This window comes from Somniosus microcephalus, chromosome 1, assembly GCF_052327205.1.
Source record: "Somniosus microcephalus isolate GS21.2 chromosome 1, FLI_Smic_1.0, whole genome shotgun sequence".
Classification (NCBI taxonomy): domain Eukaryota; kingdom Metazoa; phylum Chordata; class Chondrichthyes; order Squaliformes; family Somniosidae; genus Somniosus; species Somniosus microcephalus.
Window position 1 is genome coordinate 334998622 of NC_140987.1, and position 288358 is coordinate 335286979.

The following is a 288358-nucleotide window of genomic DNA, read 5'->3' on the forward strand; positions in this document are numbered from 1 at the left end:
AGTTAGCAAGATGGGGAGGTTAAGGCAGAGCTTAGGGCCCAGGCAACAGAAGGCATGGTCACCAATGGTTGAGCGATTATAATCAGGGATGCTCAAGAGGGCAGAATTAGAGGAGCACAGATATCTCGGGGGGGTTGTGGGGCTGGAGCAGATTACAGAGATAGGGAGGGGCGAGGCCATGGAGGGATTTGAAAACAGCGATGAGAATTTTAATATCGAGGCGTTCCTTAACCAGGAGCCAATGTAGGTCAGTGAGCACAGGGGTAATGGGCGAACCGGACTTGGCGCAACTTAGGAGCCATGATCGGCTGTGCTCTTACCCTTCACACATTGCAGGTCCCTGATGGGATGTCCTCTCCCTGCTTCTCTTTATTTGCCTGTGTTTTCTTTGGATGCTATACGTGTTTGTATTTCAAGAATTGATGAGCAACATTCCAATTACTTTGGTCAGTGCTGCTCTGAACTTTACTCTCCTGTTCTGCTTAAGCTCCACATCCCCCATCCTGCGTACTGATCCGCCTCTCTCCAGCCTCACTGTGTTCGAATCGAGACTTCTTGCACCATCTCTTACTCACTCCAAGGGCCTGAGAACTGTGCAACTCAGCTCCCTCAGTCTTTCCTTCCCTTGAAACCCAAACTTGGCGTCAGCTAATCACTACTTATTGGATTCCTCTGTCTTTACTCCTAGATTTTTCAATCTTGTTGATGTCCTGGGCTATGTACCTCAAGGGGGGAAAATTGAGTCGCGCCCCCTTTGGGGCGCTAACTTCGCTGGGTCGCCGAAATTGGTCGGTAGCGCCCCAAGAGGGAAGCGGGGTGCTACTGGAAGCGCCCCGCCTCCCTCCTGGGGCGCTGCACGTGAATAACGCGGCGCTATGTGCCGTGGTACTGCAGGCCTTCCTCCCCTTCTTAAAGGGGAGGGGCCTAGTGCAGCGCGACCCGGGGCCCAGCTGGGCCACCAGGGGAGGGTGTTGAAGAGGAGGCCAGGGACGGCAGAGGGGTCAGGTGATGGCAGGTGGGCAGCAACAAAAATGGCCAACTGCCGGCACCTCCCCTTTAATTTGCGCTGCTCCGGCTGTAGGTAGGCCCCCGTGACCCCATCGGACATAGCGTCTGACAGTAAGCCAGGGGGCGCTACCAAAGATCGCGGCCGGGGCGCTGCGCAAGGTGATGATGTAATCGCTGGTGGCGCAGCACCGCGGGGCACTAACGGTTACCGCTGCTGCTAACCTCCCGCTAAATTTCACGGGAGGCTTGGCGGCGCCGCGCCCAGGCGCTAATTGCTTTGCGTCCCGTTAGCGCCCTCTTAGGGCACTAACGGGAGGCACAAAGCAACCGAATTTTTCGGCCCAAACCTTTAAAGATGAAATAACTTGCATTTATATTGATTTATATTGCACCTTTCACCACCTCAGAACGCCCCAAAGCACTTCTCAGCCAAATAAGTATTTTTGAAGCGTAGTCATTGTTGTAATCTAGGAAATGCGGCAGCCAATTTCGCACAGCAACTTCCCACAAACACCAATGACCAGATAATCTGTTTTTAGCTGTTGCTTGAGTGATAAATATTAGCCAGGACACAAGGGAGAACTCCCTTGCCCTTCTTCTAATAGTGCCATGACCATAAAATAGTTTACCCGAGAGTGCAGACAGGGCCTCAGTTTAACGTTTCATCCGAAAGACGGCACCTCCGACAGTGGAACACTCCCTCAGTACTGTACTGGGAATGTCAACCTGGATTATGTGCTCAAGTCTCTGGAGAGGGACTTGAATCTATGTCCTTATGACTCTAAGGTTATAGTACTACAAACTGTCAGCCATGGCTCAGTTGGTAGCACACTTGTCTCTGAGTCAGAAGGTTGTGGGTGCAGGTCCCAATCCAGGGACTTGAGCACATTAAAGCTAGGCTGATGCTCCAGGGGAGTGCTGCACTGTCGGAGGTGCTGTCTTTTGGATGAGACGTTAAACCGAGGCCCCGTCTGTTCTCTCAGGTGGACGTAAAAGATCCCAGGGCACTATTTCGAAGAAGAGCAGGGGAGTTCTCCCCAGTGTCCTGGTCAATATTTATCCCTCAACCAACATAACAAAAGCAGATTATCTGGTTATTATCACATTGCTGTTTGTGGGAGCTTGCTGTGTGCAAATTGGCTGCTGTGTTTCCTACATTACAACAGTGACTACACTTCAAATAGTACTTCATTGGCTGTAAAGCGCTTTGGGACGTCCGTGGTCATGAAAGGCGCTATATAAATGCAAGTCTTTTTTTCTTTTAACTGTACCATAGCTGACTGACTTGGAAACTATCAAGAGTTATCTACTGATTTAAGCATTGGGTGTGGTGCACACAGTAGGGATGCTTGGCACTGTGCTGTATGGTGAGAAGTGAATGTATTAGCCACAAACATTTCCATTCCTTATTGATTCACCATTGATAAAGTTTGAAAGTGTGAACGCAAATTTCTTCTGATGAGTTATCCACTGACTGGACTCCACCTGCCTGTGACCCCTGTGGTGCTGAGAGTGAGTGTGAGGTAGGCCAGGGGGGGAAGGAGGGGGAGGTAGGCCAGGGGGGGAAGGAGGGGGAGGTAGGCCAGGGGGGGAGAGGGGGGGAGGTAGGCCGGGGGGGGGGGGGTGAGTTCGGCCAGGGGGGAATGGGGGTGTGAGGTAAGCCGGGGGGGAGGGGGTGTGAGTTAAGCCGGGGGGGGAGGAGGGGGTGTGAGTTAGGCCGGGGAGAGGGGTGTGAGGTAGGTTGGGGGGGGGGAGGGGCTGTGAGTTAGGCCGGGGGGGGGTGGGGAGGGGGTGTGAGGTAGGCTGGGGGGGGAGGGGTGTGAGGTAGGCCGGGGGGGGAGGGGGGGGGAGTTAAGCCGGGGGGGGGAGGAGGGGGTGTGAGTTAGGCCGGGGAGAGGGGTGTGAGGTAGGTTGGGGGGGGGAGGGGCTGTGGGTTAGGCCGGGGGGGGGGGTGGGGAGGGGGTGTGAGGTAGGCTGGGGGGGGGAGGGGTGTGAGGTAGGCCGGCGGGGGGGGAGGGGGGGGGAGTTAGGCCAGGGGGAAAGGGGGTGTGAGGTAGGCTGGGGGGGCGGAGGGGGTGTGAGTTAGGCCGGGGAGAGGGGTGTGAGGTAGGCCGGGGGGGGGAGGGGGTGAGTTATGCCGGGGGGGGGAGGGTGGGGAGGGGGTGTGAGGTAGGCCGGGGGGGGGGAGGGGGGGTGAGTTAGGCCGGGGAGAGGGGTGTGAGGCAGGCCGGGGGGGGGGAGGGGATGTGAGTTAGGCCGGGGGGGTGGGGAGGGGGTGTGAGGTAGGCCGGGGGTAGGGGGTGTGAGTTAGGCCGGGGAGAGGGGTGTGAGGTAGGTCGGGGGGGGAGGGGGTGTGAGTTAGGCCGGGGGGAGGGAGGTAGGCTGGGGAGGGGAGGGGTTGTGAGGTAGGCCGGGGGAGGGGGTGTGAGGTAGACCGGGGGGGGGGGTGGAGGTCGGCTGCGTCGGTGGGGGGGTGGTGTGAGGTAGGCCGGGGGTGCGGGAGGGGATGTGAGGTAGGCTGGTGGGGGATGTAGGCCGGGGTGAAGGGGGGCGGTGGGGGGGCGGAGACTGCTGCATAGCCACCTGGGTGTTGTGAAGGAAAGCTCGGTGTGACTCACCCCTCCCCCGGCAGGGACACACCACAGCATATGCTCTGCGTTGCTTAGACCGGAAGGTGTGTGGAGTGGTGGATGGAACCTGCGCTTGACCCCATTCCATGGCTCTCAATGTTTCTCCTCTGACCCTCAGTGCCTCCTAAAACTGTAAGTAGTTTCTATTTCCAGCATGTTTAGTAAATGAGTTAAATAGTCGGTGTGCTGCATCTAGAACATGGTCACCGTGGCAACACCTCTTAGCTTAAACAGCCACCGCTAATAAACGTCTAAATATGGCTGGGAGGAGCTCTCCAGCCTTGTATATTGGGTGGGGACTGGGAAGTTTAAGAGTTCACCATCTTTAATCAAAGCTTGGTTCTGCAGCTATATCAAAGTGCAGCTACATTCGACAGGGAATTTCAGGGCTAAGTACTGCTGTGTTTTGAGTTTTGCTTCAATTAAGTTTGTCCCAGTTCCCGGGTGTTACCTGAAGGGGATGCTGGGGGGCTCGGTTTTACTTTGTCTTTCACTTTCAGTTTCGGGTTCTGCCATGCAGACAATGTGCTGTAATGTCCACCCATTTACTCAGTAAATAGTAAAAGGTACATTCCGTCTCCTGTATTCATTACTGTTCGGTCAAGATGCAATACTGGCGACGAGGCGGCTGTTGAACTCTCTAGAAGGACGGAGATAGACATGCGAACCTACAACCGTGATATTGGAAATTGCGACGAGCGGGCCACTCAGCTAGCAACATCAACGGCATTTTGATAGTTGGCTAGCTGCGATGTAGACGGTGGACAGAGTATTGTGTGGGCCAGGCAACTACCGTGAGTGTAGCTACCGTAACTCTGGCTGGGGGAGAAAAAGAATTTTTTTAAAAAAGAAAAAAGTCCGTCGATCTTAAAGGGACAGTGCACATTAAAACTATGACGACCTTGGGACGTATTGAAGAGTTCTCTGGGGATAAGGACAGTTCATGGGAGGAATACGCAGAAAGACTGGGGTGTTTCTTTGAGGCCAATAATATTGACAAAGAGAAGAAGCGCTCAGTGTTGCTAAGTGTATGCGGAGCTGCTACTTACTCCGTCCTGCATTCATTGGTGGCTCCTCGTAAACCTAGTGAGGTGGATTATGCTGATTTGATTGAGAAGCTGCAGAAACATTTTAACCCAAAACCCTGAGATTGTGCAGCGTTTCCATTTTCACAATTGTAAACAACAGCCTGGACAATCTATTTCAAGTTACATTGCTGAGTTGAGGAAACGCTCATTACATTGTAATTTTGGTGACCATTTAGACAATATGATCCGTGATTGGATTGTGTGTGGAGTGCTGGACTCGGCATTGCAGAGACAGCTGTTAGCGGAGAAGGCCCTGACGTTCCGACTGGCCGAGGAGAAGGCTTTAGCAGCAGAGGCTGCATCGATGAACACATGTATGCTCCGTACAGAGGCAGCACCATCTCAGGCTGCCGAGGAGATACACAAGACCACACATGCAGCTGCTGCTGCGAGAGACATGGAGGCAACTAAAGAGACAGGAAGAAAATGTTTCCGCTGTGGGGCTCTCCATGGTTCCACTACATGCAAATTTGTGTCAGCGGTATGTCATTTCTGTAAGAAAAGAGGACACATAGCTCGTGTCTGCATGAAGAAAGCTCAGGCTGCTGCAGCAGAGCCAACACAAGCATTGCAGACACACACCCTGACACTGGAGGACAACGATGAGTACACAGTGTATACCACGGAAGCTGAGCAGCTACCCCACGGACGGTGGGGATACACGGCAAATGTGATCATGAATGGGGCACCACTCTGCATGGAGGTGGATTCAGGCTCAGCGTGTTCGTTGATAAGTGAAGAGACTTACAATAGGCTGTGGCCAAGCGAACCCCCGGCGATGGCTCAGGTCAGTGGCATGCTACGGCAGTGGTCCCAAGCTCAACTCCAGGTGCTGGGTATGATTCATGTGGAAGTTAAGTATCAGGCAGTCAAGGACACACTTCCACTTTATGTGGTGGCGGGGCAGGGCACAAGCCTGCTGGGCAGAGATTGGTTTGAGCCCCTCGGTATTGAAGTGACAGGAGTGCACACGGTACAGCGACAGCCCATAATGCCTATGTTGGAGAACTATGAAGAGGTTTTTGGTGAGTTCGGGGCCTGTCGGGGACCGCCAGTCTCAATCGAAGTGGACCCAGGGGTAGCGCCTAAGTTCTTCAAGGCGCGACCAGTTCCTTTTGCATTGCGCAAGAAGGTGGATGAGGCCCTGGATAAGCTGGTGAACCAAAGGGTTCTCTTGCCAGTGAAGAACTCCCGTTGGGCCACCCCTATTGTGCCCATTGCAAAGAAGGATGGGGGCCTGCGAATCTGTGGAGATTACAGATGTACGGTTAATACTGCTGTGTTACCAGATGTGTATCCCTTACCAACAGTTACAGAGCTGTTTTCAACACTGGCTGGAGGCACTCTGTTCACCAAGCTGGATCTCAAGCAAGCATACCAGCAACTGGTCCTGGATGAAGAGTCAGCCGAGCTGTTGACAATCAACATCCACAGAGGACTTTTCCAAGCCACAAGGCTGCAGTTTGGGGTGTCTATGGCTGTGGCAATCTTTCAGAGGTTCATGGACACCCTGTTGGCTGGTGTTCCGGGAGTTCAGCCTTACTTGGATGACATACTGATTACAGGCAAGACACAGGAAGCCCATGATGAGCGGCTGCAGGAAGTACTACGCCGGCTGGCTGAGGTAGGACTACGCCTTCAGAGGAGAAATGTGTGTTCGCTGCCAATGGGGTGGAGTTCTTGGGATTCTGAGTGGACAAAGACGGTGTGCATCCGACTATGGAGAAGGTGGAGGCTATCAGGAGCGCTCCCACCCCCAAGAACAAGACCGAACTGCAGGCATTCCTCGGACTGTTAAACCTCTACAGTTGTTTTCTCAAGGGCAAAGCCACAATCTTAGAGCCACTGCACAGGCTGTTAGACCAAGCAACAGTGTGGAACTGGACCTCAGCTCATGAAACAGCCTACAGACAGGCAAAGGAACTGCTACAAGCAGATAAGGTTCTGGCACACTATGATGAAAACAAGCCATTGGTGTTGGTGTGTGATGCCTCGCCATACGGGCTGGGAGCTCTGTTGGGTCACATAGAGCCAGATGGCCGGGAAGCGCCTATCAGTTTTGCCTCAAGAACACTCTCAACAACAGAACGTAATTACGCCCAGATTGACAAGGAGGCCCTAGCCATCATATTTGGGGTAAAGAAGTTCAGCCAGTACCTGTTAGGGAGACAGTTCATCATCTACACAGACCACAAGCCACTCTTGGGGCTCCTGCATCACTCCAAGCCCATGCCCCAGATCATATCACCGCGTATGCTTCGGTGGAGTCTGATGTTGGGGGCCTACAGTTATGAACTTTGCTACAGGCCTGGGAAGATGCTGGCTAATGCTGATGCTCTGAGTCGCTTGCCTTTGAACCGGCCGATGGCTGAGACGCCACCACCCCTGGAGGTGCTGCTACTGGAGGAGGTTCCGGAGGCCCCACTCCATGCCCAGTGGATTGGCAGCCTCACACAGAAAGATCCAGTCTTATCACGGGTGCTACGCTGGCTGCTGCATGGCTGGCCCTCCGAGGTCCAGGAGGAGCATTTCAAGCCCTTCGTTCAGAGGCGCCATGAAATGTCTGCACACAAGAACTGCGTGCTCTGGGGAAGCCGTGTGGTGGTTCCTGCCGCCGCAAGAGAGGAGGTGCTGAAAATGCTGCATGACTCACACCCTGGGATTGTGCACATGAAGGCGTTGGCGAGAAGCTACGTCTGGTGGCTGGGGTTGGACCGAGACGTGGAGGAGGTGGTAAAGAGCTGTGAGACATGTCAGCTGACTCGCCATAGCCCATCCAAGGCTCCCCTTCACCCCTGGGAGTGGACCACTCGTAAATGGTCAAGACTCCACATTGACTTTGCAGGGCCATTTCAGGGGAAGGTCTTTTTGATAGTGGTGGATTCTCATTCGAAATGGCTGGAGGTGGCTATCATGAGCTCCATGACATCCAGTGCAGTGATCAACGCGTTGCGTTTGCTGTTTGCCACACATGGGGTCCCCGACGTGCTGGTTTCGGACAATGGAGCAGCCTTCACGTCAGCGGAGTTCAAGGCTTTTGCAGGCAGAAATTGGATCCGCCACGTGACCACAACGCCCTATCACCCCTCTTCTAACGGGCAGGCAGAGAGGATGGTGCAAACCACAAAAGAGGCACTGGTGAGGATATCGGTGGGGGACTGGCAAACCAGATTGGCCAGGTTCCTGTTATCACAGCATACCACACCAAACTCAGCAACGGGGAAGAGTCCTGCAGAGATGCTGATGGGTCGCCGGCTGGCGACTGCACTGGACCGGCTACACCCGGACTACAGGGATGAGATGCACACAAAGCAAGAAGAGCTGGCTAAGAAGCACCAGGGCACCGCCAGGCAGTTCGAGCCGTCAGAGACTGTGTTTGCCCGTTGCTATGCAGGAGGAGACAAATGGATGCCTGCCGTGGTGGAGCAGGCCACGGGTCCCCTGTTGTACAGCGTCCGTACACCTGATGGCCAGCTACACAGACGCCACGTAGACCAGCTATGGGGTCATACGCCGGCGAGAGTAACAGAGACGTCACAAGCTAGGCCATTGTCTCCGCCACCTCTGCCAGGCAGTGACGGCCTGCTTCCTGCAACGACGATGGAAGCCACATCGACAGAAGGTGTCACGGAGTCATCAGCCACAGAGGAAGGTTTTCCTGCGGCTAGCAGTGGCACCCCGACTATGCCTGCCCAGCGGCGCTCAAGTCGGGTTAGATTCCGTCCCAGACGCCTGGAGGACTAAGGGGTTTTATCTGGGGGAAAGGAGTGTTGTGTTTTGAGTTTTGCTTCAATTAAGTTTGTCCCAGTTCCCGGGTGTTACCTGAAGGGGGTGCTGGGGGGCTCGGTTTTACTTTGTCTTTCACTTTCACCTTTCGGGTTCTGCCATGCAGCCAATGTGCTGTAATGTCCACCCATTTACTCAGTAAATAGTAAAAGGTACATTCCGTCTCCTCTATTCATTACTGTTCGGTCAAGATGCAATAAGTACTTCCTCCTTCGCCACATACTCAGTCTGCTATTCAGCTCGGCCTCTCACTCCTTATTGTGCTCTGGGGGTTCCCACCTCATCCGAGTGAGACTTCCTTGGTGTCAGCCGTGGCTCAGTTGGTAGCACTCTCACTTCTGAGTCAGAAGATTGTGGGTTCAAGCTGCACTCCAGAGAATTGAGCACAAAATCTGGGCAGAAACTCCAGTGTAGTGCTGAGGAAGTGCTGCACTGTCGGAGGCGCTGTCTTTCAGATGAGATGTTAAAACGAGGCTCCACCTGCCCTCTCAGGTGGATGCAAAAGATCCTATGGCACTATTCGACGAAGAGCAGGGGAGTTATCCCCGGTGTCCTGGCCAATATTTATCTCTCAACCAACATCACTAAAAAAAAGATTATCTTGTGGCGGAGCCACCAAAGGACTCAGATCGTTTGTATATAATTCCTTTAACAACATGTTAGCTACAGCCTGAGTCTGTATCTTTATTTATGCTGTTTAACTGTACAGAGCGTGGTTACTTTAACAGCGCGGCTAAAATGTGCTGACGTCACGCCGTTCATCACGTGATTCCCCACTGGCGCGAAAACGTCATGACGTCAGCTACGGGACTGCAGGGGCAGTCCTCATGGAGCCTCCAAAGACAGCAGACCTACATTCGATGTTATCCTGCAGTTTCTTGTTAAAACCTGTTTGTTTCATTAAAGTTCGTTTTGTTTGATCGCCTGAGTAGAACTCAGTCTTTTAGTTAGGAACCCACGTTCCTACAATTTGGTCATTATCACATTGCTGTTTGTGGGAGCGTGCTGTGAGCAAATTGGCTGCCACGTTCCCTACATCACAAGAGTGACTATTCAAAAGTATTTCTTTGGCTGTTAAGCACTTTGTGATGTCCTGAGGTTGTGAAAGGCGCTATAGAAATGCCAGTTCTTTCTTTCTACACCTGCTCTCCCCCTGAGTGCAGTGAAGTGCAGTCAGAGTTTAAGAAATGAGTGTGCGTATTCCTGCTTGTTGTGACTACCCCAGGAGAATGTAAAATGTAAATAGTAAGGCAGCTGTGTAATTGCAGGGTTTATAAATAGAACAAATACAGAACATTACAAGGAGGGATTTGTGGTTAGGCTGCATAGAGCAGAGGGAGTGTGTGCAGGAGGACAGGCCATGGCTGGAGGCTGACATGTGTCGAGGCCGTGGGAGAGCGTGTCTAGGGCTGGCTCTGGAGAAAGCTCTCGCCCTGGCTCTCTCATCTATTTTTAAATGTAGCTGCTATTTTTACACCAGACGTTTTGCATCTGTGTTTATAGAGCAGTTTATTATGGTCAGGTAACCATTCAGTCTGCTGTGTATTTATACCAAACTACTGTAAACAGAGCTGTGAAAATGTCCTGACAGCGAATCCCGGCACTTATCCTCTGCAGACTCTGAGAAAGTGATATACAGAGCACCCCACAGAGGTCGCAGTTCACCCTGGTTCAATAACAACACACTCACCCCGTGTGCACTGTGGGACAGATTCACTTTTAGCCAAGTTTACTTTAGTGCTAGGTAATGGAACTATGTCCATTTAGGGTAGATGAGCTGCAACCCTCGCTTTAACTCAGCCTCACTCTCAGATGAGCGGTCCCTACTGCATTAGCTTGACTGTGCCCATTTCGTGCACCATCTTGTGGCCACTCTGAGTGAGGCTGCCAATTTATTGCCAGTTGGGACCAGTTTGATGCTATATGCCAATAGCCAGATTTCAGACAACCCCAAACTCATTTCACACAGTGCTCATTAACTTGGGCTGGATTCAAAACCAAAGTCCCTGAGGTGAAAGACCAGTTTAACCCAGTGTATCGCAGACTCGTCCAGGCCGCTCAGTTTTAGGAGAGAGCTTTCAAGAACATTATGGATGTTGGAATTACCTCCCTCCATAGTGCTTTGTCTCATTCTCTGACAAGAGAAAACACTCTTAAATCCCACTCCCAGGCAGCCTGCACAGAGAGAAAATGGAAGAGAACCAGAGGAAAAAGGGGATAAGATAGATAAGGAGAGAAGAGCATTGAATAAAACAAAGAGCTTTTATTTGTATAAAGTCATCACATCTACACGATGTCATAAAGCCCTTCATATCCAATGAATTATTTTTGAAGTGCAGTGTCTATTGTTGTGTCGGCAAGCACAGCAGCCAATTAGTGCACAGCAAGATCCCACAAATATCACTGACCGTTTCATCTGTTTTTAAGTGATTTTGGTTGAGGGGGAATATTGGCCAGGACACGAGGAGAACTCCCTGCATTTCTTCAAAAGGTGCTGTGGGATCTTTTACATCTGCCTGGGTTTTTAATCATCTGACTCAAAAGATACTAACTCTGACAGTGCAACATTCCCACACTGCACTGAGGAATCAGCCGGGATTGTGTGCTCAGATCCTGCAGTGGGGCTTGAACCCAAAACTTTCTGGTGCAGAGGGGAAAGCCCTGCCATTGGGCCAAGATTAATGCCAGTTGCCTAACCCTTGCCTCTGATCTGCTCTATTGCGCATCCCCCATTTCCTTTGCCCCAACATTGGCAGCCGTGCCTTCAGCCGTCTAGACCCTAAGGTCTGGAATTCCATCCCTAAACCCCTCCACCTCTCTCTCCTCCTTTAGGATGCTGCTTAACACCTCCCTCTTTGACCAACCTATCGAAATATCTCCTTATGTGGCTCGATGTCAATTTTTGTCTTATTACGCTCCTGTGAAGCGCCTTGGGATGTTTTACTACGTTAAAGGCACTATATAAATGCAAGTTGTTGTTGATGTGACAGAGGCAGAAAGCTTCTTTTGGCCGTGTTTATGTTCAATGCTGGTACAAGTGGATATCTGAAAATTTCACAGTTGGGTTTTGTCGTATGTTGAGAGTTCTGTACTGTAACTCTGCATGTGACAGCTCCACCAGGAGAAGAGGGGAGAAAACCTGGCTCATCGACCAGTCTGTCTCGAGCATTGCAGGGTGGCCATTTTGATCTCCCAAACAGGGAAGCTATCCCATCAGGCATTTGGTGTAGCACCACTTTAGCCTATTTTTATTTTTTTTTAATTATAATTTAGCTGCTGAAAAAACAGATTCTGTTCTCAGAAATTAGGAATGGCTTACATTCCAGCAGTTCCTTTTGAAAGCCATAGTTAGGCCAAAGTTATAGCATGCAACTTCTTTAAGTGGAGGCTACCTTTAATTTCTTTAGATTTGAAAGAGAGGGACATTCAAGGAGTTTGGGTGATGCAGTGGGAACCTTGGCTTCAATCCAAACCAGACTAGTGAAATGTAAAATTCATCTCTGAGCTGGCTGAAGCGGTTGAAGGTAAAATGAGGTTGGAGGCGGTTCCAACCTAATGACTGATGGAGGCTTGGCCTACAGGACAGTTACCAATAATCCCAAGCAGAGTATTACCCAATTGAGAGAGAGTCCAATGGGAGGAGTTTGTGTGAAGAATAGGAATATACATCATGTAAGTACAGTTCTTCAGACTTACGGAATTAAGGTCCATAATGTACCTGCCCTGGGAGTGTTTGATGGGGCAGTATAGAGGGAGCTTTACTCTGTATCTAACCCGTGCTGTACCTGCCCTGGGAGTGTTTGATGGGACAGTGTAGAGGGAGCTTTACTCTGTATCTAACCCGTGCTGTACCTGCCCTGGGAGTGTTTGATGGGACAGTGTAGAGGGAGCTTTACTCTGTATCTAACCCATGCTGCACCTGCCCTGGGAGTGTTTGATGGGACAATGTAGAGGGAGCTTTACTCTGTATCTAACCCGTGCTGTGCCTGTCCTGGGAGTGTTTAATGGGACAATGTAGAGGGAGCTTTACTCTGTCTCTAACCCGTGCTGTACCTGCCCTGGGAGTGTTTGATGGGACTGTGTAGGGACAGCTTTACTCTGTATCTAACCCGTGCTGTCCCTGCCCTGGGAGTGTTTGATGGGACAGTGTAAAGGGAGCTTTACTCTGTATCTAACCCGTGCTGTACCTGCCCTGGGAGTGTTTGATGGGACAGTGTAGAGGGAGCTTTACTCTGTATCTAACCCGTGCTGTACCTGCCCTGGGAGTGTTTGATGGGACAGTGTAGAGGGAGCTTTACTCTGTATCTAACCCGTGCTGTACCTGCCCTGGTAGTGTTTGATGGGATGCTAGAGGGAGCTTTACTCTGTATCTAACCCGTGCTGTACCTTGCCTGGGAGTGTTTGATGGGACAGTGTAGAGGGAGCTTTACTCTGTATCTAACCCGTGCTGTACCTGCCCTGGGAGTGTTTGACGGGACAGTGTAGAGGGAGCTTTACTCTGTATCTAACCCCTGCTGTACCTGCCCTGGGAGTGTTTGACGGGACAGTGTAGAGGGAGCTTTACTCTGTATCTAACCCCTGCTGTACCTGCCCTGGGAGTGTTTGACGGGACAGTGTAGAGGGAGCTTTACTCTGTATCTAACCCGTGCTGTACCTGCCCTGGGAGTGTTTGACGGGACAGTGTAGAGGGAGCTTTACTCTGTATCTAACCCTTGCTGTACCTGCCCTGGGAGTGTTTGATGGGACAGTGTAGAGGGAGCTTGACTCTGCCTCTAACCCGTGCTGTGCCTGTCCTGGGAGTGTTTGAAGGGAAAGTGTAGAGGGAGCTTTAAGAACATAAGAACATAAGAAATAGGAGCAGGAGTAGGCCAATCGGCCCCTCAAGCCTGCTCCGCCATTCAATAAGATCATGGCTGATCTGATCCTAACCTCAAATCTACTTTCACTCTCCATCCCACCCGAACTCATGTGATCTCCCGGGAGAGGCGAAAAACCAGATAAAAAACCCAATGTGCCAATTTGGGAGAAAAAATCTGGGAAATTCCTCTCCAACCCATCTAGGCGATCGAAACTCGTCCAGGAGATCACTCTGTCCCTGTATTTCCTACAGTACTTACCTTCTGTAAGAGGTGATCTCCACCCCAGCCAGGAACAGGCCCAATTTACTCTTGAAGGATCTTAGCTGGCAGCCTGTTCCCGAGGTCTCCACTAATCCCTGTGAATAGAACCATCTCCGGAAATCTAACACAGAATTAGAACACAAGAAGTAGGAGCAGGACCAGGCTACACGGCCCCTGGGCCCGCTCCGCCAAACACAGGGCCATGACCGATCCGAACCTAGCCTCATGTCCGATTTCCTGTCCACTCCCCGTAACCCCTAATTCCCCTTACTTCTAGGAAACTGTCTATTTCTGTTTTAAATTTATTTAATGATGTAGCTTCCGCAGCTCTGTGGGGCAGCAAATTCCACAGACCTACCACCCTCTGAGTGAAGAAGTTTCTCCTCATCTCAGTTTTGAAAGAGCAGCCCCTTATTCTAAGATTATGCCCCCTAGTTCTAGTTTCACCCATCATTGGGAACATCCTCACCGCATCCACCCGATCAAGCCCCTTCACAATCTTATATGTTTCAATAAGATCGCCTCTCATTCTTCTGAACTCCAATGAGTAGAGTCCCAATCTACTCAACCTCTCCTCATATGTCAACCCCCTCATCCCCGGGATTAACCGAGTGAACCTTCTTTGTACTGCCTCGAGAGCAAGTATGTTTTTTCTTAAGTATAGACACCAAAACTGTATGCAGTATTCCAGGTGTGATCTCACCAATACCTTGTACAACTGCAGCAATACCTCCCTGTTTTTATACTCCATCCCCCTTGCAATAAAAGCCAACATTCCATTGGCCTTCTTGATCACTTGCTGCACCTGCATACTAACTTTTTGTGTTTCGTGCACCAGGACCCCCAGATCCCTTTGTACTGCAGTACTTTCCAGTTTCTTGCCATTAAGATAATAACTTGCTCTATGATTTTTCCTGCCAAAGTGCATAACCTCACACTTTCCAGTATTATATTCCATCTGCCAAATCTCTGCCCACTTACTTAGCCTGTCTATGTCACTTTGCAGGTTTTTTATGTCCTACTCTGTATCTAACCCATGCTGTACCTGCCCTGGGAGTGTTTGATGGGACAGTGTAGAGGGAGCTTTACTCTGTATCTAACCCATGCTGTACCTGCCCAGGGAGTGTTTGATGTGACAGTGTAGAGGGTGCTTTACTCTGTATCTAACCTGTGCTGTACCTGCCCTGGGAGTGTTTGATGGGTCAGTGTAGAGGGAGCTTTACTCTGTATCTAACCCGTGCTGTACCTGCCCCGGGAGTGTTTGATGTGACAGTGTAGAGGGAGCTTTACTCTGTATCTAACCCATGCTGTACCTGCCCAGGGAGTGTTTGATGTGACAGTGTAGAGGGTGCTTTACTCTGTATCTAACCTGTGCTGTACCTGCCCTGGGAGTGTTTGATGTGACAGTGTAGAGCAGGGGTGGGCAATTATTTGGGACGCATGGCCACTTAACAAGCTTTGGAGAGCTGTTGAGGGCCGCACAGCACTGATCCCCTAAGGTGTGCGGCCGTGCACCAATGGCGAGGTCCCGCGCAGGCCGCTCACCAACTTCTGCTGCTGGAAGACATTTTGCGCAGCAAATTTAAAGAGATTGCGCACATTGGTGAGAGCAAAGTGTTAAATTGGTAAACTTGAAACAGGCCAACTCATAATGTTGATCATAACTCCCACTTCTGCTCTCCCAATAATTTATAAACATAAATTCAGATAGTAGTCAGATACTATCTTAAATACAGAATAAGTGGCGTAAAATAATAAAATCTCCCATCGCTAAATGAGTGACAAACGTATTATTCTGGAGTCTTGCTGTGCTTAGCATTGGAGCTATGGAAGGAACAATGCTGAACCATCCCTGCAGTGAACACAGTTCGTCTGAGATTAATGCACTCAACCCCACACTGCCGTCCCCTGCACTTCTTTGTCTTTAATTTCTCAGCCTTATGAGGAACTTATTCCTTAGAGCTGTGGCGTGACTGGCCCCTGACATTGGGTGTTATGAGGCTTGCACAATGTGCCTAGAAAAAGCACCTGAGAGATTGGGCCCACCTTTGCTTTGTGTGCTGCCTTGGTATGCTTCTTCACATTGTCTAATAATGACTCGCAAAGTCAACTGCCTCGCAACCCAGAGAGTAACAATCGATCGCTCTCCCAACAACTGTATCATAGTGAAGAGTAACAATTGATCGCTTTCCCAACAACTGTATCGTAGCGAAGAGTATGAAATCTTTCCTCCAGTTTACTCAGCTACTTTGTTTTATTCATTTTTAACAGAAAAGCATAAATGAAGGATTGTTACTGAAGCAGACCAGCTCATTCCAGAGATGGAAGAAAAGATACTTTAAGCTCAGAGGGAGGACTCTGTACTGGGCCAAGGACTCAAAGGTAAAGCAAGCAGGACTGACGCTGTTTACATTTGTCAAGTAGACTAAGATGGTGAGGTACTTTGCCCATGATTTTCCAATTAGTGGGCACGAAATCTCACCTATTCTCGGAAAATCCCTTCACTGGCACTCAGGAGTGCTGCAAACCAACCCCTCAGTATAATAATAATATGGGTGCATTTATATCACATTTTCTCATGCTAAAACATCGCACACCACTTTGTTAACGATCAATTACCCCGAATGGTGCGGTGAATATTGCTATGCTAACACAGAAGCAACTCGGCAGCAACAACATCCCATAAGCAGCAATGGGGTGAATGATGTGGTGGTGGTTGAGGGAGGATTGTTGGCCCGGACACTGGGAGAACTTCCTACTCTTCTTCCAATAATGACCTGGGATCTTTTACATCCACCCAAAGCACCTGGACAGGCAGAATGTTTCCTGGTTTAATGTCTCTACCACAGGATGGTATCTCTGACAATGCTGTACCCCTCGATCCTCTCAGGTGGACTTAAAGATCCCATGGCACTATTCGAAGAAGAGCAGTGGCGTTATCCCCATGTACTGACCAATATTTATCCCTCAGCCAGCATACCTAAAACAGATTATCTGGCCATTGCCTCATTGCTGTTTGCGTGATCTTACGCTGCTGTGCCGTGGATGGAATGACACAAGCACCCCGAGCAGTCGTCCAGGTGCCCCTACAGTCTGTCCTGGAGGGAGTTGGTGAGAGGGCAGCACCATGGTGCAAAGCAGTAGGGGGAACAAGGTAAAAAACTGTGGGTGTGAAAGCTGATGGTACAGGAGTAGGAGGAGGGATCTGCTTTGAATGTGAGGATTGTGGTTTTATTGGAGGCGGGAAGGAGCAGGCGTATGGTTATGGAGGGCAATTCCTACTCTGCTGGTACTGACTTCAGTAGCTGTCGGGCTGGTTCCTCTTATCTGCCTCCAAATAAGCCGCATTGGAAAATAGAGTTAGCACAGCACTGACAATGGTTCCCGTCATTAAGTGTCAAAAGCTAACGTCATTCTGCAACAAGTACTGAAGCAGCAAAACTAGTTTTACTCGAAAGGACAGAAATAAAGGCCAATCTTGATAATACCATTCTGACAATACTATTCTTTCTTTTAATTCATGGGATGTGGGCGTTGCTGGCAAGGCCAGCATTTATTGCCCGTCCCTAATTGCCCTTGAGAAGGTGCTGTTGAGCCGCCTTATACAACTGAGTGGCTTGCTGGGCCATTTCAGAGGGCAGTTAAGAGTCAACCACATTGCTGTGGGTCTGGAGTCACATGTAGGTCAGACCGGGTAAGGACGGCAGATTTCCTTCCCTAAAGGACATTAGTGAACCAGATGGGTTTTTACAACAATCCAGCAGTTTCATGGTTCTCATTACTGATATTAGCTTTTTATTCCAAATTTATTTAATTAACTGAATTTAAATTCCCCAGCTGCCGTGCTGGGATTTAACTTCATGTCTCCAGATCATTAGACAAGGCCATTGGATTACTAATCCAATAACATAACCACTATGCTATTCCTGACAATACCATTCCTGACATTTCCATTCCTGACAATACCATTCCTGACAATATCATTCCTGACAATTCCATTCCTGACATTTCCATTCTTGACAATATCATTCCTGACAATTCCACTCCTGACATTTCCATTCCTGACAATACCATTCCTGACAATATCATTCCTGACAATTCCATTCCTGACATTTCCATTCCTGACAACTCCACTCCTGACATTTCCATTCCTGACAATACCATTCCTGACAATATCATTCCTGACAATTCCATTCCTGACATTTCCATTCTTGACAATATCATTCCTGACAATTCCATTCCTGACATTTCCATTCCTGACAACTCCACTCCTGACATTTCCATTCCTGACAATACCATTCCTGACAATATCATTCCTGACAATTCCATTCCTGACATTTCCATTCTTGACAATATCATTCCTGACAATTCCACTCCTGACATTTCCATTCCTGACAATATCATTCCTGACAATTCCACTCCTGACATTTCCATTCCTGACAATACCATTCCTGACAATACCATTCCTGACATTTCCATTACTGACAATACCATTCCTGACATTTCCATTCCTGACAATTCCATTCCTGACAATATAATTCCTGACATTTCCATTCCTGACAATTCCATTCCTGACAATATCATTCCTGACAATATCATTCCTGACAAGACCATTCCTGACATTTCCATTCCTGACAATATCATTCCTGACAAATCCATCCCTGACAAATCCATTCCTGACAAATCCATTCCTGACAATATCATTCCTAACAATTCCATTCCTGACAATATCATTTCTGACAATTCCATTCCTGACAATTCCATTCCTGACAATATCATTCCTGACAAATCCATTCCTGACAATTCCATTCCTGACAATATCATTCCTGACAATTCCATTCCTGACAATACCATTCCTGACAATTCCATTCCTGACAATGCTGTTCTTAACAATACCAATCTTGACAATACCATCCCTGACAATATCCACCATCCCTTAAGAGAGATAGCACCTAAACGTCAGCTCTGGAATTAGTGGCAGCAGGTTTCTATGGAGCCCTGATCTGGACCTGGTTCTATTAAACTGAATCTGTGCTCATGGCCCTCTGGCATTCACTTGCTTGCAGTGTGCATTGCTAATCCCTCTACACAAACAGACAGCTGACAAGCTAACAGAGGAGGTTTGGGTGCTGTGCCATTCAGGAGCAAAGGATTAGCGCTCATTTTTGCTACGCTCTACAGACTTTTTTCAGGCACTATTTGGGAGCAAGCCAGAGTAAATTTGTCCCTATTAAATTGTCAGGGTGATGGAGAACTAGATTGGCCAACCCTCCAGGATTGTCCTGGAGTCTCCATGGAATTAAAGATTAATCTCCTGTGAGAAACCCAGAAGAAAAACCATAGGGGGAATTAAAAAAAAAACTTTTTTCATGTGCTTATAAGAACATAAGACATAGGAGCAAGATTAGGTCATTTGGCCCCTCGATCCTGCTCCGCCATTCAATAAGATCATGGCTCATCTGATCTTGGCCTCAACTCCACTTCCCTGCCCGCTCCCCATAACCCTTGACTCCCTAACCATTCAAAAATCTGTCTATCTTTAAACACTTTTGTTTATTAGTTATAAAAATATTAGCGATGGGAAACAGGGGAGGTGCTGTTTGACTGAGTCAAGAATCATCCAATCATATAATGAAGAGTTTGTTTGCTCCCCAGTCGGCACGGGGAGGCGGTGCTTGGCGAGGGTGGATGTGTCGGGCGCCCAATCACGGGAATGTGGTGGTGGGGTGGCTGTAGACGGGCGGTCATGTGATGGAACCTCCTGGAATACGCCCAACCAGAATTGGCAACCCGAGAAGAACAGGGGGGAAAAATTGGGTCACGCCCCCTTTGGGGCGCTAACTTTGCCGGGGCGCTACTTTTAGCGCTACGTGTTGCGGCAAATCACGCCGCGGTATTGCAGGCCTTCCATCCTTCATTAAAGGGGAGGGGCCTTGCGCAGCGCGACCCGGGGCCCAACTGGGCCACCAGGGATCGGAGTGCCGGCAAAAGAGCCCTGCACTCAAGAGAAGTGCCGGGCTCACGGAGCACAGCCGGCACTATGTGGGGGGGCTTCACAGGAGACCGAGGATGGCAACGGGGGCAGGTGCTGGCAGGCGGCCAGCAACAAAAATGGCTGCCAGTCACCTCCCCTTTAATTTGCGCCGCCCCGGCCGCAGGTAGGCCCCCCTGACCCCATTGGGCATAGCGTTCGGTGGTAAGTCAGGGGCCGCTACCGAAGATCGCGGCTGGGGCGTGAGCGGGGCGCTGTGCACGGCGATGACGTCATCGCCGGCGGCGCAGCACCACAGGGCGCTAACGGTTACTGCTGCTGCTAACCTCCCGCTAAATTTTGCGGGAGGCGTTGGCGGCGCTGCGCCTGGACGCTAGTTGCTTTACGCCCTGTTAGTGCCCTCTGAGGGTGCTAATGGGTGGCGCAAATCAACCGAATTTTTAGGCCCAGGAGATTAAAGAGAGTTTCATTCCATGGTGATGGACTAAATTCACACATGGTTAAATCACACGGAATAACTTTCACACTTTGACAGCACACTGTGAAGCTCGTCTCACATTACCTTCTGATTCAAAAAATAATTCGCTCAAGGCTATCCATTTCCTGTTGCCAGATATTCCCAGCTGTTTTTCTAGTTCAGACTGTTTTCCACCGGGATTCTCTCTCCACATCCTTTCCGTCACCTAGTCCGATTACTTCCACATGCACAGCATCTCACACATCCGCCCCCCCTCTCTGTCCCCTCTCTTTCTTCCCACTTTGTCCTTCTCTCTTTCCCTGTCTCCCTCCCTCTCTCTTCCTTGCTCTTTTTCAAATAGTGCCATGGGATATTTTATGTCCACCTGAAACGGCAGACAGGGCCTTGGTTTAATGACTCCTCTGAAAGGCGGCCTCTCCCACAGTTCAGCGCTGCCTCAGCACTGCACTGGAGTGTCAGCCTGGATTTTGTGCTCAAGTCCCTGGATTGGGGTTTGAACGCACAACCGTCTGACTCAGAGGCAAGAGTGCTACCACTGAGCCACAGCTGACAGATAAAGTGCCATTTTAACGTGGGAGGGGGGTTGAAATTCCACGGGGTTCTCCCGCTCCTCTGTCCTAACTTGGGTGTAAGAACCACTGAAAACCCCTTGCAGTGCTGTGGCTGCAGCTCTGTGCAAAGGGAGTTCTTTACTGCAAGAAGTCAGCAGTGATCAGCAGTATTAGCTGTCACGGGTCAGCACGGAGCCAGTTGCTGAACCTTGCAGCAATCGCATCTCCAAGAAAAGTTGCAATGTAAGGATGGAAATGCCAGTAGTTGGCAAGATCAGCACTGCCCATCAGTGGTACTCGCGTGTTCATTTCTGGTTAGCACTGCACTATCAGTTAATGTGCTACTCAAATGTGCTTCAACCAGGGTGACTGATTTTTCAATCTGTACTTTCATCTCCTTCCTCACTCAGTGGCATCGCACGGCGGCCCAATATCACCGCACTTCCCCATTACCCAAAGTATAGGTTAATGATAGCTTCCTTACACCCAACCTGAAGCCCATCCATGATTGATTACAATGTTTTCTGGTTCCTGCTCCTGATTCAGCCTGTACTCTGATTCCTGTTCCCGGTTCAGCCTGTACTCTGATTCCTGTTCCCGGTTCAGCCTGTACTCTGATTCCTGTTCCGGGTTCAGCCTGTACTCTGATTCCTGTTCCCGGTTCAGTCTGTACTCTGATTCCTGTTCCCAGTTCAGCCTGTACTCTGATTCCTGTCCCTGGTTCAATCTGTACTCTGATTCCTGTTCCCGGTTCAGCCTGTACTCTGATTCCTGTTCCGGGTTCAGCCTGTACTCTGATTCCTGTTCCCGGTTCAGTCTGTACTCTGATTCCTGTTCCCGGTTCAGCCTGTACTCTGATTATTGTTTGCTTTTCTCATTCCAGTCATTAATATTCGATGAGGTGGACCTGTCCAATGCCAGTGTCGCTGAGACCAGCACAAAAAACATTAACAACAGTTTTACTGTAAGTTGCTGCTTATTCCTGGTTTGAGTGGTGAATGCTGTACTGTAATATATTTGCAATGCAAAAGGTGCCTGCTCTCTGAACAGGGACGTACCTCAATGTCCCTGCAAAACTTTTTCTATATCACAGGTCTACTACAATAGAAATCTCATCTCACAGCCGTCAGAATAATTCAGAATTTCACTGTTCCCTCTTGTGTCACACATGTGTAGACCTCTGGTACATAGAGAGTCAAACTGTTCCGCAATCACTGGAAGCTATAGGGTGATTTCACTCCCGTTGTGCTGCATGGGAAAGCGCTTCCTGCAGTGGTATGCTGGGTTCAAAGTGTTGCAGAACTGTGTATGTTAAGTTAAACTGTGCAAAGCCATCCTCTGACTCAGTGTTACCCACTAACCTCAGGTCAGGCTCAGCAATCATGGGCAGTGTCATGCTCGAGAGCCAGTTCGGAAACGTACTGTACCAGGAGGTGATGGGGCGTGGCTCTGCTCCTGTCATTCCACACATGCTGAGCAGCTGATTGCAATCCTGCTACTGGCAGACCACCCAAATAAAGAGAAAGATGGTATTAAGGGCCGATTTTGCTAGTTGGTGCTGCTGGGGGGAGGCGTCTAGTCCACCTGCTGTGTGTATCAGGAAATTACGCTCGTCCGGCCCTCGGTTTGACATCCATTATGGCTGGATAGAAAGAAAGACTTGCATTTCTATAGCACCTTTCACAGGACGTCCCAAAGTGCTTCACAGCCAACAAAGTACTTTTGAAGTGAAGTCACTGTCGTAATGTAGGAAACACAGCCACCAATTTGCACACAGCAAGTTCCCACAAACAGCAATGTGTTAATGACCAGATAATCTGTTTTAGCAAAGTTGGTTGATAAATATTAGCCAGGGCACTGGGGAGAACTCCCTGTTCTTCTTCCAATAGTGCCATGAGATCTTTTACATCCACCAGAGAGGGCAGACAAGACCTTGGTTTAATGTCTCATCCAAAAGACGGCACCTCCGACAGTGCAGCACTCCCTCAGTACTGAACTTGTGTGTCCATCTAGATCTTGTGCTCAAGTCTCTGGCGTGGGACTTGAACCCACGATCTTCCAACTCAGAGGCGAGAGTGCTACCTCTGAGCCACGCCTCACAACACGCCTGCGAGTCCCCAATAGACACAGTTGATGGTCAAGGCTCCCGGCCAGCAGCATAAACTGGGAGTACTGGTCCTTTTGAATCTGTAGTTCTAGCAACAGCTCTATTTAATAGACTTTCGCTTGCTGTACAGAAGCTGGGGTGACCTTGCCACCTGATAGCATTCCCTTCACTGTGAGTTAGTAAAGGAGTGGACATAGCACTGAATTCCATCTCTGGAAATACTTCTTCAAATGAGGCCCAGCCGTTCAGGATGGCAGGGCCTCCCTTCCCCGACCTTGCTGGGTTCATCGCTTGCTACCGGGCACCCCTCAGCACCCCTGGAAAAATCAAGGTCTCTAAGTCAATGCTCACCTCTTTGGGAAATATTCAGTTAATATTTTATCCTTAGTTTTGCCCCCAATTTTGTCATTTACAATTCTAACCTCTCTAGCTGCTGTTTTCCGGTTGTGATCCCAGTAGATTGTTTTATTATGTGCACCAACTTTGAGACTCCTCAGTTCTCCAGGCCTTTTCTGAACCTCCGATCTCCCTTTTCATCAGTTCTAGAAAGCTCCATTACTATTCAGTGAGCACCATTTTTTGCCACGGTGTTTTAACTTTTGTTGATGAAACTGGTCGTGGTGTTTGTTCCTGTGACATCAGGATTAACTGGTGGTCACTCTTAGTCGTCTGGTGGAATGGGACAGAGATACCCAGGGCCAACAGCAGGCTCCATCTGAAGGAGGGTTCTTTATTCTAAACTGAGGATTCCTTTCAGGTAATAACACCTTTCAGAAAATTAATCCTATGCGCCGAGAACAGAAAAGAGATGGAAGATTGGATCACTGCACTGAAATCTGTCCAAAAACTGGAGAATTATGAGGTAAGGAAATGGAAGAATCAATTCTCTTCACACTCTGTCAGAACTGACATCTGGTCCAGTCCTGGAACACTGTACCCTCGGTGTCAATGTGCTATTTCTTCTCCTGGCTATGTCTGCATGTGTGTGTCTGCATGTTTATGTCTATATATGTGTGTCTACTTGTGTGTGAGTCTGTGTCTGAGTGTCTACTTGTGTGCGAGTCTGTGTCTGAGTGTGTCTGCTTGTGTGCGAGTCTGTGTCTGAGTGTGTCTACTTGTGTGTGAGTCTGTGTCTGCTTGTGTGCGAGTCTGTGTCTGAGTGTGTCTGCTTGTGCGCGAGTCTGTGTCTGAGTGTGTCTGCTTGTGTGCGAGTCTGTGTCTGAGTGTGTCTGCTTGTGTGCTAGTCTGTGTCTGAGTGTGTCTGCTTGTGTGCGAGCCTGTCTATGGGTGGAACTTTAACCCCCAAAAAGGGTGGGCTGGGGTCGGGTGGGAGGTTAATGTGTTAAAAATCTGAATCCCGACCCCAAACTGCCTCCAACCTGCCCACTTCCAGTTTTAACGGAGGCGGGACGGGGTGTGGGCAACCAACTCATACCCAGGAGGCGGGTTGGTGCTTTAAACATGATAATGAGGCTCCCCAGTTCTCGGGGTCACAGATTGGACCCCCCCCCCCCCCCGAGGTCGGGGCTCGCACCTACCTGGGGCTGCGGCCCCTTCACCAGCGTTCCCCACCCGACTGGAAGCCAAGCCTATCAATCAGGTTGACTTCTGGGCGGAGAACCTGTCAGTGACGCCACACGCATGGTGTGGAGCTAAAACGCCACAGCATGTGACCCGCGCACTACTGGCAACCTGCTCCTAGTGCATCAGAACTTAAAATTCCCCACTGTGTGTCTCTGTCCATCATAGGGGAGAGTGTACACGGGCTGTGGAGTGAGATTAAATGGGTGAGTAGAGTCCATGATAGGGGAGAGTGCACACCATCTGTAGAGGGAGATTAAATGGGTGGGTAGAGTCCATGATAGGGTCGAGTGTACACGGGCTGTGGAGGGAGATTAAATGGGTGGGTAGAGTCTATGATAGGGGAGAGTGTACACGGGCTGTGGAGGGAGATTAAATGGGTGGGTAGAGTCTATGATAGGGGAGAGTGTACACGGGCTGTGGAGGGAGATTAAATGGGTGGGTAGAGTCCATGATAGGGTCGAGTGTACACGGGCTGTGGAGGGAGATTAAATGGGTGGGTAGAGTCTATGATAGGGGAGAGTGTACACGGGCTGTGGAGGGAGACTAAATGGATGGGTAGAGTCTATGATAGGGGAGAGTGTACACGGGCTGTGGAGGGAGATTCAATGGGTGGGTAGAGTCTATGATAGGGGAGAGTGTACACGGGCTGTGGAGGGAGATTCAATGGGTGGGTAGAGTCTATGATAGGGGAGAGTGTACACGGGCTGTGGAGGGAGATTCAATGGGTGGGTAGAGTCTATGATAGGGGAGAGTGCACACCATCTGTAGAGGGAGATTAAATGGGTGGGTAGAGTCTATGATAGGGGAGAGTGTACACGGGCTGTGGAGGGAGATTAAATGGGTGGGTAGAGTCTATGATAGGGGAGAGTGTACACGGGCTGTGGAGGGAGATTCAATGGGTGGGTAGAGTCTATGATAGGGGAGAGTGTACACGGGCTGTGGAGGGAGATTCAATGGGTGGGTAGAGTCTATGATAGGGGAGGGTGTACACGGGCTGTAGAGGGAGATTAAATGGGTGGGTAGAGTCTATGATAGGGGAGAGTGTACACGGGCTGTGGAGGGAGGTTAAATGGGTGGGTAGAGTCTATGATAGGGGAGAGTGTACACGGGCTGTAGAGGGAGATTAAATGGGTGAGTAGAGTCCATGATAGGGGAGAGTGTACACCATCTGTGGAGGGAGATTAAATGGGTGGGTAGAGTCCATGATAGGGGAGAGTGTACACGGGCTGTGGAGGGAGATTAAATGGGTGGGTAAAGTCCATGATAGGGTAGAGTACACGGGCTGTGGAAGGAGATTAAATAGGTGGGTAGAGTCCATGATAGGGTAGAGTGTACACGGGCTGTGGAAGGCGAGTAAATAGGTGGGTAGAGTCCATGATAGGGGAGAGTGTACGTGGGCTGTAAAAGGAGATTAAATGGGTGGGTAGAGTCCATGATAGGGGAGAGTGTACGTGGGCTGTTGAGGGAGCAGCGTTGATGGACGAATGCTCATTTGCGTTTTCTAAAGAATTTTCAGTTAAAAAAATGTCCATGTAAAATGCTGAGTGTCCATGAACACACCCAGTGGTGTTTCTCAGGCACCAGCTCACTCACCTTGTGTGGAGCAGTGCGAGGCGCCCATGATTGTTTTCATTTCACCTGGTGTTTGATTCAGCATGTTTTATCTCATCATTCGATGCTTTCTTCTGATATTCAAACCGAGTACCTTTGCCATTGCATCTTCCTTAGACAAGTCAGCTGAACATGGAGCACTTTTCGGGAATGCACAACTGGTATGCCTCGTCCCACGCCCGGCCCACCTTCTGTAACGTCTGCCGTGAGGCCCTCTCGGGAATGACCTCTCACGGGCTCTCTTGTGAAGGTAGGTGGGAGTCACTGGGATGTTCCTGGAGGTGTGAGTCATTGTGGGAGGAATTAGGGTCTCTACCTGTGGCCAAGTCCAGCACCAGACAGAGGGCAAGATGGCAGGAGGGTGAGTGGGGGGGGTTGCGTGGCGATAGGGCTTGGGATCATGGCTTAAATTTGTATCAGCAGTGAGGCATTGAGAGCTTTAATTACCTTAATTACCGAAGTGTCAACATCATACAACACAGCAGTAGGTAGAAAACAATGGACCTGTTTCAACAATGGACTCTTATGGCAGGAATTTCCTGGCAGCTTCTTTGGCTTCACTGCCTTCACTTTGGCTTAAGTTCAGTTCAAACCTTGTTTCTGTGTTCGGTTTGGGTTTAACGTCCCAGAAATGTCAGAGCAATCCACTCAAAAGCCAGCCTGCTCAGTCCTCGACAGGGTAAATCATAGGATGAATGGTGACGTTCTCAGCTTGGAATGAAAGGAGGCACTTGCAGTCCTGGATGGCATAGCTCTGTTTAGAATGAATGGGAAGAATTTACAGCCCTAACGTGGGACAGCATGACCTGGTTTAGAATGAAGATGGACACTCATAGCCAGAGCACCACTCAGCATGGCTAGGTCTGGCATCTATGTCTGAATGCCACGTCGGTCACAGTCAGACTCAGCGTCTAGGGTTGCCAACTCTCCCGGATTGTCCTGGAGCCTCCTGCAATTAAAGATTAATCTCCTGGACACTCCTGCGAGTGACCCAGGACATTCTCCTGTTTCTCTCCGGCCAGACTCACAACAGGACAGCAGGGTCACAATGCCCCCAGGATGCAATGTGGCCCTGCCACATGCACGTTCGAGCAAAAACCACACAATGGATAGGGCGGTTTCTGGAGCGCAGAGCATTGTGGGTGTTGCGGCTGCCATTATTGATCGACCAGTGGTGGGAGTGTGGGGGTTGGTGGTCGGGGGGGGCGGTGGGTGCGGTTGGAGGTCATGTGATGATACCTCTCAGAATATGGCCCAACCAGAGTTGGCAGCCCTACCTTTATATGGTGCTAGTGCTCATGTATATAAACAATGGGTCTTAGTGTGAACCACAAATTACTACACAGCTCCGTGACCCTCTCAGTGTATCGTCTGTATTGAGGTATTCTTTGTGTTGCTGGTAAAGTCCAGGCTGACTGTAGAGGCCGTTTATATTGGCGCGTGCTGGTCATGCTGGGAGCACTGCACATATATCAATTTAATACTGCCTCAAACCTGTGGCCTCTCAGCGTGTGTCAGAATCCTGGGCCGTGGTTCTGGAGAGACTCTCCCTGGTGGAAGGTGTTAGTCTCCTAATTTGGTGAGTCTGGGGTTCAAGAGAGTTCACAGCACCCTGACAAATGCTTCTTTTTAATTGGCAGTGTGTAAATTTAAAGCTCACAAACGATGTGCTGTCCGGGCAATCAACAACTGCAAATGGACCACACTGGCATCCGTAGGAAATGACATCATCGAAGATGAGGAAGGGGTAAGTAAAGGCGAGATGTTGAACTGAGGTCCATCTGCTCTTATCATCGGAGGCTTTAAAAATAGAACATATGAGGAGGAGGGGCTGGTTACTAAAAATAGATTCATAACTTTTAAAATATATATCAAATATTCAGCAAAAAAGATATGAAACTATAAGATGCATCTCATCTGATAGGAGGTCCCTCTCTCACCTTGAACCTTTCTCCATTACAACTTTTCTTGTCTCTGCCTCCTTTTTGACGCTACTTTGGTCACTGCTCCTCTGACGTTTCCTTTCTCGATCCCCTTCATCTCCAGCTCACCAATTTACCCACTCTTCTTGCTCCATACATCCTCACTGTAGTGAAATCAGGATGCATCACGTCACTTTCATTTAGTTACTCTGACCACTTCCAGTGAGTTGCCCTAACCACTGATGCCCCCAGCACCAACACACAGTTGCCCCCAGCCATGGTCACACAGCCGGCAGTGGTCTCGATTGAGAGGTGGAACAGCCACACCTCTCTGCTGGAGGTGAAACACAGCCCAGGGAGAGCAGAAGAGGAGAGAAATAGGGGAAAAATTTAGAGGGTGAACCCCGTCTAGAATGTAGAAACCTCCACGTGACACTGGACTTCAAAACCTCTCAACGCAAAGATGATTAAATGCAGTACCTGCACAGGGCTGGTCTTCCACTAACAATAATATCAATGGAACAATTGGCCAAGGAGGTGAGACATCAGTGATGTGGAAGGGAGAGGCTGGAGCACTGGCTCATTTGGATGGAACCAAACCCCTGTTAGTGCATCGGATGAGGCCCTGCTGCTGTTTCTGTCATTTGTGTGAATCATTGATTATTCCAGGGGGATGCCCAGTGTGCATTGGGGTTGTTTGAACATCTCTTGCGAGTGGTGCAGATTGGCGGTCTGTGTTCTTCTACTTACTGCAACCTCTTCTCTGTTCCAGATTGCCATGCCCCACCAGTGGCTGGAGGGGAACCTGCCAGTCAGTGCCAGATGTGCCGTTTGTGATAAAGCTTGTGGCAGTGTCCGGAGGCTGCAGGACTGGAGGTGTCTGTGGTGCAAAGCAATTGTAAGACTTTAATCTTGTTCCTGATGCTTCCAGGATATTTATTGTACGGGCATTTTTAATAATGTAGGCATTCATATTTGTGATTAAATCTGATTGTTAAGAAATATAATTAAAGATGATTGATCTTGTAAAGGGACAGTGTAACGTCCATGTGTAATTGAGACACGGACTGCAGAAGTTGGTTATAACAGGTGTTTACTGAATGGAGACAAAACTGGAACTACTATACAAAGTTACTTCACAGGCTTATATACAGGGGTGGTCACTACTGGTACTGCAGGGACTGCAGAATATAGTTCCTTCTTCAAGGTACATACACGACAATTCCTCCCCTTTTAGCTAAACAGTACATAACATTCGATTAATAATTAAATAACATATTTACAATTACAGTTGCTATATACATTAGCTGAAGTTAATCAATTATAAATTCAGTCTTTGAGGAGGCTTCCTGATTCTGTCTGGATAACGCCTCTTTGGGGTATCAGGTTCTTCTGGCAAAGTTGATTCGGGATCAACGTCGTTGTTTGGTTCGTCTGCTTCCAATATCACCGATTCTGAGGTAGATGCAATTGGTACTTCGGTTTCATCACCAGGTGTATAGGATCGTGGTGTAGATTTGACGTTTTCCAGTGACTCTAGAATCTGGTTAACATGGCGTCTTACAATGCTCTCTCCAACGTCCACGGTATACATTAGTGGTCCTTGCCGTGTGCAGATCGTTCCTGGCTGCCATTTCTCTGTGCGGTAGTCCCGGGCCAAAACTGGTTGACCTATCTTGAAACTCCTGGTTGGCCTTTCATTCATATTCTGAAACTGCCTGTTCTCCACATCTTTTCTGATGTTTGGCTTAACCAAATCCAAGCGGCATCTTAGTCTTCGATTGAAGAACATCATGGCTGGAGTTTGGTTGGTAACCGCATGTGTCGCATTCCGGTAGGCAAACAAGAAGTTATCCACCTTGTGTTGTAGGGGTATATCTTCATTACACATTGCCTTGATAGCCTTCTTGAATGTTTGAACGAACCTCTCAGCCAATCCATTGGTGGCTGGATGATATGGGGCGGATGTGTAATGCTTAACACCATTGTTCTTTAAGAACCTCCGGAACTCTTCAGACACAAACTGTGGTCCATTGTCGGAGCAAATCTGTTCAGGCAGCCCATTTCTGGCGAATATGGTTCGTAAGACTGTGATAGTTTTTTCTGTGGTGGTTGAGGACATTTTGATTACCTCTGGCCACTTTGAATGTGCATCCACCATAATTAAAAACATCGAGTCCATAAATGGACCAGCAAAATCAATGTGTACCCTTTGCCATGGAGATGAGGGCCACTCCCATGGATGTAGAGGGGCTTGTGGTGGGGCGTTTTGGACCTTCTGGCATCCTGTACAGCTCTTGGTCATCTCTTCAATTTCTCTATCGATTCCCGGCCACCACACAAACGCTCTGGCTAAGTTCTTCATTTTTACCCCTCCCAGATGACCCTCATGAAGCTCATTGAGCACTCTATCCTTCAATTTGGGTGGAATTACTACTCTGGATCCACACATCAAGGTTCCTCGGCACACTGACAGCTGTTCTCTTCTCGGCGAGAATGCTGGCAACAGTGGTTCGCCATGTGCTGGCCATCCCTTCACCGTTAAATCATAGACCCTGGAGAGTGTCGGGTCATTTCGTGTTTCCTTTTCTATGTTTGCATTTGTCACAGGTAGACATTCGACTATGGTCGAGTGGAATATCTCCACAGGATCCACGGCAGGTGCTTCTTCCACCGTCGGCAACGGTAGGCGCGACAATCCATCAGCATTCCCATGCTGTTTAGTTCCTTTGTACTCGATGTCATATTGGTGTGCCCCTAGGAAAAGGAACCACCTCTGTAGCCGTTGTGCTGTCATTATCGGGACGCCCTTCTTAGGGTTGAAAATGGAGACAAGAGGCTGATGATCAGTTAGTAGAGTAAATTTCTGTCCGTGCAGGTAGTGATTGAACTTCTTCACCCCCCACACCAGGCTGAGGGCCTCTCTGTCAATCTGGGCGTAGTTACGCTCGGCTGCAGTTAACGAGCGTGACGCAAAAGCTATCGGCCTCTCTGAACCATCAAGGGATTGTTGAGGCTTGTAATAAGGGAACATCTGTAATTATGGGGGATTTTAACTATCATATTAATTGGACAAATCAAATTGGGTAGCGCTGCCTTGAGGATGAGTTCATTGAGTGTATTAGGGATGGGTTTCTTGAGCAGTATGTAACTGAACCGACCAGGGGGCAAGCAATCTTAGATCTGGTCCTGTGTAACGAGATGGGATTAATTAAAAATGTCCTAGTAAAGGATCCCCTTGGAATGAGTGACCATAACATGGTTGAATTCCATATTCAATTAGAGGGTGAGAAGGTTGGATCTCAAACAAGCGTGCTAAGCTTGAATAAAGGAGACTATGAAGGTATGAGAGCGGAATTGAGTAGAGTGGATTGGGAAAATAGATTAAAGGGTAAGACGATACATGATCAGTGGTGTACATTTAAGGAGTTATTTTACAACTTCCAAAAAAAAAATATTCCACTGAGAAGAAAAGGGTGTAAAAGAAAAGACAGCCATCCGTGGCTAAGTAAAGAAATTAAGGATAGTATTCGACTAAAAACAAGGGCATATAAGGTAGCCAAATCTAGTGGGAGGATAGAGGATTGGGAAAACTTTAAAAGACAGCAAAAAATAACAAAAAGATTGATTAAGAAAGGGAAGATAGATTATGAAAGTAAATTAGCAAAAAATATAAAAACAGATAGTAAGAGTTTTTATAATGATATAAAAAGAAAAAGGGTGGCTAAAGTAAATGTTGGTCCCTTAAAGGATGAGACCGGGAAATTAATGGTGGGAAATATGGAGATGGCAAAAACACTGAATGAATATTTTACATCAGTCTTTACAGTAGAAGACACTAAGAATATCCCAACACTGGACAAACAGGTGGCTAAAGGGGGGGGAGGAGCTAAACACGATCAAAATCACTAAGGAAGTGGTACTCGGTAAAATAATGGGACTCAAGGCGGATAAATCACCTGGACCTGATGGCTTACATCCTAGGGTCTTGAGGGAAGTGGCGGTAGGGATTGTCGAGGCATTGGTAATAATTTTCCAAAACTCCCTGGACTCGGCAAAGGTCCCGGCAGACTGGAAAACTGCTAATGTAACACCCTTATTTAAAAAGGGCAGTAGACAGAAGGCTGGAAACTGTAGACCGGTTAGCCTAACATCTGTGGTAGGTAAAATTTTGGAGTCCATTATTAAGGAGACAGTAACAGGACATTTGGATAATCATAATTTAATAGGACAAAGTCAACATGGTTTTATGAAGGGGAAGTCATGTTTGACAAATTTGCTGGAGTTCTTTGAGGAAGTAACGTATAGGGTGGATAAAGGGGAACCAGTGGACGTAGTGTATTTAGACTTCCAAAAGGCATTTGACAAGGTGCCACACAAAAGATTATTGCTTAAGATAAAAAATCACGGGATTGGGGGTAATATTCTGGCATGGATAGAGGATTGGCTATCTAACAGAAGGCAGAGAGTTGGGATAAATAGTTCATTCTCAGACTGGCAATCAGTAACTAGTGGTGTTCCGCAGGGATCAGTGCTGGGTCCCCAACTCTTTACAATCTATATTAACGATTTGGAGGAGGGGACCGAGTGTAACATATCAAAGTTTGCAGATGATACTAAGATGGGAGGGAAAGTAGTGAGTGAGGAGGACATAAAAAACCTGCAAGGGGACATAGACAGGCTAAGTAAGTGGGCAGAGATTTGGCAGATGGAATACAATACTGGAAAGTGTGAGGTTATGCACTTTGGCAGGAAAAATCGTAGAGCAAGTTATTATCTTAATGGCAAGAAACTGGAAAGTACTGAAGTACAAAGGGATCTGGGGGTCCTGGTGCGCAAAACTCAAAAGGTTAGTATGCAGGTGCAGCAAGTGATTAAGATGGCCAATGGAATGTTGGCTTTCATTGCTAGGGGGATAGAATATAAAAATAGGGAGGTATTGTTTCAGTTGTACAAGGTATTGGTGAGACCGCACCTGGAATACTGCGTACAGTTTTGGTGTCCATACTTAAGAAAGGACATACTTGCTCTCGAGTCAGTACAAAGAAGGTTCACTCGGTTAATCCCGGGGATGAGGGGATGGACATATGAGGAGAGGTTGAGTAGATTGGGACTCTACTCATTGGAGTTCAGAAGAATGAGAGGCGATCTTATTGAAACATATAAGATTGTGAAGGGGTTGGATCGGGTGGATGCGGGGAAGATGTTCCCGATGATGGGTGAAACTAGAACTAGGGGGCATAGTCTTAGAATAAGGGGCTGCTCTTTCAAAACTGAGATGAGGAGGAACTACTTCACTCAGAGGGTGGTAGGTCCATGGAATATGCTGCCCCAAAAAGCTGTAGAAGCTACATCATTACACAAATTTAAAACAGAAATAGACAGTTTCCTAGAAGTAAAGGGAATTAAAGGTTACGGTGAGCAGGCAGGAATTTAGACATGAGTCTAGGTTCGGATCGGTCATGGCCCTGTGGGTAGCGGAGCGGGCCCAGGGGCCGTGTAGCCTGATCCTGCTCCTATTTCGTGTGCCTAATTCTGTTAGATTCAGGAGATGGCTCTGTGATAGTGGATTGGCGGTTAGGATCAGATCAGCCATGATCTTATTGAATGGCGGAGCAGGCTCGAGGGGCCGATTGGCCTACTCCTGCTCCTATTTCTTATGTTCTTATGTTCTTATGTGACAATACCGCTCCAACGCCGTAGGGAGACGCATCACACGCCAGTCTTATCGGTAGTGATGGGTTGTAGTGAGCCAATACTTCTCTTGAAGTGATTAGGTCCTTACTCTTCTGAAAGGCACGCTTACATTCATCGCTCCATTTCCATGCTCCTCCAGTTTGTAGCAGGGCGTTCAGCGGGTGCAGAATTGTGGACAAATTCGGCAAAAACTTATGGTAGTAATTCACCAATCCGAGGAATGACCTCAGTTGCAACACATTTTCAGGTGCTGGAGCCTTAACTACTGCTTCAATTTTGTCAGGGGACTTATGTAACCCCTCTTCATCAATCACGTGGCCACAATACGATACTTGTTTCTTAAAAAACTCGCACTTGGGGCGATTGGCTCGTAGCCCATATTATCTTAGTCTAGTGAGCACCTGCTCTAGGTTGGCAAGGTGTTCACTGTCATTTTCACCTGTCACTAGGATGTCGTCCAAGTAACACTGAGTCCCCGGAATCCCTTGCAGGACTTGTTCCATCGCTCTTTGCCATATAGCCGGAGCTGATGCAACTCCGAATACCAGTCGATTATACTGGTAAAGACCTTTGTGAGTGTTTATCGTGAGATATTTCCTAGAGGATTCTTCAACCTCCATCTGCAAATATGCTTGCGCTAGGTCAATTTTTGTAAAACGTTTCCCTCCAGATAGTGAGGCGAAAATATCTCCTATCCTCGGAAGAGGATACTGTACTGTGTGAAGGACTGGGTTCACAGTCACCTTGAAGTCCCCACAGATGCGAACCTTCCTTGGCTCCTCAGACTTATTGTTTAACGTTTTCTTCATGACAGGAACGATGGGTGTCGCCCACTCGCTCCAGTCTACCTTAGATAACACGCCTGCATTCTCCAGATTCTCCCGCTCTGCCTCGACGGCTGGGCGAATTGCATACGGTACCGGTCTTGCTTCGAAAAACTTGGGAATTGCATTCTCTTCTATTTTTATCGAGGCGGTTACGCCTTTAAGAGTTCCCAGTTCTTGTTGAAACACCTCTTTAGCATTAGCCAAGATTGTTGACAATCGTCCAGGTGTGACGTCATCATCCTTTTTACCAGCCACAGTCAGTGCCTGAATGGAGTGCCAGTCTAAAGTTATCTTTCTGATCCATTCACATCCCATTAACGGTGGTCCACCATCTTGCAGTATGTACAGATACAATTTCTGTATTTCCTTGCCGTTGTATTCAACAGGCACCCTTATTTTCCCTTTGGGGTATACTTTATGCCCCGTATATGTCTTCAAGACAATGGATATGTCTTTCAAGGGTATGTGTGAGAATAGCCGCTCGTAGTCTCGTCGATTCATGACGGTCAGGGCTGATCCTGTATCCAATTCCATTTTGACTTGGGACCCTGCTATCATGAGGGTGACCCAAATGGTTCGGTGATCCTCTTTTGTGATTACGTTGTGTAGTTTGAGACAGCTTAGTCTCTTGTTCCCGGATTCACTATCGCTCTTCTGGTCTTTGGAACTACTGTCCGTCATCTTTTGTACTTTCCTGTACTTTTCCTTAGTAGTCTTTTTGTTGTCGTTAGTCTTCTTCCCGGACCTGCAAACTCGTGCAATGTGTCCCATCTTTCCGCATTGCCTGCATGTTTTGTCCTTGGACCAGCAGTCCTTCTGGTCATGGGTTGTTCTGCCGCAGCGATAACATTTTTCAAATCCCCGTGTCATTTCATGGGTGCCGTATTCCTGTGGCTTTTGCTGTATTTCCGCAGCTCCCCTTGCTGCTGCTTCGTACGATACTGCCACGCTGAAAGCCTAATCTAGCGTCAGCTCTTTCTCTGAGAGTAACCTCTTCTGGGTTCCTTCACTCAGGAGTCCACAGACAAATTTGTCCTGTAGGGTATCTGCCAGTCCTGCTCCGAACTGGCAGTGCTTTGATAGCTTGCGTAGTTCCATAAGGTAATCAGCATTGCTCTCATCTTTATGCTGATTTCTCTTGTGGAATTTAAATCTTTCTGCTATCAGCAGCGGTGTAGGATTTAGGTGTTCCTGTAGGATATCAACAATTTCGTTAAAACTCTTCTCCATTGGTTTGACTGGAGTGATCAGGTTCCGCAATAGGCCGTACGTTCTTGCGCCCATTAAGTTTAGTAGTACCGATGCCTTTTTCTCATCGGCTACTTCATTTGCCTTGCAATATACTTCGACTCTTTCCACATACGTGGTCCAGTCTTCTATTGCATTATCGAAGGCAGAGATATTGCCAGTCTTTGGCATCTTGGAGATCTAAGATGGCGCCTCCCGCGCTTTGCCTTCTTCGGCGATTGAACAAAATGGTGCCTCCCGCGCTTTGCCTTCTTCCCCGCTGGATTAAGATGGCGCCTCCCGCGCTTTCTGTCTTTTCCGCTGCTGCCAGCGCTGTTGCTGGCGTTTTTATGCCTTGATGGCGACGCCCTATGGTCTTCGCGCACTTCCCCCCACGCTGCTGCCAACGCCGCTCTCCGCGGTCCCCGTGGCAAACTGCAGCTCCTCGCGGCTTTCTGCGCTTCTAATTTCTTTTATTTTAATTACTGTTCCCGTCGTCAGAGCAGACCCTATGGGACACTTTCCTCCCTCTTCTCGGGTCTGTACGCTGCCCGGCTTCGTAGCACCGGCCGCGCCCTGTGTGCTCCACCCTCTCTCTCTCTCTCTCCTCTTCCCGACAACGCTGCTCAGCCCCGTTGAAAAGCCACCCGATCGAGCTCTAGCCCGCCGCAGCCCAGGAAGGATCAGTGTACTACCTGCCACCAGCCCGATTAGCTGGAACACCATAGACTGGAGAACCAAGCCCAGCTCTCGACAGCCTCTCCTGCAAATCATCGAATTCGATGAATCAGAGGCAGTTGCCCACGGTCGACGCCCGTTTCTTCTGTTTGTTTGTTTTTTTTTGGATTTCTTCCTTCTGGCCTCGACCTCTAAGAACTTCGCTTCAGGGATGGATCCCCGTGAGGTGGTGCAGAACTGTAGGTAAGTTCCGATCTGTTCGTCGCCAATGTAACGCCTGTGTGTAATTGAGACACGGACTGCAGAAGTTGGTTATAACAGGTGTTTACTGAATGGAGACAAAACTGGAACTACTATACAGGCTTATATACAGGGGTGGTCACTACTGGTACTGCAGTATACAGGGGCTGCAGAATATAGTTCCTTCTTCAAGGTACATACACTACAGACAGTTTATCCAGCTGACTCCCTGCACACAAAGTGTTACATGAACAGAAATATACTGGGGTCGATTTCCATCTTCCTGGGCAGAAGGCAGAGAGGGAAATTAAGTTAGAACAAAATTGGAGGTAAGAAGCATCATTAAGGGTGTCCCAAAGCACTTCACAGCCAATGAAGTATTTTTGAAGTGTAGTCACTGTTGTAATGTAGGAAACGCAGTAGATCAATTGCACACAGCAAGGTCCCACAAACAGCAATGAGACAATGACCAGGTAATCTGCTTTCAGTGATATTGGTTGACGGATAAATGTTGGCCAGCCACCAGGGAGACCTCCCCTGCGCTTCCTTGAAATAGTATCATAGGATATTTTAGGGCAGACGGGGCCTCGGTTTAATGAAATACCGCACCTCCGACAGTGCTGCACTCCCTCAGCACTGCATTGGAGTGTCAGCCTGGATTTTTGTGCTCAAGTCTCTGGAGTGGGACTTGAACCCATGACCTTCTGACTCAGAGATGAGAGTGATACCCACTGAACAAACACCCCAATGTCCGTAATGGATTCTCCTTGATTTTCCTTCCATTTAAATTGATAGATGATTAATTGAGCAGGCTCTATTGTGGCCTGTGATCCACCCTGCCTGATAGTGCCCCTCTGCTCTGACCAGACGATACTCTATGCCCACGTGCTAGAGTTTAAAATCTACCCCATTGTCTAGAAACATTCAGCTTTATGCACTTGCTTTCTGTGAAAAGCAGGATAAAGAGTCAGAGAATTATAAGGATTGAATTGAAATGGGGCAGGTGATCCGCTGGCTCAGCAAAAGGTTTAACTCTAACCCTAACCGGGCTGGGTACACAGTCTGTGCTGAGATAGCGGGCCTCGGTCAGGAGGAGGTTAGCAGCGGCGGTAGCTGGTAGTGCCCTGCTGTGCTGTGCCGCCGGCGATGACGTCATCGCCGAGTGCAGCGCCCCGCTCGCACCTTAGCGGCAAACTTCCCTTGCGCCCCCCCACCTATCGCCGGACGATATGTCCGACAGGGTCAGGGGCATTTTTGCAGCTGCGGCGGCGCGACTTAAAGGGCAGGTGGCGGGAGGCCATTTTTATTTTCGCCGACTGCCAGCACCTGCCCCCGTTCACTTTTTTACGCGGAGTGTCGGCCGCGATCACTCCTCTTGAGTGCCGGGCTGTTTTCACGGCACCCCGCTCCCCAATGGTCCAGCAGGGCCCCGGTGCATGCAGCGCTAGGCCCCTCCCCTTTAATTGGGGAGGAGGCCTGCAATGACGCGGCACGGTGGCACGTAGCGCTGTGAACTTCAGCAGTAGCGCCCCAGAAGGAGGTGGAGTGCTTTCCAGTAGTGCTCCACCTCCTTCTTGGGGCGCTACTACTCAATTTACGGCGGTACAACAGGCCTCACCGGCCCTGAATGAGGAAGAGAAAAAAATCAACCAGGGCTCCCACTTTTGGCCGGTGCTTCTGTAAACCCGGCCAACAGCGAATGTCTGGGTCGGCCTCTGCCATTTGGGTTGTACCTGAGGTAGGTCCACACAGACTGCAGAAGGTGAGGGGTTTGAGGGGCTGCATGGCCTTGTCCCATTCGCAGCTTGCTGATGATCACTGGATTTCTCCCTTCCCCCTTGGTTCTTCCACTGAAAATCCCTGGTTTCTGTCCGTTGTTTCCCATTCGTCCACCAGTGGAAAAAATCTTTCATTGTTTAGTAAGTCGCCAGGATCCACTCGCCCCTTTACTGACTGCTCCTCTCTCAGTGCCGCTCCCACTCGCCCCTTTACTGACTGCTCCTCTCTCAGTGCCGCTCCACTCACCCCTTTACTGACTGCTCCTCTCTCAGTGCCGCTCCCACTCGCCACTTTACTGACTGCTCCTCTCTCAGTGCCGCTCCCACTCGCCCCTTTACTGACTGCTGCTCTCTCAGTGCCGCTCCCACTCGCCCCTTTACTGACTGCTCCTCTCTCAGTGCCGATCCCACTCGCCCCTTTACTGACTGCTCCTCTCTCAGTGCCGCTCCCACTCGCCCCTTTACTGACTGCTCCTCTCTCAGTGCCGCTCCCACTCGCCCCTTTACTGACTGCTCCTCTCTCAGTGCCGCTCCCACTCACCCCTTTACTGACTGCTCCTCTCAGTGCCGCTCCCACTCGCCCCTTTACTGACTGCTCCTCTCTCAGTGCCGCTCCCACTCACCCCTTTACTGACTGCTCCTCTCTCAGTGCCGCTCCCACTCGCCCCTTTACTGACTGCTCCTCCCTCAGTGCCGTTCCCACTCGCCCCTTTACTGACTGCTCCTCTCTCAGTGCCGCTCCCACTCGCCCCTTTACTGACTGCTCCCCCCCCAGGGTCGCTCCCACTCGGCCCTTTACTGACTGCTCCTCTCTCAGTGCCTCTCCCACTCGCCCCTTTACTGACTGCTCCTCCCTCAGTGCCGCTCCCACTCGCCCCTTTACTGACTGCTCCTCTCTCAGTGCCGCTCCCACTCGCCCCTTTACTGACTGCTCCCCCCTCAGTGTCGCTCCCACTCGCCCTTTACTGACTGCTCCTCTCTCAGTGCCGCTCCCACTCGCCCCTTTACTGACTGCTCCCCCCTCAGTGTCGCTCCCACTCGCCCTTTACTGACTGCTCCTCTCTCAGTGCCGCTCCCACTCGCCCCTTTACTGACTGCTCCTCTCTCAGTGCCGCTCCCACTCACCCCTTTACTGACTGCTCCTCTCAGTGCCGCTCCCACTCGCCCCTTTACTGACTGCTCCTCTCTCAGTGCCGCTCCCACTCGCCCATTTACTGACTGCTCCTCTCTCAGTGCCGCTCCCACTCGCCCCTTTACTGACTGCTCCTCTCTCAGTGCCTCTCCCACTCGCCCATTTACTGACTGCTCCTCTCTCAGTGCCGCTCCCACTCGCCCCTTTACTGACTGCTCCCCCCTCAGTGTCGCTCCCACTCGCCCCTTTACTGACTGCTCCTCTCTCAGTGCCTCTCCCACTCGCCCATTTACTGACTGCTCCTCCCTCAGTGCCGCTCCCACTCGCCCCTTTACTGACTGCTCCTCTCTCAGTGCCGCTCCCACTCGCCCCTTTACTGACTGCTCCCCCCTCAGTGTCGCTCCCACTCGCCCTTTACTGACTGCTCCTCTCTCAGTGCCTCTCCCACTCGCCCCTTTACTGACTGCTCCTCTCTCAGTGCCGTTCCCACTCGCCCATTTACTGACTGCTCCCCCCTCAGTGCCGTTCCACTCGCCCCTTTACTGACTGCTCCTCTCTCAGTGCCGTTCCACTCGCCCCTTTACTGACTGCTTCTCTCTCAGTGCCGCTCCCACTCGCCCCTTTACTGACTGCTCCTCTCTCAGTGCTGCTCCCACTCGCCCCTTTACTGATTGCTCCTCTCTCAGTGCCGCTCCCACTCGCCCCTTTACTGACTGCTCCTCTCTCAGTGCTGCTCCCACTCGCCCCTTTACTGACTGCTCCTCTCTCAGTGCCGCTCCCACTCGCCCCTTTACTGACTGCTCCTCTCTCAGTGCCGCTCTCACTCACCCCTTTACTGACTGCTCCTCTCAGTGCCGCTCCCACTCGCCCCTTTACTGACTGCTCCTCTCATAGTGCCGCTCCCACTCGCCCCTTTACTGACTGCTCCTCTCTCAGTGCCGCTCCCACTCACCCCTTTACTGACTGCTCCTCCCTCAGTGCCGCTCCCACTCGCCTCTTTACTGACTGCTCCTCTCTCAGTGCCGCTCCCACTCGCCCCTTGACTGACTGCTCCTTTCTCAGTGCCGCTCCCACTCGCCCCTTTACTGCCTGCTCCTCTCTCAGGGCCGCTCCCACTCGCCCCTTTACTGACTGCTCCTCTCTCAGTGCCGCTCCCACTCGCCCCTTTACTGACTGCTCCTCTCTTAGTGCCGCTCACACTCGCCCCTTTACTGACTGCTCCTCTCTCAGTGCCGCTCCCACTCGCCCCTTTACTGACTGCTCCTCTCTCAGTGCCGCTCCCACTCGCCCCTTTACTGACTGCTCCTCTCTCAGTGCCGCTCCCACTCGCCCCTTTACTGACTGCTCCTCTCTCAGTGCCGCCCCCACTCGCCCCTTTACTGACTGCTCCTCTCTCAGTGCCGCTCCCCCTCGCCCCTTTACTGACTGCTCCTCTCTCAGTGCCGCTCCCACTCGCCCCTTTACTGACTGCTCCTCTCTTAGTGCCGCTCCCACTCGCCCCTTTACTGGCTGCTCCTCTCTCAGTGCCGCTCCCACTCGCCCCTTTACTGACTGCTCCTCCCTCAGTGCCGCTCCCACTCGCCCCTTTACTGACTGCTCCTCTCTCAGTGCCGCTCCCACTCGCCCCTTTACTGACTGCTCCTCCCTCAGTGCCGCTCCCACTCGCCCCTTTACTTACTGCTCCCCCCTCAGTGCCGCTCCCACTCGCCCCTTTACTGACTGCTCCTCTCTCAGTGCCATTCCCACTCGCCCCTTTACTGACTGCTCCTCTCTCAGTGCCGCTCCCACTCGCCCCTTTACTGACTGCTCCTCTCTCAGTGCCGCTCCCACTCGCCCCTTTACTGACTGCTCCTCTCTCAGTGCCATTCCCACTCGCCCCTTTACTGACTGCTCCCCCCTCAGTGCCGCTCCCTCTCGCCCCTTTACTGACTGCTCCTCTCTCAGTGCCGCTCCCACTCGCCCCTTTACTGACTGCTCCTCTCTCAGTGCCGCTCCCACTCGCCCCTTTACTGACTGCTCCTCTCTCAGTGCCGCTCCCACTCGCCCCTTTACTGACTGCTCCTCTCTCAGTGCCGTTCCCACTCGCCCCTTTACTGACTGCTCCTCTCTCAGTGCCGCTCCCACTCGCCCCTTTACTGACTGCTCCTCTCTCAGTGCCGTTCCCACTCGCCCCTTTACTGACTGCTCCTCTCTCAGTGCCGCTCCCACTCGCCCCTTTACTGACTGCTCCTCTCTCAGTGCCGCTCCCACTCGCCCCTTTACTGACTGCTCCTCTCTCAGTGCCGCTCCCACTCGCCACTTTACTGACGGCTCCTCTCTCAGTGCCGCTCCCATTCGCCCCGTTACTGACTGCTCCTCTCTCAGTGCCGTTCCCACTCGCGCCTTTACTGACTGCTCCTCTCTCAGTGCCTCTCCCACTCGCCCCTTTACTGACTGCTCCTCCCTCAGTGCCGCTCCCACTCACCCCTTTACTGACTGCTCCTCTCTCAGTGCCGCTCTCACTCGCCCCTTTACTGACTGCTCCTCTCTCAGTGCCGCTCCCACTCTCCCCTTTACTGACTGCTCCTCTCTCAGTGCCGCTCCCACTCGCCCCTTTACTGACTGCTCCTCTCTCAGTGCCGCTCCCACTCGCCCCTTTACTGACTGCTCCTCTCTTAGTGCCGCTCCCACTCGCCCCTTTACTGACTGCTCCCCCCTCAGTGCCGCTCCCACTCGCCCCTTTACTGACTGCTCCTCTCTCAGTGCCGCTCCCACTCGCCCCTTTACTGACTGCTGCTCTCTCAGTGACGCTCCTCTCGCCCCTTTACTGACTGCTCCTCTCTCAGTGCCGCTCCCACTCGCCCCTTTACTGTCTGCTCCTCTCTCAGTGCCGCTCTCACTCGCTCCTTTACTGACTGCTCCTCTCTCAGTGCCGCACCCACTCGCCCCTTTACTGACTGCTCCTCTCTCAGTGCCGCTCCCACTCGCCCCTTTACTGACTGCTCCTCTCTCAGTGCCGCTCCCACTCGCCCCTTTACTGACTGCTCCTCTCTCAGTGCCGCTCCCACTCGCCCCTTTCCTGACTGCTCCTCTCTCAGTGCCGCTCCCACTCGTCCCTTTACTGACTGCTCCTCTCTCAGTGCCGCTCCCACTCGCCCCTTTACTGACTGCTCCTCTCTCAGTGCCGCTCCCACTCTCCCCTTTACTGACTGCTCCTCTCTCAGTGCCGCTCCCACTCGCCCCTTTACTGATTGCTCCTCTCTCAGTGCCGCTCCCACTCGCCCCTTTACTGACTGCTCCTCTCTCAGTGCCGCTCCCACTCGCCCCTTTACTGACTGCTCCTCTCAGTGCCGCTCCCACTCGCCCCTTTACTGACTGCTCCTCTCTCAGTGCCGCTCCCACTCGCCCCTTTACTGACTGCTCCTCTCTCAGTGCCGCTCCCACTTGCCCCTTTACTGACTGCTCCTCTCTCAGTGCCGCTCCCACTCGCCCCTTTACTGACTGCTCCTCTCTCAGTGCCGCTCCCACTCGCCCCTTTACTGACTGCTCCTCTCTCAGTGCCGCTCCCACTCGCCCCTTTACTGACTGCTCCTCTCTCAGTGCCGTTCCCACTCGCCCTTTTACTGACTGCTCCTCTCTCAGTGCCTCTCCCTCTCGCCCCTTTACTGACTGCTGCTCCCTCAGTGCCGCTCCCACTCGCCCCTTTACTGTCTGCTCCTCTCTCAGTGCCGCTGCCACTCGCCCCTTTACTGACTGCTCCTCTCTCAGTGCCGCTCCCACTCGCCGCTTTACTGACTGCTCCCCTCTCCGTGCCTCTCCCACTCGCCCCTTTACTGACTGCTCCTCTCTCAGTGTCGCTCCCATTCGCCCCTTTACTGACTGCTCCTCTCTCAGTGCCGCTCACACTCGCCTCTTTACTGACTGCTCCTCCCTCAGTGTCGCTCCCACTCGCCCCTATACTGACTGCTCCTCCCTCAGTGCCTCTCCCACTCGCCCCTTTACTGACTGCTCCTCTCTCAGTGCTGCTCCAACTTGCCCTTTACTGACTGCTCCTCTCTCAGTGCCGCTCCCACTCGCCCCTTTACTGACTGCTCCTCTCCCAGCGCCGCTCCCACTCGCCCCTTTACTGACTGCTCCTCTCTCAGTGCCGCGCCCACTCGCCCCTTACTGTCTGCTCCTCCCTCAGTGCCGCTCCCACTCGCCCCTTTACTGACTGCTCCTCCCTCAGTGCCGCTCCCATCGCCCCTTTACTGACTGCTCCTCTCTCAGTGCCGCTCCACTCGCCCCTTTACTGACTGCTCCTCCGTCAGTGCCGCTCCCACTCGCCCCTTTACTGACTGCTCCTCTCTCAGTGCCGCTCCCACTCGCCCCTTTACTGACTGCTCCTCTCTCAGTGCCGCTCCCACTCGCCCCTTTACTGACTGCTCCTCTCTCAGTGCCGCTCCCACTCGCCCCTTTACTGACTGCTCCTCACTCAGTGCCGCTCCCACTCGCCCCTTTACTGACTGCTCCTCTCTCAGTGCTGCTCCCACTCACCCCTTTACTGACTGCTCCTCTCTCAGTGCCGCTCTCACCCGCCCCTTTACTGACTGCTCCTCTCTCAGTGCCGCTCCCACTCGCCTCTTTACTGACTGCTCCTCTCTCAGTGCCGCTCCCACTTGCCCCTTTACTGACTGCTCCTCTCTCAGTGCCGCTCCCACTCGCCGCTTTACTGACTGCTCCTCTCTCAGTGCCGCTCCACTCGCCCCTTTACTGACTGCTCCTGTCTCAGTGCCGCTCCCACTCGCCCCTTTACTGACAGCTTCTCTCTCAGTGCCGCTCCCACTCGCCCCTTTACTGACTGCTCCTCTCTCAGTGCCGCTCCCACTCGCCCCTTTACTGACTGCTCCTCTCTCAGTGCCGCTCCCACTCGCCCCTTTACTGACTGCTCCTCTCTCAGTGCCGCTCCCACTCGCCCCTTTACTGACTGCTCCTCTCTCAGTGCCGCTCCCAGTCGCCCCTTTACTGACTGCTCCTCTCTCAGTGCCGTTCCCACTCGCCCCTTTACTGACTGCTCCCCCCTCAGTGCCGCTCCCACTCGCCCCTTTACTGACTGCTCCTCTCTCAGTGCTGCTCCCACTCGCCCCTTTACTGACTGCTCCTCTCTCAGTGCCGCTCCCACTCGCCCCTTTACTGACGGCTCCTCTCTCAGTGCCACTGCCACTCTCCCCTTTACTGACTGCTCCTCTCTCAGTGCCACTGCCACTCGCCCCTTTACTGACTGCTCCCCCCTCAGTGCCGCTCCCACTCGCCCCTTTACTGACTGCTCCTCTCTCAGTGCTGCTGCGACTCGCCCCTTTACTGACTGCTCCTCTCTCAGTGCCGCTCCCACTCGCCCCTTTACTGACTGCTCCTCTCTCAGTGCCGCTCCCACTCGCCCCTTTACTGACCGCTCCTCTCTCAGTGCCGCTCCCACTCGCCCCTTTACTGACCGCTCCTCTCTCAGTGCCGCTCCCACTCGCCCCTTTACTGTCTGCTCCTCTCTCAGTGCCGCTGCCACTCGCCCCTTTACTGTCTGCTCCTCTCTCAGTGCCCCTCCCACTCGCCCCTTTACTGACTGCTCCTCTCTCAGTGCCTTTCCCACTCGCCCCTTTACTGACTGCTCCTCTCTCAGTGCCGCTCCCTCTCGCCCCTTTACTGACTGCTCCTCTCTCAGTGCCGCTCCCACTCGCCCCTTTACTGTCTGCTCCTCTCTCAGTGCCGCTCCCACTCGCCCCTTTACTGACTGCTCCTCTCTCAGTGCCGCTCCCACTCGCCCCTTTACTGACTGCTCCCCTCTCCGTGCCTCTCCCACTCGCCCCTTTACTGACTGCTCCTCTCTCAGTGTCGCTCCCATTCGCCCCTTTACTGACTGCTCTTCTCTCAGTGCCGCTCCCACTCGCCCCTTTACTGACTGCTCCTCTCTCAGTGCCGCTCCCACTCGCCCCTTTACTGACTGCTCCTCTCTCAGTGCCGCTCTCACCCGCCCCTTTACTGACTGCCCCTCTCTCAGTGCCGCTCCCACTCGCCCCTTTACTGACTGCTCCTCTCTCAGTGTCGTTCCCACTCGCCCCTTTACTGACTGCTCCTCTCTCAGTGCCGCTCCCACTCGCCCCTTTACTGACTGCTCCTCTCTCAGTGCCGATCCCAATCGCCCCTTTACTGACTGCTCCACTCTCAGTGCCGCTCCCACTCGCCCCTTTACTGACTGCTCCTCTCTCAGTGCCGCTCCCACTCGCCCCTTTGCTGACTGCTCCTCTCTCAGTGCCGCTCCCACTCTCCCCTTTACTGACTGCTCCTCTCTCAGTGCCGCTCCCACTCGCCCCTTTACTGACTGCTCCTCTCTCAGTGCCGCTCCCACTCACCCCTTTACTGACTGCTCCTCCCTCAGTGCCGCTCCCACTCGCCCCTTTACTGACTGCTCCTCTCTCAGTGCCGATCCCAATCGCCCCTTTACTGACTGCTCCTCTCTCAGTGCCGCTCCCACTCGCCCCTTTACTGACTGCTCCTCTCTCAGTGCCGCTCCCACTCGCCCCTTTACTGGCTGCTCCTCTCAGTGCCGCTCCCACTCGACCCTTTACTGACTGCTCCTCTCTCAGTGCCGCTCCCACTCGCCCCTTTACTGACTGCTCCTCTCTCAGTGCCGCTCCCACTCGCCCCTTTACTGACTGCTCCTCTCTCAGTGCCGCTCCCACTCGCCCCTTTACTGACTGCTCCTCTCTCAGTGCCGCTCCACTCGTCCCTTTACTGACTGCTCCTCTCTCAGTGCCGCTCTCACTCGCCCCTTTACTGACTGCTCCTCTCTCAGTGCCGTTCCCACTCGCCCCTTTACTGACTGCTCCTCTCTCAGTGCCGCTCCCACTCGCCCCTTTACTGACTGCTCCTCTCTCAGTGCCGCTCCCACTCACCCCTTTACTGACTGCTCCTCTCTCAGTGCCGCTCCACTCGTCCCTTTACTGACTGCTCCTCTCTCAGTGCCGCTCCCACTCGCCCCTTTACTGACTGCTCCTCTCTCAGTGCCGCTCCCACTCGCCCCTTTACTGACTGCTCCTCCCTCAGTGCCGCTCCCACTCACCCCTTTACTGACTGCTCCTCTCTCAGTGCTGCTCCACTCACCCCTTTACTGACTGCTTCTCTCTCAGTGCCGCTCCCACTCGCCCCTTTACTGACTGCTCCTCCCTCAGTGCCGCTCCCACTCGCCCCTTTACTGACTGCTCCTCTCTCAGTGCCGCTCCACTCACCCCTTTACTGACTGCTCCTCTCTCAGTGCCGCAACCACTCATCATCTTGCTACTGTTGCTCCCAGCTTTGTGGGCACTGCCGGTCCACATGCCCACCCCAATGACCCCCATTCCCCAGTCTCCCTCTCAAGCCCCAATTCTCCTGACCCCCATTCCCAGTCTCCCTTTCCCCCCTCTCAAGCCCCAATCCCCTGACCCCATTCCACAGTCTCCCTCTCCCTGCCTCTCAAGCCCCAATCCCCTGACCCCCATTCCCCAGCCTCCCTCCCCCCCACTCAAGCCCCAATCCCTGACCCCCATTCCCCAGTCTCCCTTACCCGCACTCAAGCCCCAATTCCCTGACCCACATCTCCAGTCCCCCTCTCCCCCCTCTCAAGCCCCAATCCCCTGACCCCCATTCCCCAGCCTCCCTCTCCCCCACTCAAGCCCCAATCCCTGACCCCCATTCCCCAGTCTCCCTTACCCGCACTCAAGCCCCAGTTCCCCTGACCCCCATTCCCAGTCTCCCTCTCCCCCCTCTCAAGCCCCAATCCCCTGACCCCATTCCCCAGTCTCCCTTTCCCCACACTCAAGCCCCAATCCCCTGACCCCATTCCCCAGTCTCCCTTTCCCCACACTCAAGCCCCAATCCCCTGACCCCATTCCCCAGTCTCCCTTTCCCCACACTCAAGCCCCAATCCTCTGACCCCATTCCCCAGTCTCCCTCTCCCCCCTCTCAAGCCCCAATTCTGCTGACCCCCATTCCCAGTCTCCCTCTTCCCCCTCTCAAGCCCCAATCCCCTGACCCCCATTCCCCAGTCTCCCTCTGAAGCCCCAATCCCCTGACCCCATTCCCAGTCTCCCTCTCCCCCCACTCAAGCGCCAATCCCTGACCCCCATTCCCCAGCCTCCCTCCCCCCCACTCAAGCCCCAATCCCCTGACCCCATTCCCCAGTCTCCCTTACCCCACATTCAAGCCCCAATTCCCCTGACCCCCATTCCCAGTCTCCCTCTCCCCCCTCTCAAGCCCCAATCCCCTGGCCCCCATTCCCCAGTCTCCCTCTCCACCCTCTCAAGCCCCAATCCCCTGGCCCCCATTCCCCAGTCTCCCTCTCCACCCTCTCAAGCCCCAATCCCTTGACCCCCATTTCCAGTCTCCCTCTCCACCCTCTCAAGCCCCAATCCCCTGACCCCCATTCCCAGTCTCCCTCTCCCCTCTCTCAAGCCCCAATTCCCTGATCCCCATTCCCAGTCTCCCTCTCCCCCCCTCTCAAGCCCCAAACCCCTGACCTCATTCCCCAGTCTCCCCTCCACCCTCTCAAGCCCCAATCCCCTAACCCCATTCCCAGTCTCCCTCTCCCCCCATCCCTCACCTCCCATTCTCCAGACAATCCCGGGCAAAGTGCGAGGGTCGGCCACCCTAGAATAGCAGGCATGATTTGACTTCCTAAGTAACAACAGAAAATGCTGGAAAAACTCAGCAGGTCAGGCAACATCCGTGGAGAGAAATTTGAGTTGACGTTTCGGGTCGAACCCTTCTTCAAAACTGGAAAGAAAAGAAAATAGATCGAAGGCAGGGCTGCGATCGGACAAAAGAAGTGAAAGAAACAAAAGAAGTAAAAGAGACAATAAAAGGTATTAGAAGCTAGATGAGCTGAGATTAGGTGTAAAGTGTACTGGCAGGGCAAGAGATAGCTGCCAGGTGTGAGAGAGAAACAAAAGGAAAGGGCGGTGGGGGGAAAAGAGTGGAAAAATTACAAGAAAAATGTAATAGGGGCCGAGGTTATGATCTGAAATTGTTGAACTCGATATTGAGTCCGGAAGGCTGCAGAGTGCCTAATCGGAAGATGAGGTGCTGTTCCTCGAGTTTACGGTGAGCTTCCGTGGAACAATACAAGAGGCCAAGGACGGTGAGGTCCGAGTGGGAATGGAGCGGTGAATTAAAATGACAGGCGACCGGAAGCTCGGGGTCACCCTTACGGACTGAATGGAGGTGTTCCGCAAAGTGGTCACCCAATCTGCGTTTGGTCTCCCCAATGTAGAGGAGACCGCATCGTGAGCAGCGAATACAGTATACTAGATTGCGAGAAGTACCCTGGTGTATCTCGACCACACATAGAAAGGCCTGCTCTCTATCATTGCCAGTCCTCTCCTGGAGGATGTTTTAACGGGCACTGCCCCTCCAGTGCCACCTTACCCAAGTGACTATTCCTCATGTGTGAGGCTAGGCGATGAGAGGCAGCAGCTTATTTGAGTGTGTGGTGAAGGGAATCACAGCTCAGGCCGCCTTGCCTGTCCTCAGATAATGTCCACATGCATTACTGCCAGCAGGAGTCACAGCAGGGGAGGGGGTTGTAAATCCCAAGTGAAGGGCGAGTTGTTGATGTAAAGAGCCGGCGTTAAGGGAATGCAGCTTTCCAAAGAATTTGTCTGCACAGAATTCCCTCAGCTACTTACCATAAATCAGGGACACAGATACTTGCAGTCGGGGTGATAATCCACAGCGACGGTATTCCATGGGCCAACTGGCCCTATGTCAGGCTTGGCTTTCTTAAGTGGAAGGCTGTAGAAAGTGAGGAACAGCTGAACGAAGCGGGGAGGGAGCTTAAACACAAGGGGAGAGCTCTAGAGAGGGCAGTGATAGGGAGAGAGTGTGTCTCTCTGTATGTGACACGAGTCCCCCAGTCTCCCCCTTTCTGTTGCTGATTGCTGAGCTCACACGGAGCAGTGGAAGCAGGGTTCTACCGCACAGCTGCACTTTTATAGTTGATGGGGACACAGTCATTTTTTGTACTTTTTAAATTCTCTTTTCTTCTCCCAACTGGCTTGGTACTTGGACACAGTGATGTAGGAACAGGAGGAGGCCATTCAGCCCTTCGAGCCTGTTCCACCATTCAATGAGACCATCGCTGATCAGCACCTCAACTCCATTTATCCGCCTTAGCTCCATATCCCTTGAAAAAGTGTGAAAAAGTGCTTCCTGATTTCACTCCTGAATGGCCCTGCTCTAATTTTAAGATTAATGCCCTCTTGTTCTGGATACCCCACGAGAGGAAAGCGTATTACATTCTTTTTAACGTATGAAACACCTTGATCAGATCACCCCTCAATCTTCTAAACTCAATGGACTACAAGCCAAGCTGATGCAACCTGTTCTCATAATTTAACCCTTTAATCCCTGGTATCATTCGGCACTGCACCCCGTCCAAGGCCAATATATCCTTCCTTAGGTGCTGTTCCCAGATCTCTGTGACTGGCTTTCGGGTACCACCCAGGGGTGACTCTCCACTCTCAGGGTCCGGTCACCCTGCTCAGAGATGCCATTAGTCACTGCTTCTCCCCTTCCCTGCACCTTTGTCTAGCTCAGATTGGGACGTAAGCTTCAATCTCAATCCACCTGGCAGCAGTTACCAAAAATGGTTTTCTTTGGACCTGGCGTTCAATCATGTGGGCGTTTAAGAAGCAATTTGAAATATAGAAGCTGAGCCAATTCAATCACTAAATCGGCACTGAAACCAAATGATAACCATTTCTCCTGGAACCCTGTCATTGATGTCGCTGCACAAAGTGAGTGAGCTGGGCCGAGCTCAGCACATTCACTGTGCCAAGTAATCAGAGGATAAGGAACTCAAATGGGCAGCGGCATGGCATTGTGATTAAACATTTAAATATTCATCCTGGCTCAACATCTTCCCAATGTGGAAAGAGTGTGGCCTGTTTGGATACTATATAATGGAAGCCAGTACTGTCAGATTCAGTACGGCACAGGTTAGATACAGAGTAAAGCTCCCTCTACACTGTCCCATCAAATACTCCCAGGGCAGGAACAGCGCCGGTTAGATACAGAGTAAAGCTCCCTCTGCACTGCCCCATCAAACACTCCCAGGGCAGGTACAGCACAAGTTAGATACAGAGTAAAGCTCCCTCTACACTGCCCCATCAAACACTCCCAGGGCAGGTACAGCACAGGTTAGATACAGAGTAAAGCTCCCTCTACACTGTTCCATCAAACATTCCCAGGGCAGGTGCAGCACGGGTTAGATACAGAGTAAAGCTCCCTGTACACTGTCCCATCAAACATTCCCAGGGCAGGTACAGCACGGGTTAGATACAGAGTAAAGCTCCCTCTACACTGTTCCATCAAACACTCCCAGGGCAGGTACAGCACGGGTTAGATACAGAGTAAAGCTCCCTGTACACTGTCCCATCAAACACTCCCAGGGCAGGTACAGCACGGGTTAGATACAGAATAAAGCGCCCTCTACACTGTCCCATCAAACACTCCCAGGGCAGGTACAGCACGGGTTAGATACAGAGTAAAGCTCCCTCTACACTGTTCCATCAAACACTCCCAGGGCAGGTACAGCACGGGTTAGATACAGAGTAAAGCTCCCTCTGCACTGCCCCATCAAACATTCCCAGGGCAGGTACAGCACAGGTTAGATAAGCTCCCTCTACACTGCCCCATCAAACATTCCCAGGGCAGGTGCAGCACGGGTTAGATACAGAGTAAAGCTCCCTCTATACTGTCCCATCAAACACTCCCAGGGCAGGTACAGCACGGGTTAGATACAGAGTAAAGCTCCCTCTACACTGTTCCATCAAACATTCCCAGGGCAGGTGCAGCACGGGTTAGATACAGAGTAAAGCTCCCTCTACACTGTTCCATCAAACACTCCCAGGGCAGGTACAGCACGGGTTAGATACAGAGTAAAGCTCCCTCTACACTGTCCCATCAAACATTCCCAGGGCAGGTGCAGCACAGGTTAGATACAGAGTAAAGCTCCCTCTACACTGCCCCATCAAACACTCCCAGGGCAGGTGCAGCACGGGTTAGATACAGAGTAAAGCTCCCTCTATACTGCCCCATCAAACACTCCCAGGGCAGGTGCAGCACGGGTTAGATACAGAGTAAAGCTCCCTCTATACTGCCCCATCAAACACTCCCAGGGCAGGTGCAGCACGGGTTAGATACAGAGTAAAGCTCCCTCTACACTGCCTCATCAAACACTACCAGGGCAGGTACAGCACGGGTTAGATACAGAGTAAAGCTCCCTCTACACTGTCCCATCAAACACTCCCAGGGCAGGTACAGCACGGGTTAGATACAGAGTAAAGCTCCCTCTACACTGTCCCATCAAACACACCCAGGGCAGGTACAGCACGGGTTAGATACAGAGTAAAGCTCCCTCTATACTGCCCCATCAAACACTCCCAGGGCAGGTGCAGCACGGGTTAGATACAGAGTAAAGCTCCCTCTACACTGTCCCATCAAACACACCCAGGGCAGGTACAGCACAGGTTAGATACAGAATAAAGCTCCCTCTATACTGCCCCACCAAACACTCCCAGGGCAGGTGCAGCACGGGTTAGATACAGAGTAAAGCTCCCTCTACACTGCCCCATCAAACACTCCCACGGCAGGTACAGCACGGGTTAGATACAGAGTAAAGCTCCCTCTATACTGCCCCATCAAACACTCCCAGGGCAGGTGCAGCACGGGTTAGATACAGAGTAAAGCTCCCTCTACACTGTTCCATCAAACATTCCCAGGGCAGGTGCAGCACGGGTTAGATACAGAGTAAAGCTCCCTCTACACTGTTCCATCAAACACTCCCAGGGCAGGTACAGCACGGGTTAGATACAGAGTAAAGCTCCCTCTACACTGTCCCATCAAACATTCCCAGGGCAGGTGCAGCACAGGTTAGATACAGAGTAAAGCTCCCTCTACACTGCCCCATCAAACACTCCCAGGGCAGGTGCAGCACGGGTTAGATACAGAGTAAAGCTCCCTCTATACTGCCCCATCAAACACTCCCAGGGCAGGTGCAGCACGGGTTAGATACAGAGTAAAGCTCCCTCTATACTGCCCCATCAAACACTCCCAGGGCAGGTGCAGCACGGGTTAGATACAGAGTAAAGCTCCCTCTACACTGCCTCATCAAACACTACCAGGGCAGGTACAGCACGGGTTAGATACAGAGTAAAGCTCCCTCTACACTGTCCCATCAAACACTCCCAGGGCAGGTACAGCACGGGTTAGATACAGAGTAAAGCTCCCTCTACACTGTCCCATCAAACACACCCAGGGCAGGTACAGCACGGGTTAGATACAGAGTAAAGCTCCCTCTATACTGCCCCATCAAACACTCCCAGGGCAGGTGCAGCACGGGTTAGATACAGAGTAAAGCTCCCTCTACACTGTCCCATCAAACACACCCAGGGCAGGTACAGCACAGGTTAGATACAGAATAAAGCTCCCTCTATACTGCCCCACCAAACACTCCCAGGGCAGGTGCAGCACGGGTTAGATACAGAGTAAAGCTCCCTCTACACTGCCCCATCAAACACTCCCACGGCAGGTACAGCACGGGTTAGATACAGAGTAAAGCTCCCTCTATACTGCCCCATCAAACACTCCCAGGGCAGGTGCAGCACGGGTTAGATACAGAGTAAAGCTCCCTCTACACTGCCCCATCAAACACTCCCAGGGCAGGTGCAGCACGGGTTAGATACAGAGTAAAGCTCCCTCTACACTGCCTCATCTAGCATGGATATATTATGTAGAAAAAAGGTACAATCTGTGACACTAACAAAAAAATGTAGAGAAAAAGAAATGGGATTACACGGAGTTGGTTCGTGTTAATGTCCTATCTCTCCCTGGTGTTTGAATCAACTTACTACTGTAATATTATAGTTACATAGAATTACATAGGATGTACAGCACAGAAACAGGCCATTCAGCTCAACTGGTCAATGCTGGTGTTTATGCTCCACACGAGCCTCCACCCACCTTACTTCATCTCATTCTATCAGCATAACTTTCTATTCCTCGCTCCCTCGTACTTATCCTGCTTCCCCTTATTCCCCAAATAGTTTATTTGAATGTCACAGGGAGTGAGCGTTTCTCTAGACTTGTTGGCACCCTCAGGGCCAAGCTTTGAATCAATTCAATCTTCTTTAAATATCAGTGAGGTCTTTCTGATTCAAACACAATGGGGGAGGTTTTCCTTTTCTGCTGTTTGTAGTAAAATTGGATTTGCGTTCGAGGAGAGGCTTGTGATTTCATCAGACATGGTGCAGAGTCCCAATCTCCTGGTGCCTTATGTGTAAACCAGGCCTTGCCCTGCTAGAATACAGTATATCGAAAGCCAGTGTGGTGAAGCAATGGTTAAGAATGTGTGCCCCTGTTTTTCAGGTTCACAATGTGTGTAAGGAGCAGTTTGACAGGAAGTGCCCACTGGGACAGTGTAAGTTGTCCGTCATTCCTCCGACTGCCCTCAACAGCATTGACTCAGATGGTGAGTAACTGAGACGGCAGTACTCCCGCGGTAACTCAGTACTGTCAGCCCGCCTTCGTGAATCAGTCACACTGATTTAGGAGATCGCAGTTTGGTTCAGTGCCAGCAGAGGAGCTTTGTGTATAATACACAGACACACACCCAGACACACACAGACTCACACACACACACAAACCCAGACACACACACAGACACATACACACACACACACACACAGACACAAAGCCAGACACACACACACACACACACACACGCACACACAATCTCGGACACACACACACAGACACAAAGCCAGACACACACAGACTCAGACACAAATCCAGACACGCGCAGACACACACAAACCCCGACACATGCACAGACACACACACACACACAAACCCAGACACAAACTGTGACACAAAGCCAGACACAAAGCCAGACAGACACAAAGCCAGACATACACACAGACACATACACAGACATACACACAGACATACACACACACACACAAACCCACACACACACAGAGACAAAGACACACACAAACACAGACATAAAGAGGGGAATTTTAACCTAAAAATATGGGTGGGTTGGGGCCGTGGGGGTAGTTAAAGTGTTAAAAATCGGAATCCCGACCTGAATTCACCTCCAACCTGCCCACTTCTGGTTTTAACAGAGGCGGAACGGGGGCTGACAGCCAATCCACTGCCAGGAGGCGGGCCATCAATTTAAATGTTATAATGTGGCTTTTGAATTTAGCCTTGGCTGGTCGGGTTTTGCAAGCCTCGTGAAATCCTCCAGCTAATACAAGGCGAGGATGGCTGGATCCTGGAGGAAAGTGCCTTTACACTTCCCTCCTGGATCCAGGGTCCCTGCCTAATCCATCCCCACAATCAGAGAGCCCCCCACGAGGCCTCCGACCCAAACCCCCACCTCCGCGAGGCCTCCGACCCCCCCCAGCCCTCCAATCCCCCCCCCAGGCCTCCAATCCCCCCCCAGGCCTCCAATCCCCCCCCAGCCCTCCAATCCCCCCCCCCAGGCCTCCAATCCCCCCCCAGGCCTCCAATCCCCACCCCAGGCCTCCAACCCTCCCCCCCAGGCCTCCAATCCCCCCCCCAGGCCTCCAATCCCCCCCCCCAGCCCTCCAACCCCCCCCCCCCAGGCCTCCAATCCCCCCCCCAGGCCTCCAATCCCCCCCACCCCCAGCCCTCCAATCCCCCCCCAGGCCTCCAATCCCCCCCCGCCAGCCCTCCAATCCCTCCCCAGGCCTCCAATCCCCCCCCAGGCCTCCAATCCCCCCCCCCAGCCCTCCAATCCCCCCCCAGGCCTCCGACCCCCCCCCCCCCCAGGCCTCCAATCCCCCCCCAGGCCTCCAATCCCCCCCCCCAGCCCTCCAATCCCACCCCAGGCCTCCAATCCCCCCCCCCAGGCCTCCAATCCCCCCCCCAGCCCTCCAATCCCCCCCCAGGCCTCCGACCCCCCCCAGCCCTCCAATCCCACCCCCCCAGGCCTCCAATCCCCACCCCAGGCCTCCAACCCTCCCCCCCAGGCCTCCAATCCCCCCCCCCGGCCTCCAATCCCCCCCCCAGGCCTCCAATCCCCCCCCCCCAGGCCTCCAATCCCCCCCCTAGGCCTCCAATCCCCCCCCCCAGGCCTCCAATCCCCCCCCCCCAGGCCTCCAATCCCCCCCCCCCCAGGCCTCCAATCCCCCCCCCCCCCAGGCCTCCAATCCCCCCCCCCCCCAGGCCTCCAATCCCCCCCGCCAGGCCTCCAATCCCCCCCCCCCAGACCTCCAATCCCCCCCCCCGCAGCCCTCCAATCCCCCCCCAGGCCTCCGACCCCCCCCCAGCCCTCCAATCCCCCCCCCCCAGGCCTCCAATCCCCACCCCAGGCCTCCAACCCTCCCCCCCAGGCCTCCAATCCCCCCCCCCAGGCCTCCAATCCCCCCCCCAGGCCTCCAATCCCCCCCCCCCCAGGCCTCCAATCCCCCCCCCAGGCCTCCAATCCCCCCCCCCCCCCAGGCCTCCAATCCCCCCCCAGGCCTCCAATCCCCCCCCCCGCAGACCTCCAATCCCCCCCCAGGCCTCCAATACCCCCCCAGGCCTCCGATTCCGCCCCACTCGTGATCCTCCGCTGCCAGAACAAACTCATAATCAAGTATTAGTAAAAAAGGACTGGTTTCTGAGCTCAAGATTTTTTTTTAAAGAAGTGTAATATGGAAACATGCAGTAATCAAGGCAAACGTTAAACTTCGAAAAAAAATCCTACTACAATCATTTTACTGTGTTTTTTGCGAACGCTTACCTGAGTGGAGAACGGCCTCACGGTATCATCCAGCCAGGGTTTGTTTACCGTAATCCCAGAGAGAGCGAGGTGCGCTGGGCGGTGACCCAGGCTGGACTCAGCAAAGATACCATGTCCAAACTCAGAGCCACAAAGACACAGATCAGAGTGTTCAACCTAAAGGGGCATAGTCTGCCATCCACAGCCATAGTCTGCTCCAAGCATTCCATCGGCAGGAATCACAGACCGTACAGCTTCTCCTACAGCAGCCCAGCGAACCGCAGGAAGCTGTCCTTCTGTAACTGATTAGTTCTGCCTTCTGCTCGCTGGGTCTTAATGCCTTCAGTGTTTACTGTGTGCTCTGTTGACCAGTCAGTAAATTGAAGCTGATCCCGGCCCCCGATCTGTGTGCCGCCCCCTCCCCCCACTCCGCAGTGCTCCTCCGGCCGCCCCCGGCCCCCACACGAACCCTCCCTCCCTCCTCTGTGCGGCCTAGTGCCACAGGCCTTTCCGCCCAGAGCCAGGCAGCCTCTCAATCTGGTTGGCTGCGGGTGGGAAACAAAGGCTTCCCGTGCAAATCAGACCCTGCTGGTAAATTCAAACCCCCCTCCTGGGTTTCTGGACCGCCTCAGAGCCCCCCCTCCCCCCGACCCGCCTTGCCCATTAAAATTTAGCCCAAACACACAGACAGGCATGAGCAAACTGTCACGTGTACACACAGATGCTCTCAGATGCACACATACATGCACACACGGACACAAATGTACAGACTTAGGCCCAATTTACACGTATACAAAAACATATGCACAGACCCGCAGTATAAACACAGACTGGTGAGATTGGAAGGAGGGTGACACATGGATTCGGTTAAGGTTGCAGTGTTAACCCTTTAACAGGGGTCCTGATGGTGAGACTCCCTCTTTAAACAAGGACCTTATCGTGACCCTCTCTTTGAAAGGGATCCTGATGGTGACTCCTTGTATAAATGAGGTTCTGATGATGAGACTCTTTCTGTGATATGAAAGCTCCCTCTTTACCATCTATTCCTGTATGCCATGAGTAAGTGCCCTTTCACACCATTACAGAGACACTTCTGTCTGATTACAAATTGCTTTTCAAGCCTTAATTCCTCACTCTGAAGCACTGAGAGAAGCCCCATTTCTGCACCATGAATTTTTGCAAACACGTTTTCAAAAATTACCTCTAACTCTTATCACGCAACATTTAACTCTTGGGTCCAATGGTTACTATGGAAACAGAATACAGTGTAGTGAAGCTATAAATGAGGCACTGTATTGAGATTTCTCCTGGCTGTATGGAACTCAGGAACATTATGAACAGGAGGAGGCCATCCATCACCTCCTCCGCCTTTCAATCAGATCATGGCTGATCTGTGCCTCAGCTCCATTTACTCACCATTGTCCCCCGGAATCCGCAGCCTTTTGAGGAGAGAGTTACAGATTTTAAATGAAACCGCACTGTATAAGGGCTTTACCCTGCACAGAATGGGGGACGGAGAGGCTTGGGGAGTGCCAATGCTGCACCTGTAGTGAAGTTGATGAATGGCCGAGGAGCCCCTGATTTCATCGGCTGCCCCGCGTACGGCAAGCTCGCCCGTACAAGGTTTCATTTCTAATGAAGAGGTGGATTGACTGAGTGAAGGAAATGGCCAGTCACAGGCAGCGATTGGGTTACTACTGAGTTCAAAAGGCCATCGTTAGCTGCAGCTTTGTGTTCAGCAATTAACCCAGGAACCCTTGTAAAGAAAGACTTGCATTTCTACAGCGCATATTCACGACCTCAGGGCATCCCAAAGCGCTTTACAGTCAATAAAATACTTTTGAAGTGTAGTCATTGTTGTAATGTAGGAAACACAGCAGCCAATTGTGATAATTACCAGATAATCTGTTTTTGTTATGTTGGTTGAGGGATAAATATTGACCAGGGCACTGGGGATAACTCCCCTGCTCTTCTTTGAAATAGTGCCATGGGATCTTTTACGTCCACCTGAGAGAGCGGACGGGGCCTCGGTTTAACATCTCATCCGAAAGACAGCACCTCTGACAGTGCAGCACTCCCTCGGTACTGCACTGGGAGTGTCAGCCTAGATTTCTGTGCTCGTCTCTGGAGTGGGACTTTGAACCCACAACCTTCTGACTCTCTGACCTTCTGGCGGTGCTACCAACTGAGCCACAGCTGACACACAAAGGTGGAGTATCACTCGATACATGATTCATACCAAAGGACTGGCAAATAGTGAATGTTACACCCTTGTTCAAAAAAGGAGGGGCAAGGGATGAGCGAGAAAATTTCAGCTAACCTCACATCAGTAGGAGGTGGCCTGTTAGAGATTATAATCCGGGAGAACATGAGGGAACATACAGACTTTGGGATTATACTCATTTTGTTGTTGCCCTTACAAGGAGGGGGAATATGATAATTCATGGGAGTTACCTCATGGTTGAACGAGGCAGCCCACTGTGTAAGGATTTTTCCCCAAGCTACATAGAGGCTGAATTTCTGATGGCAGTGACGTGGAGCAGCGCCTCAGGGAGCCCAAGCCCGGAGAGGCTGAACCACTCTCGAATTGCGGGGAAGGGGTCACCGGCATGGCCAGGAAGGGCCTACGAGTGGGTCTCTGCCCTTAGAAACATAGAAACATAGAAGATAGGAGCAGGAGCAGGCCATTCGGCCCCTCGAGCCTGCTCCGCCATTCAATGAGATCATGGCTGATCATCCAAATTCAGTACCCTGTCCCTGCCTTCTCCCCATATCCCTTGATCCCTTTAGCCTTAAGAAATATATCTAACTCCTTCTTGAATATATTTAATGAATTGGGCTCAACTGCCTTCTGTGGTAGAGAGCTCCACAGGTTCACCACTCTCTGGGTGAAGAAATTCCTCCTCATCTCTGTCCTAAATGGCTTACCCCTTATCCTTAGACTGTGACGCCTGGTTCTGGACTCCCCGGCCATCGGGAACATCCTTCCTGCATCAAGTCTGTTTAGTCCTGTTAGAATTTTATAAGTTTCAATGAGATCTCCTCTCATTCTTCTAAACTCCAGCGAGTATAAGCCCAATCTACCCAATCTCTCCTCATACATCATTCCTGCCATCCCAGGTATCAGTCTGGTGAATCTTCGCTGCACTCCCTCCATGGCAAGAACATCCTTCCTCAGATAAGGCGACCAAAACTGAACACACTACTCAAGATGTGGTCTCACCAAGGCCCTGTACAACTGCAGCAAGACATCCTTGTTCCTGTACTTGAACCCTCTCGCTACGAAGGCCAACATACCATTTGCCTTCTTAACCGCCTGCTGCACCTGCATGCTTACCTTCAGCGACTGGTGCACAAGGGCACCCAGGTCTCGTTGCACTTCCCCTTCTCCCAATCTATTGCTGTTCAGATAATAATCTGCCTTCCTGTTTTTGCCACCAAAGCGGATAACCTCGCATTTATCCACATTACACTGCATCTGAGATGCATCTGCCCAATCACCCAACCTGTCCAAATCATACTGGAGTTTCTCGGCATCCTCCTCACAGCACACATGCCCACCCAGCTTTGTGTCATCTGCAAACTTGGAGATATTACATCTAATTCCCTCGTCTAGATCATTAATATATATTGTGAATAGCTGGGGTCCTAGCACCGATCCCTGCGGTACCCCACTATTCACTGCCCGCCACTCAGAAAAAACCCGTTTATTCCAACTCTTTGCTTCCTGTCTGCCAACCCGTTCTCTATCCAAGTCAGTACCTTGCCCCCAATCCCATGTGTATAAACTTCACACGCTAATCTCTTATGTGGGACCTTATCGAAAGCCTTCTGAAAGTCCAAAAACACCACATCCACTGGTTCTCCCTTTTCTATTTTATCAGTTACATCCTCAAAAAGTTCCAGTAGATTAGTCAAGCACGACTTAGCTTTTGTAAATCCATGTTGACTTTGGCCGATCCTGTCACTGTTTTCCAAGTGCTCTGCTATTACATCTTTTACAATGGACTCTTGCATTTTCCCCACTACCGATGTCAGGCTTACCGGTCTATAATTCCCCATTTTCTTTCTACCACCTTTTTTGAATAGTGGGGTAACATTAGATACCCTCCAATCCATGGGAACTGTTCCAGAGTCTATAGAATTTTGGAAGATGACCAGCAATGCATCTACTATTTCTAGGTTCACTTCCTTAAGTACCCTAGGATGTAGATTATCAGGCCCTGGGGATTTATCGGCCTTCAATCCCGTCAATTTCCCTAACACCATTTCCCTACCAATACTGATTTCTATCAGTTCCTCCCTGTCATTAGACCCTATGTTCCCCGACATCTTTGGGAGGTTATTTGTGTCCTCCTTTGTGAAGACAGAACCAAAGTATGTATTTAATTGGTCTGCCATTTCTTTGTTCCCCATTATAAATTCCCCTGATTCTGACTGCAAGGGACCTACGCTTGACTTCACCAATCTTTTTCTCTTCACATATCTATAGAAGCTTTTACAGTCAGTTTTTATGTTCCCTGCAAGCTTACTCTCATACTCTATTTTCCCCCTCTTAATTAATCCCTTTTTCCTCCTTTGTTGAATCCTAAACTGTTCCCAATCCTCAGGTTTGCTGCTTTTTCTGGCCAATTTATATGTCCTCTCCTTGTATCTTATGCTATCCCGAATTTCTCTTGTTAGCCACGGTTGATTCAACTTTTATGCCAAACAGGGATGAACAAATTCTGTAGTTCATCCATGCGATCTTTAAATGTTTGCCATTGCCTATCCACCATCAACCCTTTGAGTAACATTCCCCAATCAATCCTACCCAACTCGCGCCTCATACCATCGTAGTTTCATTTATTTAAATTCAGGACCCTAGTCTCTGAGTCAAATGCTTCACTCTCCATTTTAATGAAGAATTCTATCATATTTTGATCGCTCCACCCCAAGGGGCCTCGCACAAGATTGCTAATTATTCCTTTCTCATTACATAATACCCAGTCTACGATGGCCTGATCCCCAGTTGGTTCCTCGACATATTGGTCCAGGAAACCATCCCGTATAAATAGAAACATAGAAACATAGAAGATAGGAGCAGGAGTAGGCCATTCGGCCCCTCGAGCCTGCTCCGCCATTCAATGAGACCATGGCTGATCGTCCAAATTCAGTACCCTGTTCCTGCCTTCTCTCCATATCCCTTGATCCCTTCAGCCTTAAGAAATATATCCAACTCCTTCTTGAATATATTTAATGAATTGGCCACTACTGCCTTCTTTGGTAGAGAATTCCACAGGTTCACCACTCTCTGCGTGAAGAAATTCCTCCTCATCTCTGTCCTAAATGGCTTACCTCTTATCCTTAGACTGTGACCCCTGGTTCTGGACTCCCCGACCATCGGGAACATCCTTCCAGCATCTAATCTGTCTAGTCCTGTTAGAATTTTATAAGTTTCGATGAGATCCCCTCTCATTCTTCTAAACTCCAGCGAGTACAAGCCCAATCGACCCAATCTCTCCTCATATGTCATTCCTGCCATCCCAGGTATCAGCCTGGTGAATCTTCGCTGCACTCCTTCCATGGCAAGAACGTCCTTCCTCAGATAAGGCGACCAAAACTGCACACAATACTCAAGGTGCGGTCTCACCAAGGCCCTGTACAACTGCAGCAAGACATCCTTGTTCCTGTACTCAAACCCTCTCGCTATGAAGGCCAACATACCATTTGCCTTCTTAACCGCCTGCTGCACCTGCATGCTTACTTTCAGCGACTGGTGCACAAGGATGCCCAGGTCTCGTTGCACTTCTCCTTCTCCCAATCTATTGCCATTCAAATAATAATCTGCCTTCCTGTTTTTGACACCAAAGTGGATAACCTCGCATTTATCCACGTTATATTGCATCTGCCATGCTTCTGCCCAATCACCCAACCTGTCCAAATCATACTGGAGTTTCTCGGCATCCTCCTCACAGCGCACACGCCCACCCAGCTTTGTGTCATCTGCAAACTTGGAGATATTACATCTAGTTCCCTCATCCAGATCATTAATATATATTGTGAATAGCTGGGGTCCAAGGACCGATCCCTGCGGTTCCCCACTAGTCACTGCCTGCCACTCGGAAAAAGAGCCGTTTATTCCAACTCTGCTTTCTGTCTGCCAACCAGTTCTCTATCCAAGTCAATACCTTGCCCCCAATCCCATGTGCCTAAATTTTAAACACTAATCTCTTATGCGGGACCTTGACCTTATCGAAACCCTTTTGAAAATCCAAATTCACCACATCCACTGGTTCTCCCTTATCTATTTTACCAGTTACATCCTCAAAAAATTCCAGTAGATTAGTCAAGCACGATTTACCTTTTGTAAATCCATGTTGACTTGGTCACTTTTTTCCAAGTGCTCTGCTATTACATCCTTTATTGTGGACTTTAGCATTTTCCCCAATACCAATGTCAGGCTTACCGGTCTGTATTTCCCCGTTTGCTCTCTACCACCCTTTTTGAACAGTGGGGTAACATTAGCTACCCGCGAAACCATGGGAACTGTTCCAGAGTCTATAGAATTTTGGAAGATGACCCGCAACGCATCTACTATTTCTAGGGCCACTTCCTTAAGTACCCTAGGATGTAGATTATCAGGCCCTGGGGATTTATCGGCCCTCAATCCCATCAATTTCCTTAACACCATTTCCCTATAAATACTGATTTCTATCAGTTCCTCCCTGTCATTAGACCCTATGTTCCCCGACATCTTTGGGAGGTTATTTGTGTCCTCCTTTGTGAAGACAGAACCAAAGTATGTATTTAATTGGTCTGCCATTTCTTTGTTCCCCATTATAAATTCCCCTGATACTGACTGCAAGGGACCTACGCTTGACTTCACCAATCTTTTTCTCTTCACATATCTATAAAAGCTTTTACAGTCAGTTTTTCTGTTCCCTGAAAGCTTACTCTCATACTCTATTTTCCCCCTCTTAATTAATCCCTTTGTCCTCCTTTGTTGAATCCTAAACTGCTCCCAATCCTCAGGTTTACTGCTTTTTCTGGCCAATTTATATGTCCTCTCCTTGGACCTTATGCTATCCCTAATTTCCCTTGTTAGCCACGGTTGAGTCACCTTTTAAAAAATTTTTTATGCCAAATTGGGATGAACAAATTCTGTAGTTCATCCATGCGATCTTTGAATGTTTGCCATTGCCCATCCACCATCAACCCTTTGCGTGTCATTCCCCAATCTATCCTACCCAACTCGCACCTCAGACCATCGTAGTCCCCTTTATTTAAATTCAGGCCCCTAGTCTCTGAGTCAACTATTTCACTTTCCATCTTAATGAAGAATTCTATCATATTATGATCGCTCTGACCCAAGGGGCCTCGCACAACAAAATTGCTAATTAATCCTTTCTCATTATATAATGCCCAATCTAAGATGGCCTGATCCCTAGTTTGTTCCTCAACATATTGGTCCAGGAAACCATCCCGAATACACTCCAGGAATTCCCCTTCCACAGTATTGTTACTAATTTGGTTAGCCCAATCTATATGTAGATTTAAGCCACCCATGATAACTGCTGTGCCCTTATTGCACGCTTCTCTAATTTCCCATTTAATGCCATCCCCGACCTCCACATTACTGTTTGGAGGTCTATGTACCACTCGCACTAATGGTTTCTGCCCCTTGGTATTTTTCAGTTCTACCCATACAGATTCCACATCATCAGAGCTAATATCCTTCCTTTCAATTGTGTTAATCCCCTCTTTAACCAGCAATGCTACCCCACCTCCTTTTCCTTTTTGCCTATCTTTCCTGAATATTGAATACCCCGGGATATTGAGTTCCCAGCCTTGGCCACCCTGGAGCCATGTTTCCGTAATCCCAATCATATCATATTCGTTTACCTCTATTTGCGCAGCTAATTCATCAAACTTATTACGAATGCTCCTTGCATTAGGACACAAAGCCTTCAGGCTTGTTTTTTTAACGCTCTTAGATCTTTTAGAATTATTATTTACTGTGGCCATGTTTGATTTAAACCCTTGATTTCTCTGCCTGCCACTTTTGTTTTTCTCCTTCCTGTCTTTTGCTTTTATCCTTGTTTCCCTTTCCTCTGTCTCTCCGCTCAGGTTCCCAACCCCCTGCCATTTTAGTTTAAATCCTCCTCCATAGCATTAGCAAACGCTCCCCCTAGGACATCGGTCCCGGCCCTGCCCAGGTGCAAACTGTCCGTTTTGTGCTGGTCCCACCTCCTCCAGAACCGGTTCCAATGTCCCAGAAATTTGAATCCCCCCCCCCTTGCACCATTCCTCTAGCCACGTATTCATCTGAAATATCATTCTATTTCTACTCTGACTAGCACGTGGCACTGGTAGCAATCCTGAGATTACTACCTTTGAGGTCCTATTTTTTAATTTACCTCCTAACTCTCTATATTCAGCTTTTAGGACCTCATCTTGGTTTTTACCTATATCGTTGGTACGTATATGTACCACAACAACTGGCTGTTCACCCTCCCCTTCCAAAATGTTCTGCAGCCGCTCTGAGACATCCTTGACCCTTGCACCAGGGAGGCAACACACCATCCTGGAGTCTCGTTTGCGGCTGCAGAAACACCTATCTATTCCCTTTACAATAGAATCCCCTATCACTATAGCTCTCCCAGTCTTTTTCCTCCCGTCCTGTGCAGCAGAACCACCCCTGGTGCCAGGAAGTTGGCTGCTGCTGCCTTCCCCTGGTAAGCCATCCCCCCCATCAGTATCCAAAGCGGTATATCTGTTTGAGAGGGGGATGACCACAGGGGACCCCTGCACTACCTGCCTGCGCCTACTACTCTGCCTGTTGGTCACCCGTTCCCTTTCTGCCTGTGCCACCTTTACCTGCGGTGTGACCAACTGATTAAACGTGCTATTCACGACGTCCTCAGCATCGCGAATGGTCCAGTATGTATCCAATCATTGCTCCAGCACCATAATGCGGTCTGCCAGTAGCTGCAGCTGGACACACTTCCTGCACACATGGTTGCCAGGGACACAGGAAGTGCCCCTGAGTTCCCACATAGCGCAGGAGGAGCATACCACAGCACCGGGCTGTCCTGCCATGACTTACCCTTTAATTAATTGCAGTTAAATTAAACAAATGAATCCCACCAATTTCACTACAGTTAAATGATATATTTAAGGGCCCTGGTTTACAAACTGTCCCCGCTACACCATAGAGACCTTAAAAACTATAAACCACAGAGTTAACGTTTTAAAAAAGAGAGAAATACTCCCAACCAATCACTTACCTGCTTTGTGGTGACGTCACACCTCGATTACTTTTTACTTCTCCCCCTCCCTGAGATTGGAGATTAGTGAGGCCTACCCGCGCTCGGGCTTACCTTTTATACACTCCAGGAATTCCTCCTCCACAGTATTGTTACTAATTTGGTTAGCCCAATCTATATGTAGGTTAAAGTCACCCATGATAACTGCTGTGCCCTTATTGCACGCGTCTCTAATTTCCCATTTAATGCCATCCCCAACCTCCGCATTACTGTTTGGGGGTCTGTATACAACTCCCACTAACGTTTTCTGTCCCTTGGTATTTCTCAGCTCTACCCATACAGATTCTACATCATCAGGAGCTAATATCCTTCCTTACAATTGTGTTAATCTCCTCTTTAACCAGCAATGCTACCCCACCTCCTTTTCCTTTTTGCCTGTCTTTCCTGAATATTGAATACCCCTGGATGTTGAGTTCCCAGCCCTGGTCACCCTGGAGCCATGTTTCCGTAATCCCAATCATATCATATCCATTTACATCTATTTGCGCAGCTAATTCATCCACCTTATTATGAATGCTCCTCGCATTAAGACACAAAGCCTTCAGGTTTGTTTTTTTAACACTCTTAGACCTTGGAAGGTGGAGCGGACCAAACCAACTCTGCGAGGGGTGACTGTGCCTCAGATAGGTAATCAATTCACCCAGAATTGATTACTTTTCCCTTCCAAAGGCTTGGGTCCTGTCGCAAGGCCACACTAGAACAGCCCCAAGAGGTGAACATAAACATAAGAACATAAGGAATAGGAGCAGAAGTAGGCCATTTGACCCCTCGAGCCTGCTCCGCCATTCAATAAGAGCATGGCTGATCTGATCTTTGCCTCAACTCCACTTCCCTGCCCGCTCCCCGTAACCCTTGACTCCCCTATAGTTCAAAAATCTGTCTCTCTCCACCTTAAATATATTCACTGACTAAGCCTCCACAGCTCTCTGGGATAGAGAATTTCAAAGATTCACAACCCTCTGAGAGAAGAAATTCCTCCTCATCTCCGTTTTAAATGGGCGACCCCTTATCCTGAAACTATGCCCCCTAGTTCTCGATTCCCCCACGAGGGGAAACATCCTCCCTGCATCTACCTTGTCAAGCCCTCTCAGAAGCTTGTGGGGGAAAAATTCGGTTGATTAAGAGGGCGCTAACGGGGCACAAAGCAACTAGCACCCAGGTGCGGCGCTGCTATTGCCTCCCGTGAAATTCAACGGGAGGTTAGCGGCGGCGGTAACCGTTAATGCCCCGCTCGCACCCTGGCTGCGAACTTCGGTAGCGCTCCCTGACTATGCCCGACAGGGTCGGAAGGTCTACCTGTGGTCGGGGAGGCGCTATCTAAAGGCGAGGTGTGGGGCGGCCATTTTTACTGCTGGCCGCCTGCCAGTACCTGCCCCGTTGCGATCCCCAGCCTTCTGTGCAGCCCCCCCGTGTTGTGCCAGCTGCGCTCTGTGAGCCCGGCAGTTCTCTTGAGTGCCGGGCTCTTTTGCTGGCACTCTGATCCCTGGTGGCCCAGCTGGGCTCCAGGTCGCGCTGCGCAAGGCACCTCCCCTTTAATAAGGGGAGGAAGGCCTGCAGTACCATGGCGCGATATGCCGCAGCGCGTGGCACTGTGGCACCTAGCGCCACGATATTCACTCACAGTGCCCCAAGAGGGAGGCGGGTTACTTCAAGTAGTGCCTCGCCTCCCTCTTGGGGTGCTACCAGTGAATTTCGGGCACGGGGCGCTAACTTTTTCGGGGCACTAAAAGTAACGCCCCAGCGAAGTTAGTGCCCCAAAGGGGGTGTGACCCAATTTTGCCCCCTATATGTTGCAAGAAGATCCCCTCTCATTCTTCTAAATTCCAATGAGTACAGGCCCAACCTGCTGAACCTTTCTACATAAGATAACTCCCTCATCTCAGGAATCAACCTAGTGAGAGTTCCGCTGAGGCGTTGCAAGGGACGGGCGGATGATCTTTCCATGAACCCCCACTGGTCAGTCAAATTCCAGCTCCCCGACAGCCAATGCTGGCTGGAATTTTGACCCCTATGTTCCTGGGAAATTCCCATTCAGTGTATATTGTGTGCATGTCTTAATTTTTACTTCTTTCAGTCCAAGTAATGTTGCTCAGCCGTGTGTTCTGTCCCTGTTTCTGCCCAGGGTTCTGGAAGGCCACTTATGCCTCGTCCTGCACCAGTCCCCTCTTGGTCCTGGTGAACTCCAAGAGCGGTGATAACCAGGGGGTGAAGTTCCTCAGGAAGTTCAAACAGCTCCTGAACCCGGCCCAGGTGTTCGACCTGATGAATGGTGGGCCCCACCTCGGGTAGGTCCATCTACCACCTGCTCCTCAGCTGTCAACAAAAAATACCTCGCGGCTTATCATCGCCAAACGTTCCTCAAGTGTTTCACGTAATGGCCCTGAAATTAGGATCGGGAGCTTGCCGCGCGTGCAAGCCCCCGATGTGCACTCACCCTGCGCGCCGACATCTAAAGCCCGGGCCTGCTTGCATTTCCTGTCACAGGCCCGGTTCAGATGTCGGCGCGATGTGCTTACCTGATCCAGCGGCGTAGTTAGTGCGATGTGCTGGCTGGGATCAGGTGAGCACTGTGCAGCCAATCAAGGGAGGGGAAACTTCATTCATGAGTTTGAGAGTAAGAACTGTCAAACTCATGAAAAGTATGGGCTGCCAAAACACTACTTAAACTTTAAATAACATTTTAAAAAACATCCCACTGATTATATTAACTATAAATAAGTTAAAAAAAATATTTTAAACAATTAATCAAATTTTTGAAAAAAATAAATTTAAAAAAAATAGGGTCTAAAACTAAACTTACCATACTGTAAATTCTTTAAAAATAATAAACCTGTAGTGTATGTGCCTTTAAGAGCCCCATGTGTACTATAATGCCGGTAATGGCCACTCGGCTATATAAGCCTGAGTATTGTGTTGTATCCGTTAGTTCCCCTCCAGACTTTGTTTAGTAAACACCTATCAAACCAACTCCTGTCTTCAGTGTCTCTATCAACACACAGACACAGCAGTGGCGACGAAGTGGAAACGGACTTACCTACAATTCGGCAGCACCTCAAGGACATCGATTCCTCTGGCGTCCAGAAGAATCAAGAAGTGAAAGAAGCTGTTGTTTCACCAGCTGGCCAAGCTGGTGGCAGGTACTGCGGTAATCCTTCCTGGGCGTCAGGCTGGGGCTCCGGCGGCTGGCTCTACAGCTGGGCCAAGCAGCGAAAGCGGAGGCAAGCAGTAACAGATGGGGAGGGAGCACTCGGAAGACGGCCGACGCTGCAAGCAGGTCGGCGTTCAGACCTAGAGAGAGAGTCCGGAGGGAACGAGTCTCCAACTGTAAATAAATTAAAAAGAACGGAAACCGCGGGAAACAGCGTTGTCATCGGCAGCAGCGGCGGAAAGTGCGGGAAGCGCCATATCTTTTCTGCAGAAAGAAAGAAAAGCACGGGAAGCGCCATATCTTTTCTAAGATGCCTAATTCTGGCAATATTGATGCTTTTGATAATGAGATAGAGGATTGGACCACATATGTGGAAAGAGTGGAGGTATATTGCACCGCAAATGGAATAGAAGATGAAAAAAAAGCTTCAGTACTTCTAAATCTAATGGGCGCAAAGACATACAAGCTGTTACGGAACTTAATCACTCCAGCCGAACCGATGGACAAGAATTTTAAGGAGATTGTTGATACCCTACACTGCCAATTCGAGGCAGGACTGGCAGATTCTCTACGAGACAAATTCGTCTGCGGTCTCCTAAGTGTAGGAACACAAAAAAGGCTACTTTCTGAGAAAGATTTAACACTGGACAAGGCTTTCAGTGCAAGAGGAGCTGCAGAGATACAGCAAAAGCCACAAGACTTCGGCACCCATGAAATGACACGGGGTTTCGAGAGATGTTATCGCTGCAGCAGATCCACCCATGACCAGAGGGACTGCTGGTTCAAGGACAAAGCATGCAGGCAATGTGGAAAGATGGGACACATTACACGTGTATGCCGATCTGGAAACAAAAAATCCACTAACAGGAAAAAAATCAATAAGGAAAAGCACAGAAAGGTACAAATGATGACGGACAGTAGCTCCGAAGACCAGAAGAGCGATAGCGACTCCGGGAACAAGAGACTAAGCTCTCTCAAATTACATAATGTAATTGCCAAAGAAGATTACCAGACCATTTGGGTTACCCTCACAATAGCAGGGTCCCCAGTTAAAATGGAGCTAGATACAGGATCAGCTCTGACCGTCATAAATCGACGGGATTACGAGCGGCTATTTCCACATATACCTTTAAAAGACACATCCATTATCTTGAAAACATATACGGGGCAGAAAGTATACCCCAAAGGAAAAATAAGGGTGCCTGTTGTATACAACGGCAAGGAAATACAGAAGTTGTATTTATACGTTCTACAAGATGGTGGTCCACTGCTGTTGGGACGTGAATGGATCAGGAAAATACGTTTAGATTGGCACTCCATTCAGGCATTGACGGTGACCAGTAAGGAAAAAAATGATGATGACGTCATACCTGAACGATTAAAAGACATCTTGGCCAACGCTAAGGAAGTGTTTCAAGAGAAACTAGGAACCTTGAAAGGCATCACCGCCTCAATAAAAGTGGAAGATGCAGCAATTCCCAAGTTTTTTAAGGCAAGACTGGTGCCATACGCAATTCGTCCAGCAGTCGATGCAGAGCTGGAGAATTTGGAAAAGGCAGGCGTATTATCTAAAATAGATTGGAGCGAGTGGGCAACACCCATCGTCCCAGTCATGAAGAAATGATAAATCTGAAGAACAGAGAAAAATTTGCATCTGTGGAGACTTCAAGGTGACTGTAAACCCGGTCCTTCACACGGTACAGTATCCTCTTCCGAGGATAGAAGATATCTTCGCCTCACTATCTGGAGGGAAACGTTTCACCAAAATTGACTTGGCACAGGCATATCTACAGATGGAGGTTGAAGAGGCCTCTAAAAAATATCTCACGATAAACACACACAAAGGCCTGTACCAGTACAATCGACTGGTTTTCGGAGTAGCATCCGCTCCAGCTATCTGGCAAAGAGCTATGGAGCAAGTCCTCCAAGGGATTCCGGGGACTCAATGCTACCTAGACGACATCCTTGTAACAGGAGAAAACGACAATGAGCACCTTGCCAATTTGGAGCAGGTGCTCACTAGGCTGAGAGAACGGGGCCTACGAGCAAATCGCCCCAAGTGCGAATTTTTCCAAAATCAAATATCATATTGTGGCCACATAATTAATAAGGAAGGGTTGCATAAGTCACCTGAAAAAATTGAAGCGGTCATAAAAGCCCCAGCACCTGAAAATGTTTCACAATTAAGGTCGTTCCTGGGATTAATAAATTACTATCATAAATTTTTACCGAACTTATCAACTCTTCTGCACCCTCTTAATGAACTGCTACAAACAGGAGTACTTTGGAAATGGAGCGAAGACTGTAAACGTGCCTTCCATAAATGCAAAGACTTAATCACGTCCAAAGAAGTTTTGGCTCATTACAACCCATCACTGCCAATCAGACTGACGTGCGATGCATCCCCTTACGGCATAGGAGCAGTATTATCGCATAAATTCCCTGATGGCTCGGAACGGCCGATAGCTTTTGCATCACGCTCATTGAACTCAGCTGAGCGTAACTATGCCCAAATCGACAGGGAAGCACTCAGCCTGGTATGGGGAGTGAAGAAATTCAACCATTACCTACACGGACAAAAATTTACCTTGTTGACTGACCATCAACCCCTCATCTCCATATTCAACCCTAAAAAGGGTGTTCCCATTATGACAGCGCAAAGGCTACAGAGGTGGTCCCTTTTTCTAGGGGCACACCAATACAACATAGAATACAAAGGATCAAAACAGCATGGGAATGCTGACGGTTTATCGTGCCTACCATTGCCAACGGTAGAAGAGGCACCTACAGTAGACCCAGTGGAGATGTTCCACTCAACCATAGTGGAATATCTACCAGTAACAAATTCTGCCATTGAAAAGGAAACGAGAAATGACCCGACTCTCTCACGAGTCTACGACTTAACGGTGAAGGGATGGCCAGCACATGACGAACCACTGTTGCCAGCATTCTCGCAAAGAAGAGAACCGCTGTCAGTGTGCCGAGGAACCTTGATGTGTGGATCCAGAGTGGTGATTCCACCCAAACTCCAGGATAAAGTGCTAAAGGAGCTTCACGAGGGGCATCTGGGTGGAGTGAAAATGAAGAACCTAGCCAGAGCGTTTGTATGGTGGCCAGGTATCGATGGGGACATCGAAGAAATGACCAAGAGCTGCCTAGGATGCCAGAAGGTCCAAAACGCTCCACCCCAAGCCCCTCTACATCCATGGGAGTGGCCCTCATCTCCCTGGCAAAGGGTACACATCGACTTTGCTGGTCCATTTATGGACTCAATGTTCTTAATCGCGGTTGATGCACACTCCAAGTGGCCGGAGGTAATAAAGATGTCCTCCACCACCACGGAAAAAACCATCACAGTATTAAGGACCATATTTGCCAGGAATGGGCTGTCGGAACAGATCTGTTCTGATAATGGACCGCAATTTGTGTCCGAAGAATTCAGGAAGTTCTTAAAAAACAATGGGGTTAAGCACTACACGTCCGCCCCATACCATCCCGCCACCAATGGATTGGCTGAAAGGTTTGTCCAGACCTTCAAGAAGGCCATAAAGGCCATGGGTAATGAAGACATAAAACTTCAGCACAAGGTGGATAACTTCCTGTTTGCATACAGGAATGCAACACATATGGTTACAAACAAACTCCCGCCATGATGTTCTTCAATAGAAGCCTAAGATGCCGGCTGGATTTGATCAAGCCCAACATCAGAAGGGACGTGGAGAACCGGCAATTTCAAGGCATGAATGAAAGGCCAACTAGAACCTTCCAGATAGGTCAACAAGTTTTGGCCCGGGACTACCGTACCGAGAAATGGCAGCCTGGAATTATCTACACACGACTAGGACCGCTGATGTATACCGTGGACATCGGAGAAAGCATAATAAGGCGCCATGCTGACCAATTCATAGAGTCATCCGAAAAGGGACAACCTACACCACAACTCTATATGCCTAACGATGAAGTAGAGATACCCATATCTACCTCCGATCCAGTGATACTAGAACCCGATGAACCCGACACTGGCATTCAAGCCGAATCAGCCTTGCCAAAAGAACCTACTACACCACCAGAAACTACTACACCACCGAGGTGTTATCCGGACCGAGTCAGGAAGCCTCCAGAGAGACTGACTTATAATTAATTAATTTCAGCAATGTATAGATTATTTTTCTTGTAACATGTAACTAATAATTACTTAAAATATTATGTACTGGTTAGCTAAAAGGGGAGGAATTGTAGTGTATGTGCCTTTAAGAGCCCCATGTGTACTGTAATGCTGGTAATGGCCACTCGGCTATATAAGCCTGAGTATTGTGTTGTATCTGTTAGTTCCCCTCCAGACTTTGTTTAGTAAACACCTATCAAACCAACTCCTGTCTTCAGTGTCTCTATCAACACACAGACACAACAAAACCTGTGGAAAATTTTTTTCTAAATTGTACTAAAAGACCACTTACCTGTAAGACTAAATACTTACGTCTGGTTTTTCCACGCGTAAAAACCGGAGGCCTTTACACTTGGGCAACTCTGGGAAAAAAAAAAGGAATTTCAGCGCATACACGCTGTGATAAAAATGCTAACTTCCGGGAAGTTATGTCATCACTTCCTGTGAACTATGAACTGTGTACATACCTCACTTCCTGTCATATGTCACTTCCTGTTGGACTGGTATAAATACTGGTCTGTTCAGTATGTAAGAGGCTTCTACCAGAGGCATGGTAAAGACCTCTCTTGTATATAGTGTGTTTATAAGTTACTTAAAGCTTACTTTAAAGTTACTTGATGGTAAGTCTCCTTTTTCTTACATCAATTTAAGTAACTTAGTATTTACACTGACAAATACTAGACCTTCAGACAAACTCGGAAGTTAAGGATCCAGGGAACCACCCATCATGGAGAAAATCCTTAGACCTATTCGTCTGGACTTGGACCCGAATACACCAGCAGCTGGCAGGGTATGGAAGCATTGGTATCGTACTTTTGAGAATTTTCTGGATGAATGTAAAGTGGATGCTCCTGCTAAATTGAAGATACTTGTCAATTATGTGACCCCAAAAGTGTTCGAATATGTTGATGACTGGGATAATTACGAAGAGGTGATTCGGGCACTTAAGAAACTGTATGCGAAGACCCCAAATGAGGTCTATGCTAGACATCTACTGGCCACAGCCCGACAAGGGCCAGGGGAATCAATTGACAAATTCCTGCAAGAACTTCGCAGGCTCAGCGTAGATTGTAACTTTCAGGCAGCCTCAGCTGAGCTGTACCGCCAAGAAATGATTCGTGATGCTTTCATCTGCGGGATTGCCTCTCCATTTATACGCCAGCGTCTACTAGAAAGTAAAACACTTGAGCTACAAAAAGCTTTTGACCTAGCTTGTTCACTGGATTTGGCAAAGAGAAATGCAGACCTCTATCAGCTGCCCAGATCTCGATCTGCTGCTGTAGCTGCAACCAGACAATTCAAGCGGTCTCAGGTGAACCCTATCATGGGGGAATCTAATTCTGATAATTCTGATGAAGAAGAGGAGGACGACCCCACTTTAGCAGCCTCTTGGCAATCTAGGAAGGAATGCTTCTTTTGTGGAGATGCTTTTCACCCTAGGAAAACCTGCCCTGCTCGCAATGCAATCTGCAGTTATTGCGGGAAAAAAGGACACTTTGCTAAAGTTTGCCTATCAAGGGCCTCTACGAGGGCCAATCCAGCTAAGACCTACCGAACTGCCCCAATTAGGGCCTATCAAGATGCTCCAGCTAGGACCCATCAAGCTTCCTCTCGAGCTCTCTCCCGAAGAAGCACACAGAGAGTTTTAGCCACTCTCTGTGCAACGACACCAATTACAGCTGCTTGCCCACAGAACCTGTCTCAGGCAGCCACAAAAATTTCAATTAAAGGGCATACCTTAGATGCCTTAATTGACTCAGGAAGTACTGATAGTTTCATTAAGGAACAGATTGTTGCGAAATTGAAACTACATGTCTTCCCATCGGACCAGGCAATTGCGATGGCCCAGTCATCACTTAATACCAGAATCTCCGGCTTTTGTGTTGTTGATATGACACTTCATGGTCGTATGTATCCCTCCACCCGACTTTCGGTGCTCAAAGACTTATGTAGTGATCTCCTCTTAGGGCTGGACTTCCAAAAACAGCATAAGAAACTCACCATTGAGTTTGGTGGATCCAAACCCGGACTTACTATTTCTAATATACCATCTAAATTACCTTTTTGTGCATTATCAGCAGCTTCACTTGATGAACCCTCATTATTTGCCAGTATTCCGCCTCAATGCCAACCGATAATAACGAAATCGCGGCGCTTTAATCAGGAAGACCAATCTTTTATTGCGGCTGAAATCTCTCGACTTCTAGCAGAGGATATCATTGAACCATGTTCGTCGCCCTGGCGGGCTCAAGTCGTCATTGTCAAGAACCCTCTAAAACCTCACAAACAGCGACTATGCATCGATTATTCGCAAACCATCAATCAATATACCGACTTGGACGCCTACCCATTGCCACGCATTGATGATATGGTTAATAAACTGGCCGAATACAAAGTGTTCTCAACTTACGATTTAAAAAGTGCCTATCATCAGTTACCCTTGAAGGTCTCAGATAAGCAGTACACAGCCTTTGAGGCTAATGGACGGCTGTACCAATTTCGTCGCCTCCCATTCGGGGTTACTAATGGAGTGGCTGCCTTTCAACGGGCAATGGATGGCCTGGTTAAGCAGGAAAACCTAAGGGACACTTTTCCCTATCTTGATAACATTACCATTGCAGGTCACGATCAACAGGAACACGACTCCAACCTCCAAAAATTTCGGGATGCCCTCCATCGCCGTAATTTGACCCTGAATGAATCCAAATCTGTTGAGTCGCAACCGACCATCAACATCCTTGGCTACTGCGTAGGCAATGGTATCATTAAGCCAGACCCAGAAAGACTTCGCCCGCTCCAAGAGCTCCCGTCACCTAAGAATCCGGCTTCTTTACGTCGGGCTCTCGGTCTGTTTGCATACTACGCTAAATGGATTCCTCATTTTTCGGACAAAATCCAACCCTTGCTGCATGCTAGATCATTTCCACTGGGAACAGCGGCTGTTGCAGCCTTTAACCTTCTCAAAAAACAGTTGGAGAAAGCGGCTCTTCACTCCATCGATGAGAATCTCCCTTTCGTGGTTGAATGTGATGCCTCGGAGGTGGCGATCTCGGCTACTCTGAATCAGGAAGGTCGTCCTGTAGCATTTATGTCCAGGACCTTACAAGGTGCCGAGCTACATTATCCTCCGGTTGAGAAAGAAGCCACAGCCATCATAGAGGCAGTACGGAAGTGGAACCATTTTCTAGCTCGCCAGCACTTTACATTGATCACGGACCAACGATCAGTCGCCTTCATGCTCGATAATCGAAAACGAACCAAAATTAAGAATAATAAAATACAACTTTGGAGGATGGAACTGGCCTCTTTTGGTTATACCATTCTCTATCGGCCTGGCAAGGAGAATGTGGCCCCGGACACCCTCACACGGGCATTCTGCTCCACTATGTCATCCTCCACTCTCATGGATGTCCACAATGGTTTGTGTCATCCTGGCGTTACGCGCATGCTACATTTCGTACGATCACGGAATCTCCCTTTTTCCACTGGAGATGTAAAGAAAATATGCTCAGAATGCCGGCTTTGTGCGGAATTAAAACCTCAGTTCTTCCGCCCCTCAGCTGGTATACTCATACATGCAACCCAACCGATGCAATGACTTAGCATCGATTTTAAGGGCCCAGTGCCCTCTTCAACTCGGAACACATATTTGCTCACCATGATCGACGAATATTCACGTTTTCCGTTTGCCTTCCCCTGCTCCAATATGCTGGCGTCCACAGTAATCTGCTGCCTTGAGCAGGTATTTTCTCTCTGTGGCATGCCGGCTTATATTCACTCAGATCGGGGTCCATCCTTTATGTCAAGGGAACTCAAGGACTACCTCTCAGAACGGGGAATTGCTACAAGCAAAACAACACCATACCATCCCATCGGAAATGGGCAGGTAGAGAGGTATAACGGTATCATCTGGAATTCCGTACGTCTCGCTTTAAGATCTCGGGGCCTACCAGACCAGCAATGGGAAACAGTGCTTCCGGATGCATTGCACTCTATACGGTCCCTGCTTTCTACAGCCACAAATACTACACCTCATGAGCGGTTCTTTGGATTCCAGCGTCGCTCATCTCATGGGACATCACTCCCGTCATGGCTAACTACTCCTGGACCTGTATTACTCCGAAGATACGTTCGGACGTCTAAAAATGACCCTCTCGTAGACGAGGTTGAACTAACCGATGCCAACCCCACCTATGCAAACATACGATATTCCGACGGCCGAGAATCTACCGTATCATTACGGGATCTGGCTCCCTGCCCACCAGGACCTAGTGGGACATCGGGTGATGGCATTTCACCAGGAAACTCTTGGGACCTATCGGGTACCCCTCTCCAGGATCCTGATCGGACACCAACTAGCTTGGTGCCGGTAGAACCCCGTGCTCAAGGTTGCGACCCTCCCAGTACCGCGCATGAAAGTACTGATCCGCCACAGACCAGCTCTGCACCTCCCTCTGAACAGAGGCAGTCCGACTTTGAACCTATTGGGGCTCGTACTCGAAGCCATGATCTCCCCGACCCTTCACAGGGCAATCCAGGCCACACAGACTCTGACCAATGGCCAACCGCATGTAAGCGGACCAGCGACCCTCTACGACGGGAATCCAAACGGGTGCGACTCTTCCTTGTTCGGCGGCTGCGGACCAAAAGGTAGACCACAGCCTTCTAATCCTGCAGGAGGGAAGAATGTGATAAAAATGCTAACTTCCGGGAAGTTATGTCATCACTTCCTGTGAACTATGAACTGTGTACATACCTCACTTCCTGTCATATGTCACTTCCTGTTGGACTGGTATAAATACTGGTCTGTTCAGTATTGTAAGAGGCTTCTACCAGAGGCATGGTAAAGACCTCTCTTGTATATAGTGTGTTTATAAGTTACTTAAAGCTTACTTTAAAGTTACTTGATGGTAAGTCTCCTTTTTCTTACATCACACGCTGCATCACAAGTCGCAAGCGTTCTGCCTCTTAACCCCTTGGGTCAGAGGACAGGAAATGCCGGTTTTCAGCGCATGCGCTGTGCATGCTGAAAACCGGCAATTCCTCTGGGCACACACGTGAGTACCCCGTCCATACTCATGCGTTGTGACAGGAATTACTGGGCCAATAATTTACTTTATGAAGTGCAGTTTTGTAGGAAAACACGTCAGCCATTTTACACCAGTAACAGTAACTGTGACGTGAATATCTTTAGATATATGAAGAGAAAAAGATTGGTGAAGTCAAGCGTAGGTCCCATGCAGTCAGAATCAGGGGAATTTATAATGGGGAACAAAGAAATGGCAGACCAATTAAATACATACTTTGCTTCTGTCTTCACAAAGGAGGACACAAATAACCTCCCACAGATTTCGGGGAACATAGGATCTAATGAGAGGGAGGAACTGAATGAAATCAGTATTTGTAGGGAAATGGTGTTCGGGAAATTGATGGGATTGAAGGCCGATAGATCCCCAGGGCCTGATACTCTACATCCTAGGGTACTTAAGGAAGTGGCCCTAGAAATAGGAGATGCATTGCTGGTCATCTTCCAAAATTCTATAGACTCTGGAACAGTTCCCATGGATTGGAAGGTAGCTAATGTTACTCCACTATTCAAAAAAGGTGGTAGAGAGAAAACGGGAAATTATAGACCGGTAAGCCTGACATCGGTAGTGGGGAAAATGCTAGAGTCCATTATAAAAGATGTAATAGCAGAGCACTTGGAAAACAGTGACAGGATCGGACAAAGTCAGCATGGATTTACAAAAGGTAAATCGTGCTTGACTAATCTACTGGAAATTTTTGAGGATGTAACTGGTAGAATAGATAAGGTAGAACCAGTGGATGTGGTGTATTTGGACTTTCAGAAGGCTTTCGATAAGGTCCCGCATAAGAGATTAGCGTGTAAAGTTAAGGCACATGGGATTGGGGGTAAGGCACTGACTTGGATAGAGAACAGGTTGGCAGACAGGAAGCAAAGAGTTGGAATAAACGGGTTTTTTCCGAGTGGCTGGCCGTGACTAGTGGGGTACCGCAGGGATCGGTCCTAGGACCCCAGCTATTCGCAATATATATTAATGATCTAGACGAGGGAACTAGATGTAATATCTCCAAGTTTGCAGACGACACAAAGCTGGGTGGGCGTGTGTGCTGTGAGGAGGATGCTGAAAAACTCCAGTATGATTTGGACAGGTTGGGTGATTGGGCAGATGCATGGCAGATGCAGTGTAATGTGGATAAATGCGAGGTAATCCACTTTGGTGGCAAAAACAGGAAGGCAGATTATTATCTGAATGGCAATAGATTGGGAGAAGGGGAAGTGCAAAGAGACCTGGGTGTCCTTGTGCACCAGTCACTGAAGGTCAGCATGCAGGTGCAGCAGGCGGTTAAGAAGGCAAATGGTATGTTGGCCTTCATAGTGAGAGGATTCGAGTACACGAGCAAGGATGTCTTGCTGCAGTTGTACAGGGCCTTGGTGAGACCACACCTTGAGTATTGTGTGCAGCTTTGGTTGCCTTATCTGAGGAAGGATGTTCTTGCCAATGAGGGAGTGCAGCGAAGATTCACCAGACTGATACCTGGGATGGCAGGTATTATGTCCGTGAATGATTGAGACACGGACAGCAGGAGTTGAACAAAACAAGTCTTTACTGATGGAAGTCAATAGTGAAACTGAAAACAACAGAGGCTCACTAGCGCCTTTTATACAGGGGTGGTCACTGCCGGTACTGCAGCCCGAGACCAGTTATTCTCTTAAAGGTACATACACAACACTTCCTCCCCTTTTAGATAAACAGTACATAACATTCATTTAACAACTAAATGATAACTAATTACAATCACAATTACGGTTGCTAGATACATTGGTTAAGTTTAAGCAATTATAAGTTCAGTCTTTGAGGAGGCTTCCTGATTCTGTCTGGATAACGCCTCTTTGGGGTATCAGGTTCTTCTGGCAATGTTGAGTCGGGATCAATGTCGTTGTTTGGTTCATCTGCTTCCAATATTACCGGTTCTGCGGTAGCTGCAATTGGTACGTCGATTTCATTGCCAGGTGTATCAGATCGTGGTGTGGAGTTGACGTTTTCCAGTGACTCTAGAATCTGGTCAGCATGGCGTCTTACAATGCTCTCTCCAACGTCCACGGTATACATGAGCGGTCCTTGCCATGTACAAATCGTTCCTGGCTGCCATTTCTCAGTGCGGTAGTCCCGGGCCAAAACTGGTTGACCTATCTTAAAACTCCTGGTCGGCCTTTCATTCATATTTTGAAACTGCCTGTTCTCCACATCTCTTCGGACGTTTGGCTTAACCAAATCCAAGCGGCATCGTAGTCTTCGATTGAAGAACATCATGGCTGGAGTTTGGTTGGTAACCGCATGTGTCGCATTCCGGTAGGCAAACAAGAAGTTGTCCACCTTGTGTTGTAGGGGTATATCTTCATTACACATTGCCTTGATAGCCTTCTTGAATGTTTGGACAAGCCTCTCGGCCAATCCATTAGTGGCTGGATGATATGGGGCAGATGTGTAATGCTTAACACCATTGTTCTTTAAGAACCTCCGGAACTCTTCAGACACAAACTGTGGTCCATTGTCAGAGCAAATCTGTTCAGGCAGCCCATTCCTGGCGAATATGGTTCGTAAAACTGTGATAGTTTTTTCCGTGGTGGTTGAGGACATTTTTATTACCTCTGGCCACTTTGAATGTGCATCCACCGCAATTAAAAACATCGAGTCCATGAAGGGACCAGCAAAATCAATGTGCACCCTTTGCCATGGAGATGAGGGCCACTCCCATGGATGCAGAGGAGCTTGTGGTGGGGCGTTTTGGACCTTCTGGCATCCTGCACAGCTCTTGGTCATCTCTTCGATTTCTCTATCGATTCCCGGCCACCACACAAACGCTCTGGCTAAGTTCTTCATTTTTACCCCACCCAGATGACCCTCATGAAGCTCATTGAGCACTCTATCCGTCAACTTAGGTGGAATTACTACTCTGGATCCACACATCAAGGTTCCTCTGCACACTGACAGCTGTTCTCTTCTCGGCGAGAATGCTGGCAGCAGTGGTTCGCCATGTGCTGGCCATCCCTTCACCGTTAAATCATAGACCCGTGATAGTGTCGGGTCATTCCGTGTTTCCTTTTCTATGTTTGCATTCGTCACAGGGAGACATTCGACTATGGTCGAGTGGAATAACTCCATTGGATCCACTGCAAGGTCTTCTTCTTCCACCGTCGGCAACGGTAGGCGTGACAACCCATCAGCATTCCCATGCTGTTTAGTTCCTTTGTACTCGATGTCATATTGGTGCGCCCCTAGGAAAAGGGACCACCTCTGCAGCCGTTGTGCTGTCATTATCAGTACGCCCTTCTGAGGGTTGAAAATGGAGACAAGAGGTTGATGATCGGTTAATAGAGTAAATTTTTGACCGTGCAGGTAGTGATTGAACTTCTTCACCCCCCACACTAGGCTGAGGGCCTCTCTGTCAATCTGGGCATAGTTACGCTCGGCAGAAGTTAACGAGCGTGACGCAAAAGCTATCGGCCTCTCTAAACCATCAAGGAATTTATGTGACAGTACCGCCCCAATGCCGTAGGGAGACGCATCACACGCCAGTCTGATCGGCAATGCTGGGTTGTAGTGAGCCAATACTTCCCTTGAAGTGATTAAGTCCTTACTCTTCTCAAAGGCCCGCTTACAATCATTGCTCCATTTCCATGCTACCCCCGTTCGTAGCAGGGCGTTCAGTGGGTGCAGAATTGTCGACAAATTCGGCAAAAACTTATGGTAGTAATTCACCAATCCGAGGAATGACCTCAGTTGCGACACATTTTCAGGTGCTGGGGCCTTAACAACTGCTTCAATTTTGTCAGGGGACTTATGTAACCCCCCTTCATCAATCACGTGGCCACAATACGACATCTGTTTCTTAAAAAACTCGCACTTGGGGCGGTTGGCTCGTAGCCCATGTTCCCGTAGTCTAGTGAGCACCTGTTCTAGGTTGTTAAGGTGTTCACTGTCATCTTCACCTGTCACAAGGATGTCGTCCAAGTAACACTGAGTCCCCAGAATCCCTTGCAGGACTTGTTCCATCGCTCTTTGCCATATCGCCGGAGCCGATGCTACTCCGAATACCAATCGATGATACTGGTAAAGACCTTTATGAGTGTTTATCGTGAGATACTTCCTAGAGGACTCCTCAACCTCCATCTGCAAATATGCTTGCGTAGTTCCGTAAGGTACTCAGCATTGCTCTCATCTTTATGCTGAGTTCTCCTGTGGATTTTAAGTCTTTCTGCTATCAACAGCGGTGCAGGGTTTAGGCGTTCCTGTAGGACAGCAACAATTTCGTTAAAACTCTTCGCCTTTGGTTTAGCTCGAGTAATCAGGTCCCGCAATAGGCCGTACGTTCTAGCGCCCATTACGTTTAGCAATACCGATGCCTTTTTCTCATCAGCTATTTCGTTTGCCTCGAAATATACCTCGACTCTTTCCACATACGCGGTCCAGTCCTCTATTGTATTATCAAAAGCAGTGATACAGCCAGTCTTTGGCATCTTGCAAATCTAAAATGGCGCCTCCCGCGCTTTGCCTTCTTCCCCGATTTAACAAAATGGCGCCTCCCGCGCTTTGCCTTCTTCCCCGCTGATTAAGATGGCGCCTCCCGCGCTTTGCTTTCTTCCCCGGTGTTACTAGCGCTGCTTTCCGCAGTTCCCGTTGCAACCTGCAGCTCCTCGCGGTTTCTTGCGCGTTTAATATTTCTTTTTTTATTATTTTCCCGTCGTGGAACAACCCTGTGGGACTCTTGCCTCCCTCTTCTCGGGTCTATATGCAGCCCGGCTTCATAGCACTGGCCGCGCCCTGTGTGCTCCACCCTCTCTCTTTCTTCTTCCCGACAACGCTGCTCGGCCCCGTTGCAAGCCACCCGCTCGAGTTTGCGACCGCCGCAGCCCAGGAAGGATCAGTGTACTACCTGCCACCAGCCCGATTAGCTGAAGCACCGTCGACAGGAACCAGGCCCCGCTTTCGACAGCTTCTCCAGCAATCTTCAACTCCGCTAACACAGGGGCGGATGCCCACGGTCGACGCCCGTTTCTACTGCTTCTTACTTTTTTTGTCTCTCTGGCCTCGACCTCTGCTCACTTCGCTGTAGGAATGGATCCCAGGAGGTGGTGCAGACTGTAGGTAAGTTCGTATCTGCTCGTCGCCAGTATTATGTCCGTGAATGATTGAGTCACGGACAGCAGGAGTTGAACAAAACAAGTCTTTACTGATGGAAGTCAATAGTGAAACTGAAAACAACAGAGGCTCACTAGCGCCTTTTATACAGGGGTGGTCACTGCCGGTACTGCAGTCTGAGACCAGTTATTCTCTTAAAGGTACATACACAACAGCAGGAATGACGTATGAGGAGAGATTGGGTTGATTGGGCTTATATTCGCTGCAGTGTAGAAGAATGGGAAGGGATCTCAATTAAACTTATAAAATTCTAACAGGACTAGACAGACTAGATGCAGGAAGGATGTTCCCGAAGGCGGGGAGTCCAGAACCAGGGGTCACAGTCTAAAGATAAGGGCCTAGAAATTCAGTATAGCCACTTTTGGGGCGGTAAAGTCGGGCGGCCGCGAAAGTTTGCGCCCGGCGCAAAGTCGAGCCCCCTTCGCCGATATTCAGTTGCATCGCCCTAAGAGGTTGCTGCTGTGCTAAAACAGGCGATGCACGACTATCATTAGGCGCTAAGCCGGCAGCCCGGGGCGCTAACACCGGAAGTTGGGCGCAGGGCAGGTGCGGCGAGCTGCTGATTGCCGGCAGACACTCTGGCTCCGGTGAGCTCTTAAAGGGGGAGGGTGGATTTGTTTTTTTGAAAGGCCGAGACTGCTGTATTTGTGTTGTTGGGGAGGGCTTCTCTCCATCAGTTTGTTATGTGGTACCAGCCTTCTGCTCCTCCTCCTCCTCCTCCTCCTCCTCCTCCTGTGTTGAGCCAAATCAGAAGATCCGTCTCTCACAAAAAGGAGTGTTGTAACACGGCTGCCGTTTCTAGTGCAGGGGAAGTGCCCTTTAATTCGCGCTCCCCGTGGCCCGCATCGGCTGAGCAACGTTCCACTCAACAGTCGTTAGGGCCGCCCGGCGCACAATGGGGCGGCGTGAGTGAAGTTCCGGTTCCGGGCGCACAAAGGGCGTTGCACGATGAAATGACGTCATGATCTGCGCGCGCAGATGAGCGCGCGCAATGACTTTGCGCCGGCGCTAAATGTCTACTGAAGTTGGGGCGAGGCGCAGATCGCGCTGCGCCCGGGCGCTAAGCGCCTAGCGCTCGAGATCTACTCCTCCTAAGGCGCTAACGGCTGGCACAGCCAACTGAATTTCTAAGCCAAGGTGTGGTGCCTGGATTATGTGCTCAAGTCCACGACCTTCTGATTCTGAGCTGGTGTGTGGTATCTGTCATCAGTTGAATGGGACTGCTGGGCCAACGTTTCACAGTGACATGATTACTGAGACCTTCAGTTACACCAACCCTATTCTACATCTTCACAACTTCTCACTGCGGAAACACATTGGCCCGATATTTGCTCAGTGCTGGTCCCACTTAATGCCGTAATTTCAACGTAAACGGCATTTCCCGCCGCACTTCCGGCCAAGTTTCGGTCGCGGAGCGAGAGCGGCTCCGAGGACATTCTGGGGCGTTGCTTTGAACAGTCGGGAAATGTGACTTTTGCTGCTGCCTATCTATCGCTTTGATTCCTGTTTCAAGAGAAGCTGAGCTGTGTTTGTTCCCTGGCAGGCTCCGTCTGTTCCAGAAGTTTGCTACATTCCGGATCCTCGCGTGTGGTGGCGATGGCAGTGTGGGCTGGGTCTTATCTGAAATCGATAAACTTGGCTTACACAAACAGGTGAGTGAATGATTACAGCTCCCCTCATACCACAGGGGGGGATGGTACTGAGCACCACGGGGGGGGTACTGAGCACCACAGGGGGAATGGTACTGAGCACCACAGGGGGGATGGTACTGAGCACCACAGGGGGGGATGGTACTGAGCACCACAGGGGGGGACGGTACTGAGCACCACAGGGGGGGACGGTACTGAGCACCACAGGGGGGGACGGTACTGAGCACCACAGGGGGGGACGGTACTGAGCACCACAGGGGGGGACGGTACTGAGCACCACAGGGGGGGACGGTACTGAGCACCACAGGGGGGGACGGTACTGAGCACCACAGGGGGGGACGGTACTGAGCACCACAGGGGGGGGTACTGAGCACCACAGGGGGGGACGGTACTGAGCACCACAGGGGGGACGGTACTGAGCACCACAGGGGGGACGGTACTGAGCACCACAGGGGGGACGGTACTGAGCACCACAGGGGGGACGGTACTGAGCACCACAGGGGGGGACGGTACTGAGCACCACAGGGGGGGACGGTACTGAGCACCACAGGGGGGGACGGTACTGAGCACCACAGGGGGGACGGTACTGAGCACCACAGGGGGGAGGGTACTGAGCACCACCGGGGGGGACGGTACTGAGCACCACAGGGGGGATGGTACTGAGCACCACAGGGGGGGACGGTACTGAGCACCACAGGGGGGGACGGTACTGAGCACCACAGGGGGGGGTACTGAGCACCACAGGGGGGTTGGTACTGAGCACCACAGGGGGGGATGGTACTGAGCACCACAGGGGGGGACGGTACTGAGCACCACAGGGGGGGACGGTACTGAGCACCACAGGGGGGGACGGTACTGAGCACCACGGGGGGACGGTACTGAGCACCACAGGGGGGGATGGTACTGAGCACCACAGGGGGGGGTACTGAGCACCACAGGGGGGGATGGTACTGAGCACCACAGGGGGGGATGGTACTGAGCACCACAGGGGGGATGGTACTGAGCACCACAGGGGGGGTTGGTACTGAGCACCACAGGGGGGGATGGTACTGAGCACCACAGGGGGGGGGGATGGTACTGAGCACCACAGGGGGGGACGGTACTGAGCACCACAGGGGGGGATGGTACTGAGCACCACAGGGGGGGATGGTACTGAGCACCACAGGGGGGATGGTACTGAGCACCACAGGGGGGTTGGTACTGAGCACCACAGGGGGGGATGGTACTGAGCACCACAGGGGGGGATGGTACTGAGCACCACAGGGGGGGATGGTACTGAGCACCACAGGGGGGGACGGTACTGAGCACCACAGGGGGGGACGGTACTGAGCACCACAGGGGGGTTGGTACTGAGCACCACAGGGGGGTTGGTACTGAGCACCACAGGGGGGTTGGTACTGAGCACCACAGGGGGGATGGTACTGAGCACCACAGGGGGGGACGGTACTGAGCACCACAGGGGGGGATGGTACTGAGCACCACAGGGGGGGTACTGAGCACCACAGGGGGGGGACGGTACTGAGCACCACAGGGGGGGATGGTACTGAGCACCACAGGGGGGGACGGTACTGAGCACCACAGGGGGGATGGTACTGAGCACCACAGGGGGGGACGGTACTGAGCACCACGGGGGGACGGTACTGAGCACCACAGGGGGGGGATGGTACTGAGCACCACAGGGGGGGGATGGTACTGAGCACCACAGGGGGGGGGTACTGAGCACCACAGGGGGGGACGGTACTGAGCACCACAGGGGGGGACGGTACTGAGCACCACAGGGGGGGGATGGTACTGAGCACCACAGGGGGGTTGGTACTGAGCACCACAGGGGGGATGGTACTGAGCACCACAGGGGGGATGGTACTGAGCACCACAGGGGGGGATGGTACTGAGCACCACAGGGGGGATGGTACTGAGCACCACAGGGGGGGGATGGTACTGAGCACCACAGGGGGGGATGGTACTGAGCACCACAGGGGGGGATGGTACTGAGCACCACAGGGGGGATGGTACTGAGCACCACAGGGGGGGACGGTACTGAGCACCACGGGGGGATGGTACTGAGCACCACAGGGGGGTTGGTACTGAGCACCACAGGGGGGGATGGTACTGAGCACCACAGGGGGGTTGGTACTGAGCACCACAGGGGGGGGGTACTGAGCACCACAGGGGGGGATGGTACTGAGCACCACAGGGGGGGATGGTACTGAGCACCACAGGGGGGGATGGTACTGAGCACCACAGGGGGGGACGGTACTGAGCACCACAGGGGGGGATGGTACTGAGCACCACAGGGGGGGACGGTACTGAGCACCACAGGGGGGGATGGTACTGAGCACCACAGGGGGGGATGGTACTGAGCACCACAGGGGGGTTGGTACTGAGCACCACAGGGGGGGGTACTGAGCACCACAGGGGGGGTTGGTACTGAGCACCACAGGGGGGGATGGTACTGAGCACCACAGGGGGGGATGGTACTGAGCACCACAGGGGGGGATGGTACTGAGCACCACGGGGGGACGGTACTGAGCACCACAGGGGGGGATGGTACTGAGCACCACAGGGGGGGATGGTACTGAGCACCACAGGGGGGGTTGGTACTGAGCACCACAGGGGGGGATGGTACTGAGCACCACGGGGGGACGGTACTGAGCACCACAGGGGGGGCTGGTACTGAGCACCACAGGGGGGGATGGTACTGAGCACCACAGGGGGGGACGGTACTGAGCACCACAGGGGGGGATGGTACTGAGCACCACAGGGGGGGTTGGTACTGAGCACCACAGGGGGGGATGGTACTGAGCACCACGGGGGGACGGAACTGAGCACCACAGGGGGGGATGGTACTGAGCACCACAGGGGGGGATGGTACTGAGCACCACAGGGGGGGACGGTACTGAGCACCACAGGGGGGATGGTACTGAGCACCACAGGGGGGGATGGTACTGAGCACCACAGGGGGGGACGGTACTGAGCACCACAGGGGGGGACGGTACTGAGCACCACAGGGGGAATGGTACTGAGCACCACAGGGGGGGACGGTACTGAGCACCACAGGGGGGATGGTACTGAGCACCACGGGGGGGGTACTGAGCACCACAGGGGCGGATGGTACTGAGCACCACAGGGGGGGATGGTACTGAGCACCACGGGGGGATGGTACTGAGCACCACAGGGGGGGGGATGGTACTGAACACCACAGGGGGGGATGGTACTGAGCACCACAGGGGGGGATGGTACTGAGCACCACAGGGGGGGACGGTACTGAGCACCACAGGGGGGTTGGTACTGAGCACCACAGGGGGGGATGGTACTGAGCACCACAGGGGGGGGGATGGTACTGAACACCACAGGGGGGGATGGTACTGAGCACCACAGGGGGGGGACGGTACTGAGCACCACAGGGGGGTTGGTACTGAGCACCACAGGGGGGGATGGTACTGAGCACCACAGGGGGGGGGGGATGGTACTGAACACCACAGGGGGGGATGGTACTGAGCACCACAGGGGGGGATGGTACTGAGCACCACAGGGGGGGATGGTACTGAGCACCACAGGGGGGGATGGTACTGAGCACCACAGGGGGGGATGGTACTGAGCACCACAGGGGGGGATGGTACTGAGCACCACAGGGGGGGACGGTACTGAGCACCACAGGGGGGGACGGTACTGAGCACCACAGGGGGGGACGGTACTGAGCACCACAGGGGGGGATGGTACTGAGCACCACAGGGGGGATGGTACTGAGCACCACAGGGGGGGATGGTACTGAGCACCACAGGGGGGGACGGTACTGAGCACCACAGGGGGGGACGGTACTGAGCACCACAGGGGGGGACGGTACTGAGCACCACAGGGGGGGACGGTACTGAGCACCACAGGGGGGGACGGTACTGAGCACCACAGGGGGGGACGGTACTGAGCACCACAGGGGGGGACGGTACTGAGCACCACAGGGGGGGACGGTACTGAGCACCACAGGGGGGGACGGTACTGAGCACCACAGGGGGGGATGGTACTGAGCACCACAGGGGGGTTGGTACTGAGCACCACAGGGGGGGGTACTGAGCACCACAGGGGGGGTTGGTGCTGAGCACCACAGGGGGGATGGTACTGAGCACCACAGGGGGGGATGGTACTGAGCACCACAGGGGGGATGGTACTGAGCACCACAGGGGGGGACGGTACTGAGCACCACAGGGGGGGATGGCACTGAGCACCACAGGGGGGGACGGTACTGAGCACCACAGGGGGGGACGGTACTGAGCACCACAGGGGGGGATGGTACTGAGCACCACAGGGGGGTTGGTACTGAGCACCACAGGGGGGGTACTGAGCACCACAGGGGGGGTTGGTACTGAGCACCACAGGGGGGGATGGTACTGAGCACCACAGGGGGGGTTGGTACTGAGCACCACAGGGGGGGATGGTACTGAGCACCACAGGGGGGGGATGGTACTGAGCACCACGGGGGGACGGTACTGAGCACCACAGGGGGGGATGGTACTGAGCACCACAGGGGGGGATGGTACTGAGCACCACAGGGGGGGATGGTACTGAGCACCACAGGGGGGGTTGGTACTGAGCACCACAGGGGGGGATGGTACTGAGCACCACGGGGGGACGGTACTGAGCACCACAGGGGGGGATGGTACTGAGCACCACAGGGGGGGATGGTACTGAGCACCACAGGGGGGGACGGTACTGAGCACCACAGGGGGGGATGGTACTGAGCACCACAGGGGGGGTTGGTACTGAGCACCACAGGGGGGGATGGTACTGAGCACCACGGGGGGACGGTACTGAGCACCACAGGGGGGGATGGTACTGGGCACCACAGGGGGGGACGGTACTGAGCACCACAGGGGGGGATGGTACTGAGCACCACAGGGGGGTTGGTACTGAGCACCACAGGGGGGGTTACTGAGCACCACAGGGGGGGTTGGTACTGAGCACCACAGGGGGGGACGGTACTGAGCACCACAGGGGGGGATGGTACTGAGCACCACAGGGGGAATGGTACTGAGCACCACAGGGGGGGACGGTACTGAGCACCACAGGGGGGATGGTACTGAGCACCACAGGGGGGGGTACTGAGCACCACGGGGGGCGGATGGTACTGAGCACCACGGGGGGGGATGGTACTGAGCACCACAGGGGGGGATGGTACTGAGCACCACAGGGGGGGGGATGGTACTGAACACCACAGGGGGGGATGGTACTGAGCACCACAGGGGGGGATGGTACTGAGCACCACAGGGGGGGACGGTACTGAGCACCACAGGGGGGTTGGTACTGAGCACCACAGGGGGGGGGATGGTACTGAGCACCACAGGGGGGGGGATGGTACTGAACACCACAGGGGGGGATGGTACTGAGCACCACAGGGGGGGATGGTACTGAGCACCACAGGGGGGGATGGTACTGAGCACCACAGGGGGGGATGGTACTGAGCACCACAGGGGGGGATGGTACTGAGCACCACAGGGGGGGGACGGTACTGAGCACCACAGGGGGGGACGGTACTGAGCACCACAGGGGGGGATGGTACTGAGCACCACAGGGGGGGATGGTACTGAGCACCACAGGGGGGATGGTACTGAGCACCACAGGGGGGGATGGTACTGAGCACCACAGGGGGGGACGGTACTGAGCACCACAGGGGGGGATGGTACTGAGCACCACAGGGGGGGACGGTACTGAGCACCACAGGGGGGGGACGGTACTGAGCACCACAGGGGGGGACGGTACTGAGCACCACAGGGGGGGATGGTACTGAGCACCACAGGGGGGGATGGTACTGAGCACCACAGGGGGGATGGTACTGAGCACCACAGGGGGGATGGTACTGAGCACCACAGGGGGGTTGGTACTGAGCACCACAGGGGGGACGGTACTGAGCACCACAGGGGGGATGGTACTGAGCACCACAGGGGGGGACGGTACTGAGCACCACAGGGGGGATGGTACTGAGCACCACAGGGGGGGATGGTACTGAGCACCACAGGGGGGGATGGTACTGAGCACCACAGGGGGGGTTGGTACTGAGCACCACAGGGGGGTTGGTACTGAGCACAACAGGGGGGGACGGTACTGAGCACCACAGGGGGGGACGGTACTGAGCACCACAGGGGGGGACGGTACTGAGCACCACAGGGGGGGATGGTACTGAGCACCACAGGGGGGGTTGGTACTGAGCACCACAGGGGGGGTTGGTACTGAGCACCACAGGGGGATGGTACTGAGCACCACAGGGGGGTTGGTACTGAGCACCACAGGGGGGTTGGTACTGAGCACCACAGGGGGGGATGGTACTGAGCACCACAGGGGGGGTTGGTACTGAGCACCACAGGGGGGATGGTACTGAGCACCACAGGGGGGGATGGTACTGAGCACCACAGGAGGGGTTGGTACTGAGCACCACAGGGGGGATGGTACTGAGCACCACAGGGGGGGATGGTACTGAGCACCACAGGGGGGGTTGGTACTGAGCACCACAGGGGGGATGGTACTGAGCACCACAGGGGGGGACGGTACTGAGCACCACGGGGGGGGATGGTACTGAGCACCACAGGGGGGGATGGTACTGAGCACCACAGGGGGGGATGGTACTGAGCACCACAGGGGGGTTGGTACTGAGCACCACAGCGGGGGATGGTACTGAGCACCACAGGGGGGATGGTACTGAGCACCACAGGGGGGTTGGTACTGAGCACCACAGGGGGGGTTGGTACTGAGCACCACAGGGGGGGGGTACTGAGCACCACAGGGGGGAGGGTACTGAGCACCACAGGGGGGGATGGTACTGAGCACCACAGGGGGGGATGGTACTGAGCACCACAGGGGGGAGGGTACTGAGCACCACAGGGGGGGATGGTACTGAGCACCACAGGGGGGGATGGTACTGAGCACCACAGGGGGGGACGGTACTGAGCACCACAGGGGGGGGATGGTACTGAGCACCACAGGGGGGGATGGTACTGAGCACCACAGGGGCGGATGGTACTGAGCACCACAGGGGGGGATGGTACTGAGCACCACAGGGGCGGATGGTACTGAGCACCACAGGGGGGGACGGTACTGAGCACCACAGGGGGGGATGGTACTGAGCACCACAGGGGCGGATGGTACTGAGCACCACAGGGGGGGACGGTACTGAGCACCACAGGGGGGGATGGTACTGAGCACCACAGGGGGGGTTGGTACTGAGCACCACAGGGGGGGATGGTACTGAGCACCACAGGGGGGGATGGTACTGAGCACCACAGGGGCGGATGGTACTGAGCACCACAGGGGGGGATGGTACTGAGCACCACAGGGGCGGATGGTACTGAGCACCACAGGGGGGGACGGTACTGAGCACCACAGGGGGGATGGTACTGAGCACCACAGGGGGGGATGGTACTGAGCACCACAGGGGGGGTTGGTACTGAGCACCACAGGGGGGATGGTACTGAGCACCACAGGGGGGGATGGTACTGAGCACCACAGGGGGGATGGTACTGAGCACCACAGGGGGGATGGTACTGAGCACCACAGGGGGGGACGGTACTGAGCACCACAGGGGGGGATGGTACTGAACACCACAGGGGGGGGGATGGTACTGAGCACCACAGGGGGGGATGGTACTGAGCACCACAGGGGGGATGGTACTGAGCACCACAGGGGGGGGGATGGTACTGAGCACCACAGGGGGATGGTACTGAGCACCACAGGGGGGGGGATGGTACTGAGCACCACAGGGGGATGGTACTGAGCACCACAGGGGGGGGGATGGTACTGAGCACCACAGCGGGGGATGGTACTGAGCACCACAGGGGGGGATGGTACTGAGCACCACAGGGGGGGACGGTACTGAGCACCACAGGGGGGGATGGTACTGAGCACCACAGGTGGGGGGATGGTACTGAGCACCAGAGGGGGGGGGATGGCACTGAGCACCACAGGGGGGTTGGTACTGAGCACCACAGGGGGGTTGGTACTGAGCACCACAGGGGGGTTGGTACTGAGCACCACAGGGGGGATGGTACTGAGCACCACAGGGGGGGATGGTACTGAGCACCACAGGGGGGGGACGGTACTGAGCACCACAGGGGGGGATGGTACTGAGCACCACAGGGGGGGATGGTACTGAGCACCTGGGGGGGATGGTACTGAGCACCACAGGGGGGGATGGAACTGAACACCACAGGGGGGGTGGTACTGAGCACCACAGGGGGGGGGGGATGGTACTGAGCACCACAGGGGGGATGGTACTGAGCACCACAGGGGGGGATGGTACTGAGCACCACAGGGGGGGATGGAACTGAACACCACAGGGGGGGATGGAACTGAGCACCACAGGGGGGGATGGTACTGAGCACCACAGGGGGGATGGTACTGAGCACCACAGGGGGGGACGGTACTGAGCACCACAGGGGGGGATGGTACTGAGCACCACAGGGGGGATGGTACTGAGCACCACAGGGGGGGATGGAACTGAACACCACAGGGGGGGATGGTACGGAGCACCACAGGGGGGGACGGTACTGAGCACCACAGGGGGGGATGGAACTGAGCACCACAGGGGGGGATGGTACTGAGCACCACGGGGGGACGGTACTGAGCACCACAGGGGGGGATGGTACTGAGCACCACAGGGGGGGGACGGTACTGAGCACCACAGGGGGGGGACGGTACTGAGCACCACAGGGGGGGATGGTACTGAGCACCACAGGGGGGGGATGGTACTGAGCACCACAGGGGGGGGGATGGTACTGAGCACCACAGGGGGATGGTACTGAGCACCACAGGGGGGGGGATGGCACTGAGCACCACAGGGGGGGACGGTACTGAGCACCACAGGGGGGGATGGTACTGAGCACCACAGGGGGGATGGTACTGAGCACCACAGGGGGGGATGGTACTGAGCACCACAGGGGGGATGGTACTGAGCACCACAGGGGGGGATGGAACTGAGCACCACAGGGGGGGGATGGTACTGAGCACCACAGGGGGATGGTACTGAGCACCACAGGGGGGGGGATGGTACTGAGCACCACAGGGGGGGATGGTACTGAGCACCACAGGGGGGATGGTACTGAGCACCACAGGGGGGGATGGAACTGAGCACCACAGGGGGGGATGGTACTGAGCACCACAGGGGGGATGGTACTGAGCACCACAGGGGGGGACGGTACTGAGCACCACAGGGGGGGGATGGTACTGAGCACCACAGGGGGGTTGGTACTGAGCACCACAGGGGGGGGATGGTACTGAGCACCACAGGGGGGGGACGGTACTGAGCACCACAGGGGGGATGGTACTGAGCACCACAGGGGGGATGGTACTGAGCACCACAGGGGGGGGGTACTGAGCACCACAGGGGGGGACGGTACTGAGCACCACAGGGGGGGACGGTACTGAGCACCACAGGGGGGTTGGTACTGAGCACCACAGGGGGGGATGGTCCTGAGCACCACAGGGGGGGATGGTACTGAGCACCACAGGGGGGTTGGTACTGAGCACCACAGGAGGGGATGGTACTGAGCACCACAGGGGGGGATGGTACTGAGCACCACAGAAGGGGATGGTACTGAGCACCACAGGGGGGATGGTACTGAGCACCACAGGAGGGGGATGGTACTGAACACCACGGGATGGGATGGTACTGAGCACCACAGGGGGGGATGGTACTGAACACCACGGGATGGGATGGTACTGAGCACCACAGGAGGGGATGGTACTGAGCGCCACAGGGGGGGATGGTACTGAGCACCACAGGAGGGGATGGCACTGAGCACCACAGGGGGGATGGTACTGAGCACCACAGGGGGGATGGTACTGAGCAGCACAGGGGGGATGGTACTGAGCACCACAGGGGTGATGGTACTGAGCACCACAGGGGGGATGGTACTGAGCACCACAGGGGGGATGGTACTGAGCACCACAGGAGGGGGATGGTACTGAGCACCACAGGAAGGGATGGTACTGAGCACCACAGGAGGGGGATGGTACTGAGCACCACAGGGGGGGGTACTGAGCACCACAGGGGGGGATGGTACTGAGCACCACAGGGGGGGATGGTACTGAGCACCACAGGGGGGATGGTACTGAGCACCACAGGAGGGGATGGTACTGAGCACCACAGGGGGGATGGTACTGAGCACCACAGGGGGGGTACTGAGCACCACAGGGGGGGATGGTACTGAGCACCACAGGGGGGGGTACTGAGCACCACAGGGGGGGATGGTACTGAGCACCACAGGGGGGATGGTACTGAGCACCACAGGAGGGGGATGGTACTGAGCACCACAGGGGGAATGGTACTGAGCACCACAGGGGGAATGGTACTGAGCACCACAGGGGGGATGGTACTGAGCACCACAGGGGGGGATGGTACTGAGCACCACAGGGGGGATGGTACTGAACACCATGGGATGGTGGGTACTGAGCACCACAGGGGGGATGGTACTGAGCACCACAGGAGGGGGATGGTACTGAACACCACGGGATGGTGGGTACTGAGCACCACAGGAGGGGGATGGTACTGAACACCACGGGATGGTGGGTACTGAGCACCACAGGAGAGGGATGGTACTGAGATTTGAGGGATAGCTGGATGGTGCTGACCATGAGCTGGTGCTGTTTGCTGAAGTGTTTTACTCTCTTTGCCAGTGCAAGCTGGGTGTGCTTCCCCTGGGGACGGGCAATGACCTGGCGAGGGTTCTCGGCTGGGGTGGACTATGTGATGATGACACGCAGCTTCTTCAGGTTGTGGCCAAGCTGGAGCGTGCCACCACCAAGATGCTGGACAGGTGAGGGTGTTGGCACCATTGTCACGTGATCGCGTATCCCTCTCCCATCTCCAGGTACAGCACGGGTTTGATACACATTAACGCTCCCTCTACACTGTTCCATCCAACATTCCCAGGGGAGGCACAGCACGGGTTAGATACTGAGTAAAGCTCCCTCTGCACTGTGCATCAAATGGGAGGAGGAGGCTCCATGAATATCCGCATCCTCAATGATGGTGGAGCCCAGTACGTGAGTGCAAAAGACAAGGCTGAAGCGTTTGCAACCAACTTCAGCCAGAAGTGCCGAGTGGCTGATCCACATCGGCCTTCTCCCGAGGTCCCCACCATCACCGAAGCCAATCTTCAGCCAATTCGATTCACTCCACGTGATATCAAAAAACGGCTGAGCGCACTGGATACAGCAAAGGCTATGAGCCCCGACAATATCCCGACTATTGTGCTGAAGACTTGTGCTCCAGAATTAGCCGCGCCTCTAGCCAAGCTGTTCCAGTACAGCTACAACACTGGCATCTATACGACAATGTGAAAAACTGCCCAGGTATGTCCTGTCCACAAAAAGCAGGACAAATCCAACCCGGCCAATTACCGCCCCATCAGTCTGCTCTCAATCATCAGCAAAGTGATGGAAGGTGTCATCGACAGTGCTATCAAGCGACACTTACTCACCAATAACTTGCTCACTGATGCCCAGTTTGGGTTTCGTCAAGACCACTCGGCTCCCGACCTCATTACAGCCTTGGTCCAAACATGGACAAAGGAGCTAAATTCCAGAGGTGAGGTGAGAGTGACTGTCCTTGACATCAAGGCAGCATTTGACCAAGTGTGGCATCAAGGAGCCCCAGTAAAACTGAAGTCAATGGGGATCAGGGGGAAAACTCTCCACTGGCTGGAGTCATGCCTAGCACAAAGGAAAATGGTTGTGGTGGTTGAAGGTCAATCATCACAGTCCCAGGACATCGCTGCAGGAGTTCCTCAGGGCAGTGTCCTAGGCCCAACCATCTTCAGCTGCTTCATTAATGACCTTCCCTCCAACATAATGTCAGAAATGGGGATGTTCGCTGATGACTGCCCAGTGTTCAGCGCCATTCACAACTCCACAGATAATGAAACAGTCTGTGCCCGCATGCAACAAGACCTGGATGACGTTCAGTCTTGGGCTGATAAGTGGCAGGTAACATTCGCACCACAGAAGTGCCAGGCATTGACTATCTCCAACAAGTGAGAGTCTAACCACCTCCCCTTGACATTCAATGTCATTACCATCGCCGAATCCCCCACTATCAACATCCTGGTGGTCACCATTAACCAGAAACTTAACTGGACCAGCCACATAAATACTGTGGCAATAAGAGCAGGTCAGAGGCTAGGTATTCTATGGCGAGTGTCTCACCTCCTGACTCCCCAAAGCCTTTCCACCATCTATAAGGCACTAGTCAGCAGTGTGATGGAATACTCTCCACTTGCCTGGATGAGTGCAGCTCCAACAACACTCAAGAAACTCGACACCATCCAGGACAAAGCAGCTTGCTTGATTGGCACCCCATCCACCACCTTAAACATTCACTCCCTCCACCACCGGTGCACCGTGGCTGCAGTGTGTACCATCTACAGTATGTACTGCAGCAACTCGCCAAGACTTCTTTGGCAGCACCTCCCAAACCCGCGGCCACTTTCACCTAGAAGGACAAGGGCAACAGGCGCATGGGAACACCACCACCTCCAAGTTCCCCTCCAAGTCACACACCGTCCTGACTTAGAAGTATATCACCGATCCTCCATCGTCGCTGGGTCAAAATCCTGGAACTCCCTACCTAGCAGCACTGTGGGAGTACCTTCACCACACGGACTGCAACGGTTCAAGAAGGCGGCTCACCACCACCTTCTCAAGGGCAATTAGGGATGGGCAATAAATGCTGGCCTCACCAGCGATGCCCACATCCCATAAAAACGAATTAAATTAAAAAAATATATATTTTGCACTGAGGGATTGTCCCGTCACCTGGGTTTCTCAGTAAACAAACACACAGTGAGAGCAGGAATCTACAGAAGAAACTGCTTGGGAAATGGGAGTTCCGCACTGTGTAAATATCCTGTGCCTCACACAATCGCAGTGTGAGGGCTCCCTCTGGTGGTTGGCACAGAACAGTTAAACCTGCCGCCTGCCCGAAATGAGCTGCTGTCAGCAATAGCAGCGACTGCTGCAATGAGCGTCTCTCCCTGCACCCAGTATTAGACACCCTTTTATAGAGGGAGTCTCCCCATCAGGACCCCTTTTATAGAGGAAGTCTCCCCATCAGGACCCCTTTTATAGAGGAAGTCTCCCCATCAGGGCCCCTTTTATAGAGGGAGTCGCCCCATCAGGGCCCCTTTTATAGAGGGAGTCGCCCCATCAGGGCCCCTTTTATAGAGGGAGTCTCCCCATCAGGGCCCCTTTTATAGAGGGAGTCTCCCCATCAGGGCCCCTTTTATAGAGGGAGTCTCCCCATCAGGGCCCCTTTTATAGAGGGAGTCTCCCCATCAGGACCCCTTTTATAGAGGGAGTCTCCCCATCAGGGCCCCTTTTATAGAGGGAGTCTCCCCATCAGGGCCCCTTTTATAGAGGGAGTCTCCCCATCAGGGCCCCTTTTATAGAGCGAGTCTCCCCATCAGGACCCCTTTTATAGAGGGAGTCTCCCCATCAGGACCCCTTTTATAGAGGGAGTCTCCCCATCAGGGCCCCTTTTATAGAGGGTGTCTCCCCATCAGGGCCCCTTTTATAGAGGGAGTCTCCCCATCAGGGCCCCTTTTATAGAGGGAGTCTCCCCATCAGGGCCCCTTTTATAGAGGGAGTCTGCCCATCAGGACCCCTTTTATAGAGGGAGTCTCCCCATCAGGGCCCCTTTTATAGAGGGAGTCTCCCCATCAGGACCCCTTTTATAGAGGGAGTCTCCCCATCAGGGCCCCTTTTATAGAGGGAGTCTCCCCATCAGGGCCCCTTTTATAGAGGGAGTCTCCCCATCAGGACCCCTTTTATAGAGGGAGTCTCACCATCAGGACCCCTTTTATAGAGGGAGTCTCCCCATCAGGGCCCCTTTTATAGAGGGAGTCTCCCCATCAGGACCCCTTTTATAGAGGGAGTCTCCCCATCAGGACCCCTTTTATAGAGGGAGTCTCCCCATCAGGACCCCTTTTATAGAGGGAGTCTCCCCATCAGGACCCCTTTTATAGAGGGAGTCTCCCCATCAGGACCCCTTTTATAGAGGGAGTCTCCCCATCAGGACCCCTTTTATAGAGGGAGTCTCCCCATCAGGGCCCCTTTTATAGAGTGAGTCTCCCCATCAGGACCCCTTTTATAGAGGGTGTCTCCCCATCAGGACCCCTTTTATAGAGGGAGTCTCCCCATCAGGACCCCTTTTATAGAGGGTGTCTCCCCATCAGGACCCCTTTTATAGAGGGAGTCTCCCCATCAGGACCCCTTTTATAGAGGGAGTCTCATCATCAGGGCCCCTTTTATAGAGGGAGTCTCCCCATCAGGACCCCTTTTATAGAGGGAGTCTCCCCATCAGGACCCCTTTTATAGAGGGAGTCTCCCCATCAGGACCCCTTTTATAGAGGGAGTCTCCCCATCAGGACCCCTTTTATAGAGGGTGTCTCCCCATCAGGGCCCCTTTTATAGAGGGAGTCTCCCCATCAGGACCCCTTTTATAGAGTGAGTCTCCCCATCAGGACCCCTTTTATAGAGGGAGTCTCCCCATCAGGACCCCTTTTATAGAGGGAGTCTCCCCATCAGGACCCCTTTTATAGAGGGAGTCTCCCCATCAGGACCCCTTTTATAGAGGGAGTCTCCCCATCAGGACCCCTTTTATAGAGGGAGTCTCCCCATCAGGACCCCTTTTATAGAGGGAGTCTCCCCATCAGGGCCCCTTTTATAGAGGGAGTCTCCCCATCAGGACCCCTTTTATAGAGGGAGTCTCCCCATCAGGGCCCCTTTTATAGAGGGTGTCTCCCCATCAGGGCCCCTTTTATAGAGGGAGTCTCCCCATCAGGACCCCTTTTATAGAGGGAGTCTCCCCATCAGGGCCCCTTTTATAGAGGGAGTCTCCCCATCAGGACCCCTTTTATAGAGGGAGTCTCCCCATCAGGACCCCTTTATAGAGGGTGTCGCCCCATCAGGACCCCTTTTATAGAGGGAGTCTCCCCATCAGGGCCCCTTTTATAGAGTGAGTCTCCCCATCAGGGCCCCTTTTATAGAGGGAGTCTCCCCATCAGGGCCCCTTTTATAGAGGGAGTCTCCCCATCAGGGCCCCTTTTATAGAGGGAGTCTCCCCATCAGGACCCCTTTTATAGAGGGAGTCTCCCCATCAGGACCCCTTTTATAGAGGGAGTCTCCCCATCAGGACCCCTTTTATAGAGGGAGTCTCCCCATCAGGACCCCTTTTATAGAGGGAGTCTCCCCATCAGGACCCCTTTTATAGAGGGAGTCTCCCCATCAGGACCCCTTTTATAGAGGGAGTCTCCCCATCAGGGCCCCTTTTATAGAGGGAGTCTCCCCATCAGGACCCCTTTTATAGAGGGAGTCTCCCCATCAGGACCCCTTTTATAGAGGGAGTCTCCCCATCAGGACCCCTTTTATAGAGGGAGTCTCCCCATCAGGACCCCTTTTATAGAGGGAGTCTCCCCATCAGGGCCCCTTTTATAGAGGGAGTCTCCCCATCAGGGCCCCTTTTATAGAGGGAGTCTCCCCATCAGGACCCCTTTTATAGAGGGAGTCTCCCCATCAGGACCCCTTTTATAGAGGGAGTCTCCCCATCAGGGCCCCTTTTATAGAGGGTGTCGCCCCATCAGGACCCCTTTTATAGAGGGAGTCTCCCCATCAGGACCCCTTTATGAGGAGAGATTACACAAACTAGGGTTGTATTCCCTGGAATTTAGAAGGTTAAGGGGTGGTTTGATCAAAGTTTTCAATATATTAAGTGGAGCAGATAGAGTCGATCGAGAGAAACTATTTCTGCTGGTTGGGGATTCTAGGACTGGGGGGCACAGCCTAAAAATTAAAGCCAGACCTTTCAGGAGTGAAATTAGGAAACACTTCTACACACAAGAGGTGGTAGAAGTTTGGAATTCTCTTCCGCAAACGGCAATTGATGCTAGATCAATTGTTAATTTTAAATGTGAGATTGATAGCTTTCTGTTAACCAAAGGTATTAAGGGATATGGGGCAAAGGCGGGTGTATGGAGTTAGATCGCAGCTCAGCCATGATGTCATTGAATGGCGGAACAGGCTTGAGGGGCTGAATGGCCTATTCCTGGTCCTATGCTCCGATGTGACTGTGATGACTGGCTGGATTATTCTCTGCTCCACAGATGGAGCATCATGACCTACGAAGAAGCAACAAAACAGCCACTTTCCATCGTGACAGAAGATGAGGTTTACAATTCCCAAGTACAGGTATGAGAGTACCACGGGTTAAACAGCGATATTAATGGGTTCCAGAATATGTCCAAGAAATGTAAAATGTAATAGGAGGCTTTGGTCAAACAGTATAAATCAGAAGTTTTATGTTAGAGAGTTCGGCAGTATCAAGTTCACAAAATGAAAACTCCTCAAAGCCAAATCACAGGCAGAATTTTACTCCAGGGAATTTGCAGCAAAAGAGGTTGGAAAAGATGTGGCAACAATCCCTGTATTGTCATTCGAAGAATTCATTGACAGGAGGAGGGACAGGAATTGCACTTACAGTCTCTGTTGCACAGTCAGTATCTTCCACAGTCAGTATCTTCCACAGTCCCTGTTGTACAGTCAGTGTCTCCCACAGTCTCTGTTGTACAGTCAGTGTCTCCCACAGTCTGTGTTGTACAGTCAGTATCTCCCACAGTTCCTGTTGTACAGTCAGTGTCTCCCACAGTCCGTGTTGTTTAGTCAGTGTCTCCCACAGTCTCTGTTGTTCAGTCAGTGTCTCCCAAAGTCTCTGTTGTACAGTCAGTGTCTCCCACAGTCCGTGTTGTACAGTCAGTGTCTCCGACAGTCCGTGTTGTACAGTCAGTGTCTCCCACAGTTCCTGTTGTACAGTCAGTGTCTCCCACAGTCTCTGTTGTGCAGTCAGTGTCTCCCACAGTCTCTGTTGTACAGTCAGTGTCCCCGAAAGTCCGCGTTGTACAGTCAGTGTCTCCCACAGTCCGTGTTGTACAGTCAGTGTCTCCCGCAGTCCCTGTCGTACAGTCAGTGTCTCCCGCAGTCCCTGTCGTACAGTCAGTGTCTCCCGCAGTCCCTGTCGTACAGCCCGTGTCTCCCGCAGTCCCTGTCGTACAGTCAGTGTCTCCCGCAGTCCCTGTCGTACAGTCAGTGTCTCCCGCAGTCCCTGTCGTACAGTCAGTGTCTCCCGCAGTCCCTGTCGTACAGTCAGTGTCTCCCGCAGTCCCTGTCGTACAGTCAGTGTCTCCCGCAGTCCCTGTCGTACAGTCAGTGTCTCCCGCAGTCCCTGTCGTACAGTCAGTGTCTCCCGCAGTCCCTGTCGTACAGTCAGTGTCTCCCGCAGTCCCTGTCGTACAGTCAGTGTCTCCCGCAGTCCCTGTCGTACAGTCAGTGTCTCCCGCAGTCCCTGTCGTACAGTCAGTGTCTCCCGCAGTCCCTGTCGTACAGTCAGTGTCTCCCGCAGTCCCTGTCGTACAGTCAGTGTCTCCCGCAGTCCCTGTCGTACAGTCAGTGTCTCCCGCAGTCCCTGTCGTACAGTCAGTGTCTCCCGCAGTCCCTGTCGTACAGTCAGTGTCTCCCGCAGTCCCTGTCGTACAGTCAGTGTCTCCCGCAGTCCCTGTCGTACAGTCAGTGTCTCCCACAGCCTCTGTTGTACAGTCAGTGTCTCCGACAGTCCGTGTTGTACAGTCAGTGTCTCCCACAGTTCCTGTTGTACAGTCAGTGTCTCCCACAGTCTCTGTTGTGCAGTGTCTCCCATAGTCTCTGTTGTACAGTCAGTGTCTCCGAAAGTCCGTGTTGTACAGTCAGTGTCTCCCGCAGTTCCTGTTGTACAGCCAGTGTCTCCCACAGTCCGTGTTGTACAGTCAGTGTCTCCCGCAGTTCCTGTTGTACAGTCAGTGTCTCCCGCAGTCCGTGTTGTACAGTCAGTGTCTCCCGCAGTCCGTGTTGTACAGTCAGTGTCTCCCGCAGTCCGTGTTGTACAGTCAGTGTCTCCCGCAGTTCCTGTTGTACAGTCAGTGTCTCCCGCAGTCCGTGTTGTACAGTCAGTGTCTCCCGCAGTCCGTGTTGTACAGTCAGTGTCTCCCGCAGTCCCTGTGGTACAGTCAGTGTCTCCCGCAGTCCCTGTCGTACAGTCAGTGTCTCCCGCAGTCCCTGTCATACAGTCAGTGTCTCCCGCAGTCCCTGTCGTACAGTCAGTGTCTTCCGCAGTCCCTGTCGTACAGTCAGTGTCTCCCGCAGTCCCTGTCGTACAGTCCGTGTCTCCCGCAGTCCCTGTTGTACAGTCCATCTATTCTGAGGTGTGTGTTGATGTGATAATCTGGACTGTTCCTTGTCTGTTTCAGGTCCCGATTTCTCGGTATGCTGATTCAATTGCTTATCATTTAACAAAAGTACTCGATTCCGACCAGCACTGTGATGTCATTTCCTCTGCCACGTAAGTTTCTTTTCGCCGTACAATCTCAATCAATCTGTTTCTTTGCTGTTGTTGATAACTAGTTAACGAGGGTCTGCTCACCATTAGGGCTCAGGTCCAAGGAGCTCCCACATGCTCTTCTCGATAGGTGTATTTTGACCTCGCCAGCAATAATTAGGCTTGAAGCCTTCAATGATGATGTAATTTCCTCCCTGTCACTCAATTCCCTCCTGTCCTACGGAGTACTGTTCCCTCCAGTACTTCAACCCAATGCCCCATCTACACGGGTCAGCCCAGACACTAGGTGGTACCAGAAACTGGGGCACTGCAATGGCCTGAGACCCTGGGTTTTTACAGGAGAAAAATCACCCAAAAATTCCTCACTGCTAGCCAGTTACTGGCCAGGTTCATGGACCCTCTCTTGCCCTGTGAATGCCAGGGACGCTGGGTAACAGATGGTACACTAATCTGGGTACAATCACCAGCATCGACTGCTCAGGCGTGAATTGTCTTCAGAAGCAAAATCTCGAGTTGCAGTTAGTTTTAGATATGCCGTTCCACTTAGATCTTGTCTGCATGTCGGGGAATGGGAATGAGGCAATGATTCACAGCTGACCCCAGGCACTAACACTATCTCGCATTGCTTCAATTACACCATCCTTTGTAAAATGCTATTCTATGAGCTCCAATTACACAAGGATGTTAAAATCAGAATAGTGTACACCCCCTGGAATGCACCATGCTGAATGTTGCATTGGAAGCCCACACCTCTCATTTGAATTGGCGACTGAAAGCTGAAGCGCTTGGCCAGAGAGCTTGGTTAGTAGCAAGGGTGGCTGGAGTGCAGAATCCAGTGAAGGACAGTCAACGGGCTGCACATTAACAGCACGTCAGGTAGTAATGGAAAGTGCACCAGTTGTTCACAGTGGCAGAGCAGAGGCGAGGGTAACACTGCCCCTTATCATGCTGGCGTTGGAGGTCCTGCTCCAGCAGATGTCACACAGGAGGGCGGACCTACCTGGGGCTGAAGACACCCCCTACAGTAAAAGAGCAGGTGCATGGAGGAAGGTCAACACTGTGTATTTCACCTTCCCCCTTCATTATTCCACTCGTCATTAATCCACTCTTCATTATTCCTCTCTTTATTTCACTGCTCTGTTTCTTTTACCCCCTACCTTTATTTTTGCCTGCTGTTGATCTGCAGGTTTCTCTGCGGGACAGTAAGTGACTTCATAGCTGAAGTTGGAAAAGCCTACAAGAAGGCCGAGGAAAACAAGGAAGAAGCAGACACAATGGCCAACAAGGTGGGTGTTTCGGTCACCGAAATAAATGCTATATGGGGATGGCCTGAACCGCACCCCTGGGCCGCACCCCTGGGCCGCACCCCTGGGCCGTACCCCCTGGGCCGCCCCCCCTGGGCCGCCCCCCCTGGGCTGCACCCCTGGGCCGCACCCCTGGGCCGTACCCCTGGGCCGTACCCCCTGGGCCGCCCCCCCTGGGCCGCCCCACCTGGGCTGCCCCCCTGGGCCGCCCCCCCTGGGCCGCCCCCCCTGGGCCACCCCCCTGGGCCGTACCCTTGGAAGAAGCGGCATCTTCAGCTGAGGAAGAGAGTAAATGGGGGGATTTGAACCCCACCTAATCTTGGTGATGTGACTGGATTTCTCTCATGCAGTGCGCACTGTTAACCCAGAGGCTGGACTCCCTGGTGAAGGCTCTGAGTGATGAATCGCAGGCGGTGATTGTTCCCGCTGGCACTTCCCCACCATCCACAGCTGGCCAGGGCGAGAACACATGTACAGATAACGGAGGACAGCCAGGAAACATCCCAGATACAAACGCTGCACCCAAAATATTCAAGTCAAAGGAACAGCTTATGTTGCGAGCCAACAGTTTGAAGAAAGCACTGAGGCAGATCATCGAACAGACAGAAAAAGGTAACACTCACAGAAAGATCTTATTCCATCAGGGAATTAGCACCAGGCCTCAGGGAGAGCACAAAATTGGGTCAGGGGCAGATTGGAGCTCCCCCTACACTGGGTCTGGAATGGAATGGGTCTGGAATGGAATGGGTCTGGAATAGAATGTGTCTGGAATGGAATGGGTCAGACTGTGATGGGTCTGGAATGGAATGGGTCTGGAATGGAATGGGTCAGGCTGGAATGGGTCTGGAATGGAATGGGTTTCGAATGGAATGGGTCAGGCTGTGATGGGTCTGGCATGGAATGGGTCTGGCATGGAATGGGTTTGGAATGGAATGGGTCTGGCATGGAATGGGTTAGACTGTGATGGGTCTGGCATGGAATGGGCCTGGTATGGAATGGGTCAGGCTGTGATGGGTCTGGTATGGAATGGGTCTGGAATGGAATGGGTCTGGAATGGACTGGGTCAGGAATAGAATGTGTCTGGCATGGAATGGGTCAGACTGTGATGGGTCTGGAATGGAATGGGTCTGGAATGGAATGGGTCAGGCTGGAATGGGTCTGGAATGGAATGGGTCTGGAATGGAATGGGTCAGGCTGGAATGGGTCTGGAATGGAATGGGTCTGGAATGGAATGGGTCAGGCTGGAATGGGTCTGGAATGGAATGGGTCTGGAATGGAATGGGTCAGGCTGGAATGGGTCTGGAATGGAATTGGTCTGGAATGGAATGGGTCTGGAATGGAATGGGTCAGGCTGTGATGGGTCTGGTATGGAATGGGTCTGGAATGGAATGGGTCTGGAATGGAATGGGTCAGACTGCGATGGGTCTGGAATGGAATGGGTCAGACTGGAATGGGTCTGGAATGGAATGGGTCAGGCTGGAATGGGTCTGGAATGGAATGGGTCTGGAATGGAATGGGTCAGGCTGGAATGGGTCTGGAATGGAATGGGTCTGGAATGGAATGGGTCTGGTATGGAATGGGTCTGGAATGGAATGGGTCTGGTATGGAATGTGTCTGGAATGGAATGGGTCTGGAATGGAATGGGTCAGGCTGTGATGGGTCTGGTATGGAATGGGTGTGGTATGGAATGGGTGTGGTATGCAATGGGTCAGGCTGTGATGGGTCTGGCATGGAATGGGTCTGGAATGGAATGGGTCTGGTATGGAATGGGTCAGACTGTGATGGGCCTGGTATGGAATGGGTCTGGTATGGAATGGGTCAGGCTGTGATGGGCCTGGTATGGAATGGGTCTGGTATGGAATGGGTCAGGCTGTGATGGGTCTGGCATGGAATGGGTCTGGTATGGAATGGGTCAGGCTGTGATGGGTCTGGTATGGAATGGGTCTGGAATGGAATGGGTCTGGAATGGAATGGGTCAGACTGTGATGGGTCTGGCATGGAATGGGTCTGGTATGGAATGGGTCAGACTGTGATGGGTCTGGCATGGAATGGGTCTGGTATGGAATGGGTCAGGCTGTGATGGGTCTGGTATGGAATGGGTCTGGAATGGAATGGGTCTGGAATGGACTGGGTCGGGAATAGAATGTGTCTGGCATGGAATGGGTCAGACTGGAATGGGTCTGGAATGGAATTGGTCTGGAATGGAATGGGTCTGGAATGGAATGGGTCAGGCTGGAATGGGTCTGGAATGGAATTGGTCTGGAATGGAATGGGTCTGGAATGGAATGGGTCAGGCTGTGATGGGTCTGGTATGGAATGGGTCTGGAATGGAATGGGTCTGGAATGGAATGGGTCAGACTGCGATGGGTCTGGAATGGAATGGGTCAGACTGGAATGGGTCTGGAATGGAATGGGTCAGGCTGGAATGGGTCTGGAATGGAATGGGTCTGGAATGGAATGGGTCTGGAATGGAATGGGTCAGGCTGGAATGGGTCTGGAATGGAATGGGTCTGGAATGGAATGGGTTAGGCTGTGATGGGTCTGGTATGGAATGGGTCTGGAATGGAATGGGTCTGGAATGGAATGGGTCTGGAATAGAATGGGTCTGGAATGGAATGGGTCAGACTGCGATGGGTCTGGAATGGAATGGGTCAGACTGGAATGGGTCTGGAATGGAATGGGTCAGGCTGGAATGGGTCTGGAATGGAATGGGTCTGGAATGGAATGGGTCAGGCTGGAATGGGTCTGGAATGGAATGGGTCTGGAATGGAATGGGTCTGGTATGGAATGGGTCTGGTATGGATTGGGTCTGGAATGGAATGGGTCTGGAATGGAATGGGTGTGGTATGCAATGGGTCAGGCTGTGATGGGTCTGGCATGGAATGGGTCTGGTATGGAATGGGTGTGGTATGCAATGGGTCAGGCTGTGATGGGTCTGGCATGGAATGGGTCTGGAATGGAATGGGTCTGGTATGGAATGGGTCTGGAATGGAATGGGTCTGGAATGGAATGGGTCAGGCTGGAATGGGTCTGGAATGGAATGGGTCTGGAATGGAATGGGTCTGGTATGGAATGGGTCTGGAATGGAATGGGTCTGGTATGGAATGTGTCTGGAATGGAATGGGTCTGGAATGGAATGGGTCAGGCTGTGATGGGTCTGGTATGGAATGGGTCTGGTATGGAATGGGTGTGGTATGCAATGGGTCAGGCTGTGATGGGTCTGGCATGGAATGGGTCTGGAATGGAATGGGTCTGGTATGGAATGTGTCTGGAATGGAATGGGTCTGGAATGGAATGGGTCAGGCTGTGATGGGTCTGGTATGGAATGGGTGTGGTATGGAATGGGTGTGGTATGGAATGGGTTAGACTGTGATGGGTCTGGAATGGAATGGGTCTGGAATGGAATGGGTCAGGCTGTGATGTGTCTGCTATGGAATGGGTCAGACTGTGATGGGTCTTGAATGGAATGGGTCTGGAATGGATTAGACTGTGATGGGTCTGGCATGGAATGGGCCTGGAATAGAATGCATCTGGTATGGAATGGGTCAGACTGTGATGGGCCTGGTATGGAATGGGTCTGGTATGGAATGGGTCAGACTGTGATGGGCCTGGTATGGAATGGGTCTGGTATGGAATGGGTCAGACTGTGATGGGTCTGGCATGGAATGGGTCTGGCATGGAATGGGTCTGGTATGGATTGGGTCTGGTATGGATTGGGTCAGGTATGGAATGGGTCTGGTATGGAATGGGTCAGACTGAGATGGGTCTGGCATGGAATGGGTCTGGCATGGAATGGGTCTGGTATGGAATGGGTCTGGTTTGGAATGGGTCAGACTGCGATGGGTTTGGCATGGAATGGGTCTGGAATGGAATGGGTCTGGTATGGAATGAGTCAGGCTGTGATGAGTCTGGCATGGAATGGGCCTGGTATGGAATGGGTCAGACTGATGGGTCTGGAATGGAATGGGTCTGGAACGGAATGGTTCAGACAGTGATGGGTCTGGAATGGAATGGGTCTGGTATGGAATGGGTCAGACTGTGATGGGTCTGGAATGGAATGGGTCTGGAACGGAATGGTTCAGACAGTGATGGGTCTGGAATGGAATGGGCCTGGTATGGAATGGGTCAGACTGTGATGGGTCTGGAATGGAATGGGTCTGGAACGGAATGGTTCAGACAGTGATGGGTCTGGCATGGAATGGGTCTGGTATGGAATGTGTCTGGTATGGAATGAGTCAGGCTGTGATGAGTCTGGCATGGAATGGGCCTGGTATGGAATGGGTCAGACTGTGATGGGTCTGGTATGGAATGGGTCTGGTATGGAATGGGTCTGGTATGGAATGGGTCTGGTATGGAATGGGTCTGGAATGCAATGGGTCTGGAATGCAATGGTCTAGAATGGAATGGATCAGACAATGATGGGCCTGGTATGGAATGGGTCTGAAATGGAATTGTGTCTGGTATCGAATGGGTCTGGTATGGAATGGGTCAGACTGTGATGAGTCTGGCATGGAATGGGTCTGGTATGGAATGAGTCAGGCTGTGATGGGTCTGGAATGGAATGGGTCTGGAACGGAATGGTTCAGACAGTGATGGGTCTGGTATGGAATGGGCCTGGTATGGAATGGGTCAGACTGTGATGGGTGTGGTATGGAATGGTCTGGTATGGAATGGGTCTGGAATGGAATGGGTCTGGTATGGAATGGGTCTGGGATGGAATGGGTCAGACTGTGATGGGTGTGGTATGGAATGGGTCTGGAATGCAATGGTCTAGAATGGAATGGGTCAGACAATGATGGGCCTGGTATGGAATGGGTCTGAAATGGAATTGTGTCTGGTATCGAATGGGTCAGACTGTGATGGGTCTGGAATGGAATGGGTCTGGTATGGAATGGGTTTGGTATGGATTGGGTCTGGAATGGAATAGGTCTGTGATGTGGAGTATTTTAAACCAACACTTGACACAAGGTTTTCAGATTGATAGTCAAGTTGTCTTTATTAAAGCGGTGGGGAGACAATCTGCTCTATCTTAGCCAGATTACTCCAAATTGTTACAGCAAATCCTACATTTTTATACATTCAAATAAGCATGGCGGCCTCATGCACAATTCATTCCCGCAACCTGATTGGATCTTGGCCCCCATGCACATTCATGGATTGGGTTACATGTCCTAAGGTAAACATGTGTAAGCTGCATACGCAGTTATTAGCCCAAACTGCTGAACGCTGATTCAAAGATAACTTGAAAGTATTGTGACCCAGATAACAAAACCCTAAGGGCAGCTGAAGTGTTAGACATCATGGGGGAAAAATTCAGTATCACCCCGTTTGGGATGCGATTATCGGCCGTGCACAAAGTTTAGTGCCTGGTGCTAATTATCGCCTCCAACTGCAAAATTGGCTTTTATCGCCCCCGGAGTTGATTGGAGCACTAAATCAGGTGCTACACACCTCTCTTAAGGCGCAAAGGCCGAGGAGTGAGGCGCTACCTCAGAGCGCTGGCAAAGCTCGTGATATCAGTCAGCAATGGAACACAGACACACTGGCGCCAGTCAGTTCTTAAAGGGGAGGGTTGATCTTGCTCTCCATCCACATCCTGCTCATTGCAGCCTTGAATCTTGGCCTGGAGAGACCTGTACATCAAATCTGCTGGAAAGAACAATGGAGAGACCCAGGGAAAGAGCTCAGAGTGCAGCCCCCACAGTCTCTTCTAAATCGATACAAGGAAGGGCAAATCAAAATGAATCTGCAAAGTGCTGCTCAGTACCCAAAACTCCTTCACACAGCGTTGAATCTCTCCAGAAGTCTCTCTCTCTCTCTCAGAATGCGTGGTGCAAAAATGTCACCAACAAAAAAAGGCAGGAAGCGGTCGCCTTTATATAGCGCTCCCCCAGTCCCTTCCTGACTGCAAAACGCTCCCCTCAACCTGTCGTTGCTAGCGGCAGGCGGTAAGGCAGGGGGCACCACTCAATATCCGGTCCGGGGCGCTACCGGGGCATTGCGCACTCAGCTGACGTCACGATGTGCTGGCGCAGGAGATCGTGGCGGTAGTGTTTAGCGCCGCTGCAAAATGTCTAGTTAATTTCGTGAGCGGCGCAAACATCGCCGCGCATGGACACAAGTTGCTTTGCGCCCCATTAGCGCCCTCTTAAGGCACTAATGGGAGGCGCAAACCAACTGAATTTTTCCCCTCATGTCTCAACTGAGTTGTTTTTAGTCTCAAAGGTCGGTTATCTTGTTGACACCTTATGGATGTGGTCTTTCATGTTAGCAAATCTCTCTCTTACAGCATTCTGTGAGCTGGCAGCGATGTTATTTTATGTCTTTCCCCACTTCAGTCTGGAATGGAATGGGTTTGGTATGAAATGGTTCAGACTGTGATGGCTCCCTCTAGGATTTATTTTCCCTTGTCCCTCTCTGAGTAATGTTACCAAACTGTAGAGTTTGGGCTGACATTAATATTTTATAAATTACTATTTCCAAGTTGTAATGATTAATGTAAGGGAATTATCTGCTGTTTCAGTTGCTCTCAGTGAGGGGCTCAGGAGGGGGAGAGCAACCAAGGCTCCTGCCCAGGGTCTCTATCCCCTGATTCCTGATGGACAGGGTGCCGGTGCGGTTGTTGGGTGAGGCTCGGCTGTGATGCCTGTCACAGTCAGCCAGCAGACACTCCCATATGAAGCAAGGGGCACTTGGGTAAGGTGCCGCAGGGCTATATGTGTGTGTGTGTGTGTGTGTGTGTGCACAATCATACCCCTGGCAAGAGTCAGCGCTTTCGGGGATTGGGGGAAAGAGTAGGGAAGAATGTTGGGAAGAAGTTGTAAAAATTGCACTGAAAGTCTCTCCATGCAGAGGATCATTTTCCGACTTCTTGCTCCCAGTGAGGAGCCTTGACCACTGCGAGTGCTTATTACAAGTTCATTTAAATGTTTGCCTGGAAAATTAAGTGCAGTGCCCGCCCGGATTTCTGATAAACACTCCCAGCGGACGAGGCTACAATCAGCTGGGCCTAGTTGGAAGTGACCTTTAAGTAACACCTTTATTTAGCATCTTTCATTACCTTAGGACATCCCAAAGCGCTTCACACCAATGAAGTAATTTTTGAATTGTAGTCACTGTTGTAATGTAGAAAATGCAGCAGCCAATTTGCGTACAGCAAGCTCCCACAAACAGCAATGTGATAATGACCAGGTAATCTGTTTTAGTGATGTTGGTTGAAAGATAAATATTGGCCAGAACACCCCTGCTCTTCTTCGAATAGTGCCGTGGGATCTTTTACGTCCACCTGAGAGAACAGATGTGGCCTCGATTTAGCGTCTCATCCAAAAGACGACAATGCGGCACCCCCTCAGCACTGCACTGTGAGCGTCAACCTGGATTATGGGCTCAAATCTCTGGAGTGGGACTTGAACCCACAACCTTCTGACTCAGAGGCAAGGAAGACTGCTACCAACTGAGCCACAGCTGACATTGTATTAATATCCCATAACTTTACCATTTACCCTCTCTGTTTCAGTTGCGGGTATTAAAGTCTTATCTTCTCTCTCAGTGATTGACGAACAGAACAGACAGAGTCAGGTGATACGCAGCTCTTCCTCAGCCTTCAACCTGCCTGCCGCTTCACTCAAGAGAGAAAGCTCGGAGGAGCTGGGACACAAAGACACGGAGTCACGTAAGCCAGACTCTGCTCTGAGTACCAGAAACAAATGGCTGTACGAGGGTGAGGGCCGGTGAATTAGTCTGATGGAGAGTAGTGCGTCGGGCACTGTTATGACCTCCCGCCCCACTGTGGGAAGGAGTGTTTTTTAAACAAGGTCTCACCATGCATCTCTTAACTCCTGACTCTCAAAAGGGTCAGGATACTTTTCTGTGTATTTCCCCAGGCTGTGTACCTGCCAGTGTGGCACACTTACTCCGCAGAGCCTGGCCTACTGCCAGGGCTCTCCTGGCCCAGTGGAGCCTGCACATTTGATTTTCATTCATCCCTATAGGGAGACACCTGCTCTGTGTTAGTAAGAACCTCTGCCCTCCTGCCCACATGTTGTCCAGCTGAGATCAGGAACTTCCCAGATTGTTGGACCGAATGCTCATCTCTCCGCCTGTGGCACAGCCATTTGGCACTGGAATACACAGAGACGGGTTTAATTTACTTAAAGCAGCAAGGTGGTTTTCTATGACGCTGTTCATGAACAAAGTGTCTTTTTACTTAAAATCAACCTATTATCTTGTTACTGGTCCAATTCTACCGATCAATCACAATGTCCAGTCACAAGGTCCAACCGTGTCACACCCCAACACACACTGCACACTCCCAATACCCACTCACACCCCATAATCACAATGTCCAGCTCTCAATGAATACACTGTAATAGAGACTTTTGTGACACTTGCTGTGACCGTGCGGAGTGACTCTTGCTGTGACCGTGCAGAGTGACATTTGCTGTGACCGTGCGGAGTGACACTTGCTGTGACCGTGCAGAGTGACACTTGCTGTGAACGTGAAGAGTGACTCTTGCTGTGACCGTGCGGAGTGACTCTTGCTGTGACCGTGCAGAGTGACACTTGCTGTGACCGTGCAGAGTGACACTTGCTGTGACCGTGCAGAGTGACACTTGCTGTGAACGTGAAGAGTGACTCTTGCTGTGACCGTGCGGAGTGACTCTTGCTGTGACCGTGCAGAGTGACACTTGCTGTGACCGTGCAGAGTGACACTTGCTGTGACCGTGCAGAGTGACACTTGCTGTGACCGTGCAGAGTGACCACATCTTGAGTATTGTGTGCAGTTTTGGTCACCTTATCTGAGGAAGGATGTTCTTGCCATGGAAGGAGTTCAGTGAAGATTCACCAGGCTGATACCTGGGATGGCAGGAATGACGTATGAGGAGAGTTTGGGTCGATTGGGCTTGTACTCGCTGGAGTTTAGAAGAATGAGAGGGGATCTCATTGAAACTTATAAAATTCTGACAGGACTGGACAGACTAGATGCAGGAAGGATGTTCCCGATGGTCGGGGAGTCCAGAACCAGGGGTCACAGTCTAAGGATAAGGGATAGGCCATTTAGGACAGAAATGAGGAGGAATTTCTTCACCCAGAGAGTGGTGAACCTGTGGAATTCTCTACCACAGAAGGCAGTAGAGGCCAATACATTAAATATATTCAAGAAGGAGTTGGATATATTTCTTAAGGCTAAAGGGATCAAGGGGTATGGGGAGAATGCAGGGACCGGGTACTGAATTTGGATGATCAGCCATGATCTCATTGAATGGCGGAGCAGGCTCGAGGGGCCGAATGGCCTGCTCCTGCTCCTATCTTCTATGTTTCTATGACCATGCAGAGTGACTCTTGCTGTGACCGTGCGGAGTGAATCTTGCTGTGATCGTGCGGAGTGACTCTTGCTGTGACCATGCAGAGTGACTCTTGCTGTGACTGTGTGGAGTGACTCTTCCTGTGACCACGTGGAGTGGCTCTTGCTGTGACTGTGCAGAGTGACACTTGCTGTGACCGTGTGGAGTGTGGATATCTAACCTGATCCTTCTTTTGTTGAAGCACAAACAGGGGTAAGGAGAGGCACAATGACGTCTACGACATCCACCATCATTCTTGACCGATCCGATGCAACCACCGCACTTAGTTTCACCGAGGATCCCAGTTCATTGTAAGTGAACATCATCTAAATATCCCTACAATGTTACCTGATACATCCTGCACTGATTGAAACTCAGAACCTATACACTGTCCCATCGAACACTCCCAGGGCAGGTACAGCACAGGTAAGATACAGAGTAAAGCGCCCTCTATACTGTCCCATCGAACACTCCCAGGGCAGGTACAGCACAGGTAAGATACAGAGTAAAGTGCCCTCTACACTGTCCCATCAAACACACCCAGGCAGGTACAGCATGGGTTAGATACAGAGTAAAGCTCCCTCTTCACTGCCCGTCAAACACACCCAGGGCAGGTATATCACAGGTTAGATACAGAGTAAAGCTCCCTCTTCACTGCCCGTCAAACACACCCAGGGCAGGTATAGCACAGGTTAGATACAGAGTAAAGCTCCCTCTACACTTTCCCATCGAACACTGACTGATAGATACAGTGCTCTGATTTGGGGTACACATGCAAAGCATCACATACTGTCTTTTCTCTTCACAAACGCTGACTGATCTGCTACCTATTTCCAGGATTTCCTGTTTTCATTTCAGATTCATACAATGTGTTAGATACAGTGTAATGAGGCCTGTACATTGCCCCACCAAGCAGTCACACATAGATATGGCATGGGTTAGATACTGAATGTTACAAATACAGATCTGCCATAGAAAACTTCTTGGCATTGACCCCTACAGAGTTCAAATGAATAGAGTTGTCACAGCAGCAAACAAGTGTGAAGAGATGCTGGAAAGCCAAGCTATTCTTCATTGCCCCCAGCATGCTGGTTCACTCCTCTTACTCTAAACCATCCAGCCCTGCTGTCCTGTAAATGTAATCCTTCAGTGCTAAGCTTAGCTCAGTAGTATCATTTTTAACAAATATTGCACAAAGGTCCCGTCCCCCTGGTTCTGGCATAGTCGACAATCCTGTGTAGCTGCTCGAGGAGTGTTTGATGCCCGTATTAGTTGTAGAAAAGTAGAACATAACTAAATTGATTAAAATAAAAAACAATTCACAAAGTCTCCCATTTGTAGAATAAAGTAAGCAACTATTTAACTCGTGAGGCTAACTAGTGCTGTTTTGGAGGGTTTAAACTAATTTTGGCAGGGGGAGGGAAACCAGGATGTAGCAGCAGAGAGGAGAGAAAGTGCATAGAAAACTAGGAGGGAGAAACAGCAACAGAACAAAGAGTAGTGTAGAAAAAACAAGAATTGGATGGAGGAATAAAGCAAAGCCGACTAGCATGGTGTTGGAATGGGAACTAAACATTCCTGACTACACTGTATTCAGGAAGGAGAGGGAAGGAAAAAAGACAGGAGGGGCTGGCAGTATTGATCAATGATAGATTACATTGATTCTACACAGGGACGATATACTAGAGGGTTCAAAGACTGAATCTATTTGGTTAGAGTTAGGGAACAGAATAGGAACTGTTACATTGCTGGGTGTTTATGAGAAAGCTCCAAATAGTGAGAAGGAGCAAATCTCCAGGCAAATATGAGAGATATGTAAAAATAATAGAGCATTAATAGTAGGGGACTTCAATTACCCTAATATAGACTGGATGAAAAACAGGGTAGAGGGCAAGGAGAGTGAAGAATTCCTAAAATGTGTACAGGAGAATGTTAGATCCGTGGTTCAGTGGATAAATAATTACACGGATGCTGTACATAAACAAATAACAGGTCTTTACTGGAGGAGGGTATCTCTAGGCTGGGGTACCGAGGCATGCGCACAGCTTATATACCGATGTGGTCACTGCCGGTACTACAGTATACAGGAGCTGTAAAAAGTAGTTCTGACTTAAAGCACATACACTACAATTCCTCCCTTTTTAGATTAATAATATCCCTTAATATTCAAATAACAATTACATTTTTACATGTACATTCAAAAACAAAAGTCCATTTATAGATTCAGTCTTTGGGGCGGCTTCCTGACCCTTTCGGGATAGCGCCTTTCCGGAGGTTCTTGTTCTTGGTGCAGAGGTGATTCTGACCCCTTTTCATCGGGTAGTTCATCGGGTTCCACTGCTACTGGGTCTGAAGTAGATGCTACCGGTATGTCAGGTTCATCCCCAGGTACTCGAGACATGGGGTTGATGCCTTCCTGTGACGCTAAGATCTGATTGACGTGGCATCTCACAATGTTCTCCCCGACATCCACTGTGTACATTAATGGCCCCTGCCTTGTACATATCGTTCCGGGTTGCCACTTCTCTGTTCGATAGTCACGGGCCAAGACTGGTTGCCCTACATTGAAGCTCCTTGTCGGCTTCTCGTTGATGTGCTGGAATTGTTTGTTCTCAACATTTCTTCGCACATTTGGTCTGAGCAAATCCAGACGAGATCTCAACCTTCGGTTAAAGAACATCATGGCTGGGGTCTGGTTGGTAACTGCATGTGTCGCATTTCGGTAGGCTAATAAGAAATTGTCCATCTTATGCTGTAGTGGAATTTCCTCGTCGCACATGGCCTTTATCGCCTTCTTAAAGGTTTGTACGAACCTCTCAGCCAATCCACTGGTGGCTGGATGATACGGGGCGGATGTGTAATGCCTTACCCCATTCCTTTTCATGAATTTTTGGAACTCGTCGGACACAAACTGTGGTCCATTATCAGAGCAGATCTGCTCTGGCAAACTGTTTCTGGCAAATATGGTCCGTAGGACTGCAATCGTTTTCTCTGTAGTGGTTGAAGACATCTTTATCACCTCAGGCCACTTTGAATGAGCATCCACTGCTATTAAGAACATTGAGTCCATGAATGGACCAGCGAAATCAATGTGCACCCGTTGCCATGGAGAGGAGGGCCACTCCCATGGGTGTAGAGGGGCATGTGGTGGTGCATTTTGGACCTTCTGGCATCTTAAGCAGCTCTTAGTTAGGTCTTCGATTTGTTGATCGATTCCCGGCCACCACACATAAGCCCGAGCAAGGCTTTTCATTTTCACTCCCCCCAGATGACCTTCATGTAGCTCCTTTAGCACTCTCTCCCTTAACTTGGGTGGAATCACCACTCTGGATCCACACCTCACTGTCCCCTGGCATACTGACAGCTGTTCTCTTCTGGATGAGAATGCTGGCAACAGTGAGTCGCCATGTGTTGGCCATCCCCTCACGGTCAATTCATATACCCGTGACAGCGTCGGATCATTGCGGGTCTCCTTCTCTATATCCGCGTTTGTTACTGGCAATCGTTCAATTATCGACGAATAAAATATCTCGATAGGGTCTACTGCTGGTGCTTCCTCCACCGTAGGCAGTGGCAGGCGCGATAGCCCATCAGCGTTCCCATGCTGTTTCGTGCCTTTATATTCTATTTCATATTGATTCGCCCCTAGAAACAGGGACCATCTTTGTAACCACTGTGCAGTCATTACTGGCATGCCCTTCTTAGGATTAAAGATGGAGACAAGTGGTTGGTGGTCAGTCAGCAAGGTGAACCTCTGCCCATGCAGATAATGGTTGAATTTTTTTACTCCCCATACTAGGCTGAGGGCCTCCCTGTCAATCTGGGTGCAGTTGCGCTCGGCTGAGGTTAGTGACTGAGACGCAAAGGCTACTGGCCTCTCCAACCCGTCAGGGAATTTGTGCGACAACACCGCTCCAATGCCGTAGGGTGATGCATCACATGCCAAACGAATTGGTAGTGCTGGGTTGAAATGGGCCAACACCTCTTTTGATGTGATCAATTCTTCACACTTCTGGAAAGCTCGTCTACATTCGTCATCCCACTTCCATGGTACCCCTGTTTGCAGTAGGGTGTTCAGCGGGTGTAATACCGTAGACAAATTTGGTAAGAACTTGTGGTAATAGTTTACCAGCCCGAGGAACGACCTCAGTTGTGACACATTTTCCGGTGATGGAGCCTTGACTACTGCCTCAATCTTGTCAGGGGACTTATGTAACCCCTCTTCATTGATGACGTGGCCGCAATACGAGATCTGTTTCTGGAAAAACTCGCACTTGTGGCGATTAGCTCGTAGCCCATATTCCTTTAATCTGGCGAGCACCTTCTCCAAGTTAGCGAGGTGATCACCGTCATTTTTGCCCGTGACCAAGATGTCGTCCAAATAACACTGGGTCCCTGGAATCCCTTGCAGGACCTGATCCATCGCCCTTTGCCAGATAGCCGGAGCCGACGCTACTCCAAACACCAGCCGGTTGTATTGATAGAGACCTTTATGGGTGTTGATCGTAAGGGAATGTTTCGAAGCTTCTTCTACCTCCATTTGCAAGTACGCCTGGGCTAGATCAATTTTGGTGAAGCGTTTACCACCAGATAGCGAGGCGAAAATATCCTCAATTCGTGGAAGCGGATATTGCACCATGTGAAGGACTGGGATCACTGTCACCTTAAAATCCCCACAGATGCGGACCTTCTTTGGTTCCCCAGGCGTATTACTCAACGACCTCTTCATTACAGGAACGATGGGTGTTGCCCACTCACTCCAGTCCACTTTGGACAGTACTCCTGAACGTTCCAACCCTTCCAGCTCTGCTTCAACCGCTGGTCTGATCGCATAAGGCACTGGTCTGGCCTTCAGAAACTTTGGGCTTGCATTATCCTCTATTTTAATTGTTGCTGTTATTCCTTTTAGTGTTCCTAGTCCCTCCTGGAACACTTCTTTTGCGTCAGTTAGCATTTTTGACAGTCGTCCAGGTGTGACGTCGTCATCCTTTTTGGCCTCCACCTTCAGTGCCTGTATGGAATGCCAATCTAAATGTATCTTCCGGATCCATTCACGTCCTAGCAGTGGTGGTCCTCCATTTGGCAATACATATATATCCATTTAAGGTACAGGTAGACTACCCTTTATCCGAACTTGCGAAAACCGAAACCCTCTAAAAACCTTTCGTTCACCATAAGTCGTGCGCACGACTTACACTGAACGAAAAAACCTTCGGTTTTTAGAGGGTTCCGGTTTCGGAAGTTCGGATAAAGGGTAAGTCGTGTGCACGACCCCCCGCGGACCCCCCCGCGGACCCCCGCCGACCCCCCCGCCGGCCCCGACCCCCGCCGACCCCCCCGCGGACCCCCGCCGACCCCGACCCCCACCGACTTACGCTGAGCGTCAGCGTAAGTCGTGCGCACGACCCCCCGCCGACCCCCCCGCGGACCCCCGCTGGTCCCGACCCCCGCGGACCCCCCCCCGCGGACCCCCGCCGACCCACCTTCCGAAATCCGAAATTCTCCGAAAACCGAAACACGGCTGGTCCCGAGGTTTTCGGATAAAGGATAGTCTACCTGTATTTCCTGACCTTTATATGTCACTTTCACCCTTATTTTTCCTTTGGGGTAGACTTTTTGCCCCGTATACGTCTTCAAGACAATCTCTGTAGCTTTCAAGGGTATGTGTGAAAATAGCCGCTTGTAGTCTCTTTGATTTATGACTGTTAGAGCTGACCCTGTGTCCAATTCCATTTCCACTTGGACTCCGTCTATCTTGAGTGTAACCCAGATAGTCTGGTGATCCTTCATTTCAGTTACATTATGTAGTTTCAGACAACCCAGCTCCTTGCTTCCGGAGTCTGTGTCACTTTTCTGTTCGTCTGAACCACTGTCCATCACCTGGTGTACCTTTTTGTACTTCTCCTGTGGAGATTTCTTACTGTTGGTTTTCTTCCCAGACCTGCAGACTCTTGCTATGTGTCCTGTTTTCCCACACTGTCTGCACACTTGGTCCTTGAACCAACAATCTTTCTGGTCATGTGTTGTTCTGCCGCAGCGATAGCACTTTCCTGATCCATAGGTCATTTCGTTGGTGCCATATTCTTGCGGTCTCCGTTGTATCTCTGCAGCGCCCCTTGCGGCTGCTTCGTGTGATACTGCCATACTGAAAGCTTTGTCCAGCGTAAGGTCCTTTTCTGATAGAAGCCGTTTCTGGGTTCCTTCACTTTGTAGCCCACACACAAACTTGTCCCTTAACGTGTCTGCTAGTCCCACTCCAAACTGGCAGTATTTCGATAGCTTGCGCAGTTCCATTAGGTACTCAGCATTGCTTTCGTCTTTGTGTTGGTTCCTTTTATGGAACTTAAAATCGTTCTGCTATCAGCAGCAGTGTGGGGTTTAAGTGGTCCTGTAGGATTTCTAGTATGCTTTCAAAATTCTTGTTTACCGGCTTCTCTGGGGTTATTAGATTTCGCAGTAACCCATAAGTTTTTGCACCCATGGAATTTAACAGAACCAGTGCTTTATTAGCATCTGGCACTTCATTCGCCCTGCAGTACACCTCAATACATTCCACATATGTCGCCCAATCTTCGACTTCATTGTCGAACGTAGAGATACTGCCACTGTTCGGCATCCTTGGTTGTGCGTTAACTATCACCAATGGCGCCTCCCGCGCTTCCCCTTCTTCTCCGCTGGCACAAAATGGCGTCTCCCACGCTTTCCTTCCTTCCTGCGCTCGCCCGTCTTCTCCGCCGCGGCTTCGCAAAATGGCGTCTCCTGCGCTCTTCCTTCTTCTCCGCGGCTCAGTGGCGCGTCCCGCGCTCTCCCTGCTTCTCCGCGGCTCAATGCCGTCTCCCGCGCTCTCCCTGCTTCTCCGCGGCTCAATGGTGTCTCCCTTTGCTTCACCCCATGGACCCTGATCAGCCCGTGATCCCTGGCTGTGCTCTGCGCATTCTTTTGATATTTGTCGACGCTGCTCAGTCTAGAACCCGGCTGTTTCTTACCCTCTCTCTCTCCGGTTTGCAGTATTTTTCCTCGACGCCGCTCGGTGATCAACCCCCGGCTGCGCCCTGCTCTCTTCACCCTCTTTCTTACCCCGTCGACGCTGCCCGTCTCTCTCTCTCTGCCGTCGGTCGGCTCCAGCCGCCGCTGCTCGGGAAGGATCTGCTCTGGACCTGTCGTCGGTCTCTTACTGCTCGTTGTGGCTGGGGAACCAAGCCCGGCTCTCCACAGCCTCCCCAGCAAAGTTGGATCTCTGCCTGACTGCTGGGCGGTTGCTCACGGTCGACGCCCGTGTTCCTGGACTCGTCTATTAAAAAAAAAATTAAAAAAAAAAAATTTGTAGGTAGATTCGCATCAACACTCGTCGCCACTGTTAGATCCGTGGTTCAGTGGATAAATAATTACACGGATGCTGTACATAAACAAATAACAGGTCTTTACTGGAGGAGGGTAATCTCTAGACTGGGGTACAGAGGCATGCGCACAGCTTATATACCGGTGTGGTCACTGCCGGTACTACAGTACACAGGAGCTGTAAAAAGTAGTTCTGACTTAAAGCACATACACTACAGAGAACTTTCTTAATCAGTATATTTCTAGCTCAATGAGGAACGAAGCAGTGCTGAATCTAGTTCTGAGGAATGAAGTAGGACAAGTGGAGTGTGTTTCAGAGGAGAACATCAGGGATCATATAATTAGGTTTAAAGTAGTTACGGAAAGGAACGAAGAAAAATCAACGATGAAAATATCCAACTAGAAGAGAGCCAATTTCAGTGATTTCAGAAGGGATCTAGCATAGGTGGACTGGAAACAAAGATTGGCCAGGAAAACAGTAAATGAGCAATGGCAGGCCTGCAAGGTGGAGATAGTTTGGATAAGGAGGAAAGATGGGGCATCCAAAGTTAGAGCTCCCTAGATGACATAGGAAATAGAGGTTAAAATAAAACAGAGAAAGGAGGTTTATGACAAACCAGGACAAAGCAGCCGGCCTGATTGTCACCCCATCCACCACCTTAAACATTCACTCCCTCCACCACCGGCGTACCGTGGCTGCAGTGTGTACCATCTACAAGATGCACTGCAGCAACTCACCAAGGCTTCTTCGGCAGCACCTCCCAAACTCGTGACCTCTACCACCTAGAAGGACAAGGGCAGCAGGCGCATGGGAACACCACCACCTCCAAGTTACCCTCCGAGTCACACACCATCCTGACTTGGAAATATACCGCCGTTCCTTCATCGTCGCTGGGTCAAACTCCTGGAACTCTCTACCTAACAGCACTGTGGGAGTACCTTCACCACACGGACTGCAGCAGTTTAAGAAGGTGGCTCTCCACCAGCTTCTCAAGGGCAACTAGGGATGGGCAATAAATTCTGGCCTTGCCAGTGACACCCACATCCCATGAACGAATAAAAAAAATGTCAGGTATAGAATACCAGGCAGAATACAGATAGTGCAGGGGGAAATTGAAAACGGATGTAAGGGCAAAGAGAGAGTATGAGAAAAGATTAGCGGGTAACATAAAGCGGAAACCAAAAAACTTTTATAAACATATAAAAAGCAAAAGGATAGTTAAGCAAATGGTGGGGCTGATTAGGAACTATAAAGGAAATCTTCTTGTGGAGACAGAGGGCATGACTGAGGTACTGAATGAGTATTTTGCATCTGTCTTCACAAAAGAAGAGGATGAACTTAATGTTGCAGTAGAGGAGGAAGGAGTAGAGCTATTGGATAGAGGACTGGAGGATTGCAAATGTTACACCCCTGTTCAGAAAAGGGGACAGGGGTAAACCTGGTAACTACAGGCCAATCAGTCTGACGTCAATGGTGGGAAAACTACTAAGACCATCATCAAGGACAAAATTAATTCTCACTTGGAGAAGCATTAGTTAATAAGGGACAGCCAGCGTGGATTTGTTAAAGGAAAATCGTGTCTGACTAACCTGATTGAGTTCTTTGATGTAGTAACAGAGAGGGTTGATGAAGGTAGTGCAGTAGCTATTGTATATATGAACTTCAAAAGGCATTTGATACAGTACCACATAACAGACTTATTCAGAAAAGAGAAGCACATGCTAGTAAAGGGACAGCAGTAACTTGGGTACGCAATTGGCTCAGGGATAGGAGGCAGACAGTAATGGTGAATGGATGTTTTTCTAACTGAAGAGAAGTATGCAGTGGGGTCCCCCAGGAGTCGATATTAGGATCATTGCTTTTCCTGTTGTATATAAATGACTTGGACTTGGGTATTGGGAGTACAATTTTGAAGTTCGCGGATGATACAAAACTTGGCAATGTAGTAAATAGTGCGCAGGAGAGTAGCAGACATCAGGAGGACAGAGACAGACTGGTGAGATGGACAGACATTTGGCAGATGTAATTTAAGGCAAACAAGCGTTAAGTGAAGCACTTTGGAAGAAACAACATGGAGAGGCAGTATAATCTAAGTGGTACTATAATGAGGGGTGTCAAATTTTTGTCTTAAACACTCCTGTGAAGCGCCTTGGGACGTTTTACTATGTTAAAGGCACTATATAAATACAAGTTGTTGTTGTTGTGGGTGCAAGAGCAGAAGGACCTGGGGTTGTATATTCACAAATCCTTGAAGGTGGCAGGGCAAATTGATAAGGCAATTAAGGAAGCGTATGGAATACTTGGCTTTGAATAGGGGCATTGAATACAAAGTCAAGGAAGTCATGCTAAACTTTTACGAATCACTGGTTAGGCCTCAGCTAGAGTATTATTTACAATTCTGGGCACCACACTATCGGTAGGATGTCAAGGCCCTGGAGAGGGTACAGAGAAGATTTACCAGGGTGATACCAGAGATGAGGGACTTCAGTTATGTAGAGAAGCTGGAGAAGTTGGGATTGTTCTCCTTGGAGCATTGAAGGATAAGCTGAGACCTAATAGAGGTATTCAAAATTGAGAGTGGTTTTGATACAGCAAATAGGGAGAAACCCTTTCCTCTGGTATCTGGGTCGGTAACCAGAGGTCATAGATTTAAAATAATTGGTAAAAGAACTGGAAGAGAAATGGGGAGAATGGTTTTTTCATACAGAGGATTGTTAAGATCTGGAATGCCCTACCTAAAAGGATGGTGGAAGCAGATTCCATAGGATCTTTCAATAGGCGACTGGACATGTACTTGAAGAGAACTAATTTGAGGGTTAATAAGAGGGTAAAAAGCTGGGGTGTGGGACTACATTGGACAGCTGTTTCAAAGAGCCAGCACAGGCATGAAGGGCCGAATGGCCTCCATTTGTGCTGTGACATTCTATGATTCTAACTACACTGTGTTGAAAATTATGCCTCATATCCTGAGCTCAGTGCCTTTTGCTGTAGATCTTTCTCCGAGAAGTGCGTCATGAACAATTACTTTGGCATTGGACTAGATGCCAAAATATCACTGGAGTTCAACAACAAGAGGGACGAGCACCCCAAAAAATGCAGGTACGTGCTTTCATTTTCCTTTCTTGGTGTTCTGTACCTTGTGTACGTGGAGTAACACAGACTGGTCCTGGTCTGTCCCAAACTGGGTGCCCTGTGTACATGGTCTAACGCAGACTGGTCCCGGTCTGTCCCAGACTGGGTGCCCTGTGTACATGGTCTAACACAGACTGGCCCTGGTCTGTCCCAGACTGGGTGCCCTGTGTTCATGGAGTAACACAGACTAGTCCAGGTCTGTCCCAGACTGGGTGCCCTGTGTACATGGAGTAACACAGACTGGTCCTGGTCTGCCTCAGACTGGGTGCCCTGTGTACATGGTCTAACACAGACTGGCCCTGGTCTGTCCCAGACTGGGTGCCCTGTGTTCATGGAGTAACACAGACTAGTCCAGGTCTGTCCCAGACTGGGTGCCCTGTGTACATGGTCTAACACAGACTGGCCCTGGTCTGTCCCAGACTGGGTGCCCTGTGTTCATGGAGTAACACAGACTAGTCCAGGTCTGTCCCAGACTGGGTGCCCTGTGTAAATGGATTAACACAGACTGGTCCTGGTCTGTTCCAGACTGGGTGCCCTGCGTACGTGGAGTAACATAGACTGGTCCTGGTCTGTCCCAGACTGGGTGCCCTGTGTAGGTGGAGTAACACAGACTGGCCCAGGCCTGTCCCAGACTGGGTGCCCTGTGTAAATGGAGTAACACAGACTGATCCCGGTCTGTCCCAGACTGGGTGCCCTGTGTACATGGACTAACACAGACTGGTCCCGGTCTGTCCCAGACTGGGTGCCCTGTGTACATGGAGTAACACAGACTGGTCCCGGTCTGTCCCAGACTGGGTGCCCTGTGTACATGGAGTAACACAGACTGGTCCAGGTCTGTCCCAGACTGGCTGCCCTGTGTACATGGAGTAACACAGACTGGTCCCGGTCTGTCCCAGACCGAAGGGATAATTACAAGCCCTAGCCCTATCTTCGGCTACCCCAGATCAGGCGTATTCCCCAGACTTTCACCTTCAACTTAAGCTAGAGATAGCCAAATTCTATAAGATGCTTTATGGGTCTAAAGGTTCAGGCTACCTCTCCCTAAAGGGAATGAACGACTGAAGATGTTACCATCCTCCAGATAGCACTTTTAATAAGTTTAACTAGATTGTAACCTTCCGGATATTATGAGGGTCCGGAATAACCCCAGAATTCTGCAACTCCTTACAAAATAGTGTACAGAAATTGGGTTCGCGAGACAATTCTAAAAATATATAGTTTTATTTAAGAGCCGATATTCAGTTAACAACTGTTGAATCAGTCGCAACATTAGCAATTCAAAATACAATTAGATTACATTTCTTATTTCTCAGAGATCCTTATTCTCAAATCTTTACTTCGTTACATTTCTACATTTCTTATCTCTAAATCCAGATTATCCACCAAAATCAAATATCTTGGTTACCCGAGTCTCAAAGTTAAAAACTTACAGAGCGTGCTTGTGAAGTTGAGAAACGCTTGGCCCGTTCAGCGAGTTCTGACTTTCTGTTTGAAAAGCTCTATCTTTTATACCCTTTTTGCAGTGGTTCATTCTTTGAAGTTCTCTGCTGATGTAAGCTAATTGTATTTATTGATATCTCTGTTGAATATTTTCTATCTTACTGTCGATTCAACCATTGCATGCATAATTATGTCTCTACCTTTAGGTGTTACAAAAACTATCATAAAAACAATATGACAGTAGTCTTTATTTGATGTCATTCTTACAAAATGCTTTCATTCAATTCTTAATATTGGCTTAACTGATTTTTAGCAGATGTTGTGACTCCGTGGTGTTCCAAGTTCAATACTAAAACAATGTAATTGGTTGGTGCATCTATTGAAGTCATATCTTCAAAGTGTTCTTGTTGGTATCATATTTAGTATGTATAAATTAAAGACACTTTGACTGAGTGTTTACTTGTTTTCTAGCTATCTCAATTGGTTGCATATTTAATCGTGTTTCCTGTCTTCCAAGTTTAACATAAAAACTATTTGACCAGCAGGTGTTTCATTTACTTGATGTCATCTTTTCAAAGGCACATGCCTCTTTTAATGTTTGTGTTTCTGTTCAACGTGTTAGCTTATAACACCTTAAACAGGGTCTTCCATTGTGTTATTCCTAAACTCCAGACCCTCTGGAACCGCCAAACTGCCATTTCAATAGGGTCATTGTTTTAGTATATTTAACTAATTCCCATTTCAAAGCTTGTTTGGTTTTTACAACTTTGTTATCAAACCAACCCATGTCAGAAGCCTGTTTTCTGTTTGCAGCCTGTGTCTCCAAGACTTTCCAGACTTTTAAACCCAGTATATCATGTATTAATAAATATCAGAATTCTGTTCATATTTTGGTGTATCTTTCTGAAATATGGCTTATTCCATGATAAGACAGGAGTAACACAGACTGGTCCTGGTCTGTCCCAGACTGGGTGCCCTGTGTACATGGAGCATCACAGACTGGTCCAGGTCTGTCCCAGACTGGGTGCCCTGTGTACATGGTCTAACACAGACTGGTCCTGGTCTGTCCCAGACTGGGTGCCCTGTGTACATGGTTTAACACAGACTGGTCCTGGTCTGTCCCAGCCACCAGTGCTGCATAAATTACTTTAGCCTAGAACATTAGAGATAGAGCCTACTGTCATTATGATGTTGAATTGTGTTATGCTCTCTTTGTCCAGAAGCCGAACTAAGAACATGATGTGGTACGGAGTCCTCGGCACCAAAGAACTTCTGCAGAGAACGTACAAGAATTTAGAGCAGCGGGTCCATCTGGAGGTACAAGCCCCTATCAACAGTGTGATATAAACAATGCCGTATATGCGCTGGGGTTGTAGTTGTTCAGAGCACTGTTTTCTGAACTCGGAGACTGGGATCCCATGCAGCTCAATTCAAGTGCTGGCTGTAAGGCCCTTGTGTAAAACTAGTATTTAGTTAGCACCAACTTGGTCAGAAATATATGAGAAAAGTGATAGGTGCAGAGGTCACAGCGCGTCTGTGCAAGAAATAAACTTAACATAATCTCAATATTACATAAAGAGTAGCCTTTTCAGAGCTCTACACTGTATCTAACCCGTGTGGTAACTGTCCTGCATGTATTTCATGGGACAGTGTAGAGGGAGCTTTACTCTGTATCTAATCCATACTGTACCTGCCCTGGGAGTGTTTGATGGGACAGTGTAGAGGGAGCTTTACTCTGTATCTAACTTGTGCTGTACCTGCCCTGGGAGTGTTTGATGGGACAGTGTAGAGGGAGATTTACTCTGTCTCTAACCCATGCCGTACCTGCCCTGGGAGTGTTTGTTGGGACAGTGTAGAGGGAGCTTTACTCCGTATTTAACCCATGCTTTACCTGCCCTGGGAGTGTTTGATGGGATAGTGTAGAGGGAGCTTTACTCTGTATCCAACCCATGCTGTACCTGCCCTGGGAGTGTTTGATGGGACAATGTAGAGGGAGCTTTACTCTGTATCTAATCCATGCTGTACCTGCCCTGGGAGTGTTTGATGGGACAATGTAGAGGAGCTTTACTCTGTATCTAATCCATGCTGTACCTGCCCTGGGAGTGTTTGATGGGACAATGTAGAGGGAGCTTTACTCTGTATCTAATCCATGCTGTACCTGCCCTGGGAGTGTTTGTTGGGACAGTGCAGAGGGAGCTTTACTCTGTATCTAATCCATGCTGTACCGAAACGGCTCTCGTCAAAGTCACAAATGGCATCTTTTGTGACTGTGACAAAGGTAAACTATCCCTCCTCGTCCTTCATGACTTGTCTGCAGCCTTTGACATGGTTGACCACTCCATTCTTCTCCAACACCTCTCCACCATCATCCAGCTGGGTGGGACTGCACTCGCCTAGATCCTTTCTTATCTATCTAATCGTAGCCAGAGAATCACCTGCAAAGGCTTCTCTTCCCACTCCCGCATCGTTACCTCTGGTGTCCCCCAAGGATCTATCCTTGGCTCCCTCCTACTTCTCATCTACATGTTGCTCCTTGGTGACGTCATCTGAAAACACAGTGTCAGTTTCCACATGTACGCTGATGACACCCAGCTCTACCTCACTACCTCTTCTCTCGACCCCTTCACGGTCTCTAAGTTGTCAGACTGCTTGTCCGACATCCAGTTCTGGATGAGCAGAAATTTTTTCCAATTAAATATTGGGAAGACTGAAGCCATTGTTTTCGGTCCCCGCCACAAACGCCATTCCCTAGCCACCGACTCCCTCCCTCTCCCTAACATCAGTCTGAGGCTGAACCACACTGTCGCAACCTTGGTGTCATATTTGACCCTGAAATAAGCTTCTTAGCACATAGCCGCAGCATAACTAAGACCGTCTATTTCCGCCTCCATTACTTTGCCCGTCTCCATCCTTGCCTCAGCTCATCTGCTGCTGAAACCCTCATCCATGCCTTTGTTACCTCCAGACTTGACTATCGCAATGCACTCCTGGCTGGCCTCCCACATTCTACCCTACGTAAACTTGAGGTCATCAAAAACTCGGCTGCCCATGTCCTAACTCGCACCAAGTCCCTTCACCCATCACCCCTGTGCTCGCTGACCTACTTGGTTTACGCCTCAATTTAAGCAGCGCCTCAATTTAAAAATTCTCATCATTGCTTTCAAATCCCTCCATGGCCTCGTGTCCCTCCCTATCTCTGTAATCTCCTTCAGCCCCACAACATCCCAAGATATCTGCACTCCTCTAACTCTGCCCTCTTGAGCATCCCTGATTATAATTGCTCAACCATTGGTGGCCGTGCCTTCTGTTGCCTAGGCCCTAAGCTCTGGAAGTCCCTGTCTAAACCTCTCCGCCTCTCTTTCCTCCTCTAAGACGCTCCTTAAAACCTACCTCTTTGACCAAGCTTTTGGTCACCTGCCCTAATTTCTCCTTATGTGTGCTCGGTGTCAAATTTTTTGCCTTATGATATTCCTGTGAAGCGCCTTGGGACATTTTACTACGTTAAAGGCACTATATAATTAAAAGTTGTTGTTGTTGTACCTGCCCAGGGCGTGATTGATGGGACAGTGTAGAGGGAGCTTTACTCTGTATCTAATCCGTGCTGTACCTGTCCTGGAAGTGTTTGATGGGACAATGTAGAAGGAGCTTTACTCTGTATCTAACCCGTGCTGTACCTGTCCTTGGAGTGTTTGATGGGTCAGTGTAGAGGGAGCTTTACTCTGTATCTAACCCGTGCTGTACCTGTCCTTGGAGTGTTTGATGGGTCAGTGTAGAGGGAGCTTTACTCTGTATCTAACCCGTGCTGTACCTGCCCTTGGAGTGTTTGATGGGTCAGTGTAGAGGGAGCTTTATTCTGTATCTAACCCGTGCTGTACCTGTCCTTGGAGTGTTTGATGGGTCAGTGTAGAGGGAGCTTTACTCTGTATCTAACCCGTGCTGTACCTGTCCTTGGAGTGTTTGATGGGTCAGTGTAGAGGGAGCTTTACTCTGTATCTAACCCGTGCTGTACCTGCCCTTGGAGTGTTTGATGGGTCAGTGTAGAGGGAGCTTTATTCTGTATCTAACCCGTGCTGTACCTGTCCTTGGAGTGTTTGATGGGTCAGTGTAGAGGGAGCTTTAGTCTGTATCTAACCCATGCTGTACCTTGTTAAGTATGTGTATTGTATTGAACAATTAACACAAAGACTTAAACGTATAACTCAAACAGGTCTTTACTGGTTGGAGGTAGGGACTATACATAGGTCTTTACTTCATGCCCACAGGCGGGAACTGAGGGGGATCAGTACCCACAGTACTATTTATACCCCTATGGCCAGGAGTGGTACTGCGTATCACTACGCCCAACAAGTAGTGCAGTCCTGTCCATAGGTTCAAAGTAGCACACATATTACATACACAACATTCCTCCCTTCCTAGCTTTACAGTCATCTCCCCATTTAACATAACGTAATAACATATATACATATATAACTTCAGGTTTACATAACAGAATAACATAGATAACTTCATGTCAAAACAGATCACAGATTCAGTCTCTGCGGAAAACAGTTCACAGATTCAATCTCTGTGGTGGAGTCGGTTCACGTTGCTGGAGTGACTCATTCAATAGTCCTTCCATGGATTTAACAGTTTGAACTTCCGAACTGAATTGGCTCCGTTCGGAGGGACCACGTGTGTGATCTGGTAGAGGTAATAATGGTTCAGATGGGTCATCTTCTGTTTCGACTTTTCCTTTTCTGCTTCTTGGAGACTCTCTGGGCTCCACTGTCAGCTGCCAGCTGCATGCGCAGTTCCTCCTTCTCTCCCTCCTTTTTCCGTAGTAGAGCCACCTTCTCCCGATGTTCTGTAGACTTTCGGTGCTCCTCCATGATTTCTGTATGGTGGGAGTCGAAGTTACAAGTTGGGCAGGACAGGACATAGTAATATTCGGTGTCGTCCTGATCTAGGCCAGCGAGAGGGTCTTCTATTTCCTCCATACCCAGCTGGGCGTTAGCCAGCTTTTGTTCCAAGTCCAGACATCTTTCCTGAAGAGACTTCTTCATGTGTACCTCTTCATCCAGCTTTTTCTGGGCTTTCAGCAAGTCGTTTACTAATGACCTCATTTGAGATTTTACTACTTCAACTTCTTTTGGAGATTGATTGATCGGACTATTCAATCCCTCTACCGGAGCAGCTGTTTCAGCGGTCTGTTGTTCTACGTTGACGTGAGTCAGCGTACTTTTGGCATCCAAGGGCTGCTCTGTTGCAGTCATCTCAGTCTGTGTTGCCACCTCAGCTCTTCCAATAACCTTTGATAGCTCCGAACCCCTTTCCTTTGAATATTGAAGTTCGTGTTCAAGTTTTTCCCATTTCAGAGTCCTGTCCTTCAGCATATGCAGGAGTTGGCTGACCGTTAACTCCTCTGACATCAGACGTTTTGTGTGCTCCTGCTCCATTTTCTCCATCAGCTGCTTCTGTTGTCTTTCCAGATTCTCCAACTCTATATCAAAGAACTCTTTCGTTGCATTCAACTCTTGCTCACAACGGCGAAGCATTTGTTCTAATTGCTGTTGTAGTTTGAAATGGAGTTGAGTTCGAGCCCGGTGTCCCTCAGAAATGGGCACATCAGTAGACTTGCCAGACTCAGAATCCACAGTTAAACTATGTTGTTGTTGCTCAGTGGAATTCTGTGCTGAAACTTTGTCTTTTGCACCTGAGTTGGGCTTACCATCATCCGTTCCAGAGTCTGGGCCGACTATCTTCACTGAGTTCTCACTCGTTATTGTTTGTAGGAAATGCCAGTCCATATTCATTTTCCTAATCCACTCCCGTCCTAGTAGTGGAGAACCTCCTTCAGATATCACATATAAGTCCATTATTTGACTGTCTTCGCCCTTGTGGACCACTGCAACCTCTATTTTCCCGATGGGGTACACTCTTTGCCCCGTGTATGTTTTCAATATAATCCCCGTATCCTGTAGGGGAACATGTTGGAATAACTTTCCGTAATCTTTCTTATTTATGACCGTCAATGCCGATCCAGTGTCCAATTCCAGTTTTACTTGGACTCCTTCTATCTGAAGAGTGACCCAAATTGTCTGGAGGTCTGCACCCTTACCAGCGTTGAGTACTCTTAAGCTAGCCAGTTCATTACTGCTAGCGTCTGAATCGGACTCCTGTTCGGTCACCTTGTGTACCTTTGCGTATTTTCCTTGCGGTGACTTCTTGTTGCTGGTCTTCTTCCCTGACCTGCATACTCTAGCTATATGTCCAAGCCTACCACAAGTTCTACATTCTTGGTTTTTAAACCAACACTGGTTCTGATCATGCGTTGTCTTTCCACAACGATAACATTTGCCAGAACTCACACCCAATTTGTGTGCACTGAGCTCCGGTGACCGTAGCTGCATTACTGCCGTGCCTCTCGCTGCGGCTTCGTGTGCTGCTGCCATAGTGACCGCCTTCTCAAGCGTCAGCTCATTCTCCTCGAGCAGTCACTTTTGTGTATCCTGTTTAAATAAACCACACACAAATTTGTCTCGAAGTGCCTCTGTCAGTCCCGTTCCAAACTGGCAATATTTCGCTAATTTACGCAATTCCAGCAAATAATCAGCATTGCTTTCATGCTGTAGCTGCCTTCTGTCATAAAATTTAAATCGTTCCGCTAGCATCAGCGGCGTGGGGTTTAGATGATCTTTCAGGACAGTAACAATCTCATCGAACGTCTTATCCGTCGGTTCATCTGGTGATAACAGGTGTTTCAATTGCCCGTATGTCTTCGCACCCATTAAATTTAATAATGTTAGAGCTTTATCTTGGTCATGAATTTTATTGGCCTTACAATAATTTTTTACTCTTTCAACATATATGGCCCAATCTTCGAGGTCACTATCAAAGGTGCTAATATTCCCGTGTTTAGGCATTGTAGATTTGCAATTTCTCAGATTTTATTTTGTTTACTTGTTATCAAAGATGGCAGCTTCCCGCTCTTGCCGTCGTCCTCCGCCCACAAAATGGCGGTTTTCCCGCTTCTGCCTTCTTCCCCAGCGGTTTTCCCGCGAAAAATGGCGGCTTTCCCGCGCTTCTCGCTCTCCCCGCCCACTTCAATGGCGGTTTTCCCGCGCTTCTCGTCGCTGACTTTCAGCCCGACTGCGGCTCTTATCTCCTGTGCGATCGCTGGTGCGCCGCCCGCCCGAAACGGTTCTCAGCCCTTATCACCGGTGCGATCGCTGGCCCGCTAAGCGCCTCCCGCTTGAAGCGGCTCCCGGCCTCTGGCTCACCCGCTCGGCGGCTCTTGCTCGCTCCCTCCCGGGCTCTGGCTTACCCGCTTGCGCCCTCCCGGGCTCTGGCTTACCCACGAGGTTATGGAGGCTTCAGGGTCCTAATGCCTGTCGCTTCCAGTCGCTGGAAGCTGTCAGGATTTCTGCTGCCCTTCAGTTTTCAGTGGGGTGTTGAGGATTGGAACCTCTCTTCAACGTCCTGTCTTTGGACGAAGCCGCTGTGGAATAACTGCCGCAGGGTTCGAACCGACTCGTCGCCAGTGTTAAGTATGTGTATTGTATTGAACAAATAACACAAAGACTTAAACGTATAACTCAAACAGGTCTTTACTGGTTGGAGGTAGGGACTATACATAGGTCTTTACTTCATGCCCACAGGCGGGAACTGAGGGGGATCAGTACCCACAGTACTATTTATACCCCTATGGCCAGGAGTGGTACTGCGTATCACTACGCCCAACAAGTAGTGCAGTCCTGTCCATAGGTTCAAAGTAGCACACATATTACATACACAACATACCTGTCCTGGAAGTGTTTGATGGGACAATGTAGAAGGAGCTTTACTCTGTATCTAACCCGTGCTGTACCTGCCCTGGGAGTGTTTGATGGGACAGTGTAGAGGGAGCTTTACTCTGTATCTAACCCATGCTGTACCTGTCCTGGAAGTGTTTGATGGGACAGTGTAGAGGGAGCTTTACTCTGTATCTAACCCATGCTGTACCTGTCCTGGAAGTGTTTGATGGGACAGTGTAGAAGGAGCTTTACTCTGTATCTAACCCATGCTATACCTGTCCTGGGAGTGTTTGACGGGACAGTGTTAAGGGAGCTTTACTCTGTATCTAACCCGTGCTGTACCTGCCCTGGGAGTGTTTGATGGGACAGTGTAGAGGGAGCTTTACTCTGTATCTAACCCGTGCTGTACCTGCCCTGGGAGTGTTTGATGGGACAGTGTAGAGGGAGCTTTACTCTGTATCTAACCCATGCTGTACCTGCCCTGGGAGTGTTTGATGGGACAATGTAGAAGGAGCTTTACTCTGTATCTAACCCATGCTATACCTGTCCTGGGAGTGTTTGACGGGACAGTGTTAAGGGAGCTTTACTCTGTATCTAACCCGTGCTGTACCTGTCCTTGGAGTGTTTGATGGGTCAGTGTAGAGCGAGCTTTACTCTGTATCTTACCCATGCTGTACCTGCCCTGGGAGTGTTTGATGGGACAGTGTAGAGCGAGCTTTACTCTGTATCTTACCCATGCTGTACCTGCCCTGGGAGTGTTTGATGGGACAGTGTAGAGCGAGCTTTACTCTGTATCTAACCCTCACTGTAGCTGCCCTGGGAGTGTTTGATGGGACAGTGTAGAGGGAGCTTTACTCTGTATCTAACCCGTGCTGTACCTGCCCTGGGAGTGTTTGATGGGACAGTGTAGAGGGAGCTTTACTCTGTATCTAACTGTGCTGTACCTGCCCTGGGAATGTTTGATGGGGCAGTGTAGAGGGAGCTTTACTCTGTATCTAACCCGTGCTGCACCTGCCCTGGGAGTGTTTGATGGCGCAGTGTAGAGGGAGCTTTACCCTGTATCTAACCCGTGCTGCACCTGCCCTGGGAGTGTTTGATGGGGCAGTGTAGAGGGAGCTTTACTCTGTATCTAACCCGTGCTGTACCTGCCCTGGGAGTGTTTGATGGGACAGTGTAGAGGGAGCTTTACTCTGTATCTAACCCGTGCTGCACCTGCCCTGGGAGTGTTTGATGAGGCAGTGTAGAGGGAGCTTTACTCTGTATCTAACCCGTGCTGCACCTGCCCTGGGAGTGTTTGATGGGGCAGTGTAGGGGGAGCTTTACTCTGTATCTAACCCGTGCTGTACCTGCCCTGGGAGTGTTTGATGGAACAGCGTAGAGGGAGCTTTACTCTGTATCTAACCCGTGCTGCGCCTGCCCTAGGAATGTTTGATGGAACAGTGTAGAGGGAGCTTTACTCTGTATCTAACCCGTGCTGTACCTGCCCTGGGAGTGTTTGATGGGACAGTGTAGAGGGAGCTTTACTCTGTATCTAACCCGTGCTGTACCTGCCCTGGGAATGTTTGAAGAGGCAGTGGATGGAGAACAGCTGTGTGGGCAGGAGCTTCATGGAAAAGTTGAGCCTGCTCAGAGCTGGCGTCAGACAGGAGAAAATCTACCAGAAGATAAAGCGTCTGGGCTGGGATGAGGGAAGGGCTGGGATTATGGAAGGGTTGGGATGAGTAGAGAAGTGCTGGAATAAGGGAGGGGAAGGGCTGGGATGAGTAAGGAAGGGCTGGGATGAGGGAAGAGCTGGAATGTGTAGGGAAGAATTGGGATGAGTGGGAAAGGGCAGGTATGAGGGAATGGCTGGGTTGAGTCCACAAAGTTTGGGATGAGTAGGGAAGCACTGGCTTAAGGGAAGGGCTGCGATCAATAGGGAAGTGCTGGGATGAGGGAAGAGCTGGAATGAGAGAATGGCTGGGATGAATATGGGAAGGCTGGGATGAGGAACTGGATGGGAATTAGGAACTGGCTGGAATGTGGGACTGGCTGGGATGAGGGACTGCTGAGATGAGCGAAGGGCTGGAATGAGGGAAGGGCTGGGATGAGGAACTGGATGGGAATTAGGAACTGGCTGGAATGTGGGACTGGCTGGGATGAGGGACTGCTGAGATGAGGGAAGGGCTGGAATGAGGGAAGGGCTGGGATGAGGAACTGGATGGGAATTAGGAACTGGCTGGAATGTGGGTCTGGCTGGGATGAGGGACTGCTGGGATGAGGGAAGGGCTGGGATGAGTGAAGGGCTGGAATGAGGGAAGGGCTGGGATGGATATGGAAAGGCTAGCATGAGGGAATGGCTGGGATGAGGAACAGGATGGGAATTAGGGACTGGCTGGGATGAGGGACTGGCTGAGATGAGGGAAGAGCTGGAATGAGGGAAGGGCTTGGATGAGGAACAGGATGGGAATTAGGGACTGGCTGGAATGAGGGAAGGGCTGGGATGAGGGACTGGCTGAGATGAGGGAAGGGCTGGGATGAGGAACAGGATGGGAATTAGGGACTGGCTGGAATGAGGGAAGGGCTGGGATGAGGGAAGGGCTTGGATGAGGAACAGGATGGGAATTAGGGACTGGCTGGAATGAGGGAAGGGTTTGGATGAGGAACAGGATGGGAATTAGGGACTGGCTGGAATGAGGGAAGGGCTGGGATGAGGAGTGAATGAAAAGGTTGAGGCAGTTTAGGGACAAAAAAAATAAGTTTACCGCTTCACCCCACCCTATCTCTGGAACCGCTTCCAGCCCTGTGTTCCAGCCCATGTCCTCCAATCTTTTGATGCTGGCCTATGTATTCTCCTGCTCACTCACTCCATTGGCAGAGCCTCAGACATTTTAGTCCCACACTCCAGAACTTTCTCCCCAAACCCCTCCACATGTTACCTCACCCCCAACCCACCTTCAAGAAGCCCCTCAAAACCCATTGTTTCAAACAGGCCCTCAGTCACCTCCCTATCTCTTCTATTCTCTGTAAAGGATCCTTGGGGCATTCACTACATTAAAGGGCCAATATAAATCAAAGTTCGCAATATAGGAACAGGAGGAGACCATTCAGCCCCTCGAGCCTGTTACACCATTCAGTTAGATCATGGCTGACCTGTACCTCAACTCCATTTACACACCTCTGATCCATATCCGTTGATAATTTTACCCAACAAAAATCTGTTGATCTCATTCTTGGAAAATTTCAACTGATCCACAGCCTTTTGGGAGAGGGAGATCCAAATTTCCACTACCCTTTGTGTGAAAAAATTGATCTTGTAGCAAAGAAACCTTATAGCAAGGTTCACTAGACTAATTCCTGGGATGAGGGGATTGCGTCGACTAGGCCTATATTCTCTAGAGTTTAGAAGAATGAAAGGTGATCTCATTGAAACATATAAAATTCTTAAAGGGCTTGACAGGTAGATGCAGGGAGGCAGTTTCCCCTGGCTGGGGAGTCTTAAACCAGGGGTCACAGTCTCAGAATAAGGGGTCAGCCATTTCGGACTGAGATGAGAAATTCTTTCACTCAAAGGTTTCTGAATCTTTGGAAATCTGTACCCCAGAGAGCTGTGGATGCTCAGTTGTTGAGTATATTCAAGACCGTGATCGATAGATTTTTGGATACTAAGGGAATCAAGGTATATGGAGACAGTGCGGGAAAGTGGAGTTGAGGTAGAAGATCAGCCATGATCTTATTGAATGGTGGAGCAGGCTTGAGGGGCTGAATGCGCTTCTATTTCTTATGTTCTTATGTAACAAGGTCCAGTACTGCAGCATGTGGTAACCCAGACTTGTACAGCACTGTAAAAGATAATGACGAATTAAAGAACATGGACATCACAACAGAAACGGTTATCTATTATAGTTGAATCCTCGGACCGTAGAGGATCTGCTGGATCCATTTTGTCTGACAGGGTCTTGTACTGTTTGATACATGAATCTTCCCAGATGCTGTTTTTCAGGTGTGTGGATGGGTGTCCCTACAGATATGTCTCTGTTTTTGTGTTGCAGTGTGACGGAGTGTCCATCTCACTCCCCAGTCTCCAGGGGTTAGCGGTGCTCAACATCCCCAGTTACGCTGGCGGAATCAACTTCTGGGGAGGAACAAAGGAGAATGACGTGAGTGTCTCTGTATACTGTGTGGGCCATAGAAACATAGAAGATAGGAGCAGGAGTAGGCCATTCGGACCCTCGAGCCTGCTCCGCCATTCAATGAGATCATGGCTGATCATCCAAATTCAGTACCCTGTTCCTGCCTTCTCTCCATATCCCTTGATCCCTTTAGCCTTAAGAAATATATCTAACTCCTTCTTGAATATATTTAATGAATTGGCCTCTACTGCCTTCTTTGGTAGAGAATTCCACAGGTTCACCACTCACTGGGTGAAGAAATTCCTCCTCATCTCTGTCCTAAATGGCTTACCCCTTATCCTTAGACTGTGACCCCTGGTTCTGGACTCCCCGACCATCGGGAATATCCTTCCTGCATCTAATCTGTCTAGTCCTGTTAGAATTTTATAAGTTTCAATGAGATCCCCTCTCATTCTTCTAAACTCCAGCGAGTACAAGCCCAATCAACCCAATCTCTCCTCATACGTCATTCCTGCCATCCCAGGTATCAGCCTGGTGAATCTTCGCTGCACTCCTTCCATGGCAAGAACATCCTTCCTCAGATAAGGCGACTAAAACTGCACACAATACTCAAGATGTGGTCTCACCAAGGCCCTGTACAACTGCAGCAAAACATCCTTGTTCCTGTACTCAAACCCTCTCGCTACGAAGGCCAACATACAATTTGCCTTCTTAACCGCCTGCTGCACCTGCATGCTTACCTTCAGCGACTGGTGCACAAGGACGCCCAGGTCTCGTTGCACTTCCCCTTCTCCCAATCTATTACCATTCAGATAATAACCTGCCTTCTTGTTTTTGACACCAAAGTGGATAACCTCGCATTTATCCACGTTATATTGCATCTGCCATGCTTCTGCCCAATCACCCAATCTGTCCAAATCATACTGGAGATTCTCAGCATCCTCCTCACAGCACACACGCCCACCCAGCTTTGTGTCGTCTGCAAACTTGGAGATATTACATCTAGTTCCCTCGTCCAGATCATTAATATATATTGTGAATAGCTGGGGTCCAAGGAACGACCCCTGCGGTACCCCACTAGTCACTGCCTGCCACTTGGAAAAAAAGCCGTTTATTCCAACTCTTTGCTTTCTGTCTGCCAACCAGTTCTCTATCCAAGTCAATACCTTGCCCCCAATCCCATGTGCCTTAACATTACACACTAATCTCTTATGCGGGACCTTATCGAAAGCCTTTTGAAAGTCCAAATACACCACATCCTCTGGTTCTCCCTTATCTATTTTACAAGTTACATCCTCAAAAAATTCCAGTAGATTAGTCAAGCATGATTTACTTTTTGTAAATCCATGTTGACTTGGTCCGATCCGGTCACTGTTTTCCAAGTGCTCTGCTATTACATCTTTTATAATGGACTCTAGCATTTTCCCCACTACCGATGTCAGGCTTACCGGTCTGTAATTCCCCGCTTTCTCGCTACCACCTTTTTTGAACAGTGGGGTAACATTAGCTACCCTCCAATCCATGGGTACTGTTCCAGAGTCTATCGAATTTTGGAAGATGACCAGGAATGCATCTACTGTTTCTAGGGCCACTTCCTTAAGTACCCTAGGATGTAGATTATCAGGCCCTGGGGATTTATCGGCCTTCAATCCCGTCAATGTCCCTAACACCATTTCCCTACAAATACTGATTTCTATCAGTTCCTCCCTTTCATTAGACCCTATGTTCCCCGGCATCTCTGGGAGGTTATTTGTGTCCTCCTTTTGAAGACAGAACCAAAGTATGTATTTAATTGGTCTGCCATTTCTTTGTTCCCCATTATAAATTCCCCTGATTCTGACTGCAAGGGACCTATGCTTAACTTCACCAATTTTTTTCTCTTCACATATGAATAAAAGTTTTTACAGTCAGTTTTTATGTTCCCTGCAAGCTTACTCATATACTCTATTTTCCCCCTCTTAATTAATCCCTTTGTCCTCCTTTGTTGAATCCTAAACTGCTCCCAATCCTCAGGTTTACTGCTTTTTCTGGCCAATTTATATGTCCTCTCCTTGGATCTAATGCAATCCCTAATTTCCCATGTTAGCCACGGTTGAGTCACCTTTTTTGTTTTATTTTTATGCCAAACAGGGATGAACAAATTCTGTAGTTCATCCATGCGATCTTTGAATGTTTGCCATTGCCTATCCACCGTCAACCCTTTGAGTGACATTCCCCAATCAATCCTACCCAACTCGTGCCTCATACCATCGTAGTTTCCTTTATTTAAATTCAGGACCCTAGTCTCTGAGTCAACTACTTCACTTTCCATCTTAATGAAGAATTCTCTCATATTATGATCGCTCTGACCCAAGGGGCCTCGCACAACAAGATTGCTAATTAATCCTTTCTCATTACATAATACCCAGTCTAAGATGGCCTGATCTCTAGTTGGTTCCTTGACATATTGGTCCAGGAAACCATCCCGTATACACTCCAGGATTTCCTCCTCCACAGTATTGTTACTAATTTGGTTAGCCCAATCTATATGTAGATTAAAGTCACCCCTGATAACTGCTGTGCCCTTATTGCACGCTTCTATAATTTCCCTTTTAATGCCATCCCCGATCTCTGCATTACTGTTTGGAGGTCTATATACCAATCCCACTAATGTTTTCTGCCCCTTGGTATTTCTCAGTTCTACCCATACAGATTCCACATCATCAGAGTGAATATCCTTCCTTACAATTGTGTTAATCCCCTCTTTTACCAGCAATGCTACCCCACCTTCTTTTCCTTTTTGCCTATGTTTCCTGAATATTGAATACCCCTGCATGTTGAGTTCCCAGCCTTGGACACCCTGGAGCCATGTTTCCGTAATCCCAATCATAACATATTCGTTTACCTCTATTTGCGCAGCTAATTCATCCACCTTATTACGAATGCTCCTCGCATTAAGACACAAAGCCTTCAGGCTTGTTTTTTTAATGCTCTTAGATCTTTTAAAATTATTATTTACTGTGGCCATGTTTGATTTAAACCCTTGATTTCTCTGTCTGCCACTTTTGTTTTTCTCCTTCCTATCTTTTGCTTTTATCCTTGTTTCCCTTTCCTCTGTCTCCCCGCTGAGGTTCCCAACCCCCTGCCATTTTAGTTTAAACCCTCCCCCAGAGCACTAGCAAACACTCCCCCTAGGACATCGGTCCCGGCCCTGCCCAGGTGCAAACCGTCTGTTTTGTACTTGTCCCACCTCCCCCAGAACCGGTTCCAATGTCCCAGGAATTTGAATCCCTTCCACTTGCACCATTCCTCTAGCCACGTATTCATCTGAAATATCTTTCTATTTTTACTCTGACTAGCACATGGCACTGGTAGCAATCCTGAGAGTACTACCTTTAAGGTCCTATTTTTTAATTTACCTCCTAACTCCCTATATTCAGCTTTTAGGACCTCATCCCGGTTTTTACCTATATCGTTGGTACCTATATGCACCACGACAACTGGCTGTTCACCCTCCCCTTCCAAAATGTTCTGCAGCCGCTCTGAGACATCCTTGACAACTTGCACCAGGGAGGCAACACACCATCCTGGAGTCTCGTTTGCGGCCGCAGAAATGCCTATCTATTCCCCTTACAATAGAATCCCCTATTACTATAGCTCTACCCCTCTTTTTCCTCCCGTCCTGTGCGGCAGAACCACCCCTGGTGCCAGGAAGTTGGCTGCTGCTGCCATCCCCTGGTAAGCCATCCCCCCCCCATCAGTATCCAAAGTGGTATATCTGTTTGAGAGGGGGATGGCCACAGGGGACCCCTGCACTACCTGCCTGCGCCTACTACTCTGCCTGTTGGTCACCCATTCCCTTTCTGCCTGTGCAGCCTTTGCCTGCGGTGTGACCAACTGATCAAATGTGATATCCACGATGTCCTCAGCATCGCGGATGGTCCAGTATGTATCCAATCGCAGCTCCAGCGCCGCAATGCGGTCTGTCAGTAGCTGCAGCTCGATACACTTCCTGCACACATGGTCGTCAGGGACACAGGAAGTGTCCCTGAGTTCCCACATAGCGCAGGAGAAGCATTCCACGGGGCCGAGCTGTCCTGCCATGACATACCCTTTAATTAATTCAAATTAAATTAAACAAATCAATCCCACCAATTACACTACAGTTAAATTATATACTTAAGGGCCCTGGTTTACCAACGGTCCCGCTACACCATAGAGACTCTAGAAACTATAAACCACAGAGTTTAAGTTTAAAAAAGAGAGAAATACTCACCAACCAATCACTTACCTGCTTTCTGGTGACATCACACTTCGATTACTTTTTACTTCTCTCCCTCCCTCTGAGCTCGGAGTTTGGAGATTGGTAAACTGTGGGGCCTACCTGCACTCTGCCGCCGCTTTTCTAGTCGCTCCTCTGCCGCCGCCGCCTCACTCAGGTCCGCCGCCGCTGTGGGGCCTACCTGCACTCTGCCACCGCTTTTCTAGTCGCTCCTCTGCTGCCGCCGCCTCACCCAGGTCCGCCGCCACTGTGGGGCCTACCTGCACTCTGCCGCCGCTTTTCTAGTCGCTCCTCTGCCGCCGCCGCCTCACTCAGGTCCGCCGCCGCTGTGGGGCCTACCTGCACTCTGCCGCCGCTTTTCTAGTCGCTCCTCTGCTGCCGCCGCCTCACCCAGGTCCGCCGCCACTGTGGGGCCTACGTGCGCTCTGCCGCCGCTTTTCTAGTCGCTCCTCTGCCGCCGCCGCCTCACCCAGGTCCGCCGCTGCTGTGGGGCCTACCTGCACTCTGCCGCCGCTTTTCTAGTCGCTCCTCTGCCGCCGCCGCCTCACCCAGGTCCGCCGCCGCTGTGGGGCCTACGTGTGCTCTGCCGCTGCTTTTCTAGTCGCTCCTCTGCTGCCGCCGCCTCACCCAAGTCCGCCACCGCTGTGGGGCCTACCTGAGCCTCGCCGCTTTTCTAGTCGCTCCTCTGCCGCCGCCGCCTCACCCAGGTCTGCCGCCGCTGATGTCCACCATACATGGGCATTAGTGTATACTACACAAGTACATTAGTGAATACTACACACGGGCATTAGTGTACACAGCACAAGGACATTACTGTATATTGCACATGGACCTTAGAGCTGATTGACAAGGGAGCCTTGACATCAGAACCCACTATAAAGACGGAATCTTGGTATCACCTTTATATGGAGTGAGTCTCACCATTATGGAACCTCTTATGGACTGATACCCTTGACTGTTGTGAAGGGAATCTTTGTGCAGATGTAATTTTTTCAATACCTTGGTGACTCTTGGAGAAACAATGAAACTGGATTTAATAAAGATCTCATTTTGAGGTTGGACTTGGAGGCAAGTAATTAAAGCCCAGGAACCCTGGGACACAGAGGGAAAAATTCAGCCCAAGTTCCCATTCTCCATATCCACACAGGTGCTGCAAAGTTCCTGTGTGTGGTTGTCAGGTGATGCCAGGATCGGCTCAGCTGTGATGCCCCCATGGTTAAATAGTGTACCGACACTCAGTATCTAGGCTAAGACATGAAGAATGTGCCCTGAGCGGTGAGATACAAGGAGGGTAGGCAGCCCCTTTGAAATTGGACCCCAGAAAGAATCAGCATCTTCAGGAGAGGAAGGGAAGTAAAGTGGGAACATCAAATGCCATTGGGACTGGGCCAGGCATTGTTGAGGCAGCGAGCTGGGGGTTTGGGAAGGAGAGCGATCGAAGAGCGCAGGTTGTGGGTGGTTCAACTGTACGTTAATGCCAATGCGCAGCTGTTCCAGACATTGGTTGTTGAGGCCCAGCCAAGCATTTCAGTAACCGTTAGGTGTTGTTCCCCAGAGTTATGGAGCGCCATCCTTCGACGACAAGAAGCTGGAGGTGGTGGCGGTGTTTGGGAGCATCCAGATGGCTGTTTCCAGGGTCATTAACCTGCAGTATCACCGGATAGCACAGGTGAGTCTGGGAGAACAGAGAGTATCACCGGATAGCACAGGTGAGTCTGGGAGAACAGCGAGTATCACCGGATAGCACAGGTGAATCTGGGAGAACAGACATTATCCCAGGATAGCACAGGTGAGTCTGGGAGAACAGAGAGTATCACCGGATAGCACAGGTGAGTCTGGGAGAACAGACATTATCCCAGGATAGCACAGGTGAGTCTGGGAGAACAGATGAAGTATGGGGTATACTATGCTAGGCAGCATGGTACACCTTGAGCCCTGTGCTGTGAATGTAAATATGAGTGTAGATTCTCTGGAGATTTTGCTCGGCTGTTTTCGTAGTTCGGTTATTTTGGTGATCCACCTTTGCCGCATCCTACTCCCATTGATTGGATGTTCATTTGAATTTTCTTCAAGCATCTGGAGCTGTTTAATTTCGATTGTTTAATTTGAATTATTGGATGATCCACATGTTCCCCAGGCAACAGGAAACTCACTGGCCTAGAAATTCATTGTAGCCACTTTTGGGGCGGTAAAGTCGGGCGGCCGCTAAAGTTTGCGCCCGGCGCAAAATCGAGGCCACTTCTCGGATATTCATTAGCTTCGCCCTAAGAGTTTGCTCGAGCGCTAAAACTGGCGCTGCACGCCTCTCTTTAGGCGCTAAGCCGGAGGTGCTGAGCGAGAGCGCCGAGGCCGGGCGCAGCGCAGGTGCGGCCATCTTGTGATTGACAGCAGACACCCTGGCGCCGGCCAGCTCTTAAGGGGGAAGGGTCGACTTGGTCTGCTGCCACGCCCTGGATAGTGGAGCCCTCCAGCTAGGCCTGAACACTGCTGCTGGACCCAAATAGCGCCTGAAGCCATGCAGAAGGCCCGTGAACGAGCGCAGCGCTTCTCAGAGCTTGATCTGAGTGTGCTGGTTGGTGCTGTGGAGAAGAGGCGCCATATTTTGTACCCGGACAATGGCAGGAAGGCGCCGGGCCGCGTCTACCGGAGAGCCTGGAGGCATGTCGCCAGCAAGGTGTCAGCCAACAGCGAGGTCCCCAGGAGCGGTGTCCAATGCCGCAAAAAGTTTAATGACCTCACTCGGATTGTCAGGGTGAGTACCCTTTCCAGTGTCCTCCTCATCCTTGCATGTGCACCTCACATTATGGGCAAAGGGACCTGAAAGCCCTAATGGCCAGCCCTCATGCAGCAGCTATAGAAACATAGAAACATAGAGATAGGAACAGGAGTAGGCCATTCGGCCCTTCGAGCCTGCTCCGCCATTCAATGAGATCATGGCTATGGGACAGGCATGAACATCAATTGCACATTCTGCACTTAACACACTGGCCAGGCTATTCCACCATGGGAGGCAGTGCACACAAGATCAGGGCGACACACTGGCCAGGCTATTCCACCATGGGAGGCAGTGCACACAAGATCAGGGTGACACACTGGCCAGGCTATTCCACCATGGGAGGCAGTGCACACAAGATCAGGGCTACACACTGTACTTAGAGGCCGTCCTTTCTCTTGCAGGCCAAGCTGGCCAATAATAAGAAGAGCCGGACTGCGACCGGAGGAGGCCGACCCCAGATCCAGCCGCTCACCGAGCTGCAACATCGCGTGGAGCGCATCATGGGTGGCCGGGTGATTGGCCCCGTTGCATGTGGAGATGCCGACCCTGTTCTGGGCACCAATGCTAAGGACATCACCTTTTGGACCTCTCTCGTCCCACTTGCGCATCAGATCTACATCCTTTGCCACTGTCCGACCAATGCGCTGAATGCCACCACTCATGCATCCCTCGCTGACGCCCTCTCCTCACTCTAAAGCTACTCTTGTGCCTTCCTGCTTTCAGATGGTGAGGAGGAGGTCCCTGAACTTGCTAGTGACAGCCCCTCAGAAGAGGAGGAGGAGGAGGAGCAAGAGGAGGCGGCCCATCAGGGGAACCCTCAGCCGCGGCAACCCATGCGAATGTAGGGGACACGTCTTCCCTGGAGGGGAGCGTGGCGGAAGTGTCGGAGGGGAGGGGAGCTCATGGGACCTGCGGCCTGCAGAAACGCGGGAGGGGGGTGCCAGCTCGGCGGCCTTCTCCCCATAGGGGGGAAGGGTCGGAGGGGAGTCCAATTGCTGGGCCCAGCGGCGTCCAGCAACGCAGGAAGGGTCGGCCAGCTCGGCGGCCTTCTCCCCAGAGGGGGGAAGGGTCGGAGGGGAGTCCAATTGCTGGGCCCAGCGGCGTCCAGCAACGCAGGAAGGGTCGGCCAGCTCGGCAGCCTTCTCCCCAGAGGGAGAGTCCGGCCTCCAGTCCGGAGATGGTCTTCGCCGAGGAGATGGAACGCCTCGAGGACTTGTCCGCGGACTCGGAGCGCCGGCACACGGAGCTCATGGGGGTAGTGGCACGGTTGCCTGAGGCCATCGAGTCCCTCTCTCGGAGTGTGGCCGACGTCGGGGCCTCACAGGCCATCAGTTTGGCGGAATTCGGGGCAGAGCAGGCAGCGAGTCGGGCGGCCTTCGGGGCAGATCAGGCAGCGAGTCGGGCAGCATTCGGGGCAGCTCAGGCAGCTGATCAGTGGTGCCGTGCAGTCACTGGGTGCTCTGATGAGGTCACTGAACAGGGCAACACGGGCACTCACTGCTGCCACACTCGCTGTGTCAGCCAGGCATCGCCAGGGCACCTGGCGCGCTGCAGCAGCACAGCGGTCTGTCCCTCGGCAGATTGGTGCGCATGCTGCAGTGCTGGCCCGGGCGAGTGCCAGTGTCTCAGGCGACCAGCGAGCGCCTGCCATCCGCCAGCTTGCCCCCATTCCTCCAGCCGCCACTGCCACTCCCCCAGTGGAGCTGCCAGGAGCTGCTGCAGCGACTGATGCTGGCCAGCCACAGCTGCAGCATTCAACAGCCGCCCGCTCGACGGCCAGACCTCGACTAGGCTGACCCCCAAGGGCATCTGCCGTCACGACATGTGCCCCTCAGGAGCCTGCCCCCAGCCTTGCAGCAGCCAATGGCCTTACTTTGAGGAGGAGCAGCAGGGCGGGCAGGGGCCACACAAAGATGGCCAAGGCATCGCCCTAGCGGGCCAAAAAGTCGAATGTGTGGCCAGTTGTGTTTATTTTTTGAGGCCGAGAATTGGATGTTTGTTTTTTGAGGCCGAGAATTGGATGTTTGTTTTTTGAGGCCGAGAATTGGATGTTTGTTTTTTGAAGGCCGAGAATTGGATGTTTGTTTTTTGAAGGCCGAGGATGTGATGTTTGTTTTTTACGAAGGCCGAGGATGACGGCCATTTTAGTTGCACTGTTTTGTTAATCCTCTCCAGGTTGTGGGAGCGAGTAATGTGTTTGAGTGTATTTTGGGGGTTTCGTCTGTTTTTGGTTTTCATGTGGGAAGGGCATTGAGTTTGTACAATAAAGCATTTTATTTATTAACATTGTCCATGTTTGATCTTTGAAGTGTTTGTTGCCTTAACCGGCTGAGGGCTTGCGGAGCGGCTGCAATCATGTTCTTTCATTGGCACAAGCCATTCCCTGACAGGGGGCCTAGAAGTGACGTTCAATAAGCCGCCGACGGGCGGCCCTTGGACTTTCTGCCTCCCTCCTGGGCTGGTACTCCTCGTCCTCCTCCTCCTCATGCTCCTCCTGCTCCTCCTCCTGAGGTGGTGGTCCAACGTGAGGTGGCAGTGCCTGAGTCCTGCGGATAGCCAGGTTGTGCAGCATGCAGCAAACGACGACGAATTGGGAGACTCGCTCCTGCGAATACTGGAGGGCTCCCCCGGAGCGATCGAGACAGCGGAACCGTTGCTTGAGGACGCCGACTGTTTGTTCTATGATGTTCCTAGTCGCTTGATGGCTCTCGTTGTATGCCTCTTCAGCAGGGGTCGTGGGCGCGCGGAGCGGGGTCATGAGCCAGGTACACAAAGGATAGCCTTTGTCTCTGAAATAAAGAATAGATTTGCCTTTCTAATCTAGGCTATATTAACTTAAAAATCCTGTAGCACATCTTTCAACATCCAGTCCCAACTAAAGGCTGGAAAGAACTGAATTTAAGATGGCCACCACAAATCACATGACATCAACTACCAATGAGATTACAACATATATCCCAAGGCAGGAAACAAACAACCAATCACAATACTTCTTACTAAACATAAAGGATAATCACCACATTCACCCCTCCTTTTAAAATATACTCCAACCTAAATAACCTTTACAATTTATAATTAATTATTTACAACTAAAACTATGCACAGACAAAATAAAACTATTCAACATGACACAATACTAAGTGAGCAACAACAAATAGTAACATTGCACATAAGTATTAAGTATCTCTCAACTAAAACAATATAATATAATATTTCAACAATTTTAAAACATTACTATCAATTTAAAAGTCCATTTTCAATCGGTCGACCGGATATCTTGTTCGTGTCGACCTTCTTAACCTTGGTGAAATTCCTTGCCCTCCCACACCAGGAGACACAGAAGTATCTTCTGCAGGAAGGCTATCCATATCCCGATTTTCAACGGTTTCCGGATTAGAAATCCCATCAGGAGGTAAACTGGGACGGTCATGAACATCCATCGAGGGCTGACTAATAGAAGTATAATTAACTGCAGTCGGATTGGAAATATTCATAGTATCTGTAACAGCATCCACATTATCTGAATCATGACTATTGTTAATATCCTCAGAAGAGGGCTGGCCACCACAAGGAGCCAAGTCTTTAATTGAAACGGTACTTTCTTTCCCATCTTGGAATCGAATATGAGCATATTGGGAATTTGCCTCCAACAGCTCCAACTCCTCCACTAAAGGATCATATGTTGACAATCTAACATGGCGTCGAAGCAGCACAGGTCCCTGCATAGTAAGCCATGAAGGTACCGAATATCCCGTAGTAGATCTCCGCGGATAGTTAAAGAGCCTTTCATGGGGGGTCACATTAGTAGCCGTTGAAAACAATGATCTAATGGAATGCAGGGCATCAGGCAGTACCATTTCCCACTGTGTATTCTTAAGGCTCTGGGATGTCAAAGCCAACATAACTGCCTTCCAGATCACCCCATTGTATCGTTCGCACTGTCCATTACCCTGGGGATTATACGGGGTAGTTCTGCTAGTAGAAATTCCCCAACTCTGAAGGTATTCCTTCAACTGGGAAGACATAAAAGAACTTCCCTGATCCGAATGGATATACGCAGGCATCCCAAAGATGACAAAAAGTTGAGTCAGACATTTGATAACTGTAGCAGCTGATACATCTGCGCAAGGAAAAGCAAAAGGGAACCTTGAAAACTCATCCACAACAGTAAATATATATCGGTTTTGAGTAGTTGAAGGAAGAGGCCCCTTAAAATCGATGCGCAAACGTTCAAAAGGAGAAGTAGCCTTTATAAGATGAGCTCGTTGAGGCTTAAAGAAATTCGGTTTACACCGAGCACAGATAGAACATGATGAAGTCATCCGCTTGACGTCTTCAACTGAAAAGGGCAAATTCTTACTGCGTACGAAGTGTATCATCCTCGTAACCCCAGGATGGCATAAGGCATTGTGAAGATTAATAAGCGTATCTCCGCGAATCACAGAACAATAAGCCCTCGACAGCGCATCAGCAGCAACATTATCCTTCCCCGGACGATAAACTATATCAAAATGGTAACATGCCAACTCAATCCTCCACCTCATTATTTTATCATTCTTAATCTTTCCAAAATGTTTGACATCAAACATAAAGGACACAGACTTTTGATCAGTTACCAACGTAAAATGTCGCCCCGATAATGTCTCCATTTACGCAGTGCTTCTACTATTGCATACGCCTCTTTCTCTATTGAAGAATGCCTTTTTTCACTATTGTTCAAGGTACGTGAGAAAAAGGCCACGGGTCTTCCATTTTGGTTCAGAGTAGCCCCAATTGCAAAATCAGAAGCGTCCGTCTCAATCACAAAAGGAACCTGCTCATCAATAGAATGCACAACTGCTCCAAGGATATCCTTTTTAAAATTATCAAAACACGTCCTGGCCTCCCATGATAGAAGATATGTCGTAAACCGAATAAGAGGCCGGATCTTCTGTGAAAAATTTGCAATCCAATTAGAATAGTAAGAAAACAGTCCAACAACTCGTTGCAAAGCCTTAGAATTAGTAGGACAAGGTAAATCAATCAATGGTCGCAGACGTTCTGGGTCTGGTTTAATCTTGTTTCCCGAGATAATGTACCCCAGTAGATTTACCTCAGTGGTCGAAAAGGTACACTTCTCTTTACTGAAAGTTAAACCAACTTTTTCTGCAGCTTGAAGGAATCTTTCTAAATTAGAATCATGCTCCACCCTTGATTTGCCACACACCGTGATGTCATCTAAGTATGAAAAGGTGTCAGAGAGAGAGTTATCACTTATAAAAGCATCCATTGCCCGTTGAAAACAAGCAACACCATTAGTAACACCAAATGGTATTCGGCAAAACTGATACAGCTTTCCACCAGCCTCAAAGGCCGTATATGGTTGATCCTTCTTAACAATAGGAATCTGATGATAAGCACTCTTTAGGTCAATAGTGCTAAAAACCTTATACTGAGATACTTTATTGATAAGCTCATCAATCTTAGGCAAAGGGTACGCATCTAATTGAGTATACCTATTAATAGTTTGGGAATAGTCTATCACCATTCGTTTCTTATGTCTCTCGTTAGTCGTGACAACTACCTGTGCCCGCCAAGGCGAACAACTAGGTTCAATGATTCCTTCCAATAAGAGACGTTGAACTTCAGAATTAATAAATTCTCTATCCTGACTGCTATACCTTCTTGACTTGGTAGCAATTGGCTTACAATCCGGCATCAAATTGGAAAAAAGTGATAATGGAGAAATGGATAAAGAGGTTAATCCACAAATAGATAAAGGTGGCTTAGTCCCTCCAAATGAAAGACTGAGAGACTCGTGTAACTGAAGCACATCATGACCAATCAAAATATCCGCACAAAGATTAGGCAAAACAGATAGGCGTATATCAGTATACGTATTACCTAGAAGAATCAATTTCACAAGGCAACAACCAGCTACTTTTGAAGTGAGAGTCGTCTGAGCTATACACACCTGATAGGAAACAGGCGAAATTTTCAAATGCTTCTCCTTTGCAAACTGAAGACTTATAATTACAGTTAACACTAAGGCACCGAAGTGCTTGTAAATAAGTATCCAAAGATTCTCCCACCTGCTGCCTACGGGCAGATAGAAGGTGACGTGCAAATACCTCATTCTTTGGTTTAACAAAAATCTTTTCCAATGTAGAAATAGCCACTTCGTAAGTTTTACAGTCCAAAATATACTTATACACATCCGGAGCAATGTAGTTGATCAGCATATTCAGCTTATTTAGAGACTCTTGATCCAACACGCCCAAAAAGTTTTTAAATGTACAATACCAGTGTTTCCATTTATCATCCACTCCTGCAGAATTAGGGTCAGCATTGAATCGTTCTGGTTGAAGATATCACTCCATTCTGACATAAAGTTAATAAATTGAAATAAAGAATAGATTTGCCTTTCTAATCTAGGCTATATTAACTTAAAAATCCTGTAGCACATCTTTCAACATCCAGTCCCAACTAAAGGCTGGAAAGAACTGAATTTAAGATGGCCACCACAAATCACATGACATCAACTACCAATGAGATTACAACATATATCCCAAGGCAGGAAACAAACAACCAATCACAATACTTCTTACTAAACATAAAGAATAATCACCACATTATATCCCAAGGCAGGAAACAAACAACCAATCACAATACTTCTTACTAAACATAAAGAATAATCACCACATTAATCAATCAATGGTCGCAGACGTTCTGGGTCTGGTTTAATCTTGTTTCCCGAGATAATGTACCCCAGTAGATTTACCTCAGTGGTCGAAAAGGTACACTTCTCTTTATTGAAAGTTAAACCAACTTTTTCCGGAACCTTAAGAATACACAGTGGGAAATGGTACTGCCTGATGCCCTGCATTCCATTAGATCATTGCTTTCAACGGCTACTATTGTGACCCCCCATGAAAGGCTCTTTAACTATCCGCGGAGATCTACTATGGGATATTCGGTACCTTCATGGCTTACTATGCAGGGACCTGTGCTGCTTCGACGCCATGTTAGATTGTCAAAATATGATCCTTTAGTGGAGGAGGTGGAGCTGTTGGAAGCAAATTCCTAATATGCTCATATTCGATTCCAAGATGGGAAAGAAAGTACCGTTTCAATCACAATACTTCTTACTAAACATAAAGAATAATCACCACAGTCTCCGATAAGCCATCCTCTTGGGTGAGGCTGTGCCTGGAACATGTCAGCCACAGTTGTCTGTCGCAGGATAAAGGCATCGTGGCTGCTGCCTGGAAAGCGGGCATTGACAGCTAGGATGCGCTGCCTGTGGTCACACACCAGCTGTACGTTGAGGGAATGGTAGCCCTTCCGGTTGCGGTAATCCTCGGCATGCTCCAGAGGTGCCCGCAAAGCCACATGCGTGCAGTCAGTGGCGCCCTGCACCATGGGGAAGCCCGCTATTCTTGCAAATCCCACTGCACGCTGCTGCTGCTTGTCCAGGGTCATGGGGAAGGAGATGAATTGATGTCTCCTTCTGAAAAGGGCATCGGTCACCTGGCGGATGCAGCAATGCACGGCGAACTGGGAGATGTTAGCGATGTCCCCAGCAGCGGATTGGAAGGAGCCGGTGGCATAGAAGTTGAGAGCCACCGTCACCTTCACTGCCACCGACAGAGACGTCCTGCGCATCAGCTGTGGCTGCAGATCTCTGTGAAGCAGCTGGCAGATGTCTGCAACCACCTCCCTTCTGAATCGCAGCCTCCTAACACACTTCGCGGCAGACATGGTCAGATAGGAGGACTGCTGGCGGTATACCCTGGGTGGGTAAGGCCTCAGTTGGCGACGCCTGTTGCCCCCTCTGCGTCTAGCCAGGGCTGCCACTCTCTCACGGCGCCTGTAAGCCCTTCTGGCATAAGGCTGAAAGTCAGCGTTGGCACCCAATGCAGCCCCCATTATATGCTGGCAAACACTGAGCTCTCAATGAAGGCAAAGATAATTGCTAAGCTCTGGCCTGAGCCAAAAATACCTGTCCTAGTGTTGGTCCAAACCAGTAAGCTCTCCTCCTTGGTCTCTCTCCAAAAAACCGTTGCACAAGAGTGAATGCTGCAAAATGGCTGGCCTTTATAGTGCAGGGTAAGTGCCCTTTAATTAGCGCTCCCCGCGGCCCGCCTCGGCTGTGTACTGTTCCACTTCACAGTCGTTAGGGCCGTCCGGCGCACAATGGGCCGGCGCGAGTGAAGTTCCGGTTCGGGGCGCACAAAGGGCATTGCACTAGGAAATGACGTCATGATCTGCGCGCGCAGCAGGGCGCGCGCTAAGACTTTGCGCCAGCGCTAAATGTGTACTGAAGTTGGGGCGAGGCGCAGATCGCGCTGCGCCCGGGCGCTAAGCGCCTAGCGCTTGAGATCTACTCCTCCTAAGGCGCTAACGGCTGGCGCGCCCAACTGAATTTCTAGGCCACTATGTGTAGAGTTGGTGTCATTGTAGACACACACTTCGATGTCGAATCCATTGTGGACTCACCTTACTTTCTTTTTCTCTTCTTTTTCTGACCACTTGGGAATCCAATCGAGTTTGTTTTCTTCTTGAGTTGGGAGAATTTCAAATTGCTTGAAAGTAACAAACAAGATGAATTTACTCGGATGATGTCCGTGTGTGTCACAGGGGTCTAGATTTCCTAATCTGTGTTATTCTAACTCTGCTGTTAACTTGCTTAAAGTAAGTGGACAATCTGACCGAGGAAGACTACAACTATGGCAACTGATTTTCTGTATTTACCTCAAAATTATGAGGGGTTATGAGTAAATAAGGAGAAACTGTTTCCAGTGGCAGAAGGGTCGGTAACCAGAGGACACAGATTTAAGGTATTTGGCACAAGAACCAAGGGAGAGATGAGGAGAATTTTCTTTACACAGCAATTTGTTATGATCTGGAATGCACTGCCTGAAAGGGTGGTGGAAGCAGATTCAATAATAACTTTCAAAAGGAAATTGAATAAAAAATTTAAGAAAGGATACATTGCAGGGCTATGGGGAAAGAGCTGGGGAGTGGGACTAATTGGATAGCTCTTTCAAAGAGCCAGCACAGGCATGGTGGGCCGAATGGCCGCCTCCTGTGCTGTATGACTTCCGTTTTGCTTTATCGTGTGTGAAGATGGAGGCTTGTTAAGTGTTTCCTGCTGTCTTTTGTTGCAGTGTCGCACAGTTAAGATCACCATCAGTGGAGATGAAGGTGTCCCAGTTCAGGTGGACGGAGAAGCCTGGATCCAACCTCCAGGAATTATCAAGATACAGCATAAGAACAGGGCTCAAATGTTGACGAGGGACAGGGTGAGTGTTCATTAATATCTTTGCTCCTGTTTTGACCCATGTGAGCAACGTTCAGATGATCGGCACAATGTGATGGTGACTGGGATGTTTCCTGACGCGTACACGAGCAGGATTTCTGCCAAAGTTATGACGGTGAGGTGGGAAAAGCCCTGAGCAGATTCCAGGCACTAATCCTAGATAAGCATTAAAGAGAAATGAGGTGGGAGTTAGTTTTGCCAACGCTGGCTGGATGTATTCTGGGTCACTTCATCACATGACCTGCAACCACCCCGCCCCCACGCTTCTGCCATTGGTCGTCTGACACGTCCATCCTCGCGGTGCCAATGGGAACTGAACAGACTCTTTGTTACCTGATTGGATGATTCTTGACTGTCAATCAAACAGCCTTTCCCCCCCACCACCTGCAATATTTTTATATCTAATAAACAAAAGTGTTCAAAGAAAATAAAAGAAACACACAATTTATTTAATGCTTCCATGATTTTTCTCCAGGATTGCTCGCAGGAGTGTCTTGGAGATTAATCTTCAATTCCTGGAGTGTTGGCAACCCTAGTGAGACTGCAGGTGTAAAAGGACAAAAATAGGCAAATAGGATTCTGGGCTTTATACACAGAGGTATTGAACATAAAAGTGAGGCTGGAACGTTGAGTTTGTACAAGACATCTTTAGGCCATGGTTCTGGTATTATTTGAGGTGTTTGGCGTCCCGTTATAAAATGGATATTAGAGCCAGGCAAAGGGGACAGCAAACATTCACTCGAATGAGACCACGAACGAGAGGTTAGAATTAGGACAAAAGGCTCAACAAACCTTTTTCACTGGAACAGAGAAGACCAAGTGTGTTAGAATCTAACAGGCTTTCATGTTTATGAAAAGTGCAAACTTGGTTAACAGTGAAAGATTGTTTCCGCTGGTTGATGAATCAGTAACGGGGTTGCTGAGATCGATAGTTTTTTGTTGGGTAATTGTATCAAGGGATATGGAGCAAAGGCAGCGAAATGGGGTGAGGTACAGATCAGCCATGCTCTGATTGAATGGTGGAGCAGGCTGGAGGGGCTGAATAGCCTCCTCCTATTCCAATGCATAGATCTAGGATACGCATCAGAAGGATAAAGGAGGAAGTTAGAAGAACTATTTTCGCACTCTCGGTTATTAGACCACAAGGGGCTATTGAAGCAGAGCTTAAACATCATTTAAAAGGGAATTGAATATGTATTTGAAAAGGAAACGGAGAAAGGTCAGGAAAGTGGGAATATAGTGGGTAGATTCATTTAAGAAACTAACAGGTGGGATCTTCTGGGCTGTAGTTTCTTTCACTCTGAGAAATCTGAATGGGAAACCCTGAGGTGGTTCAGCTGTGGGCTGCGTTCTTTACACATTCTCATGTTGTTCCTCAGGCATTTGAAAGCACTTTGAAGTCCTGGGAACACAAGCGTAAAGGAGACTCTCTGAGGCAGCTGGCTCGGCCCCGTCTCAGCTCCCAGCAGTCCATGGAGTTCCTCACAGAGGACGAGCTGGGTGAGATGCAGCTGTTTGCACAGTCGGCAGAGACGCTGATCAGCAGGTACAGAACAGTGCATGTCAGGCACCCGCTATAGTAACAGATTCATTAATATCTCTCGCTATCAGTAACAGGTTCATTAATCTCTCTCTCGCTATCAGTAACAGAATCATTAATCTCTCGCCCGCTATCAGTAACAGAATCATTAATCTCTCTCCGGCTATCAGTAACAGATTCATTGATCTCTCTCACGCTATCAGTAACAGAATCATTAATCTCTCTCCCGGTATCAGTAACAGATTCATTAATCTCTCTCCCGCTGTCAGTAACAGAATCATTAATCTCTCTCCCGGTATCAGTAACAGATTCATTAATCTCTCTCCCGCTCTCAGTAACAGATTCATTAATCTCTCTCCCGCTATCAGTAACAGATTAATTAATCTCTCTCCCGGTATCAGTAACAGATTCAATAATCTCTCTCGCTATCAGTAACAGATTCATTAATCTCTCTCCCGGTATCAGCAACAGATTCATTAATCTCTCTCCCGGTATCAGTAACAGATTCAATAATCTCTCTCGCTATCAGTAACAGATTCATTAATCTCTCTCCCGGTATCAGCAACAGATTCATTAATCTCTCTCCCGGTATCAGTAACAGATACATTAATCTCTCTCCCGCTATCAGTAACAGATTCATGAATCTCTCTCCCGCTCTCAGTAACAGATTCATTAATCTCTCTCCCGCTCTCAGTAACAGATTCATTAATCTCTCTCCCGCTCTCAGTAACAGATTCATTAATCTCTCTCCTGCTATCAGTAACAGATTAATTAATCTCTCTCCCGCTCTCAGTAACAGATTCATTAATCTCTCCCCCGCTATCAGCAACTGATTCATTAATCTCTCTCCCACTCTCAGTAACAGATTCATTAATCTCTCTCCCGCTATCAGTAACTGATTCATTAATCTCTCTCTCCGCTATCAGTAACAGATTCATTAATCTCTCTCTCCGCTATCAGTAACAGATTCATTAATCTCTCTCCCGCTATCAATAACAGATTCATTAATCACCCTCCCGCTATCAGTAACCGATTCATTAATCTCTCTCCCGCTATCAATAACAGATTCATTAATCACCCTCCCGCTATCAATAACAGTTTCATTAATCTCTCTCTCCGCTATCAGTAACAGATTCATTAATCTGTCTCTCGCTATCAATAACAGATTCATTAATCTCTCTCCCGCTATCAATAACAGTTTCATTAATCTCTCTCTCCGCTATCAGTAACAGATTCATTAATCTGTCTCTCGCTATCAGTAACAGATTCATTAATCTCTCTGCTGCTATCAGTAACAGATTCATTAATCTCTCTCCCGCTGTCAGTAACAGATTCATTAATCTGTCTCCCGCTATCAGTAACAGATTCATTAATCTCTCTCCCGCTATCTGTAACAGATTCATTAATCTCTCTCCCGCTATCAGTAACAGATTCATTTGTTATGTATTGTGTGTTCTATTGTGTGTTCTCCTCCCACCTGTTGTGGCGCTGTCACAGGAGATAAATGGTTGGGTATTCTCTCGTTTAAGTTTAGCTCTCTTTGTTCGGAACTTCCAAGAACTTCCTTTCCTTCCAATAAAGCACTTCATGTTTGAATCTCTGAGTTCTGAGTCCTAAATTGTGTCTAGGCAGAAAGGTACCGACACAACAAGTGGCAACAAGGAGCGGATGAATCTGCGTACGTTACGGGTGCAGTGATTAAACAGAAAATTTAATTTGAAACGTGAGATGGCTACTATATTGGGAAACAACGGTGATTTTGATGAAAATGTGGAGCAATGGAGCGCATATACGGAACGTTTTGACTATTTTGTATTGGCGAATGCGGTGGCAAATGAAAAGGTCGTGCCTACCTTTTTGAGTGTAATCGGGCCGAAGACTTTCAATTTACTTCGCAGCCTCGTGCAGCCAGATAAGCCAGGAACTAAAACATATAAGCAACTAGTGGAAATTCTTGGAGCACATTTTTCACCAAAACCTCTGGTTATTGCTGAGAGATTTAGATTTCACAAACGGAATCAAGAGGAGGGGGAATCAGTGACGACGTTTATTGCTGCTTTAAAAAGGTTGTCGGAACACTGCCAGTTCAAGGAGGTGCTGAATGACAGCATTAGAGACAGACTTGTGTGTGGTCTGCAAAATGCAGCCACACAGAAGCGCCTTCTTACTGAGGACAACCTTACTCTTGAAAAGGCCATTGAAGTTAGTGTCTCCATGGAGATGGCGGGAAAGGAGGCTCACCAGTTGAGTTCACAAGGTGTCGTCTGAGCCTAAAGGTGCGCGGAACGGCACATGTTACCGTTGTGGGAAAACGGGCCATCACGCTAATGACTGCTTGTGTACGGAGCTGGAATGCCGAAATTGTGGCAAAAAGGGTCACATTGAACGCACCTGTAGAGGTAAAAAAAGAACAGACAGAGCTGGGAAGCATGGAAGCAAAATGTCTGTATTTGGACAAGAGAGGAAAAAGAGTGTTCATTCAGTGCAGTATGATGGAACAAGCAAAACAGAGGGGAGTGGCACCTCTGAGGAGGAAGAGGTGCATATACTGACGGTTGCAGGTGGTTCAAATGGCTACTGGGTGTCACCACTGGTGGAGGGACAATCAGTGCGGATGGAGGTGGACACAGGCGCGGCTGTGTCCCTTGTTTCAGACACTGTCTACAACAAAATGCTAAAGCATCTTACCCTTCAGCCAACAAACATTGTGCTAAAGACGTATACCGGCGAACCTGTGGCCATGAGAGGCGTCATTGAGGTGACAGTTAAATTGAACGGACAGACTGCAAAACTGCCACTATATGTCGTAAAGGGAAATTACCCATCGCTACTGGGACGTGCGTGGCTAGAGAAAATCACGCTGGACTGGCCTGCAGTCCGCATGATGTCAAAAGGGGAGTCAGGTCTGACTGCAGTGTTAAACAAACATGCAGAACTCTTCAATGGGGAACTTGGGAGCATGAAAAAGATCAGCGTGAGACTGGACATTAAACCTGACAGCAAGCCGAAGTTTCACAAAGCCCGACCTGTACCCTATGCAATTAGGCCAAAAGTTGAGGCTAACTTGGAGGCCTTCGTCGAGAATGGAGTCCTGGAGGCTGTGAGCGTGAGCAAATGGGCCACACCCATTGTTCCTGTCCTGAAAAAGGATGGATCTGTTCGAATTTGTGGGGATTTTAAAGTGACTATTAACCCGGTGCTGTCTGTGGAACAGTACCCTCTTCCCCTCATTGATGATCTTTTTACGGGCCTGGCCGGAGGGCAAAAGTTCAGCAAAATAGACTTATGCCAGGCTTATCTACAAATGCATGTCGATGACAAATCAAAGGAGCTGCTGACAATTGTGACACACAAGGGGCTATACAGGTACTGCCGCCTTCCGTTTGGAATTACGTCGGCCCCTGCTCTATTCCAAAGGGCAATGGATCAGATTTTGAGTGGACTGCCAGGAGTCCAGTGCTACCTGGACGACATCCTTGTCACTGGGACAAATGAGGAGGATCATCTTCTGAACTTGGATGCGACACTACAACGACTGAAAGAGTACGGACTCAGAGTTCGTAAAGACAAATGTGAATTCTTTCAGTCTTCAGTTGAGTACCTGGGGCATGTGATTGACGCTACTGGCCTGCATAAGGCGCCGCCAAAGGTCAAGGTGATCGTGGAGGCCCCAGCACCCCAGAATGTGAGCCAGTTACGTTCATTTCTGGGGCTACTTAACTACTATGGGAAGTTTATTCCAGACTTAGCAACATTGCTGAAGCCGTTACATCAGTTGCTATGTCAAGGCAAAACATGGAAATGGACTGAACTGTGCAACGAAGCTTTCGCCCAAGCAAAGAAAGCATTGCTGAATTCGGAGGTCCTGACACACTTCGACCCAAAGCTACCCGTGCAGCTAGCATGTGATGCATCACCATATGGTGTGGGAGCAGTCATATCCCACATCATGCCTTCGGGTGAAGAGAAACCTATCGCCTTCGCATCGCGCACCTTGAACAAGGCCGAGAGTAACTATGTGCAGATCGAGCGCGAGGCCTTGGGAATCGTTTTTGGAATTCGAAAATTTCAGCAATACCTGTTTGGGAGAAGGTTCACACTCCTGACAGACCACCGTCCATTGACTTCAATCTTCGGGCCCCACACCGGAATTCCATCTCTCGCTGCAAGCAGGATGCAAAGGTGGGCTTTACTGTTGTCAGGACACACATACGACATCAAATATCGCAAATCAGACTTGCACGGCAACGCAGACGGTCTCTCGAGGCTACCCTTGCCTGTTACTCCCCCAGAGCCTCGTCAGATAGACATCTTCTACTTTAGACAAGTGGAGGGAGCACCTGTCACTGCAGTTCAGGTGCGAAGGTACACCCACAACGATCCAGTCCTGTCTGAGGTAATGGACGATGTCATTCGAAGGAGAGCGATAGGAGATTCTCCTAGTTTGAAACCTTACGTTTCAAAAAGAAATGAGCTCTCCGTCCAGGCAGGTTGTCTTCTTTGGGGACGCCGTGTCATCATTCCGCTACCTCTGAGGGAACCTATACTGCAACAACTTCATACAGGCCACACAGTGGGATAGTTCGGATGAAGGAAATGGCAAGAAGCTACTTCTGGTGGCCAGGTCTTGATGGGAATATTGAGGAGAAAGCCAAAACATGTTCCCCATGTCAAAGGGTCCGGAATGTTCCACAGCTGGCAACCCTACACCCCTGGGATTGGCCTGCAGAAGTGTGGCAGCGAGTACATGTGGACTTCGCCGGTCCTTTCGAAGGGAAGATGTTTATGGTGGTTGTGGACGCTTGTAGCAAGTGGCCGGAGGTCGCTGTGATGAGGTCTACCACGGCAGAGAAAACAATTGAGAAACTTGGTGAGATGTTCAGCCATTATGGCTCACCGGAACAACTCGTAAGTGACAATGGTCCACAATTTGTATCACAGGAGTTTGCAACCTTCCTGCATGTGAATGGTGTCCAACACATCAGGTCTGCGCCCTATCATCCCTCTACTAACGGCCAGGCAGAAAGGTTCGTGCAAACTTTGAAGCACGCCTTGAAGGCATCGCAAGGTCAGGGCTCAATCCACCAACGTCTGAACAGCTTCCTGTTGTCCTACAGGAATGAGCCGCATGCCACAATCAAAACTTCCCCCGCTTCGCTCATGATGAAGAGGCAGTTGCGGACAAGTTTTGACTTACTCAAACTTCCAAGGGCAGAGCAGGTTGTCCATCATCAACAACAAGCTCAAGTTGAAAAGAGAGAGAAAAGAGGCAAGGAGAGACGGTTTCATCTGGGAGAGCATGTCCTAGCTCGAAACTACAACACTGGATCGAAATGGGTTCCTGCTACGGTGATTGCGCAGACGGGCCCTGTGTCTTACACGGTTGAGACTGCTGAGGACGTCGTCTGGAGAAGACACACAGATCAACTGTTGCTAGGAGCAGAGACAGCCACAGAGGCTCCAACGGCTGGTTGGCCTGAACTGTTTCCGAATGATACCGCAAACCAGCATCCTTTGCCACAGTGCTCTTCTCCAACACAGGAAGTCAAAGAGACTGTTCCACCTGTGCAAACTCCTGACTTTCAACTGACACAGGCAACTTCTCCATCCAGGCCTGTGGCAATGCCTACTGCTGTGGAAGCCAGCGATGACCGCCGGTATCCTGTCAGAGAGCGGCGGCCTCCAAGACGCTTGGATCTGTAGGCTTAGTGACTTACCCACAAGACTGGGGCAGAATAAACCCCAGGGTAAAGTCAGGGTTTGAGGCAGTCTACCTCTACCTTAGGTTAGTTGAGTGTATTGAAAGTAACTTACCTATTGAGGAATAATGTGGACCTTCCATTTAAGAGGGGAGGAAATGTTATGTATTGTGTGTTCTATTGTGTGTTCTCCTCCCACCTGTGGTGGCGCTGTCACAGGAGATAAATGGTTGGGTATTCTCTCGGTTAAGTTTAGCACTCTTTGTTCGGAACTTCCCAGAACTTCCTTTCCTTCCAATAAAGCACTTCATGTTTGAACCTCTGAGTTCTGAGTCCTAAATTGTGTCTAGGTAGAAAGGTACCGACACAACACATTAATCTCTCTCCTGCTATCAGTAACAGATTCATTAATCTCTCTCTCCGCTACCAGTAACAGATTCATTAATCTCTCTCCTGCTATCAGTAACAGATTCATTAATCTTTCTCTAGCTATCAGTAACAGATTCATTAATCACCCTCCCGCTATCAGTAACAGATTCATTAATCGCCCTCCCGCTATCAATAACAGATTAATTAATCTCTCTCCGCTATCAATAGCAGATTAATTAATCTCTCTCCGCTATCAATAACAGATTCATTAATCTCTCTCCCGTTATCAGTAACAGATTCATTAATCACCCTCCCACTGTCAGTAACAGATTCATTAATCTCTCTCTCGCTATCAGTAACAGATCCATTAACCTCTCTCTCCGCTATCAGTAACAGATTCATTAATCTCTCTCCCGCTATCAGTAACAGATTCATTAATCTCTCTCCCGCTATCAGTAACAGATTCATTAATCTCTCTCTCCGCTATCAGTAACAGATTCATTAATCTCTCTCACGCTATCAGTAACAGATTCATTAATCTCTCTCCCGCTATCAGAAACAGATTCATTAATCTCTCTCTCCGCTATCAGTAACAGATTCATTAATCTCTCTCTCCGCTATCAGTAACAGATTCATCAATCTCTCTCCCGCTATCAGTAACAGATTCATTAATCTCTCTCCCGCTATCAGTAACAGATTCATTAATCTCTCTCCGCTATCAGCAACAAATTCATTAATCTCTCTCTCCGCTATCAGTAACAGATTCATTAATCTCTCTCCCGCTATCAGTAACAGATTCATTAATCTCTCTCCCGCTATCAGTAACAGATTCATTAATCTCTCTCCCACTGTCAGTAACAGATTCATTAATCTCTCTCCCGCTATCAGCAACAGATTCGTTAATCTCTCTCTCGCTATCAGTAACAGATTCATTAATCTCTCTCCCGCTATCAGCAACAGATTCATTAATTTCTCTCTGCTGCTATCCGTAACAGATTCATTAATCTCTCTCCCGCTATCAGTAACAGATTCATTAATCTCTCTCCCGCTATCAGCAACAGATTCATTAATCTCTCTCCCGCTATCAGTAACTGATTCATTAATCTCTCTCCCACTATCAGTAACAGATACATTAATCTCTCTCCCGCTATCAGTAACAGATTCATTAATCTCTCTCTCCGCTATCAGTAACAGATTCATCAATCTCTCTCCCGCTATCAGTAACAGATTCATTAATCTCTCTCCCGCTATCAGTAACAGATTCATTAATCTCTCTCCTGCTATCAGTAACAGATTCATTAATCTCTCTCCCGCTATCAGTAACAGATTCATTAATATCTCTCTCCACTATCAGTAACAGATTCATTAATCTCTCTCCCGCTATCAGTAACAGATTCATTAATCGCTCTCTCCGCTATCAGTAACAGATTCATTAATCTCTCTCCCACTATCAGTAACAGATTCATTAATCTCTCTCCGCTATCAGTAACAAATTCATTAATCTCTCTCTCCGCAATTAGTAACAGATTCATTAATCTCTCTCCCGCTATCAGTAACAGATTCATTAATCTCTCTCCCGCTTTCAGTAACAGATTCATTAATCTCTCTCCCACTGTCAGTAACAGATTCATTAATCTCTCTCCCGCTATCAGCAACAGATTCATTAATCTCTCTCTCGCTATCAGTAACAGATTCATTAATCTCTCTCCCGCTATCAGCAACAGATTCATTAATTTCTCTCTGCTGCTATCCGTAACAGATTCATTAATCTCTCTCCCGCTATCAGTAACAGATTCATTAATCTCTCTCCCGCTATCAGCAACAGATTCATTAATCTCTCTCCCGCTATCAGTAACAGATTCATTAATCTCTCTCCCACTATCAGTAACAGATTCATGAATCTCTCTCCCGCTATCAGTAACAGATTCATTAATCTCTCTCTCCGCTATCAGTAACAGATTCATCAATCTCTCTCCCGCTATCAGTAACAGATTCATTAACCTCTCTCCCGCTATCAGTAACAGATTCATTAATCTCTCTCCCGCTATCAGCAACAGATTCATTAATCTCTCTCTCCGCTATCAGCAACAGATTCATTAATCTCTCTCTCCGCAATCAGCAACAGATTCATTAATCTCTCTCCCGCTATCAGTAACAGATTCATTAATCTCTCTCGCTATCAGGAACAGATTCATTAATCTCTCTCCCGCTCTCAGTAACAGATTCATTAATCTCTCTCTCCGCAATCAGTAACAGATTCGTTAATTTCTCTCCCGCTATCAGTAACAGATTCATTAATCTCTCTCCCGCTATCAGTAACAGATTCATTAATCTCTCTCCCACTATCAGTAACAGATTCATTAATCTCTCTCCCACTATCAGTAACAGATTCATTAATCTCTCTCTCCGCTATCAATAACAGATTCATTAATCTCTCTCGCTATCAGTAAAAGATTCATTAATCTCTCTCCCACTATCAGTAACAGATTCATTAATCTCTCTCCCGCTGTCAGTAACAGATTAATTAATCGCTCTCTCCGCTATCAGTAACAGATTCATTAATCTCTCTCCGCTATCAGTAACATATTCATTAATCTCTCTCCCGCTATCAGTAACATATTCATTAATCTCTCTCCCGCTGTCAATAACAGATTCATTCATCTCTCTCCCGCTATTAGTAACAGGTTCATTAATCTCTCTCCCGCCATCATTAACAGATTCATTAGTCTCTCTCCCGCTGTCAATAACAGATTCATTAATCTCTCTCCCGCTGTCAGTAACAGATTCATGAATCTCTCTCCCGCTATCAATAACAGATTCATTAGTCGCTCTCCCGCTGTCAATAACAGATTCATTAATCTCCCTTTCGCTATCAGTAACAGATTCATTAATCTCTCTCCCGCTATCAGTAACAGATTCATTAATCTCTCTCCCCCTATCAGTAACAGATTCATTAAGCTCTCTCTCCGCTATCAGTAACAGATTCATCAATCTCTCTCCCGCTATCAGTAACAGATTCATTAATCTCTCTCCCGCTATCAGTAACAGATTCATTAATCTCTCTCCTGCTATCAGTAACAGGTTCATTAATCTCTCTCCCGCTATCAGTAACAGATTCATTAATCTCTCTCTCCGCTATCAGTAACAGATTCATTCATCTCTCTCCCGCTATCAGTAACAGATTCATTAATCTCTCTCTCCGCTATCAGTAACAGATTCATTAATCTCTCTCCCGCTATCAGTAACAAATTCATTAATCTCTCTCCCGCTCTCAGTAACAGATTCATCAATCTCTCTCCCGCTATCAGCAACAGATTCATTAATCTCTCTCTCCGCTATCAGTAACAGATTCATTAATCTCTCTCTCCGCAATCAGCAACAGATTCATTAATCTCTCTCCCGCTATCAGTAACAGATTCATTAATCTCTCTCTCCGCTATCAGTAACAGATTCATTAATCTCTCTCGCTATCAGTAACAGATTCATTAATCTCTCTCCCACTATCAGTAACAGATTCATTAATCTCTCTCCCGCTGTCAGTAACAGATTAATTAATCGCTCTCTCCGCTATCAGTAACATATTCATTAATTTCTCTCCCGCTATCAGTAACAGATTCATTAATCTCTCTCCGCTTTCAGTAACAGAATCATTAGTCACTCACCCGCTGTCAATAACAGATTCATTCATCTCTCTCCCGCTATTAGTAACAGGTTCATTAATCTCTCTCCCGCTATCATTAACAGATTCATTAGTCTCTCTCCCGCTATCAATAACAGATTCATTCGTCGCTCTCCCGCTGTCAATAACAGATTCATTAATCTCCCCTTCGCTATCAGTAACAGATTCATTAATCTCTCTCCCGCTATCAGTAACAGATTCATTAATCTCTCTCCCGCTATCAGTAACAAATTCATTAATCTCTCTCCGCTATCAGTAACAGATTCATTAATCTCTCCCCCGGTATCAGTAACAGATTCATTAATCTCTCTCCCGCTATCAGTAACAGATTCATTAATCTCTCTCTCCGCTATCAGGAACAGATTCATCAATCTCTCTCGCTATCAGTAACAGATTCATTAATCTCTCTCCCGCTCTCAGTAACAGATTCATTAATCTCTCTCTCCGCAATCAGTAACAGATTCATTCATCTCTCTCCTGCTATCAGTAACAGATTCATTAATCTCTCTCCCGCTATCAGCAACAGATTCATTAATCTCTCTCCCGCTATCAGTAACAGATTCATTAATCTCTCCCCCACTATCAGTAACAGATTCATTAATCTCTCTCTCCGCTATCAATAACAGATTCATTAATCTCTCTCCCACTATCAGTAACAGATTCATTAATCTCTCTCCTGCTGTCAGTAACAGATTTATTAATCGCTCTCTCCGCTATCAGTAACATATTCATTAATCTCTCTCCCGCTATCAGTAACAGATTCATTAATCTCTCTCCGCTATCAGTAACAGATTCATGAGTCTCTCACCCGCTATTAGTAACACGTTCATTAATCTCTCTCCCGCTATCATTAACAGATTCATTCGTCTCTCTCCCGCTTTTAGTAACAGGTTCGTTAATCTCTCTCCCGCTATCATTAACAGATTCATTAGTCTCTCTCCCGCTGTCAGTAACAGATTCATTAATCTCTCTCCCGCTGTCAGTAACAGATTCATTAATCTCTCTCCCGCTATCAATAACAGATTCATTATTCGCTCTCTCGCTGTCAGTAACAGATTCATTAATCTCTCTCCCGCTATTAGTAACAGATTCATTAACCACTCTCTCGTTGTCAGTAACAGATTCATTAATCTCTCTCCCGCTATCAGTAACAGATTAATTAGTCTCTCTCCCGCTGTCAATAACAGATTCATTAATCTCTCTCCCGCTATTAGCAACAGGTTCATTAATCTCTCTCCTGCTATCAGTAATAGATTCATTAATCACCCTCCCGCTGTCAGTAACAGATTCATTAATCTCTCTCTCCGCTGTCAGTAACAGATTCATTAATCTCTCTCCCGCTACCAGTAACAGATTCATTAAACTCTCTCCCGCTATCAGTAACAGTTTCATTAATCTCTCTCTCGCTGTCAGTAACAGATTCATTAATCTCTTTCCCGCTATCAGTAACTGATTCATTAATCTCTCGCTCCGCTATCAGTAACAGATTCATTAATCTCTCTCCCGCTATCAGTAACAGATTCATTAATCTCTCCCCGGTATCAGTAACAGATTCATTAATCTCTCTCCCGCTATCAGTAACAGATTCATTAATCTCTCTCCCGCTATCAGTAACAAATTCATTAATCTCTCTCCCGCTATCAGTAACAGATTCATTAATCTCTCTCCCGCTATCAGTAACAGATTCATTAATCTCTCTCCCGTTATCAGTAACAGATTCATTAATCTCTCCCCCGGTATCAGTAACAGATTCATTAATCTCTCTCTCGCTATCAGTAACAGATTCATTAATCTCTCTCTCACTATCAGTAACAGATTCATTAATCTCACTCTCCGCTATCAGTAACAGATTCATTAATCTCTCGCTCCACTTTCAGTAACAGGTTCATTCATCTCTCTTCCGCTATCAGTAACAGATTCATTAATCTCTCTCCCGCTATCAGTAACTGATTCATTAATCTCTCTCTCCGCTTTCCGTAACAGGTTCATTATTCTCTCTCCCGCTATCAGTAACAGATTCATTAGTCTCTCTCCCGCTATCAGTAACAGATTCATGAATCTCTCTGCTGCTATCAGTAACAGATTCATTAATCTCCCCCCCGCTATCAGTAACAGATTCATTAACCTCTCTCCCGCTATCAGTAACAGATTCATTAATCTCTCTCCCGCTATCAATAACAGATTCATTAATCTCTCTCCCGCTATCAGTAACAGATTCAATAATCTCTCTCTCCGCTATCAGTAACAGATTCATTAATCTCTCTCTCCGCTATCAGTAACAGATTCATTAATCTCTCTCCCGCTATCAGTAACAGATTCATTAATCTCTCTCCTGCTATCAGTAACAGATTCATTAATCTCTCCCCCGCTATCAGTAACAGATCCATTAATCTCTCTCCCGCAATCAGGAACAGATTCATTAATCTATCTCCCGCTATCAGTAACAGATTCATTAATCTCTCTCGCTATCAGTAACAGATTCATTAATCTCTCTCCCGCTCTCAGTAACAGATTCATTAATCTCTCTCTCCGCAATCAGTAACAGATTCATTAGTCTCTCACCCGCTGTCAATAACAGATTCATTCATCTCTCTCCCGCTATTAGTAACAGGTTCATTAATCTCTCTCCCGCTATCAGCAACAGATTCATTAATCTCTCTCTCCGCTATCAATAACAGATTCATTAATCTCTCTCGCTATCAGTAAAAGATTCATTAATCTCTCTCCCACTATCAGTAACAGATTCATTAATCTCTCTCCCGCTGTCAGTAACAGATTAATTAATCGCTCTCTCCGCTATCAGTAACATATTCATTAATTTCTCTCCCGCTATCAGTAACAGATTCATTAATCTCTCTCCGCTTTCAGTAACAGAATCATTAGTCTCTCACCCGCTGTCAATAACAGATTCATTCATCTCTCTCCCGCTATTAGTAACAGGTTCATTAATCTCTCTCCCGCTATCATTAACAGATTCATTAGTCTCTCTCCCGCTATCAATAACAGATTCATTCGTCGCTCTCCCGCTGTCAATAACAGATTCATTAATTTCCCCTTCGCTATCAGTAACAGATTCATTAATCTCTCTCCCGCTATCAGTAACAGATTCATTAATCTCTCTCCCGCTATCAGTAACAGATTCATTAATCTCTCTCTCCGCTATCAGTAACAGATTCATCAATCTCTCTCCCGCTATCAGTAACAGATTCATTAATCTCTCTCCCGCTATCAGTAACAGATTCATTAATCTCTCCCCTGCTATCAGTAACAGGTTAATTAATCTCTCTCCCGCTATCAGTAACAGATTCATTAATCTCTCTCTCCGCTGTCAGTAACAGATTCATTAATCTCTCTCCCGCTATCAGTAACAGATTCATTAATCTCTCTCTCCGCTATCAGTAACAGATTCATTAATCTCTCTCCCGCTATCAGTAACAAATTCATTAATCTCTCTCCGCTATCAGTAACAGATTCATTAATCTCTCCCCCGGTATCAGTAACAGATTCATTAATCTCTCTCCCGCTATCAGTAACAGATTCATTAATCTCTCTCTCCGCTATCAGTAACAGATTCATCAATCTCTCTCGCTATCAGTAACAGATTCATTAATCTCTCTCCCGCTCTCAGTAACAGATTCATTAATCTCTCTCTCCGCAATCAGTAACAGATTCATTCATCTCTCTCCTGCTATCAGTAACAGATTCATTAATCTCTCTCCCGCTATCAGCAACAGATTCATTAATCTCTCTCCCGCTATCAGTAACAGATTCATTAATCTCTCCCCCACTATCAGTAACAGATTCATTAATCTCTCTCTCCGCTATCAATAACAGATTCATTAATCTCTCTCCCACTATCAGTAACAGATTCATTAATCTCTCTCCCGCTGTCAGTAACAGATTTATTAATCGCTCTCTCCGCTATCAGTAACATATTCATTAATCTCTCTCCCGCTATCAGTAACAGATTCATTAATCTCTCTCCGCTATCAGTAACAGATTCATGAGTCTCTCACCCGCTATTAGTAACACGTTCATTAATCTCTCTCCCGCTATCATTAACAGATTCATTCGTCTCTCTCCCGCTTTTAGTAACAGGTTCATTAATCTCTCTCCCGCTATCATTAACAGATTCATTAGTCTCTCTCCCGCTGTCAGTAACAGATTCATTAATCTCTCTCCCGTTGTCAGGAACAGATTCATTAATCTCTCTCCCGCTAGCAATAACAGATTCATTATTCGCTCTCCCGCTGTCAACAACAGATTCATTAATCTCTCTCACGCTATTAGTAACAGGTTCATTAATCTCTCTCCCGCTATCAGTAACAGATTCATTAATCACTCTCTCGCTGTCAGTAACAGATTCATTAATCTCTCTCCCGCTATTAGTAACAGATTCATTAACCATTCTCTTTGTCAGTAACAGATTCATTAATCTCTCTCCCGCTATCAGTAACAGATTAATTAGTCTCTCTCCCGCTGTCAATAACAGATTCATTAATCTCTCTCCCGCTATTAGCAACAGGTTCATTAATCTCTCTCCTGCTATCAGTAATAGATTCATTAATCACCCTCCCGCTGTCAGTAACAGATTCATTAATCTCTCTCTCCGCTGTCAGTAACAGATTCATTAATCTCTCTCCCGCTACCAGTAACAGATTCATTAAACTCTCTCCCGCTATCAGTAACAGTTTCATTAATCTCTCTCTCGCTGTCAGTAACAGATTCATTAATCTCTTTCCCGCTATCAGTAACTGATTCATTAATCTCTCGCTCCGCTATCAGTAACAGATTCATTAATCTCTCTCCCGCTATCAGTAACAGATTCATTAATCTCTCCCCGGTATCAGTAACAGATTCATTAATCTCTCTCCCGCTATCAGTAACAGATTCATTAATCTCTCTCCCGCTATCAGTAACAAATTCATTAATCTCTCTCCCGCTATCAGTAACAGATTCATTAATCTCTCTCCCGCTATCAGTAACAGATTCATTAATCTCTCTCCCGTTATCAGTAACAGATTCATTAATCTCTCCCCCGGTATCAGTAACAGATTCATTAATCTCTCTCTCGCTATCAGTAACAGATTCATTAATCTCTCTCTCACTATCAGTAACAGATTCATTAATCTCACTCTCCGCTATCAGTAACAGATTCATTAATCTCTCGCTCCACTTTCAGTAACAGGTTCATTCATCTCTCTTACGCTATCAGTAACAGATTCATTAATCTCTCTCCCGCTATCAGTAACTGATTCATTAATCTCTCTCTCCGCTTTCAGTAACAGGTTCATTATTCTCTCTCCCGCTATCAGTAACAGATTCATTAGTCTCTCTCCCGCTATCAGTAACAGATTCATGAATCTCTCTGCTGCTATCAGTAACAGATTCATTAATCTCCCCCCCGCTATCAGTAACAGATTCATTAACCTCTCTCCCGCTATCAGTAACAGATTCATTAATCTCTCTCCCGCTATCAATAACAGATTCATTAATCTCTCTCCCGCTATCAGTAACAGATTCAATAATCTCTCTCTCCGCTATCAGTAACAGATTCATTAATCTCTCTCTCCGCTATCAGTAACAGATTCATTAATCTCTCTCCCGCTATCAGTAACAGATTCATTAATCTCTCTCCTGCTATCAGTAACAGATTCATTAATCTCTCCCCCGCTATCAGTAACAGATCCATTAATCTCTCTCCCGCAATCAGGAACAGATTCATTAATCTATCTCCCGCTATCAGTAACAGATTCATTAATCTCTCTCGCTATCAGTAACAGATTCATTAATCTCTCTCCCGCTCTCAGTAACAGATTCATTAATCTCTCTCTCCGCAATCAGTAACAGATTCATTAGTCTCTCACCCGCTGTCAATAACAGATTCATTCATCTCTCTCCCGCTATTAGTAACAGGTTCATTAATCTCTCTCCCGCTATCAGCAACAGATTCATTAATCTCTCTCTCCGCTATCAATAACAGATTCATTAATCTCTCTCGCTATCAGTAAAAGATTCATTAATCTCTCTCCCACTATCAGTAACAGATTCATTAATCTCTCTCCCGCTGTCAGTAACAGATTAATTAATCGCTCTCTCCGCTATCAGTAACATATTCATTAATTTCTCTCCCGCTATCAGTAACAGATTCATTAATCTCTCTCCGCTTTCAGTAACAGAATCATTAGTCTCTCACCCGCTGTCAATAACAGATTCATTCATCTCTCTCCCGCTATTAGTAACAGGTTCATTAATCTCTCTCCCGCTATCATTAACAGATTCATTAGTCTCTCTCCCGCTATCAATAACAGATTCATTCGTCGCTCTCCCGCTGTCAATAACAGATTCATTAATCTCCCCTTCGCTATCAGTAACAGATTCATTAATCTCTCTCCCGCTATCAGTAACAGATTCATTAATCTCTCTCCCGCTATCAGTAACAGATTCATTAATCTCTCTCTCCGCTATCAGTAACAGATTCATCAATCTCTCTCCCGCTATCAGTAACAGATTCATTAATCTCTCTCCCGCTATCAGTAACAGATTCATTAATCTCTCCCCTGCTATCAGTAACAGGTTAATTAATCTCTCTCCCGCTATCAGTAACAGATTCATTAATCTCTCTCTCCGCTGTCAGTAACAGATTCATTAATCTCTCTCCCGCTATCAGTAACAGATTCATTAATCTCTCTCTCCGCTATCAGTAACAGATTCATTAATCTCTCTCCCGCTATCAGTAACAAATTCATTAATCTCTCTCCGCTATCAGTAACAGATTCATTAATCTCTCCCCCGGTATCAGTAACAGATTCATTAATCTCTCTCCCGCTATCAGTAACAGATTCATTAATCTCTCTCTCCGCTATCAGTAACAGATTCATCAATCTCTCTCGCTATCAGTAACAGATTCATTAATCTCTCTCCCGCTCTCAGTAACAGATTCATTAATCTCTCTCTCCGCAATCAGTAACAGATTCATTCATCTCTCTCCTGCTATCAGTAACAGATTCATTAATCTCTCTCCCGCTATCAGCAACAGATTCATTAATCTCTCTCCCGCTATCAGTAACAGATTCATTAATCTCTCCCCCACTATCAGTAACAGATTCATTAATCTCTCTCTCCGCTATCAATAACAGATTCATTAATCTCTCTCCCACTATCAGTAACAGATTCATTAATCTCTCTCCCGCTGTCAGTAACAGATTTATTAATCGCTCTCTCCGCTATCAGTAACATATTCATTAATCTCTCTCCCGCTATCAGTAACAGATTCATTAATCTCTCTCCGCTATCAGTAACAGATTCATGAGTCTCTCACCCGCTATTAGTAACACGTTCATTAATCTCTCTCCCGCTATCATTAACAGATTCATTCGTCTCTCTCCCGCTTTTAGTAACAGGTTCATTAATCTCTCTCCCGCTATCATTAACAGATTCATTAGTCTCTCTCCCGCTGTCAGTAACAGATTCATTAATCTCTCTCCCGCTGTCAGGAACAGATTCATTAATCTCTCTCCCGCTATCAATAACAGATTCATTATTCGCTCTCCCGCTGTCAACAACAGATTCATTAATCTCTCTCACGCTATTAGTAACAGGTTCATTAATCTCTCTCCCGCTATCAGTAACAGATTCATTAATCACTCTCTCGCTGTCAGTAACAGATTCATTAATCTCTCTCCCGCTATTAGTAACAGATTCATTAACCACTCTCTCGTTGTCAGTAACAGATTCATTAATCTCTCTCCCGCTATCAGTAACAGATTAATTAGTCTCTCTCCCGCTGTCAATAACAGATTCATTAATCTCTCTCCCGCTATTAGCAACAGGTTCATTAATCTCTCTCCTGCTATCAGTAATAGATTCATTAATCACCCTCCCGCTGTCAGTAACAGATTCATTAATCTCTCTCTCCGCTGTCAGTAACAGATTCATTAATCTCTCTCCCGCTACCAGTAACAGATTCATTAAACTCTCTCCCGCTATCAGTAACAGTTTCATTAATCTCTCTCTCGCTGTCAGTAACAGATTCATTAATCTCTTTCCCGCTATCAGTAACTGATTCATTAATCTCTCGCTCCGCTATCAGTAACAAATTCATTAATCTCTCTCCCGCTATCAGTAACAGATTCATTAATCTCTCTCCCGTTATCAGTAACAGATTCATTAATCTCTCCCCCGGTATCAGTAACAGATTCATTAATCTCTCTCTCGCTATCAGTAACAGATTCATTAATCTCACTCTCCGCTATCAGTCACAGATTCATTAATCTCTCGCTCCACTTTCAGTAACAGGTTCATTAATCTCTCTTCCGCTATCAGTAACAGATTCATTAATCTCTCTCCCGCTATCAGTAACTGATTCATTAATCTCTCTCTCCGCTTTCAGTAACAGGTTCATTATTCTCTCTCCCGCTATCAGTAACAGATTCATTAGTCTCTCTCCCGCTATCAGTAACAGATTCATGAATCTCTCTGCTGCTATCAGTAACAGATTCATTAATCTCCCCCCCGCTATCAGTAACAGATTCATTAACCTCTCTCCCGCTATCAGTAACAGATTCATTAATCTCTCTCCCGCTATCAATAACAGATTCATTAATCTCTCTCCCGCTATCAGTAACAGATTCAATAATCTCTCTCTCCGCTATCAGTAACAGATTCATTAATCTCTCTCTCCGCTATCAGTAACAGATTCATTAATCTCTCTCCCGCTATCAGTAACAGATTCATTAATCTCTCTCCTGCTATCAGTAACAGATTCATTAATCTCTCCCCCGCTATCAGTAACAGATCCATTAATCTCTCTCCCGCAATCAGGAACAGATTCATTAATCTCTCTCCCGCTATCAGTAACAGATTCATTAATCTCTGTCTCCGCTATCAGTAACAGATTCATTAATCTCTCTCCGCTATCAGTAACAGATCCATTAATCTTTCGCCCGCTATCAGTAACAGATACATTAATCTCTCTCTCCGCTATCAGTTACACATTCATGAATCTCTCTCTCCACTATCAGTAACAGATTAATTCATCTCTATCTCCGCTCTCAGCAACAGATTCATTAATCTCTCTCCCGCTATCAGTAACAGATTCATTAATCTCTCTCTCGCTATCAGTAACAGATTCATTAATCTCTCTCCCGCTATCAGTAACAGATTCATCAATCTCTCTCCCCGCTATCAGTAACAGATTCATTCATCTCTCTGCCGCTGGCAGTAACAGATTCATTAAACTCTCTCGCTATCAGTAACAGATTCATGAATCTCTCACCCGCGATCAGTAACAGATTCATTAATCTCTCTCCCGCTATCAGTAACAGATTCATTAATCTCTCCACTATCAGTAACAGATTCATTAATCTCTCTCCCGCTATCAGTAACAGATTCATTAATCTCTCTCCCGCTATCAGCAACAGATTAGTTAGTCTGTCTCCCGCTGTCAATAACAGATTGATTAATCACCCTCCGGCTATCAGTAACAGATTCATTATTATCTCTCCCGCTATCAGTAACAGATTCATTAATCTCTCTCTCCGCTGTCAGTAACAGATTAATTAATCTCTCTCCCGCTATCAGCAACAGATTCATTAATCTCTCTCCCGCTATCAGTAACAGATTCATTAATCTCTCTCCCGCTATCAGTTACAGATTCATGAATCTCTCTCTCCACTATCAGTAACAGATTAATTCATCTCTCTCTCCGCTCTCAGTAACAGATTTATTTATCTCTCTCCTGCTATCAGTAACAGATTCATTAATCTCTCTCTTGCTATCAGTAACAGATTCATTAATCTCTCTCCCGCTATCAGTAACAGATTCATCAATCTCTCTCTCCGCTGTCAGTAACAGATTAATTAATCTCTCTCCCGCTATCAGCAAGAGATTCATTAATCTCTCGCCCGCTATCAGTAACAGCTTCATTAATCTCTCTCCCGCTATCAGTAACAGATTCATTAATCTCTCTCCCGCTATCAGTAACAGATTCATTAATCTCTCCCTCCGCTATCAGTAACAGATTCATCAATTTCTCTCCCGCTATCACTAACAGATTCATTAATCTCTCTCCCGCTATCAGTAACAGATTCATTAATCTCTCTCCTGCTATCAGTAACAGATTCATTAATCTCTCTCCCGCTATCAGTAACAGAATCATTAATCTCTCTCTCCGCTATCAGTAACAGATTCATTAATCTCTCTCCCACTATCAGGAACAGATTCATTAATCTCTCTCTCCGCTATCAGTAACAGATTCATTAATCTCTCTCAGGCTATCAGCAACAAATTCATTAATCTCTCTCCGCTATCAGTAACAGATTCATTAATCTCTCTCACCGCTATTAGGAACAGATTCATTAATCTCTCCCCCGGTATCAGTAACAGATTCATTAATCTCTCTCCCGCTATTAGGAACAGATTCATTAATCTCTCTCCCGCTCTCAGTAACAGATTCATTAATCTCTCTCCCGCTATCAGTAACAGATTCATTAATCTCTCCCTCCGCTATCTGTAACAGATTCATCAATTTCTCTCCCGCTATCAGTAACAGATTCATTAATCTCTCTCCCGCTATCAGTAACAGATTCATTAATCTCTCTCCTGCTATCAGTAACAGATTCATTAATCTCTCTCCCGCTATCAGTAACAGAATCATTAATCTCTCTCTCCGCTATCAGTAACAGATTCATTAATCTCTCTCCCACTATCAGTAACAGATTCATTAATCTCTCTCTCCGCTATCAGTAACAGATTCATTAATCTCTCTCAGGCTATCAGCAACAAATTCATTAATCTCTCTCCGCTATCAGTAACAGATTCATTAATCTCTCTCACCGCTATTAGGAACAGATTCATTAATCTCTCCCCCGGTATCAGTAACAGATTCATTAATCTCTCTCCCGCTATCAGCAACAGATTCATTAATCTCTCTCTCCGCTATCAGTAACAGATTCATTAATCTCTCTCTCCGCAATCAGCAACAGATTCAGTCATCTCTCTCCCGCTATCAGTAACAGATTCATTAATCTCTCTCTCCGCTATCAGTAACAGATTCATTAATCTCTCTCGCTATCAGTAACAGATTCATTAATCTCTCTCCCGCTCTCAGTAACAGATTCGTTAATCTCTCTCCCGCTATCAGTAACAGATTCATTAATCTCTCTCCCGTTATCAGCAACAGATTCATTAATCTCTCCCCCGGTATCAGTAACAGATTCATTAATCTCTCTCTCGCTATCAGTAACAGATTCATTAATCTCTCTCTCACTATCAGTAACAGATTCATTAATCTCTCTCTCCGCTATCAGTAACAGATTCCTTAATCTCTCGCTCCACTTTCAGTAACAGGTTCATTAATCTCTCTTCCGCTATCAGTAACAGATTCATTAATCTCTCTCCCGCTATCAGTAACTGATTCATTAATCTCTCTCTCCGCTTTCAGTAACAGGTTCATTATTCTCTCTCCCGCTATCAGTAACAGATTCATTAGTCTCTCTCCCGCTATCAGTAACAGATTCATGAATCTCTCTGCCGCTATCAGTAACAGATTCATTAATCTCCCCCCCGCTATCAGTAACAGATTCATCAACCTCTCTCCCGCTATCAGTAACAGATTCATTAATCTCTCTCCCGCTATCAATAACAGATTCATTAATCTCTCTCCCGCTATCAGTAACAGATTCAATAATCTCTCTCTCCGCAATCAGTAACAGATTCATGAATCTCTCTCTCCGCTATCAGTAACAGATTCATTAATCTCTCTCCCGCTATCAGTAACAGATTCATTAATCTCTCTCCTGCTATCAGTAACAGATTCATTAATCTCTCCCCCGCTATCAGTAACAGATCCATTAATCTCTCTCCCGCTATCAGGAACAGATTCATTAATCTCTCTCCCGCTATCAGTAACAGATTCATTAATCTCTGTCTCCGCTATCAGTAACAGATTCATTAATCTCTCTCCGCTATCAGTAACAGATCCATTAATCTTTCGCCCGCTATCAGTAACAGATACATTAATCTCTCTCTCCGCTATCAGTTACAGATTCATGAATCTCTCTCTCCACTATCAGTAACAGATTAATTCATCTCTATCTCCGCTCTCAGTAACAGATTCATTAATCTCTCTCCCGCTATCAGTAACAGATTCATTAATCTCTCTCTCGCTATCAGGAACAGATTCATTAATCTCTCTCCCGCTATCAGTAACAGATTCATCAATCTCTCTCTCCGCTATCAGTAACAGATTCATTAATCTCTCTCCCGCTGGCAGTAACAGATTCATTAATATCTCTCGCTATAATACCAGATTCATTAATCTCTCTCTCGCTATCAGTAACAGATTCATTAAACTCTCTCGCTATCAGTAACAGATTCATTAATCTCTCACCCGCTATCAGTAACAGATTCATTAATCTCTCTCCCACTATCAGTAACAGATTCATTAATCTCTCCACGATCAGTAACAGATTCATTAATCTCTCTCCCGCTATCAGTAACAGATTCATTAATCTCTCTCCCGCTATCAGCGACAGATTAGTTAGTCTGTCTCCTGCTGTCAATAACAGATTGATTAATCACCCTCCGGCTATCAGTAACAGATTCATTATTATCTCTCCCGCTATCAGTAACAGATTCATTAATCTCTCTCTCCGCTGTCAGTAACAGATTAATTAATCTCTCTCCCGCTATCAGCAACAGATTCATTAATCTCTCTCCCGCTATCAGTAACAGATTCATTAATCTCTCTCCCGCTATCAGTTACAGATTCATGAATCTCTCTCTCCACTATCAGTAACAGATTAATTCATCTCTCTCTCCGCTCTCAGTAACAGATTCATTAATCTCTCTCCTGCTATCAGTAACAGATTCATTAATCTCTCTCTCGCTATCAGTAACAGATTCATTAATCTCTCTCCCGCTATCAGTAACAGATTCATCAATCTCTCTCTCCGCTGTCAGTAACAGATTAATTAATCTCTCTCCCGCTATCAGCAACAGATTCATCAATCTCTCTCCCGCTATCAGTAACAGATTCATTAATCTCTCTCCCGCTATCAGTAACAGATTCATTAATCTCTCTCCCGCTATCAGTAACAGATTCATTAATCTCTCTCCCGCTCTCAGTAACAGATTCATTAATCTCTCTCCCGCTATCAGTAACAGATTCATTAATCTCTCCCTCCGCTATCTGTAACAGATTCATCAATTTCTCTCCCGCTATCAGTAACAGATTCATTAATCTCTCTCCCGCTATCAGTAACAGATTCATTAATCTCTCTCCTGCTATCAGTAACAGATTCATTAATCTCTCTCCCGCTATCAGTAACAGAATCATTAATCTCTCTCTCCGCTATCAGTAACAGATTCATTAATCTCTCTCCCACTATCAGTAACAGATTCATTAATCTCTCTCTCCGCTATCAGTAACAGATTCATTAATCTCTCTCAGGCTATCAGCAACAAATTCATTAATCTCTCTCCGCTATCAGTAACAGATTAATTAATCTCTCTCACCGCTATTAGTAACAGATTCATTAATCTCTCCCCCGGTATCAGTAACAGATTCATTAATCTCTCTCCCGCTATCAGCAACAGATTCATTAATCTCTCTCTCCGCTATCAGTAACAGATTCATTAATCTCTCTCTCCGCAATCAGCAACAGATTCAGTCATCTCTCTCCCGCTATCAGTAACAGATTCATTAATCTCTCTCTCCGCTATCAGTAACAGATTCATTAATCTCTCTCGCTATCAGTAACAGATTCATTAATCTCTCTCCCGCTCTCAGTAACAGATTCGTTAATCTCTCTCCCGCTATCAGTAACAGATTCATTAATCTCTCTCCCGTTATCAGCAACAGATTCATTAATCTCTCCCCCGGTATCAGTAACAGATTCATTAATCTCTCTCTCGCTATCAGTAACAGATTCATTAATCTCTCTCTCACTATCAGTAACAGATTCATTAATCTCTCTCTCCGCTATCAGTAACAGATTCCTTAATCTCTCGCTCCACTTTCAGTAACAGGTTCATTAATCTCTCTTCCGCTATCAGTAACAGATTCATTAATCTCTCTCCCGCTATCAGTAACTGATTCATTAATCTCTCTCTCCGCTTTCAGTAACAGGTTCATTATTCTCTCTCCCGCTATCAGTAACAGATTCATTAGTCTCTCTCCCGCTATCAGTAACAGATTCATGAATCTCTCTGCCGCTATCAGTAACAGATTCATTAATCTCCCCCCCGCTATCAGTAACAGATTCATCAACCTCTCTCCCGCTATCAGTAACAGATTCATTAATCTCTCTCCCGCTATCAATAACAGATTCATTAATCTCTCTCCCGCTATCAGTATCAGATTCATTAATCTTTCTCCCGCTATCAGTAACAGATTCATTAATCTTTCTCCCGCTATCAGTAACAGATTCATTAATCTCTCTCTCCGCTGTCAGTAACAGATTCATGAATCTCTCTCCCGCTATAAATAACATATTCATTAATCTCTCTCCCGCTATCAGTAACAGATTCCTTAATCTCTCTCTCCGCTATCAGTAACAGATTCATTAATCTCTCTCCCGCTATCAGTAACAGATTCATTAATCTCTCCCCCGGTATCAGTAACATATTCATTAATCTCTCCCCCGGTATCAGTAACAGATTCACTAATCTCTCCCCCGCTATCAGTAATAGATTCATTAATCTCTCCCCCGGTATCAGTAACAGATTCATTAATCTCTCTCTCGCTATCAGTAACAGATTCATAAATCTCTCTCCCGCTATCAGTAACAGATTCATTAATCTCTCTCCCGCTATCAGTAACAGATTCATTAATCACTCTCTCCGCTATCAGTAACAGATTCATTAATCTCTCTCCTGCTATCAGTAACAGATTCATTAATCTCTCTCTCCGCGATCAGTAACAGATTCATTAATCTCTCTCCCGCTATCAGTAACAGATTCATTAATCTCTCTGCCGCTATCAGTAACAGATTCATTAATTTCTCTCTCGCTATCAGTAACAGATTCATTAATCTCTCTCTCCGCTTTCAGTAACAGATTCATGAATCTCTCTCCCGCTATCAGTAACAGATTCATTAATCTCTCCCCCGGTATCAGTAACATATTCATTAATCTCTCCCCCGGTATCAGTAACAGATTCACTAATCTCTCCCCCGCTATCAGTAATAGATTCATTAATCTCTCCCCCGGTATCAGTAACAGATTCATTAATCTCTCTCTCGCTATCAGTAACAGATTCACTAATCTCTCCCCCGCTATCAGTAATAGATTCATTAATCTCTCCCCCGGTATCAGTAACAGATTCATTAATCTCTCTCCCGCTATCAGTAACAGATTCATTAATCACTCTCTCCGCTATCAGTAACAGATTCATTAATCTCTCTCCTGCTATCAGTAACAGATTCATTAATCTCTCTCTCCGCGATCAGTAACAGATTCATTAATCTCTCTCCCGCTATCAGTAACAGATTCATTAATCTCTCCCTCCGCTATCAGTAACAGATTCATTAATTTCTCTCTCGCTATCAGTAACAGATTCATTAATCTCTCTCTCCGCTTTCAGTAACAGATTCATGAATCTCTCTCTCCACTATCAGTAACAGATTAATTCATCTCTCTCTCCGCTCTCAGTAACAGATTCATTAATCTCTCTCCCGCTATCAGTAACAGATTCATCAATCTCTCTCTCCGCTGTCAGTAACAGATTAATTAATCTCTCTCCCGCTATCAGCAACAGATTCATCAATCTCTCTCCCGCTATCAGTAACAGATTCATTAATCTCTCTCCCGCTATCAGTAACAGATTCATTAATCTCTCTCCCGCTATCAGTAACAGATTCATTAATCTCTCTCCCGCTCTCAGTAACAGATTCATTAATCTCTCTCCCGCTATCAGTAACAGATTCATTAATCTCTCCCTCCGCTATCTGTAACAGATTCATCAATTTCTCTCCCGCTATCTGTAACAGATTCATTAATCTCTCTCCCGCTATCAGTAACAGATTCATTAATCTCTCTCCTGCTATCAGTAACAGATTCATTAATCTCTCTCCCGCTATCAGTAACAGAATCATTAATCTCTCTCTCCGCTATCAGTAACAGATTCATTAATCTCTCTCCCACTATCAGTAACAGATTCATTAATCTCTCTCTCCGCTATCAGTAACAGATTCATTAATCTCTCTCAGGCTATCAGCAACAAATTCATTAATCTCTCTCCGCTATCAGTAACAGATTAATTAATCTCTCTCACCGCTATTAGTAACAGATTCATTAATCTCTCCCCCGGTATCAGTAACAGATTCATTAATCTCTCTCCCGCTATCAGCAACAGATTCATTAATCTCTCTCTCCGCTATCAGTAACAGATTCATTAATCTCTCTCTCCGCAATCAGCAACAGATTCAGTCATCTCTCTCCCGCTATCAGTAACAGATTCATTAATCTCTCTCTCCGCTATCAGTAACAGATTCATTAATCTCTCTCGCTATCAGTAACAGATTCATTAATCTCTCTCCCGCTCTCAGTAACAGATTCGTTAATCTCTCTCCCGCTATCAGGAACAGATTCATTAATCTCTCTCCCGTTATCAGCAACAGATTCATTAATCTCTCCCCCGGTATCAGTAACAGATTCATTAATCTCTCTCTCGCTATCAGTAACAGATTCATTAATCTCTCTCTCACTATCAGTAACAGATTCATTAATCTCTCTCTCCGCTATCAGTAACAGATTCCTTAATCTCTCGCTCCACTTTCAGTAACAGGTTCATTAATCTCTCTTCCGCTATCAGTAACAGATTCATTAATCTCTCTCCCGCTATCAGTAACTGATTCATTAATCTCTCTCTCTGCTTTCAGTAACAGGTTCATTATTCTCTCTCCCGCTATCAGTAACAGATTCATTAGTCTCTCTCCCGCTATCAGTAACAGATTCATGAATCTCTCTGCCGCTATCAGTAACAGATTCATTAATCTCCCCCCCGCTATCAGTAACAGATTCATCAACCTCTCTTCCGCTATCAGTAACAGATTCATTAATCTCTCTCCCGCTATCAATAACAGATTCATTAATCTCTCTCCCGCTATCAGTATCAGATTCATTAATCTTTCTCCCGCTATCAGTAACAGATTCATTAATCTTTCTCCCGCTATCAGTAACAGATTCATTAATCTCTCTCTCCGCTGTCAGTAACAGATTCATGAATCTCTCTCCCGCTATAAATAACATATTCATTAATCTCTCTCCCGCTATCAGTAACAGATTCCTTAATCTCTCTCTCCGCTATCAGTAACAGATTCATTAATCTCTCTCCCGCTATCAGTAACAGATTCATTAATCTCTCCCCCGGTATCAGTAACATATTCATTAATCTCTCTCCCGCTATCAGTAACAGATTCATTAATCTCTCTCCCGCTATCAGTAACAGATTCATTAATCACTCTCTCCGCTATCAGTAACAGATTCATTAATCTCTCTCCTGCTATCAGTAACAGATTCATTAATCTCTCTCTCCGCGATCAGTAACAGATTCATTAATCTCTCTCCCGCTATCAGTAACAGATTCATTAATCTCTCTGCCGCTATCAGTAACAGATTCATTAATTTCTCTCTCGCTATCAGTAACAGATTCATTAATCTCTCTCTCCGCTTTCAGTAACAGATTCATGAATCTCTCTCCCGCTATCAGTAACAGATTCATTAATCTGTCTCCCGCTATCAGTAACAGATTCATTAATCTCTCTCCCGCTATCAGTAACAGATTCATTCATCTCTCTCCCGCTATCAGTAACTGAGTCATTAATCTCTCTCCCGTTATCAGTAACAGATTCATGAATCTCTCTCCCGCTATCAGTAACAGATTCATTAATCTCTCTCCGCTAACAGTAACTGATTCATTAATCTCTATTTCCGCTATCAGTAACAGATTCATTAATCTCTCTCCCGCTATCAGTAACAGATTCATTAATCTCTCCCCCGCTGTCAGGAACAGATCCATTAATCTCTCTCCCGCTATCAGTCACAGATCCATTAATCTCTCTCCCGCTATCAGTCACAGATTCATTAATCTCTCTCCCACTATCAGTAACAGATTCATTAATCTCTCTCCTGCTATCAGTAACAGATTCATTAATCTCTCTCTTCGCTATCAGTAACAGATTCATTGATCTCTCTCTCCTGCTATCAGTAACAGATTCATTAATCTCTCTCCCGCTATCAGCAACAGATTCATTATTCGCTCTCCCGCTATCAGTAACAGATCCATTAATCTTTCTCCCACTATCAGTAACAGATACATTAATCTCTCTCTCCGCTATCAGTAACAGATTCATTAATCTCTCTCTCCGCTATCAGTAACACATTCATTAATCTCTCTCCCGCGATCAATAACAAATTCATTAATCTCTCTCCCGCTATCAATAACAGATTCATTAATCTCTCTCCCGCTGTCAGCAACAGATTCATTAATCTCTATCTCTGCTATCGGTAACAGATTGATTAATATCTCTCCCGCTATCAGTAACTGATTAATTAATCTCTCTCCCGCTATCAGTAACAGATTCATTAATCTCTGTCCGCTGTCAGTAACAGATTCATTAATCTCTGTCTCCGCTATCAGTAACAGATTCATTAATCTCTCTCTGCTATCCGTAACAGATCCATTAATCTTTCTCCCGCTATCAGTAACAGATTCATTAATCTCTCTCCGCTGTCAGTAACAGGTTCATTAATCTCTCTCCCGCTATCAATAACAGATTCATTAATCTCTCTCCCGCTTTCAGTAACAGATTCATTAATCTCTCTCCCGCTGTCAGTAACTGATTCATTAATCTCTCTCTCCGCTATCAGTAACAGATTGATTAATCTCTCCCTCGGTATCAGTAACAGATTCATTAATCTCTCTCCCGCTATCCGTAACAGATTCATTATTCTCTCTCACCATCAGTAACAGATTCATTAATCTCTCTCGCTATCAGTAACAGATTCATTAATCTCTCTCTCGCTGTCAGTAACAGATTCATTAATCTCTCACCCGGTATCAGTAACAGATTCATTAATCTCTCTCTCGCTATCAGTAACAGATTCATTAATCTCTCTCCGCTATCAGTAACAGGTTCATTAATCTCTGTCTCCGCTATCAGTAACAGATTCATTAATCTCTCTCCGCTCTCCGTAACAGAGCCATTATTCTTTCTCCCGCTATCAGTAACAGATTCATTAATCTCTCTCCGCTGTCAGTAACAGATTCATTAATCTCTCTCCCGCTATCAGTAACAGATTCATTAATCTCTCTCCTGCTATCAGTAACAGATTCATTAATCTCTCTCCCGCTATCAGTAACTGATTCATTAATCTCTCTCTCCGCTATCAGTAACAGATTCATTAATCTCTCCCCCGGAATCAGTACCAGATTCATTAATCTCTCTCCCGCTATCCGTAACAGATTCATTATTCTCTCTCACTATCAGTAACAGATTCCTTAATCTCTCTCGCTATCAGTAACAGATTCATGAATCTCTCTCTCGCTATCAGTAACAGATTCATTAATCTCTCTCTCGCTATCAGTAACAGATTCATTAATCTCTCTCTCGCTATCAGTAACAGATTCATTAATCTCTCTCTCGCTATCAGTAACAGATTCATAAATCTCTCTCCCGCTATCAGTAACAGATTCATTAATCTCTCTCCCGCTATCAGTAACAGATTCATTAATCACTCTCTCCGCTATCAGTAACAGATTCATTAATCTCTCTCCTGCTTTCAGTAACAGATTCATTAATCTCTCTCTCCGCGATCAGTAACAGATTCATTAATCTCTCTCCCGCTATCAGTAACAGATTCATTAATCTCTCTCCCGCTATCAGTAACAGATTCATTAATCTGTCTCCCGCTATCAGTAACAGATTCATCAATCTCCCTCCCGCTATCAGTAACAGATTCATTAATCTCTGTCTCCGCTATCAGTAACAGATTCATTAATCTCTCTCCGCTCTCCGTAACAGAGCCATTATTCTTTCTCCCGCTATCAGTAACAGATTCATTAATCTCTCTCCGCTGTCAGTAACAGATTCATTAATCTCTCTCCCGCTATCAGTAACAGATTCATTAATCTCTCTCCTGCTATCAGTAACAGATTCATTAATCTCTCTCTCCGCTATCAGTAACAGATTCATTAATCTCTCTCCCGGTATCAGTAACAGATTCATTAATCTCTCCCCCGCTATCAGTAATAGATTCATTAATCGCTCTCCCGGAATCAGTACCAGATTCATTAATCTCTCTCCCGCTATCCGTAACAGATTCATTATTCTCTCTCACTATCAGTAACAGATTCCTTAATCTCTCTCGCTATCAGTAACAGATTCATTAATCTCTCTCTCGCTATCAGTAACAGATTCATTCATCTCTCTCTCGCTATCAGTAACAGATTCATTAATCTCTCCCTCGCTATCAGTAACAGATTCATTAATCTCTCTCTCGCTATCAGTAACAGATTCATTAATCTCTCTCCCGCTATCAATAACAGATTCATTAATCTCTCTCCCGCTTTCAGTAACAGATTCATTAATCTCTCTCCCGCTGTCAGTAACTGATTCATTAATCTCTCTCTCCGCTATCAGTAACAGATTGATTAATCTCTCCCTCGGTATCAGTAACAGATTCATTAATCTCTCTCCCGCTATCCGTAACAGATTCATTATTCTCTCTCACCATCAGTAACAGATTCATTAATCTCTCTCGCTATCAGTAACAGATTCATTAATCTCTCTCTCGCTGTCAGTAACAGATTCATTAATCTCTCACCCGGTATCAGTAACAGATTCATTAATCTCTCTCTCGCTATCAGTAACAGATTCATTAATCTCTCTCCCGCTATCAGTAACAGATTCATTAATCTCTCTCCCGCTATCAGTAACAGATTCATTAATCACTCTCTCCGCTATCAGTAACAGATTCATTAATCTCTCTCCTGCTATCAGTAACAGATTCATTAATCTCTCTCTCCGCGATCAGTAACAGATTCATTAATCTCTCTCCCGCTATCAGTAACAGATTCATTAATCTCTCTGCCGCTATCAGTAACAGATTCATTAATTTCTCTCTCGCTATCAGTAACAGATTCATTAATCTCTCTCTCCGCTTTCAGTAACAGATTCATGAATCTCTCTCCCGCTATCAGTAACAGATTCATTAATCTCTCCCCCGGTATCAGTAACATATTCATTAATCTCTCCCCCGGTATCAGTAACAGATTCACTAATCTCTCCCCCGCTATCAGTAATAGATTCATTAATCTCTCCCCCGGTATCAGTAACAGATTCATTAATCTCTCTCTCGCTATCAGTAACAGATTCATAAATCTCTCTCCCGCTATCAGTAACAGATTCATTAATCTCTCTCCCGCTATCAGTAACAGATTCATTAATCACTCTCTCCGCTATCAGTAACAGATTCATTAATCTCTCTCCTGCTATCAGTAACAGATTCATTAATCTCTCTCTCCGCGATCAGTAACAGATTCATTAATCTCTCTCCCGCTATCAGTAACAGATTCATTAATCTCTCCCTCCGCTATCAGTAACAGATTCATTAATTTCTCTCTCGCTATCAGTAACAGATTCATTAATCTCTCTCTCCGCTTTCAGTAACAGATTCATGAATCTCTCTCTCCACTATCAGTAACAGATTAATTCATCTCTCTCTCCGCTCTCAGTAACAGATTCATTAATCTCTCTCCCGCTATCAGTAACAGATTCATCAATCTCTCTCTCCGCTGTCAGTAACAGATTAATTAATCTCTCTCCCGCTATCAGCAACAGATTCATCAATCTCTCTCCCGCTATCAGTAACAGATTCATTAATCTCTCTCCCGCTATCAGTAACAGATTCATTAATCTCTCTCCCGCTATCAGTAACCGATTCATTAATCTCTCTCCCGCTCTCAGTAACAGATTCATTAATCTCTCTCCCGCTATCAGTAACAGATTCATTAATCTCTCCCTCCGCTATCTGTAACAGATTCATCAATTTCTCTCCCGCTATCAGTAACAGATTCATTAATCTCTCTCCCGCTATCAGTAACAGATTCATTAATCTCTCTCCTGCTATCAGTAACAGATTCATTAATCTCTCTCCCGCTATCAGTAACAGAATCATTAATCTCTCTCTCCGCTATCAGTAACAGATTCATTAATCTCTCTCCCACTATCAGTAACAGATTCATTAATCTCTCTCTCCGCTATCAGTAACAGATTCATTAATCTCTCTCAGGCTATCAGCAACAAATTCATTAATCTCTCTCCGCTATCAGTAACAGATTAATTAATCTCTCTCACCGCTATTAGTAACAGATTCATTAATCTCTCCCCCGGTATCAGTAACAGATTCATTAATCTCTCTCCCGCTATCAGCAACAGATTCATTAATCTCTCTCTCCGCTATCAGTAACAGATTCATTAATCTCTCTCTCCGCAATCAGCAACAGATTCAGTCATCTCTCTCCCGCTATCAGTAACAGATTCATTAATCTCTCTCTCCGCTATCAGTAACAGATTCATTAATCTCTCTCGCTATCAGTAACAGATTCATTAATCTCTCTCCCGCTCTCAGTAACAGATTCGTTAATCTCTCTCCCGCTATCAGTAACAGATTCATTAATCTCTCTCCCGTTATCAGCAACAGATTCATTAATCTCTCCCCCGGTATCAGTAACAGATTCATTAATCTCTCTCTCGCTATCAGTAACAGATTCATTAATCTCTCTCTCACTATCAGTAACAGATTCATTAATCTCTCTCTCCGCTATCAGTAACAGATTCCTTAATCTCTCGCTCCACTTTCAGTAACAGGTTCATTAATCTCTCTTCCGCTATCAGTAACAGATTCATTAATCTCTCTCCCGCTATCAGTAACTGATTCATTAATCTCTCTCTCCGCTTTCAGTAACAGGTTCATTATTCTCTCTCCCGCTATCAGTAACAGATTCATTAGTCTCTCTCCCGCTATCAGTAACAGATTCATGAATCTCTCTGCCGCTATCAGTAACAGATTCATTAATCTCCCCCCCGCTATCAGTAACAGATTCATCAACCTCTCTCCCGCTATCAGTAACAGATTCATTAATCTCTCTCCCGCTATCAATAACAGATTCATTAATCTCTCTCCCGCTATCAGTATCAGATTCATTAATCTTTCTCCCGCTATCAGTAACAGATTCATTAATCTTTCTCCCGCTATCAGTAACAGATTCATTAATCTCTCTCTCCGCTGTCAGTAACAGATTCATGAATCTCTCTCCCGCTATAAATAACATATTCATTAATCTCTCTCCCGCTATCAGTAACAGATTCCTTAATCTCTCTCTCCGCTATCAGTAACAGATTCATTAATCTCTCTCCCGCTATCAGTAACAGATTCATTAATCTCTCCCCCGGTATCAGTAACATATTCATTAATCTCTCCCCCGGTATCAGTAACAGATTCACTAATCTCTCCCCCGCTATCAGTAATAGATTCATTAATCTCTCCCCCGGTATCAGTAACAGATTCATTAATCTCTCTCTCGCTATCAGTAACAGATTCATAAATCTCTCTCCCGCTATCAGTAACAGATTCATTAATCTCTCTCCCGCTATCAGTAACAGATTCATTAATCACTCTCTCCGCTATCAGTAACAGATTCATTAATCTCTCTCCTGCTATCAGTAACAGATTCATTAATCTCTCTCTCCGCGATCAGTAACAGATTCATTAATCTCTCTCCCGCTATCAGTAACAGATTCATTAATCTCTCTGCCGCTATCAGTAACAGATTCATTAATTTCTCTCTCGCTATCAGTAACAGATTCATTAATCTCTCTCTCCGCTTTCAGTAACAGATTCATGAATCTCTCTCCCGCTATCAGTAACAGATTCATTAATCTGTCTCCCGCTATCAGTAACAGATTCATTAATCTCTCTCCCGCTATCAGTAACAGATTCATTCATCTCTCTCCCGCTATCAGTAACTGAGTCATTAATCTCTCTCCCGTTATCAGTAACAGATTCATGAATCTCTCTCCCGCTATCAGTAACAGATTCATTAATCTCTCTCCGCTAACAGTAACTGATTCATTAATCTCTATTTCCGCTATCAGTAACAGATTCATTAATCTCTCTCCCGCTATCAGTAACAGATTCATTAATCTCTCCCCCGCTGTCAGGAACAGATCCATTAATCTCTCTCCCGCTATCAGTCACAGATCCATTAATCTCTCTCCCGCTATCAGTCACAGATTCATTAATCTCTCTCCCACTATCAGTAACAGATTCATTAATCTCTCTCCTGCTATCAGTAACAGATTCATTAATCTCTCTCTTCGCTATCAGTAACAGATTCATTGATCTCTCTCTCCTGCTATCAGTAACAGATTCATTAATCTCTCTCCCGCTATCAGCAACAGATTCATTATTCGCTCTCCCGCTATCAGTAACAGATCCATTAATCTTTCTCCCACTATCAGTAACAGATACATTAATCTCTCTCTCCGCTATCAGTAACAGATTCATTAATCTCTCTCTCCGCTATCAGTAACACATTCATTAATCTCTCTCCCGCGATCAATAACAAATTCATTAATCTCTCTCCCGCTATCAATAACAGATTCATTAATCTCTCTCCCGCTGTCAGCAACAGATTCATTAATCTCTATCTCTGCTATCGGTAACAGATTGATTAATATCTCTCCCGCTATCAGTAACTGATTAATTAATCTCTCTCCCGCTATCAGTAACAGATTCATTAATCTCTGTCCGCTGTCAGTAACAGATTCATTAATCTCTGTCTCCGCTATCAGTAACAGATTCATTAATCTCTCTCTGCTATCCGTAACAGATCCATTAATCTTTCTCCCGCTATCAGTAACAGATTCATTAATCTCTCTCCGCTGTCAGTAACAGGTTCATTAATCTCTCTCCCGCTATCAATAACAGATTCATTAATCTCTCTCCCGCTTTCAGTAACAGATTCATTAATCTCTCTCCCGCTGTCAGTAACTGATTCATTAATCTCTCTCTCCGCTATCAGTAACAGATTGATTAATCTCTCCCTCGGTATCAGTAACAGATTCATTAATCTCTCTCCCGCTATCCGTAACAGATTCATTATTCTCTCTCACCATCAGTAACAGATTCATTAATCTCTCTCGCTATCAGTAACAGATTCATTAATCTCTCTCTCGCTGTCAGTAACAGATTCATTAATCTCTCACCCGGTATCAGTAACAGATTCATTAATCTCTCTCTCGCTATCAGTAACAGATTCATTAATCTCTCTCCGCTATCAGTAACAGGTTCATTAATCTCTGTCTCCGCTATCAGTAACAGATTCATTAATCTCTCTCCGCTCTCCGTAACAGAGCCATTATTCTTTCTCCCGCTATCAGTAACAGATTCATTAATCTCTCTCCGCTGTCAGTAACAGATTCATTAATCTCTCTCCCGCTATCAGTAACAGATTCATTAATCTCTCTCCTGCTATCAGTAACAGATTCATTAATCTCTCTCCCGCTATCAGTAACTGATTCATTAATCTCTCTCTCCGCTATCAGTAACAGATTCATTAATCTCTCTCCCGGTATCAGTAACAGATTCATTAATCTCTCCCCCGCTATCAGTAATAGATTCATTAATCGCTCCCCCGGAATCAGTACCAGATTCATTAATCTCTCTCCCGCTATCCGTAACAGATTCATTATTCTCTCTCACTATCAGTAACAGATTCCTTAATCTCTCTCGCTATCAGTAACAGATTCATGAATCTCTCTCTCGCTATCAGTAACAGATTCATTAATCTCTCTCTCGCTATCAGTAACAGATTCATTAATCTCTCTCTCGCTATCAGTAACAGATTCATTAATCTCTCTCTCGCTATCAGTAACAGATTCATAAATCTCTCTCCCGCTATCAGTAACAGATTCATTAATCTCTCTCCCGCTATCAGTAACAGATTCATTAATCACTCTCTCCGCTATCAGTAACAGATTCATTAATCTCTCTCCTGCTTTCAGTAACAGATTCATTAATCTCTCTCTCCGCGATCAGTAACAGATTCATTAATCTCTCTCCCGCTATCAGTAACAGATTCATTAATCTCTCTCCCGCTATCAGTAACAGATTCATTAATCTGTCTCCCGCTATCAGTAACAGATTCATCAATCTCCCTCCCGCTATCAGTAACAGATTCATTAATCTCTGTCTCCGCTATCAGTAACAGATTCATTAATCTCTCTCCGCTCTCCGTAACAGAGCCATTATTCTTTCTCCCGCTATCAGTAACAGATTCATTAATCTCTCTCCGCTGTCAGTAACAGATTCATTAATCTCTCTCCCGCTATCAGTAACAGATTCATTAATCTCTCTCCTGCTATCAGTAACAGATTCATTAATCTCTCTCTCCGCTATCAGTAACAGATTCATTAATCTCTCTCCCGGTATCAGTAACAGATTCATTAATCTCTCCCCCGCTATCAGTAATAGATTCATTAATCGCTCTCCCGGAATCAGTACCAGATTCATTAATCTCTCTCCCGCTATCCGTAACAGATTCATTATTCTCTCTCACTATCAGTAACAGATTCCTTAATCTCTCTCGCTATCAGTAACAGATTCATTAATCTCTCTCTCGCTATCAGTAACAGATTCATTCATCTCTCTCTCGCTATCAGTAACAGATTCATTAATCTCTCCCTCGCTATCAGTAACAGATTCATTAATCTCTCTCTCGCTATCAGTAACAGATTCATTAATCTCTCTCCCGCTATCAATAACAGATTCATTAATCTCTCTCCCGCTTTCAGTAACAGATTCATTAATCTCTCTCCCGCTGTCAGTAACTGATTCATTAATCTCTCTCTCCGCTATCAGTAACAGATTGATTAATCTCTCCCTCGGTATCAGTAACAGATTCATTAATCTCTCTCCCGCTATCCGTAACAGATTCATTATTCTCTCTCACCATCAGTAACAGATTCATTAATCTCTCTCGCTATCAGTAACAGATTCATTAATCTCTCTCTCGCTGTCAGTAACAGATTCATTAATCTCTCACCCGGTATCAGTAACAGATTCATTAATCTCTCTCTCGCTATCAGTAACAGATTCATTAATCTCTCTCCGCTATCAGTAACAGGTTCATTAATCTCTGTCTCCGCTATCAGTAACAGATTCATTAATCTCTCTCCGCTCTCCGTAACAGAGCCATTATTCTTTCTCCCGCTATCAGTAACAGATTCATTAATCTCTCTCCGCTGTCAGTAACAGATTCATTAATCTCTCTCCCGCTATCAGTAACAGATTCATTAATCTCTCTCCTGCTATCAGTAACAGATTCATTAATCTCTCTCCCGCTATCAGTAACTGATTCATTAATCTCTCTCTCCGCTATCAGTAACAGATTCATTAATCTCTCTCCCGGTATCAGTAACAGATTCATTAATCTCTCCCCCGCTATCAGTAATAGATTCATTAATCGCTCCCCCGGAATCAGTACCAGATTCATTAATCTCTCTCCCGCTATCCGTAACAGATTCATTATTCTCTCTCACTATCAGTAACAGATTCCTTAATCTCTCTCGCTATCAGTAACAGATTCATGAATCTCTCTCTCGCTATCAGTAACAGATTCATTAATCTCTCTCTCGCTATCAGTAACAGATTCATTAATCTCTCTCTCGCTATCAGTAACAGATTCATTAATCTCTCTCTCGCTATCAGTAACAGATTCATAAATCTCTCTCCCGCTATCAGTAACAGATTCATTAATCTCTCTCCCGCTATCAGTAACAGATTCATTAATCACTCTCTCCGCTATCAGTAACAGATTCATTAATCTCTCTCCTGCTTTCAGTTACAGATTCATTAATCTCTCTCTCCGCGATCAGTAACAGATTCATTAATCTCTCTCCCGCTATCAGTAACAGATTCATTAATCTCTCTCCCTCTATCAGTAACAGATTCATTAATCTGTCTCCCGCTATCAGTAACAGATTCATCAATCTCCCTCCCGCTATCAGTAACAGATTCATTAATCTCTGTCTCCGCTATCAGTAACAGATTCATTAATCTCTCTCCGCTCTCCGTAACAGAGCCATTATTCTTTCTCCCGCTATCAGTAACAGATTCATTAATCTCTCTGCCGCTATCAGTAACAGATTCATTAATTTCTCTCTCGCTATCAGTAACAGATTCATTAATCTCTCTCTCCGCTTTCAGTAACAGATTCATTAATCTCTCTCCCGCTATCAGTAACAGATTCATTAATCTGTCTCCCGCTATCAGTAACAGATTCATTAATCTCTCTCCCGCTATCAGTAACAGATTCATTCATCTCTCTCCCGCTATCAGTAACTGAGTCATTAATCTCTCTCCCGTTATCAGTAACAGATTCATTAATCTCCATTTCCGCTATCAGTAACAGATTCATTAATCTCTCTCCCGCTATCAGTAACAGATTCATTAATCTCTCCCCCGCTGTCAGTAACAGATCCATTAATCTCTCTCCCGCTATCAGTAACAGATTCATTAATCTCTCTCCCGCTATCAGTCACAGATTCATTAATCTCTCTCCCACTATCAGTAACAGATTCATTAATCTCTCTCCTGCTATCAGTAACAGATTCATTAATCTCTCTCTTCGCTATCAGTAACAGATTCATTGATCTCTCTCTCCGCTATCAGCAACAGATTCATTAATCTCTCTCCCACTATCAGTAACAGATTCATTATTCTCTCTCCCGCTATCAGTAACAGATTCATTAATCGCACTCCGCTGTCAGTAACAGATTCATTAATCTCTCTCCGCTATCCATAACAGATCCATTAATCTTTCTCCCACTATCAGTAACAGATACATTAATCTCTCTCTCCGCTATCAGTAACAGATTCATTAATCTCTCTCTCCGCTATCAGTAACACATTCATTAATCTCTCTCCCGCGATCAATAACAAATTCATTAATCTCTCTCCCGCTATCAATAACAGATTCATTAATCTCTCTCCCGCGGTCAGCAACAGATTCATTAATCTCTATCTCTGCTATCGGTAACAGATTGATTAATATCTCTCCCGCTATCAGTAACTGATTAATTAATCTCTCTCCCGCTATCCGTAACAGATCCATTAATCTTTCTCCCGCTATCAGTAACAGATTCATTAATCTCTCTCCGCTGTCAGTAACAGATTCATTAATCTCTCTCCCGCTATCAATAACAGATTCATTAATCTCTCTCCCGCTTTCAGTAACAGATTCATTAATCTCTCTCCCGCTGTCAGTAACTGATTCATTAATCTCTCTCTCCGCTATCAGTAACAGATTGATTAATCTCTCCCTCGGAATCAGTAACAGTTTCATTAATCTCTCTCCCGCTATCCGTAACAGATTCATTATTGTCTCTCACCATCAGCAACAGATTCATTAATCTCTCTCGCTATCAGTAACAGATTCATTAATCTCTCTCTCGCTGTCAGTAACAGATTCATTAATCTCTCACCCGGTATCAGTAACAGATTCATTAATCTCTCTCTCGCTATCAGTAACATATTCATTAATCTCTCTCCGCTGTCAGTAACAGATTCATTAATCTCTGTCTCCGCTATCAGTAACAGATTCATTAATCTCTCTCTGCTATCCGTAACAGATCCATTAATCTTTCTCCCGCTATCAGTAACAGATTCATTAATCTCTCTCCGCTGTCAGTAACAGATTCATTAATCTCTCTCCCGCTATCAATAACAGATTCATTAATCTCTCTCCCGCTTTCAGTAACAGATTCATGAATCTCTCTCCCGCTGTCAGTAACTGATTCATTAATCTCTCTCTCCGCTATCAGTAACAGATTGATTAATCTCTCCCTCGGTATCAGTAACAGATTCATTAATCTCTCTCCCGCTATCCGTAACAGATTCATTATTCTCTCTCACCATCAGTAACAGATTCATTAATCTCTCTCGCTATCAGTAACAGATTCATTAATCTCTCTCTCGCTGTCAGTAACAGATTCATTAATCTCTCACCCGGTATCAGTAACAGATTCATTAATCTCTCTCTCGCTATCAGTAACAGATTCATTAATCTCTCTCCGCTATCAGTAACAGGTTCATTAATCTCTCTCCCGCTATCAGTAACAGATTCATTAATCTCTCTCCGCTATCAGTAACAGATTCATTAATCTCTCTCCTGCTATCAGCAACAGATTCATCAATCTCCCTCCGGCTATCAGTAACAGATTCATTAATCTCTGTCTCCGCTATCAGTAACAGATTCATTAATCTCTCTCCGCTCTCCGTAACAGAGCCATTATTCTTTCTCCCGGTATCAGCAACAGATTCATTAATCTCTCTCCGCTGTCAGTAACAGATTCATTAATCTCTCTCCCGCTATCAGTAACAGATTCATTAATCTCTCTCCCGCTATCAGTAACTGATTCATTAATCTCTCTCTCCGCTATCAGTAACAGATTCATTTTTCTCTCTCCCGGTATCAGTAACAGATTCATTAATCTCTCCCCCGCTATCAGTAATAGATTCATTAATCGCTCCCTCGGAATCAGTACCAGATTCATTAATCTCTCTCCCGCTATCCGTAACAGATTCATTATTCTCTCTCACTATCAGTAACAGATTCCTTAATCTCTCTCACTATCAGTAACAGATTCATGAATCTCTCTCTTGCTATCAGTAACAGATTCATTAATCTCTCTCTCGCTATCAGTAACAGATTCATTAATCTCTCTCTCGTTATCAGTAACAGATTCATTAATCTCTCTCTCGCTATCAGTAACAGATTCATAAATCTCTCTCCCGCTATCAGTAACAGATTCATTAATCTCTCTCCCGCTATCAGTAACAGATTCATTAATCACTCTCTCCGCTATCAGTAACAGATTCATTAATCTCTCTCCTGCTATCAGTAACAGATTCATTAATCTCTCTCTCCGCGATCAGTAACAGATTCATTAATCTCTCTCCCGCTATCAGTAACAGATTCATTAATCTCTCTGCCGCTATCAGTAACAGATTCATTAATTTCTCTCTCGCTATCAGTAACAGATTCATTAATCTCTCTCTCCGCTTTCAGTAACAGATTCATTAATCTCTCTCCCGCTATCAGTAACAGATTCATTAATCTGTCTCCCGCTATCAGTAACAGATTCATCAACCTCCCGCTATCAGTAACAGATTCATTAATCTCTGTCTCCGCTATCAGTAACAGATTCATTAATCTCTCTCCGCTCTCCGTAACAGAGCCATTATTCTTTCTCCCGCTATCAGTAACAGATTCATTAATCTCTCTCCGCTGTCAGTAACAGATTCATTAATCTCTCTCCCGCTATCAGTAACAGATTCATTAATCTCTCTCCTGCTATCAGTAACAGATTCATTAATCACTCTCCCGCTATCAGTAACTGATTCATTAATCTCTCTCTCCGCTATCAGTAACAGATTCATTAATCTCTCTCCCGGTATCAGTAACAGATTCATTAATCTCTCCCCCGCTATCAGTAATAGATTCATTAATCTCTCTCACTATCAGTAACAGATTCCTTAATCTCTCTCGCTATCAGTAACAGATTCATTAATCTCTCTCTCGCTATCAGTAACAGATTCATTCATCTCTCTCTCGCTATCAGTAACAGATTCATTAATCTCTCTCTCGCCATCAGTAACAGATTCATTAATCTCTCTCTCGCTATCAGTAACAGATTCATAAATCTCTCTCCCGCTATCAGTAACAGATTCATTAATCTCTCTCCCGCTATCAGTAACTGAGTCATTAATCTCTCTCCCGTTATCAGTAACAGATTCATGAATCTCTCTCCCGCTATCAGTAACAGATTCATTAATCTCTCTCCGCTAACAGTAACTGATTGATTAATCTCCATTTCCGCTATCAGTAACAGATTCATTAATCTCTCTCCCGCTATCAGTAACAGATTCATTAATCTCTCCCCCGCTGTCAGTAACAGATCCATTAATCTCTCTCCCGCTATCAGTAACAGATTCATTAATCTCTCTCCCGCTATCAGTCACAGATTCATTAATCTCTCTCCCACTATCAGTAACAGATTCATTAATCTCTCTCCTGCTATCAGTAACAGATTCATTAATCTCTCTCTTCGCTATCAGTAACAGATTCATTGATCTCTCTCTCCGCTATCAGCAACAGATTCATTAATCTCTCTCCCACTATCAGTAACAGATTAATTATTCTCTCTCCCGCTATCAGTAACAGATTCATTAATCGCACTCCGCTGTCAGTAACAGATTCATTAATCTCTCTCCGCTATCCATAACAGATCCATTAATCTTTCTCCCACTATCAGTAACAGATACATTAATCTCTCTCTCCGCTATCAGTAACAGATTCATTAATCTCTCTCTCCGCTATCAGTAACACATTCATTAATCTCTCTCCCGCGATCAATAACAAATTCATTAATCGCTCTCCCGCTATCAATAACAGATTCATTAATCTCTCTCCCGCTGTCAGCAACAGATTCATTAATCTCTATCTCTGCTATCGGTAACAGATTGATTAATATCTCTCCCGCTATCAGTAACTGATTAATTAATCTCTCTCCCGCTATCAGTAACAGATTCATTAATCTCTCTCCGCTGTCAGTAACAGATTCATTAATCTCTGTCTCCGCTATCAGTAACAGATTCATTAATCTCTCTCTGCTATCCGTAACAGATCCATTAATCTTTCTCCCGCTATCAGTAACAGATTCATTAATCTCTCTCCGCTGTCAGTAACAGATTCATTAATCTCTCTCCCGCTATCAATAACAGATTCATTAATCTCTCTCCCGCTTTCAGTAACAGATTCATTAATCTCTCTCCCGCTGTCAGTAACTGATTCATTAATCTCTCTCTCCGCTATCAGTAACAGATTGATTAATCTCTCCCTCGGTATCAGTAACAGTTTCATTAATCTCTCTCCCGCTATCCGTAACAGATTCATTATTGTCTCTCACCATCAGCAACAGATTCATTAATCTCTCTCGCTATCAGTAACAGATTCATTAATCTCTCTCTCGCTGTCAGTAACAGATTCATTAATCTCTCACCCGGTATCAGTAACAGATTCATTAATCTCTCTCTCGCTATCAGTAACATATTCATTAATCTCTCTCCGCTGTCAGTAACAGATTCATTAATCTCTGTCTCCGCTATCAGTAACAGATTCATTAATCTCTCTCTGCTATCCGTAACAGATCCATTAATCTTTCTCCCGCTATCAGTAACAGATTCATTAATCTCTCTCCGCTGTCAGTAACAGATTCATTAATCTCTCTCCCGCTATCAATAACAGATTCATTAATCTCTCTCCCGCTTTCAGTAACAGATTCATGAATCTCTCTCCCGCTGTCAGTAACTGATTCATTAATCTCTCTCTCCGCTATCAGTAACAGATTGATTAATCTCTCCCTCGGTATCAGTAACAGATTCATTAATCTCTCTCCCGCTATCCGTAACAGATTCATTATTCTCTCTCACCATCAGTAACAGATTCATTAATCTCTCTCGCTATCAGTAACAGATTCATTAATCTCTCTCTCGCTGTCAGTAACAGATTCATTAATCTCTCACCCGGTATCAGTAACAGATTCATTAATCTCTCTCTCGCTATCAGCAACAGATTCATTAATCTCTCTCCGCTATCAGTAACAGGTTCATTAATCTCTCTCCCGCTATCAGTAACAGATTCATTAATCTCTCTCCGCTATCAGTAACAGATTCATTAATCTCTCTCCTGCTATCAGCAACAGATTCATCAATCTCCCTCCCGCTATCAGTAACAGATTCATTAATCTCTGTCTCCGCTATCAGTAACAGATTCATTAATCTCTCTCCGCTCTCCGTAACAGAGCCATTATTCTTTCTCCCGCTATCAGTAACAGATTCATTAATCTCTCTCCGCTGTCAGTAACAGAGCCACTATTCTTTCTCCCGCTATCAGTGACAGATTCATTAATCTCTCTCCGCTGTCAGTAACAGATTCATTAATCTCTCTCCCGCTATCAGTAACTGATTCATTAATCTCTCTCTCCGCTATCAGTAACAGATTCATTAATCTCTCTCCCGGTATCAGTAACAGATTCATTAATCTCTCCCCCGCTATCAGTAATAGATTCATTAATCGCTCCCTCGGAATCAGTACCAGATTCATTAATCTCTCTCCCGCTATCCGTAACAGATTCATTATTCTCTCTCACTATCAGTAACAGATTCCTTAATCTCTCTCGTTATCAGTAACAGATTCATTAATCTCTCTCTCGCTATCAGTAACAGATTCATAAATCTCTCTCCCGCTATCAGTAACAGATTCATTAATCTCTCTCCCGCTATCAGTAACAGATTCATTAATCACTCTCTCCGCTATCAGTAACAGATTCATTAATCTCTCTCCTGCTATCAGTAACAGATTCATTAATCTCTCTCTCCGCGATCAGTAACAGATTCATTAATCTCTCTCCCGTTATCAGTAACAGATTCATTAATCTCTCTCCCGCTATCAGTAACAGATTCATTAATTTCTCTCTCGCTATCAGTAACAGATTCATTAATCTCTCTCTCCGCTTTCAGTAACAGATTCATTAATCTCTCTCCCGCTATCAGTAACAGATTCATTAATCTGTCTCCCGCTATCAGTAACACATTCATCAACCTCCCGCTATCAGTAACAGATTCATTAATCTCTGTCTCCGCTATCAGTAACAGATTCATTAATCTCTCTCCGCTCTCCGTAACAGAGCCATTATTCTTTCTCCCGCTATCAGTAACAGATTCATTAATCTCTCTCCGCTGTCAGTAACAGATTCATTAATCTCTCTCCCGCTATCAGTAACAGATTCATTAATCTCTCTCCTGCTATCAGTAACAGATTCATTAATCTCTCTCCCGCTATCAGTAACTGATTCATTAATCTCTCTCTCCGCTATCAGTAACAGATTCATTAATCTCTGTCTCAGCTATCAGTAACAGATTCATTAATCTCTCTCCGCTCTCCGTAACAGAGCCATTATTCTTTCTCCCGCTATCAGTAACAGATTCATTAATCTCTCTCCGCTGTCAGTAACAGATTCATTAATCTCTCTCCCGCTATCAGTAACAGATTCATTAATCTCTCTCCTGCTATCAGTAACAGATTCATTAATCTCTCTCCCGCTATCAGTAACTGATTCATTAATCTCTCTCTCCGCTATCAGTAACAGATTCATTAATCTCTCTCCCGGTATCAGTAACAGATTCATTAATCTCTCCCCCGCTATCAGTAATAGATTCATTAATCGCTCCCCCGGAATCAGTACCAGAATCATTAATCTCTCTCCCGCTATCCGTAACAGATTCATTATTCTCTCCCACTATCAGTAACAGATTCCTTAATCTCTCTCGCTATCAGTAACAGATTCATTAATCTCTCTCTCGCTATCAGTAACAGATTCATTAATCTCTCTCTCGCTATCAGTAACAGATTCATTAATCTCTCTCTCGCTATCAGTAACAGATTCATTAATCTCTCTCTCGCTATCAGTAACAGATTCATAAATCTCTCTCCCGCTATCAGTAACAGATTCATTAATCTCTCTCCCGCTATCAGTAACAGATTCATTAATCACTCTCCTGCTATCAGTAACAGATTCATTAATCTCTCTCTTCGCTATCAGTAACAGATTCATTGATCTCTCTCTCCGCTATCAGCAACAGATTCATTAATCTCTCTCCCACTATCAGTAACAGATTCATTATTCTCTCTCCCGCTATCAGTAACAGATTCATTAATCGCACTCCGCTGTCAGTAACAGATTCATTAATCTCTCTCCGCTATCCATAACAGATCCATTAATCTTTCTCCCACTATCAGTAACAGATACATTAATCTCTCTCTCCGCTATCAGTAACAGATTCATTAATCTCTCTCTCCGCTATCAGTAACACATTCATTAATCTCTCTCCCGCGATCAATAACAAATTCATTAATCGCTCTCCCGCTATCAATAACAGATTCATTAATCTCTCTCCCGCTGTCAGCAACAGATTCATTAATCTCTATCTCTGCTATCGGTAACAGATTGATTAATATCTCTCCCGCTATCAGTAACTGATTAATTAATCTCTCTCCCGCTATCAGTAACAGATTCATTAATCTCTCTCCGCTGTCAGTAACAGATTCATTAATCTCTGTCTCCGCTATCAGTAACAGATTCATTAATCTCTCTCTGCTATCCGTAACAGATCCATTAATCTTTCTCCCGCTATCAGTAACAGATTCATTAATCTCTCTCCGCTGTCAGTAACAGATTCATTAATCTCTCTCCCGCTATCAATAACAGATTCATTAATCTCTCTCCCGCTTTCAGTAACAGATTCATTAATCTCTCTCCCGCTGTCAGTAACTGATTCATTAATCTCTCTCTCCGCTATCAGTAACAGATTGATTAATCTCTCCCTCGGTATCAGTAACAGTTTCATTAATCTCTCTCCCGCTATCCGTAACAGATTCATTATTGTCTCTCACCATCAGCAACAGATTCATTAATCTCTCTCGCTATCAGTAACAGATTCATTAATCTCTCTCTCGCTGTCAGTAACAGATTCATTAATCTCTCACCCGGTATCAGTAACAGATTCATTAATCTCTCTCTCGCTATCAGTAACATATTCATTAATCTCTCTCCGCTGTCAGTAACAGATTCATTAATCTCTGTCTCCGCTATCAGTAACAGATTCATTAATCTCTCTCTGCTATCCGTAACAGATCCATTAATCTTTCTCCCGCTATCAGTAACAGATTCATTAATCTCTCTCCGCTGTCAGTAACAGATTCATTAATCTCTCTCCCGCTATCAATAACAGATTCATTAATCTCTCTCCCGCTTTCAGTAACAGATTCATGAATCTCTCTCCCGCTGTCAGTAACTGATTCATTAATCTCTCTCTCCGCTATCAGTAACAGATTGATTAATCTCTCCCTCGGTATCAGTAACAGATTCATTAATCTCTCTCCCGCTATCCGTAACAGATTCATTATTCTCTCTCACCATCAGTAACAGATTCATTAATCTCTCTCGCTATCAGTAACAGATTCATTAATCTCTCTCTCGCTGTCAGTAACAGATTCATTCATCTCTCACCTGGTATCAGTAACAGATTCATTAATCTCTCTCTCGCTATCAGCAACAGATTCATTAATCTCTCTCCGCTATCAGTAACAGGTTCATTAATCTCTCTCCCGCTATCAGTAACAGATTCATTAATCTCTCTCCGCTATCAGTAACAGATTCATTAATCTCTCTCCTGCTATCAGCAACAGATTCATCAATCTCCCTCCCGCTATCAGTAACAGATTCATTAATCTCTGTCTCCGCTATCAGTAACAGATTCATTAATCTCTCTCCGCTCTCCGTAACATAGCCATTATTCTTTCTCCCGCTATCAGTAACAGATTCATTAATCTCTCTCCGCTGTCAGTAACAGAGCCACTATTCTTTCTCCCGCTATCAGTGACAGATTCATTAATCTCTCTCCGCTGTCAGTAACAGATTCATTAATCTCTCTCCCGCTATCAGTAACAGATTCATTAATCTCTCTCCCGCTATCAGTAACTGATTCATTAATCTCTCTCTCCGCTATCAGTAACAGATTCATTAATCTCTCTCCCGGTATCAGTAACAGATTCATTAATCTCTCCCCCGCTATCAGTAATAGATTCATTAATCGCTCCCTCGGAATCAGTACCAGATTCATTAATCTCTCTCCCGCTATCCGTAACAGATTCATTATTCTCTCTCACTATCAGTAACAGATTCCTTAATCTCTCTCGTTATCAGTAACAGATTCATTAATCTCTCTCTCGCTATCAGTAACAGATTCATAAATCTCTCTCCCGCTATCAGTAACAGATTCATTAATCTCTCTCCCGCTATCAGTAACAGATTCATTAATCACTCTCTCCGCTATCAGTAACAGATTCATTAATCTCTCTCCTGCTATCAGTAACAGATTCATTAATCTCTCTCTCCGCGATCAGTAACAGATTCATTAATCTCTCTCCCGCTATCAGTAACAGATTCATTAATCTCTCTCCCGCTATCAGTAACAGATTCATTAATTTCTCTCTCGCTATCAGTAACAGATTCATTAATCTCTCTCTCCGCTTTCAGTAACAGATTCATTAATCTCTCTCCCGCTATCAGTAACAGATTCATTAATCTGTCTCCCGCTATCAGTAACAGATTCATCAACCTCCCGCTATCAGTAACAGATTCATTAATCTCTGTCTCCGCTATCAGTAACAGATTCATTAATCTCTCTCCGCTCTCCGTAACAGAGCCATTATTCTTTCTCCCGCTATCAGTAACAGATTCATTAATCTCTCTCCGCTGTCAGTAACAGATTCATTAATCTCTCTCCCGCTATCAGTAACAGATTCATTAATCTCTCTCCTGCTATCAGTAACAGATTCATTAATCTCTCTCCCGCTATCAGTAACTGATTCATTAATCTCTCTCTCCGCTATCAGTAACAGATTCATTAATCTCTGTCTCAACTATCAGTAACAGATTCATTAATCTCTCTCCGCTCTCCGTAACAGAGCCATTATTCTTTCTCCCGCTATCAGTAACAGATTCATTAATCTCTCTCCGCTGTCAGTAACAGATTCATTAATCTCTCTCCCGCTATCAGTAACAGATTCATTAATCTCTCTCCTGCTATCAGTAACAGATTCATTAATCTCTCTCCCGCTATCAGTAACAGATTCATTAATCTCTCTCCCGCTATCAGTAACTGATTCATTAATCTCTCTCTCCGCTATCAGTAACAGATTCATTAATCTCTCTCCCGGTATCAGTAACAGATTCATTAATCTCTCCCCCGCTATCAGTAATAGATTCATTAATCGCTCCCCCGGAATCAGTACCAGATTCATTAATCTCTCTCCCGCTATCCGTAACAGATTCATTATTCTCTCTCACTATCAGTAACAGATTCCTTAATCTCTCTCGCTATCAGTAACAGATTCATTAATCTCTCTCTCGCTATCAGTAACAGATTCATTAATCTCTCTCTCGCTATCAGTAACAGATTCATTAATCTCTCTCTCGCTATCAGTAACAGATTCATTAATCTCTCTCTCCGCTTTCAGTAACAGATTCATTAATCTCTCTCCCGCTATCAGTAACAGATTCATTAATCTCTCTCCCGCTGTCAATAACAGATTCATTAATCTCTCTCTCCGCTGTCAGTAACAGATTCATTAATCTCTCTCTCCGCTATCAGTAACAGATTCATTAATCTCTCTCCGCTATCAGTAACAGATTCATTAATCTCTCTCGCCGCTATCAGTAACAGATTCATTAATCTCTCTCCCGCTATCAGTAACAGATTCATTAATCTCTCTCCGCTATCAGTAACAGATTCTTTAATCTCTCTCCTGCTATCAGTAACAGATTCATTAATTTCTCTCCCGCTATCAGTAACAGATTCATTAATCTCTCTCCCGCTATCAGTAACAGATTCATCAATCTCTTTCCCGTTATCAGCAACAGATTCCTTATTCTCTCTCCCGCTATCAGTAACAGATACATTAATCTCTCTCCGCTATCAGTTACAGATTCATTAATCTCTCTCCGCTATCCGTAACAGATCCATTAATCTTTCTCCCGCTATCAGTAACAGATACATTAATCTCTCTCTCCGCTATCAGTAACAGATTCATTAATCTCTCTCCCGCGATCAATAACAAATTCATTAATCTCTCTCCCGCTATCAGTAACAGATTCATTAATCTGTCTCCCGCTATCAGTAACAGATTCATTAATCTCTCTCCCGCTATCAGTAACAGATTCATTAATCTCTCTCGCTATCAGTAACAAATTCATTAATCTCTCTCTCCGCTATCAGTAACAGATTCATGAATCTCTCTCCTGCTATCAGTAACAAATTCATTAATCTCTCTCCGCTATCAGTAACAGATTCATGAATCTCTCTCCCGCTATCAGTAACAGATTCATTAATCTCTCCCCCGGTATCAGTAACAGATTCATTAATCTCTCTCCCGCTATCCGTAACAGATTCATTAATCTCTCTCACTATCAGTAACAGATTCATTAATCTTTCTCCCGCTATCAGTAACTGAGTCATTAATCTCTCTCCCGCTATCAGTAACAGCTTCATTAATCTCTCTCCCGCTATCACTAACAGATTCATTAATCTCCCTCTCCGCTATCAGTAACAGATTCATTAATCTCTCTCTCCGCTATCAGTAACAGATTCATTAATCTCTCTCTCCGCTATCAGTAACAGATTCATTAATCTCTCTCTCCGCTATCGGTAACAGATACATTAATCTCTCTCTCCGCTATCAGTAACAGATTCATTAATCTGTCTCTCCGCAATGAGTAACAGATTCATTTATCTCTCTCCCGCGATCAATAACAAATTCATTAATCTCTCTCCCGCTATCAATAACAGATTCATTAATCTCTCTCCCGCTATCAGTAACAGGTTCATTAATCTCTCTCCTGTGATCAATAACAGATTCATTAATCTCTCTCCCGCTATCAGTAACAGGTTCATTAATCTCTCTCCCGCTATCAATAACAGATTCATTAATCTCTCTCCCTCTATCAATAACAGATTAATTAATCGCCCTCCCGCTATCAATAACAGATTCATTAATCTCTCTCCCGCTATCAGTAACAGGTTCATTAATCTCTCTCCCGCTATCAGTATCAGATTCATTAGCTCTCTCCCGCTATCTATAACAGATTCATTAATCTCTCTCCCGCTATCAGTAACAGGTTCATTAATCTCTCTCCCGCTATCAGTAACAGGTTCATTAATCTCTCTCCCGCTATCAGTAACAGATTCATTAATCTCTCTCCCGCTATCAGTAACAGATTCATTAACCTCTCTTCCGCTATCAGTAACAGATTAATTAATCTCTCTCTCCGCTATCAGTAACAGATTCATTAATCTCTCTCCCGCTATCAGTAACAGATTCATTAATCTCTCTCCCGCTATCAGCAACAGATTCATTAATCTCTCTCCCACTATCAGTAACAGATTCATTAATCTCTCTCCCGCTATCAGTAACAGATTCATTAATCTCTCTCCCGCTATCAGTAACAGATTCATTAATCTCTCTCCGCTGGCAGTAACAGAATCATTAATCTCTGTCTCCGCTATCAGTAACAGATTCATTAATCACCCTCCCGCTATCAGTGACAGATTCATTAATCTCTCTCCGCTATCCGTAACAGATCCATTAATCTTTCTCCCGCTATCAGTAACAGATACATTAATCTCTCTCTCCGCTATCAGTAACAGATTCATTAACCTCTCTCTCCGCTAGCAGTAACAGATTCATTAATCTCTCTCCCGCGATCAATAACAAATTCATTAATCTCTCTCCCGCTTTCAGTAACAGGTTCATTAATCTTTCTCCCGCGATCAATAACAGATTCATTAATCTCTATCCAGCTATCAGTAACAGGTTCATTAATCTCTCTCCCACTATCAATAACAGATTCATTAATCTCTCTCCCGCTATCAGTAACAGGTTCATTAAGCTCTCTCCAGCTATCAGTGACAGATTCATTAATCTCTCTCCCTCTATCAGTAACAGGTTCATTAATCTCTCTCCCGCTATCAGTAACAGTTCCATTAATCTCTCTCCCGCTACCAGTAACAGATTCATTAATTTCTCTCCCGCAATCAGTAACAGGTTCATTAATCTCTCTCGCTATCAGTGACAGATTCATTAAGCTCTCTCCCGCTAAAAGTAACAGATTCATTAATCTCTCTCCCGCTATCAGTAACAGGTTAATTAATCTCTCTCCCACTATCAGTGTCAGATTCATTAATCTCTCTCCCGCTGTCAGTGACAGATTCATTAATCTCTCTCCCGCTATCAGTAACAGGTTCATTAATCTCTCTCCCGCTATCAGTAACAGTTCCATTAATCTCTCTCCCGCTATCAGTAACAGATTCATTAATCTCTCTCCCGCAATTAGTAACAGGTTCATTAATCTCTCTCGCTATCACTGTCAGATTCAATAAGCTCTCTCCCGCTATCAGTAACAGGTTCATTAATCTCTCTCCCGCTATCAGCATCAGATTCATTAAGCTCTCTCCTGCTGTCAGTGACAGATTCATTAATCTCTCTTCCGCTGTCAGTGACAGATTCATTAATCTCTCTCCGCTATCAGTGACAGATTCATTAATCACCCTCCCGCTATCAGTAACAGGTTCATTAATCTCTCTCCCGCTATCAGTATCAGATTCATTAATCTCTCTCCCGCTATCAGTATCAGATTCATTAAGCTCTCTCCCGCTATCAGTAACAGGTTCATTAATCTCTCTCCCGCTATCAGTATCAGATTCATTAATCTCTCTCCCGCTATCATTAACAGATTCATTAATCTCTCTCCCGCTATCAGTAACAGGTTCATTAATCTCTCTCCTGCTATCAGTGACAGATTCATTAATCTCTCTCCCGCTAACAGTAACAGGTTCATTAATCTCTCTCCCGCTATCAGTAACAGGTTCATTAATCTCTCTCCCGCTATCAGTATCAGATTCATTAAGCTCTCTCCCGCTGTCAGTGACAGATTCATTAATCTCTCTCCCTCTGTCAGTGACAGATTCATTAATCTCTCTCCGCTATCAGTGACAGATTCATTAATCACCCTCCCGCTATCAGTAACAGATTCATTAATCTCTCTCCCTCTATCAGTATCAGATTCATTCAGCTCTCTCCCGCTATCAGTAACAGGTTCATTAATCTCTCTCCCGCTATCAGTATCAGATTCATTAAGCTCTCTCCCGCTGTCAGTGACAGATTCATTAATCTCTCTCCCTCTGTCAGTGACAGATTCATTAATCTCTCTCCGCTATCAGTGACAGATTCATTAATCACCCTCCCGCTATCAGTAACAGATTCATTAATCTCTCTCCCGCTATCAGTAACAGGTTCATTAATCTCTCTCCCGCTATCAGTAACAGATTCATTAATCTCTCTCCGCTATCCACAACAGATCCATTAATCTTTCTCCCACTATCAGTAACAGATACATTAATCTCTCTCTCCGCTATCAGTAACAGATTCATTAATCTCTCTCTCCGCTATCAGTAACACATTCATTAATCTCTCTCCCGCGATCAATAACAAATTCATTAATCTCTCTCCCGCTATCAATAACAGATTCCTTAATCTCTCTCCCGCTGTCAGCAACAGATTCATTAATCTCTATCTCTGCTATCGGTAACAGATTGATTAATATCTCTCCCGCTATCAGTAACTGATTAATTAATCTCTCTCCCGCTATCAGTAACAGATTCATTAATCTCTCTCCGCTGTCAGTAACAGATTCATTAATCTCTGTCTCCGCTATCAGTAACAGATTCATTAATCTCTCTCTGCTATCCGTAACAGATCCATTAATCTTTCTCCCGCTATCAGTAACAGATTCATTAATCTCTCTCCGCTGTCAGTAACAGATTCATTAATCTCTCTCCCGCTATCAATAACAGATTCATTAATCTCTCTCCCGCTTTCAGTAACAGATTCATTAATCTCTCTCCCGCTGTCAGTAACTGATTCATTAATCTCTCTCTCCGCTATCAGTAACAGATTGATTAATCTCTCCCTCGGTATCAGTAACAGATTCATTCATCTCTCTCCCGCTATCCATAACAGATTCATTATTCTCTCTCACCATCAGCAACAGATTCATTAATCTCTCTCGCTATCAGTAACAGATTCATTAATCTCTCTCTCGCTATCAGTAACAGATTCATTAATCTCTCTCCGCTATCAGTAACAGGTTCATTAATCTCTCTCCCGCTATCAGTAACAGATTCATTAATCTCTCTCCGCTATCAGTAACAGATTCATTAATCTCTCTCCTGCTATCAGCAACAGATTCATCAATCTCCCTCCCGCTTTCAGTAACAGATTCATTAATCTCTGTCTCCGCTATCAGTAACAGATTAATTAATCTCTCTCCGCTCTCCGTAACAGTGCCATTATTCTTTCTCCCGCTATCAGTAGAGATTCATTAATCTCTCTCCGCTGTCAGTAACAGATTCATTAATCTCTCTCCCGCTATCAGCAACTGATTCATTAATCTCTCTCTCCGCTATCAGTAACAGATTCATTAATCTCTCTCCCGGTATCAGTAACAGATTCATTAATCTCTCCCCCGCTATCAGTAATAGATTCATTAATCGCTCCCCCGGAATCAGTACCAGATTCATTAATCTCTCTCCCGCTATCCGTAACAGATTCATTATTCTCTCTCACTATCAGTAACAGATTCCTTAATCTCTCTCGCTATCAGTAACAGATTCATTAATCTCTCTCTCGCTATCAGTAACAGATTCATTAATCTCTCTCTCGCTATCAGTAACAGATTCATTAATCTCTCTCTCGCTATCAGTAACAGATTCATTAATCTCTCTCTCCGCTTTCAGTAACAGATTCATTAATCTCTCTCCCGCTATCAGTAACAGATTCATTAATCTCTCTCCCGCTGTCAATAACAGATTCATTAATCTCTCTCTCCGCTGTCAGTAACAGATTCATTAATCTCTCTCTCCGCTATCAGTAACAGATTCATTAATCTCTCTCCGCTATCAGTAACAGATTCATTAATCTCTCTCGCCGCTATCAGTAACAGATTCATTAATCTCTCTCCCGCTATCAGTAACAGATTCATTAATCTCTCTCCGCTATCAGTAACAGATTCTTTAATCTCTCTCCTGCTATCAGTAACAGATTCATTAATTTCTCTCCCGCTATCAGTAACAGATTCATTAATCTCTCTCCCGCTATCAGTAACAGATTCATTAATCTCTTTCCCGTTATCAGCAACAGATTCCTTATTCTCTCTCCCGCTATCAGTAACAGATACATTAATCTCTCTCCGCTATCAGTTACAGATTCATTAATCTCTCTCCGCTATCCGTAACAGATCCATTAATCTTTCTCCCGCTATCAGTAAAAGATACATTAATCTCTCTCTCCGCTATCAGTAACAGATTCATTAATCTCTCTCCCGCGATCAATAACAAATTCATTAATCTCTCACCCGCTATCAGTAACAGATTCATTAATCTGTCTCCCGCTATCAGTAACAGATTCATTAATCTCTCTCCCGCTATCAGTAACAGATTCATTAATCTCTCTCTCTCGCTATCAGTAACAAATTCATTAATCTCTCTCTCCGCTATCAGTAACAGATTCATGAATCTCTCTCCTGCTATCAGTAACAAATTCATTAATCTCTCTCCGCTATCAGTAACAGATTCATGAATCTCTCTCCCGCTATCAGTAACAGATTCATTAATCTCTCCCCCGGTATCAGTAACAGATTCATTAATCTCTCTCCCGCTATCCGTAACAGATTCATTAATCTCTCTCACTATCAGTAACAGATTCATTAATCTTTCTCCCGCTATCAGTAACTGAATCATTAATCTCTCTCCCGCTATCAGTAACAGCTTCATTAATCTCTCTCCCGCTATCACTAACAGATTCATTAATCTCCCTCTCCGCTATCAGTAACAGATTCATTAATCTCTCTCTCCGCTATCAGTAACAGATTCATTAATCTCTCTCTCCGCTATCAGTAACAGATTCATTAATCTCTCTCTCCGCTATCGGTAACAGATACATTAATCTCTCTCTCCGCTATCAGTAACAGATTCATTAATCTGTCTCTCCGCAATGAGTAACAGATTCATTTATCTCTCTCCCGCGATCAATAACAAATTCATTCATCTCTCTCCCGCTATCAATAACAGATTCATTCATCTCTCTCCCGCTATCAGTAACAGGTTCATTAATCTCTCTCCTGTGATCAATAACAGATTCATTAATCTCTCTCCCGCTATCAGTAACAGGTTCATTAATCTCTCTCCCGCTATCAATAACAGATTCATTAATCTCTCTCCCTCTATCAATAACAGATTAATTAATCGCCCTCCCGCTATCAATAACAGATTCATTAATCTCTCTCCCGCTATCAGTAACAGGTTCATTAATCTCTCTCCCGCTATCAGTATCAGATTCATTAGCTCTCTCCCGCTATCTATAACAGATTCATTAATCTCTCTCCCGCTATCAGTAACAGGTTCATTAATCTCTCTCCCGCTATCAGTAACAGGTTCATTAATCTCTCTCCCGCTATCAGCAACAGATTCATTAATCTCTCTCCCGCTATCAGTAACAGATTCATTAATCTCTCCCCCGCTATCAGTAACAGATTCATTAATTTCTCTCCCGCTATCAGTAACAGATTCATTAATCTCTCCCCCGCTATCAGTAACAGATTCATTAATTTCTCTCCCGCTATCAGTAACAGATTCATTCATCTGTCTCCTGCTATTTGTAACAGATTCATTAATCTCTCTCCAGCTATCAGTAACAGGTTCATTAATCTCTCTCCCACTATCAATAACAGATTCATTAATCTCTCTCCCGCTATCAGTAACAGGTTCATTAAGCTCTCTCCAGCTATCAGTGACAGATTCATTAATCTCTCTCCCTCTATCAGTAACAGGTTCATTAATCTCTCTCCCGCTATCAGTAACAGTTCCATTAATCTCTCTCCCGCTACCAGTAACAGATTCATTAATTTCTCTCCCGCAATCAGTAACAGGTTCATTAATCTCTCTCGCTATCAGTGACAGATTCATTAAGCTCTCTCCCGCTAAAAGTAACAGATTCATTAATCTCTCTCCCGCTATCAGTAACAGGTTCATTAATCTCTCTCCCACTATCAGTGTCAGATTCATTAATCTCTCTCCCGCTGTCAGTGACAGATTCATTAATCTCTCTCCCGCTATCAGTAACAGGTTCATTAATCTCTCTCCCGCTATCAGTAACAGTTCCATTAATCTCTCTCCCGCTATCAGTAACAGATTCATTAATCTCTCTCCCGCAATTAGTAACAGGTTCATTAATCTCTCTCGCTATCACTGTCAGATTCAATAAGCTCTCTCCCGCTATCAGTAACAGGTTCATTAATCTCTCTCCCGCTATTAGCATCAGATTCATTAAGCTCTCTCCTGCTGTCAGTGACAGATTCATTAATCTCTCTCCCGCTGTCAGTGACAGATTCATTAATCTCTCTCCGCTATCAGTGACAGATTCATTAATCACCCTCCCGCTATCAGTAACAGGTTCATTAATCTCTCTCCCGCTATCAGTATCAGATTCATTAATCTCTCTCCCGCTATCAGTATCAGATTCATTAAGCTCTCTCCCGCTATCAGTAACAGGTTCATTAATCTCTCTCCCGCTATCAGTATCAGATTCATTAATCTCTCTCCCGCTATCATTAACAGATTCATTAATCTCTCTCCCGCTATCAGTAACAGGTTCATTAATCTCTCTCCTGCTATCAGTGACAGATTCATTAATCTCTCTCCCGCTAACAGTAACAGGTTCATTAATCTCTCTCCCGCTATCAGTAACAGGTTCATTAATCTCTCTCCCGCTATCAGTATCAGATTCATTAAGCTCTCTCCCGCTGTCAGTGACAGATTCATTAATCTCTCTCCCTCTGTCAGTGACAGATTCATTAATCTCTCTCCGCTATCAGTGACAGATTCATTAATCACCCTCCCGCTATCAGTAACAGATTCATTAATCTCTCTCCCTCTATCAGTATCAGATTCATTCAGCTCTCTCCCGCGATCAGTAACAGGTTCATTAATCTCTCTCCCGCTATCAGTATCAGATTCATTAAGCTCTCTCCCGCTGTCAGTGACAGATTCATTAATCTCTCTCCCTCTGTCAGTGACAGATTCATTAATCTCTCTCCGCTATCAGTGACAGATTCATTAATCACCCTCCCGCTATCAGTAACAGATTCATTAATCTCTCTCCCTCTATCAGTATCAGATTCATTCAGCTCTCTCCCGCTATCAGTAACAGGTTCATTAATCTCTCTCCCGCTATCAGTATCAGATTCATTAATCTCTCTCCCGCTATCCGTAACAGATTCATTAATCTCTCTCCCGCTGTCAGTAACAGGTTCATTAATCTCTCTCCTGCTATCAGTGACAGATTCATTAATCTCTCTCCCGCTAACAGTAACAGGTTCATTAATCTCTCTCCCGCTATCAGTAACAGGTTCATTAATCTCTCTCCTGCTATCAGTAACAGATTCATTAATCTCTCTCCGCTATCCATAACAGATCCATTAATCTTTCTCCCACTATCAGTAACAGATACATTAATCTCTCTCTCCGCTATCAGTAACAGATTCATTAATCTCTCTCTCCGCTATCAGTAACACATTCATTAATCTCTCTCCCGCGATCAATAACAAATTCATTAATCTCTCTCCCGCTATCAATAACAGATTCATTAATCTCTCTCCCGCTGTCAGCAACAGATTCATTAATCTCTATCTCTGCTATCGGTAACAGATTGATTAATATCTCTCCCGCTATCAGTAACTGATTAATTAATCTCTCTCCCGCTATCAGTAACAGATTCATTAATCTCTCTCCGCTGTCAGTAACAGATTCATTAATCTCTGTCTCCGCTATCAGTAACAGATTCATTAATCTCTCTCTGCTATCCGTAACAGATCCATTAATCTTTCTCCCGCTATCAGTAACAGATTCATTAATCTCTCTCCGCTGTCAGTAACAGATTCATTAATCTCTCTCCCGCTATCAATAACAGATTCATTAATCTCTCTCCCGCTTTCAGTAACAGATTCATTAATCTCTCTCCCGCTGTCAGTAACTGATTCATTAATCTCTCTCTCCGCTATCAGTAACAGATTGATTAATCTCTCCCTCGGTATCAGTAACAGATTCATTCATCTCTCTCCCGCTATCCGTAACAGATTCATTATTCTCTCTCACCATCAGCAACAGATTCATTAATCTCTCTCGCTATCAGTAACAGATTCATTAATCTCTCTCTCGCTATCAGTAACAGATTCATTAATCTCTCTCCGCTATCAGTAACAGGTTCATTAATCTCTCTCCCGCTATCAGTAACAGATTCATTAATCTCTCTCCGCTATCAGTAACAGATTCATTAATCTCTCTCCTGCTATCAGCAACAGATTCATCAATCTCCCTCCCGCTTTCAGGAACAGATTCATTAATCTCTGTCTCCGCTATCAGTAACAGATTAATTAATCTCTCTCCGCTCTCCGTAACAGTGCCATTATTCTTTCTCCCGCTATCAGTAGAGATTCATTAATCTCTCTCCGCTGTCAGTAACAGATTCATTAATCTCTCTCCCGCTATAAGTAACAGATTCATTAATCTCTCTCCTGCTATCAGTAACAGATTCATTAATCTCTCTCCCGCTATCAGTAACTGATTCATTACTCTCTCTCTCCGCTATCAGTAACAGATTCATTAATCTCTCTCCCGGTATCAGTAACAGATTCATTAATCTCTCCCCCGCTATCAGTAATAGATTCATTAATCGCTCCCCCGGAATCAGTACCAGATTCATTAATCTCTCTCCCGCTATCCGTAACAGATTCATTATTCTCTCTCACTATCAGTAACAGATTCCTTAATCTCTCTCGCTATCAGTAACAGATTCATTAATCTCTCTCTCGCTATCAGTAACAGATTCATTAATCTCTCTCTCGCTATCAGTAACAGATTCATTAATCTCTCTCTCGCTATCAGTGACAGATTCATTAATCTCTCTCTCCGCTTTCAGTAACAGATTCATTAATCTCTCTCCCGCTATCAGTAACAGATTCATTAATCTCTCTCCCGCTGTTAATAACAGATTCATTAATCTCTCTCTCCGCTGTCAGTAACAGATTCATTAATCTCTCTCTCCGCTATCAGTAACAGATTCATTAATCTCTCTCCGCTATCAGTAACAGATTCATTAATCTCTCTCGCCGCTATCAGTAACAGATTCATTAATCTCTCTCCCGCTATCAGTAACAGATTCATTAATCTCTCTCCGCTATCAGTAACAGATTCTTTAATCTCTCTCCTGCTATCAGTAACAGATTCATTAATTTCTCTCCCGCTATCAGTAACAGATTCATTAATCTCTCTCCCGCTATCAGTAACAGATTCATTAATCTCTTTCCCGTTATCAGCAACAGATTCCTTATTCTCTCTCCCGCTATCAGTAACAGATACATTAATCTCTCTCCGCTATCAGTTACAGATTCATTAATCTCTCTCCGCTATCCGTAACAGATCCATTAATCTTTCTCCCGCTATCAGTAACAGATACATTAATCTCTCTCTCCGCTATCAGTAACAGATTCATTAATCTCTCTCCCGCTATCAATAACAAATTCATTAATCTCTCTCCCGCTATCAGTAACAGATTCATTAATCTGTCTCCCGCTATCAGTAACAGATTCATTAATCTCTCTCCCGCTATCAGTAACAGATTCATTAATCTCTCTCTCTCGCTATCAGTAACAAATTCATTAATCTCTCTCTCCGCTATCAGTAACAGATTCATGAATCTCTCTCCTGCTATCAGTAACAAATTCATTAATCTCTCTCCGCTATCAGTAACAGATTCATGAATCTCTCTCCCGCTATCAGTAACAGATTCATTAATCTCTCCCCCGGTATCAGTAACAGATTCATTAATCTCTCTCCCGCTATCCGTAACAGATTCATTAATCTCTCTCACTATCAGTAACAGATTCATTAATCTTTCTCCCGCTATCAGTAACTGAGTCATTAATCTCTCTCCCGCTATCAGTAACAGCTTCATTAATCTCTCTCCCGCTATCACTAACAGATTCATTAATCTCCCTCTCCGCTATCAGTAACAGATTCATTAATCTCTCTCTCCGCTATCAGTAACAGATTCATTAATCTCTCTCTCCGCTATCAGTAACAGATTCATTAATCTCTCTCTCCGCTATCGGTAACAGATACATTAATCTCTCTCTCCGCTATCAGTAACAGATTCATTAATCTGTCTCTCCGCAATGAGTAACAGATTCATTTATCTCTCTCCCGCGATCAATAACAAATTCATTAATCTCTCTCCCGCTATCAATAACAGATTCATTAATCTCTCTCCCGCTATCAGTAACAGGTTCATTAATCTCTCTCCTGTGATCAATAACAGATTCATTAATCTCTCTCCCGCTATCAGTAACAGGTTCATTAATCTCTCTCCCGCTATCAATAACAGATTCATTAATCTCTCTCCCTCTATCAATAACAGATTAATTAATCGCCCTCCCGCTATCAATAACAGATTCATTAATCTCTCTCCCGCTATCAGTAACAGGTTCATTAATCTCTCTCCCGCTATCAGTATCAGATTCATTAGCTCTCTCCCGCTATCTATAACAGATTCATTAATCTCTCTCCCGCTATCAGTAACAGGTTCATTAATCTCTCTCCCGCTATCAGTAACAGGTTCATTAATCTCTCTCCCGCTATTAGCAACAGATTCATTAATCTCTCTCCCGCTATCAGTAACAGATTCATTAATCTCTCCCCCGCTATCAGTAACAGATTCATTAATTTCTCTCCCGCTATCAGTAACAGATTCATTAACCTCTCTCCCGCTATCAGTAACAGATTAATTAATCTCTCTCTCCGCTATCAGTAACAGATTCATTAATCTCTCTCCCGCTATCAGTAACAGATTCATTAATCTCTCTCCCGCTATCAGCAACAGATTCATTAATCTCTCTCCCACTATCAGTAACAGATTCATTAATCTCTCTCCCGCTATCAGTAACAGATTCATTAATCTCTCTCCCGCTATCAGTAACAGATTCATTAATCTCTCTCCGCTGGCAGTAACAGAATCATTAATCTCTGTCTCCGCTATCAGTAACAGATTCATTAATCACCCTCCCGCTATCAGTGACAGATTCATTAATCTCTCTCTCCGCTATCAGTAACAGATTCATTAATCTCTCTCCCGCGATCAATAACAAATTCATTAATCTCTCTCCCGCTATCAGTAACAGGTTCATTAATCTTTCTCCCGCGATCAATAACAGATTCATTAATCTCTCTCCAGCTATCAGTAACAGGTTCATTAATCTCTCTCCCACTATCAATAACAGATTCATTAATCTCTCTCCCGCTATCAGTAACAGGTTCATTAAGCTCTCTCCAGCTATCAGTGACAGATTCATTAATCTCTCTCCCTCTATCAGTAACAGGTTCATTAATCTCTCTCCCGCTATCAGTAACAGTTCCATTAATCTCTCTCCCGCTACCAGTAACAGATTCATTAATTTCTCTCCCGCAATCAGTAACAGGTTCATTAATCTCTCTCGCTATCAGTGACAGATTCATTAAGCTCTCTCCCGCTAAAAGTAACAGATTCATTAATCTCTCTCCCGCTATCAGTAACAGGTTCATTAATCTCTCTCCCACTATCAGTGTCAGATTCATTAATCTCTCTCCCGCTGTCAGTGACAGATTCATTAATCTCTCTCCCGCTATCAGTAACAGGTTCATTAATCTCTCTCCCGCTATCAGTAACAGTTCCATTAATCTCTCTCCCGCTATCAGTAACAGATTCATTAATCTCTCTCCCGCAATTAGTAACAGGTTCATTAATCTCTCTCGCTATCACTGTCAGATTCAATAAGCTCTCTCCCGCTATCAGTAACAGGTTCATTAATCTCTCTCCCGCTATCAGCATCAGATTCATTAAGCTCTCTCCTGCTGTCAGTGACAGATTCATTAATCTCTCTCCCGCTGTCAGTGACAGATTCATTAATCTCTCTCCGCTATCAGTGACAGATTCATTAATCACCCTCCCGCTATCAGTAACAGGTTCATTAATCTCTCTCCCGCTATCAGTATCAGATTCATTAATCTCTCTCCCGCTATCAGTATCAGATTCATTAAGCTCTCTCCCGCTATCAGTAACAGGTTCATTAATCTCTCTCCCGCTATCAGTATCAGATTCATTAATCTCTCTCCCGCTATCATTAACAGATTCATTAATCTCTCTCCCGCTATCAGTAACAGGTTCATTAATCTCTCTCCTGCTATCAGTGACAGATTCATTAATCTCTCTCCCGCTAACAGTAACAGGTTCATTAATCTCTCTCCCGCTATCAGTAACAGGTTCATTAATCTCTCTCCCGCTATCAGTATCAGATTCATTAAGCTCTCTCCCGCTGTCAGTGACAGATTCATTAATCTCTCTCCCTCTGTCAGTGACAGATTCATTAATCTCTCTCCGCTATCAGTGACAGATTCATTAATCACCCTCCCGCTATCAGTAACAGATTCATTAATCTCTCTCCCTCTATCAGTATCAGATTCATTCAGCTCTCTCCCGCTATCAGTAACAGGTTCATTAATCTCTCTCCCGCTATCAGTATCAGATTCATTAAGCTCTCTCCCGCTGTCAGTGACAGATTCATTAATCTCTCTCCCTCTGTCAGTGACAGATTCATTAATCTCTCTCCGCTATCAGTGACAGATTCATTAATCACCCTCCCGCTATCAGTAACAGATTCATTAATCTCTCTCCCTCTATCAGTATCAGATTCATTCAGCTCTCTCCCGCTATCAGTAACAGGTTCATTAATCTCTCTCCCGCTATCAGTATCAGATTCATTAATCTCTCTCCCGCTATCCGTAACAGATTCATTAATCTCTCTCCCGCTGTCAGTAACAGGTTCATTAATCTCTCTCCTGCTATCAGTGACAGATTCATTAATCTCTCTCCCGCTAACAGTAACAGGTTCATTAATCTCTCTCCCGCTATCAGTAACAGGTTCATTAATCTCTCTCCCGCTATCAGTATCAGATTCATTAAGCTCTCTCCCGCTGTCAGTGACAGATTCATTAATCTCTCTCCCGCTGTCAGTGACAGATTCATTAATCTCTCTCTCCGCTATCAGTGACAGGTTCATTAATCTCTCTCCCGCTATCAGTATCAGATTCATTAATCTCTCTCCCGCTATCAGTATCAGATTCATTAAGCTCTCTCCCGCTATCAGTAACCGGTTCATTAATCTCTCTCCCGCTATCCGTAACAGATTCATTAATCTCTCTCCCACTATAAGTAACAGATTCATTAATCAGCCACCTTCTATCTTTAATAAGGTCTGAATAATATTTTGCATACTGTAACTTTGCTTTTAATCTAAATGTCAAGTTTCTCTGACTGAAAGCTGAGCTCCCCTTTCAAGGCTTATGCTTTTTTCATAACCTCCTGAGTCCTTCACTGCCTGTCACACACTCCCAGCACTCTTTGATTCTGTCTGTTGCGTTCTCCTGTTGATCATGTCTTCATATTCTGAGGTAGCAATGTCATAATAGTGTCTCCATATCTTCAATCAATCAGGAACAAGTTATGTGGACATGTTAGGGATGTTTACTTTGTTTTCCTTGAAAAAATGGGGGCCTTGAGGTGAATGAAATGATTTCCCAGAAAATGAAGGAAGTTAACAAGCATCTCCAGGTCCTCTTTCTTGTTTTCCACCTCAGCTTCGCTCAGTGGCTCCCACTTCAGTGCGGCTCTAATCTGGCCCTGAGCACCCCTCTTCTTTTATGATTAACCATTTCTCCCCTGTCCTGTTTCTCTGTGTCACATATTCTCCTACAAGAGGAAAGGCAGAGAGTCTGCATTCCTTTCAGATCAGCAAGCATCACTCCATGAGCACCTGGGGAGAGGTGCAACAGGACACCACCAAGGGAACGGTCAAAGCTCCAGTGTACAGGACACCACCAGGGGAACGGTCAAAGCTCCAGAGTACAGGACACCACCAAGGAAACGGTCAAAGCTCCAGCGTACAGGACACCACCAAGGGAACGGTCAAAGCTCCAGCGTACAGGACACCACCAAGGGAACGGTCAAAGCTCCAGTGTACAGGACACCACCAAGGGAACGGTCAAAGCTCCAGCGTACAGAACACCACCAAGGGAATGGTCAAAGATCCAGCGTACAAGACACCACCAAGGGAACGGTCAAAGCTCCAGCGTACAGGACACCACCAAGGGAACGGTCAAAGCTCCAGTGTACAGGACACCACCAAGGGAACGGTCAAAGCTCCAGCGTACAGAACACCACCAAGGGAATGGTCAAAGCTCCAGCGTACAGGACACCACCAAGGGAACGGTCAAAGCTCCAGTGTACAGGACACCACCAAGGGAACGGTCAAAGCTCCAGCGTACAGGACACCACCAAGGGAACGGTCAAAGCTCCAGCGTACAGGACACCACCAAGGGAACGGTCAAAGCTCCAGAGTACAGGACACCACCAAGGGAATGGTCAAAGCTCCAGCGTACAGGACACCACCAAGGGAATGGTCAAAGCTCCAGCGTACAGGACACCACCAAGGGAACGGTCAAAGCTCCAGCGTACAGGACACCACCAAGGGAACGGTCAAAGCTCCAGCGTACAGGACACCACCAAGGGAACGGTCAAAGCTCCAGCGTACAGGACACCACCAAGGGAACGGTCAAAGCTCCAGTGTACAGGACACCACCAAGGGAACGGTCAATGCTCCAGCGTACAGGACACCACCAAGGGAACGGTCAAAGCTCCAGCGTACAGGACACCACCAAGGGAACGGTCAAAGCTCCAGCGTACAGGACACCACCAAGGGAACGGTCAAAGCTCCAGCGTACAGGACACCACCAAGGGAATGGTCAAAGCTCCAGCGTACAGGACACCACCAAGGGAACGGTCAAAGCTCCAGCGTACAGGACACCACCAAGGGAACGGTCAATGCTCCAGCGTACAGGACACCACCAAGGGAACGGTCAAAGCTCCAGCGTACAGGACACCAGCAAGGGAACGGTCAAAGCTCCAGCGTACAGGGCACCACCAAGGGAACGGTCAAAGCTCCAGCGTACAGGACACCACCAAGGGAACGGTCAAAGCTCCAGCGTACAGGACACCACCAAGGGAACGGTCAAAGCTCCAGCATACAGGACACCACCAAGGGAACGGTCAAAGCTCCAGAGTACAGGACACCACCAAGGGAGCGGTCAAAGCTCCAGCGTACAGGACACCACCAAGGGAATGGTCAAAGCTCCAGCGTACAGGACACCACCAAGGGAACGGTCAAAGCTCCAGTGTACAGGACGCAACCAGGGGAACGGTCAAAGCTCCAGAGTACAGGACACCACCAAGGGAACGGTCAAAGCTCCAGCGTACAGGACACCACCAAGGGAGCGGTCAAAGCTCCAGCGTACAGGACACCACCAAGGGAGCAGTCAAAGCTCCAGTGTACAGGACACCAGCAGGAGAATGGCCAATGCTCCAGAGTACAGGACACCACCAAGGGTACGGTCAAAGCTCCAGCGTACAGGACACCACCAGGGGAACGGTCAAAGCTCCAGCGTACAGGACACCACCAAGGGAATGTTCAAAGCGCCAGCGTACAGGACACCACCAAGGGAATGGTCAAAGCTCCAGCGTACAGGACACCACCAAGGGAATGGTCAAAGCTCCAGCGTACAGGACACCACCAAGGGAACGGTCAAAGCTCCAGCATACAGGACACCACCAAGGGAACGGTCAAAGCTCCAGCGTACAGGACACCAGCAAGGGAACGGTCAAAGCTCCAGTGTACAGGATGCCACCAAGGGAACGGTCAAAGCTCCAGAGTACAGGACACCACCAGGGGAACGGTCAAAGCTCCAGCGTACAGGACACCACCAAGGGAACGGTCAAAGCTCCAGCATACAGGACACCACCAAGGGAACGGTCAAAGCTCCAGCGTACAGGACACCACCAAGGGAATGGTCAAAGCTCCAGTGTACAGGACACCACCAAGGGAATAGTCAAAGCTCCAGCATACAGGACACCACCAAGGGAACTGTCAAAGCTCCAGAGTACAGGACACCACCAAGGGAACGGTCAAAGCTCCAGCGTACAGGACACCACCAAGGGAATGGTCAAAGCTCCAGCGTACAGGACACCACCAAGGGAACGGTCAAAGCTCCAGCGTACAGGACACCACCAAGGGAACGGTCAAAGCTCCAGCGTACAGGACACCACCAAGGGAATGGTCAAAGCTCCAGTGTACAGGACACCACCAAGGGAACGGTCAAAGCTCCAGCGTACACGACACCACCAAGGGAACTGTCAAAGCTCCAGAGTACAGGACACCACCAAGGGAACGGTCAAAGCTCCAGAGTACAGGACACCACCAAGGGAACGGTCAAAGCTCCAGCGTACAGGACATCACCAAGGGAACGGTCAAAGCTCCAGTGTACAGGACACCACCAGGGGAACGGTCAAAGCTCCAGCGTACAGGACACCACCAGGGGAACGGTCAAAGCTCCAGAGAACAGGACACCACCAAGGGAACGGTCAAAGCTCCAGCGTACAGGACACCCCCAGGGGAACGGTCAAAGCTCCAGCGTACAGGACACCACCAAGGGAACGGTCAAAGCTCCAGCGTACAGGACACCACCAAGGGAATGGTCAAAGCTCCAGAGTACAGGACACCACCAAAGGAACGGTCAAAGCTCCAGCGTACAGGACACCACCAAGGGAACGGTCAAAGCTCCAGCGTACAGGACACCACCAAGGGAACGGTCAAAGCTCCAGCGTACAGGACACCACCAAGGGAACGGTCAAAGCTCCAGCGTACAGGACACCACCAGGGGAACGGTCAAAGCTCCAGTGTGCAGGACACCACCAGGGGAACGGTCAAAGCTCCAGCGTACAGGACACCACCAAGGGAATGGTCAAAGCTCCAGCGTACAGGACACCACCAAGGGAACGGTCAAAGCTCCAGCGTACAGGACACCACCAAGGGAACGGTCAAAGCTCCAGCGTACAGGACACCACCAAGGGAACGGTCAAAGTTCCAGCGTACAGGACACCACCAAGGGAACGGTCAAAGCTCCAGCGTACAGGACACCACCAAGGGAGCGGTCAAAGCTCCAGCGTACAGGACACCACCAGGGGAACGGTCAAAGCTCCAGCGTACAGGACACCACCAAGGGAACGGTCAAAGCTCCAGCGTGCAGGACACCACCAGGGGAACGGTCAAAGCTCCAGAGTACAGGACACCACCAAGGGAACGGTCAAAGCTCCAGCGTACAGGACACCAACAAGGGAACGGTCAAAGCTCCAGCGTACAGGACACCACCAAGGGAACGGTCAAAGCTCCAGCGTACAGGACACCATCAAGTGGACGGTCAAAGCTCCAGAGTACAGGACACCACCAGGGGAACGGTCAAAGCTCCAGCGTACAGGACACCACCAAGGGAACGGTCAAAGCTCCAGCGTACAGGACACCGCCAAGGGAGCGGTCAAAGCTCCAGCGTACAGGACACCACCAGGGGAACGGTCAAAGCTCCAGCGTACAGGACACCACCAAGGGAACGGTCAAAGCTCCAGCGTGCAGGACACCACCAGGGGAACGGTCAAAGCTTCAGAGTACAGGACACCACCAAGGGAACGGTCAAAGCTCCAGCGTACAGGACACCACCAAGGGAACGGTCAAAGCTCCAGCGTACAGGACACCACCAAGGGAACGGTCAAAGCTCCAGCGTACAGGACACCACCAAGGGAACGGTCAAAGCTCCAGCGTATAGGACACCACCAAGGGAACGGTCAAAGCTCCAGCGTACAGGACACCACCAAGGGAACGGTCAAAGCTCCAGCGTACAGGGCACCACCAGGGGAACGGTCAAAGATGCAGGGTACAGGACACCACCAAGGGAACGGTCAAAGCTCCAGCGTACAGGACACCACCAAGGGAACGGTCAAAGCTCCAGCGTACAGGACACCACCAAGGGAACGGTCAAAGCTCCAGCGTACAGGACACCACCAAGGGAACGGTCAAAGCTCCAGCGTACAGGACACCACCAAGGGAATGGTCAAAGCTCCAGTGTACAGGACACCACCAGGGGAACGGTCAAAGCTCCAGCGTACAGGACACCACCAGGAGAACGGTCAAAGCTCCAGCGTACAGGACACCACCAAGGGAACGGTCAAAGCTCCAGCGTACAGGACACCACCAGGGGAACGGTCAGAGCTCCAGCGTACAGGACACCACCAAGGGAATGGTCAAAGCTCCAGTGTACAGGACACCACCAGGGGAACGGTCAAAGCTCCAGTGTACAGGACACCACCAAGGGAACGGTCAAAGCCCCAGCGTACAGGACACCAGCAAGGGAATGGTCAAAGCTCCAGCGTACAGGACACCACCAAGGGAATGGTCAAAGCTCCAGCGTACAGGACACCACCAAGGGAGCGGTCAAAGCTCCAGAGTACAGGACACCACCAGGGGAACGGTCAAAGCTCCAGCGTACAGGACACCCCCAAGTGAACGGTCAAAGCTCCAGCGTACAGGACACCACCAGGGGAACGGTCAAAGTTCCAGTGTACAGGACACCACCAGGGGAACGGTCAAAGCTCCAGCGTACAGGACACCACCAAGGGAACGGTCAAAGCTCCAGCGTACAGGACACCACCAAGGGAACGGTCAAAGCTCCAGCGTACAGGACACCACCAAGGGAATGGTCAAAGCTCCAGCGTACAGGACACCACCAAGGGAACGGTCAAAGCTCCAGCGTACAGGACACCACCAAGGGAACGGTCAAAGCTCCAGCGTACAGGACACCACCAAGGGAACGGTCAAAGCTCCAGCGTACAGGACACCACCAAGGGAACGGTCAAAGCTCCAGCGTACAGGACACCACCAAGGGAATGGTCAAAGCTCCAGCGTACAGGACACCACCAAGGGAACGGTGAATGCTCCAGCGTACAGGACACCACCAAGGGAACGGTCAAAGCTCCAGCGTACAGGACACCACCAAGGGAACGGTCAAAGCTCCAGCGTACAGGACACCACCAAGGGAATGGTCAAAGCTCCAGCGTACAGGACACCACCAGGGGAACGGTCAAAGCTCCAGTGTACAGGACACCACCAAGGGAACGGTCAAAGCTCCAGCGTACAGGACACCACCAAGGGAATGGTCAAAGCTCCAGTGTACAGGACACCACGAAGGGAACGGTCAAAGCTCCAGCATACAGGACACCACCAAGGGAATGGTCAAAGCTCCAGCGTACAGGACACCACCAAGGGAACGGTCAAAGCTCCAGAGTACAGGACACCACCAGGGGAACGGTCAAAGCTCCAGTGTACAGGACACCAGCAGGAGAATGATCAAGCCTTCAAAGTACAGGACACCAGCAGGAGAATGGTCAAGCCTTCAGAGTACAGGACACGAGCAGGAGAATGGTCAAGCCTTCAGAGTACAGGACACCAGCAGGAGAATGGTCAAGCCTTCAGAGTACAGGACACCAGCAGGGGAATGGTTAAAGCTCCATAGTACAGGACACCAGCCGGAGAATGGCGAATGCTCCAGAGTACAGGACACCAGCAGGGGAACAGTCTAGGCTCCATAGTACAGGACACCAGCAGGGGAACAGTCTAGGCTCCAGAGTACAGGACACCAGCAGGGGAACAGCCTAGGCTCCAGAGTACTGGACACCAGCAGGGGAACAGTCTAGGCTCCAGAGTACAGGACACCAGCAGGGGAACAGTCTAGGCTCCAGAGTACAGGACACCCCCAGAGGGAAGGGCCAAGGCCTACAGTGCCAGACAACATCAGGGGTTATGGACAAGGCCTACAGTACAGGGTACAGTGCAATGAATCTTGATATCAGCACAGGTAGGAGACAGAATGTTTAGGGCGAGACTTTTGCGACTTAAGAGCGACAAGAGAGGAAGATCAGAGCAGCACTGATTCGTAATTTTGATAAACTAACGAGAGTCAGGAAAGAATGTGATAAAACAAGTGAAAGGTGAGAGACGGTAACATATCAGAAAAAAATTGTTTGCTTGTGAATTGCTCCAGAGCCTCTATCAGTGAGACCAATACATCCTCCAGCCCATAGTACTGAAATGCCAGCAAATACAAGTGTTGGTTTGAGGTGACCAGACTCTTGCTGTTTTACAGGATCCACCATGCAGCCGAGAGACACAAGATTGTTGAGCAGGAACTGGCCCACGCAGTCAATGGCTGCTCCCATGTGCTAGGCGAAGTCTTACCGAAGCAAAATATACCTGAGGTAAGTCAGTTATGCCCTTCCCCCCCAAAAAAAATGGCCCTGAGATTTCCGGGATGGAGTAATGTTCCTTCTACAGGGCAGGCACAGCACAGATTAGATACAGAGTAAATCTCCCTCTACACTGTCCCATCAAACACTCCCAGGACAGGTACAGCATGGGTTAGATACAGATTAAATCTCCCTCTACACTGTCCCATCAAACACTCCCAGGACAGGTACAGCACGGGTTAGATACAGAGTAAAGCTCCCTCTACACTGTCCCATGAAACACCCCTAGGGCCGATACAGCACAGGTTAGATACAGGGTAAAGTTCATTCTACAGTGTCCCATGAAACACCCCTAGGGCCGATACAGCACAGGTTAGATACAGGGTAAAGTTCATTCTACAGTGTCTCATCAAGCACTTCCAGGGCAGATACTGTAGTGTATGTAACTATTCTACCTTTAAGAGAACTACTGTGTGTAACCGTCCACCTTTAAGAGAACTATTTTATGTGTGGCACTACTTTGCCTTGGCTGCTGTATACTGTAATACCAACGGTGACCACACCGGTATATAAGTGCGGTGTCAGGATTTATTGGGCAGATTCGAACTGACCTTCGAATAGTAAAGTCCTGTTAAAGTTACTCTTGTAGTCTGTGTATTACTTCACTATACAACCCACAGACTTTACAGTGGCGACGAGTTCGATCTTACCCTGCGTGCAGCAATACTTCCGAAGCAGTTAACGAAGCGTCGAGAAGAGGCAACCGCCCTCGTCGTTCTGCTGAGAGAAAACTCGAGTCTGCACAGCAAGAAAGAAGGAAGACTTCAGACACGAAGCCTTCCATCAGCAACAGGCACGGATTGTCCCTTCTGCCACGGTGGTGCTTGAGCCGAGCAGCACGAGAAGCAAGTCGGGCATGGTGACTGTGAGTAAAGGGAAAATAAATAAAATCAACGAAGGAGAAGGGCGGTGAACTCGACCACGGTCGGGGGGGAAAGGAGCCGGACAGAAGTCGGGCCCAGAGGTGCTGAGACGGGGGCAGCGTGGAGCACGGAAGCCGCGGTACAAGCAGGCTGGGAGACGCAACGGCATCGTGAGACAGCTAGACCGCGACCGGCGAAAAAGGCCGGCAGCGACCGGGGCCACGAAAAGCGGCGACCAGGATCGTAGGGCGCGGGAAGAGATAAAATAAATAAACCGCGGAGAACTCAGCCGCAGCCGGGGAGGGAAGCACCGGACTGCGAGAGGGCTGGGAGGCGCGATTGGGAGCCCGAGCGAGCGGGAGAGACAGAGCCCGAGCAAGGAAGGCCGAGCGAGAACCAGCCCAGCGGCTGAAACTGTTCGCCGCCAACGGGTTGTACCCAGCCCCGGTTGCCCTGCCGAGAGAAGGGAACGCGCTGAAGCCGACGCACAGGCTGCGAACCGCGAAAGCCAGCGGCCGTCGCCCGAGGGAAAGCTTACCCCTCCCGCCAGGGGAAGAAACGCGGGAAGCCGCCAGTAGGCGGGGAAGAAGACAGAAGCGGGAACCGCCATTTTGAAAGTGGGCGGGGAAAGAAGATAAGCGCGGGAAACCGCCATCTTGGAAAAAGAAAAAAGAAAAAGTTAAAGAATATTGTTGTTGTTTCTCAGGAAGAGGTGAAGATGCCTAAGCGTAGTAACATCAACGGGTTCGATGCCGAGGTGGAAGATTGGCCCACGTATGTAGAACGCATCGAGATATATTGTACGGCCAATAAGTTAGCAAATTATGAAAAAGCTCTAACCTTACTAAACTTAATGGGTGCGAGAACATACGGGTTATTGAAGCATCTTCTATCACCAGCTAAACCGGCAGATCAGTCTTTCGCTAATATTGTTGCTGTCCTGAAGGATCATTTTAACCCCGCACCGCTGATGTTAGCGGAACGATCTAAATTTTACGTGAGAATGCAACGAAAAGAGGAAAGCAACGCGGAGTACCTGGTTGAACTGCGGAGGCTAGCAAGATACTGCCAGTTTGGGGTAAATCTGCCAGAGGCACTGAGAGATAAGTTCGTGTGCGGGATGTCGAAGGAAGGAACACAAAAACGAGTGCTCGAAGAGAACGATCTTACACTTGATAAGGCTGTCCTTATTGCAGCATCGCACGAAGCCGCAGCGAGAGGCACGGCGGAAATGCAGCGGAAGACAACGGTACTCAGAGTGGATCAAATGACTTCGAGTACAACTAAATGTTATCGTTGTGGGAAGACAACACATGACCAGAACCAATGCTGGGTTAAAAACCAGGAATGTAGGAAATGTGGCAAGCTTGGGAAATGTGGCAAGCTTGGCCACATAGCTAAGGTATGCCGGGCAGGAAAGAAGACCAGCAATAATAAGTCACCGCAGAAGAAGTACAGAAAGGTACATGAGGTGACTGGGAAGAGTCCAGATAAACAGAATTCAGACGCAGACTCCAACAGCAAGGAACTGGGTAGTCTGAGGATTCACAATGTGAGTAAAGAAGCTGACCGACAAACTATCTGGATCACACTACAGATTGCAAAAGTCCAAGTGAAGATGGAAGTGGACACCGGATCGGCGCTGATGGTCATGAATAAGCATGATTACAAAAAGTTATTCAAACATATTCCCCTACGGGATACGGAGATGGTATTGCAGACATACACGGGGCACAAAGTATACCCCATCGGAAAGATAGAAGTCAATGTGAGATACAAGGACAAAGATCACCAAAGGATGGACATGTATGTGCTTCCCGAGGGAGGTCCACCACTTCTGGGACGGGAATGGATCAGGAAAATAAAGATAGACTGGCATTCGCTAAACACAATGACGGTAGATTCCGGAAAGGAAGAGGTCAAACCTGAACGGTTGTCCAGAATATTGGACGAAGCTAAAGAGGTATTCCAGCAAGGACTGGGAACACTGAGAGGAATTAAAGCAAAAATCAAGATTGCAGAACATGCAAGCCCAAAATTTTTCAAAGCCAGATCGGTACCTTACGCGATATGACCTGCTGTGGAGGCAGAACTGGAAGAGCTTGAACGTTCAGGGGTACTGTCTAAGGTGGACTGGAGTGAGTGGGCCACGCCCATTGTTCCCGTCATGAAGTCTTCATCAAGTAACAAGCCAGGGGGACTGGGAAAGGTCCGCATCTGCGGAGACTTCAAGATCACAGTTAATCCGGTGCTTCACACGGTACAATACCCGCTTCCGCGGATTGAGGATATCTTTGCTTCATTGTCTGGCGGGCAACACTTCACCAAGATAGACCTGGCACAAGCATACTTACAAATGGAAGTCGAGGAAGAGTCGCGCCAGTATCTCACAATCAACACGCACAGAGGCTTGTATCGTTATAATAGACTGGTTTTTGGAGTAGCTTCGGCTCCAGCAATTTGGCAGAGGGCAATGGAGCAGGTCTTACAAGGTATTCCAAGCACGCAGTGTTACTTGGACGATATCCTGATTACGGGAGAAGACGAAGAGGAACACCTCACAAATTTGAAACGGGTGCTCACCAGGTTGAAGGAATATGGCCTTCGAATTAATCGCCAGAAATGTGAGTTCTTCCAGAAACGGATCTCGTACTGCGGTCATGTCATTGACCAAGAGGGGCTACACAAGTCGCCTGACAAAATAGAAGCTGTCGTGAAGGCCCCCGCTCCGGAAAACGTATCACAGTTGAGATCGTTTCTGGGGTTGATTAATTATTATCACAAGTTTCTGCCAAATTTATCCACGGTGTTGCATCCGCTGAATACTCTGTTGCGGAAAGAAGTGCCATGGAAGTGGAGCGAGGACTGTAAAAAGGCCTTTCGCAGAAGCAAGGCGTTGATTACCTCTGAGGAAGTGTTGGCTCATTTCAACCCAACGTTACCTCTTCGGCTAGCTTGTGATGCTTCCCCTTATGGAATTGGAGCAGTACTTTCACACAGGTTCCCAAATGGCTCGGAAAGGCCAGTCGCATTTGCGTCCCGATCATTGACCTCCGCTGAGCGAAATTACGCCCAGATAGATAGGGAGGCCCTCAGCCTTGTGTGGGGAGTAAAGAAATTCAATCATTACCTGCAGGGCAAGAAGTTCACATTACTGACAGACCACCAGCCGTTGGTGTCCATATTCAACCCTAACAAGGCCGTTTCCACTATGACAGCGCAAAGGTTACAGAGGTGGTCCGTGTTACTTGGGGCACACCAATATGACATCGAATACAAAAGCTCCAAATAGCATGGAAATGCTGATGGGTTATCGCGCCTACCGTTGCCGGTAGTTGAAGAGGCGGCTGCAGTGGACCCGGTAGAGATGTTCCACTCGTCCATAGTAGAATGTCTACCAGTGACAAATTTGATGATCGAGAATGAAACAAGGAATGGCCTGACTCTCTCACGAGTCTACGATTTAACAGTGGAGGGATGACCAGCACATGGCGAACCAACGCTGCCAGCATTTTCGCAAAGAAAAGAACAGCTGTCAGTGTGCCGAGGAACCTTGATGTGTGGATCGAGAGTGGTGATTCCACCCAAACTTCAGCATAAGGTGCTAAAGGAGCTTCACGAGGGGCATCTGGGTGGAGTGAAAATGAAGAACCTAGCAAGAGCGTTTGTGTGGTGGCCAGGTATTGATGGAGACATCGAAGAAATAACCAAGAGCTGTCTAGGATGCCAGAAGGTCCAAAACGCGCCACCACAAGCTCCTCTGCATCCATGGGAGTGGCCCTCATCTCCTTGGCAAAGGGTACACATCGACTTACTCAATGTTTCTAATAGCGGTGGATGCACACTCCAAGTGGCCGGAGGTAATAAAGATGTCCTCCACCACCACGGAAAAAACCATCACAGTATTAAGGACCATGTTTGCCAGGAATGGGCTGCCGGAACAGGTCTGTTCTGATAATGGACCGCAATTTGTGTCCGAAGAATTCAGGAAATTCTTAAAAAGCAATGGGGTCAAGCACTACACGTCAGCCCCATACCATCCCGCCACCAATGGATTAGCTGAAAGGTTTGTCCAGACCTTCAAGATGGCCATAAAGGCCATGGGTAATGAAAACATCAACTTACAACATAAAGTAGATAACTTCTTGTTGGCGTACAGGAATGCAACACATGCGGTCACAAATCAAACTCCCGCCATGATGTTTTTCAATAGAAGACTGAGATGCCGGCTGGATTTGATTAAGCCAAACGTCAGAAGGGACGTAGAGAACCGGCAATTCCAGGGCATGAATGAAAGGCCAACTAGATCTTTTCAGATAGGTCAACAAGTTTTGGCCCGGGGCTACCGTACCGAGAAATGGCAGCCTGGAACTATTGTAAAAAGGCTAGGGCCGCTGCTGTATACCGTGGACATTGGTGACAGCATAATAAGGCGCCATGTTGACCAGATCATAGGGTCATCCACAAAGAGCCAACCTACTCCACAACCTTACACTGCTAATGTTGAAGCAGAGATACCCAGAACACCTACCTCCGATCTGGTGATACTGGAATCAGATGAACCTGACACTGTCCTTCAAGCCGACTCGACCTTACCAGAAGAACCTACTACCCCGCCGAAAACTACTACACCACTGAGGCGTTATCCGGATAGAGTCAGGAAACCTCCAGAGAGACTGAATCTGTGAACTGTTTTGCATAAAGTTGTATATATGTTATGATGTTATGTTAATGGGGAATAAGTATGTTGTAAGCTAAAAAGGGAGGATTGTAGTGTATGTAACTATTCTACCTTTAAGAGAACTACTGTATGTAACCGTCCACCTTTAAGAGAACTATTTTATGTGTGGCACTACTTTGCCTTGGCTGCTGTATACTGTAATACCAACGGTGACCACACCGGTATATAAGTGCGGTGTCAGGATTTATTGGGCAGATTCGCCCTGACCTTCGAATAGTAAAGTCCTGTTAAAGTTACTCTTGTAGTCTGTGTATTACTTTGCTATACAACCCACAGACTTTACAGATACAGCATAGGCTGCATACAGATTATCTCTCCCTTTACGCTGTCCCATCAAACACTTGCTTGTCAGCATGAGCACAGTTTGATGCCCTAACAATGTGCCAGCTTGGGGCAGCAATGGACTGTCTGTGTTCTAGGATCCCACATCTGCTATGAACTGGCAAATAAGTTCAAGCTTATTTTACATAGGATCCTTACAGAATGCAGAATGATGATGAGATTCACTTTTTAAAAGGGACCCTGAAATAGACACTCCTTCTAAAGGGGACCCTGATGTAGAGACTCCTTCTAAACGGAACCCTAATGTAGAGACTTCTTCTAAATGGGACCCTGATGTAGAGACTCCTTCCAAACGGGACCCTGATGTAGAGACTCCTTCTAAACGGGACCCTGATGTAGAGACTCCTTCTAAACAGGACCCTGATGTAGAGACTCCTTCTAAACGGGACCCTGATGTAGAGACTTTTTCTAAATGGGACCCTGATGTAGAGACTCCTTCTAAATGGGAACCTGATGTAGAGACTCCTTCTAAATGGGAACCTGATGTAGAGACTCCTTCTAAATGGGACCCTGATGTAGACTCCTTCTAAACGGGACCCTGATGTGGAGACTCCTTCTAAACGGGACCCTGATGTAGAGACTCCTTCTAAACGGGACCCTGATGTGAAGACTCCTTCTAAACGGGACCCTGATGTGGAGACTCCTTCTAAATGGGACCCTGATGTAGAGACTCCTTCTAAATGGGACCCTGATGTAGAGACTCCTTCTAAACAGGACCCTGATGTAGAGACTCCTAATGGGAACCTGATGTAGAGACTCCTTCTAAACGGGACGCTGATGTAGAGACTCCTAATGGGACCCTGATGTAGAGCCTCCTTCTAGGTAGGCTGCTAATACAGTGCCTCCATTTTTTCAACTTCCTAAACAAAAATATAAAGGTCATCCCATAACGTGACGTCATCACATTTTCAAAGCAGTTACAGGAATGTTTTAAAAAGTGTTTAACTGGATAACGTGACTCACCTCAGACTGGACAGCCAAACTTTAAACGTATTAATTGTGACTAGAAATTCCAATCAGGATGTAGGAACTAACTTCAGAATACTGAGCAAGTGTTATTTAGTTGCAAATGTACATTTAAATTTAATGGAAATCAAGGTTGAGCTTGATCGCTTTGCCTTTAGAAGCTTCATCCTGCTCCTTCATATCTGAAAGCAGAGGGAAATGAGAATGCAATTAAAGTGTGCCCATTCCAGAGACTTCGGATGTTAGCTTGGAATTAATGAGGTACAAGGCTTGTGTTGGCAGGGGATCCAGTAATAGTGATCTGGAAAGAGAGCATTTGGACCCTGGCCTCAGGAACTTCACTCTGTTTGGAGTCTGACTGCAGACTCAATGCGAGATTGCTTTTCCAGTTTTCTTCCCTTGCTTCTCTCCTTCCAAAGGTAATGACATGTTCTGCGATCCACCGGCCACTTCCTCACCAAGTGGGCATTCGCCGTATCTGTGCATGTAAATGCTAGGTGTCTCTACCTGTTGGTCACTTATCTCGGCCTTGTGCTTCTTTCAGGCTATCACCAGGAATGCAGTTGTGGACGTTTTCAGCAGTGTAAAGGCCCTTCGCACAGAGACCAAGGCACTCCTCGACGGCAAACTGCTGGTATGTAAAGCGGACAGGCCGGATTTACCAGACCGCCTCCTCCACAACAGCTTACTGGTTCAAACAGATTATCTGGTCATTTATCTCATTGCTGTTTGTGGGATCTTGCTGTGTGCAAATTTGCTGCTGTGGTTCCTACATTACAGAAGCGACTACACTTCCAAAGTACTTCCTTGGCTCTGAAGCCTTTGAGATGTCTTTCTTTCTTTCCTTCCTTCCTTCCTTCCTTCCTTCCTTCCTTCCTTCCTTCCTTCCTTCCTTCCTCCCTCCCTCCCTCCCTCCCTCCCTCCCTCCCTTCCTTCCACACATTAAGTGCTTGTGAACTCTTTGTATCCTCCCTCCCTCCCTCCCTCCCTCCCTCCCTCCCTCCCTTCCTTCCACACATTAAGTGCTTGTGAACTCTTTGTACAGTGGTTTTTCCTACTCTGGTGATGCTGCTTCCATTCTGAGGCAACTTGAAGGTGACAAATGATGGGGAAGCTGAGGAATTGTACGTTTGATATCACACCTGCAGTATTTTGGAATTAACTTAGAGGAAAGTTTGCATTATGCCCTATTGCGGCCTTTTGTGGCCTTTGGAGTAATATTTTCGTACGCCTTGCCCTGACAGTTGTCCCTGTTTCTACACCATGGGTTAAATGGCTCACTGTTGTGCATTTGTACAGGAGTTGGAGCCTCCCTATGAAGAGGAGTTACAGGCTGCGCTGAGTGGTGTTGAGAGTGAACTCCAGAAGCTGGCTGAGCTCCACTGGCTGTGGCATGCCATCCAGACAACTGATGAGGAGGTGAGTCAGTCTTTTCAACGCTGTTCACCAGAAGATAGAAGCCAACTAACCCTCCATGTCAGGCAATGTAGAGCTTGCTGCCCATGTACAATTCCCCTTCCTTTGTGTGTCTCAGATGGGAAACCGGAGCACTCCCTAGTTTCCAGCCTCTGTACGTATGATATCAACCCCTGATGTTATATCTGCCCACTACATCGCATTATCCAGCCACACTAATCTCTTGCCATCACCTTTTGCAGACAGTAGCGGCACCAACAACTTTCTCTGTGGCTCTCAAATAACATAGCCAAAGTGTCCTTTGTGTCCTTGCACCAGCTCCATCAGTTCTCCCTTCCTTGTACAGTGTGCTCTGGGTAAAAGCCAACCAATTGCTGATCTACAGTATGTAGAGCAGGGATGTCCAGACTTTGTCTTTGGGCCTCTTCGGTGTGTACCGTGGAGCCTCAAGCCCTCATATAATGTTTAAATCCACATTCTACATCCCAAGTTGCTGAAAATAGCAGATCCTAGCTTAGGTTAGGGTGTGGTAAACCACTTTTATCGTTCACTATCGTTACACTATGGTTATCACTGTTTATATCGTTACACTATGGTTATCACTGTTTACACTGTTGTGTCACTACACAAGGTCACCTCTTGTCACGCTGTTATACCTGGGCTGACCACAGCTGACTCCGCCCATGGCTCCGCCTGCTTGCCCAGGTATAAAGGTGGCCGACTGGCTGGTATTCCTCCTTGTTGGACCCGATCGCCCACGAGGATGGGCTCTGTTATTTAGCCAATAAAAACCTATAGTTACTATCTTAACTCGTCGCTTTTCATTGGATGAATTGATAGGTATATCAATTTTATTGGCTAAATTTTTAAATGAGTGGATCGGAGCAGCAAAACGACCAGCCAAACGGCCAGCTACAACAGCCACAGCAGCCAGCCTGGCTGCGAGCCCTCCGACCGCCGTACCTGGATCTAAACCCACAGGCAGCGAACTCAGCCCTCGACTTCAAACACTGGCTGAGCTGTTTCGAATCCTACCTGGGAGAATCCGGCGTGCCTCCGGGATCCAAACTAAGAGTTCTGACCGCCCAAGTGAGCCCTAAAGTATTTGCATTCATCCAGGACCTTACTACATACGAGGACGCCCTCAACCTGCTGAAAGAGCAGTACCGGAGCCCGGTAAATTCTATGTATGCCAGACATCTCCTAAGATCCCGCTCGCAACAGCCAGGAGAGTCTGTAGATGAATTTTTACGGGTGCTACAAACACTCGGCAGGGACTGTGACTTTAAAGCTGTAACGACTGCAGAAAATACTGAAGGGAATATCCGCGATGCCTTCGTGAAAGGCCTTCGGTCCGACTACTCACAGCAAAGACTGCTCGAATCAAAGGACCTCGACCTGAATACAACTGCAGCCCTCGCTCGCTCTCTGGAAGTGGCCCATCGGGACCTCGAGGCGTACTCCAGGTACTGTGCTGCGCGACCCTGGGACTCCGGCCCGACCCCGGCCGCAATACCCCTCGCACCGCCGCCTCTGGGACCTACCTCAGCGTCGGCGTCCCAGAACCGATCGGGACCGCCACCCCCGGTACCGGCTGCGACATCGGAGCCCCGCGATCGGGCCGCCGGCTGCTGCTTCTGTGGCCAGGCGAAACACCCGAGGACGCGCTGCCCTGCAAGAAGCGCGACTTGCTCTGATTGCCACAAGAAAGGCCACTTCGCGAAGGCCTGCAGGGGGAGAGCCACAGACGCCAGTAGTGCCTCATGCGAGTTGTGGGGGCGGCCATCTTTCATCAAGGCCACAGATGCCAGTATCCCCTCGTGTGAGTCGTGGGGGCGGCCATCTTTGATCAAGGCCACCGACGCCAGCAATGCCTCATGTGAATTGTGGGGGCGGCCATCTTCTCCGCCATTTTATTCAACGTCGTGGGCGCCGCCATTTTGCCCACCACACTCGACTGCCACCTTCTCTCCAGACCCGACCACCGCCTCACCCGCAGACTACAGCAGCTCGCTCAGCCATACACTAGCCTCCGTCACACTGGACCAAGCTCGCCCGCATCACCTGTCCAAGTCCATGATGGACATCAAAGTAAACGGCCACGCCACGACCTGCCTGTTCGACAGCGGAAGCACGGAGAGTTTCATCCATCCAGACACGGTGAGCCACTACTCCCTCACTGTCCGGCCAACGCGCAACCGGATCTCGATGGCGTCGAGGTCCCATTCTACAGACATCAGCGGCTACTGTGCTGTGACCCTGTCGGTTAAGGTCATGGAGTATAAAAATTTTAAACTCCTCGTCCTGCCCCAACTCTGCGCTGCCGTCCTACTAGGGCTGGACTTCCAATCCCACCTTCAAAGTGTCACTTTGGCATATGGTGGACCCCTCCCTCCACTCACAGTCGACAACCAGCAGCCTTTAAACCGCCCACCGCGTACCACCTGCGGCCTATCCACCCTCAAGGTCCCGCCCCCCCTCCCTGTTCGCTAACCTCACCCGCGACTGTAAACCCGTCGCCACCAAGAGCAGGCGGTACAGCGCCGGGGACAGAGCTTTTATTAGCTCTGAGGTGCAGCGTCTCCTGAAGGAGGGCATCATCGAGAGGAGCAACAGCCCCTGGCGTGCCCAGGTCGTAGTCGTTAAGACCGGCAATAAAAACCGCCTGGTCATCGACTACAGCCAAACCATAAACCGGTACACCCAGCTGGACGCATACCCCCTTCCCCGCATATCTGATATGGTCAATCAGATTGCACAGTACCGGGTATTCTCCACCATCGACCTTAAGTCGGCCTATCACCAACTCCCTATCCGCCCAGAGGACCGCCAGTATACCGTCTTCGAGGCGAATGGCCGCCTCTACCACTTCCTTAGGGTTCCCTTCGGCGTCACCAACGGGGTTTCGGTCTTCCAAAGGGAGATGGACCGGATGGTTGACCAGAATGGGCTGCAGGCCACGTTCCCTTATCTAGATAACGTCACCATCTGCGGCCGCGACCGGCAGGACCACGATGTTAATCTGGAGAAATTCCTCCGTACGGCCGAACGGCTGAACCTCACTTACAATAAGGAGAAATGCGTGTTTAACACCTCGTGTCTCGCCATCCTCAGCTGCGTAGTAGAGAACAGAGTCATCGGCCCCGACCCCGAAAGAATGCGCCCCCTCATGGAGCTTCCCCTCCCCCACTGTCCAAAGGCGCTGAAGAGAACCCTGGGGCTCTTCGCCTACTATGCCCAATGGGTGCCGAATTGTGCGGACAAAGCCAGACCCCTCATGAAGTCAACCTCCTTCCCCCTGACGGCAGAAGCGTGCGCAGCCTTCTCCCTCATAAAGGGAGACATTGCTAAGGCCACAATGCACGCGGTGGATGAGTCCATCCCTTTCCAAATGGAGAGCGATGCATCCGACTTCGCCCTAGCAGCAACCCTTAACCAGGCGGGGAGACCTGTGGCCTTCTTCTCAAGGACCCTCCAGGGCCCTGAGATCCGACACTCTTCGGTCGAGAAGGAGGCCCAGGCGATCGTGGAGGCAGTAAGACGCTGGAGGCATTACCTGGCAGGCAAACGATTTACCCTCCTCACCGACCAGCGTTCGGACGCTTTTATGTTTAATAACAAGCTGAGGGGCAAAATCAAGAACGACAAGATCTTGAGGTGGAGAATCAAGCTCTCCACCTATGATTATGATATCTTGTACCGGCCGGGTAAACTGAACGAACCCCCAGATGCTCTATCACGAAGTACATGCGCCAACGCGCAAATTGATAGACTGCAGACCCTCCACAACGACCTCTGCCACCCCGGGGTCACCAGACTTTACCACTTCATTAAGGCCCGCAACCTGCCCTACTCCATCGAGGAGGTCAGGACCATGACCAGGAACTGCCAAACCTGTGCCGAATGCAAACCGCATTTCTTTAGGCCGGACAGAGCAAGCCTGATCAAGGCCACCCGCCCCTTCGAGCGCTTGAGCATCGATTTTAAGGGGCCCCTCCCGTCCTCTGACCGTAATGTGTACTTCCTCAACATCATTGATGAGTACTCCCATTTCCCCTTTGCCTTCCCCTGTCCAGACATGACCAGTACCACGGTCATCAAATGCCTGAATGACCTCTTCGCCTTGTTCGGGTTCCCGAACTATATACATAGCGACCGGGGCTCATCCTTCATGAGCGAGGAACTTCGCCAGTTCCTACTAGCGAGAGGCATTGCTGCAAGCAGGACCACCAGCTACAACCCCCGAGGGAACGGCCAGGTGGAAAGAGAGAACGCGACTGGAAGGCCGTTCTCTTAGCCTTAAAGTCTAAGGGCCTGCCAACCTCTCGCTGGCAGGAAGTCCTCCCGGCAGCGCTGCATTCCATCCGGTCACTGCTTTGCACGGCCATTAACGCCACCCCTCATGAACGAATGTTTGTTTTCCCCAGGAAGTCGACTACGGGAACCTCGCTACCAACATGGCTGACTTCTCCGGGGCCGGTCTTGCTGCGAAAGCACGTGAGGGCCCATAAAATGGACCCCCTGGTCGAGAGGGTGGACCTCCTGCACACCAACCCCCAGTACGCCTATGTGGCATACCCAGACGGGCGGGAGGACACAGTCTCCTTACGAGACCTTGCACCCTCGGGCACCCCTGAGACACCACCGTTACCCCCCACCCCCCCAAATCCAGCCCAGGTAGACGGCATGCCGGAACCCCACGAGCCTTCGCCGACCACGCAGACACCAGCATTAACATCGGATACTGCATCACCACCGCCGGTGCTGCGCCGATCAGAACGACTTACGAGGCCTCCGGACAGACTGACATACCCGAACTGGTAGTACACTTCACCCCGCCGGACTCAAATCTAAACAAGGGGTGAATGTGGTAAACTACTTTTATCATTCACTATCGTTACACTATGGTTATCACTGTTTATATCGTTACACTATGGTTATCACTGTTTACACTGTTGTGTCACTACACAAGGTCACCTCTTGTCACGCTGTTATACCTGGGCTGACCACAGCTGACTCCGCCCATGGCTCCGCCTGCTTGCCCAGGTATAAAGGTGGTCGACTGGCTGGTATTCCTCCTTGTTGGACCCGATCGCCCACGAGGGTGGACTCTGTTATTTAGCCAATAAAAACCTATAGTTACTATCTTAACTCGTCGCTTTTCATTGAATGAATTGATAGGTATATCATAGGGACATAGTCTTTTTCTGTCCAGCAATTCCTAAGGTCCATCTAGTTCGTCTTCTACCATCCTGGGAATCACATGATGCTATGATAATAGAGTTGTTGACTAATGACAGCAATCAATCTCTATCAATGAGTCTACAACAGATCCAGACATGAGGTGAGGGAAACCCCAGTGGTGGAGAGCTTTGGGAACCACAGGTCCAAAGTCATCTGTTCCTCCCAAGTATGCTACACTCACCACGTCATGTCTCAAATTACTCAAACTGTATCGCAAAATGCTATTTTCTGAACTAAATCAATCTAATTTAAGATTTATTCACCAATGAGACAACAGTAACAAGAACCACCAGGCACAAACAGGGCTGAATTGTGTGGGCTCAGTGGCCAGATTGCCAGAGCCTGTGGGCTGTATATGGCCTGCAGGCTGGCTATCCCATGGCAGAGCTCAGTGCCAACTCTTATACATGCATTCTGTGAATTGGGGTACACTTGCAATAATTGGCCACAATCAGCCTCAACATAGACGTATATTAATCTTATTTTGTGTGTCCCCTCATATGGAATGCATGCGAGCAGAGACAAAGCGTCCGTATGCATGTGTCCAGAGTCCTTGTTGGTGTCCTGCCATGGCTGGATGGTGGGCGGGGTGGTGAGTTGGATGAAAGAGCAGAGGGAATGAGCTTGATAGACCAATGGCCTTTTCTCATCCGCATTTATTTTCTCACGAGAAAAGAGGTGGCGGTGTCCGTTACCTGAAGTATTTTTCTTTTATCTCCTCAGGAACATTCAAAGGGAAGTAACAAGAGCAGCATTAAGATAAGAATAAAAAATATGTCAAGAAAGGAGAAACTTCAGAAGCAAAAATCAAGCAGTTCTTTGCTGGGTAAGTCAGGGCTACTTAGCTAAGTGTAATTAAATTGCTTATAACCTTAATGAAATAACTTTAAGTAATGAGGACCTATTTCTCAAGGTCCTTTCAGTTTCTCCTGGTCCGTACCAGTTCTGAGAACATTTGAGCATTCTGGGAACACTTGGACAAATGCTCATCCTGATCTTCCACCCAACTTGGCCAATGGAATGGAGATGAGGATGCCACTGGAAGAATTGGATGTGCGGCATTTTGGCTCCTAGATCTAACCACCGTAATCACCAGATTAAACCACCTGGAATAACAATTACCAGTTTGAAGGCAGTACATTTTCACATCTGCGTTAAAAGGTCATCTACTGGTCCGAAAAACAAGAGGGGGAGTGTTTACTTCCATTCACTATTTTCAGTGAAAGAATAGGTGTGAGCCCTCAAATTTTAAGTTACAGTTTACAGTACCCTGAAAGTCAGAAAGTACCTTGAAAATCAGTGCGATTGAGGTCATATTTTAATATCTTTTAGAATATGCGAGTCAGAATTGTTCTGCATACCATACTAGCCTATATTACACATATTAATAGTAGTTTTGCACATTCTGGTGTACACTGTGACACATCCAACCAATCCTATACATAACATCGATGCATTGTTCTGAATCCACACATTGGAGAAGATGCAAGCGTAACATTTAAAGGGGAAGAAATCATTTCTCTCTGGCAACTGGCACAAGTTGGGACACTCGCTACTATATTAACAACAAGTAGGATCCCCAGGAAAAAAGAGCGAAACGTGGCTGAGCATGTTAGAAACTGTAACGGGAAGATGAAGGGGCGTGTTTCTGAATCAGCTGAGAAGGGGAAAAGATGGCACAGGAGACAGAAGCGAGAAGCAAAGTAACTACAGGTAAATCAGATCTCAATGTCTACTGAAAACCAATATTCACACACACGGCCGTTATATTGGGGTAGATCTTCACTTTTGAAGTCAATGGAAAGGTATAACAGGGGGCTGATCCATTACTGCCAATTTTCTGTCACCACCAAAAGTGAAAGCCCACCCCATTGAACTTGAGGTAACAATGAAATGAACATTTTTTAAACATACATATCTTTGTCTGGAGTGCATGGCCACAGTAATTCTGTTCGCAATTCTATTATTTCCAAAATGTTATTAAATTGATGTTACTTTGTTCTCCTTGCAGACCTGTGCTGTCCTATGGGGGAGCCTGGTCTAGGAAGGCTCCTATGGAAAAAGCTGCTCCAGAATGAGGGCAGAGCAGACCTGCATTCTGGCCCCAGAACTCCCAATGAAAGGCCTTGAGGGAGCTCCGAGTGGCAATGTCCCAGAACAACATTGAGGACACATGGCTGCTTGGTTTGCACCAGTGTGGTGAGCAGACAGGGTAGAGCCAACTGCTCAGCCAATGCTGACCAAGCCAGTTGCAAAATATTGTGCAAAACAGCCATGCTAGTGTATATCTGGCTGTTACCAGGCTGCACGCTGTCAGAGACATGGTCACTGGCCTGATATACATCCCGAGACCATTCTGCTGGAGTTACCTGTGCCTGAGCTGCCCCCTGGCTGCTTGTATGGTGCACCATAAAAAGTCCCATGTAAGATTCGGTGATTGGGATTCCCAGCACCTTGTGGAATCTGGTTCCTGGATGCTGCATTGTTCTGTGGCAACTTAGAGATGGTGGTGTTCCCATGTACCTGCTGCCCTTAACCTGCTAGGTGGTAGAGGTCACGGGTTTAGGAAGTGCTGTTGAAGAAGATTTGGTGAGTTACTGCACTGCATCTTGTAGATGGTACACACTGTAGCTAAAATACAGACGAGAGATACGGACACAAGATGTTATGTGAATTAGGCAGCTATTGATGGATTGAATAAAGGATCCATTTAAGAAGAGTGCTTTAAACGATCCTCACTATGTGCCACACTCACCCAGCCGGCAGAGACCTGTGGGGGTGCGGGGGGGCAGTGCCAGTTTGTTCATGGTGGAGGGCACAGCAGTGTTTTTGTGTGGCTGGAGGCTGTTGTGTTAAAGTCCTTGGCTCACCCTGTCATTCACTGTTGCTGTTGTCCCACCATCGCCGGCCATGCTTGTGTTTCCTGCAAAGCTTGTGGAATTTGGAGGCTGTGAATTGTCAACATCCCATAGGCTGTACTCATGCTCACTGTTTCGTAACTTCAGCTCACGATAAGGAAATACCAGGAATAATTTGAACAGAATAAACTGACATGGTTGCCTTTAAATTTAATCTACACTGCCATTTTTGCAACCGTTGCTGTAGATGTATGATGTGAGATTCATTTGCATTTATTTGAATACATTAGCGCATATACAGTATTCACCTTGACTTGTTGAGGCAGTAGATTAGAATAATCTAGACTAAATTCTAGATTGGATGCCTGAGCTCACCATCGGCAAGGATTAAAATGTTTGTCAGATTTTAATGTCCCTACCTGGGATGTAAGTAATTATTTTTGTAATTTTTCCACAGTGTTTTCTCTGAAATTACTTATCTCCAGCCAGGCTGTTCTAGGTCATAGTGCAGCCTACTGGGTAGCTCTGGGTTATAGACTCACCCCCCAACTTCAAATTGGACAGTGTAAAAAGATCACCCAACCAAGCAACTGGTCAATAAACAATAGTAAAAGAAGCTGAGCTCAGATCATAGATTCATATAGCCCAGATGGAGGACATTCAGCCCATCGTGCCTGTGCCAATCTGGCCTAGAGGAGGACAGATGGCAAGGCCTGGGCCAGACCGCATCCTCCTGCTTGGAGAAGCGGAGATTCCTCCAAGGTGTCTTTCATTTCCTTCATCGCGATGATGTGTGCTTTCGCTGCCATACGAGATGCTTGTGCTTGCATTGTTTCTGGCTTGCTGTGATGTGCATTGTCTTGTCAGGTGCTGGGTTGTTTGCTGTTGCTAAGCAGAGCTCTGCTCTTCCCTTTGCTAGTGGAGAGATGGGGCACAGACGAAGTAGCAGTATGGCTGGAGTCCCTCAGCCTAGGGGAGTACAAAGACATTTTTACACATCATGACATCCAGGGAGCCGAGCTTTTGCAGCTGGAAAGGCAAAATCTGAAGGTACCATTAAACGGTGATATTCCTGTTAACAGCACCTGTGCCATCTCGACAGTTCCATGGGTTTCCTATCTGCACCCACTAGCTAATCAGGTTGTAATGATTGTAACCTCGAACAAACAGGTCATAGATACATGGTTTAAAGGAGCTGTGTACAATACGTGAGATCTTTGGGCTGACTTGTGCTTTGCTGCAGTCCCTGTTTTCCCTACGTTCCTTAAGGACTCCTATGACCTTCCAATACTTGGTCAAAGTGGCCAGATGTGAGCAGAGTCAGTGGAACGGGAGGAGGCCATTCAGCCCCTCGGGCCTGCTCTGCCATTCAATCAGATCATGGCTGATCTGCACCTCAATCCCATTTACCCGCCTTTTTCCCCCAGCCCTTGCTACCCTTAGCTAACAAAAATCTATTGACCCCAGTCTTGAAATTTCCAATTATCCTCCAGAATGCACAGCCTTTTGGGGGAGAGAGGTCCAGATCTCCACTACCCTTTTTGTAAAAAAGTGCATCTTGATTCCACTCCTGATCGAACTAACTCTAATTTTAAGACTGTGCTCCCTTGTTCTGGACTCCCCCACCAGAGGAAAGGCTTTCTCAGTATCTACCCTATCAAATCCTATTATCAGTGGTGACTGTAACCAGGTCACTCAACTCTGGAAGGCATCACAGCTGATCCAGATCCTGTCCTCCCCCGATGTCTGCACAGTGCACTTTACTGTGGGGTCAGGAGCAGGAATCCTGGCCAATCCCCCGCCCCCCCCACCCCACCCCAATCCCGACCCATGGCTGCGAAAATAATCCACTGGTTGTTTTTTAGCAAATTTGTAAACCTTGAGCTTTTTGTCAAAAAAAGTGATAAATTGCTGCAACACTATACCAACTGCATGCTGGGATAGTTTAGCTCCATGGATTTCAAAATGGTGGCTGTGGCAGTATTAACAAGATCAACAAAATGGCTTTTATATTTTAGCTCCCAATGTCTAAAACCCAGAATCACACACTGGCTTCTAGCTGCAATTTCACCTTTAAATATCCATAGTGATAGAAATCACTGGATTTCTGTTCCAATCCTGTTAAGAATCTCACTGTTTAGCGTATATGTCCTTTTCTTGTTTTTTTCCCAACATGCACTGATGTCAATCATCAAACACCAAGGTGTGAGTTGTGGCTCAGTGGCAGCACTCTTTTCTCTGAGTCATGGAGGTTGTGGGTTCAAACCCCCACTCCAGAGACTTGAGCACATAATCTAGGCTGACACTCCAGTGCAGTGCTGAGGGAGTGCTGCACTTTTGGAGGTGCCGTCTTTCGGATGAGACATTAAACCGAGGCCCCATCTGCTCTCACGGGTGGACGTAAAAGATCCCATGATGCTGTTTCGAAGCAGAGTAGGGGTGTTCTCCCCAATGTCCTGGATAATAGTTATCCCTCAACCAACTTCACTGAAACAGAATTATTGGGTGATTATCACATTGCTGTTTGTGGGACCTTGCTGTGCACAAATTGATTGTCACGTTTCCTACATTACAACAGTGACTGCACTTCAAAAATACTTATTGGTTGTAAAAAGCTTTGGGACGTCCTACAGTTGTAAAAGTCGCTTTATTCTTTGTTCTTTCGTTCTTTCTTCCCTCTCCCCTCTTTGCTCTCCTCTCTCTGCTATCCCCTTTCTCCTCTCCTCCCCCCCTCTTCCCCTCCCCTCTCCCCTCTCTGCCCTCCCTACTCTCGCTCTCCGGACTCCCCTCCTCTCCCCAGCTCTCTCCCCTCTCACCCCCTCTCCCCAGCTCTCTCCCCTCTCCTCATCACTCCCCTCTCATCCCCTCTCACCCCCTCACCCCTCTCTCCCCAGTTCTCTCCCCTCTCACCCCCTCTCCCCTCTCACCTCACCCCTCCCTCACCAGCTCTCTCCCCTCTCCTCATCACTCCCCGCTCACCCCCTCTCACCTCTCACCCCTCTCTCCCCAACTCTCTCCCCTCTCCCCCTTTCACCCCTCTCTCCCCCCCTCACCTCTCACCCCCTCACCCCTCTCTCCCCAGTTCTCTCCCCTCTCACCCCCTCTCCCCTCTCACCTCACCCCTCTCTCCCCAACTCTCTCCCCTCTCCCCCTTTCACCCCTCTCTCCCCCCTCACCTCTCACCCCCTCTCACCCCTCTCTCACCGGCCCTCTCCCCTCTCCTCATCACTCCCCTCTCATCCCCTCTCACCCCTCTCTTACCAGCTCGCTCCCCTCCCCCCTCTCCCCAGCTCTTTCCCCTCTCCCCCTTTCACCCCCTCTCTCCCCCTCTCATCCCTCTCTTCCCAGCTCTTTCCCCTCTCCCCCTTTCACCCCCTCTCTCCACCTCTCCTCATCACTCTCCTCTGACAGGTTGCAGGTACGAGCTTCAGTTCCAACACGTGGTGACTTTATACTTGACATTCTCTAGTGCTGTGCCCATCGTCCTAGTAACGGAAACGGACACAATTTTCTCAAACGTCTGTTGCTGCCTATTTGTCTGGTGAAGGGGATAGACTGAAACCGTTAAATTATTATTTTATTTTTAAGGATCTGGGGATAACCAAGGTGGGCCATATGAAACGTATTCTGCATGGTATTAAAGATATCAATCGACACACAGTCACCTCCGAACTCTAGCAACCGGGCAAGCCCAGAGGAAGAAAGCTGCTGGAATATCCCATGGGCTCTGAAGCGATCTGTTTCTCTGCTGGTTTGGATTCTTCATGGGCTGCTCGCCTCACTTTACTGCCCAAAGGACACCAGTAATATTCGAGTGTCGGTAAATGTAAAACAGAATGAAAGTAAACTCCTGCCCTGCGAATTCATCACTAAGGCTTAGGCACTGCATGGCCAGGCGCATCGAGCAACTTCCCCCAGCCATTGATCATGGCCGCAGGCGTCTCCCGTGGTTACTGACATGATACTGCGACCAGGAGGGAGCTCCCTGGAGGAAAGGGGGCCTCCTCGCTGGCATCATGTCATCGAGCGACCCATTAGTGAATGGAGCTGGCCTTTGTACAAGTGAACCCAAAGTATTGCAGCATGCCGGAAGGATGCATCTCTCATCCAGTGTCCATGCCTCTGACCAGAAGCACTGGCTTCACCACCTGCGAGAGGGCAGATTAATCGAAAGTGCACACCCCGTGATCCGGACAGGCGGTGAGCAAAGTGATGCCTCTATGACTCTTGTTTAGAATTGTTGGGGAGCGGTCATTAGACGCGGATCTTTAGTTCGGGTCTATTATGATATGCAACCTTCTTGTCCATTGAAAGGTGGAAAGCCTTCGCGATAATCGCATGATCTGCATGAGCTGCTGTCATTTAAAGCCACGTCCTCCGGTTAACGGTGGCTGCCAGACACTGGAAGATGCAGCTCTGTTACCTCACGGACTCTGACCAAGGAAGGTTTAGTGGCTGTGGAGTCATCCTGGGCCAGTTAGCTGGACTGTGTTAAGCTGAAAAACAAACCGTTAGTGTTACCAAAGTCTTGGTCACGCTGCGGGTTTTGCAGTGCCCTGTATGGTGGTGAATAGTGTGCCTGTCCTGAGATACCTAACAAGTGGTTCAGTGTTGTAAGTGTGGGAAACGTGTGTGGATCACAGCACAGTTTAACAGTGCTGTCGAAGGACAATGGGCCCTCTCGCCCACTGTAGAACCCGCCCACTGTAGAACCCGCCCTGGGAGTGTTTGATGGGACAGTGTAAAGGGTGCTTTACTCTGTATCTAACCCTTGCTGTTCCTGCCCTGGGAGTGTTTGATGGGACAGTGTAAAGGGTGCTTTACTCTGTATCTAAACCGTGCTGCACCTGCCCTGGGAGTGTTTGATGGGACAATGTAGAGGGAGCTTTACTCTGTGTCGCACCCGTGCTGTACCTGCCCTGGGAGTGTTTGATGGGACAGTGTAGAGGGAGTTTTACTCTGTATTTAACCTATGCTGTTCCTGCCCTGGGAGTGTTTGATGGGACAGTGTAGAGGGAGCTTTACTCTGTATCTAACCCGTGTTGTACCTGCCCTGGGAGTGTTTGACGGGACAGTGTAGAGGGAGCTTTACTCTGTATCTAACCATGCTGTACCTGCCCTGGGAGTGTTTCATGGGACAGTATAGAGGGAGCTTTACTCGGCATCTAACCCGTGTTGTACCTGCCCTGGGAGTATTTGATGGGACAGTGTAGAGGGAGCTTTACTCTGTATCGAACCTGTGCTGTAGCTGCCCTGGGAGTGTTTGATGGGACAGTGTAGAGGGTGCTTTATCCTGCATCTAACCTGTGCTGTACCTGCCCTGGGAGTGTTTGATGGGACAGTGTAGAGGGAGTTTTACTCTGTATCTAACCGGCGCTGCACCTACCCTGGGAGTATTTGATTGGGCAGTGTAGAGGGAGCTTTACTCTGTATCTAACCTGTGCTGTTCCTGCCCTGGGAGTGTTTGATGGGACAGTATAGAGGGAGCTTTACTCTGTATCTAACCCGTTTTGTACCTGCCCTGGGAGTGTTTGACGGGACAGTGTAGAGGGAGCTTTACTCTGTATCTAACCCGTGCTGTACCTTCCCTGGGAGTGTTTGACAGGACAGTGTAGAGGGAGCTTTACTTTGTATCTAACCCATGCTGTACCTGCTCTGGGAGTGTTTGATGGGACAGTGTAGAGGGAGGTTTACTCTGTATCTAACCCGTGCTGTACCTGCCCTGGGAGTGTTTGATGGGACAGTGTACAGGGAGCTTTACTCTGTATCTAACCCCTGCTGTGCCTGACCTGGGAGTGTTTGACGGGACAGTGCAGAGGGAGCTTTACTCTGTATCGAACATGTGCTGTACCTGCTCTGGGAGTGTTTGATGGGACAGTTTAGAGGGAGCTTTACTCTGTATCTAACCCGTGCGGTACCTGCCCTGGGAGTGTTTGATGGGACAGTGTAGAGGGAGCTTTACTCTGTATCTAACCCGTGCAGTTCTTGCCCTGGGAGTGTTTGATGGGACAGTGTAGAGGGTGCTTTACTCTGTATCTAACCCGTGCAGTTCTTGCCCTGGGAGTGTTTGTTGGGACAGTGTAGAGGGTGCTTTACTCTGTATCTAACCCTTGCTGTTCCTGCCCTGGGAGTGTTTGAAGGGACAGTGTAGAGGGAGCTTTGCTCTGTATCTAACCCGTGCAGTTCTTGCCCTGGGAGTGTTTGTTGGGACAGTGTAGAGGGTGCTTTACTCTGTATCTAACCCGTGCTGTTCCTGCCCTGGGAGTGTTAGATGGGACAGTGTAGAGGGAGCTTTACTCTGTATCTAACCCGTGCAGTTCTTGCCCTGGGAGTGTTTGATGGGACAGTGTAGAGGGAGCTTTACTCTGTATCTAACCCTTGCTGTTCCTGCCCTGGGAGTGTTAGATGGGACAGTGTAGAGGGAGCTTTACTCTGTATCTAACCCGTGCAGTTCTTGCCCTGGGAGTGTTTGATGGGACAGTGTAGAGGGAGCTTTACTCTGTATCTAACCCGTGCTGTACCTGCCCTGGGAGTGTTTGATGGGACAGTGTAGAGGGAGCTTTACTCTGTATCTAACCCGTGCTGCACCTGCCCTGGTAGTGTTTGATGGGACAGTGTAGAGGGAGCTTTACTCTGTATCTAACCTGTGCTGTACCTGCCCTGGGAGTGTTTGATGGGACAGTGTAGAGGGAGCTTTACTCTGTATCTAACCCGTGCTGTTCCTGCCCTGGGAGTGTTTGATGGGACAGTGTAGAGGGAGCTTTACTCTGTATCTAGCCCGTGCTGTACCTGCCCTGGGAGTGTTTGATGGGACAGTGTAGATGGAGCTTTACTCTGTATCTAACCCGTGCTGTACCTGCCCTGGGAGTGTTTGATGGGACAGTGTAGAGCGAGCTTTACTCTGTATCTAACCCGTGCAGTTCTTGCCCTGGGAGTGTTTGATGGGACAGTGTAGAGGGAGCTTTACTCTGTATATAACCCGTGCAGTTCTTGCCCTGGGAGTGTTTGTTGGGACAGTGTAGAGGGAGCTTTACTCTGTATCTAACCCGTGCTGTACCTGCCCTGGGAGTGTTTGATGGGACAGTGTAGAGCGAGCTTTACTCTGTATCTAACCCGTGCAGTTCTTGCCCTGGGAGTGTTTGATGGGACAGTGTAGAGGGAGCTTTACTCTGTATATAACCCGTGCAGTTCTTGCCCTGGGAGTGTTTGATGGGACAGCGTAGAGGGAGCTTTACTCTGTATCTAACCCTTGCTGTTCCTGCCCTGGGAGTGTTTGATGGGACAGTGTAGAGGGAGCTTTACTCTGTATCTAACCCGTGCTGTACCTGCCCTGGGAGTGTTTGTTGGGACAGTGTAGAGGGAGCTTTACTCTGTATATAACCCGTGCTGTACCTGCCCTGGGAGTGTTTGATGGGACAGTGTAGAGGGAGCTTTACTCTGTATCTAACCCGTGCTGTACCTGCCCTGGGAGTGTTTGATGGGACAGTGTAGAGGGAGCTTTACTCTGTATATAACCCGTGCAGTTCTTGCCCTGGGAGTGTTTGATGGGACAGTGTAGAGGAAGCTTTACTCTGTATATAACCCGTGCTGTACCTGCCCTGGGAGTGTTTGATGGGACAGTGTAGAGGGAGCTTTACTCTGTATCTAACTCGTGCTGTACCTGCCCTGGGAGTGTTTGATGGGACAGTGTAGAGGGAGCTTTACTCTGTATCTAACCCTTGCTGTACCTGCCCTGGGAGTGTTTGATGGGACAGTGTAGAGGGTGCTTTACTCTGTATCTAACCCGTGCTGTACCTGCCCTGGGAGTGTTTGATGGGGCAGTATAGAGGGAGCTTTACTCTGTATCTAACCCGTGCAGTTCTTGCCCTGGGAGTGTTTGTTGGGACAGTGTAGAGGGAGCTTTACTCTGTATCTAACCCTTGCTGTACCTGTCCTGGGAGTGTTTGTTGGGACAGTGTAGAGGGAGCTTTACTCTGTATCTAACCCTTGCTGTACCTGCCCTGGGAGTGTTTGATGGGACAGTGTAGAGGGAGCTTTACTCTGTATCTAACCCTTGCTGTACCTGCCCTGGGAGTGTTTGATGGGACAGTGTAGAGGGAGCTTTACTCTGTATCTAACCCTTGCTGTACCTGCCCTGGGAGTGTTTGTTGGGACAGTGTAGAGGGAGCTTTACTCTGTATCTAACCCGTGCTGTACTTGCCCTGGGAGTGTTTGAAGGGACAGTGTAGAGGGAGCTTTACTCTGTATCTAACCCGTGCTGTACCTGCCCTGGGAGTGTTTGATGGGACAGTGTAGAGGGAGCTTTACTCTGTATATAACCCTTGCTGTACCTGCCCTGGGAGTGTTTGATGGGGCAGTGTAGAGGGAGCTTTACTCTGTATATAACCCGTGCTGTACCTGCCCTGGGAGTGTTTGATGGGGCAGTGTAGAGGGAGCTTTACTCTGTATATAACCCGTGCTGTACCTGCCCTGGGAGTGTTTGATGGGGCAGTGTAGAGGGAGCTTTACTCTGTATATAACCCGTGCTGTACCTGCCCTGGGAGTGTTTGATGGGGCAGTGTAGAGGGAGCTTTACTCTGTATATAACCCGTGCTGTACCTGCCCTGGGAGTGTTTGATGGGACAGTGTAGAGGGAGCTTTACTCTGTATATAACCCGTGCTGTACCTGCCCTGGGAGTGTTTGATGGGGCAGTGTAGAGGGAGCTTTACTCTGTATCTAACCCGTGCTGTACCTGCCCTGGGAGTGTTTGATGGGGCAGTGTAGAGGGAGCTTTACTCTGTATCTAACCCGTGCAGTTCTTGCCCTGGGAGTGTTTGATGGGACAGTGTAGAGGGAGCTTTACTCTGTATCTAACCCGTGCAGTTCTTGCCCTGGGAGTGTTTGATGGGACAGTGTAGAGGGAGCTTTACTCTGTATCTAACCCGTGCTGTACCTGCCCTGGGAGTGTTTGATGGGGCAGTGTAGAGGGAGCTTTACTCTGTATCTAACCCGTGCTGTACCTGCCCTGGGAGTGTTTGATGGGGCAGTGTAGAGGGAGCTTTACTCTGTATCTAACCCGTGCTGTACCTGCCCTGGGAGTGTTTGTTGGGACAGTGTAGAGGGAGCTTTACTCTGTATCTAACCCGTGCTGTACCTGCCCTGGGAGTGTTTGATGGAACAGTGTAGAGGGAGCTTTACTCTGTATCTAACCCGTGCTGTACCTGCCCTGGGAGTGTTTGATGGGGCAGTGTAGAGGGAGCTTTACTCTGTATCTAACCCGTGCTGTACCTGCCCTGGGAGTGTTTGTTGGGGCAGTGTAGAGGGAGCTTTACTCTGTATCTAACTGTGCTGTACCTGCCCTGGGAGTGTTTGTTGGGGCAGTGTAGAGGGAGCTTTACTCTGTATCTAACCCGTGCTGTACCTGCCCTGGGAGTGTTTGATGGGACAGTGTAGAGCGAGCTTTACTCTGTATCTAACCCGTGCTGTACCTGCCCTGGGAGTGTTAGAAGGGACAGTGTAGAGGGAGCTTTACTCTGTATCTAACCCGTGCTGTACCTGCCCTGGGAGTGTTTGATGGGGCAGTGTAGAGGGAGCTTTACTCTGTATCTAACCCGTGCTGTACCTGCCCTGGGAGTGTTTGTTGGGGCAGTGTAGAGGGAGCTTTACTCTGTATCTAACCCGTGCTGTACCTGCCCTGGGAGTGTTTGATGGGGCAGTGTAGAGGGAGCTTTACTCTGTATCTAACCCGTGCTGTACCTGCCCTGGGAGTGTTTGATGGGGCAGTGTAGAGGGTGCTTTACTCTGTATCTAACCCGTGCTGTACCTGCCCTGGGAGTGTCTGGTGGGACAGTGTAGAGGGAGCTTTACTCTGTATCTAACCCGTGCTGCACCTGCCCCGATGGTGACATTGGAGGACTGATTCCCAGATGGAATGCTGTCAGTGAGGAGTGTTCTGGAAATGCAGTGCTGATTTTGCGATTGCTGCTCTCCTCGCTGGGAATGTCCAGATGAGTAATCAGCCACTGGGTGCATAGAAGTGTTCTACTCCCCAACACGGACACCCCTCACCCTGATATCCACCAAAAGTCACAAAAACACCGTTATTAGTATCCTTTTGGTTTTAAATATGGACTTTTGTTGGAATTAGCAGGGTTTCTCCATGATGTGTAAGTCCCAGTGGGGAGTGACGCTCACAGGGAGAGTAGCTTGTGATTTCCTCAGCCATGTTTCCTGGAGAGCGACAGAGACAGCACTGACCGTCAGCTCCCGCTCCCAGTAATAATGAGAATATTGACCTGGTTGGAATTTACAATATCTGTGAGATCCAGCTCACCCTGGCCCTGTCACTACACTGGTGAGATTACAGCAGTTAACGGCAGCATTCCTCAACCATGTAACATTACCCAGTCACCTCTGCTGTGGGAGACCCAGTGATGAAAGTGCTCTGGCCTGCTCCATGTGGCAGTGTCCCCTAAAGAGGGGGTCTGAACCATTCCTCCCCACATTCACACTCACACTATAGGAGGTGGACTCCACCATCATGCACGATTGGGCTACATTGTGCTTGCAAGCACGGCTTTTTCATCAGTCAATGATGAATTGCGAAGAGCCAGTCTCGCATACACTGTGTCAGCTGCGGATCAGTGGGTAGCTCTCTCGTCTCTGAGTCAGAAGATCACGGGTTCATAGTCCCACTCCAGAGACTTGAGCACATAGTCGTGGTTAACATTTCAGTGCAGTACCAAGGGAGTGCTGCATTGCTGGAGGTGCTGTCTTTTGGATGAGATATTACACTGAGGCCCCATCTGCTCTCTCAGGTGGATGTAAAAGATCCCACGGTATTATTTGAGCCGGGGAGTTCTCCTGCTATCCTGGCCAATATTTATCCCTCACACCTAAAACAGATGATCTGGTCATCTTCACATTGCAGTTTGTGGGACCTTGCTCTGCACAAATTGGCTGCTGCGTTTCCTAAATTTTGCTGTGCGCAAATTGGCTTCCGCATTTCCTACATGGCAACAGTGACTACACTTCAAAAGTACTTCATTTGGTTGTAAAGCGCTTGGGACATCCTGAGGTCATGAAAGGCGCTATAAAAATGAACGTTCTTTCTTTATTGAAGCCACTCAATCCCCTTACCCTCCTCCCCAAACAGAGACAGTAATGTGATTCCAAACACATTCTCCAATAGAGGTTAGTGTTGTGTCAATCAATGTTTGTGCTTTGCAAACCCCTGACTGTGCTCCACATTGTTTACATCTGTATGTAGCACTTTGTTTGTATAAAGAGCAAATCCAGCAGATTTATTTATTGTTTGATGCATAAAAGATGATTTATAAAGAGAATCCTTTAATTTTTTGCGTAATTGTAGAGGTCAAAGGTACTTTATTATTGTAATAAACCAAAGTTCAGAGATGATTAAATGAGTGTGTTGGTGTGTGTTTCTCTCCGCCTGCAAAGGGGGGGCTATCTGAGGAGGGGCTGCAGGGGGTGTGGGGTTTCTGAGGAGGGGCTGCAGGGGGCAGGGCTATCTGAGGAGGGGCTATAGGGGGCGGGTTTATCTGATGAGAGGCTGCAGGGGGCGGGGTTATCTATGGTGGGGGCTGCAGGGGGCAGGGCTATCGGAGGAGGGGCTGCAGGGGCCGGGGTTATCTGAGGAGCGGCTGCAGGGGGTGGAGCTATCTGAGGAGGGGCTGCAGGAGGCGGGGTTATCTATGGTGAGCAGAAACTGATAGCCAAGTTCCGTACTCATGAGGACGGCCTCAACCGGGATCTTGGGTTCATGTCACGCTACATGTAACCCCACCTGACGTAGGGTCACCCAGACTCGAGTCATCGTTGGCTTGTTCTCTCTACACAGATGCGGCCAGACCTGCTGTGATTTCCAGCAAAAAAAAATGTTTTTTTGTCTGTTTTCAGTTTTTCATACAGACCCCAGAATCTGCAACATTTGACCCCTTGTGACCCCACCTCATTGTTCTTTGATGTAATGTTTTCCTGACTAACCTGTATGGACACCATTCACACCTTTGATTGCTGTGATTATCTCTCTGCTGAGGTGTGATAAATGGCAGTTAGAAAGATTACCTGTAATCATCTGGCATTATTCTCTGACTATATAAGCTGTGTCTTTATGCATCTCTCCACTTCACCTGATGAAGGAGCAGCGCTCCGAAAGCTTGTGATTTCAAATAAAACTGTTGGGCCTAGAAATTGGGTTGGGGCGCCAAAGTGGCGCAAAAGTCGCCTGAGCGCAGGATTTAGCGCAGCGATCGGAGTGATACCGATCGCCAGAAATTCAGTTTCAGTGCCCCTCGAGGGACACGGGGTGAGGCTCTAGGCGCGCCGCGTCCCTCTTAGGGCGCTGAAACTGATTATCGCAGCGCAATGTGCTGCAGCGCCACATGCTGCCGCACGGCACGCTGCGGTACTGCAGGCCTTCCTCCCACTGTTAAGGGGGAGGTGCCTGCAACAGCGTGATCCCCGCTCGCGAGTGCCGGCAAATGAGCCCGGCACCAAGGAGAAGTGCCGGGCTCTCGGGAAACAGCCGGCAATGCCACGGGGGGGGTGGTTAGGAGGCCGGGGACGGAGGTGCTGGCAGGCGGCCGCTGAAGAAGCGGCTGCCCCGCACCTCCACCTTAACTTGCGCCGCTGCCGGCACAGTAAGGCCCCGTGAACCGGGCACGGGTAGCGAACGGCGCAACTGTGGCATTCGCCACCAAATATCGCGAACGGGGCACGAATGGGGCGCCGCGCACACCGATGACATCATCGGTGGCGGCACAGCGCAAATGCCTAACGCCACCATTAGCGCCCCTACTGAATATCGCGGGAGACGCAGCCAGTGGTGCTACAGCCACTGACTGCCTCTTTAGGTGCTAACAGGTGGCGCTACTCACCCAATTTCTCCCCCTTGGACTATAACCTGGTGTTGTGTGACTTCTTACATTTGTCCACCCCAGTCCAACACCGGCATCTCCACACCATGGCTACTATCGACACCACAAACTGCCGGCTCAAAGTGGAGAGGATCTCCAAGAAGATCGCGCATATCGACACAGACATCAAGTTTCTACAGAGATGCAAGAAAGCAGACAAGATCCCGAAAGGACTACAGATCACGAATCCACTCAAGTCGACCTACAACACGGACTACGCTGAGAGACTCTGCCGTCGTACCTCTCGCACACTCCTCAACCATCTCGTACACCAGCTCTACAGCAGACGCCGCAACCTCGAAACCGAGATAGAGCCCATGTTCTCAGCCTGTGCTCAGGACACAGCAGACCAGCTACGAGACACCGCCAAACAGACGAGGCAACGGAACTACACTACCTACATGCACACCAAGTACAGGAAGCTTGAGAAACTCGGCATCACCACCAGCAGCAACCAAGCCTCCCCCGGTACCACGGTTGAAACCACAGGGAAGTCCATCGTCAACTTGTCCGACCACACCCTTCAACCAGACAAAATTGAAGTTCTTAGCCGAGGGCTCAATTTTTGCCCCACCACCAAAATGGACCCCATCGGTCTCGCGGCAGACACAGAGGAATTCATCAGGAGAATGAGGCTCCGGGAATTCTTCCACAAATCCCAAGATGTCAGCAGCGAACACAATGGGACAACCAATGATCCGGAACAGCAGACAGAGGGATCCGCAGTGCAGCAACCAAAGAAGAAAGAGTCAAATTGGACCCCTCCGGAGGGTCGCTGCCCTAAGCTTGACATGTCTGCTCAAGCTGTCAGGGGATGCATCAACGCCAGATTCATCAGCCGCACTCACAAGACAGTCCAGAATGTCACCCGAGCACAACGCAATGCCATCCACGCACTCAAGACCAACCGCAACATCGTCATCAAACCAGCAGACAAAGGAGGAGCCATCGTCATACAGAACAGAATGGACTGTTGCAAAGAAGCATACCGACAACTGGACAACCAGGAACACTACAGACAGTTACCCACAGATCTGACCAAAGAATACACCCGCCAACTGAACAGACTGATCAAGACCTTCGATCCAGACCTTCAAAGCATCCTACGCGCTCTCATCCCACGTACTCCCCGCGTGGAAGACTTCTACTACCTCCCAAAGATACACAAAGCCAACACACCCGGACGCCCTATCGTATCAGGCAATGGAACCCTGTGTGAGAACCTCTCTGGATACATCGAGGGCATCCTGAAACCCATCGTACAGGGAACCCCCAGCTTCTGTCGCGACACTACAGACTTCTTACAGAAACTCAGCACCCACGGACCAGTTGAACCAGGAACACTCCTCGCCAAGATGGACGTCTCGGCACTCTACACCAATATCCCCCACGATGACGGCATCGCTGCGACAGCCTCAGTACTCAACACCAACAACAGCCAATCTCCAGACGCCATCCTACAACTCATCCGCTTCATCCTTGACCACAATGTCTTCACCTTCGACAACCAGTTCTTTACCCAAACACACAGAACAGCCATGGGGACCAAATTTGCACCCCAATATGCCAACATCTTCATGCACAAGTTCGAGCAAGACTTCTTCGCTGCACAGGACCTCCAACCAATGCTATACACCAGATACATCGACGACATTTTCTTCCTATGGACCCACGGCGAAGAATCACTGAAAAGACTACACGATAACATTAAGTTCCATCCCACCATCAAACTCGCCATGGACTACTCCTCAGAATTGGTTTCATTCTTGGACACACGAATCTCCATCAAAGACGGACACCTCAGCACTTCACTCTACTGCGAGCCCACGGACAACCTCAGGATGCTCCACTTCTCCAGCTTCCACCCTAACCACGTTAAAGAAGCCATCCCCTATGGACAAGCCCTGCGAATACACAGGATCTGCTCAGACGAGGAGGAACGCGATGGACACCTACAGACACTGAAAGATGCCCTCGTAAGAACAGGATATGACGCTCGACTCGTCGATCGACAGTTCCGACGGGCCACAGCAAAAAAATCGCATAGACCTCCTCAGAAGACAAACACGGGACACAACCATCAAAATACCCTTCGTTGTTCAGTACTTCCCCGGAGCGGAGAAACTCCGCCATGTTCTTCGCAGCCTTCAACATGTCATCGATGATGATGAACACCTTGCTAAGGCCATCCCCACGCCTCCACTACTCGCCTTCAAACAGCCACCTAACCTCAAACGGACCATCATTCGCAGCAAATTACCCAGCTTTCAGGAGAACAGCGACCACGACACCACACAACCCTGCTACAGCAACCTCTGCAAGACATGCCAGATCATCAACACAGATACCATCATCACACATGAGGACACCGCCCACCAGGTACATGGTACATACTCATGTGACTCGGCCAACGTTGTCTACCTCATACGTTGTAGGAAAGGATGCCCCGGAGCATGGTACATCGGCGAGACCATGCAGACACTGCAACAACGGATGAACGGACACCGTGCAACAATCGCCAGGCAGGAGTGTTCCCTCCCAGTCGGGGAACACTTCAGCAGTCAAGGACATTCAGCCACCGATCTTCGGGTAAGTGTTCTCCAAGGCGGCCTTCAAGACACACAACAACGCAAAATCGTAGAGCAGAAACTGATAGCCAAGTTCCGCACTCATGAGGACGGCCTCAACTGGGATCTTGGGTTCATGTCACGCTACATGTAACCCCACCTGACGTAGGGTCACCCAGAATCGAGTCGTCATTGCCTTGTTCTCTCTACACAGATGCGGCCGGACCTGCTGTGATTTCCAGCAAAAAAAATGTTTTTTGTCTTTTTTTGTTTTTCATACAGACCCCAGCATCTGCAACATTTGACCCCTTGTGACCCCACTTCATTGTTCTTTGATGTAATGTTTTCCTGACTGACCTGTTTGGACACCATTCACACCTTTGATTGCTGTGATTATCTCTCTGCCGAGGTGTGATAAATGGCAGTTAGAAAGATTAAATGTAATCATCTGGCATTATTCTCTGACTATATAAGCTGTGTCTTTATGCATTTCTCCACTTCACCTGATAAAGGAGCAGCGCTCCGAAAGCTTGTGATTTCAAATAAAACTGTTGGACTATAACCTGGTGTTGTGTGACTTCTTACATTTATCTATGGTGGGGGCTGCAGGGGGCGGGGCTAGCAGAGGCGCGGCTGCAGGGGGCGGGGCTATCTGAGGAGGGGCTGCAGGGGGCGGGGTTATCTGAGGAGGGGCTGCAGGGAGCGGAGTTATCTGTGGAGGGGCTGCAGGGGGCGGAGTTATCTGAGGAGCGGCTGCAGGGGCGGGGCTATCTGAGGAGCAGCTGCAGGGGGCGGGGCTATCTGAGGAGGGCTGTAGGGGGCGGGGTTATCTGAGGAGTGTGGCAGGGGGCGGGGTTATCTGAGGAGGGGCTGCAGGGGGCGGCATTATGAGGAGGGGCTGCAGGGGGCGGGGCTATCTGAGGAGGGGCTGCAGGGGGCGGTGTTATGAGGAGGGGCTGCAGGGGGCGGGGCTATCTGAGGAGGGGCTGCAGGGGGCGGGACTATCTGAGGAGGGGCTGCAGGGGGCGGGGTTATGAGGAGGGGCTGCAGGGGGTGGTGTTATGAGGAGGGGCTGCAGGGGGCGGGGCTATCTGAGGAGGGGCTGCAGGGGGCGGGGCTATCTGAGGAGGGGCTGCAGGGGGCGGGGCTATCTGAGGAGGGTGGCAGGGGGCGGGGCTATCTGAGGAGGGGATGCAGGGGGCGGGGCTATCTGAAGAGGGCTGCAGGGACCAGTATAGAATCATATAATGATACATCACCGGAGACCATTTGGCCCATCGTGCCTGTGCCTGTGCCAGCTCTTTAGTAGAGCTCGCCGATTAGTCCCACTCCCCTGCTCTTTCCCCATAGCCCTGCAAGTTTTTCCTTGTCAAGTATATATGCAATTTCTTTTTGAAAGTTACTTTTGAATCCATTTCCACCACCCTTTCAGGCAGCGCATTCCAGATCACAACAACTCGCTGTGTAAAGAAGTTCTAATGTGATGAGGGGCTGGTGTGATGGGGCTGGTGTGACGGGCTGGTGTGATGGGGCCTGGTGTGATATGACAGGGGGTGGGCAGTGTGGGGTGGGTGCTGCTGGTGTGATGGAGGCTGTGATGGGAGGGGCTGGTGTAATGAATCCCCACCCTAATTTCCACTGCTGGATGCAGGATTACCAGCACAAAACCAGTGAAGAACAAGAGGAAATTCCTATTTTTTATGTCGTGTGTGTGCGCGCAGGTTAGATATATATATATAAATAATATGTGCATGGATATAAGATTCAGTTCATGTACATGCTTGTGTGTACTGATGTGTGCGTGTGTGTGCGGGTATATATTTGTGAATATGGGTATGGATATATGTTACAAGGTCCTACTGTCTCAAAGCCTCCTTTTCCTTACAAACAGTAGTCCTTGAACAATCCACGTTCCAAACACAAAGCAAGACCACACAGTGCGACTTTCAATTCTTCAACTGCCAGCCTTTTTCTGGCCTACTTCTCGTGAACCTATGTTCAGCTGGCTGGGGATAGTCTCCTCCCAGTCCAGGTGCAATTATCGTGAATGGGGAGGTTCTTAAAGAGGCCATACCCTTCCTGTGGAAACAAAGCCCTCACTCACCCTGCGACATATCCCCCCCGCCACCCCAATATAGAATCATCGGCTCCAGAGCCCTGCACCATGAGGTAGTACGCGTGGAGAGGGCATCACCATTCCCTGGTTCATTGAATTTAACATTCTTTATAAATCAATGAATTGTTCCCTTTATTTCTGCCTTTCTCTCCCCTGTATTTTGGATTTGACTACAGTACCTCCTCCATTTCTGTAAGCCAGGTAAGGGAATCGCCAGACATTGCCCAGACCCACAGCATAACCGATCATTGAGAGCAAGTAGTCAGTCTTCGAGGACCAGTTGCCTCGCTCCACATTCTCATCACTTTCACCCACATGTTCATTGCTGGCAGCCTGGGGGAAAGACAGGAAATGGCCGACTCAGAAGTTAGACTTTGTCAGACTAGACCTCAAGCAAAAAGTACAGTTTTCACCCACTACATAAACACTGGTCTAGAAATTCGGGGAAGAAATGGTGGCCAACTGCTCTTCCGCACGCTGTCAGCAGGTCCTGTGGCAGCCACCATTTTCGGATGGCTGGCAGCGCTGCCGATATCGGCGCTACCAAAATTATGTAGTTGATTCTGGTCATGACCTCAGTGAGTGTACAGCAGTAGGAAGCAGGCTCCAGCAAAGATGTTTAAAGGGATCATCAGCAATCACTTGTTTCTAACATGTCTCTGCAGTTTGACTGGCTCTGTGCAACTTTCTGCAACTCCAGCAGCTTTATAAACTTGTTTCAAGGTTCTAAGGTAACAGGGAGTGTTGTTGAAAATGGAGAACGCCTTCATTCTTATTTAAAGGCTTCTGCTCACAACACTTGCTCACAGTCATGGGGGCTCTACTGGCAGTCCCCCTCGCGCTCGACTATCTTAGTGAGAGGCAGCGGAGGCAGCGAAGAAGACGAGAAGATGCTCACAGAGAGAGGAGGAGGAGGGGCAGGAGGGCTTTCAACAGGAAGCCTTACCCACCTAGGGTCCTCAGAGAGCAATTCTCTTATATTCACTTAAGCGAGGAGTAGTGTATTAGGAGGCTCTGCTTCACCAATGAGGTGGTCACAGAACTCTGCCACCTTCTGTAAGAATTCACAATAATTTATAGCTCCGAAGATTAATTTCTTTGATTAAAGAATCCCTGGGTGATACACCTTTAAAAATGTCAGGGATCAAAAATAGCCGTCAGACCACATGGCCAAAGGCAAAGGACTTGGAAAACAGCTTTCTGTGTCTGTGAAAAAATGTTCAATGGCAGTCAAATCTGTCAATCAAAGGGGAGTTTCTCCCCCCCTGCAGCAGGACAATCGATGCCTGTTTACAGAATGTTCTACAATGTTGACTCTAAGATCAAATGCTTGAAACTGCCAGCATGAACAAAGGAACTTTGTTTGCTAAGCACTCAAGACTGTCAATCAATTGCGGTTCCAGATGACCACAGGACAATGCTTTGTTTACAAAGAAATTGAATGCTATTAGCATTTGTTTGTATATCAAGTGGACACATCCAAACTGAGGAGAAACCGTTTAAATGAATGGGAGAACACATTCAAACCCATTACTGGACAATGGGGCAGTTGGATCCCTTTTGTTTTAGCCCAGAAACATCCGGATCTGGGCGGGCCCCAAAAGGGGGTATAAAAGCTAGCTTCCCAGAAGTTCTCTCTCTCTCTGGCCTCGCCTCCGTGTGCCTCTACAGCGTGGGAGTCTGCCTGTAGAAGTGAAACACCAGCAGTTTACTTTTAAAACACTGGGGTGTTTTTCACTTCAGGGCAGTGAAGATCTAAGTTCGCAGGACATGGAGCAGGCATTTCCGGTGGTGAGCATATATTTTTCTGGCCTTCCACAAGGCAACTTAGGATAGGTATAGGGGTGGGAGTAAAGTGGGAATTTCGTTAGAATTGTGATTTTAGTCGATTTCCTTCGTTGTGTCCGTTTCTCCTCCCCTATTTAAGCAAGGCAGTGTTGCACCTAGCAGTGAAGTGCAATAGTGAACACTGAATTTGGTATTTAAAACTGTATTAAAGAGGAGTAGCTGTTTTAAAGTACTATATGTAAAACTCTTAAAAGGGGTGTTGCATCAAGCTGTAGAGCTGTGGTGAACGCTGTGTAGCTATTTTTTAAAGTCTATATTAAAGTACTGTATTTCAAATAAGGTAGTGTTGCACTGGGCAGGGAGCCCTCTAGTGGACACTAAGTGTACTGCGTTTAAGCAAAAGTGTTGTACCAGGCATAAGAGCTATATGGATTTTTCTAAGTTGTTTCTTTCTTTTGTTTTCAATAAATACTGGTCTGTTTTGCACCCAAACCATGAGTCACGTTGTTTTCTGTCTACATCACCACCGAATAAGTCCGGGGGTCAGAACTCAGGAATAGGGGAGCGCTTCGAAACCGCAAGGGGGTCCCTGGAGCAGCTCAGAGGCTTCTGACTGGCCAGAGACAAATAACCCCTGCCCCGCTAGCGTGTATGGCTAATTCCTTACAAAATGGCGACTGTGGCAGGAGCGTCGGCAATGGTGTGCAATGTGGCAGACAGTGGTTTGGGTCTGGAAAGAGCAGCCGTTATTGGTTTCCTTTTTATCCCACTCGTTTGTCTGTGGTTAGGTTCCCGCAGGCTTGGGGAAGTCACCCGCAGGCTTAGGGAAGCCAGGGCAGAGAGTTGGGATAGGGAAAGGGAGGTTGAGGAATACCAGTCCAATGTAGAGCGCCTGGTCGTTCAGGTACTCTGACTCATGCCTCGTGTGGCTTTTGCCCTCACTAAACTGAAGTGCCTAGTTGCAGAGGCCAAGAACAATGAGATGAGTGTGCGGGAGGAGAACGCGCGCGTCATTCAAGAATTAAAAGAGCAGAAGGAGAAGGTTAGGGAAGTAAAGGCAGCATATAAGCTGGCCTGTGAACAAGGGTTTGAGGAAGCAGATCGTGGCCCCTGTAGGGCAGTGATAGAAAGCCTGAAGATGGCTTTAAGGAGGGCAAAGGGGATGATTTGTCTGATCAGCCTGAAGGCAGGTCTGAGCTTTCAGGAGCTCTGGCAGCAAAGAGGGGTGAAGGATGAGGTGGTAGAGACAGAAATTTCCCCCCCCTGGGTCGAGTCACTATTGGAGGCAGTGTGGTCTCTTCTGACTGGCCAGGGGAGCGTAGCAGCCACCACCGGTGCTTTGACCCCCATCCCACTCCCAGCAATGGCTAGAGCCAGTGCAGCCTGTTGACCTGTGTCCCTGCAAAAATACTGAGGGGAGCAGGCCCTATGTTGAGATGGGGGTGGAGATGGTGCAGGGGAGATATTCGGTGGACACTGGAGCCTCCAGCACGGTGGTCCACTCGGAGGACCTGACCCACTCACCCCAGTCTAATAAGGTCCTATTTAGCTTAATGGGACCCACAGGGAAACAGGCGGCTGGGAGTGAACCTGAGAATAGTGATCCCCAGCCCACAGCAGGTCCAAGTTCACAGGCAGGCACTGTGGCTTGTGTGGGGGGAGGAGCCATTCATGATTTTGAAAAGGATTACTGGCAGGCAGCCAGTTATATCAAACAATGCAGTTTGTTTAAGCGGGGGGCAGGGGAACAAACAGCTGGGATTTTAGAAGCACCCCAGCAGTTGGCCCGTGCGATTCCCCTTCTCTTGTGGGACTCCGGGGAGGAGCCTGAACCAGGTTTTAGACCTGAAGGGGAAGGCTCTCAGCCACCGGTAGCCAGTGGCAAGGGATTGCCTGTCCCCAGCCCAGGTTTGGGAAGGGAGAGACCCGAAGGAGGAGGTCCCCAGCCAGCAGGGAGTGTGACCCGAGCTAAGGGTTTGCTTGCCAGGGTAGCCCCCCTGGCACCACTCCCTAGGAGATCTCTTCAGGTGCCCCAGCCCAAGAAAGTATGGTCACCCACTTTACAGTGGAGTAGGGCCGTCTCCCGAACCAGGGAGAAGCCAAAGGGCAGAGGTTCCCAACCAGCAGCCATAAGCTGCGAGGGACCAGAAGCTGGAATCAGTCCAGCCATGCCACAGGGAGCAGCCTGTGGCAGCCCAACCAGAGACAGAGCTGGCCGCCCGGAGACGGGCGGCGTTTGTATTTTGCTTTGTTAAGGTAGAACGTGTATTAAGGTAGAACATGTATTGTAGGGTTCGAAAATCCACAACCACATTTTACCAAAAATTGGATTGCCCACAGTTTAAAACCAACATTTTCGGCCAAGGCAGAGGTCCCAACAAGCAGGCTGGGATATGCCTGGGACATCCGAATACAGGGGACTGTGGCTCAGAGGCGAGCCATAGATGTCGGCCAATCAAAGCAGAGTGCATTCTCAAAGGCCAATCAGGGGACTGAGTCAGACCTGAAGCGAGGAAACCCCCGGCCAATGGGGACCACCCGGTCTGGGTTTGAATATGTGACTCACCCCTAATCGGGCTATGAATACAAGCCATCATCACCTTAATCAACTCGGACTAGGGACAATAGTCTTGGGATCACTACAGTTAAGAGGTGGCCCAAACTAATCAAGTCCCAGGACTGACGCAATTGGGCAGAGCAGTGCCCCATCCCCCTACACAATGGCCACCGTGGCAGGACTCCAGTGGGAGAATGAATGCACGACCTCGGAAACAGTGGTTATTGGTAAATCTAAGATGGAGAAGAGAATCTCCGCCTACGCTATTTCCAAGGTAAACTTCACAAAAGAGTGGGTACAGAACCTAAGCAGGGTACCACGTCCCGTGGACGCGGCGGCCCAGTGGACGGCAGGATCAAAGCATAATAGGAAGATAGAAAAGGCAATCTGGCTCATATGCCTGACAAGGCAGGTCCGGGCATCGGACTGCGAGATAGCCAGGATTAGCGAGGAGCTGCGAAAGGTGCTGCTCACCTCAGAAGCTAGGGAAGCCACAGGTCAGAGGATCATGTTAGAGCTGTTTGAGGAAAGGGAAAAAAAGGCCAAAGAGGAGGAAGCCTCCCGCAGCCAGCAACAATACCTGCAGGGGCAGGTGACCAAGGCTAAGGTTGGGGAGCGCAAGGTTAAGAAGTTGAACGTTACTTATGCGCAGAAAATCGAAGTGCTGGAAGGCCAGCTGAAAGATTTGCAGGCGGCATATAGAGTTAACTGCAAGGAGGGTTTCGAGAAAACAGATCACGGGCCTTGCAGAGAACGGGTTCAGTCGCTGCTCCAATCTCTTGCCCAGGCGAAGGGCACGATCTGTTTGTTAGAGCTAAAGAGGGCTGACAACAGATCAGAGCATTGGGGAATAGTAGAGGACCCGGCTGCGAAGGACAGCCAACCGCCTCCCGAAGCACCGGTCGGTCCGGTCGAGCCACGGGGGGAACCAAGGGTGCAGACCAGGGAGCCCACAGGGCGGGGGACCGAACAGGGAGGTCCGGCCCAACCAAAAGGGTATGGGACCAGACAGGTAGAGCCGGTCCAGCCCAAGGGGTATGGGTCACCCACGGAAGGTGTTGGGTCTGTAGGATCGGAATCCGAGGCAGAGGATGAGGAGGTAGAGGAAATAGGGACCCCAGCTACGGAGTCTGCGGCGGGACCTATGTGTCCAGTGGTCCAGAAAAAGTACGGGCCTCCACAAGGTGCACAGGCCTGTGGGCCACTAGACAGTGAGTTTGTAGTCCCGCATGCAGCTCCAGCTCTGAAGGCCATGATTGCACATATCCCCACGCTCACCAGACGGGGGGGGGGGGGGGAGATCCATCTGTACATTTCTCTAACATCGTACAGGCGGTAGAAATGAACAATTGTGACGACCAAGAAACAGTAAAGATGCTGCTATTCTCAATAGAGGGGAGGGTGTACCAGGCCCTCCCAACAGCCTGTAGAAAGGGGCAGGTCACCCCAGAGTGGTTACAACGGGCCATCTTAGAAGCTTTGTGGTGTAATGATGAGAACCCCCTTGACAGGCTCAACACTTACCTTGGCAAATAAAATTGGTTGTCACCTGTTCTTTTTCCAAGGACTACTTGTCTCCGAGTGTCTATTTAAAGTGCATCGTTCTCCACCCAAATTCTGGAGTTAGAACCAGATAGGGGCATTAGGGTGCCTCGAATCCTCCAAACAAGGGAACAGCAGACTAGGGAAAAGAGAGAGGACTCCAGGAGCACTTGGGCTCAGGAGTACCCCACAGATTAGGTATAAACTGTGCGGGTCACCACCGTATTTTAGTCCTCCTCTATAAGCTGTTGTTCTCTATCTCCTTAGAGGGTGTTTAGTGACACCCGACCTGCAGGCTAACATAAGCTGCAAGGGTATAAAGGAGACCGAGGCCCAATACATCAACAGGCACTAAAGACCCCTGCAATTGGGCAGAGCAGAGCCCCATCCCCCTACAGTATTAAGGTAGAATGTGTTAATTTTGTTTTATATTGAAATTAAGATTAGTGTATAAGTTTTGAGTGTGGTACGGTTCCGGAATTGTATTGTGGATCAAGGTCGCGGGACCTGATTACACTTCCCCAAAGCCAGGGGACCTGGCAAGATGTTTTCCTTTGTCTTTTTCAAAGTTCTGGCAAGTACAGGGGACCGACGAGTGGTGGGATTCGAGAGAGGAAGCACCCCTAGTCCATGAAGGAAGGGGTCTGCAGGATTCAGATGCCCAGAACATTTAAAAATGCTGCTGGAAATACTATTTTAAGACTAAGAATTTACAGAACTGGTTAATATTTCACTGCTTGTTTGGAGTTAAGGGTAGCTCGTTTGTCTTCCATCTTTTTTAGCAGACATGTTGGCTGGATGACAATCCCTTTAAAGATGTTGAAATTATGGTACAAGCGGTGCAGGGGTGTAGGACCCCTCCATGCTTGACTTATTATGAATATAAGTGGTGCAGGGGCGTAGGACCCCTCCATGCTTGACTTATTGTGAATATAAGTGGTGCAGGGGCACTGGACCCCCTCCGTGTATTGATTATTTAATTAATTTTGGGTTTTCTGTCAACAGATGCCTGCCATACTATGATTCTCTCTGAGCAGGGAAGATAGAGGTGTCAGGGGATCAAAGATAGATTTAGTTAAGTATAAGGGAAGGTTGTTTGTGGGGGGGTCAGAAATTATTGCTCACTTTTGGACTTTTGGCAAGGATACTACAAGCAAGTTTAATATCCGATGGGGGACTGTAAGAATTCGCAATAATTTATAGCTCCGAAGATTAATTTCTTTGATTAAAGAATCCCTGGGTGATACACCTTTAAAAATTTCAGGGATCAAAAATGGCCATCAGACCGCATGGCTGAAGACAAAGGACTTGGAAAATAGCTTTCTGTGTCTGTGAAGAAAGGTTCAATGGCAGTCAAATCTGTCAATCAAAGGGGAGTTCCCCCCCCCCTGCAGCAGGACAATTGATGCCTGTTTACAGAACGTTCTACAATGTTGACTCTAAGATCAAGTGCTTGAAACTGCCAGCATGAACAAAGGAACTTTGCTTGCTAAGCACTCAAGACTGTCAATCAATTGCGGTTCCAGATGACCACAGGACAATGCTTTGCTTACAAAGAAATTGAATGCTATTAGCATTTGTTTGTATATCAAGTGGACACATCCAAACTGAGGAGAAACCGTTTAAATGAATGGGAGAACATATTCAAACCCATTACTGGACAATGGGGCAGTTGGATCCCTTTTGTTTTAGCCCAGAAACATCCGGATCTGGGCGGGCCCCAAAAGGGGGTATAAAAGCTAGCTTCCCAGAAGCTCTCTCTCTCTCTGGCCTCGCCTCTGTGTGCCTCTACAGCGTGGGAGTCTGCCTGTAGAAGTGAAACACCAGCAGTTTACTTTTAAAACACTGGGGTGTTTTTCACTTCGGGGCAGTGAAGATCTAAGTTCGCAGGCATTTCCAGTGGTGAGCATATATTTTTCTGGCCTTCCACAAGGCAACTTAGGATAGGTATAGGGGTGGGAGTAAAGTGGGAATTTCGTTAGAATTGTCATTTTAGTTGATTTCCTTTGTTGTGTCCGTTTCTCCTCCCCTATTTAAGCAAGGCAGTGTTGCACCTAGCAGAGAAGTGCTATAGTGAACACTGAATTCAGTATTTAAAACGGTATTAAAGAGGAGTAGCTGTTTTAAAGTACTGTATGAAAAACTGTATTAAAAGGGGTGTTGCATCAAGCTGTAGAGCTGTGGTGAACGCTGTGTAGCTATTTTTTAAAGTCTATATTAAAGTACTGTATTTCAAATAAGGTAGTGTTGCACTGGGCAGGGAGCCCTCTAGTGGACACTAAGTGTACTGCGTTTAAGCAAAAGTGTTGTACCAGGCATAAGAGCTATATGGATTTTTCTAAGTTGTTTCTTTCTTTTGTTTTCAATAAATACTGGTCTGTTTTGCACCCAAACCACGAGTCACATTGTTTTCTGTCTACATCGCCACCGAATAAGTCTGGGGGTCAGAACTCAGGAATAGGGGAGCGCTTCGAAACCGCAAGGGGGTCCTTGGAGCAGCTCAGAGGCTTCTGACTGGCCAGAGACAAATAACCCCAGCCCCGCTAGCGTGTGTGGCTAATTCCTTACACTTCTGCAACCAGACCTACAGCCTGAGAACAGGGTGACCATGGATCGCCCAGTGGCAGTCAATGCTACCATGGACCTCAATTTTTTTGCCAGCGGATCCTTCCGATCTGCAGCAGGAGACATAGCTAACCTTTCACAGTTCGCCATCTATCGCTGCATCCGGGAGGTCACCGAGGCTCTCTACACCAGGAGAAGGGATTATGTTCTCTTCTTTCTCAGTAAAGAGAAGCAGGATGAGTGTGCATATGGCTTTGCCAGGATAGCGGGCTTCCCCATGGTACATGGCACCATTGACTGCACCTACGTGGCTTTGCAGGCACTGCATAACAATCCTGAGATCTCCGTAACTGCAAAGGTTATCACTTACTTAATGTGCAGTTGGTGTACAACCACACCCAGCACTTCCTGATGGTCAATGCCTGCTATCCTGGCAGCAGCCATGATGCCTTCATCTTGCGTCCACCTCCAGAATGAAACTCAAGGGTGGTTGCTCGGGGACAAGGGCTATCCGCTCTCCACCTGGCTCATGACTCCACTCTGCAACCCCAACACTCGTGCCCAGCACTCATATAATGCTTCCATCAGGAACATCATCGAGCAGACCATCGAGCTACTGAAGCAACGGTTCCACTGCCTTGACCGCTCGGGAGGAGCCCTCCACTACTCAGCAGAGCGGGTGTCCCATTTTGTAGTGGTCTGCTACATGCTTCACAACTTGGCCATCATGAGGGCGCAGCCCTTGCCACCAGGGATTGCAAGAGGACGACGAGGGAGAAGATGAAGAGGAAGATGAGCAAGACAAAGAGGAAGAGGACGAGAAGGAAGGCAAGAGGCAGGCAGCCAATCCTCCTTCCGGACAGGCTGTCCATGAGAGCCTCATCAGACTCCGATTCCAATGAACGAAACCCCAGACCCCTGTTGCTCGCCAGATCCCAATCATACCATCCCTTTGTCACGCAATATCACAGCGTCCTCCTGGGCACAAAGCTGAAATGAGAGACACCACAAAAGATTTCAAACAAAATGAATACATTTTTCAAAAATCAATTTACACATACGATATGAACTAATCACCCTTGTGCAATCCCTCAGTGCTTGTCGCTCGAGTACCCTTTCCTGATCTAGTGCCCCTACAAAGTGCTCCCCCAGTGGCTGCAGCACAGCTGGTGGAAAGTTGCTGAGTTTCCGTGTGGGAGACTTCAGATGGGCTTGCAAGACAACCTCGTGCAGCTCTGGCCTCAGAAGGCCTGGCTGTAGACTGCACTACCTCGGCATGGGCGGCAGCAGTCTGGGCTGGCTGGCTGACAGGCAGCGGCAAGGGCAATGGCGGTGTGACAGTGGTGGGAACAGAAATACTGTCATCTTGAGAGAAGACAGCAGTGTGCTGCTCCACTGACGCACTGCCACTCCCCCGGGGCAACACCTCAGCATTCCTAGCAATCTGTTGGAGCATAGATTGCTGGACTGCTGCGACACCCTGCAAGGCCCAGTCGACAGTGGTAAAACCAGCCATGATGGCAGCATTCAGAGCTTGGGTGGTAGCAAGCTGAGACTGCATGAGAGTGGTCTGAGCTTCTGCTGCAACACTAAGACGTTGGGTCGCTTCCGCCTGTGCTGCAATGGCAGTCACGACATCGTCCATCACACAAACCAACAGCTCTGGGTCGACACGGTCTCTTTGGAAGTGTACCATCATTTCCAGCCTGGAAATCCTGGGCTCCAGGCTCTGCATAAAGCCCCATGCAATGTTGGAGCCGGACTCCTCCTTGCCCCTTGACATTGCCAAGAGGCTCTCTGACAGACTTGCATTTCCATGTGCATGCCCATCAAGGCCCTCATCTGAGTCCTGTGCAGCAGAACTCGTGCATGAACCTTCCCTCCAGGGAGCTGACCCCCGAGCTACCCTTTCCCCCGAGCTACCCTTTCCCCCTGGCCTTGCTGCAGCCCACTCGAGCCCAGTGTCTCACCCTGTGCTGATCCCGCTTCTACACTAGCTTCTAAAGTACACGCAGTGCAAGTTTCTGAGCTGGTGTCTTCGAGTGACAGATACAGTGACGCTATGTCGTCTTCTTCTCTTCCCCCCTTGCTCTCCTGCATCACCTCGGGGACAGGCTGGTCTGGTGCTTGTTGTTGATTAGCTGAAAGCAGAAAGACACAAGAGTCGGGTTATGGTGAGGGGAGTGGCGGGGTGGCAGGGTGGGGGGTGGTGAAAGCAAGCTATGCATGCAGACAACATCAGCAGCTTGAAAGTGAGATGAGATTGTGGGCTGAGGAGGAAGTGGGATGCGAGAAGAAGGATTAGGAATGAGCATACTGTTGTTGTCCCCAAGGCTTCAAACTCGCTGGTTGCCACGACCTCCATAATCTGCTGCCCAATGATTTCCAGCACTCGCTCCTCCAGTTGGCTGAGGTCCTGGATGGCAGCTTGCCCCACCCACCTGTCTGCCACTGCTCCTTCCTGTTATGCGCGATCTTGGCCATCATAAGGGCACAGCCCTTGCCACCAGGAATTGCGGGGCCACCTCAGCAGGAGGACGAGGGAGAGGAGGAGGAGGAAGAGGAAGAGGAAGAGGAAGAGGAACAGGAGGAGTGCTGTGGAGTATTTTAAACCAACACTCAACACAAGGGGGGAGAAATTCGGTATCGCCCATTTTGAGGCGCGAATATCGGCCGGGCGCAAAGTTTAGCACCTGGCGCAGATTATTGCCGCTGGCTGCAAAATTCGCCTCTCTCGCCCCTGGAGGTGATTGGAGCGCTAAATCAGGCGCTACACAACTCTCTTAAGGCGCTAAGCCCGAGGAGTGAGGCGCTACCTCAGAGGGCGGTGCGGTCAGTTAGCGATTGAACACAGGCACACTGGCGCCGGTCAGTTCTTAAAGGGGAGGGTCGATTTTGCTCTGCAGCCATGCCCTGCTCACTGGAGCCTTGAATATTGGCCTGGACAGACCTGTGGCGAAATCTTCCAGCCAGGGACTATGGAGAGGGCCAGGGAGCGAGCACAGTGCTTCAGCGAGCGTGCCTTGGAGGCTCTGGTTGGCGCGGTGGAGCGCAGAAGTTCTCTACTGTACCCAGAGAGTGGCAGGAGCCCTTTGCCAAGCGAATACAAAAAAGCGTGGAGGGAGGTGGCTCACAGAGTGACCTCAAGCAGCATGGTGCCTAGGACCCCTGTGCAATACAGGAAAAAGTTTAACGACCTCACTCGGGTCGTCAGGGTGAGTGCCTTTTTTCAAAATCTCCTCATCCCTCCATCTCCACCTCACTTTATGGCCAGAGGGTCTTGAAAGCCCCAATGCCCAGCACTCATCCAACACCTATGGCCCTTTCATGAACCACACACGCACATTCCACACTTTGCATACAGTAAGGGCTATTCAACCATGGGAGGCATTTCAGGCAAGATCATGGCTGCATACAATAAGGGCTATTCAACCATGGGAGGCATTTCAGGCAAGATCATGGCTGCGCACAGTAAGGGCTATTCAACCATGGGAGGCATTTCAGGCAAGATCATGGCTGCATATTTGCTCAGACGCCGTCCTTTTTCTTGCAGGCCAAGCTGACTCATAATAGGAGACAGCAGCAATGGACTGTTGGAGGGTGGCCTCACCTTCAAGCCCTCAGCGATCTTGAGCAGCGCATCCACAGGATTATGGCAAGCCGGATGCTTGGTCCCGTCGCCACTGGAGATGCCGACCCCGTTCTGGCCAGCAATGGTAAGGTCATCACCTTTTTGTCCTCTCTCCTCCACTTGTTCTTCACAACAGCAGCCTTTGACACTTTCAATCCAAATCAGTACATCGCTGCACTCATGTCTCCCTTGCTGCCACCCTGTCCTCACGCTAAAGCCACTCTTGTACCTCCCTGCTTTCAGATGGTGATTCACCAGGTGAGGAGACGGGCCCTCAAGCTGCCATTGGGAGTGAAGCTGAAGGCGAGGAGGAAGAGGAAGCCGGACCATCAGCGCAACCCTCTGCCGAGGCAGCCCATGCCCATACTGGGGACATGACTTCCCTGGAGGGGAGCGGGGGGGAATGGTCTGATGAGGGTGAAGCTCCAGGACCCAGCGGGCTGCAGCAACGCGAGGGGGTTAGGGAAGCTCGGGGGCCTTCTCCCCGGACGGAGAGTGTGGCCTCGAGTCCTGCTGCACTGAACGCAGACGAGGAGCGGGTCCTCGCTGAAATGAGCGCCCAGGTGGAGCAAAGGCACACTGAGCTCATGGCTGCAGTGGCAAGGATGCCCGAATCCATTGAATCACTGGCAAGGAGTGTGGAGCACTTCGCTGGAGCACAGGTGGCTGCCACGCAAATGCTAAGTGCTGCAATGCAGTCAGTGGCTGGTCTCATTCAGACACAGATTGAGGTCACACGAGGACTGACTGCTGCCACCCTCGCTGGATTGGGCAGATTTCCCCGGGGCTCTCACCGCGCCGCAGCAGGCCAGCAATCTGTGCTCCAGCAGATTGCTCCGCATGCTGAGGTGCTGCCCCATCGGAGTGCCAGTGTGTCGATCGAGCAGGGAGTTACTGTCCTCGCTCAAGATGACAGCATCCCTTCTGCCAACACTGCCACTTCTCCACTGCAGCTGCCACCACCTGTAGGACAGACTGCTGCTGCCCATGCAGAGTTGGAGCAGTCAGCAGCCGGGCCCTCCAGGCCCAGAGCTGGTCCAGGCCGTCCCTCAAGGGCACCTGCAGTCTCAGTTTCTGACACTCAGCTGCCTTCCCCCAGCCTTGCTGCAGCCATTGGGGTCCCATTATAGAGGGGCTGCAGGGTGGGAAGGGGGCAATTTCGCAAGGGAGGCAGATCACCCTCGAAGGGCAAAAAGTAGGAGGTGTCGCAAAATGTATTTCATTGTTTTATTGAAGGCCGAGGGTCGTGGTCAAATTTTTGTTACTCTTTTGGACATTGGCTCCAGGTTGTGAGAGCCAGTTATGTGAATGACTGTTTTTTTTGGTGTTTCTTTCTATTACTTTGTCATGCAGAAATGAGACACAGTTTGGGAAATAAAGAAGTGTCTGTATTCAAAATGTGCATGTTTGCTCTTTGCACTCATTGTTGCCTTGACTGGCTTAGGGGTTGCGGGATGGTTTCATTCAGGTTGTTTGAATGGCAGAAGCCATTCCCTCAGGGGGGGCCTAGAAGTGACTTGCTATGAGCCTTTGATGGATGGCCCTTCCACTTTGTGCCTCCCTCCCGCCTTGGTGCTGCTGATGACCATCCTCCTCATCCTCCTCCTCCTCCTCCTCTGCTGGTGCTCCAATGTCTGGTGGCATTGGCTGGGTCCTGAGGATTGCAAGGTTATGCAGCATGCAGCACACAACGAAGTGGGAGACTCGCTCAGGCAAGTACTGCAGGGTTCCTCCAGAGTGGTCCAAACAGCGGAACCATTGCTTGAACACACCGATTGTGTGCTCAACGATGTTCCTGGTCGCTTGATGGCTCTCGTTGTATCGTAGCTCAGCGGGGGTGCTGGGTGAACGGAGCGGGGTCATCAGCCAGGTGCACACAAGATATCCCTTGTCCCCGAGAAGCCAACCTCCTGGGTGAAGCGGTGCCTCGAAAAGTTCTGCCACAGAAGTCTGGCGCAGGATGAAGGCATTGTGGCTGCCGCCTGGAAAGTGGGCATTGACAGCGAGTATCAGCTGTCTGTGGTCACAGACCAACTGGACGCTTAAGGAATGGAAGCCCTTTCGGTTGCGGAAATCCTTGGCATTCTCTTGTGGCGCCCGCAAAACCACATGGGTGCAGTCAATGGCGCCCTGCACCATGGGGAAGCCCGCTATCCGGGGTCATGGGGAAAGAGATGTACTCTCGTCTCCTTTTAAAGAGGGCATTTGTGACCTGATGGATGCAGCAATGCACTGCGAACTGGGAGATATTGGCGATGTCCCCAGTAGCTGATTGAAATGAGCCGGTGGCATAAAAGTTGAGAGCCACTGTAATCTTCACTGCCACCGACAGAGACATCCTGCTCCTCAGTTGAGGTTGCAGATCTGGCTGAAGCAGGTGGCAGAGCTCCGTGACCAACTCCTTGCTGAATCGCAGCCTTCGCAAACACTGCTCCTCAGACATGTTAATGTATGAGAACTGTTGGCGAAAAACCCTGGGAGGGTAAGGTATCCTGTACCGACGCCTGCTGGCCCTCCTCTGTCTGGCCATGATTGCCACTCTCTCTCTGTGTCTCTGTGCCCTCCGAATGTGATGGAGAAGGATGACGTTCCCATCCATTGCAGCCCCCATAGTATCTGGGCAATCAAAGTTATGACGGTCAAAAAGCAAAGTACCTGCAAAGTTATGGTCAGAAGCCAAAACTCCCTCAGACAGTGTTGACTCAATGCAGAAGACTCTCTTTCTCTCTTTGTCTCTCTCCAAATCTCTCTCTCTCTCTCAGAACGAGTGGTGCAAAAATGGCTACCACACAAAAGCCAGGAAGAGGCCCCCTTTAAATAGCACCCCCCCCCCCAGCCCCAGAGCGACTGGGAAGTGTTCCAGTCAACCTGTCGTTGGTCGCGCCAGGTGGAAAGGAGGGGGGCGCCACTGAATTTCCGGTCGGGGCGCCCCAAGGGCATTGCACTCTCGAATGACGTCAAGATCTGCGTGCGCAGGAGATCGGGTGGTATTGTTTAGCGTCGCCGCAAAATGTCCGGTCAATTTCGCGAGAGGCGCAGATATCGCCGCGCCCGGGCGCTAGTTGCTTTAAGGCGCTAACGGGTGGCGCTACCAACTGAATTTTCCCCCCAAGGTTTTAGATCGATAGTCAAGTTGTCTTTATTGCACCGGTGGAGAAACAGTCTGCTCTGTCTTAGCCAGACCTTTCCAAATTGTTGCAGAAAACACTACATTTTTATACATTACAATAAGCATGGCCACCTTATGTTAAATTCATTCCTGCCACCTGATTGGATCTTGGCCTGCATGCACCTTCACGGATTGGTTACGAATCTTAATATAAACATGTATAAGCTGCCTCTTCAAACAATCACTCAAACTGCTGAATGCTAATTAAAAGATACCTTGGAATGTAACCTATGTAATAAAGTTCTTACGGGCAGTTGAAATGCTGGACATATATCTCTCCAAAGGTCAGCTATCTTTGATCGCATCTTTATGGATGTGGTCTTTCATGTTAGTCCCTGTCCTTACACTATTCAGTGAAACTGCCAGCGATGTCAGTTTAACTCTTTCCCCACTGCAATCCCCCCTTTTGGTACTTGACCCTTGCCCAAGTTAAACCACATGTATAAGCATCGCTGTGCCTCCTGCCCCATGTGGTGATCAGTCGCTGGTTCGGGAGGCCCTGCATACCCATCATGTCTAGAGCAACCTTGTGTTTTCCAGCTTTTTCCGACTCGCTTTAGCTCGTTTGGTCCGTTTCCTTTTACAAGTGGTGCATGCTGCTATTCCCCATCCTATAGCCATGACTAACTGTGCTATCACTAATATATAAGAAATGATGCGGATCCATGGGTGTATGTTGACATTCATTCCCCAATCCCACAGCTTCTCATACCATGGGAATTCCTGTAGCTCTACCTCTATGTCCCTTCCTAATTCCCCAAGATTCCTTTGCAACAATAAGTATTGTTTCACCATCTTACTTAAATCCTCTTTCATTTCTTGCAGATCCTCTTGCAGGCGGGGTATTGGGGCCCCTACCGGATCTTCATAATTAACCAACTCGTCCTTTAGACTATCTGGCACATTTAGTTTTATCTCCTCCCTTGAATGTACATACACCAATCTGGTGTGTCCAATTGTCACAGGGATCTTTGGCGTAAAGCAGAAGTTAGGCATTGTGATTGCACATACAAGGTTACTATATTGGTACTCAGTCTCTGTGGTGGCTATAAAATACTCCCCTTCGCCTCTATATCCCGAGCGGGTGTAATGATGATCAACATGTGATAATTCCAACACACATCCCTCTGTCTTATTATAGCCGCACTCACCCTTAGGGCCTTCACCTACCGGATGTGGGCATATCGTAAGCTTGCCTTTCTCGTGGCATCTGTTTAGGGAGACCCCTCTCACAGTACCATTCTTCCTGATGGCATAGGTATCAATTGGATAGTATTGGAGGTATGTCTCACCCCTCACTATGCCTATGTTTGTTACCTGGTACTGCAGTTATGGAGTCATGTCTAATCCCACCACTGGTATCAAGAGTACTATGCCTATCATTGCTGTCACTTCTGCTTTACATTTTTGTATCACTGGATATACTCTGGTCATCCCTTTGAGGGTACAAGCACTCAGAGGGCCTGGATTCTGGCTCAGGCCATAGAGCTGTGTGCTGTTAATCCAGTCTGGTACCTCACCTTGCTGTATCTGTGCCAGATTATGTTTTAACTGTCCGGCAGTCCATTGGCCATAGGCATGACACATGCCTCGCCCTATCCAGTCTTTTGCCTGTTCCTCATCTCTATGGTTGTTGTGTATGTACCTTTAAGGGAATAACTGGTCTCAGACTGCAGTACCGGCAGTGACCACCCCTGTATAAAAGGCCTTAGCAGCCTTCTGTAGTTTCAGTTTCCAGGTTGTCTCCATTCAGTAAAGACTTGTTATAATCAACTCCTGCAGTCCGTGTCTCAATTATACACGGACATAATATTGGCGACGAGCAGATGCGAACTTACCTACAGTCTGCACCACCTCATGGGATCCATCCCGGAAGTGAAGCGAGCAGAGGTCGAGGCCAGAAGGAAGAAAGAAACAGTAGAAACGAGCGTCGACCGTGGGCATCCGCCTCTGAGTCAGCGGAGTTGAAGATTTGCAGGAGAGGCTGTCGAGAGCGGGGCTTGGTTCCTGTCGACAGTGCTTCAGTTAATCGGGCTGGTGGCAGGTAGTACACTGATCCTTCCTGGGCTGCGGCGGTCTAGAACTCAAGCGGGTGGCTTGCAACAGGGCTGAGCAGCGTTGTCGGGAAGAGGAGAGAGAGAGAGGGTGGAGCACACAGGGCGCGGCCGGTGCAACGAAGCCGGGCAGCATACAGACCCGAGAAAAGGGAGGCAAGAGTCCCGCAGGGTTGTTCCAACGATGGGAACATAATAAAATAAAAAAATTAAACGCGCAGAAAGCCGCGAGGAGCTGCAGTTTGCCACGGAAACCGTGGAAAGCAACGCTAGCGACAGCGGAGAAGAAGGCAAAGCGCAGGAGGCACCATCTTAATCCAGCGGGGAAGAAGGCAAAGCGCGGGAGGCGCCATTTTGTTAAATCGGGGAAGAAGGCAAAGCGCGGGAGGCACCATTTTAGATTTCCAAGATGCCGAAGACTGGCTATATCACTGCCTTCGATAATGCAATAGAAGACTGGACCACGTATGTGGAAAGAGTCGAGGTATATTGCGAGGCAAACGAAATAGCCGATGAGAAAAAGGCATCGGTATTGCTAAACTTAATGGGCGCAAGAACGTACGGCCTATTGCGGGACCTGATTACTCCAGCCAAACCGAAGGCGAAGAGTTTTAACGAAATTGTTGCTATCCTACAGGAACACCTAAACCCTGCACCGCTGCTGATAGCAGAAAGATTTAAATTCCACAGGAGAACTCAGCATAAAGATGAGAGCAATGCTGATTACCTTACGGAACTACGCAAGCTATCAAAGCACTGCCAGTTCGGAGCAGGACTGGCAGATACCCTACGGGACAAATTTGTCTGTGGACTCCTGAGTGAAGTAACCCAGAAGAGGTTACTCTCAGAGAAAGAGCTGACGCTAGATAAAGCTTTCAGCGTGGCAGTATCGTACGAAGCAGCAGCCAGGGGAGCTGCGGAAATACAACAAAAGCCACAGGAATACGGCACCCACGAAATGACACGGGGATTTGCAAAATGTTATCGCTGCAGCAGAACAACCCATGACCAGAAGGACTGCTGGTCCAAGGACAAAATATGCAGGCAATGCGGAAAGATGGGACACATTGCACGAGTTTGCAGGTCTGGGAAGAAGACCAATGACAACAAAAAGGCTACTAAGGAACCGTACAAGAAAGTACAAAAGATGACGGACAGTCGTTCCGAAGACCAGATGAGCGATAGTGAGTCCGGGAACAAGAGACTAAGCTGTCTCAAACTTCACAATGTAATCGCAAAAGAAGATCACCGAACCATTTGGGTCACCCTCACGATAGCAGGGTCTCAAGTCAAAATGGAATTGGATACAGGATCAGCTCTAACCGTCATGAATTGACGAGACTACGAGCGGCTATTCTCACACATACCCTTGAGAGAGACATCCATCATCTTGAGGACGTATACGGGGCAAAAAGCATACCCCAGAGGAAAAATAAGGGTGCCTGTCAAATACAACGGCAAGAAAATACGGAAATTGTATCTCTACATACTGCAAGATGGTGGACCACCGTTATTGGGATGTGAATGGATCAGAAAGATAAGCTTAGACTGGCACTCCATTCAGGCAATGACGGTGGTTGGTAAAAAGGATGACGACGTCACTCCTGGACGATTGTCAACAATCTTAGCTAACGCCAAAAAGGTATTTCAACAAGAACTGGGCATTCTTAAAGGCGTAACAGCCTCGATAAAAATAGAAGAGAATGCAATTCCCAAGTTTTTCAAAGCAAGACCGGTACCATATGCAATTCGCCCAGCCGTCGAGGCAGAGCTGGAGAATCTGGAGAATGCAGGCGTGTTATCTAAGGTAGACTGGAGCGAGTGGGCGACACCCATCGTTCCTGTCATGAAGAAAACGTTAAACAATAAGTCTGAGGAGCCAAGGAAGGTTTGCATCTGTGGGGACTTCAAGGTGACGGTGAACCCAGTCCTTCACACAGTACAATATCCTCTTCCAAGGATAGAAGATATCTTCGCCTCACTATCTGGAGGGAAGCGTTTTACAAAAATTGACCTAGCGCAAGCATATTTGCAGATGGAGGTTGAATAATCCTCTAGGGAGTATCTCACGATAAATACTCATAAAGGGCTTTACCAGTATAATCGACTGGTATTCGGAGTAGCATGAGCTCCGGCGATATGGCAAAGAGCGATGGAACAAGTCCTGCAAGGGATTCCGGGGACTCAGTGTTACTTGGACGACATCCTAGTGACAGGTGAAGATGACAGTGAACACCTTGACAAACTAGAACAGGTGCTCACTAGACTACGTGAACATGGGCTACGAGCCAATCGCCCCAAGTGCGAGTTTTTTAAGAAACAGATATCGTATTGTGGCCACGTGATTGATGAAGAGGGGTTACATAAGTCCCCTGACAAAATTGAAGCGGTAGTTAAGGCCCCAGCGCCTGAAAATGTGTCGCAACTGAGGTAATTCCTCGGATTGGTGAATTACTACCATAAGTTTTTACTGAATTTGTCAACAATTCTGCACCCACTGAACGCCCTACTACGAACGGGAGTAGCATGGAAATGGAGCAATGAATGTAAGCGGGCCTTTCAGAAGAGTAAGGACTTAATCACTTCAAGAGAAGTATTGGCTCACTACAACCCATCACTACCGATAAGATTGGCGTGTGATGCGTCTCCCTACGGCATTGGGGCAGTACTGTCACATAAATTCCTTGATGGGTTAGAGAGGCTGATAGCTTTTGCGTCACGCTCGTTAACTTCAGCCGAGCGTAACTACGCCCAGATTGACAGAGAGGCCTTCAGCCTGGTGTGGGGGGTGAAGAAGTTCAATCACTACCTGCACGGTCAAAAATTTACTCTACTAACTGATCATCAACCTCTTGTCTCCATTTTCAACCCTCAGAAGGGCGTACCGATAATGACAGCACAATGGCTACAGAGGTGGTCCCTTTTCCTAGGGGCACACCAATATGACATCGAGTACAAAGGAACTAAACAGCATGGGAATGCTGATGGATTGTCGTGCCTACCGTTGCCGACGGTGGAAGAAGACCTTGCAGCGGATCCAGTGGCGATATTCCACTCGACCATAGTTGAATGTCTCCCTGTGACGAATGCAAACATAGAAAAGGAAACACAAAATGACCCGACACTACCCTGGGTCTATGATTTAACGGTGAAGGGATGGCCAGCACATGGCGAACCACTGCTGCCAGCATTCTCACCGAGAAGAGAACTGCTGTCAGTGTGCCGAGGAACTTTGATGTGTGGATCCAGAGTAGGAATTCCACCCAAATTGAAGGATAGAGTGCTCAATGAGCTTCATGAGGGTCATCTGGGAGGGGTAAAAATGAAGAACTTAGCCAGAGCGTTTGTGTGGTGGCCGGGAATCGATAGAGAAATCGAAGAGATGACCAAGAGCTGTACAGGATGCCAGAAGGTCCAAAACGCCCCACCAAAAGCCCCTCTACATCCATGGGAGTGGCCCTCATCTCCGTGGCAAAGGGTGCACATTGATTTTGCTGGTCCCTTCATGGACTCGATGTTTTTAATTGCGGTGGATGCACAAAGTGGCCAGAGGTAATAAAAATGTCCTCAACCACCACAGAAAAAACTATCACAGTCTTACGAACCATATTCGCCAGGAATGGGCTGCCTGAACAGATTTGCTCTGACAATGGACCACAGTTTGTGTCTGAAGAGTTCCAGAGATTCTTAAAGAACAATGGTGTTAAGCATTACACATCCGCCCCATATCATCCAGCCACTAATGGATTGGCCGAGAGGTTTGTTCAAACATTCAAGAAGGCTATCAAGGCAATGTGTAATGAAGATATACCTCTACAACACAAGATGGACAACTTCTTGTTTGCCTACCGGAATGCGACACATGCGGTTACCAACCAAACTCCAGCCATGATGTTCTTCAATCGAAGACTACGATGCCGCTTGGATTTGGTTAAGCCAAACATCAGAAGAGATGTGGAGAACAGACAGTTTCAGAATATGAATGAAAGGCCGACCAGGAGTTTTAAGATAGGTCAACCAGTTTTGGCCCGGGACTACCGCACAGAGAAATGGCAGCCAGGAACGATCTGTACACGGCAAGGACCTCTAATGTATACCGTGGATGTTGAAGAGAGCATTGTAAGACGCCATGCTGACCAGATTCTAGAGTCACTGGAAAACGTCAACTCCACACCACAATCTGATACACCTGGCGATGAGACCGAAGTAACAATTGCATCTACCGCAGAATCGGTGATATTGGAAGCAGACAAACCAAACAACGACATTGATCCCGACTCAACTTTACCAGAAGAACCTGATACCCCAAAGAGGCGTTATCCAGACAGAATCAGGAAGCCTCCTCAAAGACTGAACTTATAATTGCTTAATCTCAACCAATGTATCTAGCAACCGTAATTGTAATTGTAATTAGTTATCATTTAGTTGTTAAATGAATGTTATGTACTGTTTATCTAAAAGGGGAGGAATTGTTGTGTATGTACCTTTAAGGGAATAACTGGTCTCAGACTGCAGTACTGGCAGTGACCACTCCTGTATAAAAGGCCCTAGCAGCCTTCTGTAGTTTCAGTTTCCAGGTTGTCTCCATTCAGTAAAGACTTGTTATAATCAACTCCTGCAGTCCGTGTCTCAATTATACAGGGACATAATAATGGTTTAGTTTGTTGATAATGCTAGCATGGTCGTCTATAACCTTGATTCCCTCGAGTAATTTCCTTATCGTATGTCCTCCCAACTCTGATCCTTGTCGAACCAAACCAGTTTCCTTCTCTAAAATCTGTTGTATTACCCTTTGTAGTCATTCCACACTACTCTGGACTCCTTGTATATCTAGGGCATTAATGAATGGTGTTTATTCCCGTGAGGATATCGGTTCCTAAGCTCCTCTTAATCCTTTGGCAGAATGCAGCATGTCCCCTAAAATTAGTAGCCCCTGTCACATCAGCAGCTTGGTTAATTACATTCTTTATCATATATGCATACAATTCTCTAGTTTTAGTAAAACTTTCACAATATCCTGGCCATTGTAACATAGTTAAGTTCAGTAGCACTGGTACAATTTCATGTCTCACGTTACCATACAATTGTTGTCCCTCGGTAAATAACACTAGTCCATTCATAGGTCCAGGTTTCATATCTGGACATTGTAGCATCCTCGTTTCGCTTGACTCTTCTTTCTGTGTATTGGGACATGGTGCTTCTTCATCATGTACTTGTCGTGTAATGTGGGATGTCCCTTCACTTATTTTGTGATGCATACGATTCCCAGCAGTAATCCCACCTTCATGGTGAAGTTTCCCTGTAAATTAAGCAGAAGCCTGGTCGTCACCAGAGGTTAGTTTATCTCCAGTGTTTATTCCATTGTTCCTGTGGGATTTAAGATCAGATGGGTTATTGCTTTATCGTTTTAATTAGGTCCAATGTTTCCATCTACCCTTTCCCCTCATATCTATACATGCACACGTATCGCTGGTCATTATAACCTCAAATGGTCCGGTCCATCTAGGTGAGAATCCCGATCTCTCTGGCAATATTTTAACAAATACCTGCTCACCCACCTTGGGTAGGGGCTCCAAGGACCCCTGCTTTTGTGTATTTTTTTAATCTCTGATGTCTTGTTGTTCTTTAATTTCTTGTTTGAACTCCTTCAATTGATTATCCAATGTTTGTACGTATTTCCTAATGGCCTTGCTTAAGGCTGTTTTCAGGGTTTAGAGTCATAGGCCTAGAAATTCAGTGCCCTTAGCGCCGATTTTGCGGCGCTAGAGGGCCTAGCGCTGCAATTGGCGCCGGCGCCTAAATTGCCTGGGGCCCTTCCGCCGCGGTAGACCGGTAGCGCTGCGCCGGCACCGATGACGTCATCGGTGTGTGCAGCGTCCCGGTTGCCGTGGTGACGGGCCCCAGCGCCGAAATTGACTTGCGGCCGCCTCGCCCGTGGCAGCCGCAAGCAACGTTCTGGCAGAGGTGCCTTGCACAAGTTTGCGCCGGCGCATTAAAGGCCCCGCGGCGGCCGGCCGCTTTCCCGCCGCCCGCCTGGCCGCAGCTCCCTCCCCGGACTTCCCCCCCACCCGGAACAGAAGCAAGCCCGGCACTTGTCCGAGGTGCCGGGCTCATTTTTAATAAGATTATCGCGGGCCGCGGCCGGGTGCAGGCAGCTCCTCCTTAAGGGAAGGAGGAGGCCTGCACTTCCCGAACCTGCCGCACCGCAGCGGGCGCCGCAGCGCCGGAATAGCGCCGAAATTCAGCGCATAGCGCCAGTTTACAGGCGCTAACAGCTTTCAGCAGCGCCGGCAGCCGTTTGGGCGCAGAACCAGTGAATTTTGGGCCCGACCAGCGCGACTTAGCTCCGGCACTAACTTCCGGCACTAAAGCCCTGGCAGCGCCAAAACTCAATTTCTAGGCCATAGAGTCATAGGCCTAGAAATTCAGCTGTTTGCGCCAGACGTTAGCGCCAGATTTCCGGCGCTATCCACTTAGCGCCCGGGCACCGCCGGATCTGCGCCTACGCCGAAATTCAGCTGGGCTTTAGCGCCGGCGCAAAGCGTTAGCGCCCGGTCAGCTGCGCGCGCATCTTATGACGTCATTCCGTCGTGCAACGCCGTTTGTGCGCCCCAAACCGGAAATTCAGTGGCGCCCGGCCGATGTTGGCGTGGCGCTACTAAGAACTGTGAAATGGAACTCAACAGAGGCCCTGTGGGATTCGGGGAGCGCTAATTAAAGGGCACATCCACTCACCCATAAAAGCTAGCCATTTCGCTGCAATGACTTGACTGGTTTGGATTTCTGCACAGAGAGCAAGGCACAGAGATTACTGATTTCGGACACCATAGGAGAGGTCTTTTTGGCTTCTAGCCAGTGCTTTGACATTTGCATCCTTGTGATTTTGCTGGTTGGAACTTTGTAATGGGGGCTGCATGGGGGGCCAACCCTCAGTTGCGACATTTTGTGCGAAGGGCTGGCATACGCTTTGAGACAGGCCCAGGCATGGCTAGACGCAGAGGGGCCATTAGGCGTCGCCAACGTAGGCCTTACCCAGTCAGGCAATACCGGGAGCAGGTCTCATATCTCACCATGACTGCGGCGCATTGTGTTAAGAGGCTGCGCTTCAGAAGGGAGGTGGTTGAAGAGATCTGCCAGCGGCTTCATGCAGATTTGCAGCCACAGCTCATGTCCAGGGCGTCTCTCTCGGTGGAAGTGAAGGTCACGGTGGCTCTCAGCTTTTATGCAAGCGGCTCCTTCCAAGCCGCTGCTGGGGACATCGCGACCATCTCCCAGTTCGCCGCGCATCGCTGCATCCGACAGGTCACCGAAGCACTTTTCGCGAGGAGGCACCAATTCATCTCCTTCCCCATGACCCAACACAAGCAGGAGCAGCGTGCATTCGGATTTGCCAGGATCGCGGCCTTCCCCATGGTGCAGGGCGCCATTGACTGCACGCATGTGGCTATGCGGCCACCTATCCGCAATGCCGAGCAAGACCGCAACCGGAAGGGCTACCATTCCCTAAATGTGCAGCTGGTGTGTGACCACAGGCAGCGCATCCTAGCTGTCAATGCCCGCTTCCCAGGAAGCATCCACGATGCCTTTATCCTGCGACAGACTACTGTGGCTGACATGTTCCAGGCACAGCCTCAACCAAGGGGATGGCTTCTCGGGGACAAGGGCACCCTTTGTGCACATGGCTCATGACCCCGCTCCGCGCGCCCAGGACCCCAGCGGAGCTGGCATACAACGAAAGCCATCAAGCCACAAGGAACCTAATAGAGCAAACGATAGGCGTCCTCAAGCAACGGTTCCGTTGCCTGGATCGTTCGGGCGGGTCTCTTCAGTATTCGCCGGATAGAGTCTCCCAGTTCGTCGTGGTCTGCTGCATGCTCCACAACCTGGCTATCCGCAGGACTCAGGCACTGCCACCTGACATTGGGCCACCACCTCAGGAGGACGAGCAGGAGGACCCTGAGGAGGAGCAGCACCAGGCCAGGAGGGAGCGACAAGGTCCAAGGGCCGTCCGCCGGGGGCTTATTGCTCGACACTTCTAGGCCCCCTGTCAGGGAATGGCCTGGCCCACTGAACGCAGCCGCTTCGCAAGCCCTCAGCCGGTTAACCCAACAACCACTTGAAACATGACACCTGCACATGGTGAATAAATAAACATCTTTATTTGAAAACCGCAGGGCCCTTCCCACATGGAAGAGCAAAACAGAGAAGACCCCCAAAAAACAGTAACAAACTTCTGTCACTCCCAAAACCTGGGGAGGACTAACATAACATCAGCATCCAAATGGCCTCGTCACTGGCCTAACAAAAACAAGCCCCCCCAACAACACAAAGACCCCCATAAAACAAAAACACATAATGCCCCCCAGAACAGAAGCCCCCGCATCACCCAAACCCTCGGTGAACACACTCTATTGGGTGTGGCGAGAGGGCGAGTGTGTGGACAGGCGTCTTTTGCCCCGGCCCGTCCTGCTGCTGTGCCTCAAGCTGGGCCGTGAGGCTGTGCCGAGGCTGGGGGAAGGATCCTCAGGGCGACAAGGCGTCTCGCCAGATGCCCTTGGGGGTCGGCCTACACGAGGGCGGGCCCGGGAGGGGCCGGCTGGTGGCTGCTGCAGCTGTGGGTGGCCCTCTTCAGTGGCTGCAGGAGCTCCTTGCACCCTGGCTGGGGGAGTGGCAGGCTCGCCTGCACCAATGGGGACAAGGTGGGTGATGCCAGGCGCGCGCTGGTCGCCAGACACACGTGCACTCGGGCGGCCTGGCCGGGGAGCAAGCGCGCCAAACTGTGGGTGGCCAGACCGGTGTGCGGCAGCAGGGCGGCGCCTGGCCTGGCGACGCCTCCCCGCCAGTGCGAGGGTCGCAGAAGTCAGTGCCCCAACTGCGCCGGCATGTCCCCGCATCTGCAGTCCCATTGTCTGGACAGCACCTCTCAGCTGGCGACTGGCGTGCTGCGCTGCCTCGAGTGCTCGACCCCCCTCTCATGCGCTGCCACAAGGAGCTCCACCCCCCTGGCGTGCGCTGCAGCGAAAACCTCGAGGCCCCTGGCCTGGGCTTGGCCGAAAGCCACCACACTTTGAGAGAGGCTTTCGATGGCCTGAGGCATCTGTGCCAGCACCTCCATGATTTCCACGTGGCGGCGCTCCGACGCCGCCGACATCTCGTCCAGGAGGCGCACCTCCTGGGCGACGTCCGAGTCCGGACTGGAGGGCGCCTCCACCCTCTGGCCAGAAGGCTGGCGTGCCGCCGGAGCGCTGCCGCGTGCGGCCACGCCACTGACGCCAGGTTCTGCCCTCCCCTCCACCGCCTCCCCCCTCTGGGCAGAAGGGTCGCGTGCCGCCGGAGCCTTGCCGCGGGCGTCCATGCCACTGGGACCAGGTTCGGGGCTCCCCTCCCCCGCCTCCCCCTGGCTCTCCGGCACGCCAGACGTATCCCCTTCATTGGCATGTCCTGGAGCGGAGGAGGGTTCCCCCGAGGTGGCGCCTTCCTGCTGCTCCTCCACGTCCTCCTCCTCCGAGGGCCTGGCTGTGTGGGCTTCAGGGAGCACCTCCTCCTCACCAGCTGAAAGCAGGAAGGCACAAGTGTAGCTTTAGAGTGAGGACAGGCCGACAGCGAGGGAGGCTGCACTGGTGCATTATGCGCATTTATCGGCCACTGGGGAAGGATGTAGATCTGATGCGCGAGGGCAAGGATAGAGGTGCAGCCGGTCCTGTCCTTACCAGTGGGCTCCAGTATAGGGTCGGCGTCGCCGATCGCCACAGGCCCAATCACCGGGTGCCGCAGCAGTCGGGCCACCCTCTCTTCCAGAGGCGTCAGCTCCTGGAACTCGCGAGGGCCTCCACCAGTGACACGGAGGCTCCTGGCGTTCCTCGCCAGCTTGGCCTGCAAGAGAAAGGAGGGCGTCTAAGTACAGTGTGGTGCCCTGTAGCTGTGTGTGAGGCCTGCCATGGTGGAATAGCTTGCACAGTGTGGTGCCCTGTAGCTCTGTGTGAGGCCTCCCATGGTGGAATAGCTTGCACAGTGTGGTGCCCTGTAGCTCTGTGTGAGGCCTCCCATGGTGGAATAGCTTGCACAGTGTGGTAAGTGCAGAAAGAGCTCTTGATTAACATGCAAGTGCCATTGCAGCGGCAGCAGGGCTGGCCATTAGACCTTGGATGTCCCTTTGGCCCTAATGGGAGGTGCACATGCAAGGATGAGGGGGACATTGGAAAGGGTACTCACCTTGACCAGCCGACATAGGTCGTTGTATTTCTTGCGGCACTGGTCCGCACTCCTGGGAACATCTGAGCTGGAGGAGACCCTCCGGGCAATTTTGGTCCAGGCCTCCCTGAACTGGCTCCTGGGAGCCTTCCTGCCACTAGCCGGGCAAACGACCCGCCTTCTTTTGCGCACCCCATGAAAGAGCACACCCAGCGCATGCTCAGAGAAGCGTTCGGCTCTTTCACGGGCCCTCTCCATGTCCTCCAGGCGTTGATATGCCACACAACCACTCCTGAGGCCTAGTTGCAGGGCTACAGCATGCAGGGCGTGGCTGCAGTCAAAGTTGACCCTTCCCCCTTTAAGAGCTGGCCGGCGTCAGGGTGTCTGCTGACACTCACCACATGATCGCACCTGCGCTGCGCCCGGAATCGGCGTTATTAGGCTGCATCGCCGGATTAGCGCCTGAACACAGGGTTCCAACGCCTTGTGCAGCGC

The 288358-nt window shown here is 48.5% G+C and overlaps 1 protein-coding gene across 1 annotated transcript; it reads left to right on the forward strand.

The window, feature by feature from the left end:
• The first annotated feature begins 15906 nt into the window (after positions 1-15906).
• On the forward strand, positions 15907-240981 carry LOC147124917 (diacylglycerol kinase delta). The gene is made up of 26 exons (XM_085988140.1): positions 15907-16014; positions 21537-21617; positions 23518-23622; positions 26073-26205; positions 27596-27702; positions 28650-28775; positions 53872-53974; positions 67670-67832; positions 84630-84738; positions 95392-95531; positions 100875-100959; positions 103047-103138; positions 104322-104421; positions 104790-105051; positions 111989-112169; positions 124114-124221; positions 126915-127011; positions 137498-137605; positions 143395-143508; positions 153765-153899; positions 155296-155462; positions 226176-226287; positions 233792-233881; positions 234547-234666; positions 240631-240733; positions 240851-240981. The coding sequence occupies exons 3-26, from the start codon at positions 23569-23571 to the stop codon at positions 240979-240981; spliced, it is 2940 nt and encodes a 979-aa protein (XP_085844266.1). The 5' UTR covers positions 15907-16014; positions 21537-21617; positions 23518-23568.
• The last annotated feature ends 47377 nt before the right edge of the window (positions 240982-288358 follow it).

Coding starts and splice junctions, on each gene's coding strand:
- LOC147124917 (XM_085988140.1), top strand. CDS start 23,569: ATGGAAGATTGGATCACTGCACTGAAATCTGTCCAAAAACTGGAGAAT. Junction 53,975..67,669: donor CAACAGCATTGACTCAGATG/GTGAGTAACTGA, acceptor GTTTCTGCCCAG/GGTTCTGGAAGGCCACTTAT. Junction 153,900..155,295: donor AAATGTTGACGAGGGACAGG/GTGAGTGTTCAT, acceptor GTTGTTCCTCAG/GCATTTGAAAGCACTTTGAA.